The sequence below is a fragment of the Lutra lutra genome, chromosome 4 (assembly GCF_902655055.1).
Source record: "Lutra lutra chromosome 4, mLutLut1.2, whole genome shotgun sequence".
In the NCBI taxonomy this organism is placed as follows: domain Eukaryota; kingdom Metazoa; phylum Chordata; class Mammalia; order Carnivora; family Mustelidae; genus Lutra; species Lutra lutra.
Window position 1 is genome coordinate 122167317 of NC_062281.1, and position 288358 is coordinate 122455674.

The 288358-nt window shown below is 36.9% G+C and overlaps 2 protein-coding genes and 1 pseudogene across 2 annotated transcripts; 1 reads left to right on the forward strand and 2 right to left on the reverse strand.

The window, feature by feature from the left end:
* The first annotated feature begins 19248 nt into the window (after positions 1–19248).
* On the forward strand, positions 19249–51795 carry GTF2B (general transcription factor IIB). The gene is made up of 7 exons (XM_047727378.1): positions 19249–19391; positions 24102–24208; positions 41196–41329; positions 45765–45911; positions 46044–46173; positions 48683–48964; positions 51288–51795. Exons 1-7 carry the CDS (start codon positions 19375–19377, stop codon positions 51419–51421), a joined length of 951 nt encoding a protein of 316 aa, XP_047583334.1. The 5' UTR covers positions 19249–19374; the 3' UTR covers positions 51422–51795.
* Positions 51796–86475: 34680 nt separating this feature from the next.
* PKN2 (protein kinase N2) lies at positions 86476–219916 on the reverse strand. Its single transcript, XM_047724775.1, has 22 exons — positions 219791–219916; positions 171096–171396; positions 152748–152902; positions 143977–144094; positions 143508–143653; positions 143206–143419; positions 130385–130570; positions 129140–129249; positions 113986–114129; positions 113589–113664; positions 112827–113001; positions 112473–112599; positions 111823–111953; positions 111665–111740; positions 111495–111586; positions 104500–104676; positions 100389–100451; positions 99132–99208; positions 93714–93856; positions 89341–89448; positions 89057–89137; positions 86476–88971 (listed from the first exon to the last, which is right to left on the reverse strand). The coding sequence occupies exons 1-22, from the start codon at positions 219836–219838 to the stop codon at positions 88768–88770; spliced, it is 2952 nt and encodes a 983-aa protein (XP_047580731.1). The 5' UTR covers positions 219839–219916; the 3' UTR covers positions 86476–88767.
* A 61179-nt stretch (positions 219917–281095) lies between these two features.
* LOC125098979 (tubulin alpha-1A chain-like) lies at positions 281096–282450 on the reverse strand (annotated as a pseudogene).
* Positions 282451–288358: the final 5908 nt, after the last annotated feature.

Below are 288358 nucleotides of genomic sequence, written 5' to 3' on the forward strand. Positions count from 1 at the left end.
TTTAACATTTAAAATAATGTTTATTGCAGCATTGTTTGTAATTATGCCAAACTGGGAACAATCAAAGTGTTCATCAACAGTCAATATCTGCGCTATACTAATAAAATGGAATAGCATACAGCAATGAAAAGTCACAACCTACAGCTAAACACATGAATGAATTTCATCAGCACTGTTTTCATAGGGTTTCTTCATGGGATCTTTAAAGAATAAGCTGGAGTTCTCAGTAGACAGAGTGTTCTATACTAGAATCTGATACTGTGATCATTGAAACGTCAAATGCCCACCCCAACATTTGGGTTTCTACAATTTCTGTGACCACTGGAGGGCTTCCATATTTTGGTCCAATAGTCAGGCCTAGGACTTGTTCATAGCAAACACCTTGTTTCAGTGAATCAAGGGACAGAGGTTACCATCCTTTCCACTTGGCTGGGATGAAAAGAGTTGACTTTGGGAGGAGGAAGGCATGGATTTTAAACATGGGATCTGTGGGTGAATAGTGCAATATTGGACCAAAGAAAATTTTAAAGTCTAGCCTAACATCTCTAGGAATTTAGAAGCCAAGGCTAGACCTGAGGCTTCCAGGTGCCTGATTAGATATCCAGGTCTAACTGTGGTTAGAGACACACTGCTACAGTGTGAAACCCAAAAGGGGTTGGACAGAAGGGTCTGCAAGAACCTAAGACTGACAGAACAAGAACATTAGGATCGGCTTTGGTTGGTTTGCCCCGCTCACACCTAGCACCTTGCTCTATGTCTTAGACTGGTTCCTGGTGATCTCTATTGCAGCTTTTGCTCAAAGTAGTTGCTCCTAACATTAAATCACAGCTGCCTTGTGCTCCTTTAAGAGTTTCCAGCCTCGGGGCGCCTGGGTGGCTCAGTGGGTTAAGCCGCTGCCTTCGGCTCGGGTCATGATCTCAGGGTCCTGGGATCGAGCCCCGCATCGGGCTCTCTGCTCAGCGGGGAGCCTGCTTCCTCCTCTCTCTCTGCCTCTCTGCCTGCTTGTGATCTCTCTCTGTCAAATAAATAAATAAAATCTTAAAAAAAAATGAAAAGTTTAAAAAAAAAAAAAAAGAGTTTCCAGCCTCTTCCCCCTTCATTGAATAATGGGTGCTTGATCTTCTCAAACAGAGGCTTCGGTCTTTTATTCCTCTTTCCTGCTATTGGGAATACATTCCTCATAATCTATTCTTGAGGGGACTCCAGGTTCTTGAAGTCTTTACATCTCTTCAGAGTGTCACTCTGGCTGCTATGCCGAGAATAGACCACAGGATCAGCCAAGGTTGAGATAAGGAGACCTAGTACAGTAATTCACATAAAAGATCATTGTGGTGGCAATGGAAGGTGATAAATGGTCAGATTCTGCATAGATATTTTAAGGCAGGACCAAGAGGATTTGCTTAACAGAGTTTATAAAAGGAATCAAGGGGCGCCTGGGTGGCTCAGTGGGTTAAGCCGCTGCCTTCGGCTCAGGTCATGATCTCAGGGTCCTGGGATCGAGCCCCGCATCGGGCTCTCTGCTCAGCAGGGAGCCTGCTTCCTCCTCTCTCTCTGCCTGCCTCTCTGCCTGCTTGTGATCTCTCTCTGTCAAATAAATAAATAAAATCTTTAAAAAAAATAATAATAAAAAAAAAATAAAAGGAATCAAAAGTGTGTCCATGAAGTGTGTAAATTGCCAACAATAGAATTTGTATCATCAACTTACTTTGACAATACTCTTAATGGTAGAATCCCTTCTCACATTTTTTGTCTGTCTGTATGTTTTTTCTTATGCTTCCATTTTACCATTAAGAGAGATCCATGTTTTACAACTCCTATATTCTTTTCCTCTGTCAGAGACTTCTTAAAATGACATATCAAGAAATAAAGATTTAAGTTAAATAAGAAAACCTTATCTATTTAATCCTAACCTTAGATTTGTGTATACCTCTGTTGTCTTTGGAAATTAATGAAGCTTTCTCTTTAACATTGTCTTTCTGAGCCATTTACTTCACTTTCCATCTGGGAATTAGGTATTCTGCATCTTCAGAGTAGTTCTCTTCCTCTTCCCTGTGCTGAATGAAGGTAAACTGGATACTTTAGCTCTTACGCCGCCCCCCCTTTTTTTTCTTTTCTTTTCCTTTAAGGGTGACTTTTGAGGTTTAGTAATCTCTACTTCAGCACCCTCAGATGTGGTCCTAGATCTTCTCATTTTACAGATATTCCCCATGCTTGTGCCCACAGATGACTCTTGCGTCTGGATATTGTCTTCCTTCTTCATTCAGCTTGTCTTTTTTCTGTAATTTCTTTTTCTGTTTTTCTGTAACAATGTTATCATTAGTTTTTACTTAGCTTCAACTACATCTACTTAAATATTAATATTAAATAATTTGCCAGCTACTCTTAAGGGCACGAAGGATCTTATATTTTTTACTGTCTTAGGAAATAAACCAGGCTTTCTTGGTGCTTATTCTGGTGGGTTGTTATGAAACTGAAATTAAATAAGTAAAAAAAAAAAAAAAAAAAAGTTTTGTTACTATTTAAAGCACTTACTAATTTTCATTGCTTTTCTTTATAGGTACTGCACTACCTCAATAAATTTTGCTGCTTGTTCTTTTGTTTCAAATTCCGTAAAGGTAGATCCCTTTGGATCTCCAGTAGATTTATAACATGGTAGACTTATTTAAACAGCATTGCCACATTTTTCAAATACTTCAATCCAGCTATGATTAACATTTTAGGGAAATAACTCCTATATGCTAAACTAGGAGCAATATTAAATATGTAGGGATTCTTACGCAGAATGTCAATAGATTCTACTTGGAATATTTAAAAAAAAAAGAAGAAGAAAAAGAAGAGTCCAATTTTTGGCCTGAGCAAAGGCCAGGATTGAGTGTTCTCACTTAAGGTAAGAAGACTCCAGGAGGAGCAGTCTTGGAGGAAGGTCAGGAGATCAGTTTTGAACACATTTGAGTTTGAGAAAGGAGCTCATTACCTTTCAGATAGAGATAGTGGGTAAGCAACTATAGGGTCAGCTTAGAGTTTAGGGAAGAGGCTAGAGATTTATACATCTGAGAATCTGTGGCTTATTGATGATATTTAGAAATGAGAGTGGATAGAGGCACCAAATATGTCAGTATTAGCAACAAGAAGAACTGATGACTTAGCCCAGAAGTTTTGCAAATTTTTACTGCAAAGTGGAATAACTCCTGAAAGTTTTTTCACTTGATAACTCCACTTTCTCTCTCTCTCTCTTTCTCTCTCTCTCTCTCTCTCTCTCGCGCACACACACACACACACACCTCTATAATCTGGATTCCCTGCCCAATATTGTGCTGTTTGTTTGTTTTTTTTTTAATTTTTTTTATTTTTTTATGAACATATAATGTATTATTAGCCCCAGGGGTACAGGTCTGTGAATCACCAGGTTTACACACTTCACAGCACTCACCATATGTGCTGTTTTCTAAAGATCTCCATCCATGTTCTGGATTCTTAGTCCTATCAGGCTATAGCTCTTAGTGTTCACTGCTGCAGACCACTCTGGCCCTCTTGAACCCTATCCTTTCTTGCTCCTGTGACACTGCACATCCGTGAATAGCCTCCTTTCAGTCTCCTTTGCCTGTTCCTCAAATATTGGTATTTTGTCTTTTCTACACTTGATCTTAGCCAAAAGGCTGAGAAGCAATTGGTATTTTGTCTTTCACACTAAATAACTTAATTTACCCTCTATGTGCTAGGGACCCCCAGATTTGTGTATCCAGCCTAGTCCTTTCTGTTGAATTTCAGACCCATATACCCAACAGTCCATTTGTTGTCTTCTGTGGATGTTTCACAGGCAAACACTATACCCAGTTTGGTCTCCTCAATTAATGATGCCACCAATCCAGTTGCTCAAGTCAGAAAACCGAGAAATCATTCTTTTCTCTTCACACCCAACTCCTGTATGTAGTGTCCTAACTATCTCTTAAATCCATCACCTCTCTGCCCCCAACTGCAACCCCTCTGGTACAGGCCAATATCATCTCTCAAGTAGACTACCAGTCAATTTCTTTTTTTTTTTTTTTTAAGATTTTATTTATTTGACAGAGAGAGAGAGACAGTGAGAGACGGAACACAAGTAGGGGGAGTGGGGGAGGGAGAAGCAGGCCTCCCACGGAGCAGGGAGCCCAATGTGGGGTTTGATCCCAGGACCCTGGGATCATGACCTGAGCTGAAGGCAGACACTTAATGACTGAGCCACCCAGGTGCCCCAACTACCAGTCAATTTCTTAACAGTTCTCCCTGCTTGCCCCTTGCAATCCATTATCCTTGTAGACCAAATATGAGCTTCCTAAAATGCAAATATGATCATGTTACCTATATTAGTTAAGCATATGCATGTTGCAAGTTTAAATCAAATAAAAAGGAATTTTCTTTCTTAGCTGAACATTTTAGGAGTAGTCTAGTTTCAGTTACAGCTTGATCCGGGGTGCGGATTATAATCTGTTACCAAGCTTTGTTTTATAGTTCTGTCCTCTCTGAGCCAGCTTTAACTTCAAGTTGCCATGTCTTATGATAGCAAGTTGGTTGCAGGAATTTCTAAGTATCATATGGTCGTACTAGCCAAATCCAACAAGAAAGGGACACTTTCTCTCTCTGAAGCTCCAGCATTGGTCATACTGTGTTATACTAGTCCATCCCTGAGCTGCCTGGTGTGCCAAGGGGATTGGTTATGCTCAATATCTTTGGCCAATGTGAGGTCAACTCAACACAAACTATACTGGTTGACAGAAGGGACAGAATGATAAAGAGAGAGGATGAATGAGCAAACATCTTAAGTGACTTAAAACACTTTAATGACTCTTTATCACTCTTAATGTAAGGGCTGCTCTCCTCATCAGGACCTGCAGTGTCCTGCATGATATGGTCTTTCCTTCTTCCCAGTCTCATCTTGCCTGGTCATTTTTTTGAACTCACGGGTCTGGTCATACTGAGTTCATTTCAGTTTCTAAATGAGGTTTTTTTTTTTTTTTTTCCTCTCTGCCTTTTAATACAAGTCATTTTTTGACATTTGTGCTTAAAATTGTGATATAATGCTCAATATTATGTGTCAACTTGGCTGGGCCATGGTTCCCAGATACGTGATCAAACATTATTCTGGATGTTTCTGTAAGGGTGCTTTTAGGTGAGATTAACATTTAAATCAATGAACTTTGAGTAAATCAAATTCCCCTCCAAGATGTGTGTGGGTCTCATCTAATCAGTCAAAGGCCTGAGAACAAAAACCTAACCTCCCCTGAGCAAGAGAGAGTTCTCCCAGCAGACAGACTTCAAGCCTGAACTGCAACATTGTGTCTTTGGGTCTCGGGACTGCAGGCCCATCCTGCAGATTTGGGACTTGCTAACATCCATAGTCACATGAGTCAATTATCTCTCTCTCTCTCTTTCTTTCTTTCTTTCTTTCTTTCTCTCTCTCTCTCTCTCTCTCTCTCTCTCTCTCTATATATATATATATATATATATACATATGTACACACAAAACCATTGGTTCTCTTTTTCTGGAGAATTCTGACTACTACAGGTAGATTAGCAAAAATAAAATAAGTTGTCTATAAATTCCCCAAATTAGGTGAGAAGTCATACAGTGACATCATGCCATATGATAGTAAGAGATACAGATTTACATAGGAAACAATGATGAATTTCAGCAGATCTTTATGGAAGAGAGGAAGGGAGTATGGAAAAATTAAAAAGCCATTTATATCCTCCTTCTCTTCTGAGCACGTCTACATAGGGGCTTTTAAAAAGCTAAACTTTCCAATTTCTCAGCTTCCCTTACAACTAATCGAAAGTGCCCAAGAAGAGGTTCCATTCGTGGAAAAAGATAAAAGGCAAAGACATTCTGAGACTTTCTGTCTTTTCTGTCCTTTTCACCTTTCTACCTTCTTCCTGCCTGGAATGTAGAAGTAAGGTCTGGAGACACTGCAACCAGACTGCATTCATGCAGCAGCTGGCATGAGAGAGAATGCCTACATCATAAGGATGGCAGAGCAGAAAGGTGGGAAGAGACTGGGACCCTGGAAGCAATTTGGAGCCATGGTACCTACCCCAGACTTTGTAATGCATGAAACAAATAGCCTTTTTTGTTTTAAGTTACTATAGCAGTGTTTTCTCTTATCTACAAAGATCAAATTTTTCTTCTGGAAGGTAAACTGACATGATGAAAATTCCTTTAGGAAGAAAGAGATGCCGATCAGAAGGTTCCTGCTCCTGCAGGAAAAGACGGTGAGGGCCTGAAGGATTTAGTATGAGAGAAAGGCAAATAATCACCAATCTTTGTCAAATTTGTGAATTTTTCCCATCATTCTTATCATGAAAACAATTATATAACTACATAATTATCAAATATTTAAATCAAAAATTATTCCCAAATAAAGCAAGGAGTTTCCTCGGTCTCAGCTGGATAAACCCAAGGGTGAAACAAAACAAAACAAAAGCCTCAACCATGTTCTTGAGACATGAGAATTTCATTTTATTGCTGCTCTGAGAATACATCTAATTACTCAATCATGCCAATTAAATAGGAAGTTCACCTGCTGACAAACAGCCATCTTGGGATATGACAGAATAAATTGTAGAAATAATTGGATTTTCTAATCAATATTAACTTCATCATATTACACAGTGACTACTTTCCTTTACATTTAGATACAGCATTTTTTTCTTATAATATGTAAAACTTTCCATTGTAGCAAAGTCTCATGGTTTAAAAGATGAATAATTTAATCCTTTTCTCAGTGAGCATGGTTATCCTGTCTGAAGCATTATTTTCACAAACTCTTTTATCCTTCTCATTAGTTAGCCATTAAAAGTATAAATATCATACTTTAGCTGAAACCATAGAGCTGTATCTTCTAACACAACAACTCCATTTTGTGTGTGAATTTCTGAGTTGACTTATTTTAACATCACTTTTATAATTATTCTTGGAGTGTTCTGTTGACCCATATATGTGTGAAAGAGTACAAAACTAATGAAAACTGTTCAGTTTTCTAGATACTTGAAAATGTTGGTTTGTTTTGTGTGGGTTTTTTTTTTTTAATCAGATAGAGGGCTAGTATCCAAAATCTATAAAAACTTATCAAACTCAACACCCAAAAAACAAATAACCCAGTCGGGAGATGAGCAGAAGACATGAACAGACATTTCTCCAAAGAAGACATACAGATGATCAACAGACACATGAAAAAATGCTCGATACCACTCATCACAGGGAAATACAAATCAAAACCACAATGATACCACCTCCTGCCTGTCAGAATGGCTAAAATTAACAAGTCAGGAAATGACAGATGTTGGTGAGGATGCAGAGAAAAGGGTACCCTTCTACCCTGCTGGTGGGAATGCAAGCTGGTGCAACCACTCTGGAAAACAGTATGGAGGTTCCTCAAGATACTAAAAATAGAGCTACCCTATGACCCAGCAATTGCACTACTAGGTATTTATCCTAAAGATACAGAAGTGTTGATTCGAAAGGGCCCTTGCAGCCCAGTGTTTATAGCAAAACTATCAACAATAGCCAAATTATGGAAAGAGCTGAAATGTCCATCGACTGATGAATGGGTAAAGAAAATGTGGTATACATATATACAATGGAATATTACTCAGTCATAAAAAGAATGAGATCTTGCCATTTGCAACAACGTGGATGGAACTAGAGAGTATGATGTTAAGTGAAAAATTCAGTCAGAGAAAGACAAATACATGATTTCACTCATGTGGAATTTGAAAAACAAGACAGATGAACATAGGAGAAGGGAAGGGAAAATTAAATAAGATAAAAACTGGGGTGCCTATGTGGCTCTGTCAGTTAAGAGTCTGCCTTCGTTTCAGGTCATGATCTCAGTGTCCTGAGATTGAGCCCCACATTGGGAGGGGAGCCTGCTTCTCCATCTCCCTCTGCCTTTCCCCCTCCCCTGCTTGGGCGTTCTCTCTCCTTCAAATAAAATAAAATAAGATAAAAACAGAGAAGGAGGCAAACCATAAGAGACTATAGCTAAGAGAACAAACTGAGGGTTGCTGGGAGTGGGGAAGGTGGGGAGGATGGCTAAATGGGTGATGGGCATTAAGGAGGGCACTTGTCGGGATGAGCACTGGGTGTTTCATGTAGGTGATGAATCACTAAATCCTATTCCTGAAACCAATACTATACTGTATGTTAACTAACTTGAATTTCAATTTAAGGAATATTAACAGAAAAAAAAAGAGCATAAATACTAGTGATAGAATCAGGACATCAAAAGGCATGCTCAAAACATTTTGATAGGTGTTGTGAAATTGCCTTCCAGAAATGTTGCACTGATTTAAATTTTTATTTTCCCATGTTTGGAGAGCAGGCATGGAGCTATCCTTTCAATATCATTTTAAAGATTTTTTTTTTTTAAATTTATTTGACAGACAGATCACAAGTAGGCAGAGAGGCAGGCAGAGAGAGACAGGAGGAGGAGGCAGGCTCCCTGCTGAGCAGAGAGCCCGATGCAGGACTCGATTCCAGGACCCTGAGATCATGACCTGAGCCAAAGGCAGAGGCTTTTAACCACTGAGCCACCCAGGCGCCCCTCAATATCATTTTAGACAGAAAAGCAGACCCTGATTAGAAATATTTGCCAGGCAAAAGGGACGTGGATGTAATTTCAAGCTTTGTGTGTGTGTGTGTGTGTGTGTGTGTGTGTGTGTGTGTGTGTGTGTTTGCATGTGTATATATGCACTACCTGACTTTAAAATGTTTGCAGACCACTAATTATCTTGGGGCCAGAGCCAATTGTAGCTTTGAGTTCTATATCTTGGGACTGGGGTTCCAGAGATTCAGGCAGAGTCCATTATTAATTAGCTGGATTCCTCAGTACAGAGGATTCAGAAGCCAGGAAGAAGACTCTGAGACAAGCTAATCTTATCTGCAGTTTTAGAAACAATCTTTGGGGAGCGCCTGGGTGGCTCAGTGGGTTAAAGCCTCTGCCTTTGGCTCTGGTCATGATCCCAGGGTCCTGGGATCAAGCCCTGTATGGAGCTCTCTGTTCGGCAGGGAGCCTGCTTCCTCCTCTCTCTCCGCCTGCCTCTCTGCCTACTTGTGATCTCTGTCTGTCAAATAAATAAATAAAATCTTTAGAGAAAAAAAAAAAGAAACAATCTTTGGTCTTCAAGAAATCATTCCTAAATGAAGGACATGGACCAAAGAGAGCCAGTGGTAAAAGACAAAACAACAACAAAGGACCAGTGGTGTTCTGAGGGCCGAATTCCATTTTCAGAAATTCGAATTTTTGTTGAGTGCCTACTATATGCCAGACTCTGCTTTAGGTGCTAGAGGGCCTCATGGAATGTATATTAGGGGAGGATATAGATTTTTAGATGATAAATAAGAGAAACATATTGTAAGTTCCATGGTGAGATTATCTATCTATCTATATATATATGTGTGTGTGTGTGTGTGTGTGTGTGTCTTTAGGGTTTTCTATGTACAGTATCATATCATGTGTGAAGAGTGAAAGTTTGACTTCTTCTTTGCTGATTCGGATGCCTTTTATTTCTTCATGTTGTCTGATTACTGAGGCTGGGACTTCCAGTATTATTTTGAACAGCAGTGGTGAGAGTGGACATCCCTTAGTGTTCCTGAACTTAGGGGAAAAGCTCTCAGTTTTTTCCCCATTGAGGATGATACCAGCAGTGGGTCTTTCATATGTGGCCTTTAATGATATTAAGGTATGTTCCTCCTATCCCTACTTTTTGAGGGCTTTTATCAAGAAAGGATGCTGTATTTTGTCAAATGCTTTTTCTGCATCTATTGAGAGGATTCATATGGTTCTTATCCTTTCTTTTATTAATGTGATATATCATGTTGACTATTTTGCAAATATTGAACCACTCCCGAAGCCCAGGAATAAATCCCACTTGATCGTGGTGAATGGTCCTTTTTTTTTTCTTAAAGATTTTGTTTACTTATTTGATAGAGATCACAAGTAGGCAGAGAGGCAAGCAGAGAGAGAGAGGAGGAAGCAGGCTCCCTGCTGAGCAGAAAGCCTGATGCGGGGCTTGATCCCAGGACCCTGAGACCATGACCTGAGCCAAAGGCAGAGGCTTTAACCCACTGAGCCACCCAGGCGCCCCTGAATGGTCCTTTTAATGTACTGTTGGATTCTATTTGCTAGTATCTTGTTGAAAATATTTGCATCCATGTTCATTAGGGTTATTTGCTTATAATTCTTTTTTAGTGGGGTCTTTGTCTGGTTTTGGAATCAAGGTAATGCTGGCCTCGTAGAATGGGCTTAGAAGTTTTCCGTCCATTTCTATTTTTTGGAACGGCTTCAGAAGAGTAGATATTTTATGCTTTTTAAACATTCACTCATAAATATGAACAAGAATGTTCATGACGGCATTGTTCATAATACAAAAAACCTGGAAATATCCAATTCCTCCATTATTGGTGGTATAGTTAAATAAATTATGGTATCTAATGAAAGAATTATGGTATCTAAAGAAAGAATTTCTGCCACTTGAAATATAACTAATAGACTACTGAATATGATCTGTGTGTACAAATAAAACAAAAACACATGAGTAGATTAATAGGCCCGGTACAATATGGTTACGTTTACATGAATCTGAATGTACAAATTAGATATTGGGATATATAAAAATTTTAACACAGTTTTTCTTGTGCTCAAAATTTTAAATGCTTTTAATATCTCCAAATTAAAAATTTGTTTAATATTTTAAACAGGCCCAGGGCTTATGCAAATGCAAAATGGCAGTGTCAACTGAGCTGGAAACAGTGCCATCTTTTGGCCAAAGTCCTGAGTTGGGAGGGAATTTGGGAAGTCTGAGGGACTGACCACCAGTGTGGTATGGTGCCCCTCCTTTGCTGTTTTTAGGCATCACCTTTTGTTCAGGAAATGGGAGTAGTTGTCTACAGTACTTTACAATTGATCTTAAGAAGTCACATAATCTTTCTCTCTTTTTATTTCATACTCAGGATTTACAATTTCTATTAATAGATCCAAATACTTTCGAGTTCTAAATAAAAGTACTTAAAAGTATGATTTTTATCACAGTGTCATATAGTAGTTTGAAAGCAAACCATCCCTAAATTCTCATTAACTTTAATTCTCATTGAAGTATAGCTAATATGTTACCCTGGAACAATTTTATGAATATTTTGAAAGAATCAAACATGTCTAGGTATTTTAAAGATTTTATTTATTTATTTGACAGACAGAAATCACAAGTAGGCAGAGAGGCAGGCAGAGAGAGAGGAGGAAGCAGGCTCCCTGCTGAGCAGAGAGCCTGATGTGATGCGGGGCTGGATCCCAAGACCCTGAGATCATGACCTGAGCAGAAGGCAGAGGCTTAACCCTCTGAGCCAGCCAGGCGCCTCTAGGTATTTTAGATGTAGAGATGGGTTACCATTTAGTCTGGTGGAAAACTCTCAGGATTTCTATTGCAAAATCAGACTCATGATCTTGGGTTCTTGGGGCATCTTTTTTTTTTAAACGTTAACTTCCACATAACAGAAAAGAACGCAGAAAGATATAACCATTCCCTCATTTGCAAAATCGACACTAATGTCAGAGTACGGCAAGAGTTTAACAGGCCTGAAAGAGGAAAGTGATAATCCACAGACCTGCTAGAAGCGAACGTTTGATGAGAGTCGACAAAGTTGGCCGGAGTGTTCAGAACAGATGAAAGCAACATGGGCTTGTTATCCAGGTTTTATGCTGCGTCTCGATGCAATGCCATAGAATAAAGCCATTAAAACCGTGGAAAATGGCTAATCCATTGTGAGCTTTGTCATTTTAATTAAAAAGCTACATTCAAACGTACTTTGGCTTCTCTTTAACTTGAAAAAAGCCACCCCAGGAAAAGTATTCTTTACAACCAATCGTATACCAAATATCACCTCTATTAAGCTCTATTTGGGAATTGTTACTTACTGTCAGTCATTAAGAGACCTGGTTTAGCAGTAAGTACGCTGTTAGTACTCACATGCTAATAATACCAGTAATGAGAGCAAGGACTCTTGTGATGTGTGAACATGAAGCACTGAGCAGACCACCCATCTTGACTAAGATCAGTGGTAGGACAGTGGGTGGCAAATGTTTTACTTCGCAAGTGTGGGGCAGGGTCCTTTCATCTCATTAATGTGAAGGAGTAAAGTACTAGGTAAGAAAGGTCAGAAAATAGCTAGAATGAGCTGGTTTAAAGGACAGTTTTGTGGAAGGGAGAAAGCACAAAGGAAGCAAAAAAAGAAAAAGGAAAAGCCATAAGTGGGAAAACTCTTGGTAAACCTCACTAATTTGGTCTAATTATTGTGAAGAACAGTCGGAATAGAGATATTTTAAATATATTATTTCATTCATTCAACCAATAACTCACACGAGCCAACATTTATTGGGTGTCTTCTGTGTGCAAAAGATTAGTCACAAAGGTTGGAGGAAAATTATGATGCCTCAGCCCTCAGTGAGCTCACTGCAGCTTCCTTTCAAGCACCCAAAATAACAGAATGGGCTGTGGTCAAGAATTGCTTAGAACAGATCCTTAGTGCATGCATTGGTTTTACCACTTAAATTGTACTAAGGCGTAAGGGACCTTCTGTATATTGTTCCCCTATTTCAAAGGGAAAGATCGCTTCCTGTTTTGTAGTATTACTACCAAAGCTATAGTATTCCTATTTGTCACATTTATCTGGCTTCCAATCCTATATTATTATAAATAACATTGCAGTGGACATCTTCATGAACAGAGTGTCCCATAGTTTAGATGATTTCCTTACTCTGGTTCTCAGAAGTGGGCTTACTGGCTCACATCTAAATCACTCTTGGAGTAATGCCAAATTGCTTTCTAAAAGGTTGAATCAATTTATAGTAATGAGATGCATGATAGTAAAGAGAGGAGCAATTTTATATTCTTGTCACATGGTCCTCTTTTATAACTAATATTTTCAGAGTTTTTATTTAATGTTCAAATCACATGAGATTATTTAAAAATAGGTATTCCCCACAATAAGGTTTTTAGCATGTGATTTTCATGCAAACAGTAAATATCTAATGTTAAAATTTAGTCTTGAAGAAAGTGTGAAGTAACATGTCACATGAACATGAACATGTTTCATGTTTTCATTTTACCCCAATAGTTCATCAGGGCACTCGAAAACCACTAAGAGAAATGTAGAGGTGAATCTTATCTACATTCCAGTAAATATGCTTTAAAATTCTTTTTAGGAAACTGTAATCTCATATATCACTCAATTTCCCCATACTTTTTATTATAAATGAGACAGTTGGTATTTGGGAGAAATACTAGGTTTTTTTGGGGGGGGGTAGCAATATTAGTTTTAAGACAGAATAAAACAGCACTAAACAGTGCAGCATAACTTTTGATGTCACATGCTTAATGCCAAAAAATATCTTTTTGGAAAAATATTAATTTTAATAGTCATTAGGCTATTAAAATGAACCTCTTAGAATTTTGTTTCATTTTGTTTTTATCAGAGTAATTTATTTTTTAAAAGATTTTATTTATTTATTTGATAGAGAGAGAGAGAGAGAGCAAACACAAGCAGGAGGAGCAGCAGGCAGAGGGAGAGGGAGAAGCAGGCTCCTCACTGAGCACAGAGCCTGATGTGGGACTCAGATTCTAGGACCCTGAGACCACGACCTGAGCCGAAGGCAGACTTACTCAACTGAGTGAGCCACCCAGGTGCCCCTTATCAGAATAACTTAGAAGTTTAAAAGTAAACTACCACTCACTGAACATTGAATTAAAAAGTGAATTAATTTCTAACACTTTTCCTTCCTGATCCTGTAAGGAGATAACTGAGAGTTAATATTTTCTATTTGTATATTATTAATGTTTTAAGCCTAAATTCCACTTAGTGTGTGGAGAAGCTACTGGCTTTTCTCAGTGAAAAGCTAGTTTATTCTCAAGTGGAAAGACAAGCTAGCTTCCGATACTGGCGAATAAAAGATGTCACATAAATCAACAAACAAATGGAAAAGTTAAATTCAGGATCACATATGCAAGTACTCTTAGCAATGGGAGATGAGCCAGGCACAGTTCAGTGTAGGCAGCACACGGTCTGACAAACACAAGTATCCTTATGCAGACAGCTGATCAGAATATTTTAGAGCACAGCTGTCCCACAAAATCAAGCCCACATGATTGCTGCAGGTACACTGCTTGTTGAATCCATTCCCTGATCCTATAGTCTGTATATTGAATTTCTGTACACTGAGTTTCTTTATTTGTCATAGAGAGAGAAGCGAGAGCGAGCACAGGCAGACAGAGTGGCAGGCAGAGGCAGAGGGAGAAGCAGGCTCCCTGCCAAGCAAGGAGCCCGATGTGGGACTCGATCCCAGGACGCTGGGATCATGACCTGAGCCGAAGGCAGCTGCTTAACCAACTGAGCCACCCAGGCGTCCCAGTACACTGAGTTTCTAATAGGAGGGCTACTTTATGGACTCTGATGCTAGATTGCCAGGGTTCAAATTCCAGCTCTGCCATTTACTAGCTGTGTGATTTCAGGCTATTCTTAACCATCCCGTGCCTCAATTTCCCTCTCTGTTAAATGGGGACAAAAACAGTATCCAGCACATAGCGTTGGTGGAAAGATTAAATGAGTTAATACATGCAAAGCCTTAACAATAGCACCTGGCACATATCAAGCACTCTAGGAGCAAATGTTGCTATTATTAATTTCATGATTATTAATTTTTATTACTACTTCTATCTGAATTTAAAGAAAACTTTATGTCGTTGGGGCTCCTGGGTGGCTCAGTGGGTTGGGCCTCTGCCTTTGGCTCAGATACTGATCTCAGGGTCCTGGGATCGAGCCCCACATCATGTTCTCTGCTTGGCGGGGAGCCTGCTTCCCCCTCTCTCTCTGCCTGCCTCTCTGCCTACTTGTGATCTCTTTCTCTGTCAAATAAAATCTTTTTAAAAAGAAAACTTTATGTCTTTATTAAAAAGTCAAAATGCTATTGAATGCTTCCACAAATATAATCTATATTTCCCAGGGCACAGTACTTGGGGCCCCGGAATACAGTATCATCGTATCATTACACCGTAATGTAAAGTAAAAGGCTTACAGAGAAGAGGGAAAACTTTAAGAGTCTGGCGTTTCTTGTTTTGAATTCTACCTCCACCATTAACTTATCATGCGACTCTGGGCTGTTTACCTCCTCAACCTCTCTAAGCCTTTAGAAGGAGAATCATAATATCTTGCCTGATGTGATAACCAAGAATGAGATAACATAAGTGGAATGTGAGGTACCTAACAGACGGCCTGCCGCATAAGGACCTCGTTCTTGCAGGTCCGTGAGGGGCCCTCCATGTCCCTCTCTGGCTCCCTGCCCCTTTCAGCAAGGTCTTACTGTTCAGCCTGGTGAAACCAAACACTGCAGAGCAGACCCAAGGCAATCACCAACTAAAAACTCAGTGTGTAAAGATATCATTAGTAATATAGGAAGTATTATAATGTTATATTTTTAAAAGGTTTACAAGTCCCTATTTTTTAGACAGGCACACTAAAATATGTATGAGCCAGGGTGATAGATGGGACTTGTTTTTAAAATGCTTTAGCGGGGGCGCCTGGGTGGCTCAGTGGGTTGGGCCGCTGCCTTCGGCTCGGGTCATGATCCCAGGTCCTGGGTTCGAGCCCCGCATCGGGCTTTCTGCTCAGCGGGGAGCCTGCTTCCTCCTCTCTCTCTGCCTGCCTCTCTGCCTACTTGCGATTTCTCTCTGTCAAATAAATGGATAAAATCTTTAAAAAATAAATAAATAAATAAATAAAATGCTTTAGGGGCACCTGGCTGGCTCAGTCAGTGGAGTGCCCAACTCTTGATCTCGGGTCACAAGTTCAAGCCTGATATTGGGCGTGGAGCCTACTTAAAAACAAATAAAATAAAATGATAAAATAAAGTGCTTTAGCAAGGGGAGACGTAGAGGAAGAAAAGATACATGATTCAAATGTGGCAAATACTGGATAATTATTTAATCAGGAAGAGAAATAAATGAAGATTTGTTACATTATACCCTCTAATTTTTAGTGTGTTCAAACATCTTCATACATGATAAAAATTCTGGAAAATTTAAAAAACTCTCACATTTCTGGAAGTAATACATAATCACATTAGTCACAAGGCACATGAAGCTTATCTAATATTCTAGGCATTTTATCCCATTTCCAAGAGTCCAAGTCAGATCTGGCCATACATTTCACTGAATCCTTCAGTCTTCCAAGCCTAGCAGAATATGTCATCTGATTCCCAAACAAATATTTGTCAAACCTTGCTTAGGTTAGGAAAATGTTATTTTCTCCAAAGTCACCATAACAGACACTTAAATATCAATGTTTACAAAAGTGAGGCCACAAGATAGATTTAATGAACCTCCACCGCCTTACACCAAGTAAAAGAAGCCAGACACAAGAGACATGTTATATGATTCCATTTACATGAAAAGTCCAGAAAAGTGGCTCCTGGGCTGGAAGTTGAATTCACATTAACTGTCCATGAGCACGAGTCCTCTTTTTTTTTTTTTTTTTTTAAGATTTTATTTATCTTTTGAGAGAGAGACAGACATAGCAAGGGAGAGAGAGCATGAACAGGGAGGAGAGGGAGAAGCAGGCTCCTCACCGAGCAGGGATCCTGATGCGGGGCTCAATCCCAGGACCTTGGGATCATGACCTGACTGAAAGCAGACAGATGCTTAACTGAGCCATCCAGTGCCTCTGGGCATGAGTGCTCTTATCGAGATGACGGAAATATGCTAAAACTGGATTAAGGATGTATGCACAACTTGATGATACTACTAAAGGGGTGCTGGGCTAGCTCAGTCAGTAGAACACGTGACTCTTGATCTCCGGGTTATAGATTCAAGCTCCACACTGGGTGTAGAAATTACTTAAAAATAAAATCTTATGTTGCGATGAGCACTGGGTGTTGTATGTAACTAATGAATCACTGAACACTACATCAAAAACTAATGATGTGCTATACAATGGCTAACTGAACATAATAAAAAAATAAAATTAAGTCTTTAAAGAAAACCTTTAAATTACTGAAAGTCTTGGACTTCTAAACAGGTGACTTCTGTAGTATGTAGTACCTCAATAAATTTAAAAAAAATATATCTAGATGGATCACAAACTTGTAAAAAATCACTTATTAGGTATGGTAAATCACTTATTAGGTATACTTTAGAAGAACTATAACTAGCACATCAATTTTGATTTTACAGTAGCAATGTGAACTTTTAAAATAAATGTTTAAGTTAAAAAAGATGAATTAATTTAAATAATTGACTCGAATGAATTAGCTTACTCAATGCATTCACATATTTAAGTTAATAGAAATGATGATACTGACAAACCAGAAGTTTTGGTAAATGCTAGTCTCCAGGTCATTGATTCCTACGTGATAAAACTCCAACTCTGTGTGCATGTGTATTTGTGTTGTGTTTTTTAATCTTCGCATCAGATGTAAAGATTAAATGGGATAAATGTTGATGAAAATGCTATATAAATTGCCAATGCTGTACCAACAAAAGAAAAAGAATGGCCTACCTAAAGTGTTTCTATTTTAATATAAAAGAAATTCCAGCGAGGTTATGACAGATAAGAGACGCAGAAGTAATTTAACAGGTTGCCCAGCTTCTTTTCCTCTGGGGTTTCAACTTCTCTGATTTCTTTCTTCTGCAAACATTTCTGAATCCCTACCATAAACCATTAGGTGGTAAGTCCTTATTCTTGATCTTCCTGAGGTATCTAATTGCCCTCCTCTTCCTCTCCCCCTTTTTCTCCCGAGTCAAAGTGCTCTATCTACAAAAACTAACTGCCCCAATGGGGTGGAGCATCCCCAAGCCCTTTTCTGTCTGCAGTTGGCAGAGCTGAAATGAAATGGCATTTTTGAAAGTTTTCCAGATGTTAAGGGAGAACCCCACCTTCCACCCCCTCACCAGCCAAAGTACAGTCAAGTAGTCAAGTTTTTACATTACAGAATATCAAATTGGAAGACTGGAAAAAGAAAAAAAAAGAGAGAGAGAAGAAAGGAAAAGAAGCGAAAAGAAGAAAGAAAAGAAAAAAAAAAGCTCTCCCATCTCCAGCTGGATTTCAGTTCCTAAACTTCTGTTTCTTACACCCCTTGTTCTTTCTGAGGAAGCGAGGCTTTCCCACCTTTCAAGAAAACAATGAGGGCTCAGTGGCATTTAAGTCCCAAGCCCAAGTGAACAAAGCAGCCACTATATTCTAAGTCTTCATCCCCATAGAAACCTGGAGCACCCTCTTTCCTCTGATTCCCAGAGTCAAGGTTGGTTTATTTTCAGCAGATCCTTGGTGGTGTTATTGTTATTATTATTATTATTATTATTCTGACGTTAGCTTGGTTAATTAATAAATCTAGGGTCCTTTTGAGGTTTCATTTTTTTAAAAAAGATTTTATTTATTTATTTGGCAGAAATCACAAGTAGAGAGGCAGGCAGAGAGAGAAGAGGAAGTAGGCTTCTTGCCGAGCAGAGAGCCCGATATGAGGCTCAATCACAGGGTCCTGGGATCACGACCTGAGGCTTTAACCCACTGAGCCACTCAGGCGCCCTGCTTTTGAGGTTTCAAACGTTGTACTAAGTTCTCTGTACTTCGGCTATCAAATTTGCAAAGGCTATGAAAAAAAAAAAATTAGGATAGGGCCCACATCTCCCTGCCTCGGGGGTGCAGAGTGCTCTCCCAAGGTTTTGTTTCATCTCCTGCCAATTCTAAAAGTGTATGCAAAGCAGATACTATTACCCCTTGCGCCGAAAGGAGAAGGAACGTGCCTAAGAAGAAACAGCTTGCTAGCTGTTGACAGAGTCAGCATTGACACCTGTTCTGGCTGACCTAAGTGAATTTCTCTCTTTATTCCAAATTCCTTAAGCGGAATCGCCCCTCTGGGCAAGTAAGGACTGCGCTCAAACTGGCGTTAACTGACTCCAGGCTGGGGGGTGGGAGGGTAGTAAACTCTCGGGAATGCGGGCTTTGCCCCCCCCCTACGAAGGCCGGGTTGTCTTTGTATTTCGGCTCAGTCTCGTTGAGGGTATCTCTGGCGTAGCCTATTTGTAGTTACCTTGAGAATTCTCCTAAGTAGTTTTGTTGATTCGCTCAGCAACACAGCAAATCACAGAGACGGAATAGGAAAATAAGAAAACGCAAAGCACGTGGCGTACAGAATCTCCCTTTCTTGGCCTTTCTCCCGACCCGTAGCCGCGCCCTATTACGACTGTGTGGGCGGCTCGCCTATAAAAACCCATCTTGGAGCGTCTCGTCGCCACAATCTCTTCCTGTTCTCGGTGCGTCTGTTGTGGCTTCTAGCTGGGACCGCAGTGGCCGTGAAGATGGCGTCTACCAGCCGGTTAGTACGACTGGCCGAGCCAGGCTAGCCAAGGGGCGGGCGGAGAGTGGCAGAGTTGTTAGGCAGCCACCAGGGCTGCCGCGTCTGGCAAAGCGCTCCGGAGGTGCGGGGAGAGGCGGCTGACTGGCTGGCCGACCCGGACAAAGGCACTTCCAGACGGCAGGGCTGTCAGGGGTGTCGCAGGGGGTACCGAGCCGTCGGCGTTACCATTCCAATGTCCTGGCTTGTTTTCTCGCCCAGGCATCACTCTGCGGGGGCCACTGTGTCCCCAGCCCCTGGTTTCGCGTCTTTTGGGGATATTTTAACCGTGTTTTTTCTTGTTAATTTTTTCTACGCTTGTTTTTCCAGCTGTGGCTCAACCAGCCCACGATCTTTTCCAAAGAGCGGGAAAGGGTTAGTTCCAGGCCCTTATTGATCTGACAGCTAGAAAGTTAGGGACGTCAGCCTGATGGAAACTGATTACCATCCCGGAGGCCTTCTGAAATGGAAGCTAGGGCATTTCCGAAGAGTTGATAAGTTCCCTTCTAAGAGGTTTATTTATTTATTTACTTGTTTGTTTATTTGTTTATTTAACAAACGTCTTCTGCATATTCCTGAAGAAAATTTTGCCTGCAGAAAATTACTCATATATGCTGGGAAGTCACTCTCTAAAATATTTTAAAAATGTGAAGTACTCCTATCTACAGGAAATGCATGCAGTGCCCTTAGAGGCAGCCTTTAATCCTGTGATCTGAAAAATGCTTGTAGACCCTAATTATATCTCTCATTACTATGAGGTAGATATTAGTATTTTTGCATCAGTGTAAACTGAGTCATGGCAGTGTTGACTTCTCCAAGGTTAGTGTTAGAACTAAGTGTAGAATGTCTTATCTATTTCCTGTTATCACACAGTTGGCCTCTAGTTAACTCAGAATGTATTAAAAGTATCAACTTAGGGACGCCTGGGTGGCTCAGTGGGTTAAAGCCTCTGCCTTCGGCTCAGGTCATGATCCCAGAGTCCTGGGATCGAGCCCCGCATCGGGCTCTCTGCTCTGCAGGGAGCCTGCTTCCCTTCCTATCTCTTTCTCTCTCTGCCTGCCTCTCTGCCTACTTGTGATCTCTGTCTGTCAAATAAATAAGTGAAATCTTAAAAAAAAAAAAAAAAAGTATCAACTTAGTTCTATAGCTTCTGAGAGGTACCTTTGACATAATTTTTCTGAATTTATTATCTGTGGAATTGAGTTCCCAATGAAAGCTGTTATCACAAAATAGCAAACTGGAGAAGTCCAGGCTCTTTTGTGGTAACTCCTAAGACTTACTGCTTTATGTTACTGTACTTTATTTAAAAAAAAAAAAAAAAAAAAAAGGTGTCGGGGGAGGCAATGTTAGCTAAAACAACTTGGAAACAGCTCTTAAAGCCAATGACACTCTTGTTTACTGATTGTAATTCTATGATTGAATGCTCAATCATTCTGTCTGGGTGTGGCTCCATTGGGAAAGGCTTCCTTGTAGGTGAGTGGAAAACTTCAGCTTCCCAAAGATACCTATATACGACTTTTCATTCTCTCATGGCAGTAGATCTAAAAGGTAAATGTCATATTTGGGCACAGCTTTTCCACATAATAGGACAGGAAATTGTGTTTGTTAGAAAAATTTGCAGCAGTTAAATATAGTAAGTTCATGTGATAGATTCTTTACCAAGAGAATACACTTTCCTTTGTGTGCCTTTGTTTTCTTTGTTAAAAAATAATCTTGGAAATAAATTTTTTCCGGACACATCCAGGTCTTAAATAGATGTCATTGCAGTTGTCCATCTAGAGTTTTTCTACCAGTGAGAACAAAGGTAAATTTTGGTATTTCTGCCTTTAGCTTTTTTCCCCCTGAGTAAGATGCAGTTATTAGGTTATGAAACTGCCTGTGTTTTCACAGAGGAAAGCCAAATGTTGTGAGTTCAAAGCTAAACTCCACCACTATTCTGTGATTTCAGGCTAATCATTCTCTGAGTTTAATCTTTAGTAGGGAAATAATCCTTATTTTGTAAGGTTGCTTTGAAGATTAATATATATGTAGCACTGGATACACAGTAGGCACCCAATAAATCATAGCTATAAAGTGAGATTTGGGTTTATCTGGCTCCTTGGGGACTCTAAATTGTTTTAATGTCATTGGTGGTTGTTTCTTCTTTCCCTTTCATTTCTCTCCCTTACTTCCACCACCACCCTACTGTGTGGTTCCTCTTTTGTATTATTCTTGTGGGTTTTCTGATTAAAGTTAACTAATGTGATTCATTTTATTTTGGATAGGTGACACATACAAATATTGCAAAAAGAAGAAAAGTGAAAAGCAGTTTCTTTTCTTCTCTAGCTCTCAGCCATCTAATTTTCCCCCAAAGCAGCCATTATAACCAGTTTTTTTGTGTTTTCCTAATGATTCTATGATTTAACAGGCATGTTTAACACAGTGCTAACCTCTCTTCTTCCCCCAAAGTCTGTTGTAAACAGTTTGCTGCCTTGCTTTTTATCTTTTTCATGAAGTTTTCACATACCTTTTAAGTACACAGTTCAGTTACAAAATGAGCAGATAAACATAGCTAACACCCAGGTCAAGAAATTAAATACCACTAGCACCCTGGAAGCCTCCTCTTGACCTCAGCCGTTACCCCTTTTCCAAAGATAACCACCTCCCAACTTCTAACACCGTAGATTTGTTTTGCCCACTTTAAAGTTTCTATAGATGGCCTGTGTTTTTCCTCTGTGTCTAGTTTCTTTTGATCAGCATTTTGACAGTCATCTTTGTTACTGCGTGTAAGTGTAATTCATTTTTTTTTCCAGTTTTGTATAAAATCCCTAGGGGCTCCTGGATTGTTCAGTTGGTTAAGCATCTGACTCTTGGTTTTGGCTCAGATCATGATCTTCCTTGTGGGATCAAGCCCTGCATCAGGGCTCTATGCTCTATGTGGAGTCTGCTTCAGATTCTCACTCCTTCTCCCTCACACTTTCTCTCTCTCTCTCAAATAAATAAATAAAATCTTTTTAAAAAAATCCCTAACTTACTCTTTTTACTTAGAGTATTGAGATGTTTACATATCATTTATGTACATACACAAGATGTTCTACTTTTTTAATAATGCAAAATAAATTAGTCTGTATCCTTGTATGCTGTGTGCCATATGGCTGCCTATTTGTAATTACTATTATTCTGCAAAGATTTTCCTTTATTTCAACAGTTTTTCATAATTTATACTGACTTAATTTATCATACTTTATTAAAATATTTCCGTAATAGGAATTTATGGAATAACTGTGACTATAAAAAAGTGTGTCAAACTTCCATTCCCCCATTTTCCTAATGAAAAGATCCAAGACATGTTTTGGTTAACTTGAATATATACATTTTGGGGATGTGGAATATTAGTTTTCAGTGGGAATCAGCTATGTTGAGAATTAACACTCCGAATTATATTTGCTGACATTTGAAAATTTATCCAAAACCACAAATACCTGCTTACTTACCGTAAGAATGGTTAATGATGTCTTTTAAATGTATATTTGTGGGGTGTTTTGTTTTTGTTTTTTCAAAAATTTTATTTATTTGTTAGCACATGTGCAGGAGAGAGAGAATGAGAGCAGGAGCCCGTGGGGGCAGGAGGAGAGGGAGAGGATCCCAAGACCCTGAGATTATGACCTGAGTCAAAGGCAGAAGCTTAACTAACTGAGCCACACAGGCGCCCCTAGGTGTATATTCTTGATGACCATAACATAACCTGTGTTGTAGTATTTCAACTGAACTTTTAAAGAGGACTTACTTTCCATGATATCAAACACTTAAGATTGTGAGAGAAATAACTACTAAATCTATGTAAAATACCTTTTTTGCTTTTTATTTTTAATTTATTATTATTCTTTCTTAAAATAAGCTCTATGCCCAGTGTGGGGCTTGAACTCACAACCCTGAGATCAAGAGTCAGATGCTCTCCTCCCTGAGCCAGCCAGGCACCCCTCTTGTTGCTTGTTAAAACTGATTCTTTTATGTCATTTAAGATTGATGTGTCTCCCCAAACTGCTTCATTTTCAAAATAGAATAATTGAACACCTTTGTACTATCACAAGTAGATTTAAAAGTAGCTTTTAAAACCATTTCTTGAATGGTAGCAAACTCATTTTTTGGACTAAATGAAATCTTCAGGTCTTCAGTTCAGCAGAGGCACATCTGTCACCCTCATCTGTCCACTTGTTAGGTTCAGTGCACTCTTCTAAATCTATTACTAAAATATCCAGCAAGTAGGGAAAAAAAAACAAAATAGACTTGAAATTCATTCTCTCACAGGGGAAATAAGTGATTAAGTCACACAAACCAGATGATTATATGTAAATGCCACAAGTTATGGTAGCCAGTCATTTCTGTGCTAATTAAGATTTTTAAAGATCCTAGTAGCCTGCTTGTTAAGAGAAAAAAGACTTTCCATTTAGGTTTTGAAAGCCTTCCATATCTGCCAACCATTAACTGTTCTTAGAAAAAAGAATTCTAATGGAATCTATCTGTGTTAATTACTAGCTGGAATTAAAAGTTCCTTAACTGGGATGTTTACTTTGGAGATTTAGCTTAAGTGTATTATACATGTATAGTATTGAGAAAGTGTTCAAAATTTCCTTTATCCCTCCTTCCCCTGCCCACAAAAGACTACTTTGTTACATGTTGGTTGGGAGAATATAATTTTTTTTTTCCATTTAGCTTGGATGCTCTTCCAAGAGTCACGTGTCCAAACCATCCAGATGCGATTTTAGTGGAGGATTACAGAGCTGGTGATATGATCTGTCCAGAATGTGGCCTTGTTGTAGGTGAGTAGTTGGTTGGTTTTAATTGAAATCACTATTTTGGATACTTGGCTTTTGTATATTTCCCAAAGTTTCTTTTAATGAATACATTTTGATTTTTTTCCCCTACAGGTAATTCATTATACAACTAACAAACTAAAAGAATTAGGGAAAAAAAAAGTAAAATCAGAGATACCATATTTTATTGTGTATACAGATGTATATCCTTCATAATGTGGGGTGTGAAGGAACATTTAAAATCGAGACAGCCAATCCAAAAGAAAAGGCCCTCAGTCCTCAGTCTCCTGAGTCCTTAGGTTTTTGTTTTGTTTTGTTTTTAAGATTTTCTTTACTGAGAGAGAGAGTGCATGTACATGTGCCCCAGCACAGAGGGAGAAAGAGAAGCAGACTCCCTGCTGAGTGAGCCGAGAGCCTGAGGCAGGGTTCAATGATCCCAGGACCCCAAGATCATGACTTGAGCCAAAGGCAGAAGCTTAACTGTTGGGGGGAGGGTGACACACTTGTGTTTATGAAATAATAAGGTGCACCTGGGTGGGCCAGTCAGTTAAGCATCTGACTCTTGGTTTTGGCTCAGGTCATGTTCTCAAGGTTGTGGGATCCAGCCCCACATCAGACTGTGTGCTCAGCATGGAGTGTGCTGGAGATTTTCCCTCCCTAGCCCTCCTCTTCTGCCCCTCCCCTTGCTCACTCTCTCTCTGTAAAAATAAATCTTTTTTATTTTTAAGTGAATAAATTTAATCGATTTTTGTGGCTTTTAGATATTTATTTTCTTATTTTATTTTTTATTTTATTTTATTTTTTTAAAAATTTTATTTGTTTATTTGACAGACAGAGATCACAAGTAGGCAGAGAGGCAGGCAGAGAGAGGAAGGGAAGCAGGCTTCCCATTGAGCAGAGAGCCCGATGCGGAGCTCTTTCCCAGGACCCTGGGATCATGACCTGAGCCGAAGGCAGAGGCTTTAACCCACTGAGCCACCCAGGCTCCCCACTTTTAGATATTTAAATAAGATCTGTTTTAGAGTAATAAATGTGTATCTATACTGAGTCTCATTCAAAGCCTTTTAGTTAATGAATCCAATCACTTATGTAGAATGATTTATTTATGAACTTCTGATATAAAATTGCTGTTGTCAAAAATACTGCTTCTTAAAATTTTCATTTTGTTCCTGCTTGCTCACTTATCCAGATATGTAGCCGAATTTTGAATAGAGATGGTCTGTTCTAAAATTATTCTTATGGTGGGGTTGCAGCTAGCACCTTAAAAAAGGAGTGATACTTAGCCATTTGAAATACTCAGAAATGAAATTGCTAGTAGGACTATGGGACATACAACAGAAACATTTGTGGTGATATATTGTGGAATTGTCTTATTTGGAAGACATCTGTAATACTCATCCAGGTAGGCTGCTTGCCTCAGACCTCCAGTGGGAATTTTAAATCATACAGAGTCGCTAATAGGAATTAAAATCCACTTACAATTAATTGAATTCTACTCAATAAACAATACTAACAGCTTATACATGCTGGGCACGGTTTTAAATGATTTACGTATTCACTCAGTTTATCCTCAGAGAAAACTTTGAGGAGAGTACCAATATTATCTTCATTTTGGAGATGAGAAACTGAAGTTGAGTGTGGCAGTGACACTCCACTGTCTGCGTAGAGTCAAATTTCTATCCTAGATTGCCTTTCCTAGTAAAATGAGTTCAGTGTGAGATAGGCATCCTGTGAGCCACCACCTGTTTTATATATGACCTATCTGCTAAGCATGGCTTTTACATTTTAAAGAGGTTGAAAAAAATCAAAAGGATAATAATGTTTTGGGACATATGAAAATACCAAATTCAAATTTAGTATCCATTACCCATACATAAAGTTTTATTGGACCCAGACACACTTCTTGGTATCTGTTGTCCATGACTGCTTTCACGTTATGACAGCAGGATTTAGTAGTTGCAACAGAAACCAGACGTGGCGCACTCATCACATCACACTGCTGCGCAGTGCACTGTAAATCCCAGTAATGCAGTTAAAACTCCTCAGCATCTGAGTACAAAGCCTGTCTCCATACTGCAACATTTTATTTTGTTACCATTGCATACCCATTGTAAAAACGAAAAGGACAAAAGTGAACTTCAAAAGTCATGCTTCTAAGGTACAGTGGAATGTGGGGTTTTTTTGTTATTGAATTAGATGGCAAGTGCTATATTTATTATGCAGTGATACCATAGCTCTGCTAAAAGAGTACAGTTGACATTACCAGATAAGCACTCACCACACCAACTCAGTAAAAACAACGATCAGAAAATTTAGAAAATGTAAAGGTGAATATCTCATCACAGCAGAATTTCATCACAAAAATCACATAATAGGGGCACCTGGGTGGTCCAGTGGATTGAGCCTCTGCCTTTAGCTCAGGTCATGGTCTCAGGGTCCTGGGATCGAGCCCCGAATCGGGCTCTCTGCTCAGCAGGGAGCCTGCTTCCCCCTCTCTCTCTGCCTACTTGTGATCTCTCTCTCTGTGTCAAATAAATAAAATATTAAAAAAAAAAATCACAGAATAAAAATAAGGCTGCAGTTAAAGTAAGTTTCTGAGTGGCTTATTTGTAGCCCATGCAGGGAAACCCATTTACCAATGATGAGTTAACTAATTTCGTGTTTGATTGTCATAATTGAAGAAACATGTCCAGAAAAAAATAAACTTAAGATGATTAGCCTCCGTGAAAAAAACAGTTGCCTGAATAGTTGAGGACTCTGGGAGCAACATCAATAGTCAATTAAAAGTCCAGGCAAATTTCAAGTATTTCCCCTGGATTTTGATACTAGATAGATGTTACTGAGTTGTTTATTCAAGGTGACGGTGCAGTTTTTAAGAGTTTGAATCATCTGCATAGGAGAAACTATTTTTAAAGAAGTTATAAAAATGCTAATTCAGTACAACCTGAAGGGGAGTCTGCTAAGATGTGTTAACAAATGATGGTGGTAAAAATGCATGTGGAGGGGGCACCTGGGTGGCTCATTGGGTTAAGCCGCTGCCTTCGGCTCAGGTCATGATCCCAGGTCCTGGGTTCAAGCCCCACATCGGGCTTTCTGCTCAGCAGGGAGCCTGCTTCCTCCTCTCTCTCTGCCTGCCTCTCTGCCTACTTGTAATTTCTCTCTGTCAAATAAATAAATAAAATCTTTAAAAAAAAAAGAATGCATGTGGAGGAAGACTTAGTTGGACAAATTTCAAAGATTGTGAAAATGTAATATTTTTAAAGCCTGTAGTTCTGTATTCATCAGCAGATACATTGTAGAGAAGGTTTGAATCTATCATGTTGCTGATCAGTAACAGTATCAGTAGTGAACTTCATTCACTCTCAGGGGCTTAACTGTCATCACTTCTGTGAATCATTGTCAGAAATAGACTTGCCTACCACACAGTAATTTGATAGTTTAGCAGCACCAAAGCTTTCTTGTAATTGTTTTTGAGCTCAGGGCCAAGTTGAAATTTTTCTAGATGCACTACTGCCTTTAACCACTGCTATTGAACACTGAATGGCTTTAGAAATTAGCTTTTGCTCTAGACTTGCTAATATTAATTTAACCTAGAATTGTAAGGAAAAATCGTGCCTATATGTTAAAATTGCACTGTAGGAAAGTCAATTTGACAGTAACTAACATTATTTGAATCACAACGTCAAATTAATGTATTTTATATACTTTCATTGCTGTCAGAAGTTTAAACAGGAACTAGGATCTTCATTCCCACACCAATCTGAAGCAGGTATATTTTCCAAACTCAAACTACATTTTAATCAGTGTTTTTCAGACCCGGATGCAAAGGAAATTTTCATATTTCAGAATCCGTTTAACTCTGCAATTAAGGAGCTCCCACCTAATCTTCAATTGGGAGTGATTAATCTACAATGTAATGACATGTTAAAAGGCAAAATATCAGAAGAATGTAATAAAATTCTATAAATGCCTTTCAAGCAATGAATATGCTCAATTAAAAATCATATACTTGCAGATTAATATCAGTATTTGACAGTACTTATCTGTGTGTGAAAAAGACTTTAAAAAATGAAATACATAAATTCCTGTTAACACAGCATTGATAGATGAACATTTATAATTGATTTTGATGATAGAGAATGCTAACCGAATTCCAATTAAGTGAAGGATTTTCACCCCAAGAGAGAATTCTCCTCTTTCTCAGTAGTAGATGGGTTATTACAACAAACTATTATTATATTTTTAATTTCATCAATTAAAAAATTACTGGAGTTTTCCTTTTTATGTAAGTGCCTCAGTTTAGCCTCTTGACCCACAAAATCTAAAATATTTGCTATTTGGCCCTTCACAGAAAATGTTTGCCAGCCTGTAAGTTGAATGAGCGCATTCTAATTCCCACAGTATCAAGATCAAACTGATAGTATGTCAGAGTGAGACTGAAACAGAGGACTGAACATAATTTCGGCTGTACTAAATGTAGTCATTTAAAAAATGGTGCAGAAATTTTGCATCAGCCCTTCTGTCAGCTTCACTTCTACTTCAGATGGTTGTGTAAGATGAACCAACTGGAAAAGGAAGATCTCTAATCCACAAGGCTTACATGCTTTTTTGTGCTTAGAATCCCTAATTTTTACTTGTTTTCTGCCTCTATCAAACCAAAGGAAGTTAATTATCTTTTAGTTTGCTTTTATTTACTTATCAGTCTTGAACACCAGCATTGGAGCTACTATATTTTATCCTAATTAAAGCAACTGGCCTAATTGTGAGGCCTGAAAATTAAAAACTATAATCTGATTAAACTTCCTTTCTATATAAAGAAATATCTTTTTGTGATAATTGGTTTTTCTGACCTCAAATACAACAACAAACACCTGTTTTAAAATACACAGTAGCCTCATTCATGTATTTGTGGTTCAGTGTGTAATTTAACCTGCAGTGGGTCCTGCAAGTGAAGGATCCATTCCACGAGGGCGGCCAGGCAGGAGTCTGCTAGGAAAGTGCCGTTTTGTTGAAGAGAACACCAGATTATATTGAGAAGAGCTTAAATGAACATGACAGTCCATGAGTCTAAATTTTAAAAATATGTGTATGTGTATACATATATACACAAACACATATATTGCTGTCTTAGAGCCATCATAAATTGAGTTTGTGTTCTGTATTTAATTGGCTTTGCATTAACTTGCTGGTTTAAAGGCGTATGCTCTCTGTTGCCAGCTTGGTTCTGCCTTTATCTCACATGCTATGGAGACAGGGCAGAAATTAGTCTGGGCACCTATTCTGCAGTCCACTAGGGCATAAAATTTGTGGCTTTTTTCATATTTAAGATATTGATATTCAATAGAGATTTAAATCCAGGTGTCCTCATGTGCTTTCTAATAAATAATCTTGGTTTACATGGTTTGAATGTGCTTGCCATAACATTTTACCTTATGTGAAACTTTCCAGATTATATCATTTTATTGAATAAGCATTTTCAATAGCCTTTGATTTAAATAATCAGACAACCTTAGAAACTGGGAACTCTTAGAACTGTTTTTGAACAAGTCTATACTTAATATTTAATTTGTGCTTAAACTTGGGGCAGTCTGTTGTCACTAACTCCTCTTAATTTCAAACTCAACACTAGCTACTGCTCACCTGCCCTCTTCAGAGCCATATATTACCCCTCTCAACAGAGCCCATTACCATCATCTTTTTTTGTGAAATAATTCATAATATGAAGAAAAAATACTTATGTCCTATGATGATAAACTGCCTTGTCTCCAGTCTCGAGCAACACTTTTCTCACTGTCCTTCAAGCCTTCATTCATAGGCTTCTTGAGGCCCACCACTCAATCTCAAAACTGGTACCCACAGTGTTTTAGGTTTTTCTTAAAGCAGCTTATAACTTTCAGGAACCAGTTTCTGTTTCAATTACATGACAAGCTACCTGAGAACTTCTTGGCTTATACCAACCATTTTATGTTGGTTATGGTTTTATGGGTCAGTAATTTGGGAAGGACTCCTCTGGGCCATTGTTTCTTTCCACACAGCACTAGCTGGACTTGGAGGATCCACTCCCATGATGGCTTTTTCTTTTTCTTGCCTTTTTTTTTTTTTCTTAAATAAGATTGTATTTATTTATTTGACAGAGCACAAGCAGGGAGCAACAGAGGGAGAGGGAGAAGCAGGCTCTCTCTGCCAAGCCAGGGTCCTGGGATGGAAGGTACATCCTTGGTCATGATAATTTGAGTCCTTCACATACTAACACACTATTAGCCAGAACCAGTAATAGGGCCCACCTAGACTAGAAGGGGTTGAGATACAGGTACGACCTCAGTGTGAGATAGATAAGGTCATGTTTCTGAAGAACATGTTGATGAGAGATTATTGCTGCCATCCTTGGAGAATAGTTTGTCAAGCTTTCAGTGTCTTTTAATATTTTCCCCCATGTTTAAGTGGTTGTGTGATATTTAGTTTCATCTGTACTTGGGATGTTCCCAATAGTTTGTGACTATTTTTAATACTATTTAACATGTAATAATTGTCTGACTAGGAAAAGTCAATTTTATTTTTTATTTGAATTACATGATTTTTATTTTAAACATGGAAAGTGCTATGATTTGTCACTGGCTATTTAATCTTACAAGTGATCCTTAGGATATTGGTAGTGATTTCAAAATAAGGCCAGTTTTTAAAGCAAATCTTTGTCATTTCTACAATGAAACTCTTGGCTCTACTGCACTGTTTTGTGGGGTTTTCCCCACATATCCTAAGTGTGATTGTGTCACTGTAAAAATTGAGCACTAGGTGGCAGTATAATCATATTTAGACTATCAATTTGTTCATAAATTTGACCATGTATGTTGTTTATAGTCCGCAAAGTATTAGGTTAGTAAAATGCTGTAATAGTTGTTAAAACACAAAATTGGTTATGACTTTTATAAATTAGGATTTCAAATAAGGTATTTAGATCTAATGGTATCATTTCTACTTAAAACTACTTTTTATGTGCCATTTAAAACTGAAGTCTTTCATTGTTCTTTAAAGGAATACAAGGAAAATACCAGAAAATAGTAAAGTTAGATTTAAGTGAGGAAAATGACCCAATTTAACCTCTCATTCCTAAAGTCTTTCTGGATATTGTTTATATCAGTGCATCTGAAGCATGAATGTGCATTAAGAATCAGTTGTTTAAAGATTCCAGACCCCATTTCTTGAAATTCTATCTCAGGTCATACATTGGTAACATTAAGAAACACAAATCTAGGGGCACCTGGGTGGCTCAGTGGGTTAAGCCGCTGCCTTCGGCTCAGGTCATGATCCCAGGTCCTGGGTTCAAGCCCCACATCGGGCTTTCTGCTCAGCAGGGAGCCTGCTTCCTCCTCTCTCTCTGCCTGCCTCTCTGCCTACTTGTGATTTCTCTCTGTCAAATAAATAAATAAAATCTTAAAAAAAAAAAAAAAGAAACACAAATCTATACTATTGACTTTATAGTTTACCATATTTTTTGAGATCTGTACTTTTGGAGTTTTTACCTTTATTTCCATATTTTCCATGTCTCCAGACTGCAAATTCCTGTGGGGCAGAGATCTCGTGTGTCCATAGCTCCTAGTATGACTAGTGGCCTTCATGAGCTGTGGAACTATAACCAAGTAACATAATTTTTCCAAGCTTAACTTTGTTCATGTGTAAAATAAGTCGCAGCCTCCCCCCCAACCCCAAAGTCCAAAACAGGGAGCAGGTACCATACAACTCAGAATTGTTAGGAATTGTTAAAAATTAAATGAGATAATGTATAAAATGTATAGTATGAAATTTCAGTGATACATATTTGGGGTTACAAGTATTCCTTTTTTCTTGCAGAAAAAGCAGGTTATTCTAGTCTATGATGCCATTCATCATAGCAAGTCAGTTGCAAAATTTGAGCCATATGCAGTGCTCTCCAACTGTAGCGTTTTAAAGATTGCCAGATTACCATCTTTAAATATGCATTACAGTGTTTCCTAAAGGAGAAAATTGAGGAATATTCACTTTCATATTCTTGCTTTGGTACCTCTTGTAAGCCCTCAGAGCCAGCCTTCTTACCTAATTTTGAATTTTCCATTTAGATGCTACTTTACCTTAAGCATCAGATAATTACTAATCTTACTGGGTTAACACAACCACTCTGAGGGAAACTGAGGCTTGGAGAACTTAGGTAATTAGCTCAAGATTTCACATCTAGTAAGTGACAGAGCCACTCAAATCCAGATCTGTAGGACTTAACAAGCCTGTTTCTGTTAAGGCACTGTGCTGGTCAGGGGGAGAGATAGAGTTCAAATGCTCTAAGCAAGCTCTGGAGCAACCCTTTGGCTAGTATGTGGAAGGAGGAGGTGCATTAGCACAACATAGCATGGTGAAAGCTCTATTCCAGATCTTCCCAGTTTGGTGAGAACACAAAGGAAGGAAGCAGTGACTTCCTGGGGAAATTACTGTTGAATTTACACTGAAACATCATTAAGTATGGGTAAGTGTTTGTGGAGGGAAGTTCATTCCAAGTGGAGGGGAAAAGAAACATGCCCATAGGATAGAAGCCTGAGAGTGTTAGTATGTGAATGACTCAAATTATCATGATTAAGGATGTACCTTCCATCAGACCTGCAGTTCCTTAACTTAGATGCTGCTGTTGTTGCTGCCAACCTGCCTGTATTTGACGAAATAAGAGATGTATTCGCATTCTCAGGGATTGAATTATAATGCATGTTCCTTTCCAAAAGTAATTATACTCTCGACTCGCACAGCTTTTTGTTTTCTAAAGTATCTGTTGACCAGGTATCTCTTGAAAATTGTCTTTAATGCAAGCTTTCTGTTAAGAATGTACAATAACCCTAAACTAAAAATTAGGATTCTTTGAAATAGTGTAAGGAGGAATGGTAGGAAGGGGTAGATGACTGAGGAAGATGTGGAAGCTAATGATGCATTTCATTTTCAGCATTAGATTTAACACATGTAGTGTGTTGACCTAAACAGTTTTCCAAAGCATCTTAATTTTTTTTTAATTAAAAAACTCAATGCTTGGTTACCTTGAGTAATGCATTCTGATTATCGAACTTTTTTTTTTTAAGGATTTTATTTATTCATTTGACAGAGGGAGAGAGATCACAAGTAGGCAGAGAGGCAGACAGAGGAGGGGAAGCAGGCTCCCCGCCGAGCAGAGAGCCCAATGTGGGGCTCGATCCTAGGACCCTGGGATCATGATCTGAGCCGAAGGCAGAGGCTTTAACCCACTGAGCCACCCAGGTGCCCCTGATTATTGAACTTTTATACTTGGCATGTTTTGGAAAGTTTTGTAGTTTCAAATTAAGTGGTTTATAAAAAAAATTTTTTTAAAGATTTTATTTATTTATTTGACAGAGCACAAGCAGGGGAACAGCAGAAGGAGAAGGAGAAGCAGACTCCCCACTGAGGGGGGAGCCCAATGTGGGACTTGATCCTAGGACCCCAGGGTCATGACCTGAGCGGAAGGCAGACACCTAACCCACTGAGCTACCCAGGCACCAAATTAAATGGTTTTAATTAATCTACCTTTTGAAAACAAGTAATTTGAGAATGTTGTTCTAAGACTCCTACTTCTGAATTCTACCACTGGTTAAATACCAAAATGCTTAAATCACTTTCCAGGAAGGTGGCAGAAAGAATTGAAATTTAGGGTGATTCCTCTTAATACCCTTTTAAAAAAAAATTCCTTTATTAATTTATAAGAAAAACCAAAAACATTCTGAGGCTAGGTCAGGCCTAGAAGATCACACTCTCCAGAGTGTTGGCTTTCTGGCTGCTTTTGGTATGTTGCAGTTTTCCCCTGCACTGTTTAGATTGTTACCATAGCCATTCTGGTTTTAATATTGGACTACAAAATATCTCTGGTTGGATTTATAGTTTATAGCGTGCATGGTAAGGAGGTTAGATATTTGTTTGTCTTGGGGTACTATTTAGACTATAAGGCAAAGTGCCTTGGTTCTACAGGACATTCTCTCTTACCTTCTTTCTCTCCTACCCCATTATTCCTTATAGTGGTAGAGGCCACTGCTTATTGCCCGGTATCTACTATCTCGCTCTTCGTTCAGTAGGAGGATCCCCATGTTTTAACTGGGCATGTGGCTGCCCAACTTCCTTATAGTTAGGTATGAACATGTGATCTAACCAGTGGGTTGTAAGTAGAACAGGTATGTGCAACTCTAGATCCTGCCATAAGGGATATACCCTCCTTTTTTCTCCTTCCCACTGGCTAGAATACAGACATGGTAAAAGGAACCACCAACAGGCATCTTACGCTGCAAATCCTAGTCATGATAAAGAGGGCTTTTTAGGGGCGACTAAGTGGCTCACTTGTTTAGGCGACTGCCTTCAGCTCAGGTCATAATCCCAGGGTCCCACATCAGGCTCCCTACTCCTCAGGGAGCCTGCTTCTCCCTCTCCCTCTGCCTGCCACTCCCTCTGCGTGTGCTCTCTCTCTCTCTCAAATAAATAAAATCTTTAAAAAAAAAAAAAAAGATGGCTTATTAAAAAGATCAGAGGAGCTTGGGTCACAGTAGCCTAGGACTATTAACTGTGGACTGTAAATGTGAGAAAGTTCTGTCTTGTTTTTGCTACTATGATTTTTGCTTTAATTACAAATCTGTATCTTTCCTAATAAATTTCTAGAGTCCTGGGAATTTATTTTATTTGGGTCATCTGTTAACTGCCAGTGACTGTGGGTACCCAGAGAGACTGAGAATTCCTGGTGACCATAGATTGGAAGTTTTTCTGATATAACTGCCACCACTGGACATGGATTTGATAGTTCTTCAGTACAGAATGGATAAGCAGAAAAGTCAGTGTGAGGCTTATGAGTAAAAACTACAAAGACAATGACCTAGTTTACTTGAAGAAAGTTAGAAAATAACTTATTTTTTATAATCACTGAAATAAAGTTTCCATAATATTTCTATTAAATATTGTCAAAAAAATAAGGGAGCGCAAGGAGACAAACACAGCAAAGCTGTTGTAGATAAATTGAGTCCGTAAAGCAGAGAAGAAATCTGAACATAAAGAGTGAATGAGAAGGTGCTAAAGACGAGTTGGTCATTGTGGTACTACTTGAAGATCCAAGGGAATATGATAAAGTATTAAAGGTACAACAGAAAATGTTACATTTGTGGTATAAGATCCTCAGTTGCAAATCAAGAATCCCACACACTAGTGGGAGTATATCTTTTAAACATTTAAAAAATGTCTTTAGTAAAGACTTGCAAGAAACTAACCACTAAAGTTAACTCTGATTCCTCGGTTTATTGTAAGACAGAAAAAGGAAGTACTAGAACAATCTTTTTTATGAATGTATACATAAATCCCACAAAATATAGTGCTTAATTCTGCTTGCTGATTGTCCTGTGGAATAGCATTGATGACTGCTGATATTTCTGGTTCTTCTCCTTTGAGCCACATGATACGTTTATGCTTTCCCACCCCCTTTGAAGTTAAGTATCACTCCTGTGACCGTCTCTGGCCAAGGTCAGGAGAGTGGAAATGTTACTATTAGAAACTGTTAAGTCAGTGCATAACTTCCCACCTTCTTTTACGCCCCCCCCCCCAACATGTCTCAAGTGCTAGGAATTCTATCAATCCTTGAATGAGGATGGCATAGAAAGCTGGCCTATCCCTATATAGACATGTGGTATAAGAAAGAAATCTTCGTTTCAAGCAACTGACCTGAAATTATTTACTACTCCAGAATAACTTGATTTATCCTAACATATAAGTGCTAGAAGACTAATAACCCACAAACAACTGTGGCTAGCTTTTATAATGTAAAAAGATAGTATTGTAAGGAACGCTATGTTTTGCTAAGATGACAGACATTTTATGAACTCAGCTCATTCCTAATAGAAGATACTCTGCATTAGAGTAGAATGATGCTTTAATAGATGACAAATTTGTTCACCTGTTATTTTTATGAATAATGTTGAAATATTGGAGATATTTCTGTTTTAAATCAAAGGCATTGTTTTCAAAGTTCTGACAAGTACTGTAGTTATAAAATGGAAATGGAAGTTAAGGCATTGGAAGAGGAATAAATTCTTTGCTACTGATGGGATTCTATATCTAGAATATTCAGATCAAATTTTAAAAATTAATAGTCTATTAAAAGTAGCTGAATATAAGCATATAAAATATTATAGCAATTACTAGTTAGAAAATGGGATTTTTAACAGAAAAAAATTAGATCTAGTCATAAATGTGACATACATATAATCTGATAGAAGAGCTTGAGAAAGAGTATATTTCCTTGTCCAAGAAGATTGATAATATTTCTGCCATCCCCAAAATAATGGATAGGTTTGGTGCAGCTTAGTTCAAAATCAACAGTGTTTGGTGGAGTGAATTTTTATTTGTAACGTATTGAGGTATAATTGCATGCAGTATAATGCTCAGATCCCGGATGTCCAGTTTGTGTCTTGACACTGCATATGCTGCTGTAATCAACACTAGTCAAGATGTTTAGACCATTTTCTTCCATTCTCAGAAGTCCCCTTATGTTTTTTCTAGTCTGTCACCTCTGTCCCCAACAGCAGCAACCACTGTACTGATTTCTATCTTCATAGATTATTTTGTCTGTTTTTGAACTTTATATAAATAGTATCATATAGTATGATTTTTTTGGTCACTGACTTTTGGGGGGCTCAGAATAGTGTTTTGAATGCATTTACATTCATGATTCATACATTCATAATATCACTGCATGAATCATTAGTTTATTTGCTGAGGGATAGCTCATTGTGTACATTCTCCTGTTAATGGACATTGGGTTGTTTCCAGGTTTTAGTAACATGAGTAATGCTACTATGAACGTTGTTGTATGAGATTTTTGTAGGTAAATATTTAAGAGTGGAAATGCCAAATCAGGAGGTAGGTGCCAATTGGCAACTATTCTCAAATTGTTCTTGAAAAATACAGAGATGAAACTTACTCTCTTTGAAATATGGTAAAAGTCTTAGTTCATTCTCTTTAGACAGCACTCTGATATATGGATTTAGAACTGTACTTGTGTGGAACAGAGACTCTACACACTGAGGCTGGGGAACCTGATCAAAGTGGTAGTAGTCACACTCTAGATGGAGGAGCACTGCTGTTCTGGATATTATGGTAGTGGTGTTATTTTGGCTATTTCAGATTTTCATATATAGACTCTCTAGTGATCATTTTACAAAAATCAGTGTTTGATTAAGAACCGGTAAAAGTTGGTGTGCTTCTCCTGTTTGTAGAACATGAAAGGATATGGGAGGTTTTGTGTATGTATGTGTGTATGTGTTTATCGGCAGGCTGCTGCTTTGCCAGAGGTGGACTATGGCTGCCTTGTGCACTTATCCTTGAAAAGATTGTGTATTGCAGTTTTCTTCCAGAGCAACTTTTAAGATGCTGCCTCATCTAAGTTTTCTTCAAATGAAAATCCTTCATGCACTCTGGTTTTTCTTGAATGGTCTGCCCTATTTCATTACTCAGGCACTTCACTGATGGTCCAGTTATAGTTTCATGATATGCTATTTGAATTATTTTGGAAATTTCATTTCTTATGAATGCTATGTTTTGAGCAGTAAAATATGAAAAGAAGGAATGGCTCTTAGCACAAATCACAAATTGTTGAATGAGGCATGTAGATTGTTCCCACATACGTGGAAAAATGACATCACTACCAAGTTCTGGATTTTCTATTTATACTATTCTAGGCCAGCTTCCCGCCACCCACCTTCCCCACAATCCATCTTTCTTTTTAAAGGCAGTACAAAATAACCAATAAAAGAAACTCATGGTAGGTTATTTTGGGGCCAAAATGAAAATGCTATGACATAAAATATTAGGCAAGATGCTTTATCTTTAGATTTCTAGAGAAACTTAAATATTGTGAGCATACTTCCCTGCCTTTTCGTTTATGCTGTTCACTTAATACATTCTTTATTATTAATGACATTTGATTTTTTTCTTTTTGGACTTAGAATTTAGCAAGTAAATCCAAATATGAAGGCCTTCGTAGTTTTTTGTTTCGCATATGTTTGTGTGTTTTTATTTCTCTGACTAGGAAAATTAGATTCCCATTTTTCCCTTTGAAGACATAGTGCATGGGGCGCCTGGGTGGCTCAGTCAGTTAAGCGTCTGACTCTTGATTTCAGCTCAGGTCATGATCTCAGGGTCCTGGGATCCGCTGTATTGGGCTCCAGCTCAGCGAGGAGTCTGCCTGAGATTCTCTCTCTCCCTCTCACTCTGCCCCTTTCCATTCCCCCTCAGCCCCTCCCCCAACTCATAAGCACCTTCTCTCTCTCTAAAATCTTAAAAAAAAAAAAGAAAACAGATGTCTAGGAGGCTGTCAGTTAAGCATTTGCCTTCAGCTCAGGTCATGATCCTGGGGGCCTGGGCTCTCTGCTCAGCTGGGAGTCTGCTCCTCCCTCCCCCTCTCCCTCGCAGTTCCACACCCCCCACCATGTTCTCTCTCACCCTTTTCACTCTCTCAAATGAATAAATAAATAAATATATATTAAAAAAATGAAAACAATAGTTCATGGAGACATCAGGGTATCACTTTATTTGTCAGATGCTTTATTAAAAGCACCTAAACTGTTTAAAAATCTTATCTTGTTTATGGTACAGATGTGTTGAATAGAGCTTTTCATGGAATAGGCACAATGTGATTTAATTTTAGGGAAAAACCTACACATGAATTAGAAAGGCAGAAAATACATATTCCAAAATATTTACAGAGGTTTTCTCTAGAGTTGAAATACAGGTAATTTCTTTCGCTTATACATATATATATATATAACTAATGTATTAATATATATGTTGGTAAGCAAGCTTGTTATTCTTTTATAAAAAGGAAGAAAAATCAGTCTCTTTAGAGTGGTCTCTTTGAGACAAGAACCTTGTTTAATTAGTTTTGCAGTGAGACTTAAGTCTATAATCATAGGTTTTGTTACTTTCAGGTTAAGTTTTAGAACTTGTAGAATTACGTCCCAAGTTTAGTGATGTTTGTTTTTATGAGGAGGAAGCAGATAAATCCATCGTGATGGTCCCATCCATTTAACCTTTTTGTGCTTATTTTGGGCCAGGTGCTCAATCTCTCATCCACTGAGGTTGCGTTATACACCACTCTCCCTGCTTCAGCCTTCCTTGGCCATTCTTACTTAATACAGGTCGGCATGTGGGGACCCTACCTGTCATCTCAGTTCCCTTGTGACAGGAACACATGATAATCCAAGTATTATCTGGTTACTCCCAAGTGAGCTGACTGTTCAAAGAAAAATAGTTTTCCAAAACCATCAGGAATGAATGGTTCCATTGCACATTGACCTGCTTTCTTAACTATAACACTGGGATTAGATTATAATGATTATACTTGGAGTATAGCATTTTAATTAACTACATAGAAAACAGTTCAGAAGACTTAGCAGAGTCTACATTAATTTCCTTCCTTCTTTTCTCTTTGTTGCTCCTCTGATCAAATACTTGGAGCAGAGTACTCTGCTACTTTCAAAGTGTAATGTGGAGACGAATGTTTTATAACCGGTGCCTCTCTTTATTCCTCTCACCAAAAGGAGGGAAATGTCAGAATATTCTGTCATCTTGTTTTCATTTTAGTAGCAGCAAATAGCTAAATATCAAGCACTCACTTTGAACTTTTTAATCATTTTACCTGTACTGTACCTGTATTTATTTAATCTTTACAATATTTAAATTGTAAGGCTACTGGGGAAATTTAAAGCTGAAAAATGACATAATTTGCCCAAGACTAAGCGGCAAATAGTAGAGTCCATGCTCATAACTGTTATGTTCATGGCTGTCAGTACCAGAACTTTTTTTTATTGCTGTGGTAACTGATTTCTGCCATTCCTGTCTCCTTTCTGTTCAGGCAACAGTGCAGTGGCCTGGTTCCTGCTTTCAGTTTTATCACACTGTGGTGGGAGAGTTCAGGCTTTACAGATGTAGTAGAGAACAACAGGCTTTGGGGTCTGAGGCACATTTTCGTTCTAGTTGGGTGATCTTAGGCCAATTAATTTTATTTCTAAAGTGGCAGTAAAAATGGCATCTACTTTTCGAGGCTGTGAGGATTAAAAGAGAACGTTCACACAACAACCACAGGCGCAAGTGTTCAGGGTCACTCTTGTCACTGCAGAGATGTTACCAGCCACTGAGCATCCCCTCCAAAGCAGTAGTCAGCCAGATCTGTTCATATCTGCTCTTTTGGTATGACTACCTGGCTTTCTTCTCACTGGCTCTAGGCTTAACATTTTACTCTGTTTAACTTATTTGGCCAAAAATAATTGTTTTTGTCCAATAGTTACTAAAACGTAAGTTTAGGCCTAGTTCTCTGCAAAGCATTTCCCATAAAAATAACTGTTTATATGAAATTGTGTGCATTAATACCATTGTGAGCAGTGTTTTCGGGGGGGGTGTTTTTCTGTGCCTCTTGCAAATTTTGGTTCTGAATCATATTTATCTTTGCATCACGTATGAATGGCTTTATTTTGTTATTTGTCTTTATTTTGACTAATTCTTTTTCTTCCAAGAGTTAGAATATGACTGTTTATAGGACAATATTTAAAGAGGGTTATGGGGGCTCCTAAGTGTCTCAGTCAATTAAGCGTCTGCCTTCAGCTTAGGCAGATCCCAGGTTCCTGGGGTCAGTCCTGCATCAGGCTCCCTGCTTAGTGGGGTGTCTGCTTCTCCCTCTACCCTTCCTTCCTGTTCATGATCTCTCTCTCTCAATCTGTTTCTCAAATAAATAAAATATTTTAAAATAAATAATAAATAGGGTACTTATTGGACTTGCATAGTTGTTAAAGGAATGCTTCAGGACAGATGTCTGCGACGTGATACTTAAGCTGGAGCCTAGATGTCCGTGTTGAGATTTCCTAGAACAAAAGGGCCGAGTTGGGTATTACACAGTGTTCATTAAATCTTGTCCTGACAAGACCATTTAGATTGGTGTTTACATTCATAGGTGACCGGGTCATCGATGTGGGGTCTGAATGGAGAACTTTCAGCAATGATAAAGCAACAAAAGATCCATCCCGAGTTGGAGACTCTCAGAATCCTCTTCTAAGTGATGGAGATTTGTCTACTATGATTGGCAAGGTAATCGAACCTCTCTCTAGGAAATAAAGTGTGGACTGACCATAGACCTGGGAGTGTGGGAACTTTGCAGAAGTATCTCTCACTGCTTCCATGAGGAATTTTGACCTGAGAAAGTAAGATTTACCAGTAATACAATTGTGAATGATTATTCCCTTACACATTTTTTCCACCTTAAAGGGGAGATCAGCGGGTCGTGATAACAGTGTCTTTATATCTCAGGCCCTTGTTTCCATGAGATTGTGCACAGAAATTGAATGTAGTGTGATCTTTATGCATTCATATTGATATGTTCCTTGAATATTATGAATGTCTTTTCTTTTCCCCCCACTGAGCTAAATTGTAGCTCAGTATAGCCTATTTTCTAATATTGGTGGATTTATGACTTATCTAAGCCACATACTTAAGCTTCACGTTCGTCCTCAGTTAGGTGAGAATATGAGTACTTCATAGAAATTTTGAGGGTTACATGGAAATATAGGTAAAGTTTTTATAACACACATGTAGTGTGTGTTCAGTAAATGGCAGCTGTTGCTGTTAGATAAGGCAGCAGTGTAATCTGTCTGGCAACCTGGCTTCTTTTTGCTCTTTTATCTGAACTGGAAGTAGTGGTGGCCATATCCCAAAGAACTAATAGAGGGATGCTATTTCAGGACTTAATCTATACTCCTGCAGTCTGTTTTCAAGAAAATATTATGAAAAAGGTCATTAATTATGCTCTATGAAGTACATATAAAATTTGATGCTTTATAAAGTACATATAAAATTTGAGAACCACAGTGTAGGCTTGGTTAAAGTTGATAGTATTATATTCAGAAATATCTTTGGGTGATTTCTACATTTACTTCAGCCTTACAGGCTGGGGGATAAAAGTATACTTAGGACATTTTAAAATCTGAGATTGCAACTAATTGAATCTGTGACTTCTTTTAATTTTTAAATTTTTTCAGTAGGAAGTACATGACTCAAACACAAATATAAAAAGAACACAATTTTCTTCACCCTTGACCCCCAAACTCAGTTCCCAGTGCAACCTCCTTTCCCTGTCAGAAACCAGTAACCACTATCGCTAGTTTTCTCCTGTATCCTTTGACAGTTGTTTATCCTACATGGCAAAAATGAGTTTTTTAAGGTGTTACATTTGTCATATACTAGATTTCTATATGTATTTGGGAATATTTCCAGACTTTCTATCTTGTATCGTCCTGGCCCTGTCAAGTCAGATGTCACACCACACTGTTAGTATCCCATAGCTTTAGCTCTTCCTCAGTGCTCTGCCTTCTCAGCATTTTCTTCACTCATCTTTTCCATTTAAAGTTTAGGATGCGTCACTTTGTTTTTTATTTTCAGCGAGGCGTTGGTTAGATATATTTGCAAATTGACTTAGGGAAAATCAACTTCTTCCTGATAAATCTTCTGTCCAAAAATATAGTATGCTTTTCCATCTCCTTAAGTCATATGTGTCCTTCTAGAGAGGTTTTCTTCATAAAGATCTTTTATGTTTAAGTTCATTCCTAGGTACTTATTTTTTTGTTGTTTTGCATTTGGAGTATTTCTCTTTCATTGCCTTATAACTGGTTAGTTGGACATATGAAGGCTATTGATTTTTGTTTAATTTTGATCTCGCCTCTCATGGATTCTGTTATTTATAGCAGTTTTACAGTGATTTTCTTGAGTATCCTAGGTATTCAGAAAAACTATCTGTAAGTAGTTTATCACTTCTTTCCCAAATGAGTACCTCTGATTTTTCTCTTGCTTAATTTTATTTTTAATTTTTAATTATTTTTTATCTTAAGTAAACACGCCACATGTGGGGCTTGAACTTACAATCCCAAGAACAAGAGCTGCATGTGCTACTGACTGCACCAGCCAGGTGCCCCCCTGTCTTGCTCTCCTTGCCTAATTTTAAAATGTTAACCATCTTCGAAGCTTTCAGTGAATTGTGATCTTTTTGCTGGTGAATGGTCTTGCTTTGATGTGATGGTTGCTGAATGGTAGGTAGCTTTGGCAGTTTCTTAAAATAATGAAGTTTACCCATCAACTGATTCTTCCTTTCACATGTGATTTCTCTGTAGCTTGTGATACTGTCCGATAGCATTTTACCCACAGAAGAGCTTGTCTCAGAATTGGACTTCGTCCTCTCCGACCCTGCCGCTGCTTTGTCACCTAAGTTTATTTAATATTCCAAATCCTCTGTTGTCATTCCAACCATCTTCATAGCATCTTCACCAGGAGTAGAGTCCAGCTCAGGAAACCACTGTCTTTGCTCATCCGTAAGAAGCAGCCCCTCCTCCGTGAACGTTTGATCAGGAGATCGCAGCCATCCAGTCACATGTTCAGGCTCCCCTGCTGCTTCTAGTCTTCTCGCTGTTTCCACCACATCTGCTCTCCCTGCCTCCACTGGAGTCCTGAGCCCGCCAAGTTACCCATGAGGCTGGAATCAACTTCTTCCAGACTCCTGTTCATGTTGATATTGTGAGCTCTTCTCATCAGTCATGAATGTTCTTAATGGCATGTAGAATGGTGAATCCTTTCCAGTTCTTCAGTGGACTCTGCCCAGGACCATCAGAGGAAACACTTGCTATGGCACCTGTAGCCTTACGAAATATGTTTCCTAAATAAGCCTTGAGAGTAGAAATCACTCTTTGATCCACGGGCTGCAGGATGGATGTTGTGTTAGCAGGCGTGAGAACAACAGTAATCCCATTGTCCAGCTCTGTCAGAGCTCCCCCAGACAGTCCAGGTGTATTGTCAGTGAGCAGTCATAGTTTGAAAGCCATCTTCTTTTCTGAGCAGTAGTTCTCAATAGTGGGCTTAAAATACTTAGTAAACCCTGTTATAAACAGATGCGCTGTCATTCAGGCTTTGTTGTTTTATTTCTAGAGCATAGGCAAAGTAGATAGCATAATTATTAGGGGCCCTAGGATTGTCAAACTGGTACATGAACATTGGCTTCAACTTCAAGTCACCAGCTACATTAGGCCCTAACAACAGAGACAGGCTGTTGAATCTTTGAAGACAGGCATTGACCTCTCTCTCCTCTCCAGCTGAGGAAGTCCTAGATGGCATGTTCTTCCAGTAGAAGGCAGTTTCTTCTACATTGAAAATCTGTTGTTGAGTGTAGCCACCTTCATGAATTCTCATAGTTGCGTCTTCTAGAGAACTTGCGGCAGCTTCTCTGTCAGCACGTGCCCTTCATCTTGTGCTCTATAAGAGCTGGCTTCTTTTCCTTCAATCTCAGAAACAAACCTCTGCCAGCTTCCAACCTCTCTCCTGGGGCTTCCTTACCTCTCTCAGCTTTCACGAATTGGGAGAGTTAGGGCCTTGCACTGGATTAGGCACTGGCTTAAGGGAATGTTGTGGCTGGTTTGATCTTCCACCCAGGCCATTAACACTTTCATATCATCAAGATATCAGCAAGAAGGCTGTTTCGCTTTCTTATCATTTGTGTGTTCGCTGGAGAGTAGCACTTTTAATATCCTTCAAGAACGTCTCCTTGGCATTCACAACTTGGCTTTTTGGCACAAGTGGCCTAGCTTTCAGCCCATCTCAGATTTTGACATGCCTTCCTTTACTAAGCTTAATCATTTCTAGCTTTTGATATAAAAGTGAGAAGCATGTGACTATTCCTTTGACTCAAACAGAGAGGCCATTAAAGAGTTATTAATTGGCCTAATTTCAGTATTGTTGAATCTTAGGAAACAGGAAGGCCCAAGGAGAGGGAGAGAGATGGGGGGAACAGCTGCTCAGTGGAGCAGTCAGAACGCACAAATTTATTAAGCTTGCCTTCTAAGTGTGCAGTTTTTGGAGCCCCAAAATGATTAAAATAGTAACATCAAAGATCACTGATCATAGGTCACCATGAGAAATAGAGTAAGTTGGAAATGTTGCAAGAATTACCAACATGTGACCGAGACCTGAAGTGAATAATGGCACCAGTAGACTTGCTCAACGTGGGGTTGCCATAAACCCTCAATTTGTTAACAGCAGTACAAAAATATAATCTCTGCAAAGTGCAGTAAATGACGCACAATAAAACAGGGTATGCCTTTTTTCTTCACTAATTACTGTGCTGGCTTGGGGCGTGGGAGAAAGATTTTCTAATTTGAAGAAGTACCTATTTGTAGGTTCTGTGAGTTTTTATCAAAAAATGGCTTTTGAGTTTTATATGCTTGCCTTTATAGCACCTTTGGAGATGATCCTTTGATGTTTCTCTTTGGTCTGTTAATGTGATGGTTGATATTACTGGGTCCTCTCACAGATACTCATTTAAACCATCTCAATCTGGTACTTGTTCTACTAAGGAAGAAGGAGGAAGCACAGGGTAGAATTTTTGGGCTTACGCAGTCAGATCGTGGAAGTTGTTTTCTTAAAATTGTCTGTTCATTCATATTTAAAGAATCTTTTTTGCATAAAGTTGTAAAACTTTGTTTTATAGGGTACAGGAGCTGCCAGTTTTGACGAATTTGGCAATTCTAAGTACCAAAATCGGAGAACAATGAGTAGTTCTGATCGTGCAATGATGAATGCTTTCAAAGAAATCACTACTATGGCAGACAGAATCAACCTCCCTCGGAATATAGTTGTAAGTTCTTGTCTGTCTCCTTTAAGCCATTCTGGCATTGACTTAGCATAATTTAATGAACACATGAAATTTTGATATTGCAACTAATTAAATGGCCTAGAGTTAATTAAACTTAGTTTCTTTGCTTTGAAGGATCGAACAAATAATTTATTCAAGCAAGTGTATGAACAGAAGAGCCTGAAGGGCAGAGCTAATGATGCCATAGCCTCCGCTTGTCTCTATATCGCCTGTAGACAAGAAGGGGTTCCTAGGACATTTAAAGGTAAGTTTTTATTTGCAAAGTTATGTAATAACAGATAAAGTAACAGACCAAAGTCAAGCAGCTTTGACACTATGTAGCTGTCATGTTTTCCTGGTTACATATTGTAATCCATCTTAGTATCATTTCCAAATGTCTCTTTATTTTATTCCTTGACAGAAATTCATTGTATGATCTTAACCATATTCTTTTCAGACTATTTTCCCATGTAACGTCGCTTTAGTTCACATGAGCTCTGTGTTCTCTGTTCATGAGATCTTTTGAACTGACTCTTTTGGGGTGTTTGAGGCCTGGCATCATAAGCCAGAGGGCGCCTTCCCTACTAGTTAAGTCTACACACTTGATGCATGGAAAACCATTCCCACTCCCAGCACAGGTCTCTACCATGAAGGAGTGAAGCCTTAGAAAACATCAGTGCCATTTGTTTCAAGTTACACAGTTTGCACTTTCACACTTAATGTCGGAGGCTTTGAGAGAACTAGTATTTTCTGTCCAGTTTGCAGTCATAATGAATAGGTAACAGCTGTTCAGAGAGGCTGTGGGGCTTCCTCTTTCACCGCCAGGGTTCATTTCTGTGTAAGACTTTCATTACCTTTCATTCATCAGTGCATATTTTACTATGAGGCATGGCTTTTATCCTCATCATCTTTTTGGTTATTACAACTTAAAACTAAGGCTTTTGTTAAATTTGTTCTGAAAGTGGTAGTTTAATTTTTAGACAACAGGATCAAATATTTGATCTCATTTTGTTACAGCCTGTAATCCCAGAGATTGCCCGTGCATGTGACTTCACGTAGCTTGAGAAGTATTCTTTAGCTTTCAGTGTTTTCTTTCATCTTGATATACCTACTCCTTACTACATACATAAATATCATACATAAATATCATACATACATAAATATCAATGAAGTTTTAGAATTTTTGAAGCAACTTGTCTGATTTGAAATTTAGAGAAGTTAATATTGAAATAATAAGAACCTACATTTAACTTGTTTAAGACTTACTTGAAGTGTGATAAATACTTAAATTAACAGAGGGGGTACCTGGATGGCTCAGTCAGTGAAGCACCTGACTTGTTTTGGCTCAGGTCATGATCTCAGGCTCATGAGATCAATCAAGTCCAGCACCAGGCTCTGTGCTCAATGCAGAGTCTGCTTGAGAGTCTCTCTCCCTCTCCATCCTCCCTGCATCTCCCCATACTTGTGCACACACTCTCTCTCTCTAAAAAATAAATCTTTTTAAATTAACTGAGAAATTTTAAATTAGCTCTGTGGGAACTATCACTGAGAAGATCAGATTCATTTATAAGGCATGATTTGTTCTTTATTGATGTAATTGATACATTATATACCATATATCCCATATATACCATAGGTGAATTTTGGGTGCACAATATTATACATTTGACCCTTGAACAACATGAATTTGAACTGCATGTATCTACTTATATGCAGATTTTTTTGACGTATAGTACTGCAAGTATAGTTTCTCTTACGATTTTAATATTGTCTTCTAGCTTTATTCTAAAAAGAGAGTATATAATGCAAATACAAATGTTGACTATTATCACTAAGGCTTTTAGACAACAGTACGCTATTGGTAGTTAAGTTTTTGGGGAGTAAAAAATTACACATAGATTTTTGTGCTGGAAATTGGCACCCCTGGCCCCTGAGTTGTCCAGGGGCCAACTGTAATTTGACATCTGTTACATACTACAGAGCAATCACTGAAAGTCTAGTGACCATCCATCACCATACAGTTGACTCCCTTCACTCATTTTGCCTACTCCCCAACTCCTTTCCCCTCTCATAACCACCAGTCTCTGTGTGTCCATGAGTTTGTTTTTATTCATTTGTTTTTATTTTTAGATTCCACATATTATGCATAATACCCTCTAGGTCTGTGCATGTTGTTGCAAATGAGGAGATCTCGTTCATTTCTGTGACTGAATAGTGTGTGTTAGTGTATATACCTACCACTTCTTCGTCCATCCCTCCACTGATGACATTTAGATTGTCTCCATATCTTTGAATCTGTGTCTTTGTATTCTTTTTATAAATACCCAGAAGTGGAATAGCTGGATCATAAAGTATTTCTATTCCTGGTTTTTTGAGGAGCCTCCATCTTTTTCCATAGTGGCTGCTCCAGTTTACATTCCCACCAACAGTGCATGAGGGTTTCAGTTTCTCAAATCCTTTCCCCTCTCCAACACTTGTTATTTCTTGTCTTTTTGATAATAGCCATTCTGACCAGTTTGAGGTGATATCTCATTGTGGTTTTGATTTGCATTTTCCTATAATTAGTAATGTTGAGCATCTTTTCATGTGCCTGTTGGCCATCTGTATGTTGTCTCTGGAAAAATCTCTATTCAGATCCCTCTGCCTATTTTTTAATCAGGCTATTTAAGGCATGATTGCACTTTTGCAATCAGAATGTATTTTATAATCAGAAATGATGTATTCTTAAATGAACCGTATGACTTACATGGATTTATTTAATTTTTTCCTTTCAGAAATATGTGCTGTGTCACGAATTTCTAAGAAAGAAATTGGTAGATGTTTTAAACTTATTTTGAAGGCTTTAGAGACCAGCGTGGATTTGATTACAACTGGGGACTTCATGTCCAGGTTTTGTTCCAACCTTTGTCTCCCTAAACAAGTGCAGATGGCAGCTACACATATAGCCCGTAAAGCTGTGGAACTGGACTTGGTTCCTGGAAGGAGCCCGATTTCTGTGGCGGCAGCAGCCATTTACATGGCTTCACAGGCATCAGCTGAGAAGAGGACCCAAAAAGGTAGGCCTCTTTCTCAGGAAGAATAGTGATGAAATTGTGAAGGCTGTAGTATGTAATTGTATTTCCATTTTTTTTTTAAAGATTTTATTTATTTGACAGACAGAGATCACAAGTAGGCAGAGAGGCAGGCAGAGAGAGAGGAGGAAGCAGGCTCCCCACTGAGCAGAGAGCCTGATGCGGGGCTCGATCCCAGGACCCCGGGACCAATACCTGAGCTGACGGCAGAGGCTTTAACCCACTGAGCCACTCAGGTGCCCTGTATTTCCATTTTAAGTACAAAGCCGGTAAATATCGGAACTCACATTTAAGAGAGAATTTCTTCCTTGGGGCACCTGGGTGACGCAGGTCATGATCTCAGTGTTGTGAGATTGAGCTCCATGTCGGGGTCCATGCTCAGTGGAAAGTCTGCTTGAGATTTTCTCTCTCCCTCTCGCAAATAAATAAATCTTTAAAAAAAAGTAGTTTCCTGGAATCAAAACTTAACAGCAAAATACTGTATTTTGTAAGTGATTCATAAATAAAAATGTTTATAGGCATAACTCTGTATGGACACACTTTTCCCATTCAAATTAAGTATTTTAGTTTCTACATTTTTCATTTCTAGAAGTTATTTCTGTCACCCTGAAACAGTTATTTTGAATAGTCCTCCTTTCCCCCTCAAAATTTAGCTTTTTAGATCTAGAAAGTTTGGGGGCCGCACTTGTTTCCCACTTCCCAGCATGACCTCCTACAGTGGGTACACTAGCAATTCATGCTGACCATCAGGTTGTAACATTCTCTGAAGCCTGTTCTCTTTCTCCTTTCAAACGTTACTCAGTTTCTTAATGAAGACACTGACATATAAGTAGTTTCAACCTTCTAAAAGCCACTTTTGAGTTTATTGTTGTAGGGGAACTTGCAAACTTGCTAAGTGAATTTCTTTACAAGCATTTATTCATTAATTACTTTTGTGATCCTCAAAAAGATCTATAAAGGAAAAACAGTCCATTCTAAATTTAAAAGTGAGATAGTGAGAGGACTGGCTGCACTGACTATAACACCCTATTAAGAGCAGCCTTTCACCTCTGCTCAGGCTGCAAGTTTCTATATTAATAAAAGTAATAAATTATATAGAAGAGTGATTAGAAAGAAGAAGCCAACCATTAGTTACTTAAATGTGCCATTATCCATTCCTTTGGCCTTAATTTTGAGAAGACTCAAGGAAATTTTGAGTCTTCTGGTAAAATTAAGAAGTTAAAACTAAGCCGAGTGTCCTTACCTTTATTCCAATCAACAGCACAGAAGTGTTTATCTTGGCACTTTTTGCTGTTTGTGTTACATGAAGTTTTTGGGTTTTTTGAGATGTAAGCCCTTTTCTTCCCTTCCCAGCAGCCAGTTGACAGTCGCCATCTCCATGCCTAGAAGACAGGTAACAAATGTAACACAACATGAGACGACATTTAAAATGAGCTCATTGCACACTGGTGGCAGGCATCCACACTGAAAATCCGTAAAACCTTAGGCGTTGATCTGTGAAAAGGTGGTAAAATGAGTTTGCAGTAAAGCTTATGTTTTAAAAATCCATTTTGATTAAGAATTTATGATCAAACAGTTGTCACATAGCAGTCCCTTGGGACTCCTTTTAATAAAAAGGAAAAAGGGGACAATGACTTTGAAGGGTAAAACTAGATCTCCTAGGCTTCTGTAATAGACTAGAAATACGTGAACTCCCAATGCTCAGTGTTATGTGTCTGTTAACATTGAAAACATCTACATGATGCTATAATGTATTGCTGTATTAAGTAGATGCATACTGTCTGATGTACTAAGTAGAAAAATGAGGTAGGACAGTCTTTAACATATGATTCCAAAAGAATCTTTTAACAGAAGAACAGAATTTACTATGGGTGTTACAGGGGAACTTTTAAACATGGAAATAATAAAGTGAGTTTATAAGAATGTATTCATGGATTACTTCCATGATCCTCAGAAAGACTTCTGTGAAGGAAAAGCAGTCAGTTCTCAAAAGGACAGCTAGTACAAGAGTTCTCGCTCCTAGTGCTGTGCCCTGAGCACTCTTCCCATGGCCTGCAACGAGTAGAGCTCTTCATACGGCAGAGACAGCCCTTTGAGGTGATAGGGATAACTGCCGTTACTACTGTTACCAACCATAGCCCTCCTACCTACCTTTTAGTATGGATTTGCATTGTTAGGTTTTGAAAGTCAACGTCCCTGGGGTTTTCAGTTTGGATTTTATACTACTCTATCTCACACATTGGAATGCAGGTTGTAGATGGGAGATAAGATGGAAGTTGGAATTAATATTTTGATTTTTGTCTTTTAGAAATTGGAGATATTGCTGGTGTTGCTGATGTTACAATCAGACAGTCTTACAGGCTAATCTATCCTCGAGCCCCAGATCTGTTTCCTACAGACTTCAAATTTGACACCCCTGTGGACAAACTACCACAGCTGTAAACTGAGGCAGCTAATGTCACTCTTCTCAACACTGAACTTGGCCTGTTGTACATAGCCTATACCAAGTGCTGGATTGAGCCTCTCTTTAATAAGGAAAAACAAAAGACATGGTACGCATTCCAGGGCTAAATATTAATTGCTTGGCATTCTGTATGTATATACTAGTAAAACATATTTAATGATTTAAATTTCTTATTGAATTTGCTTTCTTTTGTAGCAATCTAGGAAACTGTATTTTGGAAGATATTTGAAATTATGTAATTCTTGAATAAAATGTTTTTCAAAACTAAAGTTTTTGTTATAATTACATGTTAAATGTAATTTATAATTACAAATAATGCATATCATTGCAGCTAATAAAGCTGATAGAGGTCCTTGTTTTGTTTCTTTTCATGTATATTTTGTTTATATAACAAAGTCAGGCTTTGGGAACCACCGCTGACGCCAGAAAAATCAAAGAGGGTGTGTGCAATTTGTATATATATATATATAGAAAAGCCAGAGTGGTAAACTGGACCTTGAAAGGCATTTTGCAATTTTTGGATGTTAACATTTCATTTTACAGAAGCTGCATCATCTGTATTATTTTTATTTACTAAGATACTCATAGGGTAAAGAATATTCAAAATAGATTATTGGGCCTAGGAATGTCCAGGGATTCTATTTAATAAGCATGCCCCCACCCCGTAGGTGATTAGGATGTGTAGGTGTTTTGCATATCACTCTTAGAAGAACATCTTGACTATAATCTTAACTAGGCACTGAAGGTAAAGACCAACAGAATTTTGCCCTTTTACCAAGTAGGTAGTTTGTAAAGGGACTTGAATCCATGCTAATAAACATCACTTTACAGTGTGAACTGCACTGCCTTAAAGCAGGTGGTCCCGGTTCTTACACATCTCTCAAGAGTTCAGCACTAGATTAGAAGGATGTCTCCTATTGCGGTCTAGTAGACAGATTGACACTCTGGTCTAAAAAGGGACTTTCTCCTCTAGAAGATCAGACTTTCTCTCATTTCTACTGACCATGGAAGGGGACCATGAAGACAAATGGTATTTCTCCTTTGCACAAAACATAGGACACAAACGGTACTACTCAAAGCTGGGAGAGAACACCAGAGAAATAAGCACAAGAACAGCAGTGATGACTCCAGGCAGAACCCATGCCACCCAGAACAAAACCCAGGAAGAAGAAATCATCTTTGGCCTCAAGGGCACCATATCTTTGGTCCCGGGCACCACACCCTTCCATCTTTCCAAGCATGGACTGAGCACAGCAGTCCTCTCCTCTGATGCTCCCCAGTTTCTAGTGACTGACCACAAAAGTTCCCACCCACTAAAGACTTCTCTGCAAGCCGCAACCAGTTAGCTAGATCTTAAAATAGTTATTTTTGCTATTATCGAAAGTCCGTACATGCACATTAGAAACATTTGGAAAATGCATCATGAAAATACCCACAAGCCACTTGGAAATAAACACCAATATTTTGATATTTTGTTCTTTCCAGCTGTTCGGCTATGCTGTATTTTTAAAATATAGTTTCAGTCCAGGTATAATAATAGGATTTGTTTAGTATTTTCATTTCCCTGCTTACAAAAATGTATTCAGTAACTAAAAAAATGGAGAGAAGCATAAAGGGGATTAAAAACCCTAGCCCTGGGGCACCTGGGTGGCTCAGTGGGTTACACCTCTGCCTTCGGCTCAGGTCATGATCTCAGGGTCCTGGGATCAAGCCCCAAATTGGGCTCTCTGCTCAGTGGGGAGCCTGTTTCCTCCTCTCTCTCTCTCTGCCTGCCTCTTTGCCTACTTGTGATCTCTGTCAAATAAATAAAATCTTAAAAAAAAAAAAACCCTAGCCACTTAGGTATGTCACCATTTTGGTCTATTTTTTGTGTTCTACACATTTTTTTTCCTCATTCTCTACTTCATTTTCTTAAGAATATAAGCTGTTTTTTTTTTCTATTAACATAATGTTTATCATTTGTTTCAGGGATATAGGTCATCAGTCTTCCGTTAATTCACAGCACTCAATGCAACACAAACCCTCCCCAGTGTCCATCACCCAGCCACCCCATCCCTCCCACCCTTCCTCCCCTCCAGCAACCCTCCGCTTGTTTCCTGAGATGAAGAGTCTCTTATGTTTTGTCTCCCTCTCTGGTTTCGTCTTGTTTCATTTTTTTCCTCTCTTCCCCTATGATCCTTTGCCTTGTTTCTTAAATTCCACATATTAGTGAGATTATATAAAAACTTTCAGGACAAACAAAAAGAATTAGTGATCACCAAACCAGTCCTACAAGAAATACTTAGTGTCCTCTAAGCAAAGAGAGCCCAAAGGTAACATAGACCAGAAAAGAACAGAGACAATATACAGTAACAGTCATCTTACAAGCAATAAAATGACACTAAATTCATAACTTTCAGTAGTTACCCTGAATGTAAATGAGCTAAATGCCCTAATGAAAAGACACAGATTATCAGATTAGATTAAAAAAACAAGACCCATCAATATGCTGTCTGCAAACTTTAGACCCCAAGACACCTCCGGATTTAAAGTGAGGGGGTGGAAAACAATTTAACATGCTAAAGGACATCAAAAGAAAGCTGAGGGGGCAATCCTTGCACCAGACAAATTAGATTTTAAACCAAAGACTGTAATAAGAGATGAGGAAGGACACTGTATCATAAAGGTCTATCCAACCAGAAGATACAACAGTTTTAATTATCTATGCCCCTAACATGGGAGCGGCCAATTATACAATCCAATTAATAAAATTAAACATAATAATAATACAGCCATAGTAGGGACAAAACACCCCCTCACCCCCCTCACTGCAATGGACAGATCATCGAAGCAAAAGCTCAATAAGGAAATAAGGGCTTTGAATGACGCACTGGACCAGATGGACATCACAGATATATTCAGAATATTCCAACCTAAAGCAACAGAATACACATTGTTCTCTAGTGCACATGGAATATTCTGGAGAATAGATCACATTCTGGGTCACAAATCAGATCTCAACCAGTACCCAAAGATTGGGATCATTCCCTGCATATTTTCGGACCACAATGCTTTGAAACTAGAACTCAACCACAAGAGGAAAGCTGGGAAGAACTCAAATACATGGAGGCTAAAAAGCATCCTGCTAAAGAATGAATGGGTCAACCAGGAAATTAAAGAAGAATTTTTAAAATTCATGGAAACAAATGATAATGAAAACACAACTGTTCAAAATCTGTGGGATGCAGCAAAGGCAGTCATAAGAGGAAAGTATATAGCACTGTGTTCTGCACCTTTAAAAAACTTGGATCAGCAGAACTATTTTAAAGATTAATCTAGGGCAGAAGATATGTTTGGGAAATGGAGTCTATATTCTGGTAGGTATCTCTTAAATAAAATTCTAGTTTTTAAAAATTCTGTGTCACATATGCTTCAATCAGTTTAACTTCATTCCAGATATTCAAGGAAAAATGCCAGGTCAAAAGGTAAAGTAGTAGTCGTGTCACTTCTCTTTTCTTCTCCCCCACCTCCAGCCTCTGAGTGTGGGTGTTCTCAAGGCATATGGGTGTGTTTGGAGTCCATGAATTGTTAGTGACCCTTTGGGGGAGTCATTTAATGTGACAACTGGAACATTTTCACTTAGGGAAAAGGGGACAATCCACAGCAATTCCACATTTTGGCCTCTGTGCCCTCTAGCATGCCCCCCCACCCCACCGCCCCAATGGGACCTATTCCTTATTTGTCCATCTGCTTCAAGGCTGTTACAAATAGAGGTTTATGGCTGGCTGATTATCTCCCAAAATCCACTCGTGATGTGGAGTGTTCAAGTGCAACGAGTGGATCTTAGTATGGTAAAATTACTAACACTTAGCAATTAAATCCTGGCCAGGTCCTTCTAACCAGTGAAAGGGATCTGACATATTCTAAACCAGTGATTGTGCAGGTTTTTATTTGTCTTTTGCGGTCTGGAAAATCTCCCTGTACACCAGGGGACACCCACCCTGTTGAGGGCTGAAATCGAAGGCAGCTTCGATTGGGCCCACATTTTAGCGGATTAGGAATATTAGAAATGTAAGGCAATTTCTGTGAAGATAAAGTAGGTCCAACCTGTTCATGCTAGCATCTTTAAACAGTTGAAATCTTAGTTAATTTAATATGGTCCCAGACTCTCTGGAAGCCACTTTCATTGACAATCTCTGCTACAAGTTTGAAGATTTAATCACAAATTTCATGGAATCTGAGTTTAAGCACTCTGGTCCGATTTCCCCATTTTATAGATTAGAGAAACCTGGAGAAACCAAAAGACCTGTCCAAGTTAACTTAGCAGGAGACAGAGGACTAACTCTGGTCTCCTGGTCACACAATTCAGTGCTGTTTGCTGTTAAACTATGCTGTTGAGGCTTATTTTCCAGGAGGCTGCCTCAGGGTTGACTTTAGTTGTAGCCTTCAAATACAATTCTGTTCAGTTCAACAAAATCATTCAATGCAATACTTGCATCTGGCTTTTGGGGGGAAAGCTCTTCATAGCGAGTTTCTGAATTCTTTTTAAATCAGCTCAGGTGACAAGGAGTTAATAGCTAGAAACTGCTCTCTAGCTCTTCCTCTGAACTAAATGCTTCCTAAACTAGATGCCTCTTGATAGTAAGCCTTGTGTTCAAACCAACAAATGTACTTTACCCATGGTTGTCTTTGGTTTCTGAGCTAATTTTCTATCACAGGTGCAAGATTTACTTTAATTATCAAGATGAACAGCTGAGAGGGTCAGCCTATTACCCATCTGGTCCTAATCCAGCCAGGAGGCCTCTCTGTGCCCCATGCCAATATTTCTAATTGTCAATGGCCCTGACTTTTCCTGTTGCTGGAGTTTTAATCTCATCTGCCGATTGTGGAGCTACGGACAGATTCCCTGGCCCCCTAAACACCTCCCTACTCACCCCCTCCTGGATATTTCCACAGACACACTCCCTTCAACAGGATCTCAAAATTGTAAGGTGTCACAACACAAGTACCGTTCCAGGCCCACAGAGGCCAAGCAGGTCTCACAAACATAAACTTCCATTCCTTGTGCTCACTGGCATCTCTCTGGCCGGGGGAGACTTCTAACTGCCAACCCAGGAGGCTGAAACTCACACAGAGTGAAAGAGGGAGAGGGAAAAGGTGACCACAGAGCTTTGCTTTCCCTCTGCACAGTATCAGAACAATTCTCATGCCCTCTCTGTGATCAGCATCAGCCTGTGGCTGGCACAGCCATTATTGGAAATGATAAATGTTTTCAGACATCTGAGAAAGAAGGAAGATCACTGGTATGCGAGATACTTAATAAGAGCAAGAAAACAAGTAGAAATGATGTTACATTGAATTTAAGATTCTGCCAAGAAATATTTTGTTTTAAATTGACATAAGTGACAAAACCACAATAGGACTGTGTGTAACGCTCTTAGAGGTATTGAAAAGGCTGGTGTGCTCTACCTCGTTCCAAAAGATGGGTTTTGGGGGGAAGAGTTCCATGAGGCTCCCAGATGAAGACACGTCAGTCATGCTGAATACTTCACTGGGGGGTACTTAAGCAGAAACTTGGCTGCTCTGCCAGAGGTTTCTTGGAATGTTCTTACTCCCTCTGTGGCTCCTTCTAGTTCTATGATGATGAGACACCAGAAAGCCAAATGATGGACCTCGAAATTTCAACCCCCTCCCACATGGCTGTGGCCAACAGATCTCACCTGCTATACAGTCAGCTCCTCTCACTGTTCTAATTTGTGAACGTGAGGGTGAACTGCACGTGCTGGAGCCACGTCTGCATCCTCCCATGGAAGCCCCAGGCCTCCACAGTTTGATGTCCCTGCTCTAGAGGACCATTAAAATGCCTCTTAAAAATGTTACTAAAAAATAATAAAACCATTACTGAATACCCACTATCTCTAATATGCAGATAGAAGACGGTAAGGATAGACTCAAAGCCATAGCCAAAATGTGTCGGGGCCAAAGCCCAGGCCCCTTCTGTCCCCAAACTGGGCCCCCACCCTGCTTTTGCTCTGGTTATCTTATGTGTTGAAGTAACACTGAAGATTGTGCTTGAAAGGGAAGATTAAAAATGAAGGAGCGGGGCGCCTGGGTGGCTCAGTGGGTTAAACCTCTGCCTTCGGCTCAGGTCATGATCCCAGGGTCCTGGGATCGAGCCCCGCATCGGGCTCTCTGCTCAGTGGGGAGCCTGCTTCTACCTCTCTCTCTGCCTGCTCTGATTACTTGTGATCTCTATCTGTCAAATGAATAAATAAAATCTTTAAAAACAAACAAAAGAGCAGAGTGCTCTGGTGTATTTAAAAAAAAACAATGAAGGAGCAACTCTAACTCCTTCATTTAACAGATGAGAACAGTGAGGTGAAATGTTCACCTATCACTAGTGGGGTGAAATCACGTGTCCCAGGTCCCACTACTAGATGGTAGCAAAATGATGGCTAGTCCCAGTCCTCTTGCCACCTCCATGTGCTGATTTTCAAAATGGTTTTTTTTTTCTAAAGAGTTTATTTATTTGTCAGAGAGTGAGACAGAGTGTGCACAAGCAGGCAGAGAGGCAGGCAGAGGCTGAGGGAGAAGCAATCTCCCTGCCGAGCAAGGAGCCTGATGTGGGACTCGATCCCAGGACCCCGGGATCAGGACCCGAGCCGAAGGCAGCGGCTTAACTGACTGAGCCACCCAGGTACCCCCAAAATGGTTCTTGTCTTAAGTGACAGCATGTATGTGGAAGTTCCCTAGATGAAGAGGGATGAAGCTTGCATAAGTGATGATTTTGGGGGGCTTGTCAGAGGGACGCCTTCCTCGTCGGGCTGGAGCCCAGCGGCGGTTCATGTCAACAACTGATCTTAGGTTGGATCTCCATCACTCCTGACTGTGTGGTATTATTCTAAATGTCTTTGTAGAGGGCCAAGCAGGCCACTTATTGTCCACTGTGTAGACTCTGGAGGTACGAGAGTCAAGTGATGGGCGAAGCTGTTGTGCACGGACACAATGAGACAGTGTAAGAGGTGTGGACGGAGCCCAAGGGCATCAGAGAGGAGGAAAGGCTCATTCCACATGTATGCAAAAGAGCGGGGCATAAAGTGGGGAAGAAAGGCTTTTTTACTTGGAAAAGGCTTTTGGAAGCTAAGTGGAAATCACATTGGTGGAGAGATATGCCTGGGATGTGGCTGGTACATGGCCCCTTATGGGCCACATGTCGTCGGTCCCAGTCCTTTGTCTCTCCCACATAAACGGTGCTTGCTCCTGTACTTTTCTGCCTTCTAATGGCGACAGCCTACTTTAGGCCTTTTTCCCCCGCCACGACTGCTGAGGCGGCTCCCAGCCAGCGCTCCTGCCTTCAGTCTGGCCCCTCTGATTCTTTCTCCACGTGGCAAATCTAATCACACCTCCACCAGCTGAAATGCTTCAGGGCCTCTGAGGCAGAGACAGTTTATCAGGAAACTAAGGAAACTTGACATGCATGGGCACAGGTCTTTCAAGGTTCTGAACTTAACTTTTGTAGCCATAAATACAAATCGGGGATTTCTTAAATAGGGCCCCATTGTATCTGAATTCTGTACAATTCAGAATTGTATACACTTCTGGCCCCACAAAACTTAGATCTCCTCTTGTGATAAAGCATCCTTTCAGTATGGTGCGTACAAGTCCTCGGCATAGGACCCTTTCTTTCCTCATCTGTATGCACCTACCCCATTGCAGTTTATCCGTACACTCCAGCCACAGTCAAGTTTCATTTCCTCAGAAGTGCCAGGACACAATGTAATCATTAAAATGTGTAACTTTAGGGGCACCTGGGTGGTTCAGTGATTTAAGCATCTGCTTTCAGCTCAGGTCATGATCCCAGGGTCCTGGGATCCAGTTCCGTGTCGGGCTTCCTGCTCAGGGGTGAGTCTGCTTCTTCCTCTACCCCTCCCTCCTGCTTGTGATCTCTCTCTCTCTCTCTCTCTTTTCTCTCTCTCATGCTCTCTCTCTCTCTAATAAATAAAATTATTTATTGATTTAAATTATTGATTTATTGATTTTATTGATTTATTGATTTAAAAAAAAAGAGAAGTGTTATGTTCTTTCATCTATGGGAAATCTCAAATATATCCTCTCTCTTAGAACCCTTCCTGGCCTCCCCTTCCCTCGGCTCAATACTACTCAGGTATCAAGCTAAGTCCCAAGACATCTGAGAAGTCCTCACTGACTCCCCAGCCTGGATTTCTGAGGTACTCCCAGAGCACCTTGCCCTCACCTTAGAGGAGGCTTGATCACACTACACTGTCATTGCCAAGTGACTTAAATGTGCCCCTACTGGATTGTATGCTCTACGGAGGCATTGTCTTGTTAGTTGGCACTAGTATCTGGTGACCATAATAGGGGATCAATAAATATTTTTTGAATGAATAAACATCATATCTTCATTTCTAATGTTGGTCAAACAACATATAATGAGGCCACGTCTTCCCCATTTGGACAAAGCAGCAATTTTATTTTTTTGTATTTTTGATAGCATAAAACTTAGCTGTAAAAAAAGTTCTTTGAATTTCAAGTTTCCCTTTGAAATTGGCTATTCACAGAAATAGAACAAACAATCCTAAAATTTGTGTGGAACCAGAAAAGACTCAAACTGAAACAATCTTGAGAAAGAAGAACAAAGTTGAAGGCATCACACTCCCTGATTTCAAGCTATATTACAAAGCTACAGTAACAGTATGGTTTGGGCATAAAAACAGACACAAAGATCAATGGAACAGAATAGAGAGCCCAGAAATAAATGCATGCATATATGTCAATGACTTATCAACAAAGGAGCCAAGAATATACAATGGGGAAAGGAAGGTTTCTTCAGAAGATGGTTTGGGAGAATTGGACAGTCACAAGCAAAAATGAAACTAGACCACTGTCTTATATCATACACAAAAATTAACATGAATTATAAAAACCTGAATGTAATTCCTGAAACCATAAAACTCCTAGAAGAAAACATAGATGGTGAGCTCCTTGACACTGGTCTGGGTAATGATTTTTTTAGATTTGATACCAAAAGCAAAGGCAACAAAAGCAAAAATAAACAAGTGGAGACTACACCAAACTAAAAAGCTCTGAATAGCAATGGAAACTCATCAACAGAAAGGCAACCTACTAAATGGGATAAAATATTTGCAAACCAAATATCTGATAAGGCATTAATATCCGCAACATATAAGGAACTCAAACAACTCAATTAAAAAATGGGCAGAGGACCCGAATAGACATTTTTTCTAAAGAAGACAAACAGATGGCCACCAGGTACTTGAAAAAAAAAAGCTCAACATCACTCAGCATCAGGGAGATGCAAATCAAAACCACAATGACATATCACCTTACATCTATTAGAATGGAAACTGTGGAAAAGACAAAGACCAAGTGTTGGCAAATATGTAGGGCAAAGGGAGCCCTTGTGCACTGTTGGTGGGAATGCAAACTGGTGCAGCCACTCTGGAAAACAGTATGGAGGTTCCTCAAAAAATAAAAAAAATGGGATTACCATATAATTCAGGAATACCACTTCTGAGTATTTATCTGAAGAAAACAAAAACAAACTTGAAAGATATCTGTACCCCATGTTCATTTCAGCACTATTTTAAATAGTCAATATATGGAAACAACTTCGATGTCCACCAGTGGATGAATGGATAAAGTAAAAATTATATGCAATGGAATATACACACAAACACATTATTCAGCCATAAAAAGAAGGAAACATTGCCGTTTGTGACAACATAGATGGACCTTGAGGGCATTGTGCTAAGTGGAAAAAGTCAGAGAAAGACAAATGCTGTATGATCTCACTTATATGTGCAATCTGAAAAACAAAACAATACACCAAGCTCATAGATGGGACAGATGGGTGGTTGCAGAGGTGGTGTTGGCAGGGGGCGGGCAGGGGGGTGGTGAAATGGGTGAAGGTGATCAAAAGGTACAAACTTCCAGTTATAAAATAAATAAGCCATGGGGATATAATGTAGAGTATGGTGACTATAGTTAATACAACTATACTGCATATTTGAAAGTTGCTAAGACAAGAATATCTTAAAAGTTCTTATCACAAGAAAAAAGTTTCTGTAGCTAAGTACGGTGAAAGACATTAATCATATTTACTTTGGCAATCATCTTGCAATATATACAAATGCCGAATCATCATACTGCACACCTGAAACAAATATAATATTATATGTCAATGATATCTCAATAAAATGAAGAAAGAAAATTTGAATATAACCAAAAGAGTTCATTTGTTTGGGAGGATTATAAATTTATGACTAAAACGTTATTCATTTATAGATCAAATTGTACAGCCCCAAACTCTTTAGGTTTCTTTTCCCATTCTATGCAAGTTCCTAGAACAGAGGAGGTGACTTTAGTTAAAAAGAGAAAGTTCAGGGTGCCTAACTCTCAGTCAGAAGAATACATGACTTGATCTCCTGGTCATGAGTTTGAGCCCCATGTTGGGCATAGAGATTACTTAAACAAACTAACAGAGAGAGAGAGAGAGAGAGAGAGAGAGAGAGAGAGAAAGTTTTAATTCTTACTATTAAGATGGTTCTGAAAATATTTCAGAAGAAAAGAAAGGGCTAGTTTTGAAAAAGCCCACCTTGTATCATATGAGCGATCTGAAATAAAGATGGATTGGATTCTTTTCTTTTGATTGCCTTTAGCTTAAAACTGAAGAGACAGGGACGCCTGGGTGGCTCAGTGGGTTAAGCCACTGCCTTCGGCTCAGGTAATGATCCTGGGATCCTGGGATCAAGTCCCGCATCGGGCTCCTTGCTCGGCAGGGAGCCTACTTCCTCCTCTCTCTCTGCCTGCCTCTCTGCCTGCTTGTGTGTACTCTCTCTCTCTCTGACAAATAAATAAAATCTTAAAAAAAAAAACAAAAACCGAAGAGACAGTTTGTAATTCTATAAGAAAAACAAGTTGGGGCAAGGGGTTGGGGGGGAATAAAGGCAACTTTTAGGATGATTTAGGTAAGTCTAAAGCACTCTGTAGAATACAGTGTAATTATTAAAACGTGTAAATTTAGGGGCACCTGGGTGGTCCAGTCACTTAAGTGTCTGCCTTCGTCTCAGATCATGATCCCAGGGTCCTGGGATCCTGCATCGAGTCCTGCATCAGGCTCTCTGCTCAGTGGGGAGTCTTCTTCTCCCTCTGCCTGCTGCTCCCCCTGCTTGTGCGTGCATGCTCTGTCAAATAAATACATAAAATCTAAGGAAAAAAGGAGAAAAAAGTGTGAATTTAATCACTGAGAAAATATTTCAGATGTCATTCTAAAGAGAAATAGAATGAAAATTTATAGTCCAAATGAAGGGTTTGTAAGTTAATGGAGAACCAGCATGTTAGAGGAGTAAACAAGAGACTGAGGAAAGAACCACTCACTCATTCTCCCAGAGTTGAATTTTTCCATTTCTTTTCTTTAATTTTTTTACTAACATATAATGTATTATTAGCCCCAGGGGTGAAGGTCTGTCAATCATCAGGTTTACACACTTCATAGCACATACCTTCCCCAATGTCCATAACCCCACCACCCTCTCCCTACCCCCCTACCCCCAGCCACCCTCTGTTTTGTGAGATTAAGAGTCCCTTATGGTTTGTCTCCCTCTGGATCCCATCTTGTTTCATTTTTTTCCTTCGCTACCCCTCAAACCCCCCATGTCTCCTCTCATATTCTTCATATCAGGGAGATCATATGATAATTGTCTTTCTCTGATTGACTTATTTCGCTAAGAATAATATCCTCTAGTTCCATCCACATTCGTCACAAATTGCAAGATTTCATTTCTTTTGATGGTTGCATAGTATTCCATTGTATACCACCTCTTCTTTATCCATTCATCTGTTGATGGACATCAAGGTTCTTCCCATAGTTTGGCTATTGTGGACATTGCTGCTATAATTGCAGATGCCCCTTCAGATCACTCCATTTGTATCTTTAGGGTAAATACCCAGTAGTGCAATGGCTGGTTCGTAAGATAGTTCTATTTTCAACTTTTTGAGAAATCTCCATGCTATTTTCCAGAGTGGTTGCACCAGCTTGCATTCCCACCAACAGTGTAGGAGGGTTCCCCTTTCTCCACATTCTTGCCAGCATCTGTCATTTCCTGACTTATTAATTTTAGCCATTCTGACTGTTGTGAAGTGGTTTTCATTGTGGTTTTGATTTGTATTTCCCTGATGCTGAGTGATGTGGAGCACTTTTTCATGTGTCTGTTGGCCATCTGGATGTCTTCTTTGCAGAAATGTCTGTTCATGTCCTCTGCCCATTTCTTGATTGGATTATTTGTTCTTTGGGTGTTGAGTTTGCTAAGCTCTTTGTAGATTTTGGATACTAGCCCTTTATCTGATATGTCATTTGCAAATATCTTCTCCCATTCTGTCAGTTGTCTTTTGGTTTTGTTAACTATTTCCTTTGCTGTGTAAAAGCTTTTGATCTTGATGAAGTCCCAATAGTTCATTTTTGCCCTTGCTTCCCTTGCCTTTGACGATGTTCCTAGAAAGAAGTTACTGTGGCTGAGGTCAAAGAGGTTGCTGCCTGTGTTCTCCTCAAGGATTTTGATGGATTCCTTTCTCACACTGAGGCCCTTCGTCCATTTTGAGTCTATTTTTGTGTGTGGTGTAAGGAAATGGTCCAGTTTCATTTTTCTGCATATGGCTGTCCAATTTTCCCAACACCATTTGTTGAAGAGAGTTTTTTCCATTGGACATTCTTTCCTGCTTTGTCAAAGATTAGTTGACCAGAGAGTTGAGTGTCTATTTCTGGGCTCTCTATTCTGTTCCATTGATCTATGTGTCTGTTTTTGTGCCAGTACCATACTGTCTTGATGGTGACAGCTTTGTAATAGAGCTTGAAGTCCGGAATTGTGATGTCACCAACTTTGGTTTTCTTTTTCAACATTCCTTTGGCTATTCGGGGTCTCTTCTTGTTTCATATAAATTTTAGGATTATTTGTTCCATTTCTTTGAAAAAAAAAAAGATGGGATTTTGATAGGGATTGCATTAAACGTGTAGATTGCTTTAGGTATCATAGACATTTTCACAATATTTGTTCTTCCAATCCATGGGCATGGAACATTTATCCATTTCTTGGTGTCTTCCTCAATTTCTTTCATGAGTTCTTTATAGTTTTCTGAGTATAGATTCTTTGCCTCTTTGGTTACTTTTATTCCTAGGTATCTTATGGTTTGGGGTGCAATTGTAAATGGGATCCACTCCTTAATTTCTCTTTCTTCTGTCTTGCTTTTGATGTAGAGAAATGCAACTGATTTCTGTGCATTGATTTTATATACTGACACTTTACTGAATTCCTGTACAAGTTCTAGCAGATTTGGAGTGGAGTCTTGTGGGTTTTCCACATAAAGTATCATATCATCTGCAAAGAGTGATAGTTTGACTTCTTCTTTGCCAATTTGGATGCCTTTAATTTCTTTTTGTTGTCTGCTTGCTGAGGCTAGGACTTCTAGTACTATGTTGAATAGCAGTGGTGATAATGGACATCCGTGCCATGTTCCTGACTTTAGTGGAAAATCTTTCAGTTTTTCTCCATTGAGAATGATATTTGCGGTGGGTTTTTCATAGATGGATTTGATGATATTGAGGTATGTGCCCTCGATCCCTACACTGTGAAGAGTTTTGATCAGGAAATGCTTGTCAAATGCTTTTTCAGCATCTATTGAGAGTATCATATGGTTCTTGTTCTTTCTTTTATTAATGTATTGTATCACATTGATTGCTTTGTGGATGTTGAACCAACCTTGCAGCCCTGGAATAAATCCCACTTGGTCATGGTGAATAATCCTTTTAATGTACTGTTGCATCCTATTGGCTAGTATTTTGGTGAGAATTTTCGCATCTGTGTCCATTAAGGATATTGGTCTGTAATTCTCTTTTTTGATGGGATCCTTGTCTGGTTTGGGGATCAAGGTGATGCTGGCCTCATAAAATGAGTTTGGAAGTTTTCCTTCCATTTCTACTTCTTGGAAGAGTTTCAGGAGAATAGGAACTAATTCTTCTTTAAATGTTTGGTAGAATTCCCCTGGGAAGCCACCTGGCCCTGGGCTCTTGTTTGTTGGGAGATTTTTGATGACTGCTTCAATCGTCTTACTGGTTATGGGTCTGTTCAGGTTTTCTATTTCTTCCTGGTTCAGTTGTGGTAGTTTATATGTCTCTAGGAATGCATCCATTTCTTCCAGATTGTCAAATTTGCTGCCGTATTGTTGCTCATAATATGTTCTTATAATTGTTTGTATTTCTTTGGTGTTGGTTGTGATCTCTCCTCTTTCATTCATGATTTTATTAATTTGGGTCCTTTCTGTTTTTTGTTTTTTTTTAAGATTTTATTCATTTCATTTGACAGACAGAGATCACAAGTAGGCAGAGAGGCAGGCAGAGAGAGAGCAGGAAGCAGGCTCCCTGCCAAGCAGAGAGCCCGATGCGGGGCTCGATCCCAGGACCCTGGGATCATGACCTGAGCTGAAAGCAGAGGCTTTAACCCACTGGGCCACCCAGGCGCCCCGCCTTTCTGTTTTCTTTATGTTAAGTCTGGCTAGGGCTTTATCAATCTTATTAATTTTTTCAAAGAACAAGCTCCTAGTTTCATTGATTTGTTCTATTGTTTTTTGTTGTTGTTGTTTGTTTCTATTTCATTGATTTCTGCTCTGATATTTATTGTTTCTCTTCTCCTGCTGGGTTTAGGCTTTCTTTGTTGTTCTTGCTCCAGCTCCTTTAGGTGTAGGATTAGGTTGTGTATTTGAGACTTTCCTGTTTCTTGAGAAAGGCTTGTATTGCTACATATTTTCCTCTCAGGACTGCCTTTGCTGTGTCCCACAAATTTTGAATAGTTGTGTTTTCATTATCATTTGTTTCAAATTAAATTAAAAAAAAGACATTATCATTCGTTACCATAAATTTTTCAATTTTTCTTTAATTTCCTGATTGACCCATTCATTCTTCAGAAGGATGCTATTTAGTCTCCATGTATTCGGGATCTTTCCAAATTTCCTTTTGTGATTGAGTTCTAGCTTCAGACCATTGTGGTCTGGAAATATGCAGGGAATGATCCCAATCTTTTGATACCGGTTGAGACCTGATTTATGACCCAGGATGTGATCTATTCTGGAGAATGTTCCATGTGCACTTGAGAAGAATGTGTATTCTGTTGCTTTGGGATGGAATGTTCTGAATATATCTGTGATGTCCATCTGGTCCAGTGTATCATTTAAGGCCTTTATTTTCTTGTTGATCTTTTGCTTCATGATCTGTCCATTTCAGTGAGGGGAGTGTTAAAGTCCCCTACTATTATTGTATTATTGTCGATGTGTTTCTTTGATTTTGTTATTAATTGGTTTATATAGTTGGCTGCTCCCATGTTAGGGACATGGATATTTAAAATGTTAGATCTTCTTGTTGGACAGACCCTTTGAGTATGATATAGTGTCCTTCCTCCTCTCTTATTATAGTCTTTGGCTTAAAATCTAATTGATCTGATAGAAGGATTGCCACCCCAGCTTTCTTTTGATGTCCATTAGCATGGTAAATTGTTCCCCCTCACCCCACTTTAAATCTGGAGGTGTCTTTGGGTCTAAAGTGAGTTTCTTGTAGTCAGCATATTTTTTTTAAAAGATTTTATTTATTTATTTATTTGACAGAGAGAGAGGGATCATAAGTAGGCAGAGCAGCAGGCAGAGAGAGGGGGAAGCAGGCTCCCTGCCGAGCAGAGAGCCCGATGCAGGGCTCAGTCCCAGGACCCTGGGATCATGACCTGAGCTGAAGGCAGAGGCTTAACCCACTGAGCCACCAGGCACCCCTTGTAGAGCATATTGATGGGTTTTGTTTTTTTATCCATTCTGATACTCTGTGTCTTTTTTTTTTTAAAGATTTTATTTATTTATTTGACAGAGATCACGAGCTGGCAGAGAGGCTGGCAGAGAGAGAGGAGGAAGCAGGCTCCTTGGTGAGCAGAGAGCTCAATGTGGGGCTCGATCCCAGGACCCTGAGATCATGAACTGAGCCAAAGGCAGAGGCTTTAACCCACTGAGCCACCCAGGTGCCCCACCCTGTGTCTTTTGATTGGGGCATTTAGCTCTTACATTCAGGGTAACTATTGAGAGATATGAATTTAGTGCCATTGTCTTGCCTGTGACTATTACTGTATATTGTCTCTGTTCCTTTCTGGTCTACTACTTTTAGGCTCTCTCTTTGCTTAGAGGACCCCTTTCAGTATTTTCTGTAGAGCTGGTTTGGTGTTTACAAATTCTTTTAGTGTTTGTTTGTCCTGGAAACTTTTTATCTCTCCTTCTATTCTCAATGATAGCCTAGCTGGATATAGTATTCTTGGCTGCATGTTTTTCTCATTTAATGTTCTGAATATATCATGCCAGTTCTTTCTGGCCTGCCAGGTCTCTGTGGATAAGTCTGCTGCCAATCTAATATTTTCACCATTGTGTGTTACAGACTTCTTGTCCTGGGCTGCTTTCAGGTTTTTCTCTTTGTCACTGAGACTTGTAAATTTTACTATTAGATGACAGGGTGTGGATCTATTCTTATTGATTTTGAGGGGGTTTCTCTGCCTCTCCTGAATTTGATGCTTGTTCCCTTGCCATATTAGGGAAATTCCCTACAATAATTCTCTCCAATATACCTATCTGCTCCCCTCTCTCTTTCTTCTTCTTCTGGAATCCCAATTATTCTAATGTTGTTTTGTCTTATGGTATCACTTATCTCTCCAATTCTCCCCTCGTGGTCCAGTAGTTGTTTTTCTCTCTTTTGCTCAGCTTCTCTATTCTCTGTCATTTGGTATTCTATATCACTAATTCTCTCTTCTGCCTCATTTATCCTAGCAGTAAGAGCCTCCATTTTTTATTGCACCTCATTAATAGCGTTTTTTAAATTTCAACTTGGTTAGATTTTAGTTCTTTTATTTCTCCAGAAAGAGCTTTTATTTCTCCAGACAGGGTTTCTCTAATATCTTCCATGCCTTTTTCAAGCCCAGCTAGCACCTTGAGCATCATCATTCTGAACTCTAGATCTAACATATTGCCAATGTCCTTATTGATTAGGTCCCTAGCCTTTGGTACTGCCTCTTGTTTGTTTTTGTTTTGTTTTGTTTTGTTTTTGTGGTGAGTTTTTCCACCTTGTCATTTTATCCAGATAAGAATATATGAAGGAGTGAATAAAATACTAAAAGGGTGGCAAAGACCCCAAGAAAATGTGCTTTAACCAAATCAGAAGAGACTCCAAATTGTAGGGGAAAGAAAGCAAGGAGAAAGGAGTTAAGAAAAAATGAAGAAAAAAAATATAAAAAAGAAAATATATATATTAGACTAGTGAATAGAAGAGAGTCACCCACTTAATTTTGGGAGTATTTTGGTCTCTTAGAAGAAACTCCCTCCCCAAATTTTAAAGAATGAAAATACACACACACACACACATACACACACACAATAAGGGTAAACACGATGAAGGGATGGAATAAGATTATAAAGATGAAAAATATTGGGGCACCTGGGTGGCTCAGTGGGTTAAAGCCTCTGCCTTCGGCTCAGGTCATGATCCCAGGGTCCTGGGATCGAGCCCCGCATCAGACTCTATGCTCAGCGGGGAGACTGCTTCCTCCTCTCTCTCTGCCTGCCTCTCTGCCTACTTCTGATTTCTGTCAAATTAAAAAAAAAAAATCTAAAAAAAAAAAGATGAAAAATATTTTTTAAAAATTTCTAAAAAAGGAGTTGATAAGTTAAGTTGGTTGGGAGAATAAAGAAAAAGAAAGTGGAGGGAATTTGCTCAGGCTGGAGACTAGAAGAAAGCCCTGTGCTAGATTTAGGGTTTATTTTGATCTATTAGAAGAAGTTGTATTCCAAATTTTTTTTTTAAGATTTTATTTATTTATTTGTCAGAGAGAGAGAGAGAGAGAGAGAGAGAGAGCAAGCACAGGCAGACAGAATGGCAGGCAGAGGCAGAGGGAGAAGCAGGCTCCCTGATGAGAAAGGAGCCCGATGCGGGACTCGATCCCAGGATGCCGGGATCACGACCTGAGCCGAAGGCAGCTGCTTAACCCACTGAGCCACCCAGGTGTCCCCAGTATTCCGAATTTTTTAAGAAGAAAAAACCCTATGTGTATACAAAAAATAAAGTTAGGTATAATGAAGGATGAAATAGGACTATAATAATGAAGTTTCAAAACAGATATTTTTTAATGAAAGGTATTGTTAAGATAAACTAGTTAAAAACCATTCAAAGAGGGGCGCCTGGGTGGCTCAGTGGGTTAAGCCGCTGCCTTCGTCTCAGGTCATATCTCAGGGTCCTGGGATCGAGTCCCGCATCAGGCTCTCTGCTCAGCAGGGAACCTGCTTCTCTCTCTCTCTCTCTCTCTGCCTCTCCATCTACTTGTGATCTCTCTGTCAAATAAATAAATAAAATCTAAAAAAAAAAAAAAAAACCATTCAAAGAGGAAGGAGTAAAAGTTAAAAAAATTAGCATAAGAAAAAAATTAAAAAAAATTAACTTTGCAAGACTAAAGAGTCATGGGGAGAAAGCCATGAATTCCATGCTTTGCTTTCTCCTCCTCTGGAATTCCGCTGCTCTCCTTGGTAAGTGAACTTGGTCTTGGCTGGATTTCTTGCTGATCTTCTGGGGGAGGGGCTTATTGTAGTGATTCTCAGGTGTCTTTACCTGAGGCAGAATTGCACTGCCTTACCAGGGGCCGGACTAAGTAATCCCCTTGGATTCACTTTTGGGAGCTTTTGTTCCCTGAACGCTTTCCATAGAGCTCTAGAGGACGTGAATGAAAATGGCGGCCTCCCAATCTCTGTCCCAGAGGAGCCAAGAGCTCAGGGCCCCACTCCTCGGTGAACCCTCAGAGAAAAGCACTCAATCACTCCCGTCTCCCTGGGCTCTGGCTGTGCTCTGAGCTCACCCAGCCTGTGACCAAGCATCTCTGTCTCTGGCACACAGCCCTGCCTAGAGTCTCCTAACCCAGCAGATCCTTGCACTCTTCCGGGAGGGGAGTCCTCCCCGGATCTTGTGGGGTCTCTGCTCACAGAACAGTGGCCTGACTGTGCCATGGATTACAGTTTAAGGTAACCCCAAGTTGAGAGCTCACTCCTCAGCTCTGTCTCTGAAGCTGGCTTCCCCGCTCTAACCTGCAAGCTCTGTGACACTCAGACACCCCCGATACTTCTGTGACCCTGTGGGACCTGAGACCACACTGTCCCTGTGCGGGCTTCACCCTGGCTTAGCCTCTGGAGTGATGTCTCTGTGGAGCAGACTTTTAAAAGTTCTGATTTTTTGCTCCGTTGCTCCACCGCTTGCTGGGAACTGTCCCCTGACCCTGCAGTCTATCCTCCTGTCACTTTGGATTCTCTTCTCCACAGGTCCTACCTTTCAGAAAGTCGTTGATTTTCTGTTTCTAGAATTGCTGCTCTTCTTCTCTTCGATCTCCTGTTGGAATTGTAGGTGTTCAGAATGGTTTGATAAACTATCCAACTGATCTCTTGCTACCTGATATCATCTCAGCCTGCTAATTCTCCGCCATCTTGACTCCTCCTGAATTTTCCCATTTTTAAGGTGAGTTGAACTAGATGATAGTAATCACTAACACTTTATGGCAACTAGTATGGATTCACTTTTCCAACATTTAACTTTCTTCTTTCTTGAACAGAAGGCTAGAAGCAAAAAATACACCCCTCCAAAAAAAAGAAAAAAATCCCAAATACCAGATTTCTTTGAAGCTAAAATTTTGGTTATAAGTTCTTACCTATCAGATGCACCCACATGCTACTTGAATTCACAAAGGAGTCCAGTGGGGGAGAACACATGACATCCATTGTGTTGGTGTCTATTGTGTAGGACAAACAGCTACCAGATTCTCTGAACAATGGCCAACGTTGTGGCAGGAGCAGCAAGTCCTTGGTCCAGCCCCGGGGCTGTGGCTATTCTTCCTAGTTAAGTCTGGAGTCCATTTCCTTGGTCTTCCCAGTGATCCTCTCAGCCACTGAATAGCTGAAACTAAATTCTTTCTGGAAAGAGTTTTGTTTTTTGCAAGTCTTAGGAAGTAGGGGAGCCAACGCCATTCAAGAGTGTTACTGTCATGGAAGTTCCAATGCAGCTCACTGAGCAAGAACTAGCACAACTTCCATCTTACAGATGAGAAAACTGAGGGACACGGTAACCAGCCCAGGACATACACTCTTATTTGTCACTCTCTATGCTTCCTCTACTAGAAGATTCCAATGAGTGATTTCATACCTGATGTCCTGACTCTAGTAGTCTGTATTCTGGGACAGAATGGTGATATAATGTTATAAGTCCATGACTGGAGGAAATTTCAGGTCCTAACATTCCCAGAAACAATCCCGGATTATTTCAGACATGGGGCAGCTTACATATCCAGCAGGCAGTGTTCTTGGGGACCATGAGTTTTTCTTTTCAGAGGCTATTTGGCAGGTAGGCCAGCACATAGTACAGGCTCTTGGTGGCTCTTTATGTTTGGAGTAGGAGTGGACAAATGGGTTTGTGTGGTCACTGGAGGCTCTCATTAAAAAAAAAAAAAAAGGCATCTTCCTTTCCCATGAAAAATTCATCTTTTTAGTACTAATAAGTTCTCAGACCAGTGTGTTCGCAGATGAATAAAGAGAGAGCATAGATGTGAGTCCTTTTTGTTTTCTAGAAAGGAAAAATAAGGGAACTCTAGTGGTTGACAGTCTAGAAGTTTACACTTAATTGCAGTTTTATAATTGTCCCCTTTTTCCCCCAAACAAAAAGTATTTATTGAACAATCAGACCCTCTGAGTATGTGTTATGTCAGGTGTGAGGGTTCACTTTTGGGGATTTGTTCCTTTTGAATTCCCTTCTTCCCATTCATTCACTTGCTCATTAAGTATGGAGAGCATAAGTGCATGGATCTTGCTAGGAGATGGGGTTTGAGTGCTATCTCTCTCAACTGAATGTGTGCTTTGCACAAGTTAACTCTCCCAAGCCGCTGGTCTCTTTTTCAAATAGAAGAATACTTTAGAGCTTTTTCACAGGATTGCTATGAAGATCCTGTATGATCACACTGCATTAACCATACTTCATTACTATTTTTTTTAAACTCCTATGGTGTTAGCCACAGAGCTGTTCCCTTGGCATGTGTAAGATGTATTCATGTAAGATGAATAAATGTGTTTGGAGAAAAGAGATATATAAATAAATAAATGCAATGGGGCGCTTGGGTGGCTCAGTTTGTTAAGTGTCTGACTCTTGATTTAGGCTCAGGTTGTGATCTCATGGTTGTAAGATTAAGCCCTGAGGTGGGCTCTGCACACAGCATGGAGTCTGCTTGTGATTCTCTCTCTTACCCTTCTCCCTCCCCTCACTCATGAGAACTTTCTAAATAAATAAATAAATAAATAAATAAATAAATAAATAAATATCTTTTAAAACAAATAAATGCAACAAAGTATGAAGAGTCTTTGCAGGTTATGGTGGGGGCCACAAATGAGGATTTGATTAATTCTATATGGGGCAAGTGTGATCAGAAAAAGATTAATGTTCTTCTTTAACAAAATCTGGAAAATGATTAGCATTTAAGGTTCTTGGTTGTGGTTCCATCTCTGGGATGAGAGAAGATGGACATTATGAACCCTGGAGGTCCAGACTGCATGGATCCTGTGGGAGTTACAAGCATGTTGGCAACCCTCTTCACTGGCTCCTTCCTATCCACATATGAACACATTGTAATCATTTCTGTGTCCTAATCTTCTCAATCACTGGTACTTTCTTACCCTTCATAGCCAAACTTCTTAAGATATTCCTTCCCATCCCCACCATAAAACATTTCTGGCCAATTTCAGCCCTGGACACATCAGTAGAACTACTCTCATCATGGTCTCGATAATATCTATATTGCTAAAGCAGGTGGAGATGCCTTAGACCACATCTTAACTGATTCATATTTGATATTATTGTCCATTTTCTCCTCTTTGAAATTCTCTTTCCCTTGGCTTCTATGATAGTACTTTATACTTTTCATTGCCTTCCTACCTCTGGCTACTATTTTTAAGTCCCTGTGGAGTGTTCCTCTTCTACTCATCCCTTTTGTCCTGGATTGGGTCTTTTATCTACACGAACTTGGATGATCTCATCTACTCCTGTGATTTTAGCTACCATCCAGTGACCCTCACATCTCCAGCACAGTTCCCTTCCTGTGCTCTAGATTTGACATCTCAACGTGGATAATTACAAAACTAATTACAGAATACATATATATTCTGTTTTACTTTTAATTTATCTAAGGTGTTACTAGTTAACTAAGCTAGAAATAACTTCCAGTTTAAGATAGTCATGCCCACTGTAATTCAGACTGCTCTTTTCTTCACAGGCATCATTTCAAAGGTCTTCAAGATGGAGTATCATCCTCAAATGACAACTTTTAAAAGGCCATGATTGAATATTCTTATTTTAGGGATAAGGATAACATTTAACATTTTCACCTTAAATAACTAAAGCAACATTAAATAACTCCAAAATATACACTTTACAATAGCATCAAACAAACTCAAACCTCACTCCTTCACTAAAATAAGAGATGCCTGATAAATATCCCTCAATCCTCCCTTAACTTACTTGGATTTTTCCCAGGTCAGGCTTTTTTCATTATCATAATTTAAGATAGCAAGCAGTATATGACAACTAGATGTTGTATAAAATGATTCTGTTTTAGTTGATCTAAAATTACCTTTTTCAGTTCCACATTATCTCATTCGTTCAGCAAATACTATACACCAACCAACAGTATCTATAAGTATTTTGCATGCTGGGGATATAGTGTTGAACAAGGTAAGGCCTGTGCTCTCATTCTAGACAGAGTAAAAATACATAAATAAATGAGAAAAAATTGATTATGAGTACAAAGAACTAAAATATGATAGTAATTAATATGTAGTTACTTTTAAATAAGTGATAGAAAAAAGACACTTTGAGATGTTTTTAAAAGCTTTTTATTATGAAAACTTTCAAACATATTCAAAACAGAGGGAATATTGTAATATTCCTCTGCTACCCATCACCTAGCTTAATTAGTAACATTACACAATTTTTATCTGCTCTCTTGCCTTTTTTTTTTTTTTTGCAAAAGTATCTTAAAGCAAATCCCAGAAACCTTATCATTTCATTCATAAAGAGTTCAGTATCTACTGATAGGAAATTTAAAAAAATATATAAAACCTTGAGATGTCTGGCTGATTCAGTCAGTGGAATGTGTGATTCTTGGTCTCTAGGTTCATGTTGGGAGTAGAGTTTACTTAAACCACCCCCACCAAAACCCCACATAGCCACAGTTATCATGTGATATGCAGTCTCATGGCTCCTCATTTGGTTTCAAATTATATTTTTCCCAAATTAGGACCAAAGTTCATACAGTGTTGCTAAGATTCATATTTCAATAGAAGTTGCAAAAAAACAATTTCCTAATCCTGAATTTGTTTCATTTATTAGCTATGACTCTTCTATCAGAAAACAACAACAACAAACAAAAAACATAAAAAACCTCTCCCCATATCAACTATTTGGTTACCCTGAAGTATAAAATGGTACAGGAAGGACAGATGGATTCTTGATTCTTTTAGTAATATATTTTCAGAGTAATAAATTGGAGCCCTTATCAATCTGAAAGCTGATATTTGAGATGAAATCTGTCAAAATACAGCCATGCAAGAATTAGGAGAAATAGCATTTCAGGAACAGAGAACAGTTAGGGAAAAGGCCCTAAGGTAAGAAAGATCTCAGTGTGTTTACAGCCTAAAAAGGAAGTCATTTTGGCAGGAGGGGAGTGAAAGGGCCAGACTTGAATGAGACAAGATTGAGAGTGAGTTTGGACCACATCATGCATTGTAAAGGCCCAAGGTGAGAAATCAGTAGAGGCTCTGCATTTTTTTTAAAAGATTTTATTTATTTATTTGACAGAGATCACAAGTAAGCAGAGGCAGAGAGAGAGAGGAGGAAGCAGGCTCCCCACCGAGCAGAGAGCCCGATGTGGGGCTCGATCCCAGGACCCTGGGATCATGACCCGAGCCGAAGGCAGAGGCCTTAACCCACTGAGCCACCCAGGCGCCCCGAGGCTCTGCATTTTTAAAAGAGAACTCTGCTGTACAGGGCAGTAGACTACAGGTAGACAAAGTAAAAGCTGAGGGGCAAGATGGTAACAGCTTGAACTAGAGTGATAATAGAGCAAAAGTGGGAGGGGGAGTCAATACTCTGCATTAACCATCTTAAATTTGATCTGTCTTCCAGGCCATTCATGTGTAAATGTGGAGAAGTCACATAGGCAACTGGACATACGTCCCCTAAATTTCCTAGAATTGAGACTAGAAATGCGATTTCTGAATTAGTGACACCTATAGGAATTGTATTCTAAGTCTTGGGACTAGGGGCTAGATAGACAAAAAAGAGAAGGGGCTGAGAAGAGCCCTGGGGTACATGAGCATCTAGAAACCAGAAGAATGTACAGTGGTTATGCAGAGAATGAACAGATATTGTACTTAGCACACCTTTCTTCCTTAGAAAGTAACAGAACACATGCATATATGTGCATCAGCTAAAAATTATCTGTCAGTCATTCTTGCAGCTAATATTAGGCCAATGGAACAAGAGTGAAAGTGATATAAGCAACTTCTGAGTCATCCCAGTAAAGGAAAAAAGTGTGCTCCCCTTCCCTTTCCTTCCTTCTACTGACTGGAATGGAAATGTGCTGCAAGCCATGCAGCCTAGAGCACCTGGAAACCACAGAGCAATAAACTGAGTCTGAGTCAAAAGAATTACCTTGCAGTTAAGTGCAGCCACACTAACCTTTCCTTTATTCAAGTCATTGCTCTTTTCTCTGTTACACAAAGTAGTAGAACCTATATTCTAATTCAGAGTCCAATCATTTTGTAAGCTGATAAATATCTCTGAACCTACAGAGCTAAGGACCACACTGTGAATCTCTGGTAACTTCATAATATGTCAATGTTCACAGTACTGGATGGTTTAGTTTTCTACTCATCCTAATTAGACTATGACAAACTCAAGGATGTAGTCAAGCAGTAGCATCAGTGTGTAAAGAGCAGGTACCAAGGAGGCACAAGGGTCCCTTAGAAATCAGACTGTAATTTACTTACTTTATCTTAAAGAGCCCTGGATTTGAGGAGTCCAGGATTGTGGATGAGAAATATAGCCACACCTCTCTCTTATAGTATTTAGACTGCTGGAAATCCCTAGAAGTCAATGAGGTTTATAAGCAGTTTGGTGATCAGAGAAAAATTAATGGGATCAATTTTTAAATATAATTTCAAATTTATAAAAGGTAAAAGTAGTGCTATTTCCACAGAAATCCAATTCTTTTGTTAACAATTAATTCTTAACTATTTCAGGCACAATAGCACAGATTTGCCTTAATAAGGCAATAAGGTATTTAGTTCCTAAATGCAAGCCCATTACTTAAACCTACACTCAACTTAAAAAACAGCAATGTGTTCCAACGCTGGAGGACAAATTGACTCCGTTGACACAGAGAGAGTATTTTTCTCCCATGTATAAAGAAATAGGGCTACAATAACATTAGCAAGCAATCAAAATTAGAATGAGAAAAACATCAGGCAAGAAATAAAAAAGGCATCCAAATTGGAAAGGAATAAGTAAAACTGTTACTTGCAAAGAATAGGATCTTATATAAAGAAAATGCTAAAGACTAGGGCGCCTGGGTGGCTCAGTGGGTTAAGAAAATGCTAAAGACTCAACCAAAAAACTGTTGAAACTAGTCAATGAATTCAGTAAGGTTGCAGGATATAAAATCAACATGCAGAAATCAGTTGCATTTCTTTACATTAATATCAAAAGACCTGAAATAAATAAAAACATCCCATTCACAATAGCCTCAAGAATAAGCTATTTAGGAACAAATTTAACAAAGGAAGTGAAAAATCTTTGCGATGAAAACTGTAAGACTTTGGTGAAAGAAAGTGAGGAAGACATAAGGGGCAGAAATCAGAGAGGGAGATGGACTCTGGTAAACATTCTGAGGGCTTCAGAAGGGAGGGGGAGGGGGAGGGGGTAACAGGGTGATGGGTATTGAGGAGGGCACTTGCTGTGATGAGCACTGGGTGTTATACATTACTAATGAATCACTGAACACATCAAAACCTAATGATGTACTATACAGTGGCTAACTGAACATAAAAAATAAATTATAAAAAAAGAAAAGATATCCTGTGTTCATGGATTGAAACAATTATTGATGTTAAAATATCTACATTACCTAAAGCCATCTACAGGTTCAATGCAATCCCTACCAATTTCCAATGGCATATTTCACAGAAATAGAAATAACTATCTTGGGACACAGAGCTGGTTCAGTCAGTAGAGCACGCAACTCTCCATCTCCAGGTTGTGCAACCCCCACACTGAGTATCGAGCCTACATTGGGAAAGGAAAAGGAAAAGGAAAAGGAAAGGAAAAAGAACAATCCTAAAATTTGTATAGAACCACAAAAGACCCCAAAAGTTCAAAGTAATCTTGAGGAAGAACAAAACCAGAGGTGTCACACTTCCTGATCTTAAACTATAGTTGACCCTTGAACCATGCAGGGTTAGGGGTGCTGACCCGTGCTGTCAAAAATCCACACAGAACTTTTGACTTCCCCAAAACTACTAATAACTTACTGTTGGCTGGAAGCCTTAACAATAACATAAATAGTTGATTAACATATATTTTGTATGTTGTATTATATAGTATATTCTTATAATAAAAAAGAAAATATTAAGAAAATCGTAAGAGAAAATATTTATAGTACTGTTCTGTGTTTATTGAAAAAAATCTGCATATTACGTGTACTCACACAGTTCAAATTGGTGTTGTTCAAGGGTCAACTGTATACTACTACAGAGCTATAATAATTAAAATAGTATGGTACTAGCATGAAAAACAAACACTACAAAGACCAATGGAACAGAATGGAGAGTCTGCACTGTGATCAACTAATATTTGACAAGGGCGCCAAGAACTAAATAGGGAGAGCCTCTTCAATAAATGGTATTAAGAAAATTAGAAAACAACATGCAAAAAAGTGAAATTGGGCCCTTATCCTACACCATTCCCAAAAATTGACTTGAAATACATTAAAGACTAAAAACACAAGACCTGATACTGCAAAACTTCTGAAAGACAATGTAGGGAAAAACCTCCTTGACATTGGTCTCTGGGCAATTATTTTTTAGATATGATTTTTTTTTTAAGATTTTGTTTATTTGACAGAGATCACAAGAAGACAGAGAGGCAGGCAGAGAGAGAGAGAGGGAAGCAGGCTCCCCGCTGAGCAGAGAGCCTGATGCGGGACTCGATCCCAGGACCCTGAGATCATGACCTGAGCCGAAGGCAGCGGCTTAACCCACTGAGCCACCCAGGCACCCTTTTAGATATGATCTTAAAGCACAAGCAACAAAAGAAAAATCAACAAGTGGGCCTACGTCAAACTAAAGTTTCTGTGAAGCAAAAGAAATAAAAAGGTAACCCATAGAATGAGAGGAAATATTTGCAAACCATATATTAGATATATGGTAGATATATTAGATTTATATCTAATATAAGCATTAGATATATTTATATATAAACCATGTATTAGTCAACTAAAAATGGGTGGAGTAACCAAATAGACATTTTTCTAAAGACAACACATGGCCAACAGACATGTGAAAAGATGCTCAACATCACTATCCAGGCAAATACATATCAAAACCACAATGAGATACCACTCACACCTAGAATGGCTTCAAGACAGAAGGTAACAAATGTTGGCAAGGATGTGGAGAAACGGGAGCCCTTGTATACTGTTGGTGGGGATGTAAATTGGTTCAGCCATCATGGGAATGTGGAAGTTCCTCAAAAAATTAAAAATGGAAATACCATATGATCTAACAATTCTATTCCTGGGTACTGTTGAAAAGAAAAACATATGCCCCAAATGAAGATGCTTAATGCTAGGTCAGGTCATCAAATTGGAGCTTAATACCTACCCTAATTACAGTTTCAATCTCCTTCAGAATTGTAGTCTTATCAACAAGTCAGGAATTTTCTGGTCAGCACCAATAAGCTCATCTGTCTCAGGGGCCCCCTCCATCTCCCAAAAAATGATGAGGTAATCCACCAAATAAGATCTGATTTTCCTCAAAGGAAGGGGACCTCACACAAAATAATCCTTTTTTTCTGTTTGGGACTTTCTTGTTCTGCCTTTGTAAACTTCTCCTTTTCTGCACCTCTTTGTTGCTCCCCTCTACTTGAGTGAATGTTGCCTGATTCGTGAATTGATTAATAAAGCTAATTATATCCTGAACTTGATTGGATTTTCGTCACTTAAGTTTATAGCCAATGGAAACGAAAACAGGGTATCAAAGAGATATGTGCACTCATTGTTTATTACATTACTCACAATGGTCAAGATATGAAAATAATCTTAAGTATCCATCAATGAATGAATGAAGATGTAGTGTATATATATATTTACATATATACAGTAGATTATGTGTATATATATTTATATATATACAGTAGAGTATTACTCAGCCATGAGAAAGAAGGAAATCTGGTCATTTGGAACAACAAAGATGGCCCTTAAAGGGATTTGTAGGGTGCGAGGTATTTGCTAGTGCTACAGTGGTAATCATATTGCAATATACAAGTATCAAATCAAAACACTGCACACTTAAACTTACACAATATGTCAATTTTATCTCAATAAAAAGAAATTTAAAAATGGAAAAATCAAATGATTCAGTGTCCCATGTGATGAGCTAAGTTTGTTATAAGACTTCAAGGAAGCTAAAAAAAATTAACTTGCGGTTGGAAGACACAAACAGCAAACGTGTGCCTATAGCTGGTACACACTGTGAAAAAAATAACTGATTTGTACAAAAAGCAAAAGAGCAGCAGAGAGCTGAGGATATTTGTGAGTGATTATGATGGATATGGGAATAAAAACTGGAAAAGGAGAACAGTGAGGACTCAAGGGGGGAAGCGAAGGGTATATTACTTGTTCTTAACATATTGAAGACTGACCAAGATGAAGACCTAAAATACTGACAACTTCTACCTACCACGACCATATTCTTCTGCCTCCCTACCAGATATCACTATTTTAATTTTTGGCATTTCCCTGCTTAAAAAAGACAAAAACGTTTTATCACCTTTATGTTTGGTTTGGCTTAGTGTTTAACTTTTAAAATATGCTGCACATAGTTTCTTCTTTTAGCTTCTTTCATAGTTTGTTTCATATTGTTCTCTATAACTGCTTAATTTTCATTGCTCTATAATATTCCATAGCTTAAACATATACCACGTATATTATAAAATATAAAACATTTTATTAAGGCATCCTCTTCCATTAATGAGCATTTGTGTTGTTTTCAGTTTTTGGTATTACAAACAATGCTATGAACATTCTTGTTCATGATTCTTGTACATACATACAAAGAATTCCTTTAGGATATGGTACTTAGGTGGAATTGCTAGGTACCAGAGTATGTAAATGCCCAAATTAAAAGATAATTCCAAATTGTTTTTCCCAAGTGGCTATATTTCTTTACACTCCCCACAGCAATTTATATGGAATCTCATTGTTCCATTCCATCTCTACCACCTGTCAGAATTTAAAATTTTTGCCAGTTGTATGTGTGCAACTGTACAACTGTCTTCATTTGTAGTTTCTGATTCCTATTTAGATTGGGCATGTTTACTGCCCATGTGAAATGCCTGTTCATATCTTTTGAGCTTTTCTATTATTTCCTTCTGGAAGCCTTAGGAATTTTTAATATATTAGCTATAATTTTTTTCCTGTTATGTGTGATATAAATAAACTTTCACTCTGTGTGCCTTGTCTTTCACTTTTTGATGTCTTTTTGTAAAAAGAAAGTTCCTAATTTGATAAATTCACCAGTTTTACTTATATTTTTGTGCTCTTTTCCTATGTATATATTCTTAATGTTTTGAAGTTTTACTTCTGACATTTATGTTTTAATTCATTTGAAATATTTACATATGGTATGACAAAGAAACAATTTATTTTTCCCTTTCCACACGGATGGACAATTTTCCTATTTCTGTTCAGGAAGCGTTTTTTCCCCTCCACTTATTATACTGTTTCTTTTTACATATCAAAATTTCAGATATGTGTGGGTCTTTTCTTGACTCTCTACTGTTAAATTTGTAATATGTATCAATATTTCATGAATTCCTACACCTTTATAACTCTTAATATCTGGTGGGGTAAATCCCCTCTTTTCTGTTCTTCAGAAATTTAACTATCCTTTACTTTTGGCTCTTCTACATAAATTTTAGAAAGAGCTTATGAAGGTCACGAAAAATTGTTGGGATTCTAATTGGAAGTGCACTTAACCTGCAGATCATTTCGAGAACTGACATCACATCATAATATAGGTTCTTCTTTAATGTCTCCCAGCAAAGAATTTATTTTTTACACGTCTTGCACATCTTTTGTTAGATTTATTTCTATGTAACTTAGTTTGTTCCTATATAGAAGACATTGCCCTTAAAAATATTATGCATTCAATTGCTTTGATGATGGTGTATACACATTACTGGCTTCTGTATTTTCATCTTAAAACAAGCATCTTGGGGTAAACTATCATTGTCATTAAATTGTAGTCTTCTGAGTTTTCCAGGTAGACAATCAACTCATCTGCAAGTAACCATTTTCTTCCTTCTTTTAATCACTATATTTCTAAGAATAGCAAAGTTCAATGTCAAACAGTAATAGTGATGACAGGCATTTTGGTCCTATTTCTCAATTTTAAAGGGGATACCTTCAGTGTTTCCTCATATGGAATGACAGCATTGATTTTAGTTTTGCTGTTGTTGTTTTAATACAGATACTATTTATCAGTTTAAGGATCACCCAACCCCCCCTTAAAAGCAGAAATGTGATTAGCTTTTTCTAAATCTATTATTTTTTCTCCTTTAGTCTGTTAATATGGCAAATGACAATCACAGATGTTCTAGTATCAAGCCAACCTTTCATTATGAGCATAAACCCATTTATAGTGTCATTTTTATGTATCGCTGAGTCTGATCTGGTAGTATTTTGTTTTAGTATTCTTTTACAAGTATTCTTGAATGAAATTAGGCAGTAACATACTTTCTTTGTATATTTGGTTTTCTAGCTTATAATGACTTCACTGAATGAGTTAGGAACTATAACTTTTTTCCACTATCTCAAATTTCTATAAGCTTGAAATAATTTCTTCCTTGAAAGTTTGGAAGAATTTTCTTGTAAAACAATCTGGATCCTGTGTACTCTTTGTGGACTTTTAATTTCTGCTTTTATGTCTTTAAGTGATGAGATTATTCACTCTTCTTCCTAGATTTATTTTTTTTTTTTTTAATTTTTCAGGTATGTCTATTTTTTTCATATTATTTGCATTTGTTCATAGTGTTTTTTCACTCACAAAAGTCTTTGCTTGTTCATTTATAATAGCATTTATACCTACTCTCATTTTTCACTTTTCAGAACTATGTGTATTTCGTTAAAATTTTCAAGGAATAAGCGTTTTGCTTCTATATACTGTTTTTTCTATTGTTACTTTCAGTTATTCTGTTCTTTTTATGACTTAAGATGAATAGTTTGATAAATTCTTAACCTTCCTTTTCCTAAAAAGCATTTAGTTTACAAAGTTTCCATGCAAGAATTGTTTTTGCTGCATTTAATGACTGCCACTGTTCTCTTTCTCTGAGCCATTAAAGGGTATTTTAACATTTTTTTTCCAACCTATTTATCTTTTAAAATCAATTTGTTCTAATCAATAAGAAACATAATTGGTATTACTATATTTTGTATTTTCTATGATTTGTTTTATGGCTGTTTTTATAAATGTTTCATGTATTCTTGAAAAGAATGTGGAATCTCTTAACTGCTGGATGCAGAATTCTGTAAATATCCATTGGATCAAGATTACTGTTTTGTTCAAACATTCTGTATCTTTCCTCTTTAGAAGTCTATTGTCCAATAATGCAAGTTGAAATCTTCCAACCTGATGGGTATATATTAAGTATTTTTTAGTAGCATTATCAATTTCTGCTTTAGTCTGTATTTAGGGACTATTTTAGTAAATACATATACATGGTTAGAATTAATATAACTTTTTGGTGAACTGAATCTTTTATCATTATGTAGAAACACTCTACTCTTGGTATAATATCTTGGTGATATTTCTTCATGATGGGTCTAAAATTGGTTTTGATATTAAGTAGAACTACCATAGCTTTAATTTGATTTGTTTTCACACTGTGTTTTTTCCCCTCATACTTTTACTTTCAACTTTTCTATATACTTATATTTCAGATGTATCTTAATATTATAAAGCTATGTTTTTTAAAAAGTAAGTTACCTTACTTTTAACCAGTTTGTTCCATTTACATTTATTGTGATTATTGATATATTTGAATTTATTTCTACTTTTTTATCTCTTGATTTGAAATTTATTCTTTTTATGAATATCCTGGACATTTAATGATGTACATTTAACTAAAGTTAATGAATACCTTGACACAAATACAACAGAATATTTCAGCTCTGATCTTCCCTGTCTCAACTGTCTTACTACTGCTGTCTGGAATTTGTTGACTTAAAACAAACAAGTCATCTGTTCTATTGTGTTGTGTTTATTTTCACTTACCTAAGTGTTTACCATTTTTTTCACAAGGCTTTTTGGGTCTTAGATCTATCATTCTTAGATCTTCCTCCTTTTTGAAGTGCTTCCTTTAGAGTGGGACCCTTGAGAGAAAACCCTCCTTTATTTTTAAAGCAATTTTCATTTGCTCTTAAACTAATTTCATTTTCTACATAACTTCAGGCTAACATTGTGTTTCCCAATACTCTATAAAGAGAATATTGCACAACTTTGTTACTATTGATAAGTCAGCTGTTAGTCTTTCCTCTATAGCTAATTTGGTCCTTTCTGTCTGGGTAGTTTCAAGATGTTATCTTGTTGGTCTACAGTTTCATTACAATGGTTCTATGCATATATTTATTTATATTTATCCTTTATGGAGAATATTTTGCTTCCTGGATATTTTTTAATTTCTGGTGAAGTTGCAGAATTATCTGCAAATACTGTCCCTCTTCCATTCTTTCCTCTTGGGTCTCCACCCCATTTTCCATATCTCTCAACCATCTTTCATATTTTTCCATCTCCTTTTTATTTTTACTCATTTGGGACTGATTTTTCAGATATATTGTTCAGTTCTCCAGTTCTCTCTTCAGCTGTCTCATCTGCTGTTAACCAACATGGTTTCAAATTTGATCAATTATATTTTTCATTTTTGGATTCTTAAAATGTTAATTTCTTTAAAATTTCACTCGTTTATCCTGGTAATTTTAGGATGTACATAAAATGTACATAATATAGATAAAATGGATATAAATATGGATATAAATATATAAATATAATATGGATAAATATATATGGGTATAAATATATAAATATAACATGGATAAATATATATTAATATAATATGGATAAAATGTACATAAACATTTTATACATAGCTACTTTCTATTCTGCATCTGAGAATTCAAATATTTGCAATCTGTTGGAGGAGATGTCTAAATTTACTATTTTGTTAGCACTCATTCAAGTTAGTTTGCTGTCTCTCATGTGTACAGTGATCTTTAATAGTATATTACTTGATCTTAATTTGTGGAAGTCCTATGTACCCATTCTGGAGAAGCTTTCTTCAGAATTGCATTTGATTTTACTGGTAGAAAAGAGTGACTTGCCAAACTAAAACTTGGGCTCCTCTGGAGGATTTTTAACACAAAGCATAAATTCTACTGCTATTGCAAGGTTTGTTATCCTCATAATGGTGTTGCTATAGTAATCTATCCTTGGCAAACTCATTTCTCTGAATGCTGCATTTCAAAAGCTAGTTCCTTGCCATTCTGGTACTTACCAGCTTTCAAGCTTCCTACTTCTCTGGCCTACTCTGTGGACTCAGCTTCCAATCCCAACCTCTGAGTGCTCATTTTTGTGCTTGAGCACTCCTTAATTCTTAGGTGCAAAAGCCCCAGCTTATTCAGAATGATGCTCAAGTGTATCTGTTTTGGGGTGAGGGGTTGCCAGACACCCACTCTACCTTTAATGAGACAAGCAGTACCTCAAATTATGTGTCTTTGGAGGTGGAAATCATGCAAGATTTCTGACACTTAGAAGTTATTTAAAAACTTACCTCTATTTATATATGTATATAGTTATATACACACAAGGCCAGTATCTCAGAGATACATTAGATTTCAAAAGATAGCTAGAAAGCAAATAAGAATTCTAATTAAGATTATGACAATTGATACTTGTTCCGTTTGATTTCTCATACTCACCCCTCAGTTGCTTTGGGAAGATCAACAACACCTGTAAAAATTTTGTTAGATTTGAATCTATACTATAATGCAGCTTTCACCTAGTCAACATATAATGACAATTTCCCCTGTGACCTCAGTTTGTGTTATAGGCATAGCATGGATCATTTTATATTTCTAAAATATTCCATCTGTAATATTTGATTAAGATAACTATAAAATGACTAGCATCTGTTTTATTTACCTATTTTCTGAAAGGTCAGGTCCTAAATAAAGTTAACCTCAAACAAGAGAATGCTACATATTACTGGTGCTTACATTTTAATGCACACTGTTTTCATATTAAGACTTTGATTTTTTTTTTCATCTTTAATCCTCAGTGTGTAGGACACAGAAGGCATCCTATAATATCCAGTGAATAAAAGATACTATTGATATTATACAAGTAGAATGCAAACTTTTCCCATTATACCAGTGAAGAGGACAATTCGCTCTGAATCAGATTTTGCCTTAGCAGGACAAAAGCACTTGCAAGAAAGCTAAGTAAAGTTAGTCTTTGAGATCTTGATTATAATAGAGCTATACATATTTTGACCGGCAGGAAGCTTCCAAAGGGAAATAATACTTAAAACCAAAGTTACAAATTATAATCTATTTAAACTTTAATTTGTGCATTTGTGGTAATTTATGACTGCAAAACACTTTTTTCTTAGAATGACATAAAGGCACATTTCATTTGAATGCATAGTGTACCATTCTAAAATATACTAATAATTCCTTACAAAGTGCTTGAGCAGTCACTTACACATACAGTAATAGCAAAATATATTTACACTCTATAGAGTTTAAAATTTTAAAATCTGACTAAAATATATATATATTTTAAAAACTACAGAAAATATTAGTGCTTTCTTCAGCTTTAATTGTGTGATATACCCTGCCCTCTAATTTTTTTAGTGATTGACTTCAATTTAAAAAAATTTCTGTACACTGTGTAGTTACAAAATGCTATGTCAGTTTTTAATGCTAAAAGCCTATTTTAGACATTGCTTTTTATGCATATTTGAGAACCAGAAGAGGTGAGCAGACTGTACCTCAAAAGTATTTAGTGTTTTTCTCCATGTTGTGTTAACACTGTAAATTAAAGCTGGACAATAAGCTAAGATCCTCTACTGTCCTTTAACAAAGAAGTTAACTGGCATTTTAAAATAACTTTAAAACATACTGCTCCCTGTTTCTGTAAGATTTTCTCCCAAGGAATCTGGGTAATAATTAATTTGGAAGGAAATATGAATTACCTCTGAACAATTTTAATTGTTCTTAGAGTACACAAAAACATGCCAACATACCTAGCAAGGCTGAAATATATATAAACTTCTATAAATCAATGTGCTTTTATGCTTCTCATAGAATTTAAATTTGAACAATTTTAAGACATGAGATCACTGTGGTTAAATGGTTAATTTAGTATGGTTAGTTAACAATTTGCTATTCCTGAGATATGATGACCCTAATGTGCTTAGCACAGAATCAAAGATGTTATTATGAACTAAGGAAAAAGAGTAAAGTCGTAGACTAGGAGGAAAAGAGTGCAAAAAACTAACAACAACAAAAAACCCAAAAAAACTCCAGGCAAGTGGAAGAGTCACGGCTTCCTATAACAGCATTAAAAAAGCCAAAATGGATCCTCTGAAAAGTTGTAAAAGTATTTGATCAAATTATTTTTTGAGACTTTTGAGGTACAGCTTTAGTGTTATAATAGTTTTATAAAATATAGACTGTTTTATCAAAAATATTTATACATTCTGTTATAATATATGCTTTTGCCCTCAGTAACTGCCAATATAAATCTGGATCCAGTGGCCTAAAATGTACAAATGCACTTAACGTAAATGCTGGAGTTGAGGCGTCTGCTTGGCACCGTACAAAGTGATGAAGTGGTAAAATTAAATAATAAAACCTACAACATAGAATACATTACAACTTACACATATACATGTTCACAGCATGTATACAATGATAATCCCCATGTTTTAACAGATATAGTTCTCTTCTACAGTAGACACAAGAACAAGATAAACTGGGTTGATAAATGTACAATGAATATCAAAAAAGGAGTAATTAGTTCATTGATTTTGGAGAAGGTATGATTGAACATATCAAGTGTCTAGACTTTGGGAATGCATACATGTAATACAGTATCTTGGTTCAGGCTAATCAGAAGTCCTCATTCTTAAAATTTTAAGTGAATGCTGATGTTTAGTTGTTCCTGTTTGTTTCAGCATGGTTTAATGAACAAAAAAATTGTTTGGCAGGTAGCTCTGTTGGAAAGCTATGAGGCTCTGTAACATGGTTGGTAAAGATAAGGCAATAAAAATTTTTTTCCTAATAAATATAGAAAATTTACAAAACAAGACATCAATTCACTTTTTTTAAAAGCCAAAAAATGTGCACTTTTTTTGGTATTACAGTTATTTCATTAAAATCATTTGCCTTATTCAAACAGAATTACTATGTGTAAATAGTAATAACATCCCAAGCCCTTTTGTTCTTTTTGTAAAATATAGCTAAATGAAGTGAAATGATTAATCTTCCTTTCACTTAAGGCATAGCTAGGGACTGTGGAAAAGTGGGTTTTCTTTTCTTTTCTTTTTAAATAGACTATTGATCCAAAAGTATTCGTTTGTGATAGGTTTTCATGGCCGATGTTCATTCCACTTAAACTCCATGAAACTGTTTCCAGTGCTCAGATTTACGTTGAAAATACATTAAGAAGCCACTTTCAAGAAGATTTTAGAATAGTCTTTTAAGAAATCTTCATGTGTTTAAACAAAAAACTCAGAAGCTACTGGTGGCACAGAGAGCAAATGAAGGGTTGCTATTGTTAAGAGGTCTTCTTGTGAGTCAGTTTGCTTGGTTTCACAGTGTCTAGGAATTTAACACCAATCAGCAATGTAGTCAAAATCTCTGAACATTTCTTGCTCCTCTTCTGAAAGTATCCTTGGTTCTCGAGGTGGAGTCAGAATAGGTGCTTCTGAGGTAAATTCATCATCAAAATTGCTAACATCTTCTCGTCCTCTAATGGTAGGTACAAATGGTGGCTTGACTTTTTTGTCCATGAGAGCACTCCAATCAATTAGCTGGATTACAAAATATAAAATGACTAGTTTAGTTTCCTACACCTAATTGCTAGCTTCACGAAAGATTTTAAACTTTCACACTTACCCGGAAAAATGGGTGCTTTTTTACATCCTCTGCATCTTTCTCACCGGCTCCAAGGCGCCGCTCAGGATTTCTTCTTAATAGCTAACGTTAACATAAAGTATAAAAGTTAAAATAAAAGCAGTGACTTCACTGATAAAGGTTCTTATAACCTGCAAAGATTTAGATGTTCTTTTGGTATATGTTTGTCTAAACCATGCAACATCTATGAAGTGAAAAACAACTTCTAAAATTCTAATTGAGAAATGTCCTTCAATATAAGTAGTTTATAAACCATTATTTCTTACCCTTCTCATTATTGATATGGCTTCTGTGGATAAGAACCTTGGATACCTTACTTCATCATTTACAATACTGTCAAAAACCTCCTCTTCATCATCACCAGGAAAGGGAGACTAGAAAAAATATCTTTGAGTAAATCAAAATGAATTTTAATACTGTAAAATCTTATCACCTACCCAAAGTACAACCAAGAACCAGACAGTGAGGAAAACCAACAAACCAAACTACCAAAAAAATAAAAAAACAAGGACTATAAGAAGCCACAAAAGAGACACAATAGATTAACCAGATGATACACTATATACTCTCACTGAAATCTACTTCATTTCCCAGACTCTAATAACACATTTGGTTATATTACATAATACTTTTTTTTTTATTTTTTTTTTTTAAAGATTTTATTTATTTATTTGTCATAGAGAGAGAAGCGAGAGTGAGCACAGGCAGACAGAGTGGCAGGCAGAGGCAGAGGGAGAAGCAGGCTCACCGCCAAGCAAGGAGCCCGATGTGGGACTCGATCCCAGGACGCTGGGATCATGACCTGAGCCGAAGGCAGCTGCTTAACCAACTGAGCCACCCAGGCGTCCCTACATAATACTATCTTTCAGTTAATTCCGTACCATTTTGTTTTATTCATTTATTCATCTGGCCTGACAGTCAATATTTTGAGTGCCTACTACATGCTGAAAAATATTTAGATTATTAACATGCTCCTTAAGAAGCTCAATTTTGTGGAAAGACAGGAAGGAAATGGGTAAATATGGTAATAAGTGTAACCAAAGAAGCACAGAGTTTGTGGGAATATTTCTGATATGGATGTGCTTTGAATTTCAGTCAACAGAAAATTAAATTAGCAAAACACAATGAGAGATCCGCAGGTATAATGACTATACTAAGCAGCAGCTGCCAACAAAGTTAAACTCAAAAGCACACATTTCTAGGCATTTTTAATTTAAGCTCTATATACATCCAGTCTTAGGGCATTTCAGTTAGCAGAGTATTAAAACTTGTTCATAATGATAGTAATGACCCTAAGTCATAAAAAAGGTAGTTAAATTACATTCAGTTTAACAATCTGATGCACAGGGACGCCTGGGTGGGTCAGCTAGTTAAGTGGCTGCCTTCAGCTCAGGTCATGGGATCGAGTCCCACATTGGGCTCCTTGCTCGGTAGGGAGCCTGCTTCTCTCTCTGTCTCTGCCTGCCACTCTGTCTGCCTCTGCTTGAGCTCTCTCACTCTGACAAATAAATAAAATCTTAAAAAAAAACAACAACAATCTGATGCACAAAGGGATAACTCAACTATGTTGAAATGTGGCTATGAAATAAGACTTATACCCTCACAATTTGAGATGACTTAGAATGACTGTTTTGACTCCTGTAAAGTTATTAATGAATAAGAGCCAGTGAGAAAGCAGTACTAATGGAAAGAGAGGGATCTTTGACCTGAGGAGTATATAAAAATGGAATTTAGAACCCAACTTCCTAAAGCTAAGCTGCCCAATTCTTACTGTTCGTATCTAAGGAAATTTCAAACTTTTTCAGTTATCAAAACCTCATTTGCTCACTCAAAATAGATAAATCAAATAGATAAATGAAATATCTACTATGTGGGATAATAAAATTTCTTTCTGGGATTGAGACAGAAGCAAATGAGAGGAAAATTCTATTTCACAAGAATACTCAATCAGAATTTCATTTTTGTTTATTTGATGAGTCAATTTTGAATTTAAAAAATGTCACTCTATAAATTCCTGAATAGTGAAGATGTACCCACACTATTTCATTAAGATGTTGAAATTCCTTGTTTCTGCAAATAGATTATAAGCTAACAGAACTAACAACAGAATGCTAACAAATGTGTCTTAAGCAGATATAAAAAGAATTCAATGGCTTTTTTCAGATGTCAAGAGTCCAACTCTAGTATCTAAGTTTATATAAAACTTCTCTTGATACTTTCATTCTCATTTGGCACTGGGAAAGGGACCTAGTTTATTCCTGGAGTCTTTCCAGTCCTCAAAACCCATACAAACACAAATACAAATCTCAAAAACAAATTTGAAAATGCATGATACACCCAGTGAGTTTTCAATTATTTGTAACAACAGAGAAATCAGACATAAACTTTAGCCAAACCTCACTTTTATCACAGTTAAGTTACTGCTAAATTTTACTAAAGCTATAAAAGTATAAAGTATATCAGTAAGTTTTAAGATTAGTTCTTTTCCCAACTATCCTCTTACAAAGATGCTAAAGAAAAAGGATACTGCAATAAAAAACTGTGAAGGACCAGCTGGATCCTTTGTCTTTTATATCCTAGTAATTAGAAGGTTAATCAATTAGAAGCTCTTTTAAAAAATACAGAAGAGCTTCCTCATTTGTTCACTGCAGTCCAGTCACTTTAGGATAGGAGGAGGTAGAATCGACTGGCTCTTAATTCTGTAGCTATTTTATAATAAACTCACATTTTTTGCCTGTCAGCTCTAATTTGGGGAATAAATTTTAAGCTAGCATACAGTTTTCGGTAACTCAATTAAATCTCATACATAAACAAATACACACATTTGAAAAAACAAAGCAGCAAAAATGTTTCTTAAAAAGGAAAAAAAAAATAGGGGCTCTTGGGTTGCTCAGTGGGTTAAAGCCTCTGCCTCAGCTCAGGTCATGATCCCAGGGTCCTGGGATTGAGCCCCGCATCGGGCTCTCTGCTCGGCAGAGAGCCTGCTTCCTCCTATCTCTCTCTGCCTGCTTCTCTGCCTACTTGTGATCTCTGTCAAATAAATAAATAAAATCTTTAAAAAAAAAAAAAAAAAGGAAAAAAAAAGGGGGGGGGAGCACCTGTGGCTCAGTGGGTTAAAGCCTCTGCCTTTAGCTCAGGTCATGATCCCAGGGTCCTGGGATCGAGCCCCGTATCGGGCTCTCTGCTCAGCAGGGAGCCTGCGTCCCCCCCCCCCCCGCCTGCCTCTCTGCTGTCTGTCAAATAAATAAAATCTTAAAAAAAAAAAAAGTTGGGGGGGGAGATCATGTATGCCAGAGCTTATAGAAACAACTATTATGAGTGCTTCTGGGATTCTTTGAAAGCAAAGATCATTGTGGATTAGGGATAAAATATATCTTTCCATCCTAAAATGCTGTAATAACAGCTTTTCGAGATAGAGGTAAAATTTTCAGATCTGGATCACTGGTCTTAAGAACAGAAGTAAGTTTGGGTGGATTCCATACCCTGAGGTAGCAACACATAATGGTTTAGAGAGGTTGTGAAGCCAGAGAGCCAGAGTTTAAAAATCCCAGCTGCACCACATGAGAGCTGTGACTTTAAGCACTTTAACTTCTTTGTGTCTCCATTTATACCTTAAAATGGGCATAAGACTAGTACTGAGCTCATTAAAGGCTGGTGAAAAATTAAATCAGCTAATATTTATAAAGCAAATAGGACAGTGCCTAGCGCATGGTAAACATTTTAATCAGCCATTTCTTCTCCTCCTTTTCTAAGTATCCACTCCAATTTGACATACCAAAGGGGTTGTCTTTTAGATAGACAAATCCTTTGTTTGGGACAAGTATCATTAAATGATAATACACAGGAAAACTAGAAATTTCTGACATTCAATAATTTGGTCAATCATTTATTCAGCTACGAATTTATTCACACCTAGACTGTACAAAGAAGAATGCTGGTGCTGGGAAAACTGCAAAGCAATGAACAAGGTTTTTTTTGCATCCCAAGATCATCAAGCCCCTCTAAGCAGTTTTCAATTACTTGTCTAAATATCTACCTTTCCCAATTCTACTTTATCATTTCCAACAATTTGTAACAAAATAGATTAGCTAGTTATTGTTACTTTATTAGATATAACTCACCATTTTCTAAGTAGTAACAATTTCAGTGTAAAATGAAGCTATCCCCAGAAATTACTTTTTTCAGGGAGAGTGAGCAAGTGCATGCACACATGAGTGGGGAGGGCGGAGGGTAAGGGGAAATATCTTAAGCTGAATCCACACTGTGTGTGGAGCTGGATGAGGAACTCAATCTCATGACCTAAGCCAAAACCAAGAGTAAGACACTTAACCAACTGAGACACCTAGGTACACCCCTGAAATTTAAGTTAATCTAAAGAAAACAGGAGGGGAAAAATATTAATCTTTTAATTCTACAATACCTTTTTGAGGTAGTATTTATTTTGACCAATATATAGCCAACTTTTGTTACAGGTATAGAGTATAAGATAGAATCATAGGCAATTATTAGTATTTTATAAATATGTATAAAACTTAAGTTCCACTTATTCAGAAGACACATTAAATAATTTATAAATGACATCTTTTGTTCTTTCAATCATGTTTCCTCATTTGTCTCTCATCTATTTTATACTGCTTACCTCACCAACGAGCATTTCATATATAAGAACACCAAGTCCCCACCAATCTACAGCCCTTGTATAGGATGTTTCTGTTAATACTTCTGGGGCAAGAAATTCAGGAGTGCCACAAAATGTACTTGTTCTATCTCCATATCCCATTCCTGAAAAGGTAAAATTTAAGTATTTGTTAGCAACGAAAAAATCTAGATGATAGATAAAACAATAGATGAATCCTTAGGAAGCAAAATTAAAGTTCCACATTTGTGTATGGTGAGCAAACTTAAGATATCCCAGACTTCTAAGTAAAATGTTAAAGACTGGTATAGAGAAAACTGTGCAATAGCAACTCTACTATTTAATTAATGGGTAAAAAAATAAAATTTTTTATATTTCATTTTATTTATTTATTTTCTCTTTCTTATCATTACAAGTGATGTTAAGAAGCTACAACAAAAAAAACTGATTCTAAGCTTCAATTTCTATTATAAAAATAACAATCAGTATAGAAAATACCAAAAAGCAAACCCTTAGATAATCCAGAGTTAGCCACCAAAACAATTTTGAAAAAGAAAAACAAAACTGGAGGTATCACAATTCTAGATTTTAAGTTATACTACAAACCTACAGTAATCGAAACATTATGGTACTAGCACAAAAACAGACACACAGATCTATGAAACAGGACAGAAATCCCCAGAACAAACCCACAATTTATGGTCAATTAATCTTCAACAAAGGAGGCAAGAATATGCAATGGGAAAAACAAAGTCTTTTCAACAAATGGTACTGGGAAAACTAGACAGCTACAAGCAAAAGAATGACACTGGACATACAAAAAATAAACTCAAAATGGATTAAAGACCTCAATGTTGATATCTGAAACCATAAAAATCATACAAGTGAACATAGGCAGTAACTTCTCTGACACTGGTCATGGCAATATCTTTCTACATAGGTATCCTGAGACAAGGGAAATAAAAACAAAAGTAAACTACTGGGACTACACTAAAATAAAAACTTCTACATAGTGAAGGAAGGTATCTGCAAATGACATATCCGAAAAAGCATTAGCATCCAAAATATATAAAGAACTAATACAACTCAACACCACCAAAAACAATAATCCAATTAAAAATGGGCAGAAGACATTAATAGACATTTCTCCAAAGAAGAAACATGGATGACCAACAGACACATGAAAAGATGTTCAATATCACTCATAATCAGGAAAATGCAAATCAAAACCACAATGAGATATATCACCTCATACCTGTCCAAATGGTTAAATAAAAAACACAAAAACAGGTATTGGTGAGGATGTGGAGAGAAAGGAACCCTCATGCACTGCTGGTAGGAATGCAAAAACTGGTGTAGCCACTGTGGAAAACAGTATGGAGTTCCTCAAAAATTTAAAATAGAACTACCTATGATCCAGTAATCATACTACTGGGTATTTACCTGAAGAATACAAAAATAACCTAGCACTTAACATTCAAACAATTTGAAAGGATACAGGCACCCCTATGTTTATTTACAATAGCCAAAATATGGAAGTAGCCAAGTGTCTATTGATAGATGAGTGAATAAGAAGATGTGGTATCTATATCTATACACAATGGAATATTATTCAGGTATAAAAAGGAATGAAAAATCACCATTTGCAACAACACAGATGGGAGTTAGAGAGTATAATGCTAAGTGAAATAAGTCAAAGAAAGACAAATATTATATGGTTTCACGCATATGTAATTTAGGAAACAAAGCAAACAAATAAAGGGAAAAAAGAAGACAAATTAAGAAACAGACTCTTAACTATAGAGAACTAATGGTTACCAGAGGGGAGGTGGGTGGGGGGATGGTAAAACAGGAGATGGGGATTACAGAGTACACTTATCATGATGAGCACTGAGTGATATACAGAATGGCTGATTCACTATATTGTACATCTGAAACAAATGTAACACCATACATTAATTATACTGGAATTAAATAAAAAAACTGGTAAAATAGGGGTTCCTGGGTGGCTCAGTGGGTTAAGCCTCTGCCTTTGGCTCAGGTCATGATTTCAGGGTCCTGGGATTGAGCCCTGCATCAGGCTCTCTACTCAGCTGGGAGCCTGCTTCCCCCCCTCTTCTCTGCCGCCTCTCTGCCTACTGTGATCTCTGTCAAATAAAGAAATAAATCTTTAAAAAAAACCCTAGTAAGATGAAAAAATTAACTAAATGTGTCATAAATATAGAGATATGGTATAATCTTTTAGTAACTAGTCCTCAAATTTATGTTCCTCATAATTTAATAATAATTCAGTATATATAAATATAATTGTACATATTGAAGATAATGTCTCAATATATTCTAAATGTTAAAAGCTCCTTATAAAGCATATTATGAAAGAATTTGGAAGAAAAATTTCTCAATTCTAAATTTTAAAAGGTATAATAACTGAAAATTTCAGATGAATTTGTGAGTCTACAGATAAAGACATGAAAAGCATAATTAAATACATTAGTACATAAGGGTGGAGAAATTTTTTGTTTTTGGAAAATTTTGTTAACATTGTCACACCTTATTTTTTTTCAATAAAATATTATTTTTTAAAAAGTTGATATAGGATCTGCTAAGGTCTACAAAAGCCTTTTAAATGACTTGGCCAAGATTAGGAAAAACCTTAGTTAAGGAAGATAGAAATAGAAATAATGTTTCTTGATCTTTATTCTATGCTTTGATCACAACTAGTGTATAATACAAATGCCATACTTTCGGGATAAAACTACTCTAATTTTTTTGCTTACTTTTGTTATAATAGTGGTACTATATATATATATATATATATATATACTATATATATAATTCGTGGTACTATAAAAATTTTGTTTATAATAGTGGTACTATAAAATCTGTGCTATTTTAATGTAATATATGTGCAATTACAGTAATTTAGTATATCTAATTCATTCTGATAAATTGTCCTGTCCTGGTATTTTTAAAGAAAGATGAAAGTACCCGAATTAGCTAGGACTTCAAATTGGTAAAACTCCAAGGAGTTAAAGGCTCTAGAGTCATAAAAATCTGGGTTTAAACTCTTGCTTTGCCACTTGTTAGCTGTGAGAAGTTTAGAAAAGTTGTTTAAATCTCAAAGGCTAGTTTCCTCATCTATATGCTGGAGTTAATACTACTACCTACCTTCACAAGACTGTTAAAAATTAAAGGAGATCATGCCCATGAAGCATTTGGTAAAGTACTTGGCATATTGTAAATGCTCAAAAATTGTTAGCTATTATTATTATTATTATATTACATATTTTTATGATAATGAAGAAAACAATGTTTCATAAGTCTGGTTTATTCAATATGTATTTTCTGTGTACCTGTTAAGTTCTAGGCATCCATGCCAAATGGTACAAACATAAAAATGAAAGATACAGTCCTTGTCTTTAAGGAGCTTACAGGACACTGGAAGAAAGCAGATATATATAGGTTTTTATTTTATTTTTTTTAAAGGGAAAGAGAGGGAGAGAGAGGGTGAGAGTGCAGGGGAGGGGCAGCAGGAGAGGGATAAAGAGAATCTTAAGCAGGCTCCATGCTCAGTGCAGAGCCCAACATGAGGCTCGATCTCACAACCCTGAGATCATGACCTGAGCCAAAATCAAGAGTTGGGGACACTTAACCAACTGAGCCACCCCGGCACTCCATATATTGATAATTTTATAAGGATACAGTATGAGTAAGATATTAGGGACACACTGACAAAGAACTCCTAAAGTTGACTTGGGAGGTGGGATAAGAGGAGAGGAACCTCAGGTAACTTTTCTGGGGAAGCAACACCTGAGTTGAGTTTGAAGGATGAACAAACGTTACTTAGCAAACAGAGTTGGGATGGATGATACTGGTGAGAGACAAAGACTGTCAATAGTTCACTGTTGGTGGAGCAGAGGGCACTAGATAGAGAGAAGCAAGACAGCTGGGTGGGGACAGGAAGTGCACTGTGTACCATGTCTTAGCCATGAAGGGTTTTTAGCAGACGGTGTGCCATGGTTAGATTTGAATTCAATGGGCACTTTTAGCATTTTGGCAACTATATGGCAGGTGGATTTGAAGGAGAAAAAAAAATCTAGATAGAGGAAAGGTGAAGAGGCTATTAATTTTGTCAAAACTAGATGACAGCTAGCAGTAGTAGAGGGGAAATGAAAAGTTTAAGACATATAAGAAGGTAGAGGTCAGCACAATTTGGTCATTACTTGATATGGAAAAGTGAAGAAACAGAGTCCAGGATAATAACACATTTTCAAGTTGGGAGGCTGAGAAGATTGTGGCAAAATCAACTACAAACTAGACTATTGAAGAAAAGAAACTATTTTTGTTTTGCATAGTGTTGGAGATAACTATTGACTATTCAAGCAAAGCTGTCAGATAGTTAATATTTATGTTAGGAAAGGAATAATAGATCTGGGAATCATTAGCATATTGCTTGTAGTTAGAAACTAGCAATGAAGAGCAATGAGCTAAGGACAAATTCTGAGGAACAAAAGCATTTAAATCAAACAGTGTTCAATACAGGGAAGTCAATAAGAGAAAAAAAAATATTATCAGATTCAGATTAAGAGGTTGGGGGGGGTAACTGATGGAGTTCACTCATTTACTCGTCCAACTACTTATATTAATCGGATGTTCACAGAATACTTAAGATGTGCCAAGCATTATATTATACATGTGCTATGGAAACAAGCTAAATAAGAAATAAGAGCTACCCAGTGTAGAAGGGGGGCAGAGACAATGTTCATTACAATGCAATGTACTAAATGTCAAGATGAGAATACCTATTTACTATACGTTAGGCACTGTGCCACATTTCTCCAATTCTCAAAATACTCTTAAAGAAGAAAAATTACAGACTCTATGAGGTTTGAAGAAACTCATCCCAAAACACAGCAAATAAGTGGCAAAGCCAGGATTCAAATCTAGGGCTGTCGGTTGCCTACACCTACAGTCTTTATACTTTTGCCACCTTGGATTCACATTTCCTGTTTATTTATTTATTTTTGAATATACAGAAGGATTCTGATGTATATGCATTTTTTCTTCTTATTTAACAATACTGTAAGTTTTAAGAAGCTGGAGAGAAGTTATTAGGCCTATTAATGTACTCTGTACAGTCCCCAGCAAAGTAAAAAATTGGTGCTTAACCAATGTTTTCTCAGAGTAGTGACAGAATTATTAATTATACAAAGAGGATCTTAGGTTTTATGATCTTAGGTTTAATGATTCATATCCACAGAATTTTAATAATATGATAATAATGCTATGAACAGTCCATAACAACTTAATAAAGAATAAATTAAAGTAGAAATATATTTTACTCTCATAGACAAATTTGAAACTACCAAGTACAAAGGAATAGTAATCTATTAGAAAAGGAACTTTAAAAATATCCAATTACTTCTTTGCAAAGACCAAAATCAGCAATTTTCACAAAGCCCTCTGTATCTAGCAGTAAGTTATCCAATTTCAAATCTCTGTTCAGGATTAAAAAAAAAAATGCAAAATGAAAAAAAAAAATCAATAAAATCAGTAGATAATGTAGAACAAAAATCATTTCAATAGGAGCTGTACTTTACTAAAAATGAGTTTTTCAAGTTATGATTTGAGACTTAAATATTATATAACAAATGTTCACTCTTCTTCCTTTTGGCAACTTTATTTCTCTACATAATATAGTTTCTGAATAATTTTGCCGTTATATAGAGAAGAATGTATTTTAAAATGGAATGTTTTATCTACTCAAATATGTATTTTAAAACATGGAAGGAGTTCAAGTATTTTTAACTCTGGTTCTATTAATTTGTTATTTGTGATAAATCTGACTTGGACTAAGTTTAAAGTTTGTCTACACACCACCCATAAGAAAAGACTGTCAAGTTCACGTATAAATAAAGTATCAAGACTGCAGGTTTAACCTTCTAAGAGAATAATGCAAAATAAAGAGAAAGCTATCTATCCATACTAACTGATTAAAAATTAAGTTAAAAATATTTTATCCTTTGAGTAAAATCAGACCAGGAGAAAACCCTTACCTTGGAAATACTGTTGTGAGTATGAATGAATTGATGTTTTTAGTCTCCTGGTTCTTACTGGCCTTCCTGAATTTGTCTAATCTAGAAGCAATGCTATTCAAAGTAGTCCACTGCTTGGCTGCTGGGCTATTAACTATTTGTTACTGGTCTGCAACGTGGTAAGGTGCTTATACTAGTACATAAATCAGCTTTGTCACCAAGTTCAGTATTTAGCTGAGACCAACACTTAAGCAGGGTGATGTTTTATATCCTGGCACAAGTTACTTATTTTATCATGGACAAATTTTGAGAAGTATTGGTCTGTCAAAGTTTTCAGCAGTGGATCAGCTAAACATAGAATATTCACCAGAATGAATACTGTTGGTGATTTTTGTTATCATAGGCCGACATATAATTTGACTATTTTAGTTAGGTAACAGGCAGAAGAAAACAAAAGTTTCATCATATAATTACTGCATTAACTATTTCTTTTAGAAGTGGAGCTTAACATTTTTAGAGGTCACTTATCATTTGAACAAGAAAATTAAAAAGCTGGTTAAACACAAAATATCTTTCTTAATTATTTTTAATTCGAATTCACACCAAAAAGTAAGCCATTAGAAAGTATCAAAACTTTACTCACCTATAAACAATTTTGTGTTCATGTAAATACTGCAATCCAAGAACTACACATGCAGCATAAAATCTGAGGAAATAAATCAAAAGAAGTTTAGTAAATTCCACTGCTCTTGAATCCCAGTTTAGACTTTTATGCTTCAAAGCAAAATTCTGTAGTTAACTAATTTCACAAGTATTTATTTAGTACTTACTGTGTGCCAGACACAGTAAGACATGTGCTAAATAATGTGTAAAATTAAAAAGAAAAATACAATCTCTATAATGGAAGCCATTAACTTTGTCTGGGGGTAGTGTCACTAAAGTCTAGAGCAGACATTTCATCTGGATAAATTACAATTTACCTTAAGGGCAGAAGGACTGTGTGAAAAGTAGAATTCTCATGGGGGAAATACAGGGCATTCATTCCCTAAGAGGGAAAGCAACAGAGGTGTAAAAGATATAAGTCTGACAACTACTAACAAGTATTTGTGGCTGAACTAAGAATGGGGAAGGAGTGGGAGACAAGCTGAAAAGACAGCCTGGGGTCAAGTTGTGAAGGGCCCTGAATATCATATTATGGATACTGAAATTTCTTTTTTTTAGCAATAGAGAATCACACCACAAATCAGAGCAGAATGATCACCTTTCCGTGAGAAAGATTTTTAGGGAGAGTAGTATGAAGGCTGGAGTAGAAGTAGGTAGATATCTAGAGGGAACCAAAGACATAAGGTTGTTTCAGTATGGTAGCAGATGGAAGACACTAAGAACCTCCCATGTAGTGGTAACACAAGAGAGTAGGAGATGGATTCAAGAGAAACTTAAAATTAGTATGACAAGACTTTGTGTCTCCCTAGCAATAGAGGATGCAAGAGGGGGAAAGCTTAAGATTCTCAAGCTTTCCTCTTTTGTGTAAAGAATTATCGATAGGTAAAGAGAGAAGTAGCCAAGGTTTTGTGGGGGAAATGAGGTTAGCTTTAGACAGGTTGATTTGAATTGCCTTGGGGCAGGTGAAGAAATTGGATAAGTGGGTTTGGAGCTTAGGAAAACTTGAGCTCAGCCAGAAACATTAACTCTTGAGGAACAGGGTCATGTTTGTCTCTTGCACTGTTTATCCTAAATGTTTAGAACAATGCCTGACACATAGCCGGCTTACTGAATGAGAAGAAAGGTAATAAAACGAATGAATTTTAAAAAGCGGATCTGTCTTCAGTATAGAATAGCTTATAAGGAAAAACGCAGGAGAATCAATTCTTAATTATGCAAGTGATACATAAACATTTTCTCTATAAGTACACCTGGGTCTCAAAGCACAGTATTTCAGTCATCCATCCATCCATCTCACCCCAATGCCACTATCATCTATAGTGATAACTACTCTTGTTAGTTTGGTATATGTTCTTCAAACTTTTAGAATACACTTATAGGCAAAAAACAAACCAAAACAAAAACAAACTTATATGCACATGTTGGTCATTTAGCTACATGTTGTATTTACTTATTTTTACAAAAAATGGGGCCATAATTTGGAAGAATTAAAAAATGCAAATATTTAGAAATATTTAATTATACATTAGATCTTATATAATTATTTGCTGAAAGTTTAAAGAATTTAGCTGAAGTCTATTAAACAGATGTATTTCTAAACTTGCTTAAGGTAGTCATTTTTATACATAAGTTTTTAGGAAACCTGTTTTGGTGACAAAACATAATAATTATAAAAATATCTTGATTTCTCTTTTCGTTTTTTATAAACAAATTACCCTAATGATACTCAACAAATAGTATATATTGTTTAAAATATGTATTTTACTGAAGCTTACTAAACTATTAAGCCATTAGATACTACATTGGATATTTTTTGTTAGGTACTACATTGGATATTTTTTGCTTTTAACATTAAATATTAATTTAATATTTAATCTTCAAATCAGCCTTTAAATCTTTTAGAGAAACAGAAAATGAAGCTCTTAGAGAGAGTAACTAATTAGTCTAATGGTGCAAAGCCAGGAAACAAATTATTTTTGATACCACCATCTTGGTCAGTAACAATTCACTAATCACCTAGTATGCACCAACCACACTTCTAGGTGTTTCACTAATAGAATAGACACTATTCTCCCTTTTAGTGAGGGGAGACAGGCAATAAAAGCATAAAAATAAAGAGATGGTTTCAGGTAGAAATAAGTGCTATGGAGATAATAAAACAGAAAATAGAGTAAGACTGATCTGATTTGGGCATTAGTGATACAGTGGTATCTTAGGGTACTCAGGAAAAGATTTTGAAGAAATAACATTTGAGGTGAGATATGATCTAATCTAATGGGATCTTATCAGAAGGAGGTACTTCAGATTTGAGGTACTACAATGCAGCATTTTATTTTTGTATTTCACTGGGCTGAACAGTTTGTTCTCAGCAAAAACAGAAGTTCCTTAAGGCAGAACTGGATTTTAAATTTCCTTAAAAGAGGGCAGAGCATAGCAAAACAGAAACAAATGAATTCCCATGTGCAGTTAGCACAGGCTAAGCACAGTCTAGATGCTCTGCTTTTAATCCTTAAATATTCAGGGAAAGTCTTCTACTTTTTGGCATCTGTCTCCTTTTTGAGAGCTTCACTAACCACCAGAACTAATATCTCTATTTCTTCATCTCAAACTTGAAGGTATGAAAGGACTCCTATTTTCTAATTGTCATGATGAAAATCAAATAAAGGAGTGAAAGTGAAAATGTTACACAAATGTCAGTTGTCAGAATACAGATAGTAAAGGTTTACTACCGGTTTATTATCTTTATGATTTGGGATGTTTTGAAAGTGGGCTGATCAGACCTGCTAATAATCTGGATGTTGCATGTGAGAGAAAAAGAGGATCAAGAATGACACCCTCAAAAAAAAAAAATCCCTCAAATTAAGAAACAGACTCTAAATTATAGAGAACACATTGATGGGTTACCAGAGGGGAGGTGGGTGGAGGGATGGGTTAAATAGGTGATGGGGATTAAGGAAGGCACCTGCGATGAGTACCAGGTAATGAGGTGATGCATGGAATTACTGAATCACTATATTGTACACCTGAAGCTAATATGACACTACGTTAACTGGAATTAAAACCTTAAAAAAAATGACTCCTTATGTTTTGGCTTGAACAACCCATGCTGCCATTTATTAAGAAGGGGAAGATTAGAAGAATAGCAGGCCTGGGAATGGTGGGTAAGGTTGCAGGGAAATGAGAAAATCAGGAATTCAGTTTGCAAAAAGAAATACTTATTAGTCATATGAAGGGAAAAAGTCAAGTTGGTGCTGCATGTTATTAGAGTTGGAAGTTTAGGCAAGAAGTCAGGGCTGGAGATAGAGAGTTGGTAAACATCAGCATACAGAATGTGGTTATTTGGAGCACTTTCCTAGGTTCAAACCCTAGCTTTATTACCTGAAGAGCTATAAAAATGGGATAACAGTAGGGGGAAAAATATATATACGTATATTTAATCTCAAGTTTCCTATTACTTTTCTTAATGCATCTGAAAAAGCAAAATCTTCATATAACACTGAATTTAAAAACCACAAAAAGAGAGTGAGAAGTTTGCTTTCTACACCTTTCATTGGAGGCAATATGCGTACAAGTTTCTTTTACGTCCTTTCAGAGATATTACAAGCACATGCAAACAAATAATTTATACCTTTTTAACTTATTGCCCTTTAAAATGCAAATATAAATATTTCATAAAAATACACGATAGAGACTCCTTTATACTTTCTTTTTTCACTTAACAATATACTTTGAGTACAATTAGTATTTAAAGTCATGGTTTTTAAAAAAAAAAAAAAAAAAAAGCCACAATTCAAGATGGCATTCTCTAGGAAGAAAATATAACAGAAAAAAAGGGAGAAATTTTACTAATATGAACCTAAACTGTGTATCTAAATTATCAAGTATGATTTAGGGTAATCTATAAAATTTTCAACATGGACAACGGAGTAAAATACATTTTTATATGGCAAAAAGATAAGTAAGGTGAGTTCTCATACTCTTTGCAGAAATTTTCCATTTGGAAAGAAAAAAAAAAATCAGAGAGTGTTTTTCCTTCCTACCAAGAAATCTGTCATGAAAAAAACTTAGAGAAATGTCTAAAGCATACTCACACAGCTCTTGGTTCAGAAAAGACATCAGTATGAATGTGCATCATTAGGTCCCCACCGGCAGCATATTCCATTACAAAGCAAACATGCTCTTTGGTTTGGAAACATGCAAAAAGGTTCACCAAAAAGGGATGTCTTACACTATTCACAGTTTCAAAAATTCTTTTTTCACACATCAGGCTGTAAGAGAAAACATTTAAAAATCAATAGGTTTTTCAACAAAAGTTCTAGTTGGAAATAACATTCTTTAAAAAATTACTGAACTCTAAAATAATCAAAGTTCTTACCTATTATAACTTTAAAACCATAAAATTTGTCTTAGTTTTGCTTTAAAAATTTGGTCTGCTTGATATATATAACTTTAATTGAAATATATCAATGAAAACTAAAATGTATGGTCAGCATGCATAAAGGTCAGAGTTCACATTGATTGTATCAGAAATGGTGAGAATTTAGCAACCTAAAGAATAATTAAAACCACTTTTTAAAGATTTATTTTATAAAGAGGGAGAGAAAGAGAGCATGTGTGCATGGCAGGAGAGAAGAGGGAGAGGGAGAGAAGCAGACTCCCTGCTGAGCAGGGAGCCTGCGGGGTTTGATCCTAGGACCCTGAGATCATGACCTGAGCTGAAACGAAGAGTGGGATGCTCAACTGACTGAGCCACCCAGGTACCCCAAGAATAATTTAAAACATATAAAATTTGTGATGAAGGTAATATCAAGAACAGTATTTATAATTCATAAGCTATAGTATTCAAATATTTTTCCATATAAAATATGAAGTTGAAAGGTAAAGATATGCTGCATAAAATTTTAATTTAGAAGCCTGACTGGAAAATAAAGAGACTCCACAGAGAATTCTATTAACATGCTTCAAGGAAGAAGTTCTTTGAGAATGATCTAATTTATAAAAATCTATAGCAATCACAGGTTTGGCCTTTGCACAGCTTGTCACTCTTACAAGCTGCTACAAAGAACAATGATCATCCTTATGGACTCTGGAACTTTAATTTTGCCGAAATAGCAAAAAATACCATTCCTCCTTTCCTTGAAAATATTTAGTAATCAACTTGACTTTAAAACTCAATGTGGAAGAAAACCAGGTCAAATACTATTTATTTTTTTTAAAAGACTTTATTTATTTGATAGAGAGAAAGTGATCGAGTGAGTGAGCAGGAGGAGCAGAGGGGAAGGGAGAGTGAGAATCCCAAACAGACTTTGAGCTGAGTGCGGAGACTGACATGGGGCTTGATCTCATGACCCTCAGACCATGACCTGAGCAGAAACCAAGAGTCAGATGCTTAACCAACTGAGCTACCCAGGCGCCCATCAATTATTATTCAACTGCAAGTTGAATTAACATATTTTAAGCACCTGATGAAAATAAAGATATTAATATACATTTTACGATCAATTAGATGTCTTTAATATAAAATAGGCACTTTGTTGACATTGTTTGTTTAAAAGCATTAACAATGTCTTTGTTTTTAAAATTAAAAAATTGCTTAGATTTTTGTTATTGCTAATTTCAAAATGCCAAAAAAAGCTAATGTTAGAGGGAGGTAGATCCATTCTTCTTTCCTTTGGTTGTTTTAAGAAGGAGTTATCTTTTTTTTAAAAAAGGTAATTTTAAAGATAAAATACTTATTTCGGTATCTGGGCTATACTGCTATGACTCAAAAAAATTTTGAGTAGAATTTTGAAAACATTTAAGAGCAAGACAAAACTAGGAGGGTAGGAGACAAACCATAAGAGACTCTCCATCATAGGAAACAAACTGAAGGTTGATGGAGGCGAGGGAGGTGGGGGGACGGAGTAACTGGGTGATATACATTAAGGAGGGCACTTATATAATACTGGGTATTATTTAAGACTGATGAATCACTGACCTTTACCTCTGAAACCAAGAATACATTACATGTTAATTAATTGCATTTAAATTTAAAAAATTTTAAAAAATACCTGTTGTGTAGAAGGAGCATAAAATTTTTAATGTTATGTTAATATAGTTGCCTTCTGGATTACGAACTAAAACATCTGCTCACTTTTAAATACTGAGAGTAAATGCAGCTATTATGGAATAGTGTTTAGACTCCACTTAATAAGGTCACATTCTAGACAAACTCTTACCCTCTCTCTGATTTCACACAATCTGTTTATAATTTTACACATACTAAAAAACAGAAAGTCCCACTGTAATTGTTTTTAAAACTAGGGTTATGTCTACATATATTTGGCAAGGTTTCTAAGTGTTATTACAAAGTAAGTGATTATTAGAAATAAATTCCAAAGAAGACTTTAAGAAAGTTAATAGCTCTGATTTTTATCACCACTTAAATATATCAGAAAATAATGTCCAGTTGGGTAAGACTGATAAGATGGCTTCTAAAACAATAGATTCATGAAATCTATCTAAATTTTGGGTACTATAGATAAAATATTCAAACAAAATAAAAACAAAATAAGATGTTTGGGCTCAAGCAGGTAACAACACTGTCTCTTCATTGTCTATATGGTTTTATTTATGGGTAAATTACTAATTTACAAATGGGTGAATCACTAATTCTCATGGATGGGTATTAGGTTAGACTTGTGTTAAACATGTAAATGATGTAAAAGATTGAGACTCACTCATCAGAATGCCTCTTAAAATGGCTTTAACGTCATTCACAGGAATGCTTTGATGAGGACTAGGAATACTTAGGAGGACTCGATAGATGTCTCAGACTCTTAGGTAAAGGAGGCAGGCTCTTCGTAGACCAAAATTGTCACAATAATTTCAGGCATTTTACAGCACATCAAAAAGCTACACTGTTAGCATCTAAATTTTCCCAACCTTACCAAAATTGTATATTCCCCTTAAAAATTCATGGGACAATCCAACCTTATTAAAAACTTCAAATTTTATTCATTCTGTCCAGAACATTTCCCTCACTTCTCCCCATATTTCCAAGCATCTTCCATCTGCCAAAGAATAGCACAAAAAAATCCAATCTCTCTTACAAGGCCTTACCTAAATCCATCTGCACACCATGATGTTCCCCTTTGAGCTGCTACTGTCTGTAGTGTTTATTTTAAATTCAAACATACCTGGTCTATTTTATTTACATAACTAATGTACTTATGTTTTATTTCCCTAAGTGACTAATTCCATCCTAACATCTTTGTACACTTTCTTCAGAGTTCAGTACATTATGAGACATTCTAGAAACTTAGAAGCTTGTATAAATAGTTATTTTGTTCAGTGGAAAATAACATTGTTAATAAGACTACGGATTTAGGATTGAATCATATTCATGTATATTTTATATGCATTTATAGATTTTAAATATAAATAAATGTATACTTATTTATAAAATATTATATGTTGGTTGATTGATTTGTGAAGATTTTATTTACTTATTTGAGAAAGAGAGAACATGAGTGAGAGGAGAGGCAAGGAGAGAGGGAGAAGCAGACTCCCTGCTAAGCATGGAGCCTGACTCAGGAAAATCAATCTCAGGACCCTAAGATCATGACCTTAGCCAAACTCACACACTTAACTGACTGAGCCATCCAGGTGCCCCAGTATATATTTATAATATCTGATTAGCTGTGCTTTTGTTCTAGGACTACAAAAATATACTTCCAACCAATATAATTCCAGTAATATTCTGCTGTCTTGAAATATGAACTGGTAAGAAAAGAATGAGGAGGCACTACAGGGACATAAAAATTCTTACTCAGGACTGGGCATAGATCGGACAGAATTATCTATTAATGGCAGGTGGAGAATGCAATCTTTGTAAATGAATCACATTACTTTAGAGTTACTCCATAATTTTCATTTTAAAAGGAGGCTGATTTGGAATTTTCTATGATCTATTAAAAAAAAAAAAGGCAGTTTTCTAAGTAAAATGATAAAATCCAGACTAGAGAAAGAAAACTTAGAAAGGAAAACGGTCATTAAGTATTTTGGAAACATCTATTAAAAAAAAACCAGTAATATGCAACAACATTGAATTCTATGAATCTATTAAAAGGATGAACTAGAAAGTGAATATAAAACAATCTACTTCCTTATTAGTTTGAGTTGTTTACTATTTGGAATTGCAAGTTACAAATATGTATTACTTTTCAAAATATGTTCATCCATTTTTTGATTTTCTATTCTTTCCTTGCTTTGCTTTAATTGTTCCTTTTTGCTGTGTTCCTCAAATTCCTTCTAACAGTGAGTTTTATTTCTCAATCCAGATTTTCTATTTCTCTGTTTCTGTACCGGTTCTACTGAAGATTATTTACTTCCATGTTATCGAATATGTGGATTAATAACTGAAGTTAGTAAGGATCACTCATTAACTTTTCACCAAGACTGGATTAATTTTCAGTAGGGGTAATAGCTTAGGCTCTGGCTAAAGCTGCATCCTCTGATCTGGACATCCTTCACTAACGGTAATATTAATGTTATTCTGTCTAGATTTAATTAGAAAGTGTTCTATTAAGACTTGGCTCACAGTAGTAACAAGGTAGCAAGAAGCTATATAAACCACCAAGATTATCAGAGGTAGTACCAGTTTACTATTACTTTTGGGAAAAAAATGAATTTACCATTCACAGATCTGGAATAAAGCAAATATTCTTCCATAAAAGAAAAATAGTTGACCCTAGTATTACTGCAGTTATAAAAAGATTGACAGTGTGATTAAAGGTTTGCTTTAACCAACTACTTCAGTAAAATAAAAATACAGTTATAAATATATCCTATGGTGCACAGCATAGTGTATAAATATTCAGCAAAATCCTCTCTGAATAGTTTCACATATCAAGAAAGAGTTTATTTTGATGTAATTGAGGGATATGGAAAACAGGTAAAAGATAAATAAGCAAATCCAAAAGAAATTTTTTTTTTCTTACATAAAGGAAAATTTCATTTTCTTTTCTTTTTTTTTGGAATTTTATTAATTTATTTGACAGACAGAGATCACAAGTAGGCAGAGAGAGGAAGGGAAGCAGGCTCCCAGCCAAGCAGAGAGCCGGATACGGGGCTCGATCCCATGACTCTGGGATCATGACGTGAGCCAAAAGCAGAGACTGAGCCACCTAGGCGCCCCAAGGAAAGCTTCATTTTCAAGAGCTATCCTAATTCTAAGAACTTCCCAGAGTGCCTTGGGTGGCACAGTCGGCTGAATGACTGACTCTTGATTTCAGTTCAGGTCATGATCTCAGGGTTGTCAGACTGAGCCCTGTGATGGGCTCCTTGTGGGGCTCAGCACGCAGCTTGGAGTCTGCCTGAATTTCTCTCCCTCTACCCCTTCCCAGCCTGAGTGCACACGCTCTCAATCTCTCAAATAAATAAATAAATAAATCATAAAAAGAAAGAAAGAACTTCCTATATGATGGGGAAAAACATCAGAAATATTGTGTGTGTTTGTGTGTGTGTGTGTGTGTGTGTGTAGCACTTAATACAATTCACTAAGGCAAGCATTACCAGTAAACATGTTTTACAAATATGCGGGTTAACTGAGGTTCAAAGATGTTCAGTGAATTTCCCTGGGGTCAAATCATTAATTAAGAAGAAACAACCAGGAATAGAGAAGCCAGTCTTTTCACTCATAGTCCTAGGCTCTCTTCATATACAGGGCTGCCTTCTATTATATCAACTTATGTTTCCAAGTGGTTTAAGACAGATATTGCTTATAAATACCAAGTGAAAGTCTCTCTCTGTAATAAATAAGCCATTTGTTATGCAATGATTTTTTTTAATCATCCTATTAAGACAGTCTTTTTAAAGCAGTCTCTGACCAATTATAATATTGTCCCCCAAGCCCTTGCATTTTAAAAACTGTATATAAGGATGTATCCATATCAATTTATATTTATTAAACCCAGAGAGGTAAGATGCTCTGGTTAGGGGTGCTTAGGTGGCTCAGTTGGTTAAGCGCCTGCCTTTGGCTCAGGCCAGGGTCTCAGGGTTCTGTGATAAAGCCCCAAGTCAGGCTCCCTGCTCCAAAGGGAGCTTGCTTCTGCCTCTCTCTCTGCCTGCCTCTCCCACTGCTTGCGTTCTCTCTGTGTCAAATAAACAAATAAAAATCTTTAATTAAAAAAAAAAAAAAGATGCTCTAGTTAAAAAAAAAATTTAAGAAAAATGAAAGCAAAAATATAGATATAGGTACTTTTTTTTTTAAGATTTTATTTATTTATTTGAGAGAGAGAGAGAGAGATCACAAGTAGGAAGAGAGGCAGGCAGAGGGAGAGGGGGAAGCAGGCTCCCTCCTAAGCAGAGAGCCGGATGTGGGGCTCAATCCCAGGACTCTGAGACCATAAACTGAGCTGAAGACAGAGGCTTAAACCACTGAACCACCCAGGTGCCCTATAGACATAGGTACATTTTAAAAAGCAGAATATAGGGCGCCTGGGTGGCTCAGTGGGTTAAGCCACTGCCTTCGGCTCAGGTCATGATCTCGGGGTCCTGGGATCGAGTCCCGAGTCGGGCTCTCTGCTCAGCAGGGAGCCTGCTTCCTTCTCTCTCTCTCTCTCTGCCTGCCTCTCTATTTGTGATCTTTCTCTGTCAAATAAATAAATAAAATCTTTAAAAAAAATAAAAAATAAAAAGCAGAATATATTAACCACTGGGTTAAGTGCAGATTACCTATGACTGACATTCTGTTACTTCTGTAATATGAAATGGGAAATAGTGTCATCTGACCATAGATGAGTAACAGTTTCTGTTCCATATAAACACTTTACCATCTCCAAGTATAAAAAACTTAGAATTATTTAAACATTTCATCACCTTTCTTTGGTACCCATTAACCAGTAAACTGTCATAAGGAGAAGCTGGGTGGAAAGAAAAATAGTAATTAATGCCTAACCTAATCAAGTATAGATACATGAATTTAATTTCTTCATATATAATGGAAATGGAAGGTTTTGCTGTTGCAATATATACATCAATTTTCATGACCTTAAGTTAAAACTTCAGAAAAATGAATAATTTCATTAAAAAAAAAACCACTAACCTGTCTACTTCATCTCGAGCCACAATGTCTCCTTTCTTTAAGGCTTTTATAGCAAACATCTCGTTTGTGTGTTTATATTCAGCCAAAAGCACCTGAAATGAGATTAAAGTAAGTATTTTCTATTTGAGTTATTGTTTTCATAGTCATTCCAAGAAAACTTGAAAGATTACCTTTCCAAAATGTCCTCTACCCAAGACAGCACAACATCTGAAGTCTTGTAGATTAAACTGAAACATCTGTTGGGATCTGAAAACAGTATGTCAATTAAAAATAAGGCAAAAGTATGGGTCCAAACATGTAGTAGCAAAGCTGTGCATATATTCTTTACCTTCTATCCTCAAGTTCTCGAATACCACTGTATCCTAGGCTTGGTTGAGGAATATCAGGCTCATATTCAGATGGAGATTTTGGAAGTATACTATTTCTGTCATTCTCAATATCAAAGACAGTTTCTGAACCCTATAAAATATTAAATAGTCATTAAATAATAGAAACACTGATTAACAACTTATTTGGTAAAGATAAAGTTTAAAAGTTTCAAAAGTCAAGAGAAATATTAGCAAGAAAAGTAAAATTCAAAAAATGGACATTCTTACAGTTATTAATTCTATATTATACTTAAAAAATTTGAAAAATGAACACATTATCATCATCTACAATGTTATTCAGTTATTCATCATATTCAATGTTATTCAATGATATTCAGAAATCACATTAACCAAGTTAGGAGATGAAGAGTGTTTGAAGCAATGTATCATCTAATATCAACCATGCTCATATGCTCCTTTTACCTTCAGCAGCCTATTCCATCTGTACTGGCCCATGAGCTTTCAGAGGTTTTATGTTTCACTCACAAGAAACATAAAAACGCAGTTCACCCAGGCAATTTAAATTAATTGAAATGTACACCTCACTATGATGCTTTTATTGGTAATTCATTTGGTGAAAAGGAATTATACAAGGTTTAAAATGCCTTGCCTGTCCTGGTGTATCCAAATCTCTTAATTTAGCAGATTCATCTATTTCTCCAAGAGAAGAATCACGTGGTGGGGCCGGAGGAGGTTCAGGTTCAAGATCAAAGTCCAATTTGGTTACTGTAGAATCACTTATAGAAGATAAAGTAATTCACCAAAAACAGTAATCAAAAGTATAAGAGCTTTAAAATTAAAGCAAACAATCTTATTTTTTTATTATTTTAAAGTAAGCAGAACACTAAGTTCAATATACCATTTGGAAAAAAACAGACTTTTAATAGATCCACTGTAAGCAGTATGTATGAATGTTACAATAACTATTTCATAAAAGCGATGCTTAAAAATCTTAGACACATACCTAGCTGGAGGTGCTAGTTCAGGGATGCGTACATCAACTACTGGCACTGTAGCAGGCACAGGAGCTTGAGGGCTGAAGGTACCAGAGTGATTTACTGTAGGAATAGCTCTTCTCACTAGCCTTCCCCATGTGGCAATATTAATATTCATCTGAGGAGCTCTGAGAAATGTTTTGCCTGTGGATATTGTGAATAAAGAAAATAGAATAAGTAATTTTTTAATATATTAGCAAAAGCTATAATTTAAAAATTCATATTCACTGGTTTATAATTTAAGAAGAACAAACAAAATTTGTTACTTCAAAAATAGTTCTTAACTATTTGTTATTAAAGGCTAGTGTAAAATAGTGAAAATAGTTTTAAAAATAAATAGGTAGGCACTATTAGTTCAAGTCTAGCAATGATATGTGGCAAGGTTTAAAAAAGAATTCTCTTAAAAAAAAAGAGAATGAAATTTTAGAGCAAATAACTATAATATTTATGGATGAATCAATATGGTGTCTACCTTTGATTCATATAATCTGAAGTAGTATGTGGATGGGATATAAATGAAACAAAATTAGCCATGAGTTGACTGCTGTTGAGGCTGAGTGAGGGTACATAGTACCAGTCTCTCTGCTCATGAATATGTTTGAAATGTTCCTTAATAAAAAAAAGTTAGAAATGAATGGAAAACAAAAAACAAAGATGGGTATCACTTTTACATGTAGATCATCTATGCATCAGAGTACACCAAAAGACATATTTGATTCCTTAGTAACTACCTTGTTGTTTTGAAAAAATTTTCTTTTGTCTTTGGAGTTTGGGTCTTCTTTCAATAACTGGATTAAAAAAGGTAACCTGCAGTGAAGAAAATTCAAGTTGACATGAGTATAGCTTTGGATTTATGGTTCATGAAATTGATCAAACTTCTAACTTTTGAAAACTTAAGAGAACCTTAGATATATTTTAAGCCCAACTTCTTATTTTCTAGGTGAGAAAGTAGACCTAGAGAGGATAAATGATTTGTCTCAAGGTAATACACCTATACAGTAGTGGAGTTGAGCGAAGAATTTAAATTGTCTGCCGTTCAGCCTAATACTCTTTCCATTTTTACATCATGCTGCCTACATACATAATTTCAATGATAGTGATACACATTTAATAAAACACATTTATTACCTCTGCAAATAAAGTACCCTGTGGTTCCAAATAGAGACACATGCCATGCCGTTGGTTGTCTAAAAAATCTTCTAACCTCAGAAATTTTACAGCACACAGAGATCTCCAATCACGCCAATAAACTGAAATTTCCAGTTCACGTGACTAGGATAATTAAAAAAAAAATAAAACAGAGAAGACATCATTGGACACACACTTGAATAAAAGATCACAAAAAATATAAAATACAAATAAACAAAGATAACACACACAAAAGTCACACAATTAAGAGTGCTTTGTAATGTTTCTCTATTATATATTAACAAACTTACATATTTTAACAAGGAAAAAATTTATACTCTACCAGTCTCCAGCTAAGATATTCCTTTTTTTTTTTTTTTTTAAAAAACAAAGAATACACAACTGGAACAACCAATACAGAAGAATGACCACAGAAACTCCTCCCCATGTCACAGCTTCAGTCCTGGCATCACTTACTGTGCTATTACTGAAAGACCTCAGTGCTCTCCACAAAGAACCCATTTCAAACTGTCTTATTACCTTATCCCAATGCTGAGTTAGGGAAAGGTCTGCAGACAGCATTTATTCTGCACTTACAGTGTGCCACACACTGTACTAAGCACTTTGAAAGTATTAGATCACTTAATCTTCAAAAGAATACTACCGGGTAATAGGACTAGTGATAACAAGGGCAGATGCAGGTAGGAAGGGAGATTCAGACTAAGTTTTACACAAAATGATGTTCATTTATTACAACCCTTCTCCCTCCCACATAAGGCAGCAAAGCAGCAACAGCCTGAATGTCCAGAAACTAGGGACAAGTATATTATACCATATCCATATAAGAGAATACTCTGTAATCATTAAAAATAATGCTTATGTGGAAAAACATATTTAAGGTTTTAACAATCAGTTAGAACACAGTTTATAAATAGGGGGTCAAGCCATAAACTGACCTCTACATATATGTTATAAACTACATATATTTTAATTAGAAAGCACCAGACTTCTCCATTACTTTGTTTCTCAGGATTTTGCAGACCATTCACAAGAAGAGCTAAACATTTCCCCCCCTCCTTAGGCTCAAGAAAGTAGTAAGTTATTTCTTTCCTGTAAGAACTTTCAATTTATGAGCTTATGCTTATTACATAAACTTCTGGCATAAATAGTAACAAACATTTTCACTTTAAAATTATACAATGAGTTGATGCAAATGAAGACAAAAAAACAACATAAAATTAAAAACAAAGTAAAAACACAATGCACCAGAAGGTCTCATAACTAACCAGAAAAAGGCATCTATGGCAGTATGTGAACCCAGGGCCACCTCCTCTTTCTCTATGAAATATAATTACTATGAGAGAGAATGCTTGTCATGAAAGAAAAAGTGTAATTCTTTTAAGATCAGGCAAATGGCATCTACTCAAGTTAAAAGTTTAAGTATTTTGGGAAGTTATTCTGGGAAACAAACTAGGTGAATAAATGAACCAGAGACTGGTAATTTACACTACACGGTTTCAGACTAGGAGAGGTGTACTTTCTCCTTTCTTATTCCTGGTGGCAGGGAGGAAGACCTGTGATAGATCAGGCTGATAGATGCAAGAGGTATAGATGCTGGTGATGGAATTAGTATTTGTTAAAAGTTCTTATACTTTCACACTGCTAACAGTTAACACATGGTTAAGATTATATCTTTTTGAGGTCCAATCACTACATTTGTATTTATTCTAGCCAAACTGATAACATACATTAACTCATTTCTCTTTCTGCTTTCACTTCGTTATGTGTTTTATTTTTTTTTATTTTTATTTTTATTTTTTAAAAGATTTTATTTATTTATTTGACAGAGAGAGATCACAAGCAGGCAGAGAGGCAGGTAGAGAGAGAGGAGGAAGCAGGCTCCCTGCTGAGCAGGAGCCCGATGCAGGGCTCGATCCCAGGACCCTGAGATCATGACCTGAGCCGAAGGCAGCGGCTTAACCCACTGAGCCACCCAGGCGCCCTTCGTTATATGTTTTAAACTGAAGTGTGTTAGAAAGATCTAAGCTTTGAGATGGAAGGCTAGCTTTCTTGGAATTCTACACTGAGGTTTTACGTATAAAGCTCTTAACTTTTTGTGACTTTGCTTTGTTCCTTGTGAATATGATTCTCTATAATTTAAGGGGGAAGGATGACTGCTATCTAGAGCAGATTAATATCTTTTATGTCGATACTTACAACACTGTTTCATGGAACTCTAAACATACTTCAATCTCTAACATCCTGTGTGTATTTGGATAGGTAAACCAGGAATAGCTCTATTATTATTTTATTATTTATTATTTATTATTATTATTTATTATTATTATTATTATTATTACCTAATAAGGAAAATACCTTTTACATAAAGAGAGCTCACTAATGTTTACTGAATTTAAACTCTAAGTGTGACTGCTTATTTGCTGGCAATTTTCCAAATGAAGTAGGCCAGTTCTAGAAAGCAAGGACATCTTTCTAGGTAATGTCAAACTCTAAGACCAACAAAATTCTAGATGGAGTCAAATCATCACCAAAATAGCAGAGCAGTATGATCTGAGCTACTCCTGGGCAGTTCTGGCAAACTGTCCCAACCTGTGCTTCATTTGGTCTTTTTAATGAGTTTGAACCTAGAATCAAAGAAATAACTCTGTTGTAGATCTAAGGCATCTGAATGATTTGTCTGAAGTCTATAAGGCCTGAAAGTAAACAGAAAAAGAGATGTTGAATCAGCCCTATAAGGAGAGGAAGGAAGGAAAGAACAGCTTAAAAAATGTGCTGCAATTAAAAAAAAAACCCAGCACACATCTATCATAAAAGGTAGTGAAGCATCAAGAAGGCTGAAGTTCCCAAACTGGGAGGAACTTTTGGGGCAATGGAGGCTATTTTAACTTTACAAAAGAAACACAGTGACACCTATGGGACACCGTAAGAAATACTAGCTCACGGTAAGTTCAGTTTGAGCATCAGCATGTACCACAATCTTTCTGATGACATCTTATCTTTGCTAAACTAGATCTCAAAAACTGATTTTTCCACATGAAAAATAAATGTGTAAGAGGAGATAGGGATACTGTATTCATTCTAATTCCACGCTTTGAGAAATTATATAGTATACAACAGGCAGACTCCATTAGTAAGTAACTGGTTACATAAAAATGAAAATTATTTTTTCCTCTCAGATGTTTCACTCAAAAGTACTAGTTTCTTAAAACATAAATATTAATTTTTTTAAAGATTTTATTTATTTGACAGAGATCACAAGTAACGAGAGAGGCAGGCAGAAAGAGAAGGAGAGCAGGCTCCCTGCTGAGCAGAGAGCCCCATGCGGCTTAACCCAATGAGCCACCAAGGCACCCCAGTACTAAATATTTTTAAAATAACTACTTTTTAAGTGAAATAGTGTACATTAAAGTGTTTATCAAGGGGCACCTGGATGGCTCAGTCATTAAGTGTCTGCCTTTAGCTCAGGTTGTGATCCCAGGGTCCTTGGATGGAGCCCTGCACCAGGCTCCCTGCTCACCTGGAAATCTGCTTCTCCCTCTCCCACTCCCCCTGCTGTGCTCCCTCCCCTGCTGGCTCTCTCTCTAGTCAAATAAATAAAAAGTCATAAAAAAAGGTGTATATCAAGATATTTTGTATGTATAGCTGAAGATTCTTCCCATCTAGTTAATTAACACATCCATCATTCCACATATTTTATATTTGAGAACATTTAAGTTCTACTCAGTAAATTTCATTTACATTAGCTAATTGAATTTAAATGAAAAAATTTCATTTACAGTGTTATTTTAACTATAGTTACCATGTTATACACTGGATGCTCAGACCTTATTCATTTTATAATTAAAATTTGCACTTTTTTTTTCTTTTTACCAACCTCTCTATATTTTCCCCACCCCCTAATTCCTGGCATCCACTTCTCTACCTCATTCCCGATGTTTGGCTTTTTTTATTTTTATTTTATTTTTTCAAGATTCCACATATAAACGATACCATGCAGCATTTGTCTTTGGCTTAGTTCACTTAGTATAATATCCTCAAGGTCATCCATGTTGTTGCAAATAGCAGGATTTCCTCCTTCTCATGGTTGACTAATGTTCCATATAGATCTCACGTCTCATCTTCTTTACCCATTCATCCATTGACAGACACATTGTTTCTGTAACTTGGCCATTGTGAATAATGCTGCAATGAACATGGAAGTGCAGATAGCTCTTCGATATTGTTTTCATTTCTTTTGAATATATACTCAGGAGTGGGACTAATGAATCATATAGTAGTTCTATTTTTAATTTTTCGAGGAAACTTCATACTATTTTTCATAGTGGCTGTACCAATTTACATTCCCATCAACAGTGCACAAAGGTTTCTTTTTCTCTACATCCTTGTCTACACTTGTTATCTCTTGTCTTCTTGATGACAGCTGTTCTAACAGGTATAAGGTTGTATCTCATTATGGTTTTGACTGGCCATCTCCTTGATGGTTAGTGATGTTGAGCACCTTTACATGTTACCTGTTGACTATGTGAATGTCTTCTTTATAAAAATGTCTATTCAGTTTGTCCATTTTTTAATCAGATTTTTTTTGGTATTGAGGTTTAGGACATTTTTATATATTTTGAATGTTAACCCGTTATCTGATATATGATTCACAAATACTTTCTCCCATTCTGTAGGATGCTTTCTCATTTTGTTCCTGTTTCCTTCTCTGCACAGAAGCTTTTTAGTAAGTACTTCTTAATAAATGAAGTTGCTGGATATTTCTTTTGGCCTGGACACACATTGTTAAAAAAAATAAAAATAAAAATAAAAACTAGAACACTGAAGATGCTGTGAATCAAGGAAGTCAGGGAACCTCTAAGACAAGAAAATGAAAGCTAGGAAGCACTGCTGAAAAGAAAAAAAGGGGAGGGGGCAAAAAGCAAAACATGGAAAATTCAGGAGCCAAGGAAAGGTAAGACTTTGTAAACATACAACATGGCACATATCACATTAATTGGTCTTCCATTAAATGGCCTTCCGTGGGCTTCTGAAGACAGCATAGGCTTGGGAAATACCAGTTAGGGTCCCAGCAGCAAAGAAACTGCACACTCAAAGAGTCTAAATTTTATTTATTTTTAAAAAGGCTTTATTTATTTGACAGAGAGACAGAGAGCATGAGCAGGGGGAGGGGCAGAGCGAGAGGGAGAAGCAGACTCCCCACTAAGCAGAGAGCCCAATGTGGGGCTTGATCCCAGGACAATGGGATCATGACCTGAGCCAAAGGCAGACGCTTAACTGACTGAGCCACCCAGGCACCCCAAAGAGCCTGAATTTTAAAAATTGGCTATTTATGGAGGTGTGATTAAGATTAAGGAACCAACAAGTATGGGAAGCAACTGACATCTAGCAATAGTAGAAATCTGTTACCACCCCTAGCCTCAACGGCAAGAGGCACTAGTTACCAGAATCCAGTGAGAACTAACAGAACCTTGGAAAAGGGACTGTCCAATAGGAGCTATAGCCATAGTTGAACCAACGCTGTGAAAATAGGCAAGGAGGGAAACAAACACCTTGACTTCCCTCTCCTGCTTCCTAATAATGTCTCTCATTATAAGTCAGAGCCTAGTGGTTCAAGTTCACTGCTATCAGCCTCCAGGGGCAAAGCACAGGATAGGGAATGGGGCCAATGAAATCCACTAAGGGCAAACAGAAAACAACTACATCAGGAAACAGTCATATCTCTTTTGAGTTCAGGAGTCCATTAAGGGTGATCTTCCAGATGGACCAAATGTGACAAAAGAGGGAAACCTTAGATCTTTGGGGAGGATGGGAAAAGAGGAGAGTTTGAGACTGAGACAATGGAGAATATGAGATTGTGATATTTGCTTGAAAAGTCTGACTCCTATAGATGTGGGTAACTCTGCTCTCTTCACAAGGAAAGAGAAAAGTAAACAATTATGATACAAACTAGTGCTTTAACAATTTTATATAGATACAGCTTATTAGATACCACTTTATATAGATATTGCTATCTATATCAATTCATATTGTATAAAAAGGTCCAAAGACTCCCTATTATCCCAAACCCATTATAAACTTTCCTGCCTGTCTTTACACACATAGTTTCTATGTCTAGTCCTGTATCTTATTTCCCAGCCAAAACCTATACTGTCATATGAGATTTCAAACTGCTCTTTCCTTTGTACCAGTTCCAATTTGCTTTTCATCAAGACCAAATTAAACATCCATCTCCCTCACAAGGGTGTTCCTGAATAACTCCAGTCCATTATGTCTTTCTCTTGAGTTTTTAGATGTGTATAACTTTTTATTTATCTTTCTAGGGACTTGTGTTCTCAAATCTGAGGATTCATGTTTGTCATCATTTCTGAAAAATCCTAGGTTATTACTGCTTCAGACATGACCACTGTCCCATGTTCTGCACTCCCTCATTCTGGAACTCCATTTAGTGTATTAGTCATTTTCATCCTATTCTTTGTATCTCTCAGCCTCTCTTCTTTCATGTTTTTCATTTCTTTGTCTCTTTGTGTTGCCCTAGGGCAACTTTTTTAGCTTCATCTTCCATACCGTTAAATCCCGTTATTTAACCCATCCACTTAGCTTTCAATTGCAAATGTTGTAGTTCTGATTTTTGTTAAGTTTTATTTCATTCTGCTTCCCACCCAGCTTCAACAATTTACCAATGGCAATCATGTTTCATTGCCACCATTCCCCCAATTATTTCTGATGCCCATTTCAGATGTCTAGTATTTCATTTTGTTCTTTAAAAAGGTTGCCTAGTCTTTTTGACACTCACTCTTTGCTCATGTTTTCAAATTCCTCTATTACTTTTTAAAAATAATTTAAACATTCATATTATACTCTACAACTAATAAGCCCATTATATACTGCTGCTTACTGATGATGGTTGTATCCTTATGTATTTTAAAATTTTTGATGAATGCTCATGTTGGGTAGAATTCTTCCCTAAGTTTCTGAAACACAAATAGTTCTTTATTTTGTCTCAAACTGCTTTTTTAAAACCTACAGACCACAGGGTACTTTATGGAAAGAACATTTCTTGCTGTTTTGTATTTCTCACAGCACTAAATGTAGGCCTTTGCGTGATACTTTAAAGATCACAGAGGTAGAAAAAAGCTAAAATGCCAGTATGGTGCTATAGGACAATACCAGGTAAGACACAGGGAAACAAGTCAGATTCAGTTGTGTGGGGGAGCATGGGAGCAGGTAAAAAGAAGATATTTTCAATTGTATATGACCCTCATCCTCAGATTTTAATGTATGTCATTCTGGAAATCCATTTGTACGAATCTGTATGAATAAGAGTGTGTCACCTGGGTATGTTGATGTATGAGGGAAAAAGAGGAAATTGAAACAACCTGTTTTTAAAGATTTTACATAAATTATTTTCATTCATCCTGTTAATACTCAATGAATACCTATCTTCAGTACTGTGACAGAGATACAAAGAGAAGCAATGTATGGTCCTGTTCTTAAACAGTTCAGTTTTGTTAGGGAGATGGAAATGTAAATAAATACTGGCAACAGAGAGGCATATACAACTGGCACAATGATACAAAAGGGAGAACTGACCAATTTTTCCGAAGGGAAAGGTAGTAGGAAGATCAGAAAAGGTTAAGAATTGCTCAATTGGGTTTTCAGATATAAATTACAAAATTAAAGGAGGAGAGAACACAGTAGTCACATGGGAAAGAATGTACAAAGTTAAGCATGCATAAAGTATATCGTAGGGATAGGAAATAGTTTCATCTAGTTAAAGCCTAGAATATTGAGAAGGGAAACTGGAAAATAAAGATGAGAAGATGGGCAGAGACAGTCATGAAGGTCTTCGTAAGACTTGCAAAGTATTTGGCCTTTAATTGTAAATTATATGCTGCCACTAAAGGATTTTAAATATAGAGGAGTAGAGGTCAGGTCAGATCAGGCAATATAGTAATTAAAAAGAAAGCCTCTAGAATCAAGATTCCCTGGTACTGCATAATCAATTAATTTCTGTAGAACAACAAATAGGTTGAAATCTTAGCTTAACACCACTTACTAGTTTTGTGACCTTGGACAAGTTACTTACTTACCTTTTTTGAGCCTCAGTTTGCTCATCTGTAAAATATATATAATAATGGTATCAAACACTAGGGTGGTATGAAAATTAAGAGTTAAGACAAGCTCAGTACATAGTCAGTACTCAGTAAGTGTCAGCTTTTATCATTACTATTGTGATATGTGATTAATAAAATCTATATTGGAAACAAAGAGACAAGTTAGCCCACTATTAAAATGAACATACTGGTGTCAGGTAAGACTTGGCTTTAGTGTCAGATGCTTGTGGTGATTCCCAGAATCAGTGCTTTCTAGCTGTGAGGGCAAGAAAAGTTATTTAACTTTTGGAACTTCAAGTAGTCCCCAAAACAGTGAAAATAATTATACATGCAAGATTGTTGGGAGGATTAAATGACACTATATGTAACGTGTGTTATTCAGGACCTATTACAGCACAAGTTTCAGTGCAATGTATACTGACAGAGGAAGAACAGATTGTGATCACAAATTACAACTTCAAGGATCTTGACTATGAAAGAGAGACCTATCAACAGAGCTATGAAGAAGCAAAACAATTTTTTTTTTTTTAATTGACAGAGAGAAATCACAAGTAAGCAGAGAGGCAGGCAGAGAGAGAGGAGGAAGCAGGCTCCCTGCCGAGCAGAAAGCCCTATGCGGGGCTCAAACCCAGGACCTGGGATCATGACCTGAGCCGAAGGCAGCGGCCCAACCCACTGAGCCACCCAGGCGCCCCATTTTTTTTTTTTAAATGGGAGGAATGTTAACATATGCAGAAGAATCAGAGGTGGGAAGAAAAGAGGAGATAAAAAAATATATAGGTGATAGCTGGGGTAACTAAAGGAAAAGGGTTTGGGAGATGAGAGAGAATGGAAACTGGAGCACAAACTGAATTCTTAGAGGCTCTTACAGGACAGAGAGAGACCTCTTTCTCTAAAACCAATGAAGAAGATACAGAAATATTTGCAGGTGATGGAGGAATCTGAGGAAGCTGCATCCTAATGATCTTAATCTTATTTATAAAACAGAAGCAAAGGAGTCTGAGAGGGAATAGAATTTTGAAGAGATAGGTGGAAGAAAAGCTTCTGGTAATGGGATTAAGATCTGAAATGCAGGATAACTTTTATAAGCCCAGCTGAGGTAAGAAACTAAAACTTAGAGTAATTAGTATGATTAATATTTCAGCAGTATTCAGTAAATTAGAGCAGAAAAGACAGACGGTAGAAATGACTGGCTGTTGGGAGTTTCCATAACAGGTGTTGATATAAAGATAATGTTGAAGAATGTTTTATGTGGAACCATGTCAATAAGGACATGGTTTGGGGTAACACTAGTTTAAGGGTATAGGGAAAAGAAAATGTAATTTGGAAGGGACTGACGGCCCTTCTTCAGTCCTTTCCTGAAGAATCAAGGAAATGGAAATAGTTGATCAAATATCAAGTTCTGAGGTAATAAAGAAGAGAGCCAGATGAATAACAATAATAACATGAGCTGTCACTTACTATATAACCATTAATCTTGGTGCTTTATGTAACTATCTCCTTTAGAAAAGTAAAAGATTTGTTAAGTCTGGCATATCAAATTTAAGATTTCAGAACCATTCATTGCTAAAATGACAAGGAGTAAAGGTACACTGTGGCTAAGATGCTCAAAGAACTTTGAAATAATACAATGTTAAGTAAGTTATTTACATATATAGTTTTGTTCTTTTTTCCCTTTAATCTCCCATAATGATGCTGAAGTGAAGAACCAAAGTCCTTAAGGAATACTGGAGACTGGTCATCAAGAGATGATAGGGATGGGGGAAAAAAAAGGTAGATGATTATATACATAGTTCATTGTCTCCAGATTCATAGCCTCAGAGAATATAATGTGTCATTTGATAGACTCTGGAAGCAGCAGAAAGGTAAGAAGGGTAAATATTTTCGTAGTTTCATTTCTTCTTCTTTTTTTAATTAAGTAGGCTCTACACCCAACATGGGGCTTGAACTCATGACCCTGAGATTAAGAGATGCATGCACTACTGAGCCATTCAGGGCCCCTGCAGTTTCACGTTAAGTTAAAAAATAGCATCTCAGATTGAATAGTATGGTCAGAGTCAGACAGTTCATACACAGAAGAAATTAAAATGTCTTTGTATTCCTATTCTATGGCTTGTTCCCCTAGGACTGAGGGAATTCAGGGAAAATGAGGTATTACATAGCTACTAATGTGTTTACAGTAAACATTAAAAAGGACCAAATTTTTAAAGAAAATATAAAAAGGGTAACCTGATAAGAATAGAAAGAACACAGGAACTTCATTAAGAATCCTGGATTATTGGGGTGACTTGTTGGCTCAGTTGGTGGAGTGACTCTTGATCTTGGGCTTGTCAGTTTGAGTCCCACACTGGGCATAGATATTACTTGACAAAAAACAAATTTTAAAAATAAAAGAATCCTGGATTATTTATGAAAAGTGGAAACACACCCATAAATACAGAGAACAAATGGATGTTGCCAGAGGGATGGGGGTGGACTGAGGCAATGGGCAAAAGGGGTGACGGAGTGGCAGATACAGGCTTACAGTTATGAAGTAAGTCGCAGGGAAAGAGGATAAAAGCATAAGGAATATAATCAATGGTATTATAACAGCTTTGTGTAGTGGCAAAGTAGCTACATTTGTGGTGAGCAGAACAATAATATGCAGATTTGCTGAATCACTACATTGTACATTTGAAAATAATATAATACTGTGTCAACTATACTACAGTAAAAATTAAAAAAAAAAAAGAATTCTTGATTATACATTAGGCTAGTTACTTACAATCCTTAGGCCATAATTTCCTTATTAATTTGTGAAGTGAGGGAGCTACATTAAATTACACCAGCAATTTTCAAAGCTTGTTTTTCCTTTTTTTTTTTTTAAAGATTTCATTTATTTATATGACAGACAGAGACCACAAGTAGGCAGAGGCGGGGAGAGGGGAGGAAGCAGGCTCCCTGCTGAGTAGAGAGCCTGATGCAGGGCTCAATCCCAGGACCCTGAGATCATGACCTAAGCAGAAGGCAGAGGCTTAACCCACTGAGCCACCCAGGTGCCCCAAAGCTTGTTTTTCTTAAGTGGCAAATTCCAAATATCTTACCCAGAATATCAAAACAAACAAAGAGTCTCTGTGTTCTCTCCTAAGACAATTCTACGGAGCCCTGACCTACCAGGAACACAATTTGGGCTTTCTTAAATTATTCTAGATCTAGATTATTTCCAGAGTATCTCCTAACTCCAAAAAGTCCTATGAATCTTTATATCTTGAAAAGGATAGAAACGGTATAAATAACTAAGTTCCAGAATCCCGTACAAAAGAAACTTGACATTTGAGGCAAAATGCTAGGCATGAACACGTCAGACAGTTTAAAATAACATTTTCTATAAATACTTCAATAAACATTTTCCATAAATAAATATTCTATAAATATAAGGGATAAAGTAAAAGGGTAAAAGGCACATGAAAAAGTGAAATGTAATATGTAAACACAAGTGGTTATCACAATAAGGAATGTAGTCTCTGCCAAAAGAGAAGTTTCTAATCAAATTAGGGACAAGGACCATGCCTACCAGGAACCTAGAAAGTCTAGCTGGCCTCAGGGATGAACAGCTTTACTTAGTCATGCACTGTTTTCAAACTCTGAAAGGGAGGACTACTCCAAAGTGGGAAGACTATCTGAAGTCATGGAAAAAAAACAATTTTAGGTGAAGATCACCACTGCAAGTAAAGAAAAACCAATCAACAGTTAACAGTCTTTGTAGTTTTCTAAGCTTGTAGTCTAGGTAATTTTAAATTATTTTCTCTTTCAGATTTCATTATCTTTCTGTTATTTCTTCTTCTATGTAACTGTTATCTATCTCATTCAAACTACCATAGAGGAAAGAATATTCATTTTGAACAACACTGAGGTCTAGTACCAACTCTGACATTTATTAATATTTAACTACTCTGGGGCTCAGCTTAACTATAAGATGATGATAACTCACTTTTGAGTTCTTTCTTATTGCATTTTATATGTATGTATGTATTACTTTTAAGTTCTATTTTAAATATAAAACTTTGTAAGACAATAACCTGGCTACAAGAGAAAGCTTTTAACCAGCTGTTTTCCCTCCAACAATAATCCTCTGAGTTTCATTTTTTTTAAAGATCCATTTATTTGTTTGAGAGAGAGAAAGAGAGCACATGCACACCCATAAGCGAGGGGGAGGAGCGGGAGAGAGGGAATCTCAAGCAGACACCCCACTGAGGGTGAAGCCTGATGGTATGCGGGGCTCCATCCCACAAACCTGAGATCATGACCTGAGCTGAAATCAGGAGTTGGATGCTTAACCAACCGAACCACCTAGGTGTTCCTCTTTGAACTTCATTTTGATCATACCACTCACCAAAACTCCTGTAATTACTTTAAACAGGCTCCGAAGTGAAAGAAAATGACATTCAACCAATTAATTCCCCATAACCTATCATGCTCTTCTATTATACTTAAATTCATAGCCACCCACAAATCAAAGCCTAGGGCTAAAGAAAGAATTAATGCTACTGAGTGGCTAAAATGTGCCAGGCAATGAAAGGGATTTTCTATACACTACCTCAGTTTTTCTAACAGTCTTGCAAAAAATCGCTTCTCGGCCTTTTGGCTAAGATCAAGTCTAACAGTCTTGCAAAGATTACAAGTTGACCCCTGAACAACGCAAAGGTTAAGGGTACCAACCTGCGTATGACTTCTGACTCCCTAATACTTTACTAATAATCTACTGTTGACTTGAAACCTTACAGATATCACAAATAGTCAACTGATATATATTTTGTATGTTATATACTATATCCTTACAATAAAGCTAAAGAAAACCAAGTATTAAGAAAATCATAAGAGAAAATACATCTCTAGTACTTTATTGTACAATATCCATGTATTAAGTGGACCTGCACACTTTAAAACTGTGTTGTTCAAGGGCTGACCATATATTTTAATCCCATTTTAGAGATGATGAAACAAATGCCCAGTTGTAAGGTTATGTAACTTGTCTATTTTCAAAAGGTAGTTAGTACTAGATGGACAATGAGCTCAATTTGCCTGGGTTCGAAGCCAATGTTATAGCAAATCTGATACATTAAAAATTAATGGGAACTGAAAGAAACATTTTATGGTCATAAATATCTATACGTGTTCACACGGTTTAGAAAGAAGCCACAAATATAACAAGACATGAAAACTGTATCTGTGTATATTAACAACCCCAACTATTACTTCCCTCTCTAGTGAGCCTGACTGAATTATATTGGTCCAACTATTTAAACAGCTAGTTTACAGCACATAACAATGCTGGCTTCTTCTACCCTGAAGAGAAATATCAGAGTTGAAAAAAAATCTTCTAAGTTTAACTTTTTCTCATATAAGAATTCCTTTAAAATCTTTTACAAGTTGCTCATTCAACTTTATTGAGAGAGAACTTACTATTTTCTATAGTAGCTCGTTTCGTTTTTTAACAATTACCCTTTGTACTGAAATAAAATCTGCCATCCATTGACTTTTGCTTTGTCCTCCACAGCCACAAAGTATATAGTCAGTCCAAGGATGGAACATGTACAACAGAGTGCTACTTGCCACTTCTCCAAGAATGTGGCAAACATTGCTACTTGATCAGTATAATCTCTGAAAACCAAGACCCATCCAGTAAATCTTAACGGTGAGCTCCAGGAAGTCACTACTAATCAATTAGAATAAATACACACAAATTAAAATCTCATGCTATCCCTACCCTAACTTTTTCCTCATATGTTCCTCCTTTAACTTGAAAGGCAGTTATAAAATCTTTGCTAAATTTCTTCTTTAATAGACTTTTTGAAAAGCCCATTTTTCAATTGTTTGATATGTAATAGGATTTTCATCACCTCAAAATTCCTGCAATTATTCACTGGATAAGCTTTTATAATGTTTATCTAAGGTATGATTTGATTGAACTCAAAAGTTTTTGACTTCTCTTTGGCAGGCAAACCTTTCTTGGGATACTGCTTAAGAGTTGGTTGTTAGACCTTTGTTTCCTTTACAAACTCCTTCCCACTATGTGTCAATAAGTCTTTTATCAGTTTCTATAGTACATGGTACTTACTTCTATCAGATCATTTACTACAGATAAATCAAATGATGTCAACTCCCCTAATAAAAGCCCTTCAACTGTCTCTCAATTCCTAACTTAAAAAGATCCTAGTGATTCGGCACATACCTACATCTACTTCACTTTACCTTGATCTTCTATTTTACAATTTTTTTCTTAAAACATATCAGGTTCCCTCCTACCTCAGGGGTTGTATATGTTGTCCCCTCTTGCTGGGAATACTCTCACTGGGTCTTTACAAGTCTGGCAACTTTTCACTCATCAGGTCTCAAGTCAAATGTAGTCTCCTCAAGAGACTCCCTAATTACTCTAAAGTAGTTCCCACTCCCTTATTACTCTATTTACTACCTTCACTGTACTTGTAGTTTTTTTTTTTCTTAACTTGTTTACTATTTATTTTCCCTCATTAGGATATAAGGTTCCTCAGTATATGGACTTCAGAGTTTCGATCAGTAATTACTAGGGTCTAGAATGGTGCTTGGCAAAGAACAGAAAATCAGTGATTATTAAGCCTAGGAGTTCTGTTACAGCAATAAGCATATATTATCTTTGTAAATCTAGACCCTAATAAAAAGCCTGGTACATATATAAGATGTTCAATGAATATTTGTGAAATGAATGGACTGATCTTATCCACCTAGATGGCATTCACTGTGACCTCTAGTCAGATATCTCTGAATCTGCTTATCCAGCCCTGACTTCACTGCACAAGCAAAAGCTACTGCAGTAGTCTGATGTTCACCTCTGTCTTAAGGTAGACTTATATAACTCACCAGATGAGGAATGTCAAAAATACCTAGGTTCTTCATTCACTGCGTTAAAAATAAAACTTTTCTAAGTCTTCTAAAACAGAAAATATACATTCAAAATGAATGACAAATATAATGGAGATTCAAGTAAAATGTTTTCATCTTACCCTGTCCAGTTCCAGTGTAAACTTCTGGTCCCATGACTGATTGGAAATGGGTTTCCAGCTCGTTTGACCAACCACAGTATTATCTAGCTTCAAAACTGCACACACATCATCTGTAATTACAATTTGTAAACTTGCTTAAATATTTTAAAACCTTTAAAACAGAAGTACCACCGTTTAATAGCAACAAAAGTGTTATGATCCTCTGAAAGTAAGGTGTTTCTTTTGTTCCTTTTCTTTTTTGGGGTGGGGGGCAGAGGTGCAGAGGGAGAGAGAGGAAGACTCTTAAGCAGTCTCCATGCCCAGCGTAGAGCCTAACGTGGGGCTCCATCTCACAACCCTAAGATCATGACCTGAGGGGGAACAAAGTGTGGGAGGCTTAAGCAACTGAGCCACCCAGGTGCCACAAATATAAGGTCTTTTCTAATCCTTAAGCTTTTGAGTTTTAAATGGCTACTTTTATATGTACATACATTCCCACTAGATACTCCCAATTTATCCTCTGTGTTTGAGAAAGACACAAAGATTAAATGCTATTTTGTATATGTATATTTGTATATAAATAGCAATCATCCAGTTTTTCAGCCTCTACACTTTTTATAGAGCTTATTACCTGAGGCAATTTTTATTTTCATACTTTTCCTAAAATCTCCGTCTTTATATAGAAAAGCACTGACATATTCACCTCTGTGCTCTATAGTAGGATGAATTATCACAGGCCTTTCCCTTCCACTCCCCAGTTACACCTTTATATCATAGTTTATAATTACATTTTAGAATGTCTCTAAAGTGCTTCATAAACTTGTTGCATAATACTTTACTACCTCCACCCACTCCTCCATTTGTCTAATTTAGCTACTACCCCAGTAAATATGTTTGGTCCAGGGGTTATCAAAATTTCAGTGTTAGTTTAGAAGTGTCATTATACCACTGAAAAATCAAGATGTAACAAATCCAATAGCCTCCGAACACTTTTAGTTTGGCACGAAGAGTGATATTTGGTATTTCGTTCTTCTAAAAGAATTAATGCTATATATCATTTAGTTTTCTAAGGTAATTTCAATAAATTTGGTTGCATTTGTTTTCCTGACAGTATAGCTTTTAATGCTTTAAAATTAAATTATAGAAATCATAATTGTTAAGCTTTTTGTTCAACTTTGGCTCCTCCTATTGCTGTCCCCATTGCTAAGTCCTTTGTATAGATCCTTTAATTTGTTATAGGAGTTTTAAAAAATCTGGTTACTGAACTGGATAAGTCGTCGGTTTTTAGGAGATTTCGACTACTTCCACTTTTACTTTTACTTGTTCTGCTCATGAAAGATGATCTGGTTTCACTTGGGCTCCAACCAGGTAGTGCAACTGATGTTGCTTTTGACCGTCCAGGGACATTCTCTAGAATATCTTGACAGCCCATAAGACGAACTTCTAAAGTACCTGTTAGCATAAACAAATATCAAATAACAACATCAATTTTTAAAAAATATATTATTTATTAATTTGAGAGAGCGAGCGAGCACAAACGAAGGAGGGGGAAGAGGGAGAAGCAGACCTCCCACTGAGCAGGTAACCCAATGCAGACTGGATCCCAGGACCCTGAGACCATGATCGATGCTGATGGAAAACACTTAACTGCCTGAGCCACCCAGGTACCTTAGAACATCAATTCTTAATATAGAACTATGTCTTTGTTACCCATTCAGAAACAGTGGGAAGAAAAAAAAAAGATGTGCTAAAATAACAAAATCTCTTCTCCCAGAGGATCTGTGAGGTAATTAATCATAATCTTTCCTGTTTTAATTAGAGAAACCTATTGAAAATTTTTAATTAATACAATTATAAGAAATTTTATGGAAAGAACAGCACCTCCCAAAAACTGTCTGCAGGGCATAAAACAAGTTACATAAACTTCTTGTATGTCTGAATACTCATTTGTATCATTTACATAATTACATAGAAGAATTACAGAATTGTTGCTAGACCATGTGAGAGGGGAAATATAAAGCCCAATAATATGTCTATTAAAATAAACATATAGAAATTAGAAACAAGGAAATCTGACTATGTGAAAAACAGTTGTGTTTAGTAGTTATGTAGTTAACATGGAAAAGGACTTTATAGGGTTTTTTGCATAAATAAACGGGTTTCTGGTCTATTTCAGATGTAAAATAATACTAACTTTCCATTCTAATAGTTAGGAAGCCAAATAATTATGGACTGTAATTATCGAAGCATAAAATAATTACAATTTCCTTAGGCAAATAAATACTAAAGGTGTTCAAATGAAAATGAGGAACTGTGAGGCCACCTAAAGATTTGGCTTTGTCATCATTTGGGCTAGGCTTAGTATACTAGAATGTAAATACGGTGCTACAGTATAAAAATTTTAGATACTGCACAGAGAATAACATTTAGGGAAGAGTATTTCCTGGTCCCATTAAACTTAATTAAAGCTTCACTTAATTTAAAAATTTTAATTATTTAAGGAAACCAAGGGTTTTCAACAAAGTAAAAAAGCATGGATTTATGCTCAACTCAAACTAAAAATAAAATTAAGCAAAATACGTGAAAAAAGTGCTAAAGACACTGGATGTCAGGCAATGAAGAACATATACTCAAGAGATGGGAAATAAATGAAATGAACCTTAAGACTGCTTGAGTTTACTGCCTTGAATACATTGAGGGCATAGTGCAGGAGGGGGAGCTCAGGTGCAGCCAAGTGTACTACCTGAGTTAAGGAGCTAGAACCGAGAGTACTGACACAGAACTGATTAAGGTGGCTAGAATTCATAGGCAGTATAAAAGAAAACAGCTCTCCAGACGTAAAACTAAGATGGGAGGGTTCTCCTGATCAAGTATTCAGTCTTGCCCCAGTAGTAGAGAATAATAATCCTTACACTAAATGATGTTCTGTTATGCATAACAAATCTTAAACGCAACACTAAGATCAAATTATTTATAGGTAATCTAACTGTGACCTAGAACAAAGTTCAAGACCATTTTCAAGAATACAAAAATATCCAGCACCCAAGAAGCTAAAACTCAATGTCTGGCATCTAAGCAGAGACTAACAGGCACATTTGTTTTCTATTGCTGGATTACCAATTACCACAAATACAGTGGCTAAAAATGACACCTATTTATTACATCACAATTCTGTAGGTCAGAGTCTACGAAGGTTGCCTGCACTCTCTGCTAGAAATCTCACAAGGCTGAAATCATCATTTCTGCCAGGAAGGCTCTTGTCTGGAAGCTCTTATTCAGGTTGTTGGAAGAATTCCCTTTGTAGCAGACATAGGATTGGGGTCCCTATTTCCTTGCTAGATGATGGCCAGGGGTTGTTTTCCTGTTCTTAAGGCCACCTGAATTCCTTACTATATGGCAGGCCCTCTCTTATCTTCAAGCCAGCAAGGCACATATAATCTTTTTCATGATTCAGACCTTTCTTCCTCATCTGCCACTGGCCAGAGAAGATTCTCTACTTCTGGGGGACTCGTGATCATATTGGGCCTACCCAGATCATTCCTCTTTATGTTAACTCAAAGCCAACTGATCAGTAACCTTAATCACATAGGCAAAATCCCCCGTCCCATAAACAGAATACTATCACTGGAGTGATATCTCACTGTATTCAGAGGAGAGGGGTTCCAAAAGTCATTCTTAAAATTCTGCCTACTCTACCAGGCAAAAAGATAAACACAAAAGTAAGACCCATAATAAGAAAAAAAAATCAATTAAAAATCAATCTGAAACAGATGTAAAGGTTAGGATTAGCAGATAAACACATTCATAGTTAATTATAATTATATTCCATCTGTTCAAAAAGTTAAATAGAGACATGGAATAAAAAAGATCCAAAACAAAATTTTAGAGATTAAAAACTAACATGTTTGAGATTTAAGGAAAAATACACTGGGATGGGACTGGTGGCAGATTATACATTGCAAAGAAAAGGCTAGTGAAGTTGAAGCTATAGCAATGATATAGAAATGATCAGAAATAAGAGACAGAAAGACTTGAGGGAAAAAACAGAACAGAACAGTGCATATGTAAAACTGTGAATTTAACTTCAAGTGGCCCAATATATGTGCCATTTAGTCCCTGATGAAGAGAGAGAATGGAAACAGAAATATATCTGAAAAAATAATAGCTTAAAATTTTCCACATTTGATGAAAACTATAAACCCAGGAAGTACCCAAGAATTTCAATGAACACCATGCAAAAGAAAAATAAGTAAATTACATGAAAGCATACCATAATCTAATTTCTCAAAACAAATAATAAAGAGAAAATATTAAAAGTAGCCAGGGGAAAAAAGACACATACAAAGATTAGGATGGCAGTGGATTTCTCATTAGAAACAGTGAAAGCAAGACAGAGAAGCAACAACTTTAAAGTACTGAGGAAATGAACAAGCAAATAAACTGTGAACATAGAAATTCCAGACTCACTGAAAATACCTTTTTTTCTTTTTTAAAGATTTTATTTATTTATTTGACAGAGATCACAAGTAGGCAGAGAGGTAGGCAGAGACAGAGGTGGGGAAGCAGGCTCCCTGCCGAGCAGAAAGCCCGATACGGGGCTTGATTCCAGAACCCTGGGATCATGACCTGAGCCGAAGGCAGAGGCTTAACCCGCTGAGCCACTCAGGCACCCCTGAAAATACCTTTAAAAAATGAAGACTTTTCAAATATAAAAATGGGTAAAGAATCCATTATCAGTAACTACCATAAGATCCAGACATATCATTCCTAGGTATTTACCCAACTGAAATGTACATTTACGCAAAAACTGCACAAGGATATTATTAACAGCTATATCTGGAAAAATACAGAATGGAAACAACTCAAATATCTATCATGGGTGAATGGATAAACAAACTCTGAAATATTCACACAACTGAATACTACCAATAGTAGAGAGGAATTATTGATAGAGGCAACACAGATGAATATCAAAGTAATTATTCAGAGTGAAAAAGGCCAGAAATCCCTCTCCCAAAAGAAAATAGTATATACTGTATGATTCCATTTATATAAAACTCCACAAAATACAAACTAATAGCAAGTGACAGAATCTGGTCAGTGATTGCCTGAAGACGGATGTGGGTAGGAAGAACATAAGAACAGGAAAAAGGGATTACACAGAGGCACACAAGAACACTTTAAGGAATGATGAAGATATTCATTATCTTGACTGTTGTGATGGTTTAACAACTGTAAATTTATGACAAAAACCTTGAAGTTATACACTTCAAATAAAACTGGAGGTTGATGATGGTGCCACAACTATATACATTTCCTAAAAATCCTAAAACTGTGTACTTAAAGTAGTGAATTCTATGGTATGTAAATTATGTCTCAATAAAGTTACTAAAGATGGAGGGGGAAGCTTCAATTTCATGCTTGGTCAGGCTTTGGACATCTTCTCTAATTGTAAAGTGTTAAGACAGATTAATAGATAGAATTTTAATTTTATTTAAAAAAAACAACTTGTTGGGTTTGTGTGTTTTATTTGGATTTTTTTCTTAAACTGGCAAACTTAGCTCCTTTCCATTGTAAAGGCTTAGCTGTATAAGTCATCCTGGGGAAACTGAAAACATCTGTTCACTACTTAAACCCTGGTAGCTTATTAAATATTTTAGTAATTTCAATATATCAGGAAATGACAATGCTCAGCACCTGCTTTCACTTAGGAAAAAGAAATTGGAAGGGATTTAAGATCTTTATTAAGCATCTAGAAATTTCTTTTATGAGGTGACACAGTTGCAATTGCAAATAACCATATTAGAAATAGCTTAAAATTATTTTATTTTTATAACCCACAATATGCAATTTTTAAAACAAGCAATCCAAGAAATAAATGTTTGTATCCATAAGCAGTAGCTATGAATTCCATTAGAACAAGTAAATCCTTTATTTTTTTGATGTTCCTAAAAAACTATTTCATATCCATCTTACTAATTCAGTATTTCATCTTGGTACAACTAACATTTTTTTTTAATTCTGAGGAAATCTTTCGTAAAAACTAGCAAATGTCTCAAAACGCGGACCAAAAAAATTCAATACTTTAGATCAAAGTAGCACTAAATTTGTAAATTTCAATTTATAACCATACAATCACAAAAGAAATCAGAGTATAAACCACAAATAATAGAATGCAGTGAGAAACTCAGGACAGTAAATGTTCCTACTACTTGTCCATGATAATTCTTCATTGTATCTAATCCTTTATTAAGGCCAATACTATTTCTCTTCCTAGTTACTCCATATTTAGTTTAAGGTTCATCAGGAATTTATTATAAGTTTCAGCAGGAATTTAAAAGAATTTTTGCAAAAACCAAAATGACTTAAGAATTGTAAGATACTTTCTTTTACACTGGTGATTTACATCACATTGAATATGGTTCAATAAGGCAATAAGAACTGGAAAAGATAGAATGGAAGAGGTTAAAGAACTGGGGAGAGGAGCCAACAAGTAGAAAAGGAAAAAAAAAATTTCCAGTCATATCAGATGGTTTTCTAAAACAAGGCTTTATTACTCCTCTAGAAATATTGTTGATTTCTAAATACTGACAACCATATTTTATCAACGAATCATTCAGAAACTCTCAAATATTATTGTGTTCAGCACTGAGCCATACAATGGCAAAACTTAAGTAGTAAGTACAGTTCCTTCTTTATCATCAAATAAACTTTACCAAGTATATCCTGAATCTATAAAGTGTCCAGGGCTAGGGGTTAGAATTACATGTAGGTAGATGATAAGGTCTTTGTTCCTCCCAGGTCTATATTGCAGTTCTGATTTTAAAAAATAGAGTAAGATGGATAATAAGGCAAGGATATTAAACAGGGAGTGCGCACAAACCAGTTTAATTATGACAGAAGATTCATGGTAGGAATTATAGATGATGTGACTAGAAAGATAAACACTTTAATATTTAAAACAGTTCAAATAAAATGGAGGATTTTGACCAAAGGTTCCCCAAGCCTTGTTTCATGGTACCCTAGTGTCTCAATTTTTTCACTGTGCTCCTAGTCTAAAAGATATACCTAACAGTTGTTTCAAAGGATATTGCAACAAATTAATAATTATTTACAAAAATAATACACATAACTTGAAAGTAATCTTATTTCATTTGTAAATAACCATGGTTACTTCCTAATGGGATGTCTGCACCTACTAAGCACTGAATAGCTAGTTTCTCAAGCTCTGAAACTAGACTGGAAACCACCACTTTCTTTTCTATTCCACACTGATTTTTCACATGGTATTGATTATCACAGCAATGCAGGCAAACCCAGCTTCATTACTGTATGACATCACTGAAAGGAATATAGCTCTACCTCCTGCTGAAACTGTAACTACCTTGAATTAGTAGTTTAAATGGTAACGCTGCGAAGTGAAATAACACTGTGTTTCCCTCAAAAATTTAAAATACCCCATTGTACCCTGTGAATTCATTCTGGCATCCTAGGATGCCTCAGATTTAGAAACTCAATTTGGTAACTGCAGGTTTAGACTGAAACTAATAGTGGCAACAACTCGTTTAACCATAAATTTGTCCTTCAAGTTTTAATATAGAAGTCTGCCATAATCTAAAACTGATCAGTGATACTCAAAGCTACTAGAATGTGACAGTATGCTATGCAATTCTGAAGAACAGCTTCACATCTTTAAAATATTGAAGGACATTGTTTTAAGGAAAAGCCCTCACTGACAATGATAATTTAAGGATTTCTAAGGGTGACAGAAGTAAAAAATATGTCACATTCATGTGGACCACAAAAACCTTTGTAGCTGATGGTCAGAGGAAATGGTGGAGTAGCAAAGTCTATAGGCACTTTCTTCACAGAAACATAGCAAACTAAAAGTTAGCAAAAACAGTTAGAAACAACTGTATGAGATATCTATAAAATAGTTAAAGGTTTACTGCAACCAAGCAAATGGTTAATAAAAAAAGCAATGAGTACTCAATGGGAGAGCTCTGTGGCATTTTAACTTACCTTTGCCTCATCTTCCCCTTACCTAAATGGCTTGGTGATGGTCTTCAATATAGCAATCTACAGAGAAAAATTCATTCTCAAGGACATATGATTGTCTGCTTTGACCTAACTGAGGGCTCCTTAAGGGACTAACACAAAGGCATGTTTTTTGGTTTTTGATTGGCTGGTTTTTTGCTTAACTAGGAAATCGCTCAGGACAGAGAAATAGCTAAGTGGAAAGCATTTAACAGCAAATGAACTAGTCACTGCAGCCTGGGGAAAAGGATATCAATTGGGACAAACAATAAGATATCCCAAAGAGTCCTGGAAGAGAATACAGGAAGCGAGATGTTTTGAGGAACAAGGGGTTTGCAATGCTTCCACTGGGAAACTAGAAGGCAAGAAGAAACTGAAGACATCCTCAGAAAAGACCAAGAAAGCCCCAAGCTCTCACATCTGGCTGATCTCCAAGTTCTGTGTGAGCAAAGGCAGAGTTGTTAAAATGTCTTGGTAACCATTGAGGATATGCCCCAGCACACAAGCACAGAGCTCAGATGCAAAAGTAGGGCATTTTTTTTTCTTTTTGCCTGCATGCATTAAATATCTGTCAAAACACTAGCTGACCACTAATTTAATGGAGACTTCTGTGACAATACATGACAATAAATACAATCTTTACAAAATAGCTTATAAAAGCCCCTAACAACTACATCCCACACAAATAACAAGAAATTCTAGAGAAGGGGAGTATCTTTCAGAGTTACACATTATAATATTCACAATATTCAGTTTTTAATAGGAAATGATGATACAAGGCAGAAAACAGAATATGGCTAATTAACAAGAAAGGCAGAAATTAACAGAAACTGAGGAAGCCAAGACATGGGATTTACTGACAAGGACTTTATATCAACTTTCAAAGGCCTACCCGCCACCCCCCCCCCAAAAAAAACCCAAAACAAAAACAAATGAAAACAAAACCCAAAACAAACAAATGAAAGAATGGTGTTTTGGCAAATAGAGGGTATTAAGAAAGATACAGAATTATAAAAAAGAATCAGATGAAATTCTAGAGCAGGAAAGTATAGCACTGAATAAAAAATTTACTAGAGAAGTTCAATGGTAGATCTGAGCAGGCAGAAGAATTGGCAAATTGAAGAATGGTCAATTAAAAGTACCTAGTCATAGGAACAGAGAGGGGGGAAAAAACAAAACAAAAACGAAGGGGGGTGGATATAATTCTGTTATTGAAGCGACTGGGTAACGAGTGTCATTGCAGTAAGAGGTATACTGATAAAAACCATAACCTACTTTTTATAATAGAAAAATAGACGCCAGAAGAAAATATTTTTAAAGGTCTGAAAGAAAGAAAAAATACATCCACTAATAATATTCTTAAAACACGAAGCTGAAAAATACAGGAAAAGGGTGAAAGAATGACACTCTAGCACATCTTCATTACAATAAATGCTAAAAGAAACTTTATAGCCAAAGGGAAGTAACAACAGAGAAAATCTCAAGTACAAGAAGAGGAAATGAAAACAGAAAGAATAAATGGGTCATTAAATACATAGGACAATGTCTTATTTTCTGAAAAAATAAACTAAAAAAATGAATGATATCCATAAAGCTTTTAGCTCTCTAGGGAAAACAATACTCAAGGATGATGATTTTTAATGCATATGTAGAAGTAAAATATACTACAAGAATACAAAAGCGTAGAGTGAAAGGATTTGAAAAATTTTTTTTTTAAGATTTTAGTTATGTATTTATTTGTCAGATAGAGAGAGAGAGCGAGAGCACAAGCAAGCAGAGTGGCAGGCAGAGGCAGAGAGAGAAGCAGGCTCCCCACCGATCAAGGAACCCAAAGTGGGATTCGATCCCAGGACCCGGGGACCATGACCCAAGCCGAAGGCAGCGGCCCAACCAACCGAGCCACCCAGGTGTCCCGAAAATATTTCTTTATGAAATTTTTAAACAGTTTTGGAGGTAAGAGAGCATAATGTGATCACATAAGTTCAATTGCATACTAGATTCCCTAAAGAAAGCAATAAACATGCGCACACACACACACACGCAAAACTAAAAAGGCTGTTATGGGAGATGAAATGGAAAAATAGAAGGTTTGTTTCAGTAAGAACTACAAAGGGCAGGAAAGATGCTATTCAAAAATCAAGACTATACAGTAAATACGTATCAAAAATAATATTATATTAAAAGGAAAGTTTATAAAGGGCACATGGAAACTTTTGGGGGTATATCAAAAGTTATCAAATTGTACTCATCAAATGTGTACAATTTATGTACATAAAGCTGTTTAAAAAAGGAGGGAGGAAAAAGGGGGGTAGGAATATGACAGATTAACAACTTCAATAAGATTTTCAGGGTAGATAAAAAGAAAAGAGTCACCTATATAATGTATATTAAATATGTCACTTTAAGTAAAAAAAATAGGTTGAAAATGAAAGGATGGAAAAAATTATAGGAAAAAATTCTTGCTAGGTTACATTCGGCATTAGAAGGATAATGTGGCTCTAATAATATTACACAAAGTAAACTGTATGTCAGAGTATTTTCAGAAATGGAGTTTTTGTAACGATAAAAGAGTAATTCATCAATAAGATAAAACAACACTAAATGGGTATGCTCCTAATTAAAAACAAAACAAAATAAAGAGCAGGAAGTAAAACAATGAAACTAGAGATGGTTTGTAACTGACTTAACCAATTTGACTTCTGGCTTAGTAACTTAAAAGACCCTTATGAGAAGCTTCTTTCTGAGCTCTATTAAAGTCAGGCTTTTGGGAGAAATCTTGACAGTTTCAAACCAGAGAGACATGATTCATGTTTGTGGAACAGGGCTCACAGGAGTTTGCTGGTCGGAAGACTCTGACTTTTTTTTGGTTTTGTTTTGTTTTGTTTTTTGTTTGTTTGTTTTGTTTTAGACTCTGACTTCTGATGCTTTCCTCACCCTTCTAATTTCTGAAAGCCATGGAAACTGATGCTTGCTTTTGTGTTTACCTCTGTCTCTGGGTCCACAAAATGTCTGTACATCAATAAACATTTGTTCTTTTTATAAAGAAATAGTGAACAGAAACAAAGTCACCTCTGGAATACCATGAAGAATACAGACACACACACTATGGGAGTTTCAGGAGAGAAGAGAGATAAAGTGGCAGAAAAAATATGTGAAGAATTAATGTCTGAAAATATCCCAAATTTGATGAAAGACATGAATCTACACATTAAGAAGCTCAAGGAATCCAAACAGAGTAAACTCTAAGAGATTACTATTTAAGACATACTATAATCAAACTGTGAAAAAAAACAAAGAGAAATCTTACAAAATAGCAAGGGACAAGAAAGTCATCACTTAAAAGGAATCCTCAGTAAGAATAAAAGCTGGTTTTTCATCAGAAAGCACAAAGGCCAGAAGAGACTGGAATGACATTTGTAAAGTAATGAAAGAAAAAACTGTCAACCAAGTTTTCCACGTATCGCAGAACTAACCTTCAAAAATAAAGAGATTCCCAGAAAAATCAAAGTTAAGGGAATTTGTAACTAGTAGATCTGCCCAGAAGTGCTAAAATAAGTCATTCCAATTGAAATGAAAGGACATTAGACAGTAACTTGAAACTGGGAGAAAAAAAAAAAAATACCAGTGAAACTAACTACACAGGTAAATATAAGAGCCAGTAATACTGTTTCTGATTTGTAACTCTTTGTTTCCTTTATTACTTAAAAGACAGATGCATAAAACAGTACTTATAATGTAATCTAATGGGCACACAGTATATAAACATGTAATCTGTGATACAACAACAACATAAAGACAGGGAGACACAGCTATATAGGAGTGGAGTTTTTGTAGGCTATTGAAGGTAAAGTGGTAAAGACTCATAAATTCAGGATATTAATCACCAGGGAAACCACTGAGAACAGAACTAAAAAATACACAGTAAAGGAAACAAGGGAATCAAGAAGGTAAACTAGAAAAATTCAAACACAAAAGAAAGCAGTATCAGAAGAATTCAGGGGGAAAAAAAAGATTAAGACCTGTAGAAAAGAAATAGCAAAATGGCAGAAGTAAGCCTTTGTATAATAAAGGATTTGGCTGGTTTTTGTTCATGGCTCCTGGGAGCAAACCTTTAAATCATTGCTATTTCCCCAGTGACAACAGTGTCTTCATTTCTTAGTGGGCCCCTCAGACCTCAGATGGGTTTATACTAACAAAGTGATTCATGATGGGCCCCTACACAGTTTCTGGATGGGGGCTAGCTATGCCAGAAATACAACCATATGGTTAGAGTGGTGGTGCCACATAATATTAACTTGACCTCCTGACCTTCAGAGAGGGGTGGGGAACTAGACACTGATTTTAATCAAGTGGCTGAATCACTCACCAGTGGCAGGTCACTCCCACATAATAAAGCCACAATAAAAACTGTGGATACTCACAGTGGAATGAGATTCCTGGTTGGTGACAGAAACTGATACACGCTGAGGACTAGGAAGCTTCACATCTGGGACCCCCAGATCTCTCCTTATGTATCTTTTCTAATTTATATTTTTTAAGAAGTAATAACACTATCATCATAAACACAGAGCTTTCTTGACTTCTTTGAGTTGTTCCATAAAATTATTGAGCCTGAGGTGGCAGTGGGAATCCCTGATCTGTAGCGTGTTTGTCAAAAGTGTGGATAGTTGGGGAAACTCCAAGCTTACTACTTGTGTTGGAAAGGAGGGCAGTCTTGTGGGGGACTGTGCCATTAACTTATAAAATCTGACCCAACTCTATGTAGTTAGCATCAGAATTGCATTGCCACATAAGTAATTACCTTAAATATACATGGATTACATTGTTCAAGTAAAAGGGAGAGATTGGCAGAACTGATTAAAAAAACATGATTACAGGCTATCTAAAAGGGCTTATTTTAGATCCAAAGACCCAAACAGACTAAAAAGGAAAGGACAGGAAAAGATATTCAGTGCAAAGAGTAATAAGGAAAAGAAAGCTGGGATGGCTAGACTATTATCAGACAAAATAGACTTTTAATCCAAAATTATTATAGGAGACAAAGAAGGACATTACATTTTGATAAAAGAGTCAATCCATCAAGAAGATATAAAAATATTACAAACATGTGCACTTAACAACAGAGCCCAAAAAATACATGAAGCAAACAATTACATAATTAAAAGGAGAAATAGGCACACAAAATAATTAGAGACTGCCCCACTTTCAACAATGGACACATGAAAATGGAAATAATAAGAATAAAAAAATGGAAAGTGTTGGTAAGGATGTGTGCTCTTGGGAACATAAAATGATAAATGACATAAAATGATGATGCAGCCATTGTGGAAAAGTCTGACCACTCCTCAAAAATATAAACACAAAATTATTGTGACCTGCTAATTATACTCCTAGGTATATACCCAAAATAAGTGAAAACAGACATTCCAAAAAAACAAAAACAAAAGCAAAAACAAAAAAAAACCCTAAACACAAATGTTCATAACAACACTATTCACAACAGTCAACAGGTGGAAACAACTCAAACAACCCAAATAACCACCCACTGATGAATGGATAAACAAAACTCAGTATAGATCCACATACAAGAATATTATTTACCATAAAAAGGAATGAAATACTGGTATATGCTACAAGAACAAAGCTTGAGACTAGAACACTAAGTGAAAGAAGCCAGACACGGAAGGCCACAAATTATGTAATTCTACTTATAGGTAATATCTAGAAGACAAATCTACACAGAGAGAAAGTCAATAGTGGTTGCCAGAGGCTGGGGGTATGGGGAGTAACTACTTAATGGGTACAGGGTTTCCTTTTAGGATGATGAAAATGTTTTGGAACTACAAAGTGATTATGGTTACACAACACTGTAAATAAATACTTCTGAATTGTATATTTTTAAGTAGTTAAAATAATAAATTTTATGTGATGTGTAAATTATCACAATGTTTCAAAAATCTGTGCATACTTTCTTATTCATTTATTAAACCAGGACCAGATGTAGACACAGAAGAAGGCATCAAAAATAATTGGAGATGTAGGCAACCTACCTGTTAGTGCTGCTGGTTTGGATAGTGTACTGTATTGGTTTTGTGTGGATATCATACTTTGACGTGGACTTAGTGTTGGTGATGCAACAAGTGAAAGTTCCTCAATAATAATACTGCTTTTGGGATGATTCTTGGGAAGTTCATTTAATCTTTGTTCTAACGAATACTTTAAAAGGTCCAACTTCTGACTTGATTCATTAAATCTTGCTTGGGCCTTGAACAGGGAAAAGACAATTGTTATTTAAATAATTACATTCTTTGAATAATATATTTATTAAGTTAAAATATTTATTTAAAATTACTTCTGAAAGTGCTTTTCTGTCTGTTACTTTTCCTGAGCCAAGTAATTTCATTACATTCTTTGCACCTTCTGCTACTGCAAACTCTATCCTAAAATGATGCCTTAATTCTTCCATCCGAAGTTCAAGAGGACTTATGACAGGTTTTGCTAGAGGGGAAAAAAAAAAATGCAATTGAACCATTTATTTGGTATTTTCATGTGAAGTGACTAAAATTCATGAAAAAAAAAATTTCCTATGACTTAAAGGTTACTTTTTAAGTCAATAAACACTCAAGTAATACTTAATAGATACAATGTTGAAATAAAAAGCCTTCCATTTTAGCCACCAAAACTCAAAGATAAAAACTAAACATCAAAAAACATAATGCTTCCTCCTCCTTAACTTTGAACCACTGCTTCTCTCCTACGTAACATTTATTAAGCACCATGCCCATAATAATAAGAATGACAATTTATCTCTATTCCATCACCATTATCAAAAGCCAATTCATTGGTCTGGACTGCCTGAAGAATCTGCATTCGTATCACTTCTATTTTTGTCTTGCTGTCCTGGAGCAATTGCTGAGCTGTGCCATGGAGTTTCCGATCCTATTAAAATAAGTTTGAAAAGGTAAGCAGGTGAAAAGACAAAACATTTTCATAGCTCCTAAGTAAGATCAAATTGATTATCAGCAAGTGAAAAACAGAGTTAAAAGAACACTTGTAAATAGATACACTTATTTTAAATATAAATAGATATACTTGTAGATACATTTGTTTTAAAAAGCCACCAAACTGTTAGCATTATAAATGAGAAAAACAACTCCACAAATTAGGATAATTTGAGTGAAAGCAAGTGAATTTTAATACTGTTTTAAAAAACTCCAAATTCACATTTGTAATTTTCTCTTTTCCTGCTTTACACAAAATATAAAGAATTTTCCCAGATCATGGTCATTAATTCTCATACTCAGAAGCACTGTACATGACAGAGATGCCTCAGTGACTGGGCCTGAACATTTTGAAAACCTCTTCCTCTCCCATAACAATACAGTTACAATCTTACGGTGTTTCACATAGGAAGGCAAATTTTTAAAACTAATCATAGATGGTATCTGTGATAAATCTGAGAAAGGAAACAAGAAACAGCATTTGTCAACATTGGTGAGATAATGAGAAAGGTTTCTTGAAATTCTTGAATGTCAAAAAATAAGACTGTCTCAATAAAGTAAGAGGAAATTATAGTAAGTATACCTCTTTTACTTCTTTGAACTTCAAGAAAGGTGAATTACATGAAATAATGTTACTATCATACTTCAGTTTAGTTTCAAATAACAATGAATGCTACTGACAGAGAGTCACAAAAACTTACCATTTTTGGAACTGTGGTCAGCTAAGTAACGATCCACCCAAAGATGTCCATGTCCTAATCCTACAACCTTACAAATGTTACCTTACATGGCAAAGGGGAACTAAGAGAGCAGATGGAATTAAGGTTGTTAATTGCTCAAATTTAAAATACAGAGATCATTTCCTGGATTATTCAGGTAGACCCAAAGTAATCACAAGGCTCCTTAAATGTAGAAGAGAAGGCAGAAGAAGAGGGCAGAGTAATGTGAAAACTCTACGCACTGCTGTTGACTTCAAAGACTGAGAAGAGGGCCATAAGCCAAGAAATGTGGGCAGCCTCTGGATGCTAGAAAGAGCAAGGAAACAAATTATCCTCTACCTCCTTCAGAAGGGAATGCAGCTCTGCCAATGCCTGATTTTTAACTCAGTGAGATCTATGAGACTTCTCAATTACAAAATTGTAAAATAATAAAGTTATGTCGTTTTTTAAGCCACTAAATTTATGATGATTTATTGCAGCAGCCATAGAAAATAAAACAGTAATTTCTTCCAAAAATTTTGTACGTAACAAGTAACAGAAGTTAATACCATCTCCTGGTTAGTTATATTAGTTGTCAAAGTCTAGTGCTTTTCAATCTACAAAAAAAGAAATGATAAAGCTATGCATCAAGTTAGGAAACATTTATTCACAAGAAAGGCTAATTTTTGCTTATTATTTAGGCATCTCTACTTTTATCACCAAGGCAGTCAGTACTGGTTTGGAAATAACATAGGATACAATCAACCTCTATTCTCTGGAAGAGTTCACGCCTTGTCTCTATTAGCTTTTAAGCTAGAGACAAGCATCGGATGTGCAGCATCATTTCAATAAAAACACACACATGTATATGATGACACTGACAAAGGGGGAGGGTGAAGATGTGGGGTGAGACAGACAATGACGACATTATACAAGGAAAAACAGAAAGTGAGCTGACATATTTTATGATAAATACTAAACTAGTCTGGCTAAATATAGTGGAAGAAAAAGCAGTTTGCAAACTTATTTTCATATTTTTCTACCATTTCTTTCCTGCTCCTAAGGTCAATTTAGGAAAGATCTTCTAGTCAGATTTCATTCTTTATTAAATATTTAGATTTTAAACCAAAGGAGTTGGGCAGCAGAGTTTACTATATGTAAATTAAATATCAAATTAAATATCTCTTAAATATCAATTTACACCATGAAGTACACATACACACACACACTGTATTTGTTAATTCTGTTTTACCATTAAAAATACTTGCTTGAGTTTGGTGTTTGGTTATGACTAATTATATATGCTTTTAAGAATATACCTATTCACCTTCCAGATTTAAAATGAAAATACTTTACTTTTACTTTAATTATTCCTTTCCAGTATTAGGTGCATCAGACAAACTGAAGATTTAAAATAGCTTTTCTATTTCTTTGAGACCTCATTGGAGTAAGAGGAAAAACTTAGTATTCCAAAGCTCCTAATTTAATGAGGCAAATATGTTTTGCAATCAGACAGACCGGGGTTCAAGTCTTAACTGTATTTTTAACCTTGGGTTAGTTACCTATCTTCCGCAAACTTTAGGTTTCTTGCAGAAATTATGTAAATGGGGATACCACTCTCTAAAACATGGAGATTTGTAAGCATTAGATAAAACTAAAATCATACTGCCTAGCACTTGATTGGCATTAAAATGTTCTCTGTTAGAGTAATAAAAATGATTATTAAGATAATGAAGTCCTAGAATAAATATGTATAAATATTAAGCAAACTGTATAATACTATGCTTTTCAATTAAGCTACTCCTTTTATTATTTTTATTACCACGAGAGAAGATAGCAGTTCTGTCATTTACTTCTTTGGAAATGCTTTCTGTTTGTTTGTTTTTTTTTTAAGATTTTATTTATTTATCTGACAGACAAAGATCACACATAGGCAGAGAGGCAGGCAGAGAGAGGAAGGGAAGCAGACTTCCTGCTGAGCAGAGAGACGGATGTGGGGCTCAACCCCAGGACCCTGGGATCATGACCCGAGCTGAAGGCAGAGGCTTTAACCCACTGAGCCACCCCGGTACCCCTGGAAATACTTTCTTAACTATTTCAATTCAACATGCAAAGAAGAGCATTAGTTCATTTTAAAATTAATCGACTTTTCCCAGACTTCTGGAAGATGTGCACAGATGTCAAAGTATGATGAAAGCTTTTAAAACTGACACTGGATATTACCTGTCACAGGTGATTTACAATTACTACATGTCAGTCTTATGCTTTCCAGCATTCAATAAATTTTTATGCTCAATTTTATGCTTCTAGGAATTCAACAGATTTTTTACTGAGCACCTAATATATTCAAAACAAGAGATAAGGTAGGTCTAAAGTATACAAACTGGTTTAAGAATTACAGAAATACTGGCCTTTATGTTAAGGTTTTGGAAAGATTTTTATGTATGTTAGGTTGAATCATATGAAAATGCCAATATCTGACTAATTTTGAACTAAAAAGATAGTAATTTCATATGGTTCTATTGGTAATTAGCACTCTACAATGCCTGTTATATTTTAAATGTACAGTATTTTAAAATTTTAAGTTAAAAATTTTGTATTTTCCAATTATGTAATATTTTGTTTTATAAAAAATAACCATTACTGTTTTGCAAGTCATAGTGGGACCTTTATAACAGATAAACAACATCACACACAGATTTCAGAAATAAATAAACCAATCATTATCTTTATTTTTCCATCATATACTTATGGCTTACTTTACATGTAATAATTATGGTCACATCCAGTGAAAATACAAAGATTAATCAGTTAGGATGCTACCTTTAAAAACCTATAATTTTACTGAATAGATACAAATAATTATGTATGTATCAGAATGTTTAAAGTGGTCAAAGAAAATTCAAAGGAAGATGGAATCAATTTTACCTCAGGAAATCCAGAAAGGTTTTATGGGCTGTTAATACAGATGAGACTGGACTATATCAAGACTAGAACCATTGAGGAGAGTGAGGAGAAGATAGATGATCAGATACTTTCAAATTAGAAAAAGTTTTGAAAAGACTTGGGTACATTTAAAGAGGTTAACAAGAACCCCAAATTTTAATAAATAGCTTGTCACCTGAATACATCGATGGAAAACATCTCTTCAACACGTCTTATGAAGCCCCTGGATTATTCTGAAAACCAATGGTGCTACTTATAGCCAAGAAATTTACAGTCTAATGTTGATAAAGATGATAAAGAAATTATGTAAATTATAATTTCAGGTAGTAGTAATGCAATGAAAGAGACAAGGAGAGACAGGGACTGGTATTTTATACAGGAGAGTAGTAAAGAGCTTGCTGAAGTGTTAGCATCTAGCAGTGACTGTAATGAAGTGAGAGAAAAAGCCCCATGAAAAGTACTTCAGTGGAGACATCTAGGCAGAGACACAGTAAATGCAAAGCCTCTAAGGTAAGAATGTGCTTGGTATGTTCAAGAGATAGCAAAGAAGCTGATATAGCTAGAGTGTAATAAGAGAGAATGTAAGTGTTTTAAAGGATAAAATCAGAAGGTAGCCAGGGTAAGTCATGTATGAATTTGTAAGCCACAATAAGGACTCTGGATTTTGTTCTAAGCTTGCCAGAAAGCCAACAGAAGGTTTTGAAACATGAGTTGAAAATATCTGACTTGGCTTTTGAAAGGACAACTCTGGCTATAATGTGTATTAGGGTAGTAATTTTGTTATGAAGAATATAATAACCAGGTCCTGGAGATGATTTTTACCAAGAAAATGAATTCATTACTCCTACCTTAAATTTGCTCCCCATCATGAATTACCTATCTGTGTGAAGGGGCACCACCATTCACCAATCTGCCTACATAACCAACCTAAGAATCATCTTCAGCTCTTTCTTTCTCATATCAAGACACCACATATTTATTCTACCTAAATAGTTTGACTGTCTTCTTTGCTTTCACTGCTGTTACAAGAGGAATGAAGCATGTTTCACCTGGACTCCTACCAAAGCCTATTTAAACTTGCTGCCTACACACTTGACCCTTCTCTAATGAATTCTTCAAGTCTAAGAAAGATGAATATGAATTTTCTAAACTTCAAATCTGATCATGTATTTACTCTGCTAAAAGTCTTTCAGTAGCTCCATATATCTCATAAGATAGAATCTCAACTGCTTAATGCTATACCTCTCACTACACCTCACTCACTTAAAGCTCTACTGGTAGGGAACAGGGAAAAAAAAAAAAAAAAAAGTCTTGTTGGAATCACCTGGAAGACTTTTCCCAAAAATAAATGTGCTTTTCTGGAGATTGAGATTTGTTCATCCATGAGGGCATGGCCTTCCACTGAAGATGACTGCAAATGTTAAAAGTGTATTCTCCCTACTTCAGATATATTGGATAAGAAATAAGCTCAGAGTTTCTGCTACAGCCATATACATATACATATACAGCACTTATACTCCTTAGAATAAGCCATGCTATTAAATAGTTCCTTATTCTGTATCTGCTGGGTTTACCCACATCATCTTCCCTAGAAAGTAATTCCCTTCTAAATTCCAAATCATCCCTCAAATCTCATATCGAGTAATGACTTCTTCTGGCAGTTAAGTGATTCTTATCTACTGTTTCTAAAGTAACTTGAACATACCACTACTATATACTATAATTACTTACATGTGATACTTCCTTTTTGGATAGTAGAACTTTTGAAAGTGGGATATTTGTTATCTGTTAGTACCTATTATGTTATAAGGCATTAACTTTATTACATTTATACTCCAGAGTCCAGCAGAATAGCTATCAAACTGTTAAGTCCTTAACAAATTAATATTCCACATAACTACAATTTATAAATTTTCCTAATCTCACAGAGATATACTTTGACCCAATGAAAAGTTGAAGGATGAGAAATGAAAACAAGACCAAATGTAGACAGAACTAACTAGCAGGTCTACCTCAGAGACTTAGCAGCTAAACCGTTCTACTTGATCCCTTCTCAAACTAATAAATCCCCTAATTAAAAATAAAAAGCTACTGGGGTATCTGGGTGGTGCAGTCACTTGAGCATATGATTCTTGGTTTCAGCTCAGATTGTGATCTCAGGGTTGTGGGACTGAGCCCTGCACTAGGCTCCACACCCAGCACAGTTTGCTAAAGTTTCTCTCTCCCTCTCCTGCCTCCACCACTCACTCACTCACTCACTCACTCTCAAATAAATAAATAAATAAATAAATCTTGGAAAAAAATAAAAAGCTAGTAGAAAATTATCTCTTGTTTCAGTAGGATGCTCATAGTTCTGTTCATTTTGGACCTGTGGTTATCGTAAGTTATCTATTTTATTTCCAATATTTCCATAAACCTGTTCATATTGGGAGTGGAGTAGGGCAATTATAGACCATTTAAGAATGTAACCTATGGCCTTCTCATTCATCCATCTATCAACATACACACTCACTTTTGCTTTAATGTCAAAGGGTTCATAAACCTCTCAATCTAATCCATCAACTTTGTTTTTAAAAAACTTACTCCAGGGGGTGGTAGCTAGGTAAATTTAACTTCTTTTTTTAAGACTTATTTATTTCAGAGAGAGAGAGAGAGAGAGCATGCAGAGGGAGAGGGAGAAGGAGAGAGAGTCCCAAGCAGATCCTGTTCTCAGGACCTGAGCGGAAACCAAGAGTCACTGGTGCAACAACTGACTACACCACCCACATGCTCCTGAATAAATTTAATTTTAAAACACCCAGCATAATATGATGCATTCACAGTTCCAAGAACATAGTATTTGCCTTAAAACAAAAAAAGCCCAAAATAACATTTGATAAAAATGAAAAATGTTCAAAAGTAAAAGGTCAACACCAAAAATAAAAACACAGAAAAAAACTACCACCCCATGAGTGTTCAGTTAATAAAATATGCTATTAAATATCATATAAGTAATATATCAAGTAGAAAACAAATATTTTCCCTAAAAATAATTTAAAAATTCATTTGCAATATGGCATATAATCTAATTTTCATTATTAAACTTAAAAAAAACTTACTTATTAATATATACACATTTCTCCCTTTTCTGTATCTTCCCAGATTTCCTTGGGTGGGTGGGCAAGGTGCATAGCTCCAAGTTAAAATTCTACCCCAGCCCCCATTTCAAATTCTTTTTTTTTTTTTTTAAAGATTTTATTTATTTATTTGACAGAGAGAGATCACAAGTAGGCAGAGAGGCAGGCAGAGAGAGAGAGAGGGAAGCAGACTCCCTGCTGAGCAGAGAGCCTGATGCAGGGCTCGATCCCAGGACCCCGAGATCACGACCTGAGCCGAAGGCAGCGGCCCAACCCACTGAGCCACCCAGGCGCCCCCCATTTCAAATTCTTAAATAAAACAAAATCAAAACACAACCTAACAACTTTTATTCTGAAATTACTTAGGAAATATCTATTAAAATATGAAAGAAAGAAATATTAATTTGCAGAGGCAAAATCTTTAAATTAGTTGAGAATACCAAGGTAAATTTTATAAGTCCACCTTTCTAATAAGACTTTATGGAAATTATAAAATTACAGAACCTTAGATTGGAAAGAACCTTTATAACAATCGGTTTAGTCATTCCCAACACTTTGTCTTCTACATTATACCGCAGAACAAGGACACATTCCTATTAGTATCAACTGCTCCCCATAAGATGACTTTCAATTAGGAATTATATGCCCATTCCAGATTCCCATAGTGCTAGAAAACTAATATTAGGGTCTAAATTTTTAAAAAATTTTATTTATTTATTTGACAGAGAGAGACAGCAAGAGAGGGAACACAAGCAAGGGGAGAGGGAGAGGAAGAAGCAGGCTCCCCGCTGAGCAGGGAGCCTGATGTGGGGCTCAATCCCAGGACCCTGGGACCAGGATCTGAGCCAAAGGCAGACACTCAACCAACTGAGCCACCCAGGTACCCCTAGAGTCTTAATTTTTTAAAGATAACCTTTTGTTTTAGAACAATTTTAGATTCACAAGGAAGTTGCAAATATGGAGAGCTCCTGTGTACCCTTTACTCATACAGCTAAATTTTTCTTAACTGGTTTTAGTAGGAGTAAGTAATTTTTAAAATTTTTTTTTAAAAGATTTTATGTATCTGTCAGAGAGAGAGACAGAGAGAGACAGCACGCTCACAAGCAGGGGGAGGAGCAGGTAGAGGGAGAAGCAATTCCAAGATGCTGGGATCATGACCTGAGCAGAAGGCAGATGCTTAGCCAACCGAGCCACCCAGGCACCCCTAAAAATATTATTTTAAAAACTATTGTTTCTTTTTTTTTTTTTTAGATTTTATTTATTTATTTGACAGAGAGAGATCACAAGTAGATGGAGAGGCAGGCAGAGAGAGAGAGAGAGGGAAGCAGGCACCCTGCTGAGCAGAGAGCCCGATGCGGGACTCGATCCCAGGACCCTGAGATCATGACCTGAGCCGAAGGCAGCGGCTTAATCCACTGAGCCACCCAGGCGCCCCAAAAACTATTATTTCTTACTTGTTTTATCGTCAATACTTTCAAATTTAGAAGCTAAAATGGTCTTAGAAATCGTAATACACGTTTAAACAGCAAAATCACCGTAAGCACAAAAATGCAAAAACTGTGGTACTAAACAGACCATGAAAAGGATACTTATTTACAGGGTAAGAGCTTAAAGAAGAAGGTAGAGCACCTTGTCTGACCTCAGTTTTGAGCATGCACATCAGACAACTCACATTTTTCAGCCCTCTGTGCATGTCCACAAATGACTGTGAAAACGCCACAAGTATGGATGCTGGGTTTACAAATGAGTTTTATCAGATAGGTGAATTCACACATATGGAATATGTAAATAATGCGGACTGGATGTATACACTTACATTTATAGTACTTACCTTGGAAGATCCATTTGAATACATCTGTATCATGTTCTCTGCACCTTGTTTTACTTTAAGTTCTATATCCAATTGTTTTTGTAAGGCCATCAATCTATTATTACTAGTGGAACAACGAGGGTCACTGCTGGGAGTATCTGGAGTCCTTGGGCAATCTGTAAATTAAATAGTATATAAAAATTACTTACTAGGACCAAATGCTGCTTAAAATTAGAAGTTGATATTCTCAAAGAATACAGAATTATAGGGTTTGAGATGAGCTTAAAGTCACCTGAATGGAATCTCCGTATGCTTACCAATAATACAAGAATTCAAGCCAAGAAAATATTCAAGTAGAGTTGCAGGATCATCTGCCAGGGATCTACTGAGTCTGAAACTGAATTAGATCACTGCCCCAAAGTCTTCCCAACACTATTATGTTTACATTAAATAAAATAATTTGACTCATCTATTCAACAATTGTACTAAATCTCTACTTAATACCTGATTGGTTAAAGGAGGCGGCATATTTAAACATTATACAGATTCCTCTAATTATTTGTAAATAGAATATAATGCCAGCATTCTTTATAGTAATAACCTAAACATACACATAAAGGATTTCACATTTTGTTTACTACTAGGAGGATGTTCAATCACAATGGAAAGTGTTTCAAGGACACTGACTGACTGATACCACATTGATGATAGGGGTATATCTAAAACATAAAGTCCGTGGTTTCTCATAAAGCATATAGTGGTGCTTCTACTTTGAAATAAAAACAATAACTTTGAACAGAAACTTCTAATTATTTTGGCGAATCCATTATTGAAACACTTCTAATTTTACTGTATAACTAAAATTATTCATAGTGAAGTTCATCATTTTGTGTTTTATCTACCTTAGGTCACTTGCTTATAAAAAAACAACTTAGGGGTGCCTGGGTGGCTCAGTGGGTTAAGCCTCTGCCTTCAGCTCAGGTCATGATCTCAGGGTCTTGAGATTGAGCCCCACATCGGGCTCTCTGCTCGGCGGGGAGCCTGCTTCCCCTCCTCTCTCTCTCTGCCTCTCTGCCTACTTGTGATCTCTCTCTCTCTGTCAAATAAATAAATAAAATCTTAAAAAAAAAAACCAACTTAGATGACTAGAGTACTAAACCTGGTTTAGTTATAAGTAACTTGGCAATCACAGGAAAACTAAACTGAAAGTTACTTAACCTTTGTGCTTCAGGGTTAAGTGCAATAAAAGATGGTATGACTAACTGATTTTAATGAATATTTTACATTTGGCTTTATATACTTTAAAAAAATTCATGAATTTAAAGACAATTCAACATAATTTCTTAATTAACTTGCAAAAATACAGGTGCTATGCTAGTTATGGATATAAAATACCATTTTATCATTTATATACTATGCTACAAAGTATAAGTCTTGATGTAAGGGTTCTATAAACTCATCAATCCTCGTAAACAGCCCTGTAATGAGCACTGCACCCACATTATAGGAAAAAAAAAAAAAAAAAACAACTAGGGCACAGAGTGGTGAAGAAACTGGCCCAAGGTCATATATCTAGCAAGTCAGTTCCATACCAAAGTCTACCTTACTAAGTGCTGTGCTATGCTGCCTTATTACCATTTAAAAACCTTGTAAACAACTATACTAGACTCTGCATGTATGCATACTTACATATATAATAGTATAATTATACACACACAAATATGTATATGTATGCATATTAATCCTTAAAATAACTTCTCGACATTTTATGCATCAGGAAACAGGCAGTAACAGTTACTAGCTGAGATTCAAATTCAAGAAAGGTTTCTATTGTAACTGAATTCCCCACCTTATAAATGAGCTGCTCCAAAAGCTGATTTTATAAGTGACATATTCTTTTTTTTTTTTTAAAGATTTTATTTATTTATTTGACAGACAGAGATCACAAGTAGGCAGAGAGGCAGGCAGAGAGAGAGGAGGAAGCAGACTCCCTGCTGAGCATAGAGCCCCATGCGGAGCTCGATCCCAGGACACTGGGATCATGACCTGAACCAAAGGCAGCGGCTTTAACCCACTGAGCCACCCAGGTACCCCTATAAGTGACATATTCTTATTTTAAAAAATGAATATTAAGTATAGACAACTTTTCTGAACAAGCTCACAAATGAACTACTTAACATATTGTTATGGACAGAATGTTTATGTCCCCCTAAATGCATATGTTGAAACCCTAATGTGATGGTACTGGAGATGAGCCCTCTGGTAGGTAATTAGATCATGAGGATGGTCTCTCTGTCATGTAAGGATACAGAGAAAAGATGCTGTCTAAAACCAGGAGGAGGCCCATCACCAGAGCTCTGACCCTGCTAGCACCTCGATCTAGTTCCCAGCCGCTAGAACTGTGAGAAATAAATGTCTGTTATTTAAGCCACCCAATATATGGTATTTTGTTGAATCAGTCTAAACTAAAACATATGCATCATAGTGGTTAAGAGTACCTACATTTGAATCTCAGTTTTGGAACTGAGATTTAGTACAAACCATATAATAGAGGGTAAGCATCTTAACAGCTCTGTGCCTCATTGTCATTATTGTTAAACAATAAAAATAGTATCAAGCATGCAGGGTTACTGTGATTTAATAAAGAACTTAGAACTGTAAAGAACTTAGAAAAGGGCATGGTACATAGTAAATATTCAATAAACATTAACTAGCAGTAGTTACTGTGTAAAGTGTAAGCATATCTCCTATTGAGTCTATAAATGAATTGCACTTCATACTAATGACTAAAAAGTTATGTCTATTCAGATCTTTGAACAGTCAGATTTTCTTTCTTTCTTGGAGAAATTAAAATCACATAAAATTTGGCATATGAAGTTAATTTATAGTAAAAACATTTAAAAAAAAAAGAACTGGGATGCATTCACAGAAGGCTCTCAGTTGTGGAAATGCGTTTTTTGTAAAATAGCTGATCATGCTTAGCCTAGGGTGAGAAAGAGAAATGATTCTTTTTAATTTTTTTATTTTTTATTAACATATAATGTATTATTAACCCCAGGGGTACAGGTCTATGAATCACCAGGTTTACAAACTTCACAGCACTCACGATAGCACATACCCTCCCCAATGTCCATAACCCAACCACCCTCTCCCTAACCCCCTTCCCGCAGCAACCCTCAGGTTTTTTTGGGAGATTAAGAGTCTCTTATGGTTTTTCTCCCTCCTGATCCCATCTTGTTTCATTTATTCCTTCCCTAACCCCCAAACTCCCCATGTCTCCTCTCAAATTCTTCATATTAGGGAGATCTTATGATAATTGTCTTTCTCTGATTGACTTATTTCACTCAGCACAATACCCTCTAGTTCCATCCACATTATTGCAAATGGCAAGATTTCATTTCTTTTGATGGCTGCAAAGTATTCCATTGTATATATATACCACATCTTCTTTATCCATTCATCTGTTGATGAAATCTAGGTTCTTTCCATAGTTTGGCTATTGTGGACACTGCTGCTTTAAACTTTGGGGTGCACGTGCCCCTTCGGATCACTACATTTGTATCTTTAGGGTAAATACCCAGTAGTGCGATTGCTGGGTTGTAGGGTAGTTCTATTTTCAAATTTTTGAGGCACCTCCATGCTGTTTTCCAGAGTGGTTGCACCAGCTTGCAATCCTACCAACAGTGTAGGAGGACTCCCCTTAAGAGAAATGATTCTTACCTAAATATTTAAATATCTGTCTATGAAAGAAGCTATCCACTTACTATTTCCCCACAGGGCAAAGAATTTAGAACAAACAGATAAAGGTAGTGAGGGTAAACATTTTTATCACAGAATAAAGAGAAATTCCTTACATTTTAAGTTATCTAACAATGAAACAGAACCCTTAAAATGTAATAAAATCCCCTGTTTCTGCAAGCATTTACACAAGAGCTAGGTAATAATCTGTTAAAGAAGCTATATAAGAAATTTTTGCACATTGGGGCACCTGGGTCACTCAGTGGGTTAAGCCTCTGCCTTCAGCTCAGGTCATGATCTCAGGGTCTTGGGATCGAGTCCTGCATTGGGCTTTCTGCTCAGTGGGGAACCTGCTTCCTCCTCCTCTCTCTCTCTCTCTCCCTCTCGGTCTCTTTGCCTACTTGTGATCTCTGTCAAATAAATAAATTCTTAAAAAAAAATTTTTTTTTGCACATTAAAACAGGTTGTACTAAGACACTGAAAGAGACACTGATTCTAACAGTCTGAGAATTTGTAATAGTATTATAAAATCTAACATGGTTTTTATGGAAAAGTATATCCTCAATTTTAATAAGGATTATAAGAACATGAGAAATAATATAATGATAAGGAGTCCAGGCTCTGGAGGTTAGAATGCCTGGGTTAAAATCCTGTGGCTACTGCTTATTGGTGTGATCCTGATCATATACTTACTTACTCTATGCTGCCATTTCCTCAGCCACAAATTTGGGGTTATTGTGAAGATAAAGCCTGTATAGTGCTTAGGCCAATGTTTAGGGCTCAATAAAATTACACGACAGGGCACAGTTAAGTAGCTGGTATTTCTGCTCATTTAGTCTTCAAAGGAACTCAGAAATTTTGTAATATAACCTCACTTTACAAATAAAAACAACTAAAAGTTAGAAGGATCAAGTAATTTGCACAAGTCACAAAAGTGTATGCCAAGGCAGAAATTTAACCTTAGATATGTCTAGTTTTATAAAGCCCACTTTTTACTCATTGAGAAATTAGAGAAACACTTTGCTGTCCCCCTATTTTTCCTTTCAACAAACTCCTTTTTTTCTCTCCAATTTCCTTTCTTATAGGTTATGGGAAATTACAGCATTATTATACATACGGTGGCCAGTGTATTTGTTAAACACTTTCCTTCATGGTAAGACATATTTTAAAACAGGGATAATCAGAACTCCCCATGTTCTCTTCTTTCAAAAGAGGCAATTTTTAAAAATTCTGTAAAATGAAATTATTTTTCCACTCTAAGAAGATCAAATGTAGAATTTATTCTCAAGTACATACTTTGCCACTTTAAGAAATTATACCCCTGATTAAGATTCATGCCAAATCTCCATTTGCTGCATCTATTTGCTATAACTACCAAACCCGCTTTGGGGAGGGGGGTGGATTACAGAAATTATTTGTACTTCTAACCATTACATCTAAACATCATGATACAATTTGAAATGTTACACAAAATTCAGTAACAAGGTTTTAATATGTTTATATATTAGACCAAAAAGGTCCCAAATAAAGTCCCACTTTCATAGCTAGGCATTAGTAGCTTTATGGTCACTAAGTTTCCATTACTGTTTTTTGTCAAATTCAAAAAAATTTGCTTTACAAAAATCTCTTCCTATTCATCAAAATACAATGTACTTTTCTTCCTCCATACCACTGTTAACTCAGCTAGGGCATTACTTTTTTCTTCCCTAGCCATCCCCCAATCTGCTCAGGTGCCCTTTGTAGTGTGTCTCCAAAGTATATTTTCTTCCCTCTATTGAAATATATATTATACAGTATTACAAGGATCTATTTTCATGTCTATTTTCCTTCTGAAACTATAAGTATCTCGATTTAACTATTTTAATGGATTAGTTCAACAGCAAATTAGACATAGAAAAATAGACTAGTATTGAAAAATAAGTAAGTTTAAAAATCAGGTGGAGGGTATTAAAAGGCATGGAGGGCAAAACAACAACAACAAAACAAAAAACTAAATATACTTACTGTGTTTCAGGAGAAAAAAAGAAAAATGATTCGAAGACATTATGTGAAGAGAAAATGACAATTTTTGCAGAACTTATAAAAGATACCAATCCATAAATTCAAGCTACCCAATCAACCACAAGCAGAGATCTATCTATCTATCTATCTATCTATCTATATATGTATATACACACATACACATGGGAAAAAATCCATACCTGGACACATCATGGTAAAACTTCAAAAAACCAAATACAAAATCTTAACAGTAGCCAATAAAAGGGTACCTTTAAAGAAGCCACTATAGATTGACAATAGACTTTTCAAAAATAGCAATGAAAGCTAGAAGACAGAATGATAGTTTCTTTGTAAGATATAATTATCAAGCTTATATTGTAAACTCAGTGAAAATACCTTGCAAGAATGAAGAAAAAACTAAAACATTATCAAGATGGAAAGAATGTCACAAACATAAACTCTTAAAAAGAAAGCTCTAAAAGTGATACAAATTAGTGTATCAAAAGGGAAATAAGGAATGAAGAGCACAGAAAATGGTTTATATGTCAGAAACTTTAAATGACCACTATATAAAATTAATATAGTCATGTAAGAGTTTTAAGAAAGCTAGAATAAAAAATAAGGCAACAACAATAGACAAATCAAGATGTGGGTAAGTAGAGGCATCCTAAGGCCTCTGAATTGTATGGAGATGAGTAAGGACAATGATTAACAATAGTGTTTGATAAGCATGCATTTTATATTGTCTAAATTAACCAAAATTTCCAAAATAATTGACTGATGTTTAAAAATACTATAAAAATGCTAAGAAAGAAGCACTGAAACCACAAAATATAAACCCAAATATATTAGTAATTATTTAAATATAATGGAATAAATGGTCTAGGTAAAAGACAAAAAAAGATCTTAAACTGATTCTAAGATTAATCTGGGTAAAAACTATACAACTAAATGTAACTATATGTTATTTGCAAGACACATATCTAAAATATAGTAATATAGAAAAGCTGAAAGTAAAAGAGTAGAAAAAAATATTCCATACAATGAACAATTCCAACCCCCAAACTATAACAGGCAAAAGACACTTTTAGCACAAAAATTTCTGGAGATAAGAAATTCATTTATTAACAATAGAAGGTTCAATTCACCTTCTATTGAAAAGATAAATCAATTCTAAATTTGGCCACAAAAGAAAGCAAAAGTTGACAGAATTAAAAAGAAAACAATAACTCTATATTCCACTAAGTAGTAACAGTGTTTTTAGTAATGAATAAAGTAAACACAAATCCAGGTAAGGATGCAGATTTTAACACCATAGTTAAATGCTTAACCTATAAACATACTAAGAATAACACGCAACAACTGGAGGATATGCATTATTATTATTATTTTTTTGGGGGGGCACACACAGAATATAAAGCAAGTCTCAGCAAATTTCAAGGGACTACAGTGTAATTAATAAAAAAAATCAATAAATAAAGGATAACTGGGAAGTCCTCATGTTTAATAACTAAAAAACACACTTTTAACTAGTTCATGAGACAACAGAGACACAATGAAAATGAAAAAATGATCTCAAACAGATCAGAACTTTAGGTGATAACAGCACCATTGTGTTATAGATGTTCTTCCTTTTTGTACACCCTTTTATTTTTTAAAAAATTTTTTAAAAGATTTTTTATTTTTATGTATTTGACAGAGAGAGAAATCACAAGTAGTCAGAAGTCGGCAGAGAGGCAGGCAGATAGAGAGGGAGAAGCAGGCTCCCGGCTGATCAGAGAGCCTGATGTGGGGCTCGATCCCAGGATCCTGAGATCCTGAGATCATGACCTGAGCCAAATGCAGAGGCTTAACCCACTGAGCCACCCAGGCACCCCTGTACACCCTCTTTTAAACAATAAATTAGACATCCGTCTATGAACAAAAGTGCCTTTGTGAAATCTATGGTATCCAGCACCATAGGCCAAAGGACATGGGAGCAGTCTTGTCCACCTTAGCATTCAGTAATAGGCAGACAAATCTTGTGTATTTCAATATAAGTCAGACTTAAACATAAGACCTGATACCATAAAACTCTTAGAAGAAAATATAGGAAAGCGCCCTTGACAATGGTCTTGGCAATAGTTTTTTGGATGTAACACCAAAAGCACAAACAACAAAAGCAAAAATAAACTCAATCTACATCAAACTAAAAAGTTATGCACAGCAAAAAACAATCAAGCAAATGAAGTGATATACAGAATGCAAGAAAATATTTGCAAGTTATCTAATAAGGGGTTAATATCCAAAGTATATAAAGATCCACAAAACTCAAGGAGAAAAAGAAAAACAATCTGATTAAAAAATGGGCAGAAGAACTAAACAAACATTTTTTCAAAAGATCATCAAAAAGACAAGAGGTAACAAGTGTCCTCGAAGGCTTTGGAGATAGAGGAACCCATGTATATTGTTGGCGGGAATGTAAATGGTTTAGCTATTATGGAAAACAGTATGAAGGTTCCTCAAAAAATTAAAAATAGAACTGCCACATGATTCAGCAATCCCACTCCTGGGTATATACTTAAAGGAAATAAAAACATGCTGAAGAGATATATGCACTCCCATGTTTATTAAAGCATTTAATCACAACAGTCAACATCTGAAAATAACCTAAAGATCCAACAATAGCAATATGGATAAAGTTGTGGGGGGTGTATGTATGTACCTATGTATGTACGTATACATACACACACAAAATGGAATTTGTATTATTCAGCCATTTGTGACATAGATTTTGAGGGCATAATGCTAAGTGAGGTAAGTCAGACCCAAAAAGACAAATACTGTATGGTATCACTTATATGTGGAATCTAAAAAAGCTAAAATATCATAAAATAGAATGTAAAATGATGGTTACCAGATGCTGGAGGTGGGAAAATTGAGGATGTGTTAAGGGCATAAATTTGGAACTCATAAATAAGTAGGTCCTAGAGATCTAAAGCACAGCAGAGTGATTATAAACAACAATGCTGTATTATAAATGTCAGAGGTACTAAGAGACTAGGTCTTAATTGCTTCCACCACAGAAAAGAAGACAATGATATCTATCACTTGATAAATCCGTCAGCTAATGCTATGGTGATAATCATGTTGCAATATATAAATGTATCAAACCAACATGTTGTTAACCTTAAACTTATATAATGTTGCATATCAATTATATAAAAAGAAAAATAAATTTAAAAAATTTTACATATGGAAAATGCAGTTAAGCAATACTGAGAGGATATTCATAACCCTAAAAACATATATTAGGAAAGAGAATAAATTTTAAAGTTCTAAGCATCTGTCTCAAGTTAGTTTAAAAAAAAAATAGCTAAGACATTCCAAAGAGAACAGCAGAAAGTAAGTACTAAAGATTAGGGTAGAGATTAACAAAATAAAATCAAATACACAAAAGAAAAGATCAGTAAAGAATTTTTTTTTTTTTTTGAAGGGGCAGAATAATAACAAGAGAAATCTTAGAAAAGTGGTCAAGGAAGAAAAATGGTAACATACCAGTATGAGGAATGAAAGAGCAAATGTTACTACAGATATGCTGACTTTAAATGAATAACACAGATATTATAAATTATGTCAATAAATTTGAAAATTATGTTAAATGGAGAACATCTTAAATTAATTTCACCAAAGTAATTTTTTTAAAAAGATAACCACCGATAAAATTCAAAGTGCTGGGGTATCTATGTGGCTCAGTAGGTTAAACATTCAACTCTTGATTTCCGCTCAGGTCCTGATCTCAGAGTTGTGAAATCAAGCCTGGCCAGCATCTGACTCCATGCTGGGCATGAAGCCTACTTAAGATTCTCTCTCTCTCTGCCTATCCCTCCCACGCCCACTCTAAAAAAAAAAAAAACAAAAACAAAAATCAAAGTGCTGTGAGACAGCGAAAATAAACTATAGAGTTAGAAAATATTTGTAATCTTTAAGTACTAACTTCATACTCCATGTTCAATCTCCTCTCCTGCTTAAAATAAGAGGCAAGTTAAGAGGGAAAAGAAAATTTCTCAGTCTCACTTGGAGAAGTCAGTACATGGCGCATGTGACACAATTCCAGGGCAGATAGCTTTGTACAGATACATCCGTAGCTTTGTTTTTCTGAGAATGCTTTTGCTTTTGTGATAAAAAGAGACTTGTTAAACTCTCATCATCCTATTGGAATAAAGCTTGGATTTTAATAAGAGCCCAAGAAAAGGCTGTGGCAGAAACCTACAAAGTAAGCAATGAAATCAGAAAAAGCCTAATTAAAGACAGACAGCTTATAAGGTGCCATCCATAATGGCTGAATTATCTGCTGACTTGCCTTTGGCTTAGGATGACTGTGGGAAAGAATGGTATCTTTTAAACATTCTTACTGTCCTCATCTAGGTTTGACGCAGGAAATCATACTATCTACATGGTCCCCAAAATTTATTTTATTGGGCCACAGGTTGATAATGCTTCCAAGCATCTTACCAAAAGAAATGCAAATCCTCTTCGAAAAACTTCAAACCTAGAGGCACCTAGGTGGAGCGGTCAGCTGGACCACCTCTTGGTCTTGCCTCAGATCATGATCTAAGAGTCACAGGATTGGGCCCATATCAGGCTCGAGCTCAGTGCAGAATTGCCTTGACATTCTCTTTCCCTCTCCCAACCCCTCCCACTTGTGCATTCTCCCTAAAATAAATCTATAAGTAAATAAATAAATTCAGACCTGAAAGAACCTCCACAGATAAAGTTTCAGTGAAAATGTGCACACAATTATAAATCACAAAGCTCAGGTAGAAAAAAAAAATCACCCTGAGTGAGGAAAAAAGCTACAGGAGTAGCATGGCAAAAATTTCGCTTATTGTCATTCTCTAATATCGAATATGAAAAAGTATATTTAATATGTAAAACTAAATTTAAAAAGTATCAAAAGAATGGCCAGGACAAGAGACTATCAAAAAGTACCAAGATTAACAAAACAAGACTATTAAAAATTACCAAAACTAGAAGTAGTAAAAAATATGTAACAGAAATTAGAAATACATGTGCTCAAGAGCGAACCCAGACACAGGTGAAAGAGTATTAGAGAAATGGAGATAGACCTGAAGAAATTACCATGCATCTAACTGGAGTTCCCAAAATGAAAGAGTGGAGTGAACACAGGAGGTGCAATATTCAAAAAAAAAAACAAAAAACAAAAACCAGGGGCTAAGAATTCCCATAACTGAGGAAATATGCAAATCTCAGATTCAGGAAAGTGGAACAGAGGAAAAAAAAAGAAAATGATAAACATGTAGGTGATTAAAAACCAACAATGATTAAATAAAATAATAATCAGATCTAATTTGTAGAAATGAAGATAAAATGATAGAACTAGAATGTGGACAAGAATGGCACACAAATTAAGTGGAGTTAAGCAGGTTGGAGTTATAGTATTCTCAGTTTGTTGTATGGTATTGGGAAGATGGAAAATCATTCAGTCTAGTTGATAAACAGAAACCATAGTAGGTATTTTGAACAAAGGGAATTTAACACAGAAAACTGATTACATTATATCTATCCAGATACTATTCAAAGGATGAGGGACAAAATAGTAAGAAAATGAAAGAGCTTAGTCAGGTGTACTGCTTTGGAAGTCATCAGAAAATACAATGTGGTTAAACTATCCCTACGGCTGAGATCTTCCAGAGCCAGAATAATTAGTAAAAACTGAATCTGTTAGTAGTTTTGCCAACGATATGTAGAGCAACAGATATGCTATTTTTGGTGCTTTCAGTATTTTTTTCTAAAACCACAACTGAGCAATTGTCTTCCAAGATGAATGAGAGTTTTAGAACACAGGAGCAATCCATATGCTTTTTTAAAAGGTTCCTGATTACTTAAGGTGCAGCCTTAAACTGGTTCCTTGCTTCTTTAGGAGGTGACCTTGTAGCTGACCTTGAGTCTTTCCTCACCCAAGAAAATTTCAGACTTATCTCTAAAAAGAGGTTTCATGTTCACAATCAGAAGAGATTACGTGCTCATAACTGACCTTTCATCAAGCTATTAAAACACCTTATTCACAAAACACCCTAGAAAGGTCATATATAGTCTATCCTCCAGGTTATACAAATGAGAAAAACAAGTCCTGGAGGGGACATAAGTGGTATATAACCACACAACTCCTGGATTAATCTCAGGTCATATAGTCTTTGATCTTTATTTCATACCCAGCTGACTCTCAGTGCTCAATATTCATGAAATGGTATGTGTACAGTCAGGATGTCTGCTTATGGAAAAAGGACTATTTATTTATTTCCTGCATTAAAAAAAAAGGTAAGAGGAAATATAGTTGAAGTAAACCTAGCCACATTTAAATTAATCAAAGTAATATACTGAAGCACTAGCTTACCATTTATCTCCTTCACAAACTTCCATCTAAAGTCTTAGCTACTGTTTACTTGCCAACATTCTGGTTTTCACCTGATACTTGTAAATTATTTTAAGAATAAACTGCTCCCAGGATGCCTGGGTGGCTCAGTGGGTTAAGCATCTGCCTTCAGCTCAGGTCATGATCCCAGGGTCCTGGGATTGAGTCCCACATCGGGCTCCTTGCTCATCAGGGAATCTGCTTTTTCCCTCTGCCTGCTCTACCTGCCACTTCCCCTGCTCAGACTCTCCCTCTTTCTGACAAATAAATAATAAATAAAATCTTGGGGGGAAAAAAAAAAGAACAAATTGCTACAATTACATTAACTGTTTATATTTCCCCCAGAATTGAGCTTTTGTGTTTAAACAGAAATGCTTGCCTTATCGAGCCACCTGAACCTGCTCAGACTATAATGAATGCTCACTTATTATTAATGGGTGCCTAATCAATTAATTGTGTACTCAGGATGACCTTCGGCATAGGTCATCAACTAAAGTAATGTTGAGATCTTCTGTAACTAGTACAACCTCAGGTTTAGCTTTCTTAATATTTTACAAAAATAGCACAGGTAAGATTGTGGGCTGTAACATTATTTAAGGTTAAATAAGCAACTTAGGCATTAGAAATTTCAGAACTGCTTGTATCTATTACATCTTAATGTTTGAAATTGACATGTATCTCCTGGTAGAGAAGACTTCTTTATTCTGTACTTAGGGCATGCACAGTTCTTTCATAAATTCTCCTAAAGATGGTGTTACTGTATTTTTCTTCTTTCCTACCTCTGGTTACAATAATGTGTCTCATCAACCACTATACATTTGTTAGACTGGTTAAAAAATATATTAACAATACCAAGTGCTGGAGAGGATGTAGAACAACTAGAACTTTAATACAGTCCTGATAAGAATGGTAAACGATACAGCCACTCTTAAAAACATTTCGGGAGCTTTTTTAAAAAATTTTATTTCAAGTTTTTATTTAAATTCTAGTGAGCTACCATATATGGTAAAATTGGTTTCAGGAGTAGAATTCATCACTTACATTTAATATACAGTGTTCAGCATAATCCTTAATATCACCCATTGAGTCCATCCCCGGCCCACCTCCCTCCATCAACTCCATTCTCTGTATTTAAGAGTCTCTTATGGTTTGCTTCCCTCTCTTTTTTCTTCCTCTATGTTCACCTGTTTTGTTTCTTATAATGTTAAACATACTCTAACATGTGACTTAGCAATCACACTCCTAAGTATTTACTAAAGTGAACTAAAAAAACATGGTCACACAAAAACCTGTTAATGGGTAGTTAGAGCAGCTTTACTGATAGTTGACAAAAACTGGAAAACCATTTTAAAGTTCTTGGTTCGTGGATAAACAAGTTGTGGTACATTTATATAATAGACTTACTACTCAGCAATAAAAAAGAGTGAACTATTGATAAATGCAAAAACGTGGATGAATTTCAAAATGCAATTCTCTGAAAGAAATCAGTCTCAAAGATTACATACCTTATGATTTCATTTATATGACATTCTTGAAAAGCAAACAACTGTGACAGAAAATAGACCAGCAATTGCCAGGGGATAGGGAATGGGGAGAGAGTACAACTACAAACATCCCTGTTCCCTTTTCTGATTGTGGTGGTTAGATAAACCTGGTGTGTATTAAAATTTATGAAATGTTCACCAAAAAATAATCAATTTTACTGTGTATTACCTTTTTAAGAAAAGTATATCATCAAATAATTTAAGTGTTAGGAATCTATGAATCATGTAATCTCATGATTGTAAAGATGAGGAAACAAATCCAGGGGTGTTGAAAGTGACTTGCTAATTAATAATCACAATTACTCAATGGCAACCCTCTCATTAAGAATTCAAAACTTGGGGCGCCTGGGTGGCTCAGTGGGTTAAGCCGCTGCCTTCGGCTCGGGTCATGATCCCAGGTCCTGGGTTCAAGCCCCACATCAGGCTTTTTCTGCTCAGCAGGGAGCCTGCTTCCTCCTCTCTCTCTGCCTGCCTCTCTGCTTACTTGTGATTTCTCTCTGTCAAATAAATAAATAAAATCTTTAAAAAAAAAAAGAATTCAAAACTTAATACAAAGTATGTTTACCTCAAAATGAGACATTCAGTTCAAAAAGAAAAATACATAGAATTACAAAACAAACCAGGCCACAGATTTCACACTTGTATTTTAATATAGATATAAAATTCAACTACAATTTCTATGCTGTATTTAGGTGGATAGGCCAAGAATAAAAAAAAATTCAAATATTACTTCTATTCAAGAAAGACCTCATAACTGCACCTTAGTCATTAGGAAAGAAAACTCCTTCGATACAGTTATTATCTCCAGAATTTAGCAGAATTTCTAAGGTTACCTCTAAAAAATTCCAATATTGTTAGTTGTATACTAAATCAGTATTTCCCTTCTGGATATTCTAGATATTAAAGAAAATATTCACTACTTCAATAGGTAAAAATCAGTCTAAGTTTGGTGGAACATGAGAAAATGGAAATAGGAAGAGATATAAGAAAAGGAAATAAGATGAAAACAGAGGGACTTATTCTATACAAATTACTAGCTATACTTAATAAAATATGAGACATACCCTTAACCTCTTCTTTAGAGATGATACACAAAAGTTTAATATTCAGGATCCTGGTTCTTTCCCAGTATTTCCTTTTGGAGTCTCAGGTGTCAACTAAGACAGATTACCACTCCACTTTACAGAGATCCAATAATCTTTTTCATAAGGTGCATTCAGCCTCATCTAACCATATCTTAATAATTTCCATGTGGGATGATAATAATACCAATAAGACTACCTTAAAGTACACAGAAAGTAAACAAGGCATAGGCATGAAGAAAACATCAAAAATATTAATTTCTTGCTACTCTGAAGAATAAATGAATACTCATATATTCCACCAATAACAGTCCCAAATGATCAGATCTTGTATTATAACATGCAACATTTCAGAGTTTTATAAGTCTTGAAATGTATCTGATAAAAATCCTTATTTTACAAATAAGAAACTAAAGATTAATAGAGTTAATCATTACAAAGGTGAATTAAGAGTAGGCTTCCTACCTATTTACATAGTAATTATTCATACAATGCAGCCTTAAATTTTGTCCCTCTTTCCTTGAGTCATTCTGCTTGCAGACCTCCAAGATGAGAGGAGTTAGCTAAACATTTCTGTTATTAATCCACATACTGGATTAACTGGAGAACTGAAAGCAAAGAACTATGTCCTTGAATCTTCTTGTCAGACCTAATCTAAAATAAATGATTTTGTTTACCTTAATACAGAATATAAAACAGATAAAATTTTATGGCAAGCTAATCTAAAATTAACGTTCAACTATCTTTAATCTTGTGTTGTTGTTGCTTTTACTGCTGTTAAATAAGTAATGAGGAAAAAAGAAAAAACAAAAAACAAACTTATTACCAGGAGGTATGACTATGCCATTTGCAAAGAGACGTTTTAAAAAACAAAAAAAAAAACCCTCAAATTTTAACAAAATTGTCAAGTTTATTCCATACAAACTTTAAGTATTAATAAATCACAGTAGAAAGTGACATTTCATGTAACATTTGCCCTGCAATCATATGAAAATTCAATATTAAAAATGATAATAGAAAGGCACCTGGATGGCTCAGTCAGTAAAACACCTGACTCTTGATTTTGGCTAACATCACGATCTCAGGGTTGTGAGACTGAGTCCCGCACTGGGCCCTGCGCTGGGCTTAGAGCCTGCTTAAGATTCTCTCTCCCCCTTTCCCTCTGCCCCTATCTGTCCCCCCACAACTGGCTTGCATGCTTTAAATAAGTAAGTAAGTAAATAAATAAATAAATAAGAAAAACAAAGATCAGTAAAGAAAATTTCCAATTTATTTTAAAATTTTTATCCAATGCTTTGTTCCCCAAGTTGTTAAATTTTTAAAGTACTATGATAAAGTCTATTTTGGTATTAATTATAAGAACTAATACAAGATTTTTATTTGCTGGCCTTTTTTTTTTTTTTTTTGAGATATACAACCAACAGCTATATGTTCCAGGCTCTATGATAAGCCTTGAGAATAAAAACATGTCCTTCCCCTCAAGGAGCATGAGGTTTAGTAAGTGATTTAAACATGTACAGAAGTAAATTATGATGCAACATGACACAACAATGAATGTACAGAGTAGAAGAAAGAAAGATAATCAGAGACAGGAAAAATTTCACAGGGATATTCAAACTGGCTTTTGAGAAAGAAAAAGAATTTGCTAGTAGGATCCCAGGTCATTTCTTTAAATGAAACTTAGGAAAGAGAAACCTATAAAAGGTAGACCAGTGGTTGCCTAAAGAAAGCTATGGATGCAGACTGGAGATTGAGAATTAAGGTATACAGGAGGACCACTGAAGTGATGAAAATGTTCAGGATCCACTTGTTTTAATGACAGTTACCTGGGTATATCCATTTGTTAAAACTCATCAAATCATATACTTAAATCTGCATTTTATCATATGTAATTTACACTTCAGTAAAGTTGATTTTTTAAAAGGGACTGAGGAAACCAAATGGGCTACTCTCTGTGGGGCAGAAACTCTCAATATTCCAATTACAAGGTAGTTATCAGCATTCTGTGAGGAAAGAAATGTTTTCCCTAAATAAACAGAGTTTAAAGCTCCAGTACCATTTCTTATTTTAGACTTCTCCTAAAGAAGTAATGGGCAAAAAATGCAGATTTCGGCAGAGTTCCAATAGAACAGGCTATTTCTATATTTACATGATATTGCTAAGAAAAGCATTCTCATAATATGAATTTCCATTTGTATGTAATTATTGAATGTATGGGTAAGAGAATACTAGATGAGTTGAGGAGTTCTTAGCTAACTTTGTTATTCTGGGAAAATTAATTCACATCTTTGGGATTATTTTAGCTCCAAAATAAGATGACTGGTTTCTCTATGATATCTGTCATTTTTAAGATTCAATTCTTCTTACTAATTTGAAATCTCTATCTGGAGAGTCTCCAGATAAAATCACTAAGGTAGGCCCCAGATGTTGAAATTGATGCATTAAAATTAAGTTTTATTAAGTACACTAAAGATCTGAAGGTATCTTATCCAATATTTTAGATTGGTAATTTGAGATTCTTAGTCACATTTATGTATTTTCTTAATCAAATTTAATTTTGCTTATATTATTATTTGCTGTTATTTCTTATTAGCTAATCTCACAGATACTTCTAAAATTTCTATGGTGTTGGATACGTTACTGTACATATACTACTCCTTTTCTCTGTGAATGAAGACACTGAAGGTTACAGAGATTACAAACCTTGCTCAAAATATTGTCTTTGCAAAGACAAAACTATTAGACAAATGTGTCTTATGTGATTTTTTAAGTAAAAAGTTTGAAAAGAATGCTTATATAAATGGATAAATATTGATACAAACGTGGAAATTTTTCTTCTGGAAGGATATACAACAAAAAAGTTAGTAATGCTACCTTTAAGGAGAGAGCCTAGGGAAAGAGAGGTAGTTTTTCTATTTTTACTTTCTGTACCATGGAAAATTTTCCAACATGAACATTTGTTAATTCCATTGTTTACAAATCTTAGGTCAGACTTATGGGTTATATTTTTCTTTTCTTTACTATATTAAGAAAAAAAGTAACGTTTGGTTTTAAAAAATTTTTTTCTTCTTCCTTTTCAAACTATATGCCTGGTGGCTTAGTTGTTAATTCAGTTGCTTAGAGCACACAGAACAAAGGTGATAGGTTTGATTAATTACGTTGGCAAAGAATAAAAATATCCCTCAGTCACAGAATACATTTTAAACTTTAAAAAGTCATCTGGCAAACTCGTGTTGCTGATCACAAGGATGAATCAGGTAAGAGCATGTGGTTGACTCAATACAAAACATTAATCTTGGAAAATAACTCTAAGTGATGTCTTACTGACAGAGGGTAACAGAGTAGACAGCAATGTTACTCATCTCCAAGTAAACGTTTCAATTTTCATAACCATCAACTAACTGCATTTCTCAATAAATAGAAACAAGACCTTAACAACTGGATAAAAAACAGTTCTGGTACTTTCAGAAAAACCAAAAACAGTTATGTCATAAAGCTAACTAATTTCAAAGATAATATTCTTATTAATACACTATATAAAAATAATTCTTAATACATCATATAAATACCAAATAAAATACATATATACCTGTAACATCTTCTGGATCTGAAACAACAATATGTGCATTTAGTTCCTGTAGCTTGTGATGAAGTTCTTCTAATTTTTTATTTGACTTTTTCAAAATGTTGTCCACGTAAGCCAAGCTTTTTTTATCTGTTGTGACTTTCCTCAGATTTTCAGCTCCTTCTTTGATTTTCAGTTCTTTCCTTATTTCTCTCTTGATTCGATCCTTGATATCATCCAATTTCTGTTGCACCGCAGTATCTGAAAAGTCTAATTTTTGAACAGCACTCACATTCTCAGAAAATGGAAGACTTCGGGAATCTCCCTACAGAAAAAAAATAAACATACAAATGTGGTAGTTTAGGAAAATTAGGTGCTCAGTAACATGTGCAGTGTAAGAGCAAAACCATGTATTTAGTGATTCTTTATTAAGAACATTACATTTAATTATTTCCTTAATAAGCAACAGACTAGTTACCTTTTTTATTACCATACCAAATCCTAAATCCAAAACCTCTGCCTACTCACTAAATAGCATTATCTGACAAATTTATATTAAAGTAAACACATCTACACACAAAAGCATCTTAGTGTTCTATAGAGACAGTGAATTTCTGATATCAAATGAAGTCAAGTTAGATTCTAACACCTACACTCCAAATCATGAGCAAGTTATTTAACCTTTCAAATATTCAGTTTAATCATCTGTAAAATCAACATAATAGTGCCACCTTTCAGAGGTATTGTGATAATCCAAAATATTTTTTGTGAATCTCCAAGTACAATTTTTGGACCACTATTGGTAGTCTACTTATTGAGTGAAAAATTATTATTAAAGCCCATAGGTAAGATACAATTCTATTTGATCTTCTATAAAAAATCCTCCTAAAAAAGTAATATTGGCAAAAAAAAAAAAAAAAGTTATATCCCCACGACCACTTTTTGTTTAATGAATTAAATGCATCAGGATTTGGAAAGACTATATTCACAATTTCATGGCTAACTGTCCCAACTGAAAACTTCGTTGACTCACTACAAAAACATCATTACTAAAAAATATGTCTCAATCATGTCCTTCTATCAAGAAGCTAAGATAATACACAGTACCAGTTATTCATCTTAAAATAAAAATCAGATTGGTAAGCACATATCTACATTTAAAACAAACCAAAGTTATGTCCTAGCTATGTGTTTATCATTTGTTATTTTAAACTCCATTACTATAACACTACTGGTTTTAAAATTTTTAATTTCTGAAACACAAAAATTAAAAGATAATATTTACCTCTGGGAAGAGGAATTGAGTTTGTGAAGGTTCTAGAAAAGAGACATTTCACTGTGCACCCTTATATACCTTTTGAACCACAGATCCAATTAATTAAAAATCATCCTTAATTCCTTCAGGAGTCCATCATAAACATATAAATAAGTTCTGCTTAAATTCTTGGGTGCAGGAGCGCCTGGATGGCTCAGTGGGTTAAGCCTCTGCCTTCAGCTCAGGTCATGATCTCAGGGCCCTGGGATTGAGCCCCACAATGGGCTCTCAACTCAGCAGGGAGCCTGTTTCCCCTTCTCTCTCTGCCTGCCTCTCTGCCTGCTTGTGATCTCTCTCTCTGTGTCAAATAAATAAATAAAATCTTTAAAAGAAAAATTCTTGGGTGCAAATACTTTTTTTTTTCTAATATTTTATTTATTTATTTGAGAGAGAGCATGAGCGAGGAGAAGCTCAGAGGGAGAAGCAGACTCCCCGTGGAGATGGGAGCCCGATGGGGGACTTGATGTGGGACTTGATCCCGGGACTCCAGGATCATGACCTGAGCTGAAGGCAGTCACTTAGCCAACTGAGCCACCCAGGTGCCCGCAAATACTTTTTATATCTAATTCTTAACCTCTAAAAACCAGGTTATCTTGCAGAATAGTTATTAGATGGGAAGATGGGGGACCTAGCCTTGGCTTTGGATCAATTTACCTTATGCCAAAGGGCATACTATACAGAAAAATGAAGCAGTTAATAAATCTATTCTTAATGTTTCTAGGGCCAAGAACCCCTTTGGAACTCTGACAAAAAAAAAAAAAAAAAAAAAAGAAAGAAAAACAACAACAACAAAAACAGTAGAACAAAGAAAATTTCATGTGTGATATACAATTTTCAGGTTCCATAGATCAGAGATTAAGAATCCCTGGGAAAAGTGATCTATACCTAATTGGCCTTAAATTTCTGATCCTTATTTATGTGGATATATAATGATACTTCTACCTGGACTAAAATAGTATCTAGATTTTTCGCTACTTATAGTGGACTATAAATCCTATCACCCATTTATTCAGTTTCCAAAGTTTATGAATCTACCTCTGGCAGGTCACCAAAAATAATAGCACATGACTACTATCAAAAAATAAAATGCCAGGGACGCCTGGGTGGCTCAGTTGGTTAAGCAGCTGCCTTCGGCTCAGGTCATGATCCCAGCGTCCTGGGATCGAGTCCCACATCAGGCTCCTTGTTCTGTGGGGAGCCTGCTTCTCCCTCTGCCTCTGCCTGCCACTCTGTCTGCCTGTGTTCGCTCTCTCTCCCTCTCTCTCTCTCTGACAAAGAAATAAATAAAATATTTAAAAATAAAATAAAATAAAATAAAATAAAATAAAATGCCAAATATCTGCTGTCTGGCTTCAGGTAAAGTGGATTGAGGCAAACAAGCTTAGATGAAAAAGTTTAAGCTAACTGCATTCCTCTAGATATTTTTATTTTTACCTTAGAGACTCAGAAAATATGAACTGCTTTCATAAATTTGTGCTTTAATATTATGTACTAAGCTAGAGGTTCCCTAAATTTCTTGGTTCATGGTGAGCTTAGTGTATCATTAATTTTTTCCATATGCCCTACAGGCCAAGAGAAATACCTAACAATTCTGTATTAAACAGTAAGTTTCTAATTATAATTATAAATTATAATTTAAATTATAATAAATTTATTTATTATACAATATATTTAATTATATAATTATCAATTAATATATAAAACTTATATAACTTAATATAAATTATTAAAATATAATTAAATTATAATTATAAATGATAACTCAGTCACTGCTTGAAATAATACAAATAAGAAAGAAAATGCTACATTTTAAAAATTCTTTTAATAACTACAGTTACTTATAAATGTTGGGTACTTTCACCATTTCTAAAACTTTGAAATCAGATTGGACACTCCCATCTTCATTTTCTGTTCCTCTATACAAAAGGAATGTAGAATAATCTAATGTTGAAATTTAACTGACTCTAGTTAGTTCACAAGATACCCAACAAATAGTGTCACTGTGTTTCCCTGGAAAATTTCAAATACACTGAAACATCCTGAGAGTTTGCTGAGGCACCCCAGAGAGCCTTATACAGTTTGAGAATTGTGGTACTAAAATATAAAGGCTGTTACAAAAAAAAAAACCTGTTATATGAAAATGGCATCAATATTTGATGTGAATCCTTGGGAGGTCTTTTGCCTACTTCAACTCTTATTTCCTTTCAATTTGCTACCTAAATCCCAAACCTACCAAATTTACAGAATTTACTGCTGGAGACAATGTCTCTTGGCTCAGCTACTAATGGATGCTGCACCTTTGAGATACACTACCTTTCCTTCTTTTCTTCAACTATATCTTCCCAGTCCCTCCTCTGCTAACTTTTACTTCGTTTCAAAGTTGATCTTCCTGGAAAAGAACATGCCTGTCTATGCCCTCTTAGAATTTAGATTAAATGCCTCTGTCTGCTACTCCAAAGACTATTAGCAATTTGAGAACAAGTCGTAGGCCTACCTGGCAGAGTAGTTCTGTTTTGCTTTCTTAATGATTAGTGCATTATTTTATTTTATAAAAGAAACCTTATAATTTTCATATCTTTCATCACTGAAATCATAAGCTAGCTACTCCATTCTAGTCAAATTAATCTAACATTTTGCTGTTTACATTATTTTACCTTGTCTTTCTTTCTTATGCCCTATTTATCTCATTATCTAAATTCAGCATCACAAAATCTTGTTTAAAAAATATTTCAAGTCTTTCATGGTTAATTCTATTTTAAAGTTTATATCATCCATATGTTTAATGTAGTCATTCAATCAAATGGATCAAATCCAAATAAAAGGAATTCATCAGTAAAATTAATACTCTCAGGATTTATAGTAGAACTAAGATGATTTTTAGTAAAGTAGGTTTTAAGTGACTAAATAAAAGAAGGAATAGACATCTCAATGAGTAAGAAACAAAAAGTAACAAAAATAACCAACCCCAAATTAGATGGATTTCAAAGGGACCATAATAAATGAAAAACTCAGTGGTTAGGTTAAACAGTAGATTAGACCAAGATAATGAATTAGTATACTGGCAAGTAGAAAACTGAGGAAATTATTCTGAATTCATCACACAGACATATGAGAAATTAAAAGGCATGGAAGATAAAATGAGAAGATCCAAGATCCATCTAGGAAGAGCTCCAGAATAAGAGAATAAAGAAAATGAGGGAGAAGTACTGCATGAAGATAAATGAGAATTTTCCAGAACTGAAGAATGGTATAAATCCTTGGGTCAGAAAGCCACATCAAATTGTAATAAAATAAATGAAAATAACAACAGAAATAAACAGAAAAGGTATTTTTTTTTTTAAGATTTTATTTATTCATTTGACAGAGAGAGATCACAAGTAGGCAGAGAGGCAGGCAGAGACAAAGGAAGAAGCAGGCTCCCCACTGAGCAGAGAGCCTGATGCGGGGCTCGATCCCAGGACCCTGAGATCATGACCCGAGCCGAAGGCAGCGGCTCAACCCGCTGAGCCACCCAGGTGCCCCAGAAAAGGTATTTTTTCAATAAATGAATGACCAAGCAACAGAAGACTTTTCTTTAGTGACAACAGAGGCCCAAAACTATCAAGCTTCTGTAAGATTTTGAGCTTCTATCTTAAGGTCTTCAGATATTGCTAAGGCTTTCTCAAAAATAAATAAATAAATAAATAAATAAATAAAAATTTTTTTTTTTAAAATCCGCCTCAAAATATTAATGTTCTAGGGAAAATTACAGATGAACTAACCTGGAGTCCATGTTATACTTACATCATTCTCCAGTTCACTATTTATCTGTTAATATAAATTAAAGAAAACTGTGCTATGGCAGAAGAGAATGCATCACTGTTACCTCTGAAACTGACAAAGATTTTTCTAATCGTATTGTTAGCAATAATCCAAATGTGAAATATAAGTCTTTAGAAAAACTGGAAATCTGTAACAATACTTAAAAAAATAGTCATTTTCTTTCACCTAGTCATCCTAATTCTTGGAATATAACCTAAGAAATAATTACAAATTATTATTGTATAGAACGGTCAATTCAGTAATTTTAAAAACCATCAATAATATATGCAAGGTAGTATTACAAGGCATGGACTTCCTCATAAATTTTACAAATAGCCTTGCTTTAAACCAACTTATAGGGAGAAAAAAATTCAGAATGCTACTAAGTGTCACAACAAAAGAATTTCAAACAGGCTAAGGAATAAAAGAAGAGTTCTGTGGCACCTGGGTGGCTCAGTCGATGTGCGTCTGCCTTCAGCCCAGGTCATGATCCCAGAGTCCTGGGATCAAGTCCCACATCAGGCTCCCTGCTCAGTGGGGAAACTGCTTCTCCCTCTCCCACTCCCCTGCCTTGTGTTCCCCCTCCCACTGTGTCTCTCTCTGTCAAAGAAATTAAAATCTTTAAAAAAAAGAAGAAAGAAAAGAGTTTTCTTATTTTCACCCTTTATTATTCCATCATAGTATATATAGCTTCATATATTGCTGCTATGTGCACAGTTTTATTTCAAATTATGTTTAAAATAAAAATGGGGGGGAGGCTAGCAAAAAAAAAAATTAAAATATTAATAAAAATTATTTCTGGGTCAGGACACGTGGGTGGCTCAGCCAGTTAAGCTCTGGCTTCAGCTCAGGTCATGATCCCAGGGTCCTGGGATGGAGTCCTGCACAGGGCTTCTTGCTCAGCGGGGAGTCTGCTTCTCCCTTGCCTGACACTTCCCCTGCTTGTGACAAATAAATAAATAAAATCTTTAAAAAATATATTATTTCTGGGTAAGAAAATTTAGAGGAATTTTCATTTTATTCTTCAGAGTTTTCCAAATTTACTCAATTTTTTTTAAGTAATGAACATATGTTGCCTATCTAATAAGGCGGGAAAGACATTATTTAAAAGAAAACAAAGTAACTTTCACTTTATTTCAGTTTTGGTAAATGTAAAGCCTATACTGGTATCTTATGGTCTATAATATATTTGATATTTACCTAGGTTATTTTGAGTCAATACAATTCTACTGCAAGTAAGACTTGTACATTCCACTATACATTCTACTATATGTATATGTAAGACTATACATTCCACTCTATTTAGACCATATCATGTGTAAGCCAAATATTTCAAATACACAGATTTGTTAATTATGTATTTAATAAATACAACTATTTTTAACTTATAAAATAATGAAATTCTGATCTGTAGACTAAAACATAAATTTGTATTTTCAAATTATTACACTTTAACTGGCAATGAAGTAAAGAAAAACCATAAAATAAAAACAGGATCAGATTCAAAGAAGAAAATAAAGAAAAAGTTCTGTTACTTATGATCAAACACTTCATTTAGGGAGAAATAGGAAAGGATGTTTACTCCTCACTGGCCAAGTTCCCAGAGAAGAAGTAAAAAAGCTGTTATTTTCTCTGCACTATAGACATATAAAAACATTCTGACCTGTTAGATGCCAAGAAATGCTAGAGCACCCATTAAAAACTCACTGGGAACAATGGCTCATATAATGTTTTAGATAGAAGGAACTTCAAAGATCAAGAAGCCTAACTCCCTTGTTTTAGTTTTGAGGAAAACAGATTCAAAGTAGCTAAGCCATTTGCCTAAGGTCACAAAGAAAAATTAGTGACCTGGCTGGGTTTACCATACTGGTCTCCTGACTTCCTGCTCTGGTGTTCTTTTACTCTCTACTGCCTTCTTAAGAGAGCATAGGAGTATCCACTTCCTTATATTTGAACTACACTTTGATCTGATTTGCATTAATGAATAGATATTACGTACCTTAAATCATGAATACTGGCAGGACATAATTCTTCTAATTTCACCATCTAATCCAACCCAGTAGAGAATGCTCTCAACCAGAAAACAAGAAACCAGTTGTAACACCAGCTCTCTGTCATTAGCTATGCAATTCAAGCATGTTATCCCCATCTCCCTGTACCTGTTTGCTCATCTGCAAAATGATGTTTGGCTTTCCTATTTTCTAGGTTTTTTTTTTTTAACTTCATTTATTCAAAATGTTCACTGAATGTTAGGTAATAGAAAAAGAGCACAATCCTGTTTTCTTTCAGGTATTCAATTTATTAAGGTAGACGTGAAAATCAAACATAATCTGAAGCAACAAAGCTTTATACAAATGTAGGTCATATTGTGTATATATATGTGTGTGTTTAACAGAAAGCTCAGTTAGAATATAGCATAATGGTAAGAACTAAGCATTCGGGAGTCAAAATGGCTATGTATAAATTCTGACACTGCAACCATGCTAAAGCTTCAATTTTCTCATATGGAAAATGGAATTATTACAACTACCTTGACTGTATTATTTCTAAGTCACATAATAGCTATGCCAGGACTGAGAAGTATGTTTTCATAGTAACAGTGCAGTTTCTGGCACATAGCATTGAAGCAGATAGTACTGGATGCCTACCTTTATAATACCCAACCTCCCTTTATCCTTACTGAGAAAACTCCGCTTTGCTAGATTAAAGGAAGTACAGATAAAATTCTCACTTCACCAGACTCTCTTGGCTGCTACAAGTAGCCATATGACAATTTTTATTAAAGAGAAGCCAGTCCAGCATTTGGGGACAGTGTCTACTTCTCTCTTTTCGCTTAGAATGCAGATCCAAGGCCTGAAGGCATAGGAGCCATCATGTGTCAAATAAGGGACAAATAGGACAAAACCCAACATACGAAAGATGGCAAAGCACAGAGTGAGCCTAGGGCCCTGACGGATTTAATGAACTCTACACAAGTCCTATACTGCCTACCTTAGATTTCTTGTTTTCGATGTAATATAAATTCCTACTGACCAAGGACAAAGGGCCTTGTAGGCAATATAAAGACTTTGGTTTTTGCTCTGGGTGAAATAGGGTAGGGCTTAAGCAAAATAAGTGATATGCTATGACCTCCTATATCAAGAGATTGGGTGGGGGCAGAGAAAAGCAGGGAAACCCATTCTATGAAGCTACAGTAGATGGCTATAAAGTAGTCTCAAATGAATCCTGCCTCCCTGCATTCACATTTTCACGTAGCCCCCACCTTCACACTGATTGAAAAACAGCCTTTTGACTTACTCGGACAGTGTGATGGAAGTAATATTCTGATGATAGGCAAAGAGACACAAGGATAAGCTTCAAGGAGTCACAGCTTCTGTTTCACTCTTGAAAACCCAAATACTATCTAAAGAAGTCTAGACTATTCTGTTAGAGAGGTCCTGGAAGATGAGAATGATCATGTGGAGAGAGGCCATGTGGAAGAGAACCAAAGCACTCCTGCTGTAGTACCAGACATGTGAGTGAGGCTACAGTGGACATTCCAGTCCAGCTTAGGCACCAGCTGAATGCAGCTGTGTAAGTGAGCACAGGCAAGGCCAACAGGAAAAAACAAAACAAAACAAACAAAAAAAACCACCACACCTAGTATACCCACAGAATCTTGAAAGGAGTTTGTTACACTGTAACAGATATGTAACTGAGGCCAATGCAGTAATCCAGGCAAGAAATAATGATCACTTTAAGCAGTCTCTTCAATAATTATATTATTATTAACATTATTATTTTAATCCCAATAGATAAAAAGTGTAAAAATCTAACACTGTTCTATGTTAATTTTTTTTTTCCTTTTTTTCCTCCACCTAATGCCCCCTGACACAATGCAAGAAGGATATAAGTAGAGACAACGATCCTCTTCTTTAAAAAAATAAAACATAAAGTCATTAATTTTTAAAAATAGACTTGCTTTAAAAAAATTGTCTTACTTCCTTACCATTCCTTTAACAAAATTAAGCATAAGCTGCATGTAGGAGAGAGTATGCAACCCTTCTATTCAGTGACCGATTTAGGATTAGTCATGTGATTGAAGCAGGCCCATTCAGATACCCTTTTCAAGGGAATTGACAAGGAAGTCCTACTACTGGAGAACACCAGTTGCAAAAACAAAATTTAAAGCTACTGATGAAGATAAATGCTTTTCTTTTCAGAGATAGAAAACAAAGCTTACCCTATGAGAGAAAGAGAGCAAGATCACTGAAGACACAGGCTGAATATCTAAATCTAATCATGTTTAAACATACCCCTAAACTTTTTAGTCATAGTGCTTATCAATTCCTCTTCTGCTTGAGTTAGTTTGACCTAAGACTTCTCTTATTAAGGAGGGCATGTGCTGTGATGAGCACTGGGTGTTATACACAACTAATAAATCACTGAATGGGGTGCCCGGGTGGCTCAGATGGTGGAGCGTCTGCCTTTCACTCAGGTCATGATCTCCAGATACTAGGATCCAGCCCCACGTCTAGCTCCCTGCTCAGTGGGGAGTCTGCTTCTCCCTCTGCCTCTCCCCACTACTTCTGCTCTCTTTCTCTGTATCTCTCTGTCTCAAATGAATAAATAAAATCTTAAAAAAAAAAATCACTGAACACTACATCAAAAACTAATGATGTATTTTCCTATATGTTGGCTAACTCAACATAATTAAAAAAAAAAAAAAAGATTTCTCTTATCACAAATCAGAGTCCCAAATAATAAAATACATCTAGCTTCCAGCTTTGAAACATGAAGTTTTATCTAATTTAGTAATAACTCAAATTCCAGATCTATGTAGATGATTTTTTCCAATATCAAGATCCATATTACTTATAAGTATTTGTGTACACTTCCACTTAAAATAACCGCATTTTATACCACGAAGCTGAACTTAATGGGTCAGATTTCTACTTTTCTTCCAAAGGAAGCTACTACTCATTTTTGGTCTTATTTTGCATCCTCTTCTCCCTTGAGTTTCTGGATCTTATATCACTCAAACCATGTGATTCTAGTGAGGCTGTCAATTTACATGATCCCGTAATCGGCAACTTAAATCAATCCATGATTTAAGGATGGACATCTTACTAAACCAAACCATAGTGTCCCACATTCTGGCCAAACATGACTGATTCATTCATCTCACAAATATTTACTGAATACCTATTATGGGTGCTAGATGCTGTAATGGATATTGGATCCACAGTGGTGAAGAAATAAAGGACATCTATATTGTATTATGACTATATAATGACATCTCCAACTCTAATCCATAATCTATATATATCATTCTAACCTCCTTCACTTGCTTATCTATAAATTTCCTTCCAGTAAAAAACCTGGCTCCTACTCCTGGCCATCCACTTACTTATTCAATGCCAGTACACATGTATAGTAGGATCATAACTGTTAACCAATATCCCCCCTGGAAATAACTTTCTCAACTATAGTACTGAGCTTACATGCACGTCCTCTTGCTTTTGCAGGTCCCCTCCATTTTTAAGTTACCTACGTTAGCACTTTTTCCCACCACTCTTCAGTGAGGTTGTTTCATATATATGTGTAATACACTTTCTCCTACAACAATCTGTATCCCTTTCTCAGATCTGATGATGGAAGAGTGTATGTGTGTATTCTACCATCAAAGAGGAGGAACATAACCCCCCCCCCCAACTCCCTGTGTTAGTTATGCACAGTGACTTCTTTCAATTAGAGTACAGTATGAAACGGAGGAGGAAAAAAAAAAAAGACTAACTTTATAGTCAGGAGAAACCTGACAAACACCACCTCATTTGGATAATTAAGGTCAACACTAACAGTGATAAGTCATGTTGGTATTATGTACCCTTGATACAATATGATGAAAACAGTACTTTAACACTGTAGTTTACCTTCCAAAACTCCACAACTCTGGTCTATAAGGAAAAACACCGAATTCCAATTGAAGGGCATCTACAAAATATCTGACTAGTCTCCTCAAAACTATTAAGATCTGAAAGAAAAGAAAAAAAAAATTTTAAGGGAAGTCTGAGAAACTAAAATAGCCAAGAAGAGCTTATGGAGACGTGGCAACCAAATGTAACATGGTATCCACGGTGACATGCTGGAGCAGAAAAATGAGAACTATAGAAATCTGAGTATGGACTTTAGTTTCTAAGAAAATTTGTTAACTGTAACAAATGCACCATATTTATGTATGATGTTTTAAAAAGGGGATGAGGGGCGCCTGGGTGGCTCAGCTGTTAAGCGTCTGCCTTCGGCTCAGGTCATGATCCCAGGGTCCTGGGATCAAGCCCTGCATCTGGCTCCCTGCTCAGCGGGGAGCCTGCTTTTCCCTCTCCCACTCTCCCTGTTATGTTCCCTCTCTGGCTGTTTCTCTCTGTCAAACAATAAATAAAATCTTTAAAAAAAATAAAAATAAAAAGGGGGAACTGAGTCTGGGGTATGTGGGAACTCTCTATTGTCTTCTCAGTTTTTCCATAAATTTACAACTATCCTAAAAATGTTAAGTATTTTTTTTTTCTTAATAAAAGACAGGATCCTTACAATCAAGGAGCTTGTATATAGAGAAAAGACAAACATTCAGCAAGTAAACCACAATTAAAAATTGGGACAACTATAATGGAAGAACATGAGATAACAATGAAAAACCCACCTATAATTTGATTAAAACATTGAGGAAAAGTATCCCTAAGACTCTCCGAGAAGCAAATTTTACTCGGAGACCTAAGAGATGATTAAGAGCTATCCAAATAAAGCAAAAGAAAGAAGTGTCCCAGCTTAAGAAACTAAAACAAAAATCAGACTTGTCAAATTTCTGGTTCTGGACAAGATGGAACAAGTTCATTTCTTTCTAATCCTGCCTGATAACTATAACTAAACACTCTGGAAACAAAACAGCAGACGATCATAAGACTGAAAAAAGGGCAAATCAGTTAGAAACTTCAGGTCCCGAGAAACATAAGGTAGTAAATTCTCTCTCTCTCTCTCTCTTTTTTTTTTTTTATAACAGCTTCTCCATACTGGGTAGCAGAAAAAAGAACCTTCAAAGCCAAAGTTTAAAAAAAAAAAAAAAAAAGTCATGAAGAGTCTGCTCTCTCTCTAGTGGAATGTGAAAGAGAAGAGTCCAGCAGGACAGAAACCTTTGACAACACCCACCCTATCCCAGCCAAGCACCATGGATGGCTCCCCATCTGGGGAGTCTGGACTTCTACACTGGCAGCAGCAGGGAGAATGGCAAAAGCCAAGTACCATGAGGTGGTGCTCTCCTTCCCTGTTAGTACAGTTTCCACCGAGCTGAAGTAAGTATACAGACGGGTACAGCAGGGTCCAGGATGGGGCTCCTCTTACCCATCCAGGAAGAGACACCAACAGAGACCAAGTAGGGAGTGTGGTCCACTTTCCCTGACCCTGAGGTAGCAAACGCCTGGTAAGTAGATTTCCTTCCCCATTAGGGCAGCCAAAATAGAGACTAAGCACAGAATGTGTACTCTTACTCAACAAGAGTAGGTAGGTCGGAATAATGCTCCCTTCCCTCACCAATGCGACGTCAGCAGAGACCTGCCCCCATGTTCAGTAACAGAAGATGAAACAAGATGAAACTACCATCTCCCATTTGCATGGTGTCATCATACAATGAAAGGAATTCTGGGCTTCTCCCCCTCATCAAACAGTAGCAGGGAGTCTGAGATAGCAATACCTCCTCCAAAGTCGTACTGCCAATGAAAACCAAGTAGGGATCAAGTCAAGAATTCCACTCCTATCTAGAAGGAACAGACAGTCTCCTCACTACCCCCAAGAGAGTGAAGTAAAAGGAAGAAGATCTTGAAGGAGAGAGTTGGAGAAAAGAATTAAACCTGCACAAGAAGTTCTACATAGAACCATGACATGGCAGAACCAACCCACAGATCAAGCTGACCAGAATTCATATACAAAAAGTTTTGAGAAATGGACTACACCATAAAACTCAACCTTTTGGAATAGCTTTCCAGTAGTACACAAAGCAAACCAGAATAATACTGTGGGGGCTCAGGAAAGAAAATGATCATTGGAATTATATCCTGCAAAAGTAGGCCAGAACCTATGTGTTAAACCTAAACAGAGTGAGGGTACTTGCTAAAAAAGAAGATTTAAATAGGATACAAGGTCTCATAAGTCAAAATGTCCAGGAAACAATAAAAAGGAAAAAAAAAAAAAAACCAAAAAACCTCATTCACCGAAGAACCAGGAAAATGACAAACTGAATGAGGAAAGATAGTCACTATATGCCAAAACGAAGATAAATCATGTGTTGAAATTAAACGGCAGGATTTCAAAGCAATCATCATTAAAAATGCTTCAACAATTAAAAAAATGAAAAAAAAATTGAAAAAAATGAATAGATAAGTTCAGCAAATAAGAGAAGATTTTAAAAAAATCAAGTTAACTGTAAAACTGAAAAAAATAAACAAAGCACAAAAATATATAGGACAAAAGATCTAAGATTTGTGTTACTGGAGCCCCAAAAGGAGAAAAGGAGTGTATGTCCAAAAAAATATTGGAGGGGAGAAAAAAAAAAGCTAACTTCTAAAATTTGCCAAAAGACATAAATCTACAGATTCAAGAAACTGAGCAAATTCCAGAAAGGATAACCCTAAGGACATTCAAATAAAGCCAAGATACAGTAAATCAAATTTATGAAAACTATACACAAAGAGCCATTTGTGAAAGCATCTAGAGAGAAATGATGCATTTCTCAATGGAAACCATGGATGACAGAAGAAAGCAGTATAACATTTTAAACGCTGAAAGAAAACTGTCAACCTCAAATTTTATACCCAGTGAAAACATTTATCAGAAATTAAAGGGAAACAAAGAAATTCTCAAAGACTACTAAGAGAAATTATCAGCAGCAGTCTTACCCTTAAAGAATGGCTAAAAGTAGTTCTCCAAACTAAAAAGAAATGATAACTGAGGGAGGTTTATAACTTCAGAAAGAAAACAAAATGAATAAAAATAGGGCTAAATATAATAGACTTATCATTCTCCTTATGAGTTTTTATATGATCATTTGATGTGCTCAGTGTAGAGAGAAACAAGACAAATTTTAAAATGGGTAAAGGGGCCTAAGTAGAAGTAAGATTCTAAATTTCATTCAAAGAGGCAAAATGTCAATATCAATAGTATCTAAAATAATTTACACATGCATAAATGTAGAAATCAAAGGAACCACTCTACAAAAAAACTGGTAATATGCTCAAAAACACTATAAAATAAAAATGGAATTCTGGGGGCACCTGGGTGGCTCAGCTGTTAAGCATCTGCCTTTACCTCAGGTCATGGTCCCATGACTCTGGGATATAGCCCTACATCTGGCTCCTAGCTCAGCCAGAAGCCTGTTTCTCTCTCTCTTGCTCCCCCTGCTTGTGTTCCTTTTCTCACTGTCTCTGTGTCAAATAAATAAATAAAATCTTAAAAAAAAAAAATGGAATTCTAAAATATGTTCAGGTAGACCACAGGTAGACAAAAGGGAAAGAGGAGAAAGAAATAGAAGGAACAAACAGAAAACTAACAGTGATCTAGCAGACCTGAGCTCTTACATATCAATAATTACTGTAAGTGTAAATGGTCTAATAACAAAAATTCAAAACAGAGACTGGCATAATGGATTAAAAAGTATGACCTAGCTACAGGCTATTTATAAGACCCTAACTTTGATTATTATGGCATAAGTAGATTGGATGAAAAGGAAATGCTATATAAACATTAATCAAAATAAAAGCAGCAGTGGCTTTTAATATCAGGAGAAGCAGACTTCGAAGCAAAGAAAATTATCAGGTCAGGATATGTTTATTACAAAATGATTAAATGATCTATTCACCAAGACAACACAACAATCCTAAATGTGGAAACACCAGAGATTCAAAATATAATAAAAGCTGACAGAACCCAGAGGAAAAAATATAAAAATATAAAATTATAATTGAGGACTTCAACACTCTTCTCTCAGCAAAACAAAACTACAAGATTGAAAACCAGCAAGACAGAAGAATACAACCATCACAAAGAAATTTTGAATTTTATATTTTTATTTATAGACTATTCCACCTAACAAGAACAAAATACAAGTCTTTTCAAGTGCTCATGGAACATTTGTTACGACAGACCAGAAACTAAGTCATAAAACATACCTAAATCAATTTAAATGAATTTAAACAAGGGTGCCTGGGTGGCTCAGTTATTAAGTGTCTGCCTTTGGGTCAGGTCATGATCCCAAGGTCTTGGGATTGAGCCCCACATCAAGCTCCCTGCTCAGTGGGGAGCCTGCTTCACCCCCTCCCTCTGCCTGCTGCTCCCTTGCTTGTGCTCTCTGTCAAATAAATAAAATCTTTAAAAAATAATTTAAACATAAACCGCAAGTTCACCAACCATAAAAGAGTCAAGGTAGTCAACAACAGAAAGAAAGAAAATTTCCAAACACTCAGAAACTAAAACACACTTCTAAATAACCTGTAGTTCAAAGTCTCCAAAGAAACTTTAAAAAATACACAAAGAACTGAATAAAAGCTAAAATACAATGTAACAAAATGTGTGGAATGTAGCTAAACTCCCACCTCAAGAAATAGAAAAAGAGCAAAATAAGCCAAAAGCAGGTAAAAGAAGGAAACAATAAAAGAGCAGAAACCACAATGAAATTCAAAATAACAGAAAAAAAATCAATGAAACAAAAATTAATTGTTAAGATCAATAAAACTGACAAACCTCCAGCAAGACTGACAAAGACCTAAAAGACACAAAACACAATATCAGAAATAAAACAGTGGATGTGACTATAAATATTACAGCCCTTAAAAATAAGAAAACACTAAAAACAAATCTGCACATAGAAATCAACAACTCAGATGAAATGAACCAACTCCCTGAAAAGGACAAACCACCAAAACTCACCTAGTATGAAATACATAATCTGAATTTTTTTTTTAAGATTTTTATTTATTTGACAGAGATCACAAATAGGCAGAGAGGCAGGCAGAGAGAGAGAGAAAGAGGAGGAAGCAGGCTCCCTGCTGAGCAGAGGGACGATTGGGACTCAATCCCAGGACCCTGAGATCATGACCTGAGCCAAAGGCAGAGGCTTAAAGCACTGAGCCACCCAGGCGCCCATAATCTGAACAGTCTTATTATACCTGTTAGACAATCTTTTACAGAAAATATGAGGGAATACTTCCCAACTCCCTTTATAAGGTCAATGTTACTCTGATAAAATAAATGAACACAAAGACCAAATTCTCCCATGAATTTTCATGTAAAAATCCTTAAAAAAAAAAAAAAACCTGAACCCAGTAATGTAGAAAATTATACATTATGACCCAGTAAGAATTTATTTCATGTATGCAAGACTGGTTCATATTCAAAAATCCATCAATATAATCTACCATGTCAAAAGAATAAAGATGAAAAATCACATAATCATACCAACTGATACAGAAAAGCATTTGACAAAATTCAACAGTCATTCATAATTAAAAACTCTCAGTAAACTAACTAGGAATAGAGAAGAACTTTCTAAACTTGATAGAGATTCTACAAATACAGCTAGTATACTAATAGTGAAAGACTAAGTGCTTTCCCCTAAGATCAGGATCAGGATAAGGACATTCACTCTCAGCAGTGAATAGAATAGAATAGCATTCTAACCATTTCAATAAGACAAGGGCATACAGATTGGAAAGGAAGAAGCAAAACTATCCCTATTAGCAGATTAAATGGTTATTTACATTTAAAAAATTCCAAGAAATTTACCAGAAACTACTAGAATAGTTCAGCAACATTAAAAGTTACAAGACACTAAAAAAATCAGTCACGCTTAAAAAAAAAAAAAATTAATCATACTTCTGTGGACTCACAATGACCACATGGACATCAAAGTTAAAAACACAATTACCATTTATGATCATTGCCCCAGTCCTCAGTACCCATGCCTGTTTCCTATCACATCCTTACTTACCATACCTTACTTTGTCTTCCCTGCTTGACAGGAAGATAAACTCTCTAAGAGCAGCTGCAGTATCCGTCTTGTTTACAACTGTGTCCCCAGCTCTGGGTCTGACACATCAGAGCTAATTAACAAATACTTTTGAGGACATTAAAAAAAAAATCTACTTCAAAATTTCCATAGATAGAGTAACAATTCTCCCATAGCCAAACCCAAAAGGCCACCCCTTTCCCAATAAAAAAAAAGTGCTAGTTATATAAATAACATTTCAGGCAAAAAGAAACAAAAGTACTGGGAATACAAACAGCTAGAGTTAGAAATCAAGATAATCCTTAAATTTTATAATACGGAAAGGGCTTTCAGTCACAATTTTCCTTTTAAGTCACAAGCATATTCAAGCACAAAAAAATTATACATTAAGCAAAATATGAATTTTATTTAATGACTACTTAATTTTCCTGTTATTTTACCTTCACATTCCAAATTCTTAGACCCTTATATGCTTAAAGTAGAAAACACTTTATCTTGTCAGTATTCTAAACCAGAGGGCTCGTTAACAAGTGACAGATACTAGAACTACCAGTAACTCTAGGAGCATCCAATCACCATTCCACTGATCAAGTTTATCAATTTTCCCTAGTAGTGGTTCTTAAACTTTTCTGTGTGTGTGGAGCTGGGGTAAGGGGTGGGGGTACAGATTACAAATCTATTCTGGGATCCTGATGAAAGCAATGGACTCTCAGAATATTCTATGTGTGCAACAAATACACACAAAAACACAGAGTGGGAAGAGGTTTCAGAGGGTTCACAGATCCCTAAGTCCATCCAAGCACCCAAAGTTCAGAACCCATGAAGGCCAAGCCTGTTGTCAACTAGTTACCTTCTAGCTATCAGCTATTTCTTATGCAAAAAAAAAAAAAAGAAAAAAAAAAAAAGAAGAAAAGAAAAAAATGCAAAAAAGACCTTTTGGGAAATATACCGTATTCACAAAAAAGCTTACAATAAGACCTTCATTAATTAACTTCCTGGAATACAAAATTAACTTCCTTTATACAAAATTAACCATGTTAAAAATTTAAGCAGAGCTTTGAATGATCAGAGGAATAAATCTTCTTCAGTGTGCCTCGATTCTATTTGTTTGCACACCTCTGAAGCTAAATCAGAGGATTTTTTTCATTCTGAACATCCTCCATTCCTGAACTTCCCACGAGATAAAGCATACAAGCTGTTTTGTGTCCATGGTCCTAACAATTTAAGAAATAAGAATAATAATCTCATACATTCATTAGTGATCATTGTATTTTAACTGAGACTCTTAAAATCAGCAAGTAAAAAAAAAAAAAATTAAGGGCTACTTCTATATATTTTTCTTTCATCTCTAAATATGAGCTAAAAGTCATTTCCCCTAGCCAGAGCTTCTCAATATGGGCTTTATCACCACACAGGGCATTTTGGAAAAATGTGGAAATTCTGGTTGTGAAGATGACAATAAGACGGAGACAGACTGGTAGGGAAGTGACTCAGGCAGAGGCAGAGAACTGTGACAGAAAGCAAAGTAAACAAGTATATCACAATTAAGAACAAAGGTTTATGTCTCAAAGGACTAAAGTGATTAAATCAGTAATACACCAAAATCTTTGTCACAGTATCTGGCATTTATCAGTTATTCAAATACCAGGAGAGCCAACATTATTACCATTATCACTAAATACAGCCAAAAAATGGGAAAGGGATAGTAGGACATGATAATGGAGAAAAGACGGGACCAAAATTAATTTTTTTGTGTGTAACATTTAATTTAGAACAGATATGATATATCCCAAACCTCCAATGTCCTAAAGTGTTAAATATTTTTAAATATTTATAATAATATAGTAGCGTATCTATTTCAAACATAATGGTAAGAATTGGGGGCGCGGGGGGGGCTTAAATAAAGATATATTAAAGTAACAATTAGAAAGGGAAAGCCCAGGGATACCTTTGTTGTTGTCTGAAAGTATATAAAGAAGGCAACCAAACTAAGATTATAAACAGATGAATGGACAGACAGGGAGGAGGGAAGAGGAAGGAAGGAGGAAATCAAACTTGAGACTCTCATTAAATGTTTTATTTTACTGATTAGGTTGAAGAAATAGAGAGCAGGTTGTCATTTACTCAGAGTTGGGAGGTAGGGAAGGCATAATGAAACTATAGACAATAGAATAGAACATCCCTATGGAAGTAAAACGAATTAGTTAAGTGCAAGATAAGTAACAGCTATTTACAAACAGAAACAATGAAAGAGCCAAATGACTTGGCTGAAACAAGTTAAAAATTAGTGAGTGATAAAGTGTTTTACTGATAATTAGATAGGAATATGGTGTATGAAACTGAGTGCAACCTTCCCACTCTCCTTCATATTGGTCTTCATGTCCACTGATGACACGAGGTACAGTATTTATAATTACCATGAGGGTGACTCTCAGAGCTAGAGATTTTATCGAAAAGTAATTTCTGGTGCAGAAATGATAAGTACCAGATTTATTATAGTAGTTAGGGGTAAAGGAAAAGAAGTGCTAGAGAGGTACCCTCATTGAATTGTACTGGTAATGTTTATTTCTTTAGCTGAGGGAATATAAGTGTTTTGTTTTATTATTCTTTAGGCATCTTTTGGTATACCTACAATATACTTAACAAAAAAAGAAAGGAATAATAGAAAAAAATTAAGAGAGAGATATAACTAAAGACAAGACACCGGATTCCATTACTGTGGAAGTAGTTACAGAAATCTGTAGAATTCCCAGAAGGCCATCTAAAGTAGGATAATCCTGTCTGGAATTTCAACACTACAGGTACAGGTTATGGCCTCTCAAACTCTTAAAACTGTTCTACTCTGAGAATATACTTTCTAGAAAACATGTTAATAATGTTCAGTAAATTGGTGCAACCACTGTGGAAAAACATATGGAGGTTCCTCAAAAAATTAAAAGAGAAACAGCGCCTAGTAATTCTACTTTTGGGCAGGTTTACCTGAAGAAAACAAAAACCTAAATCAAAAAGATGCATGCATCCTTATGTTTATTACAGCATTATTTATAAATAGCCAAGATATGGAAACAACCCAAGTGTCCATCAACAGATAAATGGACAAAGATGTTTTACACACACACACACACACACACACACACACGATTACTCAGCCACAGAAAAGAATGAGATCTTGCCATTTGTGACAACATGGATGGACCTAAATGGTATTACGCTAAGTGAAGTAAGTCAGGCAGAGAAAGAAAAATGCCGTTTGATTTCAACTTTATGTTGAATCCAGAAAACAAATGAACAAGCAAACAAACAAAAGAACACTCTTAAATACAAAGAAACAAACTGGTGCTTGCCAGAGGGGAGGCTGGTGGGAGGACAGACAAAATAGATAAAGGGAATTAAGATATAAAAACTTCCACTTATAAAGTAAATAAGTCATGGAAATGAAAAGTACAGCATAGGAAATATAGTAACACTGTAATAAAGTTGTATGGTGACAGATGGTAATTACACTTCTCATATGAACACTGAGTAATGTACAGAATTGTTGAATCAATATGTTGTACACCTAAAATATAACACTATGTCAATTATATTTCAATAATTTAAAAAAATTTCAAATTGAAATGCCGTATTACTGGGTATGCTTCAATATGTAAGAAATATTAAGTATATTTAAATTTATGTCCAATATATAAGCTTCTTTTACAATTTCTAAAAAGGAAGTCTATTACTTAATTAAATTCTTAGTAATATCTTATTTTTTCCCTTATTATAAAGCTGGTATCCACAAAAATTAATATATCCGAATAAAACAAAATGGCACAAATATATTAAGGGTCAAGTAAAATCTGCCCAAGTTCGTGCCTTGAGTGGATTTTGACTTAACCTTATTTTTAAAATACTTTACATTTCATAGTATATGTTAATATAATGTTTTGAATAATTTGTAACAAATTCTAACGGAATTACACATCTGAAGGAATCCCACACATTACATTCTTAGTAATTCAGAATATGGTGTGTTTAGTTCTCTTGACAAATTCTCCAGTAGTATAATAATTATATCACCATAAAATAATTATATCACCAATATAATAATCATAATTGCAAGCACATTTCTCCTACAAGTCATATTCTATAAGGTACTACAAAAACACATAGGCAAAGGGGTGGGAGCAGCCTGTAACAGCCCAATCACATAAAGGATAACTCAGGTTTTGGCTGAATTAGTATAGATATTCTGGTATCCATACTCTAGTATAGATATTCAAAACTGGTATCTATACTCTGACATAAGTAATCAGCTTTTGGCTGAATTGGTATACTCTGATCTATCATCTGTCCTATACCTTAGCATACCAGTTTGCTTTTAAAAATTATTTCATTCAGGGGGGTGCCTGGGTGGCTCAGTGGATTAAGCCGCTGCCTTCAGCACAGGTCATGATCTCAGGGTCCTGGGATTGAGCCCTGCATGGGGCTCTCTGCTCAGCAGGGAGCCTGCTTCCTCCTCTCTCTCCGCCTGCTTGTGATCTCTCTCTGTCAAATAAATAAATAAAAAATCTTTAAAAAAAAAAAAATGATTTCATTCAGGGCGCCTGGGTGGCTCAGTGGGTTGAGCCTCTGCCTTCGGCTCAGGTCATGATCTCAGGGTCCTGGGATCAAGGCCCACATTGGGCTCTCTGCTCACTGGGAAGCCTGCTTCCCCCCGCCCTCTGCCTGCCTCTGTGCCTACTTGTGACCTCTCTCTCTCTGTCAAATAAATAAATAAAATCTTAAAAAAAAATTATTTCATTCAGAGGTGCCTGAGTGGCTCAGTCAGTTAAGCAACTGCCTTCAGCTCAGATACTGATCTTAGGAGTATCTCAGATACTGGGATCAAGCCCTATGCATCAGTTGGACTACTTGCTCAGTGGTGAGTCTGCTTCTTCCTTTCCCTCTGCCCCTCCTGACCTCTGTGAGCTCTCTCTCCCTCTCTATCTCAAATAAATAAAATCTTTAAAAAATTTATTTCAGGGGCGCCTGGGTGGCTCAGTGGGTTAAGCCGCTGCCTTCAGCTCAGGTCATGATCTCAGGATCCTGGGATCGAGCCCCGCATGGGGCTCTCTGCTCAGCAGGGAGCCTGCTTCCTCCTCTCTCTCTGTCTCTCTGACTGCTTGTGATCTCTCTCTGTCAGATAAATAAATAAAATCTTTAAAAAAAAATTTATTTCATTCAGCAACAATTTATTAAGCATCTACTATGTGTGAAGTCCTATTCTAGACACTGATGAAACAAAGATACCAAGCCATGCTTCATATAAATTGGTGGCTCAGAACTAAGTTCACAGAAGTATACCTACTTTAATTTACGAACTATAATCGTATTATCTTGAAAATGTGATTTTTAAGCTCATAAAATCACTAAAATATATATGTAAAACAGAAATAATTTTTAAGACAATGTGTCACAAGTTTATTCATCTTAATAAAATTATGAAGATAAGTCTTCATAAAGGAAAAAGTAAGTTAAAAATTATTTCTCCACATTGTTTCCATTTCTCTTACCAAGACTACACATATACAAAAAATACTAAGTATAATAATTTTAAAAACAAACTTTTACATATGTTTATATTAGAACTTTAGAGGGCAATGAAAGAAAATTACATAAAATACAGTTTCTTCCTCCTCAAATTCTAACAAAATTAAAACCTCATTTTACTCCTAAAGCTTTAAAACTTGTAGAGAATCAACTCTCTACTTACCCAGCAATTATAAATGATCACATTTCTACCTTTCAAGCATTCTAAAAGCATTCCAAATATATATTCTTTTTATTAAAATGCATTGTACATCTAAAACAGTAACTTAAATACCTAAGGTTTAATTACTTCATCATATGAAAATCACTTTTTCAGCCCAATCATAGCTCACATTTGCTATTACTGGTTGGTAAAAATGGTACTTCTATCAAAAATAGACTGAAAATCTCTATTTTAAAAGACAGCATGTACAAATCTCAGGTTCTCACATGCTTCCAATACAGAAAAATGTTTCACAACCAAAAATACCTAAAGTAATCAAACAAAGGTGGGATATTAAAGACAACAGAGAAAGTGAGAAAGAAAGATTATAAGAAGTACTAAATGCTAATCATGGTTCTGTCATTGGTTTGCTGTAAGACCCACAGCAAATTCTTAAACTGTGTTTCAATTGTTTCTTTTCCAAAACAGTAACTGGTTCTAATTTTAATTCAAAGTTTACATGATGTCCATTCTGAATCCTATAAACAACTTTTGCTTTAATGATGATCTGGGATTGTAGGCTTCCTTTTTTCCCTTCTTTATCCTGCCTCAGCAGTTCTCAATATCCATGGGCTCTTAGAAGCCCCAATATTCTTGTATTATTATTTAATATCTATCTTCTTCTCCATATTTTGTTAAGTTCCATAAGAGAGGAAAGTATATTTGGTCACTTTTAAATATTTTGATTATTCTATTACCAAGCCTCAGAATAATGCTTTGAATATAGAAGGTAGTCAGTAAGTATTTGCTGAATGAATGGAAAAATGGCTGCTCAAAGCTGAAATACTAAGTGAGAAGTTAATACCTGATTGAAAAAGAAGGGAAAAAAATGGGGCGCCTGGGTGGGTCAGTGGTTAAGCCTCTGCCTTCGGCTCAGGTCATGAACTCAGGGTCCTGGGATTGAGCACCACATCAGGCTCTCTGCTCAGCAGGGAGCCTGCTTCCTCCTCTCTCTCTGCCTGCCTCTCTGCCTACTTGTGATCTCTGTCAAATAAATAAATAAATAAAATCTTTAAAAAAAAAAAAAGGAAAAAGAAAAAGAAGGAAAAAGAAAAATCATACTACCCACAAAGGCCCTTAGGTACAGGAATAAGAAGTACTACATAACTCAAGAAAGAGTCCAATTTTTTTTTTAAAGATTTTATTTATTTATTTGACAGAGATCACAAGTAGGCAGAGAGGCAGGCAGAGAGAGAGGAAGGGAAGCAGACTCCCTGCTGAGCAGAGAGCCCGATGCGGAACTCGATCCCAGGACCCTGAGATCATGACCTGAGCCGTAGGCAGCGGCTTAACCCACTGAGCCACCCAGGTGCCCCGAGCCAATTTTTTATGTACATTATTTAAATCAGGGAGGCAAAATGTGACATCTATCATATAAATATAATTTCTGAAAACAGCGTTAAAAAATCAAAGTTTTGGATTTAAAGGACTGAGATTAATTTATTTGGAAAACATACTTCATTCCCCATTAATGAGGCATTATAATATGAATCAATATTTAATAAAACCACATGTTAATCACAATTTAAAATTGGTAATTTTGAAGTATGACTTATTATTGTATCCTAATATATCAGGTCATATACTCCAAATGAAGAACCAACTTCTTCACTGATAGAAACAATACTGCAAAGGAAGATAAATAGCCATATAAGACTTCAAACTATCTTACTCTTTATTACCAAGTGGAACAAAGTTTATAAAATGACTTATCCCATTATGGGTGAGGTTAGGTAACAAAAACCTACAGAGAAGCACTAATACCCCTAACTAGTTTCCTTATTTCTGTTCACATTAACAAAAGAACTACAGGTTAGACAGGTTGAACCACAAAAACCATAGTTAGAGGATAACAGGTAAGCTACCACTGCAGATCTATGGGATGTCACTAAGGCATTATGTATCAAGGAAACACTTAATAATGAATAATTTGGGCCCCTCCACCCCCAGAATGGCAATCAGCATTAGTGTTAATCATTCTACTGAATGAATATAACCAAATGACAATCAGTTTTGTTCCTATATACTACTTAATACTAATAAACTGGCCTTCCTTCAAATACACAAAACAAGTAAAAATGCATCAAAAGGAAAATTTCGGGGCACCTGGGTGGCTCAGTGGGTTAAAGCCTCTGCCTTCGGCTCAGGTCATGATCCCAGGGTCCTGGGATCAAGCCCCTCATCGGGCTCTCACCTCAGCAGGGAGCCTGCTTCCTCCTCTCTCTCTCTCTCTCTCTGCCTACTTGTGATCTCTGTCTGCCAAATAAATAAATAAAATCTTTAAAAAGAAAAAAAAAAAAGGAAAATTTCATGGGATGCCTGGGTGGCTCAGTCAGTTAACTGTCCTACTCTTGATCTCAGCTCAGGTCTTGATCTCAGGGTCATGAGTTCAAGCCCCACTGAGCTCCATGCTGGGTGTGGAGCCTACTTAAAAAAAAAAAAAAAAAGAAAGAAAGAAAGAAAATATATGAAAAATTATAGACCTAGGAGCCCTACTAATTCAAATATGAATTACACATGGATTATTTCTGCCATTATCTAGAACACTCTGGGATAAGGAAATGTTGAATACTAGAGTTGCTTTCCCTCAATATTTTGATTAGAAAAATAGGACTAACACAAAAGAATTCAGATAGACAATAAGGATTACCTTAGCAAATGAACTTGTATCTAGAGCTCCACTGTCAGTTCAGTAGCCACTAACCACATGTGGCTATGTATATTTAATTAAACTAAAAAGTCAATTCCTCAGCTGTATGAGCCACAATTTCATGTGGCTAGTGCCTACCATATTAAACAATTTCCAAAAGGATATATAACATTTCTCTTTTTAAAATTGAAGTGTTGTTGACATGTAATATTAATTTCAGGTGTACAAGTGATTTAATGTTTACACATTAAGAAATGATCACCACCATAAGTCTACAACGGTATTTGTAAATATACATATATACACACATATATGTGATTTCTATCATCCTAGGATCTTTTAATGAACAATGTGTTCTAATTGAAGCCAGGTCCAATGTTGTTCTGTATATACTATAGCTCTTAATACAGTACCTGAATATGGTAGGCACTTCAATATTTGATTTTATTTTTAAGATTTTATTTATTTGACACAGAAAGAGAGATCACAAGTAGGCAAAGCAGCAGGCAGAGGGGGGGGGGGGGGGAAGCAGGTTCTCCACTGAGCAGAAAGCCCGATGCAGAGTTCGATCCCAGGACCCTGAGATCATGACCTGAGCGGAAGGCAGAGGCTTAACCCACTGAGCCATCCAGGTGGCCCTCAATATTTAATTTAACAGAGACAAATCACTACAGTGGCAGAAATGATCCTACAAACATGTCTTGTTTGGTTAATAGTTTTTTAAGAATTGGAACAAATATTTTAAAACTTAAAACTTGTCTCTAAAAAAGGCAGTAAGAGCCCGAACAGAACCGAATCACCATAGCAGAGAAGCGGTTAACAGCAGCTGCTTCCATAATGGCTTACCTGTTCACAGAGTCACTGCCAATCCCACTATGTATGTATGTCCCTTACTCTCACCTGCTTCACTAATTTATGTTACTCACCTAGACCCTGAAGGCATATTCGTTGTAATCTCTGCTTTATACAGTTTATGGACATTTAAAAATTATTTTTTCTAAGTAATAATAAAGATTAATTTTGATCAATTTTCTAAAGCTGTAGATAGTGTTACTTAAAATTGTATGGCTCCATTTTTATATATAATCCTTTTAACAATGCAAGCCCTTAACTATTCTTTATGCAAATGAAAATTTTTGAACAAGAAATTTTCATTTGGTGTCTAATTGGCACTCATAAGATTGCCTAGATCATAAGAACTGATCATATTCAGGAAGACTTTCTCAAAGAAACATTTTTAAAAGATTTAATTTATTATAAATATAAATTTATTTGAGAAGGAGAGAGCACAAGTTGGGTAAGGGGCAGAGGGAGATGCAGGCTCTCCACTGAGCTCCAAGATCATGACCTGAGCCAAAGGCAGACGCTTAAAGGACTGAGCCACCCAGGCACGCTCAAAGACACATCTTAATAATGCAACTTTCCTAATTAATAAAAAAAATTTCTCTGGGAACTACTGAAATGAAAAAAAATGTGTTTGTTTTAACTTCACAATACTACCACAATTCACTTACACGTATTTGATTACAACAGCAGGTAAACAATAGGCATTCCAATTGACTAAATTAATAAATTATATCCTTTCCTAGATATTAAAAAAACTTGCTCCAAGAGTCATCAGATAAAAGCAAAATGTTAGCATTCAAATAGTGAACTGTGAAATTCTGGTTTGGTAACTTTTCCTGAACTCATTGTTTGTTATATGCTTCTGCTCTTTGTATAGAAGAATATCTACAGTGAGATAATTTCCCCTTCACTTAAATCTATCTTACTCTCTTGGTTACTGAAGTTTTTTTTTTTTATTTAATAGTATCTACTTATACTAGATTTAAAAAATTATCTACTTCCTTAGTTTCAGCCACTTTACATACCAGCTCATTAACTGTAACTGTTGTAAAACAAATAACAAAATAACAAATAACAAAATAACAAAATAACAAAAATAACTGGTATCCTTCCTTAGCTCATCTCCAGTAATTAAGCCTAAAAAGATACTTATTTAGGAGTTGTTTATTATCAGTACCACTCCTTTCTTTCCACAAGATCAGAACAATCTAATTTTTATTCCTTAATATTAGTTCTAACTGAAAAAAAAAAATTTTTTTTATTTATTTGACAGAGATCACAAGTAGGCAGAGAGGCAGGCAGAGAGAGAGGAGGAAGCAGGCTCCCTGCTGAGCAGAGAGCCTGATGTGGGGCTCAATCCCAGGACCCTGGGATCATGACCTGGGCCGAAGACAGAGGCTTTAATCCACTGAGCCATCCAGGCGCCCCTGAAAATTGTTTTTAAATTCATGCAATAATAGTCTGAAGTTCTGATATAGAAAAATTCATTAGATTTTCAAAAATGAGATTAAATCAGTTTCCTATTTACTTTTTATAAGAAACACATAAACCATTACTCTTAGAAATAAATAATTTTATTCTTTTGGCTTAACCTCTTTCTTTTTTTTTTTTTTTTTTAAAGGATTTTATTTATTTATTTGACAGAGATCACAAGTAGGCAGAGAGGCAGGCAGAGAGAAAGAAGGGGAAGCAGGCTCTCTGCGGAGCAGAGAGCTTGATGCTGGGCTTGATCCCAGGAGCCTGAGATCATGACCTGAGCCGAAGGCAGAGGCTTTAACCCACTGAGCCACCCAGGCACCCCGGCCTAACCTTTTTCAAATAATATACTCAAGGATTTAATAGTTTTTAATTACCTAAAAAATGCTAGATTTAAATGCGTTCTCAAACTCAAGCAATTTTTACCAAGTTAAAATAATTCCAAACAGCCAGCAAGTTCAAAAATGGTTTCAAACATCTAAAAAATATCTTCTGATATCTTTTTAAAAGTAATTTTTAAAAGACAGATACACAAACTGGTATTAATAAAAACATATAATCCAGAGTGATAAAGGGAATGTTACACACACACGCACACACAACATGCTCCTCCAGTTCCCTAAAGATGGCATTTGAGGGGCGCCTGGGTGGCTCAGTGGATTAAGCCGCTGCCTTCGGCTCAGGTCATGATCTCAGTGTCCTGGGATCAAGCCCTTGCATCGGGCTCTCTGCTCAGCAGAGAGCCTGCTTCCTCCTCTCTCTGCCTGACTCTCTGCTTACTTGTGATCTCTCTCTCTCTGTCAAATAAATAAATAAAATCTTAAAAAAAAAAATGGCATTTGAGATTGCTGGCAAAAACAAAACAACCCCCCTCAAACTTCATCTAATCTCAGTGACAGTAAAAATGCTTAAGAACACAGAATTTCCAGGGCACCTAGGTGGCTCAGTTGGTTAAGCGTCCGGCTTTGGCTCAGGTCATGATCCTGGGGTCCTGGGATGGAGCCCCGCATCCGGCTCCCTGTTCCCTCTCCCTCTGCCACTCCCCCTGCTTGTGCTCTCGATCGCTCTGTCAGATTAAAAAAAAAAAAAAAATTCCAGTTAATAGTACTATATATATTTGAAATATTTTAAAGTAGCTAAAAGAATAGATCTTAAAAGTTCTCATCACATGGAAATCAGATCTGTAACTATGTGTTGATGGTGTTAACTAAACTTACTGTGGTAATCATGTCTCAATATTTGCACATATCAAATCATTATGTTTTATACCTAAAACTAATACAATGTTCTCTGTCAATTGTATCTCAACAAAAAAATTAAAACTAAAATTAAAAAAGAGAAAACAGAATTTCCAGGATAAGCTATTTTAAGATTTCAATAGGCAGAAACTGGACAAATCATTACTAATCATTTACTGTCTTCTACACCTACAACCAATTAAACTTCAAGTCCTAGAAAAAGAATGTAATTTAACATACATCCCCCTGAGAGAATGATGGATACAAAATAGAACTTTAAACTCAAATTATTGATATATACACATACATATGACCATTTGCATATTTTTAATATAAACTTCTAAGACAGGGATTACCAATTAACATTGCTTGAAAAAAAACAACTTATTTAAAGTTTATCCAGTGTAAAGTATTTTTAACAACATTCCAGTCACAGTATGAACAAAACCCTCTGAACTCACTGCAAAAATGTCTTTAAACAGACATAATTATTTGCTAAACAGAAAAATTTCCTTATTCAAATATATAATTCAAATAATAATTCTATAATCCACAAGGGACTTCTCTGTCTTCTCTAAATTCAAGGTATTAAAATAGACCTTTATATTTATTACCCATGGCTGTTTAATAGAACTTTTGCAACAGTCAAAATATTCTATATATCAATGCTGTCCAATATGGCAGCCGTTAGCCACATGTAGCTATTAAACACTTAAAATGTGGCTAGTGTGACTGAAGAATTAAATTTTAAATTCTATTTCTATTTAATTTAAATTTTTATTTATTTTTTTTAAAGATTTTATTTATTTATTTGACAGAGATCACAGTAGACAGAGGCAGGCAGAGAGAAAGAGAGAGGGAAGCAGGCTCCCTGCTGAGCAGAGAGCCCGATGCGGGACTCGATCCCAGGACCCTGGGATCATGACCTGAGCCAAAGGCAGTGGCTTAACCCACTGAGCCACCCAGGTGCCCTAATTTAAATTTTTAAAAAGATTTTATTTATTTGACAGAGAGACAGAGAGAGATCACAAGTAGGCAGAGAGGCAGGCAGAGAGAGGAGGGAAGCGGGCTCCCTGCCCGCTTGGGATCATGACCTGAGCTGAAGGCAGAGGTTTAACCCACTGAGCCACCTGGTGCCCCTATATTTAATTAACTTAAATTTTAACAGCTACATGTGGCTAGTGGCTACAGTGGTACATGACACAGCTACAGACTATCAAATGATCATGACTTGGTATAATAACCTCCAACAATGCTACACTTATTAAAAAAAAAAAAAAAGCATCACAAGGAAGCAACCCAAGTATCCACTGATGGATGGGTGGATAAACAAATGTGGTATACCCATACAATGGAATATCATTCAGGCTTAAAAAAGGAAGGAAATTCTGACACTTTACAACATGGCTGAACTTAGAAGACATTATGCTAAGTGAAATGGGCAAGTCACAAAAGGACATTTACTGATTGATTCCATGTGCATGTCAAATACATGGCAACAAAAAGTAGAATAGTGTTTGCCAGGACCTGGGGAATGTTAATGTTTAATGGGACCAGAGTTTCAGCTAAGATAAACAGAATTCTTAAGAGATAGATGGTGGTGACAGTTGCACAATATGATGCATGTACTTAATGCCACAGAACTGCACACTTCAAATGGTTAAGATGGTAAATGTTACATGAATTTTATCACAACCAAAAAAAAAAAAAATTAAGCATCATGATTTGACCAAATAAATACTTCTGACAGAACAGCTCAACAGAAATATAAAGTCACCAATAAAGGAAGAACCTGTTTCTCAGAGAAGGAAACATAGCTGGACAGAACATATTGGAGTTCTTTTAAGTCACCTAAATAAAGTAAAGCCAAAGCTGAATTGTAGTGTTTGGTGTTTGTAGTTTGATTTAGTTTTAGTGACTGTCAACAGAACTGGCCTTGAGCAAGTCACACACTGAGCAACAAGAAAACCAAACCCAGGAATGTATTATTTGCTAATTGTGTCCAGTTATTTTTAACTTCTTTAGAAGACTATTTTCGTGAAAAGGCATAATAAAAGTACAACTCTCTGTTCACAAAGAGCATAGCAAGCAAAACCTCAGGTAGCAATGACAGTATCACCATTAACAAGAAATAACTCATACACAAGAAAGAAGGATAAAATTAATGTAGAGCACAAAAACAAAAGAGATCCTTTTTCATATAAATTTATCCGATGTATTTATGCCTAAATGTTATGATCACTAAATGTTAACATATTACACCAAAATATTTTAGGAAAGCTGCTAGATGCTCAAGTGGAAAGGACATATAAAATGAAGTTTAATATTAAGCTTTTCAAGAAACTTTATTTTTAAGATCTTTACCCCCACACAAACAGACATAAAGGATAAATAAGTGCAGACTAAGTTTTTTTTTTTAAGATTTTATTTATTTATTTGACAGAGAGAGATCACAAGTAGGTAGAGAGGCAGGCAGAGAGAGGGGAGGAAGCAGGCTCCCTGCCAAGCAGAGAGCCCGATGCGGGGGCTCGATCCCAGGACCCTGAAATCATGACCTGAGCTGAAGGCAGAGGCTTAACTCACTGAGCCACCCAGGCGCCCTGGCTAAATTTTAACAAAGAAATATATTATTCCTTTAAAAAGATATAAAACATGTGTATTTTTCCAGTTCACTAAAATATCTCATGCATATAAAACACTCACTTCCCAAGTCTATTTTGTGGGTAACATGACTGGCCTCCAGTTTATAAATACAGAAAACATCATTCAACTTCATCAGGAAGTTGATGTTTTTAAATCTTTGTGATTTTAAGTGATTTTATTTATTTATTTATTTATTTTTAAAAAGATTTTATTTATTTGACAGAGATCACAAGTAGACAGAGAGGCAGATGGGGGGTGGGGTGGGGGGGGGGAGCAGGCTCCCTGCTGAGCAGAGAGCCCAATGCAAGGCTCTATCCCAGGACCCTGGGATCATGACCTGAGCCAAAGGCAGAGGCTTAACCCACTGAGCCACCTAGGCACCCCAATTTTAAGTGATTTTTTAAAGTGATTTTTCTTTAAGTGATTTTTTTAAACATTTTATACATACTTTTAAACCATGATAAACTCTCCAGAAGCTATACACTACTTCAGCTGGAATCACTACACCTCTACACAATATTTTGTAGTACAAAAATACTACAAAGAACTTTGATACTCCCATGAATACTCAAACTAGGTGGCAAATTACATATTCCCTTTTATAGTTATTATCTGTTATCTTTGGGGAAAAAAAGATACTGTTCACATTCACATTCAACATAGCTTTGAAAATGTTAACCATTTTTTAGGTATTCTAAAGAAAAAATTTTCTGTTATCTTTGGGGAAAAAAAGATACTGTTCACATTCACTTTCAACATAGCTTTGAAAATGTTAACAATTTTTTAGGTATACTAAAGAAAAAAACAACTTTAAAGTTATAAAATTAGAATTGTGTGGAGTACTAAAACAAAGAATAGGAGTCAAAAGTGTTCAGGTTAAAGCAGACATTGGCTAAGTGAACATGAACACCTTTATTTTTATTTAAAAATAAAATATAATAATCCCTCCCCATCCCTAACTCAGAGGGTCATTTTAAGAGCCAAAGAAATAATACAGGTGAAAATGCTTCATATCACATAAGGTGAAATTACTATTAGCAATATTCTCATATTTTTTCAACATAGTTCTCTTTATTTTTTATGAGGTATCTTATAACCAACCCTAGTTCCTTCTCTATAATTACCATTAAAATATACTAAAATAAAGGATTATCCACTATCTTGCCAAACTCAAGGAGAGCAAAAGGAAAGGTATCCCAACCCCTATTAGAAATTTAGTATAGTGCTTTTAGGGACTTGATAAAGGAAGAATTTTGCTTTAGATCTGATATTTAAGGTTCCTGTTGGTTATTCAACCATCCTTAAAAGGACACATCAAAACTAACTGTAGGATTCTGTGTAGAGTTTAGTGAGGTTTTAACACAATAAAAGCATGCACCAGAACAAAAATTTATAGTAAAATGAACACCTTCCTGATGCTGGAGTTCAAAGATAAGGCTTCCATAGAAACAAAATGGGAAATCAGTAATGCTAACCAATAAGCAACAAACAATTGGACATTTACTTTAATTTACACAAAATTCAAGCACATTCAACTACAGAGCTGATATTATTTATTAATATTCAGAAGTATATTACCATAAATCTATCTCTCTGTGCTGAAATGTGCAAGACCATTGTGGACTTTGCAAATATGTAATCTTAGCTCAAATTTTATAAAAAGTCCCAAGCCTCTGGGAAAGAACATAATACAGATCTGAACTTATTTAAACAGTTTCATGAAATCACTTAATTCTTCTTAGCTCCATAACTGCAATAAATATTTTCTGCATCACAAATAACAAACCACAGTTTTTTGTTTGGTTTTTAATTTTTTTTAAAGATTTTATTTATTTATTTGACAGAGATCACAAGTAGGCACAGAGGCAAGCAGAGAAGAGGAAGCAGGCTCCCTGCTAAGCAGAAAGCCCCATGCGGGGCTGGATCCCAGGACCCTGGGATCATGACCTGAGCCGAAGGCAGAGGAGGCTTAAGCCACTGAGCCACCCAGGGGCCCCTGTTTTGTTTTTAATTTTAAGTGGGCTCCATGCCCAACATGGGCTTAGACTCACGACCCTGAAATTAAGAGTCACATACATGCTCTATAGACTGAGCCAGTCAGGTATTTCTCACACCACAGTCTTCAATGAAAGCTCAATCCTAGTAGTTCGTCATATATCAACCTATGATTTCTTTTTTCTTACACACATAATCTCAGCATACTGTTATCTTAAATGAAGACACCATGGAAATATACTTTCTGATAGCTATCCTCATTATACCTTCTCTGGTGCCAAAAAATAAAGAGAAGAGGGGAAACAATTAGTCTATAAAGCATGATCAGCTCTCTACCTCTCTTAACGTACCTAACTTTAAACAGTCTGTCAGCCACACAACTTATTTTTAAAAAATTAAAATGAAGTGATCTTAAAATGTAAACCTGAGAGAAGGAAGAGTTACTATCTACTATATCCCAGGCACTCTATGTATCATGAAAAAAAAAAAAGCAATAAAAAAACCCTACAATAACCTTCTGAGCCAGAAATTATCCCCATCTTTGTAAGAAAACTTCCCTCATGTTGCTAAATAACACATACCAAAGCCAGGCAGGTAATATGTGCTAAAAATGAGATTTAAACCTAGGTCTGTAGGATTCCAATACTTGAATTACCTACTAGACTAGTCAGTGATTTTAACTAGGCCTTGAAATTACTGATTAGTAAATTCCCAAAAGAAATTGGGCAGGTATATATAAGGTTACTGATTTATTTTATTGCCAGTTAAGATATTACTATCAATTATCTTCATCATGTCTTAAGAGTACATTTTGACATCAAGAAAGAAAGTAAAGAGAAGTAGAAATGTCAAAAATCTCAGAACAGAGGACAGTCCACCCCTTTACTTACAAATACACAATTTTATATCATATTCAGAATACATATTCATACATTGTCCTTAATCTGAAAATATCATCATGACCAGCACTGGTCCATGACCCAGTGGTTGTTAACATGCTTGAGTATCTTCAAAAAATGCATATGTTTTGTTTTGTTTTTCTTTAAAGCTCAATGAGGTCTCCCTTTTTTCAGGAACCAAACTGATAATGCATCAAGGATAGGCTCAAGTACCTTTATTGTAACAAGCACTTCTAACTCATAATAGGCTCATTACCAGATAAAAGAATCCCTCTCCCTCCTCAAAGCTTCCAAAAGATTAGATAACTTTTACTGATATACTAAGAAGTAAGTTTTGCTATTTAAAGGTATCTCTCCTTTTTAAGAATTTATCCTATATAAAAGTTCCTTTCGTTAGATGAACATTTGAGAAATTTGGCTATGCTATCTGAGAGAGGAATTTGAGACCTATCAAGATACTGTATTGTCCAAATGACAATGTAGGCCCAAGCATGGATAGTAGCAAAATAATGAATGAATTCAAGTTACAAAATTAAAAAAAAAAAATTAACTAAAGCAGCTTAGACAGTAGTCAAATAAAAATGACCAGCAGACTTCTAGCATGGGCAAGAAGGGGAAGAATGATAACCTTTAAAAATATAGAGAAGTCAGGGGTGCCTGGGTGGCTCAATGGGTTAAAGCCTCTGCCTTCAGCTCGGGTCATGATCCCAAGGTCCTGGGATCAAGCCCCGCATCAGGCTCTCTGCTCAGCGGGGAGCCTGCTTTCTCCTCTCTCTCTGCCTGCCTCTCTGCCTACTTGTGATCTCTATCAAATAAATAAATAAAATCTTTAAAAAAAAAATAGAAGTCAGATGTTGCAAAAGAATAATAGAATCAGTCATAGAAATCAGTCACTTATTTATTCAAGCATTTATCAAGCATAAGCACAGGCCAGGCACTAGGTACATAAAGATGAGTAAGACCTAGTTCCTGCACTAAAATCAATAGACACAAATATAACAACAATTAATTCCTATTTTGGGTGATATATATATATATATTCAGTAACACGAGCCACGAAATGGCATGTAAGCTAATTTGCCAACGGATCAAATGTTACATGATCACTAAAATTATTTATCAAAAATGTATCTTAAGATTTCTGATTATAGAGTATGAATATAATCATATATTCAATCAACATATATGCTTTTCTTAGTAGAATTTTAAAGAGTGTCCGGTTTGCCAAAAGCTTTTCAGGCAGATGATCACTCTTCTTAAAGTTAGAAAGAGCAAAGGCAAAGATAGGTAAAAAAGCAGTAGTTCCAAGAACGGCAAATACTTTAATATGATAGAATAATACACAGGGAGAAAAATCTGAAAAGATTGAGAAGGGCTGGATAATGGAAGGTCTGATATATTTTATTGTAAAATTAATGGGAAGTTATTAAAAAGGTCTTAGAGAAGTTCTTTATAACCTATACTCCCTTCTTAGAGAACAGTCCCTAACCCAAACTCACTATGAGTCTTTGCAGTCATATTGATACTTATCAGTACACTGAGAACTCCATACTTCTATTGCTATAATTGACCAGACCAGGAGTACATGTTCCATACAGGGCCAATCAAGTTTTCTCATTAAGAATTTATAACTGTGGGGGCGCCTGGGTGGCTCAGTGGGTTAAGCCGCTGCCTTCGGCTCAGGTCATGATCTCAGGGTCCTGGGATCGAGTCCCACATCGGGCTCTCTGCTCAGCAAGAAGCCTGCTTCCCTCTCTCTCTCTCTCTGCCTGCCTCTCCGTCTACTTGTGATCTCTCTCTGTCAAATAAATAAAAAATCTTTAAAAAAAAAAAAGAATTTATAACTGTGGCACAGGATAAGTGAGTCAGTTAACTGTAGATATTAGACTTAAAGAGTTCATGGAAATTAAGAAGTTGGGAGTACCATTTGGGGGCCATATAAAAGAGAATCAGTATATAGAAGATATAAAAAGTATACATACATAAAGAAGAAATAGAAGATGTAGCCCTAGAAAGAAAGCAAGCCTCTAGTTTCCTGTTCAGGAGTCATGACTATATATCTCACCTTTGGATAAAGTGAGATGTCCCTCTACCCCTCCAATAAATCTAATTTTTGTTTAAGCTAATTGAAATGGGTTTCTATTCCATGCAATCCTGACAAAACAAACTGATTAATGCTGGCAGTTAATCTAAAGAATAAATTAGAGGACAAACTGGCTAGAAACAGGTAGAACATTTAAACTAGGGAAGTTCTCAAAAGAAAGCCATAGTAGCAAATATAGGCAGATTATGATGAAAGAAAAGTAGCCAATATTGTGCAGGTCCATGAAGCTTAATTTAAACAACAGAGTTTCAGGAAGTTGAAACAGTATCAATTGCCTCAAGAGACTAGAAGAAGCAGGTCAGTGATGCTTTTATGAGAATAATTTCAACAAAATAATTGGGACAGAAATAATATTTTAAAAAGTTAAGAAATAAGTGGTAGAAAACAAACACAACTAAGAAATTTCTTTTAAAAGGATGCCTGGGTGGCTCAGTTGGTTAAGTCTCTGCCTTCCAGGTCATGATCCCAGGGTCCTGGGATTGAGTCCTGCATCAGGTTCCTTGCTCAGCAGGGAGCCTGATTCTACTTCTGCCTGCCACTCTCACTGCTTGTGCACTCTCACACAGCTCTCTTTCTCTCCCCCTGACAAATAAATAAAGTCCTAAAAAAGAAAGAAAGAAAGAAAGAAAGAAAGAAAGAAAGAAAGAAAGAAAAGAAATTTCTTTTAAGGAATGTGATGATTGAAAGAAGTTTGGGGGACAACAGTATTTTTATTTTTATTTTTTTTATTTTTTTAAAGATTTTATTTATTTATTTGACAGACAGAGATCACAAGTAGGCAGAGAGGCAGGCAGAGTGAGAGAGAGGAGGAAGCAGGCTCCCCGCTGAGCAGAGAGTCCGATGCGGGGCTCGATCCCAGAACCCTGAGATCATGACCTGAGCCGAAGGCAGAGGCTTTAACCCACTGAGCCACCCAGGCGCCCCTTAAAAAGTATTTTAAAAAAAGAGAGGGGCGCCTGGGTGGCTCAGTGGGTTAAGCCTCTGCCTTCGGCTCAGGTCATGATCTCAGGGTCCTGGGATCGAGCCCCGCATCGGGCTCTCTGCTCAGCAGTGAGCCTGCTTCCCTCTCTCTCTGCCTGCCTCTCTGCCTACTTGTGATCTCTCTCTCTCTCTCTGTCAAATGAAAAAAAATTAAAAAAAAAAATTAAAAAAAAAAAAAGAGAGAGAGAGATGTAAACTTTTTTTAAGCAAAGAGTCAGGGGAAAATGAAAGCCCCAACTGCAAAAGAATGGAATGATATTCCAAAGGAAGCAGAAATCTAGGAAATTATAGCCTCAATGAGATCAAACAACTTTTCCTTAAGATTGATTAATAGCAACAAAAACTAATGGCTAAAATTCCAAGAAATCTTAGTCAAAGGAAGAAAAGTTGCGGCGCCTGGGTAGTTCAGTCATTAAGCATCTGCCTTCAGCTCTGGTCATGATTCCAGGGCCCTGGGATCAAGCCCTGCATTCTGCTTCTCCCTCTCTCACTCCTCCTGCTTGTGTTCCCTCTGTGTTTTGCTTGTCTGTCTCTGTCAAATAAATAAATAAATAAAATCTTTAAAAAAAAGAAGAAAAGCTGAGGAAACTCACTTTATTAAATATTGTGCATCACTCAGTAGAAGCAGTGACTAGGTGAGTGATGCTGAGAACAAAGGAACAGGAGTAGATTGGGCTTAGGAAAATACAGGTTTGAGCCACAAATGGGGAATATGATGAGAAGTTAAGAAGTAGATCAAGGATCTTATTGACCAAAGGCTTCAGAGGATATAACAAAAAAGAGAAAAACTTGGGGCGCCTGGGTGGCTCAGTGGGTTAAGCCGCTGCCTTCGGCTCAGGTCATGATCTCAGGGTCCTGGGATCGAGTCCCGCATCGGGCTCTCTGCTCGGCAAGAGGCCTGCTTCCCTCTCTCTCTCTGCTTGCCTCTCTGTCTACTTGTGATCTCTCTCTGTCAAATAAATAAATAAAATCTTTAAAAAAAAAAAAAAAGAGAAAAACCACAAACTGGTACTGTAAGGAAAAAGTGAGTTACTAACAATTTAGGTAAGGATAACTTCAAGTATAATTCATTATATAACCTAGTATGATATACCCTTAACTTCTAACTCACAAAAATTAAATAAGGCTATTCAGAAATGTTTCTGTCTTAAAAACTGAAAAATATTCTATTTTAAATTTAAATTTAAGAAATAGTGATATATATTTCATAATATTTTAAAAATTAAATAACTCAGAGGTTCCTGGGTGGCTCAGTGGTTAAGTGCCTGCCTTCGGCTCAGGTCATGATCCCAGAGTGCTGGGATCAGGTCCCGCATCAGGTTCTCTGCTCGGCGGGAAGCCTGCTTCTCCCTCTTCCACTCCCCCTGCTTGTGTTCCCTCTCTTGCTGTCTCTCTGTCAAATAAATAAATAAAATCTTTTAAAAAAATTAAATAACTCAGACCTTTATCTTACTCTGTATTCAAAAATCAACTGTGGATGTATTGACGTACATATAAAAAATAAAACTCCAAAAACTTATAAGAAAATATAGTTAAAGGGCGCCTGGGTGGCTCAGTGGGTTAAGCCGCTGCCTTCGGCTCAGGTCATGATCTCAGGGTCCTGGGATCGAGTCCCGCATCGGGCTCTCTGCTCAGCGAGAAGCCTGCTTCCCTCTCTCTCTCTCTGCCTGCCTCTCCATCTACTTGTGATCTCTCTCTGTCAAATTAAAAAAAAAAAAAAAAAAAAAAAAAGAAAATATAGTTAAATATCTATTAGACCCAAAGTAAGGGAAAATTTCTTATACAAAATGCAATTACAAGAAAAGATTGATAAATTCAACTAAAATTAAAATTTTGTTTGTATTTCTTTCACCAAAAGATACCATAGCAGTGACAAGAATAAGAGCCCAGGTTTATAAACACCAGGAAATTCCACAATAATATTTTGTTTTATAACCAGCATTAAATCTAATCAACTCCAGCACTTTACTAACAAACTATGCACGTAACTAAATAACTGATCCAATTTGTTCTGTAAAGAAATAATAATTAATAATAATAGTTTGCACTGAAGAGTTAATGAATGGGAAAAATCAGCAGTTCATGAACTACATATAAAATTTTCACTACTTTTTGCTTGTAAATTCATTTTTTTAACAATTTTTTAAAAAGATTTTATTTATTTATTTGACAGAGATCACAAGTAGGCAGAGAGGCAGAGAGAGAGGAGGAAGCAGGCTCCCTGCTGAGCAGAGAGCCCGATGTGGGGCTCGATCCCAGGACCCTGAGATCATGACCTGAGCCAAAGGCAAAGGTTTTAACCCACTGAGCCACCCAGGCGCCCCTAATTCTATTCTTTATTCTATTCTATTCTAATTCCTTAATTGAATCAACTAACTTTTGAGTGTCTGGTACATGTTAAGTGATACAATATTTTCAGACTTTCTATGTGATATAAATTATTCTAAATATTTGCCAAAAGGTAAAACATTTAAAACTGTCGCTCCCACAAACTCCCTAAAATAAAGTGAAAAGACAAGTTACAAACTGAGAGAAGACATTCACAGTATACACAAAGAATTAACATGAAGAGGAATTTCACTGATAAGGAGTTATAAAAGGCCAATAAAAAAAAAAAGAATTGTTCTACATCAGTGATGATCTGGAAAATGCAAATCAAGACTACGATGTGGTAACACACATTCTACACTCTTCTGATTTGTAAAACTTAAAGACAATATCAGGGCGCCTGGGTGGCTCAGTGGGTTAAGCCGCTGCCTTCGGCTCAGGTCATGATCTCAGGGTCCTGGGATCGAGGCCCGCATCGGGCTCTCTGCTCAGCAGGGAGTCTGCTTCCCTCTCTCTCTCTCTCTCTCTCTCTCTCTGCCTGCCTCTCTGTCTACTTGTGGTCTCTCTCTGTCAAATAAATAAATAAAATCTTAAAAAAAAAAAAAGACAATATCAATTGTTAGAGAACATGGATAATCAAAGGATCTTTCATCTCATATATTGCTGATATGAATACAAATTGCTACAATCATACTGGAAGTCGAGCATAATCTTCTGGAGTTGGGCATTCACCTACCCTGTTGAGACAGCAATTTTACCTTTAGGTATATAATAAAAATTCTTATATGTATACAACAGGAAAAATGCATAGAATGTCCACAGTAGCATTTTTCACCATTACAAAAACCAAAGAGTAACTAAATGCTCAACAAGGGAGAGTGAGTGAATCAATAACCAAATATCCAACAAGGGAGGAGCTGATGATAGTTTACTCATGAAATATTATACAGAAATTAAAATGACTACAGCAACATCCAATGATATGAATAAAAAAATCAAGTTCAGAAAGATTATATTCAACATAATTATGCAAAAACAACTAAAATAAAAGACACGTCTTTTTGAATGACATATCCAGCAAAGCTATATACAAATAAAGCAAGAGAATGAAAACAGGCCTCATGACCTTAGTTGTCAAGAAGGTGGAGATAACCGTAGGTTAAGTTCCTAGCTTTTTGGGGAGGTGGGGAGTGAATAGTGGTCCATGGGTGCCTATTACAGTGACTGATACATGGATGGATAATTAATCCAATGCACTGTACCTAAGGTTTAGTAAAAGTAAAAAAAAAAAAAAAAAAAAAAAGAAAAAGAAAAAAGAAAGAAGAAAAAATAAATATAGGGCCACCTGGGTGGCTCAGTTGGTTAAGTGTCTGCCTTTGGCTCAGATCATGGTCCCAGGGTCCTGGGATTGAGCCCCACATCGGGTTCTCTGCTCGGCAGGGGGCCTGCTTCCTCCTCTCTCTCTGCCTGCCTCTCAGCCTACTTGTGATCTCTGTCTGTCAAGTAAATAAATAAAATCTTAAAAAATATATATATAATGAAATTAGTTCAATGAAAATTCTGAAACAGGCAAAACAAGAACCTCCTTAGAGAATCACTATGGTGGCGACTACAGGAAAGGGGAAACAATATGATTAATGTGTAAAACATATGATATTTAACATGTATGTATGATATTTAGATATGTAAGTATGTCTTCTATAATCTAAAACAAATTCCAAATTCTGTCATAACAGCTTGCCAATAAATCAAGGTATATTTGAGCCTGGGAAGCAAAGCTTTAACTAATTAGAAAAAGCAAATCACTACTGAGTTTCTAGAATAGATAGATGTTAATAACAGTATATGTTATGTAATTCTTATGTATCAGTTCATCTTTATAATGTGACACCAACATTTACCCTCAAATCTAAGGTATTTATTATCAAATACATTCCTCCCATGCTTTCCTGTTCATTTTAAACAGACAATATTTATACACATAATATTACACAATTGTTGTTAGATTGTGAAAAATGAAACATGACAATTGAGCTAATTTCAAATAAAGTTTTATTAGATAAAATTAAGAGAAACCAGAATGTATCAAAATAAATGTTTTCTACTTCTGCTTTTCTAAGATATTAGAGGCTTTTTGACTAATGTTTTCCCATTCGAAATATAAAATATCTTTTTAAAGCTTTTAAATACTTTTCAATTTTCCAACTTTGCTGCCAACTTTGAACACTGCTGTAAACCTAAAGTTAATCATATTAAATGTTATATGATCTTCTCACAAAGTAAAACTGGTATTTGAAATACAACAGACATTTGATAATTGTTCAACGCAGTACATCTTACAAGGAAATGATGCAAAAGTAACTATTCTTTTTTTTAAGATTTTATTTATTTGAGAGAAGAGAGCACACACGAGAGAAAAGCAGAAGGAGAGGGAGGAGAGGGACAAGCAGACTGTACTGAGCACAGAGACTGATGCAGGATTTAATCCAATTACCTCGAGACGGTGACCTAAGCTGAAATCAAGAGTTAGATGGTTAACCCACTGAGCCACCCAGGCACCCTGAGAAGTAAGTATTCTATTTAAATATATATACATCTGCAAGTTTTAAGTGATATTTATCTCTACAAACTACTACTCCTCTTTTTTTTTGTTTAAAAGGTGGCACATAGGGACGCCTGGGTAGCTCAGTGGGTTAAAGCCTCTGCCTTCAGCTCAGGTCATGATCCCAAGGTCCTGGAATCAAGCCCCGCATCAGGCTCTCTGCTCAGCAGGGAGCCTGCTTCCTCCTCTCTCTCTGCCTGCCTGTGATCTCTGTCTGTCAAATAAATAAAATCTTTGAAAAAAAGTAAAAATAAATAAAAGGCGGCACACAGAATAACCTGATAAAAGGCATAAAAATCTTCTGTTGCCAAATTTGAAAAGCAAAAAGAGCCCAAGGAATCAAATGCAAAGCCCTGGGGTAAACAGACAATGCCTAGAAGATGCCCCACTACCAATCATTTGTGAATGAAGTTGTACAAGACTAGAAAAATCTGTATTATATTAGAGATAACAGAAAAACAATCTATTTAGAGCCATCATTTTGTAACACTAGTTTCAGCACAGTTTTTACCTAGATAAAAGGTATTTGGCAAGTCATTTAAAGACAGGCCTTATTAATAAAGTATGCAGCATTTCTGTAAGAGTGGCAATAATCAAATCTAAGCTGAAAAACCACACTGTATCAATTTATTATTCAGAGTTGATGCTATGTATCATTGTCCATTACTAAGTCTGTACTGTACTCTTCACTTTTCTTCTCAACTGTATCTCAAAGTACTGACTCAAAATCAAACTATTTTTATATAAAGTCAGTAAAGCCAGTTAGATCCAAATATCTATAACTAGTGGAAAGAAATTTTCTTAACCTATAGCTACTTCTATCTTAAAAGGCTATGAACCTAATTTTTCTTTAAAATTCTAATAAGTGGGATAAAGGGAAGAAAAATATTAAATCAATACATTGTATACCTTCAATTATACAATATTGTATGTCAAATATATCTCAATTAAAAGTGGGGGGACAGAGAGAAAATGGATTAAAATGCCTTGGGACTTATAAGTTGGAAAATTTCATCAGTTATCTCTGAGTAACAGAACTATGAGCACGTTTTATTTTCTTTGTGCTTTCCTATATTTATAGATTTTTCTACAGTGAACATGTATTATGTTTAAAATTTAAAAGAACTGTAGGGGTGCCTGGATGGGTCAGCTGGCATTTAGTTAAGTGCCAGTTAAGCAACCAATTCAATTTCAGCTCAGGTCATGATCTCAGGATTGTAGGTTCAAGTCCCACGTCAGGCTCCAGGCTGAGTGTGGAGCCTCCTAAAGATTGTCTCTCCTTCTCCCTCTGCCCTTCCCACTCGTGCTCTGCCTCTCTCTTTAAGGAAGAAAAGAAGAGAAATGAAAAGAACTATAAATTCCACCTTGCTATCCTGCTTACTTTCTCATACTACATTCTTCCAATCCACCATAAAATCTTAATCATCCCAACAGAGAGACATTCTACTTTCTGGCATCAAAGCAAAATTAGATGTCACCTAATTGTGCACAAATGGGTAAAATAACTGTGTTGTGTGTAGGTGTAACATAACTAGTGCAGAAATCCCTTTTAAACTTTTCAAGGGAATATTTTTGGGACAAGGGATTCAAAATGTTAATTTCTTAGGCAATGATTATAATCAATTTCTTTCTTCTTTCTTTCTTTCTTTCTTTTTTTTTTTTTAAGATTTGATTTGAGACAGAGAGAACAAGAGAGCACAAGCGGGGAGGAGAGGAAGAAGCAGACATCCCGCTAACCAAGGAACTCAATGCTGGGCTCAATCTCAGAACCCATGGACCATGACCTGAGTCTCACGAAAGCAGATGCTTAACCAACTGAGACAACTCAGGAGCTCCTATAATCAACTTCTGCTGGAAACGTCAAGACATTTCTCATTGTAGGTGACAAATGGAGGGCATCTTTTCATCAATATACTGAGTGCCTACTAAGTGCCAAACACAAAGCTTGATTACACAGGAGCTTAAAATTTTAAAGCTAAATTTATCTTATGGATAGACTACAGAGAAATGGAAAATCATTTGAAAGAATTTCAGCAAACATTTGACAACTTTCACCAGAAACAGTAATTATTAAATAATGAAAACCTGCAAAAAGGTTCTTTTTGCACTCTTAGTCTTTGTAGAATATTACACCTTATTCCCAATGACAAAGAACTGCTAAATTATAGACTACCAACAGAACACAGAAATCATTTTTGTTATAGAGGCACCTAACAAACAGTATAAAACTTATATTAAAGTTAACTCTGGTTAATTACATTTTTGGTAATTTTTTTTAAAGTTCACACATCCATAACACTGCAATGCAAAATATTTACAGATCCATAGAACTGTGGCAGCTCAAAATATGGTATAGTAGAACACGCACAGATCTGATTTCAAACTCAGATTTACAGTGTAACCATGAATGATCGACCTAACAGTCCTAAACAGTTTCCCGATTTGTCAAATGTAAATAACCTTATTGGACTATAGTAAAGATTAAATAAGGGAGATAAGAGTATCAAGCACAGTAACTGACAGCAAATGTTCGATTACTGTTATTTGTACTCTCTTCTAGAAAGTGAAGTTATATCTTCTCAACTTTATATCCTCCAATATGTGATAGATTTTGTAGATATTCAATAAATGTTTCTTGAAATGAATCCCTGTAACTTAAGGCTAACTACCTCAACCTTCCACTTGAGCAAGTTACCTCTACTTAAAAAAATTCTGCTAAGAAAAGAATTTGAGATTCTTGGCCTACTACTTTTTATTAGGCATTTTGATGACAATAAATCACTAATAATCAACATGGTAACTTTATTAGTATGGTATTCAATATCTGAATCTGCAGTCTACCAAATTACTGTTGTAACCAATATTTCCATTTTGAGATTCTTTAGTTTTTATTAATCCAGTTTCCTTAAAAATAAAATTTAATTTCTTTGGCCCTACAAAAAAATATCTAAGTTTCTACTTCAAATAAAAGATAAAGAGAACAGTTGATAAAACAAGTTAGTTATAAGAGATAAAAATTAAAAATTACAAATTGTTTATATTAACAGCCTATTTTTATTTTCTACAGCAAATATTCTTCCTTATACATTGAAGCCTCTAACCATCAAAGTTTATGTGTACTTTATTAATGATTCCTTATCAAATTAGCCTCCTAAATTACTAGCAAGAGTTAGAAACATTACTCCATAGAAATATTATAGTAATTTAACAAGGCAGAACACCATGGGTTCAGATTTTGTTTTGTCTTTCCACAACTGAAGGTTATTAATAAGCCAATTCCAACTCAAGTAGTAAAGTATTTCAAATTCTGCAATATAATTTGAAAACCAGTTTTAAAATGTTGGATATTACAGTGGTGCCTGAGTGGCTCAGTCAGTTAAGTGTCTGCTTTTGACTCAGGTCATGATCCCAGGGTCCTGGGATCAAGCCTAGTGTGGGGCCCCCTACTTGGGGGGGGGGGGTCTGCCTTTCCCTCTTCCTGCTCTTGTGCTCTTGCTCACTCTCTCTTTCTCCCTCTCAAATAAATAAAAAAAACTTTAAAAAAAAGTTGGATATACAATGTTTCTAAAAATAAGTATCAATTTCATTAAAAGTAGGTTGTAACATGTAACTTTCAGAGTGACACAAGTATTCCTGAAACAAGACAGGGCAAAATAACAGTTTTTAACTACTAAACACCAGTTTTAAAACTTGCTACATAATTATTTAAATACCTAAAATCAGTATGTCAGAGAAGCATTAAGAATTACATATTAATTTCTCAATTTAAACAAATTCAAACCACTTACACGCTTTTTAAAAACTGGTTCTCCGAACAAGTTTGAGAAACATTTGGTTACGATATACTAGTTTCACAACCAAATGAAATAGTAAAGAAATAGATGGATATACTTGGTGAAGCAAATTTTATCACAATTTATCTTCAGTGCTGATATAAATAATGTTCTCAATTAATTTAATATATATTATATTTATATTTATAAAGTCCAAATGCAATAACTTTTATTAAAACCAGGAGTCAAATACACCAAGAAAAATGACCTGGATATACTTGTCAACTTATAAGGTAATACTTAATAAAAATCGTTCTTTTTCTGGAAGGCGTTAGACTTTCTAAAAAAAAAAAAAATCTAACTTTAGATTAGGTGTTCCCCTACTTTGATCCCATTTTTTTAAAGTCATATTTAAAATTTCTTATCTCTTCAGCTTGCTTCCTTCATACTGTCAAATTGATCTTATTAAAATTCCCTAAGTGTTTTAACCACATATGAAATATATTTGCAGGTCCAGCGCCAAAATGAGTGTCTTTTATGACAATTCTGTAAAACACAAATAAGGATGCCAAGTACTTTCTAATTCTGAAGCCACTCTATTCAAAGAAAAATGCTCCTGCCCAGTTTTGCAATTTTTTTCTCAGTCAGAACCAAAATGATGCTTTTCATATTTCAAGACTAGGCAGTGGAAACCATTTCCAACGTGCCTCAAACAAACCTTATTTTAAAAGCTCATGTAAATTAATAAAACAATAAATTTCATTCATTTAGCAAATGCGGTATGCTGTAAGACCTTATAAAAGGCTAAGTAATTAAACTACTATATGGCAACATGTTCAATGACATGAAGTTCAAAGCTGATTCAAAGGATTCCAAGTTAGCAACCCTGCATTGGTATACCTTGTTGAAATCTCTACTTTTGCTCACTAAATATCAAATATAACAATGCCTTTAAGCTTACATCTAACTGCACAATAAACTGAAGTTATAAAGGGATCAAAAAATATACTTAAACAGCAGAACAGAAGCAGTTGCAGTACTTAATTCTGGCATCATCAACAATCAACAATCAACCCTTCAGGGTCTAGATTCAGTCTTTTAAAAAAGAATCAACAGTCTAACGCATACACACACAAAATATATATTTTCTTAATTCCTATCTCCAATATTCGAGTAGTTAGAAGACGTCTACAGTAAAACACACCAAAATAAATATAAGTAAAAAAACAAGCATAAAATTTTAATCCAGATGTGACTATCTCAGGAACACCCCAAAGTAATAAAAAATAAACTCAAAAGAGTAGCGTAGGTACCCTTGCATAGCACAGACTTAAGGACAAAAATCATGCCTATATCATTAAATATTTAGACGTAATTGGAAAACAATAATACTACTACTCGACATACTCAACTGATCAACGAACCTATTTTGTTCTCATCTTCCGCAGGCATGTGGTGCCCAACATTCTCCCTCAGTCTACTGCTAGCTCATTTGTAAACAACTTCTGTAGCTCTTTCTCTGGTATTCAAACGGGAGGGAAAATGAAAGTCTGAAAAGCATCAGCATCTGAGCTTCCGGATCTGAGCAGGGAGTAGCAACGAAGGGGACCATATACCTATCATCTGGTTAAAGAAAGAGAGACAGCAGAAAAGGTAGCCCTCCTATTAGAGGAAAGAAATTCAGTCACTTGAAGAGGGATAATGAAGTGAGGCAAGCATTTGGTATGACACGCTTTAAAAAGAAGAAGAAAGAAAGAAAGAAAAAAACTTGTCTGGGGGCTGGAAGTTATGGGGGCGCTCTTTGTGCGGAGTCGGAGGGGAAGGGGAGGGACGAGAAAACAGCTTGGGAGTCATTCAAAGGAGTTTAAGGAGCCGAGTACGAGGGAAAGGCGGGGCGGGGCCTGGCCTGGCTAAGGGAGAGGGCTACCGGGGCGTCCGCGGGCGGCTCTGACACTAGGGAGGGGGCGGTGAGTTGGCTGCTCTGGGACCGGGCCGGGGGGGGGGGGGGGGCCAGACTGCAGGGAGCCGACAGACATGGGGTCCCTCTGGTAGGTAGACTCAAATTAAAGTGGTGGCAGGCCAGAGCTGTGGCGGGAGAAGAGAGTCCGGCTCCCGAAGGAAGCGGCTCCCGAGTGACATCCCCGAGTTTCCGCACTTAGCGGGCCAGAGGCGCGGCAGCCCTACGGTTTCCCCGGGCTCCCGACCCCGCGCCAGACTTTCTCCCTCGTTCCTTCCCCAGCGCCTCCCGTCCGGGCCGCGGCCCTTACCTGCAACTCCGTGAGCAGAATCTCCCCCCGTTCGGGGTTGGACGCCATTGCGCTCCGCTCTGGACTCCGCACCTGGCCGCGGCCGCCGCTGGCGAAGGGAGAAGGCGGACGGGACCCCGGGCGGGGACTGAGGAGCGGAGAAAGAAAGAAAGAAAAAAAAAAAAAAAAACCTAGGGATTCATGGAGGCGCAGCCCCTGCTGGAGGTGCGGCTTATTTCGCCCGGTTCATGGAGAGCGGCGGGGAGCGAGGGCATTCGTAGCGGGCTCCCCCTCGCCGCCCGCCGCCTCTGCCGCCGCCCACCCGCGCCTGATTCTGTTCACTCAGTTGCTCTCTCTGGGCGACGCCAGGAGCCGCCTCAAGATTCTCGGTGCGGGGCGCTGCGGCCGCAGCTGCAGCTTCTCCTGTCGCACCATTTGGCTGTCACTGCGTCGCAAAAGCGGCTTCACTTGGCGGCTGCCGGAACACGTGACGGCCCCGGCCGCTACCTCCAGTAGCGAGGGGGAGGTGGGGCGGAGAGGACCCCGAGGGCGGGAGCAGCGCGGGGGGCGGGGCGGCTTTCGACCCGGCTCCGCGACTGGGGCAGTCATGGACCCCGCCCGGGTGAAAATGAGGGGAAAGGACTGGACTCGCGTCTCTTGGGAGGCGGGAAGAGGAAGAAAAAACACACGCCCGCTTTTCTGCTGCGTTTAACGGCCCTACCGTGAACACTAGAACTCAGGAGCTTACTCTTTTGTTGTTTTTTTCCCTAGCGCCACTTTTCTTGTCGAAGTTTAGGCCTAACGTAAACGAGCTCCATTCTATCCTCCATAACCTAAAGAGTTTCGGGGTTCAAATTTTATAAGATTGTTCCCCGGCCACCTCCCCACCGACCCAGGCTGTTAATCTTGCCTTTTGCTCCCTCCCATTCGCAGCGCGCCATTCCGACCAGTAAGGTGCACAGCGGTCTAAACTGGGGTGTGGTCTGTAGTTTTCAGGAAAGGAAAGCTCCTGGGATCTCTAGCGGTCTCTAACGCACAGCTTCTAAGATGCCTTTTCCCAAGCGCTGAGCTGTTATGGTTGGGGGGTGTAGAACTCCACTGAGTTTAGATTTCTGATTAACTAGTTCCCGGATTGTTTTAACTGAATGTAAAGTGAAGGAGGTGGAGCGGATTAGCCCCGTTCAGGGGGAAAAAAAAAAAAAAAAAAGCCAACTTTCCTTTATGTGGTAAACATTCGAGCTAACCTGTCAATTAGTGACATATAGTTAAGTAGTGTAAATTTTGGTTTAAGAAAATGACAATAGTATTTGGGAATGTCAATAAAGTTACCAACTGGTAGCCTTTGTTTTGTCTCAGCAGTGAATGGATATTCCAGGCAGGTGATTAATTTTAGATTGAGGCTGAAATACAATGTCTTTGTTAAAAGCTACTCTGAGAAGGTGTTAGGGGTTATTTAATTAGATAGCTACTTGAAAGGCTTAACTGGCATACTTCTTAAGAAATATAATATTTTGTACTTCTCTGACGCTCCATGTGAGCTAGATCTGTTGGGGTGATGCTAGGACTTGTGTTTATCTTTTTGACTTCTCAAGTCTCCTGCATTAATTTGACATTTATTGAAGATCTAGAGTTTTATGACCACTATGAGTTTCTGAACTCATAATATGTGATAAGGAATTTTTCTGTCCTGTATTTTAAATGTTTGCAACATATATGTTTAATGCGTTGCTTTGATTGAAATGATAATTAAAATATATGCAATAGCAACACTTGGGAAAGCCAGCATATAATTGCCCTTCCTAGTAACTAAGAGCCAGACAGTGGTATAAGCCCTGAAGTTACATATACGATTAAGAGAGTCCTTGTCCCTGGAGTGATTGAGTCTTTTGGAGAAACAGACTTGTGTCCAAATAAATACGATGGAATTTTTAAATGGTAGGCGCAAAATGTTAGGGAAGCACTGCATTCAGATATGTATAGACATATATAATGTGTGTTTGTGTGATAAAGTACGCATAACATAAAATTTACCATTTGAACAATTTTAAGTTACATATATTTTACTTATTTTTGCCTTGCCTTACTGGATTGACTTAATGGATTTGACATGGCTGACATGCACATGGTGCTTAAAGACAGAATTAAAAATTACCTATGTAAACGGGCTCCTGACTGGCTCAGTTTGTAGAGCATGTGACTGTTGATCTTAGGGTTGTAGGTTTGAGCCCCATATTGGGTACAGAGATTACTTAAAAATAAAATCTTTTAGGGGTGCCTGGTTGGCTCGGTGGGTTAAAGCCTCTGCCTTCGGTTCAGGTCATGATTCCAGGGTCCTGGAATCGAGCCCCGCATCGGGTCTTTGCTCAGCAGGGAGCCTGCTTCCTTCTCTCTCTCTGCCTGCGTCTCTGCCTATTTGTGATCTCTTTCTGTCAAATAAATAAAAATCTTTTTTAAAAAATCTTTTTAAAAAATTTACCAATGTAAGAACTTAGAAACATGGTCAAAGAGCATTCTTTTAAAAAATAAATTCGGATATCAGAAAATGTTCCTATTTTAGCACCACAGAATTTTTGAACTAGAAGAGACTTAAAATGTCTAACATAATTCAATACAGATAAAAAAGGAAATAGGCCATAATATAATTAATAAGGAGCATGGCAACAGTATTACTTAGTGGCACAGATGTGGAATGAACATAAATCTAATTGCTAGTCCCAGCCTTGTTTTAACCTACACCATGATACTATAAGTACTTTAAAATAGAATCCTCATGGGATACCTGGGTGGCTCACTCAGTTAAGCACCTGATTTTGGCTCAAGTCATGATCCCAGGGTCATGGGCTCCCTGCCCAGCAGGGAGACTGCTTCTCCCTCTGCCTGCAATTCCCCCTGCTTGACTCTCTCTCTCTCTCTCTCTCTCTCTCTCTCTCTTTCTCTGACAAATAAATAAAATAAAAAAAATAAAAATTAAAAAAACTTATTAAAAAATAAAATAGAATCTTCATTTACACTGAACTCAAAGCATTATAGTCCCTCATTTTTTAACCAAAGAAAAAGACTGCAAACTATACATATTTCTAGAGCTCAAAAAGTTTTAATTTGATATATCGCATGTGAATGTAACAAATATAAAAAGTTTTTAAAGATATGAGAATTATTTCTGATTAGGTTTACTGGGGAAAATAGTGCATACAAAAGGGAGGCCAAGACTATATAAAAACTGCATGACACTCTGGAAAATGTAACAGTTTAAACAATAAATTAGTTTAATTTAAGCTGAAAACTACAATACAGCTCATAGTCTCTGTTTAGGAAAAAAATGTAATAGGACATGGGACATACTTATCAGAATGAAGCACGCTTGAAAAAGTTTTAATGGAAACTCATATCATGTTGCTTCAGATGAATTGTATTCAGTCACCATTTGCAAATGGTTTTAGGGAATCCTAGTATATGTTACCTCAAGCTACGTTCTAATTTATATTAACAATAAAAAAGAGGAAAGCTTGTTGTTGCTGTTTTTCTTGTTTTAAATAAATGTCCATGTAAGATATAAAGACTGAAAAATAACTGGATTGTATCACTAGTTATGCAGGTGCCTTTAAAAATATTTCATAAATATTTAAAGGTCTTTAAGAAATAGAAATGAACAGGATGACTGGCTGGCTCAGTTGGTAAAGCATGTGACGCTTGATCTTGAGGTTGTGGGTTTGAGCCTGATGTTGGGTATAGAGATTACTTAAAATCTTTTGGAAAGAAAGGTAGAAATGACCAAACATATAGAAATAGTTTCAATTAACAATAATTAATTCAATAACAATAATTATTTTGTTTTCCTTTTTTAAAGATTTTTACTTATGTATTCAAGAAAGAGAACAAAGTAGGGGTGGTGGGGGGCAAGGCAGAGGGATAAGGAAAAGCAGACTCCTCACTGAGCAGGGATCCTGACTGGAGGCTTGATCCCAGGACCCTGAGACAGGGTCCCAGGAACAGAGACAGACACTTAACTAACTGAACCACCCAGGCACCCCTGTTTTCCATTTTAAGTTGGAAGAAATGTTATTGGAAAAAACCTAGTAAAGCTGAACTTTATTTTTTTGTCATTGTTATCTTTTGTGCTGTTGGTGAGAAACATTCAGATATTCAGATGATAAGGCACCTCTTTTCCCTTGATCCTAAATGAAATGAGAAAAGAACCATATATCCAAGGAAAGAGAAACCTTTTCTTTGTGAGCCACAGTGTTTTTATTGTCTTGTATTTTTCATTTACCTTTTGCTCTTCCTTAATATTTATTAAAATTCTTCTGAAAATTCAAGCTTATCTATCCCAACAGCATTATGGGGAATCAAGGGAAGGGTTTTTGTTGTTATTTTGGTTTGGTTTTGTTATTTTTTTCTTTCTTTTTTTTTTTTTATTTATTTGAGAAAGAGGGAAAGAGAGAGTGAGAGAGGGAGAAACAGACTCCCCACTGAGCAGGGAGCCTGGTGTGGGTTTGATCCCAGGACCCGGAGGTCATGACCTGAGCTGAAGCCAAATGCTTAACCAATTGAGCCACCCAGGTGCCCCGCTACTGTTTTTTCAATGTTAATGTTGATAGAAAAGGAGAAGAGTAACCATCCCCCCAAAGGATCAAAGTGAAGTAGCAGTGGTATTCAAAGTGACAGACTCCCAAAGGAGAGACAAAACTCAGAGAGACAGAATCAGAATTACTTGGTCACCATCCTCTTCCTTAAGCAGCCCCCTGTAGAGATTGTTCCATTGTATGGATGAGGATAATTTTGAGAGCAAGATTATTAAAGTCAAGTTCACAGCAGAGTCAGCTGTAGTGACTGTAGCAGATACTCTTGGAGGTGTCTGCTCAACTCTTATCTCCTTCTCTAGGAATTTCCCCAATTCTGTGAGAAGTCTCTGTAGCCATGTTGGTTCTGCTTGACCTAGATCTTCCAGTAAACTATGGGTGGATCATGATAGAACATATCTAAGTTTAGTCAACAAGATTCTTACTCCAAGAATTTGGAAATAAAATATTGGAATACTGATCATCTGGTGGCCCTGGAGTTAAAAGTACTAGAATGGCCATTTTCTGTCATACATAAAAGAGGCAGAAAAATCTGCTCTTGGAAAGAGAAAAGTCCTTCCTTCCTGTCACTGGAAATATAATGCTTACTATGGCACCTGTCTTTGTCTTCATGGAACTTATAGTTTAGTTAAAGGAACATAATGACAAAGAAGGTGAATTCAGGATACTTTGTGGGTTTTTTTTTTTTTTTAAGTTTTCTTTATTTAGGTAATCTCTACACCCAACATGGGGCTCAAGGAGACCAGGAGTTGCATGCTCCTCTGACTAAACCAACCAGGTGCCCAGAATTCAGGGTACTTTGAACATAGGTCAGGCAGTCCTTCCTGAGTACTTCACACTTAAGCTGAGATCTCACTGGTGAGTAAATATTAACTGGGCAAAAAAGGGTGTAAAGAACTTTCCAAGGAAACAGAATAACAGAGATAAAGTTCTAAGGGTGGAAGTAGAAACCTGTGTAAGCTCTGAAAGGCTAGTGGGGTCACAGCAGAGAGATTGAGCAATAAGTGCTCATAGAGCACGTACATCAGTTAGGATAGGCTAGGTTCTGCCAAATAGCAAATGATACAGAAAATCTCGATGGCCTGCAATAAGGCTTATTTATCTCTCATGCTACATACCACCATGACTCTGTTCCAAGTCATCTTCACTCTGAATTCAGGCTGACAGACTGGTTGCTTCCTGCAACGTTGCAGAAGGAAAACAAAAGGAATAAATCCCTATTGGCATTAAAGTGTGTGCTCACATTTCACTTTCACTTAGAAAAAAAAAGATTTTATTTATTTGTCAGAGAGAGAGAATGCAAACACAAAGCAGGGAGAGTGGCAGGCAGAGCAAGCAGAAGGAGAAGCAGACTCCACGCTGAGCAGGGAGCCTGATGCAGGACTCGATCTCAGGACCTTGGGATCATGACCCAAGGGGAAGGTAGACTCTCACTTTCACTCTTCAGCAAAACCTTTGCCATACCTGAAAGTAACAGGGGCAGGACTATATAATCCTTTGACAGAGAGAAACACAATAACAAATGGCAGCACTGGATGTGGGTGAGTAGTAACCCAGTTCCATACCATGTTTAAGATTTTGATGTTTATCCTAGGAGCAACGGAAAACCACTGAATACATTTGCCATCAAAAACCTCTCTCTGGGGGCACCTGGGTGGCTCAGTGGGTTAAGCCTCTGCCTTCGGCTCGGGTCATGATCCCAGGGTCCTGGGATCGAGCCCTGCATCGGGCTCTCTGCTTGGCAGGGAGCCTGCTTCCTCCTCTCTTTCTGCCTACTTGTGATCTCTGTCTGCCAAATAAATAAATAAAATCTTAAAAAAAAAAAAACAAAAACCTCTCTCTGAGGGGCGCCTGGGTGGCTCGGTCAGGTGAGCATCCAACTCTTGATTTCGGGTCTTGATCTCAGGGTCAGGAAATTGAGCCCCGTGTCAGGCTCCAAGGTGGGTGTGGAGCCTGCTTAAGATTCTTTCTCCCTCTCTCTCTGCTCCTCCCCACCCCCTCTCAAAAAACAAACAAACAAACAAACAAGCAAACAAACAACTCTGGCTCTTGTCAGAACAACAGTTTAGAAATGGGAAAGAGTGGATTTGGGGAGAAAAATTAGGGGGTCGTTTCAGTTTTCCAGGCAGAAAAAGACAGTATTTTATAATAAAATCATGGCACTAAAAATGAAGAGAAGCCAAGAGATTTAAAAGATAAGAGGGTCTAATGATATGCAAAGAGAAGTTGCAGTGAGAGAAACTATGTAGTCCTAGGATGGTGGGAGAAATATAGCTGAATTGGTTTCTTTTTTTTTTTTTTAAGATTTTTATGTATTTATTTGACAGACAGACATCACAAGTAGGCCAAGAGGCAGGCAGAGAGAGATTGGGGGGAGTTGGGGGGCGGGGAAACAGACCCCCTGCTGAGTGGAGAGCCTGACCTGGGGCTCGATCCTAGGACCCTGAGATCATGACCCAAGCCGAAGGCAAAGGCTTTGACCCTCTGAGCCATCCAGGCGCCCTGCTGAATTGGTTTCTGATGTCTTACCATTTGCTGGCTCTAGTCCTCTGGGAAGATCAGCTACTCTGTTCTCTGTTCTTGGGTTTTCTATGTTCTCCCAATAAGTCTCCCTTTTGGCTTGTGTGTGTGTGTGTGTGTGTGTGTGTGTGTTCTCAAGCAAACAGCCCTAACTAAGCCACTCAGCCAAGATGAGAACCATCTGAGAAAAGTGACACTTTTCTGACTATAGGGTAGAAGAAGGTAGAACCAGTTTAACTTGTGCTCTTGCTCTTCCAGTGATTCCTTCTCTATCCAGTCTACTTATTATTCCCCAAAGACCCCAATACCAGCAAATGTACAAATTATAAATTAAACCTGACATGAACCTTCCTACAACACTTTCCTGATACATCTATCTGGGCACTTATATTCCTTCTTTTATAATTTTTTAAAATATTTATTTATTTATTTGACAAAGAGAAAGGGAGCAGAGTATACGGAAAGGGAGAAGCAGACTCCCCGCTGAGCAGGGAGCCCAACATAGGACTTGATCCCAAGACCCAGGATCATAACCTGAGCTGAAGTGGACACTTCAGTGACCAAGCCACCTAGGGAGCCCTGGGCACTTATATTTCTTTGTGGAGTCTTGTGTACAATTTTGTTCTCCTGCTAGACTTAAAGTCACTAGAAACAGTCCATGTGTCTTATATGGCCTACAATAGTATCTCTTGTGAATGGATAGTGTGTGTGTGTGTGTGTGTGTGTGTGTGTGTGTGTGTGTGTGTTTCTATATGTATTACAGAAAATTCTAGGATAACCATAAGCTAGGGACTCCCCTGTCTCTCAGAAAATTAAATAAGCTGTTTCATAGCCTCTAAAGTCAAACCTCTATTTCTCCAATTTTTGGGACTGTGACAGGTTATTTACACATGCTTGCCTGCTTCTCTCCCCGTCTAAAATACTCCTACAGCACTCCCCCCACTGCCTGTGTCCCTTGGTTCTGCCTATATCGATATGGACCTGAAGTTCAACCCATGACCAGTTACCCAATACCAAGTGTCATCGAGCAATTGTGAATTCATGAACCTGGTACCAAAGATTTAAGAGGTGTCATACTCTAGGATGGGATGCCTTTCACCTTGAATCTGGGTCTACCTCTCTTTTTCCACCCTCAACAGATTAACAAGTAAATCCTGCTCCTTTCCTGGGCTGTTACAGTTTCAGGGTCTTCTGATTCTCGACTGTTATTATGAATGAGATTGTTTGGAAATTTCTCCCCAAAATATACATGTTGTTCTGAAAAAGATACCAGAAAATACCATTTTCCTAGCTTGGCAAACCGAATCACCAAATGAATGGTAGTATTTTAAGTTTTATGTATTTGAAGTAATGAAAAAGAAAGTAAGTTTTAACAAGAACTGAGAAGTTAAACTTTTTATGTTAACCCTCAGGATCCATTTATACTCTTAAAAATTATCAGATTCCAGGGGTGCCTGGGTGGCTCAGTTGGTTAAGCCTCTGCCTTCAGCTGTGGTCATGATCTCAGGACCCTGGTATCCAGCCTTGCATCGGTTTTCTGCTCAGTGGGGAGTCTGCTTCTGCCCTTCCTCACACCACCCCCACTTGTGATCTCTTTTTCTCTCTCAAATAAATAAATAAATAAGTAAAATCCTTAAAAAAAAATTATCAGACTCCAAAGAGATTTTGTTTTATATCTTCTGATGTTTACTGTATTACAAATTAAAAGTGAAGAATTTTTAAAATACATAATGTACAAGCTCATATTTCACTGTGAGAACCTCATCCCATGCCATACACCCCCTACCTTATATGTGTGAGAGAATAAGGGTAAAAAGGCAAGTAACATCTTAATATGATGAAAATGGATTTGACTTTGCCCATCCCCTGATCCTCTGATGATTCTGGATTAGTAAAATTTCTCTACATGTGAATATGCAAATGTGATCTCTGTGCTTCTAGAGTTTAAGATCTATGACCATACCAAAATAATTACAAGCTTTTGGACTATTGTTTGAAACACTGGTGTAGTATATGAGAAATTTCAGCTGTCCTTGTCAAAATGAAAAAAGAATACAATATGAAAAATCTATGTAACAACTGACTGTTTTACTACCAGTGCTTCCTTTAGAAAAAACCCTTTTGCAACTGTAAGATAGTAATAGAATAATAGGTACAAAGAAGTTAACATGGGTCATACCATACATTTTAAAGGGTTTTTTTCCTTGGTGGACAACAGGGAGGTGGCTTTTCCTAGCATCATTTCTTAAGCATCCTGCCATTGTTTGATAATGTGTATCTACTATTGAATTAGTGTAAACCTAAGCTTTTGTAATGAAGAGGCTCCAAACATCACGTAGAGAACACTGAAATTTGTTATTCTGTCACACATGATGATTGCACAAGGTAAGCAATCCAAGTTATCAGACTGGCTCTGCTCCATGGGACCATCCAAGGATCCAGGTTCCTTCTATGGTACTGTTCTACTATCTGCTGTGGCATTATTCTCAGCTGTGTGGTTGTAGCTGGGTTAAGGAACTCCATGATCTACCCTTATGAAAGGAAAAGAGCATAGGGGATCCAATGTCCTATGTCTTAAGGTCCAGGCTCAAAATTAGTACACACGATTTCTGCTCCCATTCCGTTGTGAAAATGTCCTCATTTGACACCTAGCTTCAAGGGAGGCTGAGAAATGTGCTTTCTAACTAGTCATGGCCTCAACCACAACTCATTTACTGAACCAGAGGGGCAGGGTGGACACTGATGGACAATTCACAGTACCCATCACATAGACTTTTTAGCCACTGAGTTTTGCAATCAGCAAAGTGTTCCACTTCTCAAACTTTAAAATGCAAGCTCTAAATCTGTAACTATCAGATTCTCTAGGTCCTAGAGTAAACACACCCATTATGTCAGTTTAAAAAAAAAAAAGACCAAAAGTTTTTACCACTTAAAGCAAGTGTTCCTATGTTTAAATGATTGCTGTCTCAGAATATTCTCTGTAAGATTTCTTAGAATGCAACCACCATTCTCTGAGAAGCCAAAGCCTCGTAGTGAACCATATGGAGGTGTTCTGGTCAACAGTCCCAGCTGAGCCCAGTCTTCAAATCATCCCAGCCCAGGCACCAGACAGGTGAGTGAAGAAGCCATCTTGGTAAAAGACCTTCTGTTCTCAGCCATTATAGCCCCCATCTGTTCAAGTCACCAGCTGTTGGAATCATCCTATTTGAGGCCATAGACATCATGGAGGAAACAGACCATCCCTGTTTTGCCATTTCCAAATTCCTGAATCAAATCTGTGAGCATAATAAAAGCGTTTGTTTATTTCAGAAGGGAGAGCAATAGATATACGTGTTAATAGAAAATTGGAAAATGCATCTCAAGCTGGATATATAAATAAGCTCTTTTCCCAAACGTGCCATTAATTGATTTTCGTGAAATATTTAATTGAAATTCTCTAAACTGATCAATTAAAAGCAAAGTTTAGTTCTTCTAATTCATTCACTCATTTGACAATACTTATGGAATACCTACAGATTACTGGGATTATATATGGAAACCACACACCTTAGGACACAGTTATATTCACTCTTAGATTTCCCAAGTAGATTTGAAGCTTCTTGAGTGAAAAAAAAAAAAAAAAGCATCAGGGGCACCTGGGTGGCTCAGTCATTATGTGTCTGCCTTTGGCTCAGGTCATGATCCCAGAGTCTTCAGATCGAGTCTTGCCTCGGGCTCCCTGCTCAGTGGGAAGCCTGCTTCTCCTTCTTCCACACCCCCTGCTTGTGTTCCCTCTCTCACTGTCTCTTCCTGTCAAATAAATAAATAAATAATCTTTAAAAAATGTATCAGACTTTTGTAATCTCCACAGCATTTAGTATATGTAAAGTTCACTATAGGTTGAAACTACTTGATGAGAACTTATTTGATTGATAATTTTTAAATTTATAGAAGTGTATACATATATACATAAGTATATATGTATATACGTACCCATTCTTCAAGTTTATATTTTATTCAGGTATTCAGCTTATTCAGGTATGCCTGAAAACACATGTATTTTCTAATTAAAAATAAGAACTGCTAGTTATAAGTACTTATAAAATATAAAGATGGCTTTAAAATATGTCACTTTATAATGATTCCTATGAAGGGCTTGGTATTAAAGATGCTATTTTGGAAAAGAGTATTACAGTCATTTGCATATTTATTTTTATATGCTGGTAATTCACATGATCTGTGTATTGCTTTTACAGTTTAACTGTAAGCCTCTCACCAAATGAAATTTTATTTTTAAAGTATCTTATCATCACACACACATTTGCAAGCAGTTTGAATGGTGTAAAATACAAGATCCACATTTCAATTGCTTTAGTGTGTTGCCTATCGCAACAAGAGCTTCCTAAAGTTCTTCATTATTAGAGCCAAATGTGATGATTCAAATGCCATGCTTCAGCTGCCTTCATCATTTGAATAAGATAAACTCTCAGCAAGATGTATTCAAGAAACTAGGGTTCAAACTGTGTTATCCTGCTATAAAGCAATCTGCTAAACATTTCTGAAGCAATTTAGACAGCTGTGACTTAGTTGCAAACAATGTGGACACTTAATCTATTGACTTGAAATTGGGGCTGCAGAGGATTTATTCTAGAGTTTTCTCATGAGTTCATTTTCTACACAGAAAAATGTTTCCTAATTTTTACATGCTAAGAATGGAAAGCTAAAAACAATGTTAAAACAAGGAATGAAAATGACTGACCTTACAAATTAATTTTTATTAAAGGCTAGTACTGTAGTTTTAATAACATTATTCCACCTATTGTAGGTATAAACATATTTTAAGGGCTTTTACTCAAAAGAATACGACATGCTTTTAATTTTGTTCTGGGTTTTATTTACCTAATATAAATTCTTCATGGATATTGGTAAATGCCTTGCCTGTATTACCAACATCTTTTTTTTTTTACTGTTTTCTTATGCTGAAAAAATCTGTATTTGGAGTAAATAATTATTCACCTAAGAAATGCATGCCCTGATTTAAAACACATTTCAAAAATAATTATTTGTACTGACACAGTTAATAAAATATTACATTTATTAACTATACAATAAAATTTGATGTTAAGCAAACCATATTAAAATTTGAAATTCACTATGAATAATATTGTCATCAATAAGTGAATAAAGACAAAGAAGTATAGAACAATTATCAAAATAAGGGAAAATTAAATGCTCATTTAAAATTTTTTTAGTCAAAAAAGTAAAATTCTTTTTGTCTGTTATTTTTAAAGATATCATTTACACTGTGACTATAATGTTAAAATTCACTGTCTAGACATCATGTACAATGTTAAAATTTTTAAATGTTAACTGTACAGTGTTAAAATTCAGTTATATTTGTTTATAATAACAAGTAGATAAGCTAGATTTTCTCATTTTCAACTTCTTGGTTTGGCATTATGTGGATATAGTTAACGGGATAATAAAGCAAATAATTTCTTATGACCTATTGATTATTTAACAGATTTTTATTATCTCATATTTTTACTTTTGAAAAATTTTTTAAGGATTTATTTGTTTATTCATGAGAGACAGAGGCAGAGGGAGAAGCAGGCTCCTCAAGGAGTAGGGAGCCCAAGGCAGGGCTCCATGCCAGGACTCTGGGGTCATGATCTGAGCTGAAGGCAGCTGCTTAACTGACTGGGCCACACAGGCACCCTGCTTTTTAAACTTTCTAAAACCATTACCCTTCTAACACATTTTTTCTTCTCTCACCGGTTCCTGATATAAACTAGCAATTCTAGTAATGGCAACTCTGAATGAGTCATTTTTCATTTGCACCTGTTTACTTGCCCTAGCTACCAAGAGAAAGGTGATTTCAATTTGGACCTTCTCCTATCACTTAAATGCTCTAAGAATTTAAATTCCTTAGCTATAACGGTACACTCAACTCATTTGTTTTCCTTTGAAAGGTAAATGAGGCTAGAAGCTATAAAGACTTGTATGAAAGGCAGAGCTAACTCAGGGCATTAAAGATTTGATTTGTTTTCTGTATGCAGTTCATATAGGACATCCTTTGCCTAAGGCAGCATTAATGGATGAAAGTAGGACATTCCTAGGAAAGATTTTAAGTGTGATAGTCTGGGTTTTCTACATATTCATTCCCTCTACAGTTGCTGTGATATTGATGTGGTCTCTTTGATGGAGATAGCTTGTAGACAAATATTTAAATATTTAAGTGGCAAAATATGTTTTTCAATATACTATCATTTTCCCCCCTGACATAGGCCCCCTGGCCTCCTTTACTCACCTTTTTCTTTACCCCGTATGGTTAGAAATTACTTGAAATGGATTGGTGAAGTAAGACATGTAGAATATGGGTAATATCCCACAGCTACAGCTTCTATTCATTTCAGGGTTTGGATTTATTTTCTTGATATAAATACCTATAAAAAATCTATAATTCTAAGGTGTTTCTACCTAACCCATCCCAAGAAAACAATCTTAATTTTAAAATTTTCAATGGGAAAAATATCCATATTTTCCCTCTAGGTTAGTCTTAAAAATCTTCCTTGTCTCAAATCTATACATTTTTTTCAAATTTGTTAGTTCTTCACTCTCAACTTTAAAAATATAATAGCTATCTGAGTTTTATATTTAACAACTGAAGAAAAGAGAAATAATTTTCTGATATATGTATATATTAGAATTAGATAAATTGGATGACTTAGTCAACTCTGTTCAGCAAGAGTCCATCTGTTTCCATATAATCTAAGTTCAATTTTCTTAACTGTCAAGGGACTACATTAGGGCCCATTTGCTTCCTCATTTGAGTTAACTCTGGATCTGATCAACATGATGAGCTAAGATACAGGAAAGAAAGTTCTTTTCCACTTCCAATAGGCAGAGTTTAAGGTTTGAGCTCTAGCTTTAGTTCAAATTGCCCCTACAATTTATTGTTCCTGCATTTACCTGACCGTGTTGTGCTATCTTGTACTTCTCTGTCTGATCATATTGGCACCTGTTTGAGCCACAAAGAATAAAACAAAGAAGCAAAGAGGATGAAACTACAGTAGAACTTAGGATTTAAATAAAACACACATTTAATTTTACCTCCCTCCAGGGGACCTATAGCAGCTCTAAGTTCGACTCCCCAAGACTGAAGTGAAGATCTCTTTCTGCCTACCTGTTTGCCTTGGTCAGATACTAATTGGACTCACATCACATTTGACATCACACGATTTGTTTGTGTGTGTATTTGCATGGATCAAATACATTTTTATGTCAACAGAAATGATAATATTATTATTATAACAGTAAACTTTTATGCCAAGTACTATTCTAAATGTTTTATATTTTATCATCCCGACAAACCAATAAAGTACTCCTAGTTCTTGTGTTTTAGAGGTGAGGGAACAAACTCGGAGGGTTTAAATGAACTGCCCAAGACTTCAAAGCTGTAAGAAACAGAATGGATCCAAGACTGTCTGGCTTCAGAGCCTAATGCTCTCTCTCTCTCTCTCTCTTTTTTTTTTTAAGAATTTATTTATTTATTTGACAGACAGAGATCACAAGTAGGCAGAAAAGCAGGCAGAGAGCAAGGGAAGCAGGCTCCTTGCTGAGCAGAGAGCCCCATTTGGGGCGTGATCCCAGAACCCTGGGATCATGATCTGAGGTGAAGGCAGAGGCTTTAACCCACTGAGCCACCCAGGCGCCCCAGATGCTCTCTTAACACAAATATTGACTGATAAAGTTATGAACATTAAAATCTATCTATTAATGGGTTGAGGCAGAACACATGTACAGAAGCCAAACAAGAAGAGGGAGGCAATTCTTAGGAAAATATTATTTGTGACACCATTCTATTAATTCTAGGTTTTCTGTCATGCCCTCAGCTAGAGTGGTTACCACATTAAATACCTCCCTCAAGGTTACTTTCTTTTCCCTGTTAGACCCACTCATAGTAGTCATTCAAAATTTTTTTGTTGACTCATTGTCTAGGAAGGCCTGTGACCTTTGCGAGCTAAAAGACAACAAATAAGGAATAAGTAAAGAACCTTACTTTCTGGTCTCTGACCCAGTGGTCCAGACTCAGGGCTCAGTTTCAGATAGAAGAGGCCATACTTTCAAGACTTACCTAATATTTATTGACTACATATTCCTTTGTAGTAATAAAATCTTCTTCTTTGATAAAATGCAGCAAACTCCTTTATATATATGATTTCTTGGGGTCAGATTACAGCCTGTTTTACAGAGGATAATGCTTCCTCTGGGGATATATTTTATTCAATCCCTAGTCTATTCAAATCTGTGTAATAGAATGTAGTATTTTATAGTAAAATTACTCAAAGGAGCTAGAAGACCATTGTGATCTTTTATCCCTACCTTTTCATCTCAAACCATTTCATAGGCAGGAAAACAAAGTGTACATTCCACTGGTATGTAAAGGACATACAAAGGGCTTATTTTCCAATGCCCAATGCACTACTTTTAAAATATACTCTTTATTACTACAGTATTTTCCCTAATTACTCATTTCTAATTATATTCACAAGTCATTAATAATGACATCGTATTTTCTTATTTAGTTAAGCATTTGCATAATGTTTTTTATACAATTAAACATTGGCATAGGTATTTTGAATTATACAGTGTAGTAAACTCTTTAAATATTATTCTTTTTTTAAAAAGATTTTATTTATTTATTTGACAGACAGAGATCACAAGTAGGCAGAGAGGCAGACAGAGAGAGAGGAAGGGAAGCAGGTTCCCTGCTGAGCAGAGAACCCCATGCGGGGCTCAATCCCAGGACCCTGGGATCATGACCTGAGCCTAAAACAGAGGCTTTAACCCACTGAGCCACCCAGGCACCCCTAAATATTATTCATGAAAGGGCATATTTCATTCGTCTAACTTCAAACTATAAAATTAAGAAAATTCAGAAATGATCTTGAAATTCTTCTTTAAAAAACTATTGAGAATAGATTTAAGTAAAAATGTTATGTGAAGACCACCTATTCATTCAATATTGGCTAGAAATCTTTTTTTTTTTTTTTTTTTTTGTTATTTACTTATTTATTTATTTTCCAGAGAGAGAGAGGAAGAGGCAGACAGAGGGAGAAACAGGCTCCCTGCTAAGCAAGGAGCCCAGTGTGGGGCCTGATCCCAGGACTCTGGGATCATGACCTGAGCTGAAGGCAGATGCCCAACCAACTGAGCAACCCAGGCGTCCCTGGCTGGAAATCTTAAATTTTAGATTTAGCTTATAACACTAGCTGGGGGCAGGTTTCTGGTAGTCAAATATTCTTACTCTGTATATACATATTTTTTTTTTTTTTACTGAATTAACCTGATTTTGAAATTCAGATTCAAACCAAGGATCCCTGGTATCTCAGCAATAAATGATCACCAGTTCTAACCAATAATTTAATATCTTCATCCTACCTACTTATGGTTAGCACTGTATCTTCAGCCCTTAGCATCTCCCTCAGTGATCTTATCTACTTTTCCAGCTTCTACTAATATCACTGAGAGATAACTCCCAATCTAGAATTCTAGACTGACCTCTCTCATTAACTTCAGCCCATACCTCCTATTTCCTACTGAATATTCTGAATATTTCAGGTTCACCTCAAACTCAAATTATCTAGAGCTAAGAACATCACCTCCCCTTAAACTAGTTTCCCTTTCAGGTTTTCTTACTTCTATGAAGATTATCTTCATTCTTTTGGCTCTCCAGGCCTAAAATAATTAAGTGATTTTTTTTTTTTATTCCTACCTCTCTTCTTCCTTCCCACCTCACCCATTGCCCATTGCAAAGTTTTGCTGTTTCTTTTTTTTTTTTTTTAAGATTTTATTTATTTATTTGACAGACAAAGATCACAAGTAGGCAGAGAAGCAGGCAGAGAGAGAGCGGGGGAAGCAAGCTCCCTGCTGAGCAGAGAGGCCAATGTGGGGCTTGATCCCAGGACTCTGGGATCATGACCTGAGCCGAAGGCAGAGGCTTTAACCCACTGAGCCACCCAGGCGCCCCATTTTGTCTGTTTCTCACTTCACTAATATTTCTTACATCCATCACTTATTTTTTCTACTTCCACTTTCCTTATCAAGTTCTCAGTAGATCTCATAGGCTCATATCTCATATTTACTATTCTCCTAAATCATAGGATATTTGGATTAGCTATTGCTACAAAATCTACTGCACAATTTTCTTCTGCTGGGATCTGCTTACTGTTGATAACACTGCATAAAATTCTCTGGGTTTTCCCTGGTCTACTTATTTTCTTAGTTGGTTTTCCTTTTTTCCGTCATTAGGGCTAACAGCTATACCTGAATGCCCAGATTCTTTCTGTTTCTTCTATTCATTAAATTTTGTAGCAGAGCCTACATCTCTGGCACTATCATCTCTTATTTGGGATTCTCATCTAGCCTTAGATCCCCTGGGTTTACAGCTTGCTCCTTTTGAATTACTGGAGAAGTGAGCTGTGCTCTTAACAGTAGATTATTCTCTCTCTCTCTCTCCTCACCCACAACCCCCTTGTCTCCAAACACAACTTCAATCATCTCTTCCTAATCATAGAGAAGGACTTTCTTCCCCAAGAGACTAATGACATATACTAAAGTTCACATGGGGCCCCAGCCGGCCAACACACTAACCTCATTTGGCACTTAATGTGAATTGTGAAATAATTTGCGTGTTTAGTGATGACAATTGATTTCTACTCCCTGTCCCATTCAGAGCTTTACCATAACGTCTATCTGCTTTGGGGTTATACTTTCAACATTCTCCTGCTGCTACACATAAAGGATGAAGTTCAAATATGTGGCACATTCATAAGTCTATGAATATATATTCATAAATAGGCTTCAAATTATGTGAATTAACCAGTGATTCTGACCCTTTTTCTTCTCATTCAATAAAGCATAAAAGAATGCAAGAAAGAATGATGTTGTCATAGCAATAACCTTAAATCTTTTCTAAAAAAAGAAAGGATACTATTAGCAGACTTTAAAACCACTTCTATATCCAAAAAATTATTTGCAATATACCACGTATCCTTCACAAAAGGTAGATACACCATTGTCCCATGATCTTGAAGTAAAGAACATTGCTATTAGTGGGTCAAGTTATTATTATTTTTCCTCTAAAAGTTTTACAAGGAAAGAGTGGTTAGATTTCTTGCTTAACCCGAGTAGGAATGTATTTAAGTAGAGGTCCCTCTCTCTTTTGATCAGAGATCATATTCTCAAAGCCTACAGGGGCTAGGTGGTTTATGTATAGGAGTGAAGTAGGGAGAACTTAAGGAAAACAACACTGTAAGCTTGAGGATTAACGACGCCTGCAACAGAACACATGTCTGGGAGATACTAAGGAATGACGGAGACTCTAGAAAATGGTACTTTGGCCAATCTAAAAAGTTCAGTTGATACATGAGGGTGGGAGTTCTTGTTAAGGACTGCAGAGCAGAAAGACAGAAGGAACCTGGATCCCTGAGGACCATGGAGCCACCATACCAATGCAGGACAGCCCACCTCCACACATAGCAAAGAGCTAAGTCCAAGGAAGTGAAAGCCCTGAGCTGTCAAGGATCAGCAAGGCTTTCTCCATCTTGCTTTCCTCTGCTTCTCTATATTAGCTTTGGTATCTCCTAGATTAGTTCTTTCCACATGGTAGGAAAAATGGCATCAGCAACTCCTCGTTTGGTACTTACCATGAATAGTGAAATCATGTGCAGGCTTCATGCCCCATCCTTAGATCTTGTTGTGATCCAAAAGTAACACAGGAATATTCCTCCCCTTCTAACTCCTGCAGAAACCTTCTGAGGAAGACTTTGGTCTAGGACAGTTACAAAAGGGCCATTCTGATTGGCCCTTTCAGATGGAGAGAGTTGCAAGGAATTGCCTGAAGGAACTATGAGAAAGCAAATACAAATTATAGTTCCCATCGTCCATTGCACCTCCTGTAACATAATCATCATTTTAGTTCTGTCTCCTTTATTTTGTAAAGGCCTTGAAGACAAAACCTCCTTATTAATTTTGTACCCACCATGCCAAAACCAGCATTTGGCATATCGTAAACCTTCAGTAAATGTTTGCTGATGAAAGAAATGAATAAACAAAGCTAGCCAAAGAATTTGAAGAACTCATGACAAAACTCAGTGTGATAAGTATAACCTACCAGCGATAAGTAGTGGCGTTATGACTGCTAAGCCAGCCTTTGTTTTGGGAATTTCAGACAATTATGTTGAAGGCAAGACCCTACTGCAATGTGGCCAGTTTGTACTGAATGAACATGTGATTGGCATACAAACTTGTGTGCATAACAAGCAAAAAAAAAAAAAGAATTTATATATACATATATATATATACATATATGTATATATATATGTATAATATATATGACATTCCTGAAAAGTCTCTCATAATTTGTTGTTTAATCTTGTTAAGATTTTCAAAAAGTCATACTTCAAAATGTATTGCAGGATGATGGGAATGTAAACCACTATGAGAAATCAGTTTGACTGCCCCCAATGATAACGGGTAATTTAAATTCAGAACTGTGAGATCATTTCACAGACAAGTCTCAGTTTTATCAACCCTTTTCCAAGCATGAACTTGGGTGGGACAACACAATTTAATAGGAGAATTGTGCCAAGAAAAGATAAAAAGAAAAACGAACATGAATCAAGTTCAAAACTGACTTGTTTGGAAATAGTTTAAAGATAGCATATGAGGGAGACTATGGGGTAAGAATTGGTGTATTCAGGTTTAAGTGTGTATAGGGACAGGAAACATTCAGTAGGGGACTAGCCACAGAATCAGTTTTGAAAAAAGCTAGTATTGAGGCAATCAGTGTTAAACTTGAGGAAGAAATCATTTGTCCAGAAGGTAAGCAGAATCTGACTTTGTGCTGTGGAAAGTTTAGAGGTAAAACATGTGAAAAGTTTGCTTTAAAGAAATTAATTTTAGGTGGCACCTGGCTGATTCAGTTGGAAGAACATGCAGCTCTTGCTCTTGGGATTGTGAATTTGAGCCCCACATTGAGGGCAGAGATTCCTAAAAAAAAACCCCAAAAAAACAAAAGAAAGCAAAAAAACCTTAAAGAAATTAGTATTATACTCAAAGTTTGAGTCATATCTCTATTCTATAGTATAAGCTATCCCTGCATTTTTTTCTTAACATATAATTATTAGCCCCAGTGGTACATGTCTGTGAATCATCAGGCTTACACACTTCACAGCACTCACCATAGCACACACCCTCCCCAATGTCCATAACCCAACCACCCTCTCCCTACACCCTCCTCCCAGCAACCCTCAGTTTGTTTTGTGAGATTAAGAGTCTCTTATGGTTTATCTCCCACCTGATCCCATCTTGTTTCATTTTTGTCCTTCCCTACCCCCCAAACCCCCACCCTGTCTCTCAAATTCCTCATATCAGGGAGGTCATATGATAGTTGTCTTTCTCTGATTGACTTATTTCATTCAGACTAATACCCTCTAGTTCTATCCACGTTCTTGCAAATGGCAAGATTTCATTTCTTTTGATGGCTGCATAGTATTCCTTCGTATATATGTACCACTTCTTCTTTATCCATTCATCTGTTGATGGACATCTAGGTTCTTTCCATAGTTTGGCTATTGTGGACATTGTTGCTATAAACAGTTGGGTGCACGTGCTCCTTCGGATCACTACATTTGTATTTTTAGGGTAAATACCCAGTAGTGCAATGGCTGGGTCATAGGGTAGCTCTATTTTCAACTTTTTGAGGAACCTCCATGCTGTTTTCCAGAGTGGCCGCACCAGCTTGCATTCCCACCAAAAGTGTAGGAGGGTTCCCCTTTCTCCACATCTTCTCCAACATCTGTCGTTTCCTGACTTGTGAATTTTAGCCATTCTGACTGGTGTGAGGTGGTATCTCATTGTGGTTTTGGTTTATATTTCCCTGATGCTGAGTGATGTGCAGCACTTTTTCATGTGTTTCTTGCCCATCTGGATGTCTTCTTTGCAGAAATGTCTGTTCATATCCTCTTCCCATTTCTTGATTAGATTATTTGTTCTTTGGGTGTTAAGTTTGATAAGTTCTTTCTAGATTTTGGATACTAGCCCTTTATCTGATATGTCATTTGCAAATATCTTCTCCCATTCTGTCAGCTGTCTTTGATTTTGTTGACTATTTCCTTTGCTGTGCAAAAGCTTTTGATCTTGATAAAGTCCCAATGGTTCATTTTTGCCCTTGCTTCCCTTGCCTTTGGCGATGTTTCTAGGAAGAAGTTGCTGTGGCTAAGGTCAAAGAGGTTGTGGCCTGTGTTCTCCTCAAGAATTTTGATGGATTCCTTCCTCACATTGAGGTCTTTCATTCATTTGGAGTCTATTTTTGTGTGTGGTGTAAGGAAATGGTCCAGTTTTATCTTTCTGCATGTAGTTATCCAATTTTCCCAACACCATTTGTTGAAGACACTGTCTTTTTTCCATTGGACATTCTTCCCTGTTTTATTGAAGATTAGTTGACCAGAGAGTTGAGGGTCTATTTCTGGGCTCTCTATTCTGTTCCATTGATCTGTGTATCTGTTTTTGTGCCAGTACCATACTGTCTTGATGACAACAGCTTTGTAATAGAGCTTGAAGTCTGTAATTGTGATGCCACCAACTTTGGCTTTTTTTTTTCAACATTCATCTGGCTATTTGAGTTCTTTTCTGGTTCCATATAAATTTTAGGATTATTTTTTTCCATTTCTTTGAAAAAAATGGATGGTATTTTGATAGGGATTGCATTAAACATATAGATTGCTTTAGGTATCATAGACATTTTCACAATATTTGTTCTTCCAATCCATGATCATGGAACATTTACCATTTCTTTCTGTCCTCAATTTCTTTTGTGAGTACTTTATAGTTTTCTGAGTACAGATTTTTTGTCTCTTTCGCCAAGTTTATTAACAGGTATCTTATGGTTTTGGGTGCAATTGTAAATGGAATTGACTCCTTAGTTTCTCTTTCTTCTGTATTGTTGTTGCTGTATAAAGATGCAACTGATTTCTGAGCACTGATTTTATATCCTGACACTTACTGAATTTCTGTATGAGTTCTAGCAGATTGGAGTGGGGTCTGTTGGGTTTTTGCATAAAGTATCATATCATCTGCGAAGAGTGAGAGTTTGACTTCTTCTTTTGCCAATTCAGATGCTTTTAATTTCTTTTTGTTGTCTGATTGCTGAGGCTAGAACTTTCTAGTACTATGTTGAATGGCAGTGGTGATAATGGACATCCCTGCCGTGTTCCTGACCTTAGTGGAAAACCTCTCAGTTTTTCTCCATTGAGAATGATATTCTCTTTAGGTTTTTCATAGATGGCTCTGACGATATTGAGGTATGTACCCTCTATGCCTACACTTTGAAGAGTTTGATCAAGAAAGGATGTACTTTGTCAAATGCTTTTTCAGCATCTTATTGAAAGTATCATGTGGTTCTTGTTCTTTCTTTTATTAATTATTGTATCACATTGATTGCTTTGTGGAAGTTGAACCAACCTTGTAGCCCTGGAATAAATCCCAATTAGTTGTGGTGAATAATCCTTTTAACATACTGTTGGATCCTATTGGCTAGTATTTTGGTGAGAATTTTCACATCTGTGTTTATCAAGGATATTGGTCTGTAATTCTCTTTTTTGATGGGGTCTTTGTCTGGTTTTGGGATCAAGGTAATGCTGACCTCATAGAATGAGTTTGCAAGTTTTCCTTCCATTTCTATTTTTTGGAAGAGTTTCAGGAGAATAGGTTATTATTCTTCATTAAATGTTGGTAGAATTCCTCTGGGAAGCCACCTGGCCCTGGGCTCTTGTTTGTTGGGAGATTTTGATGGCTGCTTCAATCTCCTTACTGGTTATGGGTCTGTTCAGGTTTTCTCTTTCTTCCTGGTTCAGTTGTGATAGTTTATACCACAACTTCTAGGAATTCTCCAGGAACGCATCCATTTCTTCCAGATTGTCAAATTTGCTGGTGTATAGTTTCTCATAATATGTTCTTATAATTGTTTGTATTTGTTTGGTGATGGTTGTGATCTCTCCTCTTTCATTCATGATTTATTTATTTGAGTCCTTTCTCTTTTCTTTTTGATAAGTCTGGCAGGGGGTATCAATCATATTAATTCTTCAAAGAACCAGATCCTAGTTTCATTGATGTGTTCTACTGGTTTTTGTTTGTTTTTTTTTTGGTTTCTATTTCACTGATTTCTACTCTTATAATTCTCTTCTTCTGCTGGTTTTAGGCTTTCTTTGCTGTTCTTTCTCTAGCTCTTTAGGTGTAGGGTTAGGTTGTTATTTGAGAACTTTCTCAGGACCGCCTTTGCTGTGTCCCAAAGATTTTGAACAGTTGTGTTTTTTATTATCATTTGTTTCCATGAATGTTTTCAATTCTTCTTTAATTCATGGTTGACCCATTCATTCTTAGTAGGATGCTCTTAGCCTCCATGTATTGGGTTCTTTCTAACCTTCCTCTTGTGATTGAGTTCTAGCTTCAGAGTATTGTGTCTGAAAATATGCAGGGAACGGACCCTAATCTTTTGGTTCCAGTTGAGACCTGATTGTGACCCCAGGATGTGATCTATTCTGGAGAATGTTCCATGTGCATTTGAGAAGAATGTGTATTCTGTAGCTTTGGGATGGAATGTTCTGAATATGTCTGTTGATGTCCATCTGGTCCAGTGTGTCATTTAAGGCCTTCATTTCCTTGTTGATCTTTTGCTTGGATGATCTGTTCCATTTCAGTGAGGGGAGTGTTAAAGTCCCCTACTATTATTGTATTATTGTGGATGTGTTTCTTTGATTTTGTTATTAATTGGTTTATATGGTTGGCTGCTCCCATGTTAGGGGCATAGATATTACAAATTGTTAGATCTTCTTGTTGGACAGACCCTTTGAGTATGATATAGTGTCCTTCTTCATCTCTTATTATAGTCTTTGGCTTAAAATCTAATTGATCTGATAGAAGGACTGCCACCCCAGCTTTCTTTTGACGTCCGTTAGCATGGTAAATGGTTTTCCACCTCCTCACTTTAAATCTGGAGGTGCCTTTGGATCTCAAATGAGTTTCTTGTAGACAGCATATTGATGGGTCTTGTTTTTTATCCATTCTGATACCCTGTGTGTTTTGATTGGGGGCATTTAACCCATTTACATTCAGGGTACCTATTGAGAGATACGAATTTAGTGCCATTGTATTGTCTGTAAGGTGACTGTTACTGTATATTGTCTCTGTTCTTTCTGGTCTACTACATTTAGGCCTCTCTCTTTGCTTAGAGAACCCTATTCAATATTTCCTGTAGGGCTGGTTTGGTGTTTACAAATTCTTTTAGTTTTTGTTTGTCTTGGAAGCTTTTTATCTCTCCTTCTATTTTCAATGATAGCCTAGCTGGATATAGTATTCTTGGCTACATGTTTTTCTCACTTAGTACTTTGAATATATCATGCCAGTTCTTTCTGGCCTGCCAGGTCTCTGTGGATAAGTCTGATGCCAATCTAGTATTTTTACCATTGTATATTACAGGCTTCTTGTCCAGAGCTGCTTTCAGGATTTTTTCCTTGTCACTAAGACTTGTAAATTTTACTATTAGATGATGGGGTGTAGACCTATTTTTATTGATTTTGAGGGGTAGTTCTCTGTGCCTCCTGGATTTTGATGCTTGTTCCCTTTGCCATAATAGGGAAATTCTTTATTATAATTTGCTCCAATATACCTCTGCCCCCCCCTTTCTCCTTCTCTGGGATCCCAGTTATTCTAATATTGTTTCATCTTATGGTATCACTTATCTCTCAAATTCTCCTCTTGTGGTCCAGTAGTTATTTGTCTCTCTTTTGCTCAGCTTCTTTATTCTCCATCATTTGGTATTCTATAATACCAAATACTAATTCTCTCTTCTGCCTCAGTTATCCTAGCTGTAAGAGCCTCCAGTTTTGATTGCACCTCATTAATAGCTTTTTTGATTTCAGCTTGGTTAGATTTTAGTTCTTTTATTTCTCCAGAAAGGGATTTTATTTCTCCAGAAAGGGTTTCTCTAATATCTTCCCTGCCTTTTTCAAGCCCAGCTAGTACCTTGAGAATCATCATTCTGAACTCTAGATCTGACATATTACCAATGTTCATATAGATTAGGTCCCTAACCTTTGTTACTGCCTCTTGTTTTTTTTGTAATGAGTTTTCCTGCCTTGACATTTTATCCAGATAAGAATATATAAACAGGAGAATAAAATACTAGAAGGGTGGCAATGACCCCAGAAAAATGTATGCTAACCAAATCAGAAGAGACCCCAAATTGGGGGGAGAAAAAGAGAGTAAGAAGAAATTCTTAAAAAATTTATATATATATATATTAGACTGCTGAATAGACAGAGTCACCCCACTCCATTTGGGTGTATTTTGGTTTCTTAGAAGAAACTACTTCCCAAAATTTTAAAGAAGAAAAACTTATATATATACAAAAATAAGGATAAACATGATGAAGGGATGGAATATGACTGTAAAGATAAAAATTAAAAAAAAATTCTAAATAAGGAAATGATAAGATAAGTTGGTTAGAAAAAGAAAGTGGAGAGAATTTTCTCACGTTGGAGACTAAAACAAAGCCCTCTGTTAGATTTAGGGTATATTTTGATCTATTAGAAGAATTTGTATCCAAAAATTTTTGAGAAGAAAAAAACCTTATATGTATACAAAAAATAAAGTTAGATACAATGAAGGATAAAATATGACCATAATAATGAAGGAAGTTTAAAAGATTTTTAAGAAAGGTATTGTTAAGATAAACTAGTTAAAAATGTTAAAAGAGGAAAGAGGAAAGGTTTTAAAAAATTAGAATAAGAAAAAGTAAAATTAAAAAAATTTAATTAACTTGGCAAAACTAAAGAATCATGGGGAGAAAGCCATGAATTCCATGCTTTGCTTTTCCCTTTTCTGGAATTCCACTGTTCTCCTTGATCAGTGAGCTTGGTCTTGGCTGGATGTTCTTGCTGATCTTCTGGAGGAGGGGTCTGTTGTAGTAATTCCCAAATGTCTTTGCCAAGGTGGAATCGCACCACCCTTGCCGGGGGCTGGGCTAAGTAATCTGCTGGTGTTCACTCTCAGAAGCTTTTGTTCCCTGAACATTTTCTGTAGAGCTCTGGAGGACAGGAATGAAAATGGCGGCCTTCCAATCTCTGGCCTGGAGGAGCCAAGAGCTCAGGGCCCCACTCCTCATGTGCTCTTGGAGAAAAGCATTCAATCACTCCCATCTCCCTGGTCTCCAGCTGTGCCCTGAGCTCACCCGGCCTGTGACCAAGCGTTTCTGTCTCTGGCACACAGCCCCATTTGGAGTCTCCAAACCAAGCAGATTCCTGCTGCTCTGCTCTTCTGGTGGCTCTCCCCGGATCTGCCACTTGCAGGGTCCCTGCTCAAAAAGCAGTGGACTGATTGTGCCACAGATCACAGTTAAGGCAACGCTAAGCTGAGAATCACTTGTCTGCTCTGTCTCTAGAACTGGCTTCCCTGCTCTAATATCTGCAAGCTCTGCTACACACTGACACCCCCGATCATTCTGTGACCCCACAGGACCTGAGACCACACTATCTCTGCGAGGGCTCCACACCTGCTTAGCCTCTGGAGTGATGTGCCTCAGTGGAGCAGACTTTTAAAAGTTCAAACTTTGTGCTCTGTTGCTCCACCACTTGCCGGCAGCTGGCCCCTCTCCCCGTGGTCTATCTCCCGTTGCTTTGGATTCACTTCTCCCCATGTCCCACCTTTCAGAAAGTGGTTGATTTTCTGTTTCTAGAATTGCTTTTCTTCTTCTCTTCAATCTCCTGTTGGGTTTGTAGGTGTTCAGAATGATTTGATAACTATCTAACTGAAGTCCTGTGACCTGATGTCATCTTAGCCTGCTACACCTCCACCATCTTGACTCCTCTCCCATCCCTGCATTTCTTAAACTACTGTATTCTCTGACTCAATTGCCAAGTATTTTGTCTACTTTAAATATTTAAAAAGTTAAGATGCCCTGAGCTTATTCACATACTGGATGTTATCTAGATCTTATGTGATGTTATAAGAGGCAACAATATCATATTGTATTCATCTTAATTTTCTCAGCACCTAATAAAGTCCACAACCCACAGGAGGCATTCAATACATGTTTATTGAATGAAAAATTTCTTAACTTGCACAGTGCTTTACAATTTTCAAAGAGATTTCACACACATGATTTCATAGAATTGCGTAATAACCCTTTGAGGTGTTTATAAAATATTTTTTGGATGAGAAAATAGATTCAAGAGAAGAAAATAACTTCCTGAGTCACAAAGATGTTGAATCCAAATCTTCCTTCTGGTTTAGTTTAGTCATAATGTCTCCTTCCAATGAATAAAGTATATTTTAAGTCATGCACAGCCAGAGACATCCAGATGTGTAGGGGATATCTAGTTTTTGTCCCTTCAGCACCACACCTCCTTAGGGAACTGACAGCTGCCATTCATGCTATTCCATACTTCTGTGCAGTGGGGTAGGAAAATGATCCATTTTCTTTCAATAATAGTACTCTGATGGAATCTTTGGGCTGATGTGAGGCTATGACCCAAGCGATGGCAACCTGAGTCCTGCTCCAGGATTTTTCAATGTAGAGGTGAAGAAGGTAATCACCCATGGAAATCACAGAGCCTGAATGACATGAAGATGGGTCTGCTTTGGCCCTAGAGAAAGGCAAGTTGTAGTTGGGCAAAATGAAGCAAGCTGACTGTGTGATGGAATGGGATAAAGCCCCTGGACTGGTCATGCCTAAAGGGTCAGCTCTGGCCTAGATATGTTGGACCATATGAAATTGCCATCTTTGGCTTAATATCATTTTCATTTGGCTCAACCTAATATACAAGTTAAAAACCACACATTTATCTTATGCAGAATCTTATGTTTCCAGCCCAACTCTTTTCTTATGATAAATGGGAGCAGGAAGGCTTAGAAATTTCAAAGGACTTGCTCAAAGTTCATAGTAATGCCAAATAATGCAGACTTTCTGAATTTTAGTCCAGGGCCCTTCCATTAAGCATTATGACCCACCATTTTAAATTAGTCATTTTCAAATTTTTCAAACCAGTTGCTTCTCACTTTTTTATTTTGTTTTGAACTTTATATTTTTCCCTTGCTCAGCCTAGGGAAATAGACTCTTATGACTCAAAGCAGGCAAATCTATAAACCTTTTCAGGTAAATGAAATCTCTAGGTTTTGGCCAAAACCATGGACTTAAAACCAAATGAAATAATCTGATTCAAGTTAAACACATAGTCTTTTTTCCTTTTGTTTAATTTTATTTTTTCAGTGTTCCAAGATTCATTGTTTATGCACCACACCCAGTGCTCCATGCAATACTTGCCCTCCATAATACCCACCACTAGACTCACCCAATTCCTGACTCCCTTCCTCTCCAAAACCCTCAGTTTGTTTCCCAGAGTCCACAGTCTCTTATGGTTCATCTCTCCCTCCGATTTCCCCCAAATTACTTCTCCTCTCCTCCCAATGTCCTCTAAAACACATGGTTGTTTTTAAGGCAAACTTCACATACATAAAGTTCTGACTACTTTCTCTTCTTCCTTTTTTTTTTTTTTTAAAGATTTTATTTATTTGTCAGAGAGAGAGAGGAGAGCGAGCGAGCACAGGCAGACACAATGGCAGGCAGAGGCAGAGGGAGAAGCAGGCTCCCCGCCAAGCAAGGAGCCCGATGTGGGACTCGATCCCAGGATGCTGGGATCATGACCTGAGCCGAAGGCAGCTGCTTAACCAACTGAGCCACCCAGGCGTCCCTCTCTTCTTCCTTTTTATTAAACCTTCCAAAAGAAACTCTTTAACTTCAGAGTACATCAGAAACACCAGGTGTTGCTTTTTTTTTTTTTTAAGATTTTATTTATTTATTTGAGAGAGGGAGAGAGAGAGAGAGCACAAGCAGGGAGAAGAGGGAGAACCAGGATCCCTGCTCAGGAGGGAGCCCCATATGGGGTTCGGCCCCAGGACCCTGAGATCATGACCTGAACTGAAGGGAGCTGTTTGACTGAGCCACTCAGGCACCCCACTGGCTGTTGGTTTTGCAACATGCAGAATTCTGAGCCCCACAGCACACACTGAATCTGGGGCACTGGGGGTGCATCCCAGACATCTTCATTCTATTGAGCTTGCTGGGTATTCTTATGCATGCTGAAGTTTAAACAGTAGTGCCGTAAATATTGTAATCCTCAGGGATTCTGTCACTAAGTCTGTATCTCAACACTCAAAGGGGAGAGTCCTGGGGTGCCTGGGTGGCTCTGAGGGTTAAGTCTCTACCTTTGGCTCAGGTCACAGTCTCAGGGTCCTGGGGTCAAGCCCTGCGTTGGGCTCACTGTTCAGTGGGGAGCCTGCTTCCCTCTCTGTCTTTGTCTGCCTCTCTGCCTGCTTGTGATCTCTCTGTCAAATAAATAAATAAAATCATTTTTAAAAAAGTGGGGGAGAATGCTGAGAGCACATCTCTCAAAAATCACCATATTGTCACAGTTACTGATGAGGTTGCAATGTATCTCATGGGTGTGCTGGGCTGGGAAATGGTCAGGACTCAGTGTTTCACATGTCTGCAAACTAACTCCCCAACTCCCATCAGTCAGGCAATCATCTGTGTGTCTATTCTCCTCAAACCTTTGGCCTAATCAACACCATACTTCTAAAAAACAATGAATTATTTCTTCCTAACACCCTACATATCTTAAAGCTCATTTTTATTGTTTTCCCCAAATCTGCTTTTCCTTTTCTATTATCCACTTCAGTTCATGGCATCACAAGCCACCTACCTGATCAAGCCAGGACACTCAGAACTGTCCTCACTTCTGTGTTCTATCTGCCATCTAACTCATCACTTACTTAGTGTGTATTGAATTTACTTTTCTTTTCTTTTTTTTTTAAGATTTTATTTATTCAGTTATTTGACGGAGAGAGAGAGCACAAGCAGGGGGAGCAGCAGGTAGAGGGAGAGGGAGAAACAGACTCCCCTCTGAGCAAGGAGCCTGACATGGGGCTCAATCCCAGGACCCCGGGATCATGACCTGAGCCGAAGGCAGATGCTTAACTGACTGAGCCACTCAGGCGCCCCTGAACTTACTTTTCAAACATCTCTCAGATGAGTTTTCTTCTCATGACCATTGTGTTAGTTAGGGTCCTCCCTTAGAGGCTTGTCATCTCTTTGGGGCTTTTGAAAAAGTCTCCCTAAGAGGCTTTTGTCTCTAGTCTCACTTTTCTTGTAATCTTTCACACATTTTCTTGTAATCTGTCTTTCACACATTGGAGGTACATTTCTAAAATGCAAATCGGATTTAGCCCTCCTAAGTCCGCTCCCTATTACCTCCCAGATAAAGTCCAAACCGTTTGTATAACATACAAGGCCCTTTGTAATCTGGTTTAACTTTTCAGAGTAATGATCTTTTGCTCTTCTTGCCAAATCCCATGATTCAAATCTAGTAGTTTTAGATTTCATTGAACTATTAAATATTGCATGATTTTCATCTTTTGATAATCATCCTAAAAAATATCTTGTTATTATTAACTGTAAAATTGGAGGCTTTCATAAAATGTTTAAAGAACTATTAAAGCCTAACCAAACCAAGGACTCACCGTGAATATGAGCAAGTGTGTCACCATTATCTATGCAAAAAAGGTAGGTTGATTTATCCCATAATTTATCTATGTACGAAGATCTGTTCTCAGCAAGATGCAAAAAGTGGCAGCATTTCTCTACTGTCACAGGTCAGGATTAACCTGATACACTAAGCACATCTCCCAAAAAGTTTGAAAAAGAAAATTGAAGAAAATATTTATATTCAAGAGGGAAGCATGAGTTTTTCTCAAACCCACATGGACTCAAGCCCTTGTGCTATAAGAATTCTAGGCATTCTTTCTATAATTATTCAACTGACCCTCCCACATGTATTTCCAATTTTGCATCCAACTTTCCTTAGTGTTACTGCTCTGTACCACTCATATAGTGATCTTATAGGTCAAGAAATGATAGAATTGAAACGGGAAAAGAATAAGACAGCTAGTCTAGGAAAAGTCTGTTTGCATTACAGATTTGTCTGCAAATTTCATGAGACTAAGTTCACTTTAAAACAATAGGAAGCAGTCACTAGCATAAGTGTAATAAATTGAAAAAATGTCTCAAGTAAGAGAAAAGCCTATTACAAAAGAAAGAACATAGGATTACAGGAAAGGAAAAATATACTGGTGCTACAAAAAACTGGGTAATCGTCATCATGGGAATCTAGAAGGGGGAGAATAAAAATGTTACACTGACCAAGGGCAGTTCAAGAGGCCATAGCTCAAGTAATCCTGAGTACACCATCAAAGAAAAGCTATACTCTTTAATTTTTAAGTGGAGCATGGAATAATTCTTTAGGCTCTACTATAATCTCTAGCACTGCTATTGTCTTTCACCACTGCTTCTTAGTGTTTTCTCTAAGAGGTTATATTAACCTTAAATTCATGTACCTGATCTCAAACCGAGTGAATTTGTCCCTCTCTACCAGCATCAATTTGAAAATCGTAAAGGCTTGTTTTGCATATGCTGGGTATCTCTTCTGTGCCCGTTCTCAGAGCTGGTTAAGAGATAGGTTTGAATTTGATCCAGCAAGATCCTACCTTCCTTCCAAGTTTCTTCTCCTTGTCTTCCCTTATGAAACACAGCAGACACCACAGGCTAGTCCTGGATGGTTGCTGGGTATAATAAACACCCTGTGTCCCTCTTCTACCAAGCACTATAAGATAAACATTCTCATTGTTCTCAGCTGCTCACTATCTGGACTATAATGTCCTTGTGTTTGCATTCAGGAGTAAGGTGAATTATTTACTTCTCAGCTGTGGATGGGTTAGCCACTAGTGTCTTCAAAAACAGCCTGAGGTCACAGAAGTTGGCAGTATTCTTAGAATCAAGCAGCACAACAGAAAAATTTAATAAATTATACTTTCAGAACAGGAAATTTGACAACCTCATGTGGTAATCCATTTTAGTGATTAATAGATCTGCTGTCTAAAAACATTGCCATTTATGGCATGACTTCAAGTGACAGGATGGACCCATTTTATCTTGTTTTGTCATCAGTGTACATGGCCACTCTTGGCCACTATGCTGTTGTTATAGAGTCTTTCCTTTATCTTGTCTGTAATTCCATTTTCCTTTTTTTTTTTTTAACTTTATATGCTTCTTTATAGCTCTCATGTCACCTTAGGTTCCAAAATCTCTACTTTGCTCTTAAAGTGGTCCCTGTCAAAAAACCCACAAAAAACCAGACTAGACTATAGAGAACAGACTGGTGGTTGCAGAGGGGTGGTGGGTGAGGGAAGGGTGAATAGGTGAAGGAGATCAAGAATGCATTTACCATGCTGAGCCCTGAGTAATGTAGAGATTTGTTGAATCACCATATTGTACATCTGAAACTGTATGTTAATTATGCTGGAATTAAAGTATATAAAAAAAAACCTCTCTGACAAAATGTCTTCGGGTGAAAAAAAAGAGTAATATATATCTTACATAGCTAATGTGTCATATAAATATAGTGCTTGCCAGCGTACGGACTAATGCCTACTAAATTTCAGAAAATTTTGTATGAGGCGATTTTGGTGGCAGGGAGAATACCGTCAAGGGATTAACCTGAATGGGAGCCAGGAACGGAACTGCAGTAGCTAACACAGGATACCAAGAGTGCATGGGGAGTTTTTCCAACAATAGAGGTCATGGTGAGAAAGGAAGGTCATTCACCAATAAGGTCCAGGTGTGAAGAGAAGGCACAAATGTCCCTCTGGGGATATTTATTGTTGCTGCTGTTTGTTTGTTTGTTCCCCTGGGTATCTAAGACTTGAACAAACTTGCAGATTTAGGTGTATTTCCTCTGTCTACTGAGTAGGAGACAGGACTTGGATAAAATGTGCTTTGTCCTTTATAGTTAAAACATTTGGAGGGTTACTAAGTTACAATTCTAGTGGCATCAATCACTGTTTATTTGGAAATAAAATGGATTAAAAACTCTTAAAAAAAAAGTGGTGGAATTGGCCGGTGTTCTGGTAGAGGATCCACTAACATCGAACACACAAGGAAACTGGCTTGATGGTCCTTTCATACCAGAAAAAAGTGCAGTTTCCTTGCTCATCTGTGATGAGCTAATGATTCACTTTGACCCTACACAGTTTGCTGCCATGTATCTGTATAGCCACAGTCCCTTTCTGCGTTTCCTTTTTGATAGTTTAGATTGTCCTTGCTCTTTGTGTTGTACCTGGCCCCACTCAATACTGTGTTCTTTGTTTCCAGCTCTTCTCCAGTTGTCCAAGGTCATTTTGAATTCTGATGCAGCCTTGTGGATAATGGTTATTGATATTTCTTGAGATTTTTGACAACATAGCTTCTGTCCTCCCATCCAGGTTTATACTAGACTCACAACAATTTACTTAATGTATCAGTAAGAAAATCTAAAGAGGGGAGTTTTACCCACAATAGCAATTAACTACATGAAATACCAATTTAAGAAGAAACATAAGAGGCTCGTATAAACCAACATACAAAACTACTGAGCTATAATATGATTTTTTGCACAGGTTTCATAGCAGAGAAGGACTTAACATTCTCTCAGAAAGTATTATGGTGAGTGAGTGAAGTGATACAATACTGTGATTTTTTTTTTTTTTTTTTACTTTTAAATCCAGAAAATCAAGGGTCTTTGGAGGGTATGGTGTCATCTGCAACCTGAATTACAATAGGAACACTAATTAAAATGAGCATTTGGTCAGGTTGCCTTGTTTCTTGCAGGCAATGGTTTCTAGTTTCGTTTGTGAGAAAAATACAGGCATTTTTGTTTAGAAATTAAAAAAAACAGGGGTCTTGGATGGCTCAGTTGGTTAAGAGTGGACTCTTGGTTTCAGCTCCGGTCATGATCTCAGGGTTGAGAGATTGAGCCCCACTCGGGGCTCCAGGCTCAGCTTGAGTCCTCCCTCTCTCTCCCCCTTCTGCTGCTCTCCCTGCTCATGCTCTGTCTCTTTCACCCTCTCTCTAAAATAAAAAAATAAATAAAATCTTAAAAAAAGAAATTAAAAAACATGGTGAACTTTCACTGATAGATTTTAAATGTGATCATTTATTTAAGTGCACTCAGCATTAGGTTTAGAAATTTACTTTAAATGTGAAATAAATTGGAAATTTGAGCTTCAATGTAGTTAATTTTTAAAACCTTCACATGACTCTTTTTCACTGAAACCTCTGGTGTCCTGAACACCTAAAGAAATGAGTTATTGAGATAGCTTAATTTTCCCCATTAGTTCAAACAACCTAAAATATGTAACATTTTAGATGGAAATTTTCCTTTGGACTGTTACATGTTCTCCTACATCTGTGAACAGAATATTCAAATAAAGCTTAGATTTTCATTTGATGTCACAGGTTCAGAAGAACAAAGGGAAGTCAGAAGCTTTTTCTGATCAAATCCTGGTTCTGCCATTTAACAACTATGTACTTGGAGTAAGTCTATCTTTCTCTCTGAGCCTTGGATTACACACAACTTCAGCTATTTACTTTTCCAGGTTGTTGTGAATACATGAGAAAAGAAATCAAAGCATGGATTGTACACTATTAAATGGAGCAGTGTTATTTTAAGCTGAATTTGGGATTCAAAAGAGAAAGAGAAGTAATGTAATTTTCTGGAGTGATGGTCTTATGTCAACTACTTCATCTGTTTTGTCTTCTCAATATTCTTTACTATCTTATAAGGTGGTTGGTATTACTCCCATTTTATACATGAGATACTAAAGCTCAGAGAAGTTAAGTACCTTGCTCTTTGTAACAATGATGAGAGAATGAAAGTTAATGGACATTTTCTTCATTTTAGGAGAGGTAAATCAAAGTCCAGAATTTGTCATGGTCATCAACTGGGCAAAACTAAGATTTAAACATAATCTTTTTCACTGTCAGCTCATTGGGCTTCTTGTTTTAAACTTGTTTAGTTTTCTGGGTTTTTTTTTTTTCCATCAATAGAGGAAGTGTATGATTAGATATTTCTTGATGTCACAGAATTACTGTTGATTTCAAAAGTATGATAGAGATATTATGGTGGTTATTATTTTTTAAAGAGTCTCGTTATGGACTGAATGTTTGTGTCCCCTGAGATTCATGTGTTGAACCCCCCTACCCATGTGATGCTCTTAGGAGATGGGGCCTGCAGGAGATAATCAGGGTCAGATGAGGACATAAGGATGGAGCCCTCCTGGATGGGTTGATGCCCTCAGAGCAGGACAGAGCTTCCTTCCTCTCTCTGTTCTTGGCCTCAACTGGAAATCAGCAGTCTACAGTCTATGGTGGACTCCCACCAGAAACTAACCCTGCTGGACCCTCATCTCAGACTTCCAGCCTCCAGAACTGTGAGAAAGAAATTTCTGTTGCTTAGAAGCTCATCATTTTATGATATTTTGTAAGATCAGCCAAGTTGATTTTATTTATTTATTTCCTAATTTTTTTTTTTTTAAGATTTTATTTATTTATTTGACAGAGAGAAATCACAAGCAGGCAGAGAGGCAGGCAGAGAGAGAGGAGGAAGCAGGCTCCCTGCTGAGCAGAGAGCCCAATGCGGGACTCGATCCCAGGACCTGGGATCATGACCTGAGCCGAAGGCAGTGGCTTAACTCACTGAGCCACCCAGGCGCCCCTTATTTCCTAATTTTTAAAAATTAACATGTAATATATTGTTGCTTCAAGGGTACAGGTGTGTGAATCATCAGTCTTTCACAATTCACAACACTCAGAAAAGCACATACCCTTCCCAGTGTCCGTAACCCAGCTACCATATCCCTCCCCCCTCACACACACCCCAGCAATCCCTCAGTTTGTTTCCTGAGATTGAGTCTCTTATGGTTTGTCTCCCTCCCCAGTCCCATCTTGTTTCATTCTTTCCCTCCCTTCCCCCATGACCTCCCGCCCTGCCTCTCAAATTCCTCATATCAGAGAGATCATATGATAATTATCTTTCTCTGATTAACTTATTTCACTTAGCATAATACCCTCTAGTTTCATCCACATCACTGCAAATGGCAAGATTTGCAGTTTTTTGATGGCTGCTTAGTATTCCATTGTATATATACACCATATCTTCTTTATCCATTCATCTGTTGAAGGAAATCTAGGTTCTTTCTATAGTTTGGCCATTGTGGACATTGCTGCTATAAACATTGGGTGCACATGCCCCTTCAGATTACTACATTTGTATCTTTAGGATAAATAACCAGTAGTGCAATTGCTGGGTCATAGTGTAGCTCTATTTTTAACTTTTTGAGGAACCTCTGTACCGTTTTCCAGAGTGGCTGCACCAGCTTGTATTCTCACCAACAGTGTGGGAGGGTTCCCCTTTCTCCACATCCTCGCCAGCATCTGTCATTTCCTGACTTGTTAATTTTAGCCATTCTGACTGGTGTGAGGTGGTATCTCATTGTGGTTTTGACCGTGTTTCCCTGATGTTGAGTGATATTGAGCATTTTTCATGTATCTGTTGGCCATTTGGAAGTCTTTGGAAAAATATCTGTTCATGTCTTCTGCCCATTTCTTGATTGGATTATTTGTTTTTTGGGTGTTAAGTTTGATAAGTTCTTTCTAGATTTTGGATTCTAGCCCTTTATCTGATATGTCATTTGCAAATATCTTCTCCCATTCTGTCAGTTGTCTCTTGGTTTTGTTGACTATTTCCATTGCTGTGTAAAAGCTTTTGATCTTGATGAAATCCCAATAGTTCATTTTTGCCCTCACTTTCCTTGCCTTTGGTAAGGTTTCTAGGAAGAAGTTGCTGTGGCTGAGGTTGAAGAGGTTGCTGCCTGTGTTCTCAAGGATTTTGATGGATTCCTTTCTCACATTGAGGTCTTTTATCCATTTGGAGTCTATTTTTGTGTGTGGTGTAAGGAAATGGTCCAGTTTCATTCTTCTGGATGTGGCTGTCTGATTTTCCCAACACCATTTGTTGAAGATATTGTCTCTTTCCTGCTTTATCAAAGATTAGTTGACCATAGAGTTGAGGGTCTATTTCTGGGCTCTCTATTCTTTTCCAATGATCTATGTGTCTGTTTTTGTGCCAGTACCATACTGTCTTGATGATGACAGCTTTGTAATAGAGCTTGAAGTCTGTAATTGTGATGCCACCAACTTTGGTTTTCTTTTTCAACATTCCTCTGGCTATTTGGGGTCTTTTCTGGTTCCATATAAATTTTAGGATTATTTGTTCCATTTCTTTGAGAAAAATGGATGGTATTTTGATAGGGATTGCATTAAATGTGTAGGTTGCTTTAGGTAGCACAGACATTTTCACAATATTTGTTCTTCCAATCCATGAGCATGGAACATTTTTCCATTTCTTTTTGTCCTCCTCAATTTCTTTCATGAGTACTTTATAGTTTTCTGAGTACAATTTCCTTGCCTCTTTGGCTAGGTTTATTCTTAGGTGTCTTATGGTTTGGGTGCAATTGTAAATGGGATCAACTCCTTAATTTCTTTTTCTTTTGTCTTGCTGTTGGTGTATAGAAATGCAACTGATTTCTGAGCATTGATTTTATATTCTGACACTTCACTGAATTCCTATATGAGTTCCAGCAATTTTGGAGTGGAGTCTTTTGGGTTTTCCACATAAAGTATCATATCATCTGCAAAGAGAGAGTTTGACTTCTTCTTTGCCAATTCGGACGCCTTTAATTTCTTTTTGTTTTCTGATTGCTAGGCTAGGACTTCTAGTACTATGTGGAATAGCACTGGTGATAGTGGACAGCCCTGCCATGTTCCTGACCTTAGTGGAAAACCTCTCAGTTTTTCCCCATTGAGAATGATATTCTCTTTAGGTTTTTCATAGATGGCTTTGACGGCACTGTGAAGAGTTTTGATCAAGAAAGAATGTTGTACTTTGTCAAATGCTTTTTCAGCATCTATTGAGAGTATCATATGGTTCTTGTTCTTTCCTTAATTAATGTATTGTATCACATTGATTGATTTGTGGATGTTGAACCAACCTTGCAGCTCAGGAATATATCCCACTTGGTCATAGTGAATAATCCTTTTAATGTACTGGTGGATTCTATTGGCTAGTATTTTGGTGAGAATTTTTGTATCCAAGTTCATCAAGGATATTGGTCTGTAATTCTTTTTGATGGGGTCTTTGTCTGGTTTTGGTATCAAGGTAATACTGGGCTCATAAAATAAGTTTGGAAATTTTCCTTCCATTTCTATTTTTTGGAAGAGTTTCAGGAGAATAGGAATTAATTCTTCTTTAAATGTTTGGTAGAATTCCCCTAGGAAACCGCCTGGACCTGGGCTCTTGTTTGTTGGGAGATTTTTGATGACTGCTTCAATTGCCTTACTGGTTTTGGGTCTGTTCAGGTTTTCTATTTCTTCCTAGTTCAGTTGTGGTAGTTTATATGTCTCCAGGAATGCATCTATTTCTTCCAGATTGTCAAATTCCTGGTGTATAGTTGCTCATAATATGTTCTTATAATTGTATTTCTTTGGTGATGGTTGTGATCTCTCCTTTTTCATTCATGATTTTATTTATTTGAGTCCTTTCTCTTTTCTTTTTGATAAATCTGGCCAGTGGTTTATTAATCTTAATTGTTCCAAAGAACCAGCTTCTAATTTCATTGATTTGTTCTACTATTTATTTCTATGATATGTTTCTACTATTTGTTCTACTATTCTTTTGGTTTCTCTTTCATTGATTTCTGCTCTGATCTTTACGATTTCTCTTCTCCTTCTAGGTTTAGGCATTCTTTGCTGTTCTTTCTCCAGCTCCTTTAGGTGTAGGGTTAGGTCGTGTATTTGAGAACTTTCTTGTTTCTTGAGAAAGGCTTGTATCACTATATACTTTCCTCTCAGGACTGCCTTTGCTGTGTCTCAAAGATTTTGAACAGTTGTGTTTTCATTATCATTTGTTTCCATGAATGTTTTCAATTCTTCTTTAATTTCATGGTTGACCCATTCATTCTTTAGTAGGATGCTCTTTAGCCTCCATGTATTTGGGCTCTTTCCAACTTTCCTCTTATGATTAAGTTCTAGCTTCAGAGCATTGTAGTCTGAAAATATACAGGGAATGATGTCAGTCTTTTGGTACTGGTTGAGACCTGTTTTGTGACCCAGGATGTGATCTATTCTGGAGAATGTTCCAGTGCATTTGAGAAGAATGTGTATTCTGTTGCTTTGGGATGAAATGCTCTGAATATATCTGTGATATCCATCTGGTCCAGTGTGTCATTTAAGGCCTTCATTTCCTTGTTGATCTTTTGCTTGGATGATTGGTCCATTTCAGTGAGGGGAGTGTTAAAGTCCCCTACTATTATTGTATTATTGTGGATGTATTTCTTTGTTTAAGTACTTGGTTGCTCCCATGTTAGGGGCATAGATATTACAAATTGTGAGATCTTCTTGTTGGACAGACCCTTTGAGTATGATATAGTATCCTTCTTCATCTCTTATTATAGTCTTTGGCTTAAAATCTAATTGATCTGATAGAAGGATTGCCACCACAGCTTTCTTTTGATGTCCATTAGCGTGATAAATTGTTTTCCATCTCCTCACTTTAAATCTGGAGGTGTCTTTGGGTCTCAAATGAGTTTCTTGTAGACAGCATATCGATGGGTCTTGTTTTGTTTTTGTTTTTGTTTTTTTTTTTCTTTTTAGTACATTCTGATACCCTGTGTGTTTTGATTGGGGGCATTTAACCCATTTACACACAGGGTACCTATTGAGAGATATGAATTTAGTGCCATTGTATTGCCTGTAAGGTGACTGTTACTGTATATTGTCTCTGTTCCTCTCTGGTCTATTACTTTTAGGCTCTCTCTTTGCTTAGAGAACCCTTTTCAATATTTCCTGTAGGGCTGGTTTGGTGTTTGTAAATTCTTTTTATTTTTGTTTGTCCTGGAAGTTTTTTTTTTTTTATCTCTTCTTCTATTTTCACTGACAGTCTAGCTGGATATAGTATTCTTGGCTGTATATTTTTCTTGTTTAATGCTCTGAATATGTCACGCCAGTCCTTTCTGACCTGCCAGGTCTCTGTGATTAAGTCTGCTGCCAATCTAATATTTCTACAGTTCTATGTTCCAAACCTCTTGTCCTGAGCTCCTTCCAGGATTTTCTCTTTGTCACTAAGACCTGTACATTTTACTAGTAGATGATGGGGTATGGATCAGTTTTATTGATTTGGGGGGGGGGTTCTCTGCACCTCCTGGATTTTAATGCTTGTTCCCTTTGCCATAATAGGGAAATTCTCTATTATAATTTGCTTAAATATACCTTCTGCCCCTCTCTTTCTTCTTCTTCTTCTGGGATCCCAGTTATTCTAATATTGTTTCATCTTATGGTATCACTTATCTCTCGAATTCTCCCCTCGTGGTCCAGTAGTTGTCTCTCTTTTACTCATCTTCTTTATTCTTTATCATTTGGTCTTCTATATCACTAAGTCTCTCTTCTGCCTCATTTATCCTAGCAGTAAGAGCCTCCATTTTTTATTTTACCTCATTAATAGGTGTTTTGATTTCAACTTGGTTAGATTTTAGTTCTTTTGTTTCTCCAGAAAGGGATTTTATTTCTCCAGAAAGGGATTCTCTAATATCTTCCATGCTTTTTTAGAGCCCGGCTAGCCCCTTGAGAATCGTCATTCTGAACTCTATTTCTGACCTGTTACTGATGTCCACATTGATTAGGTCCCTAGCCATTGGTACTGCCTCTTGTTCTTTTTTTGGTGGTGAGTTTTTACACCTTGTCATTTTATCCAGATAAGAATATATGAATGAGAGAGTATAATACTAAAAGGTAAGCAAATGCCCCAGAAAAATATATGCTAACTAAATCAGAAGAGACCCAAAACCAGGGAGAGAATAAAGGAGGAAAAAAAGAATAAAAAAATAAATATATACATATATATATATATATATATATATATATATATATATATATATTAGACTGGTGGATAGAATAGAGCTGCCCACTTGATTTTGGGTGTATTCTGGTCTCTTAGAAGAAAATGCCTCCCCAAATTTTAAAGAACGAAAAACTAATATATGTACAAAAATAAGAGTAAACACGATGAAGGGATGAAATATGACAGTAAAGATGAAAATTTTAAAATTCTAAAAAAGGAATTGATAAGATACATTGGTTGGAAAAAGAAAAGAAAAGAGAATATGATCAGGCTGGAGCTAGATTTAGGGAATATTTTGATCTATTAGAAGAAATTGTATCCCAAAATTTTAATGAAACAAAATCTATATGTATACAAAAGATAAGGTTAAATACAACAAACGGATAAGAATATGACTATAATAATGAATATTTTAAAAGATTTTTTTAAAAAAGGTATTGTTAAGATAAAATAGTTAAAATAGAAGAGGAAAGAGTAAAAGTTAAAAAAAATAGAACAAGAAAATAATTTAACTTTGCAAGAGTAGAGGATCATGGGGAAAAAACCATGAATTCTATGTGTTGCTTTCCCCTAGTTCTGGAGTTCCGCAGTTCTTGTTGATCAATGATCTTCATCTTGGCTGGCTGTTCTTGCTGATCTGGGCCAGCGGTCTATTGCGGTGGTTCTCAAATGTTTTTGCCAGAGCTGGAATTGCACACCCTTGCCAGGGGCCAGGCTAAGTAATCTGCTCAGGTTCACTCTCAGTAGCTTTTTTTCCCTGAATGCTTTCCGTAGAGCTTTGGAGGATGGGAATGAAAATGGTAGTCTCCCAATCTCCAACCACATAGGAGCTGAAAGCCAGGGCCCCAGTCCTCAGTGCATCCTCAGAGAGAAGCCATCAATCCCTCTCATCTCCCTGTTCTCCGGCCGCACTCAGAGCTCATCCGGCCCATGACCGAGTGTTTCTATCTTTGGCACACATCCTTGTTTGGAGTCTCTAAGCCCGCAGATTCCTGCTGCTCACTCCAGCGCCACTCCTCACTGAGTTGGAAGGAGGGGTCTCTTCAGATCTGCCACTTGTGGGGTCCCTGCTCAAAGAGCAGTGGTCTGACCATGCCTTGGATCATGGTTTAAAGTAACCCCAAGCTGAAATACCACTCCTCAGCTCTGTCTCTGCAGCTGGCTTCCCCGCTCTGATACCTGGCAGCTCTGCTGCACTCAGACACCCTGGTCTTTCTGTGACCCCGTGGGTCCTGAGACCACATTGTCCCCATGAGGGCTCCACCCCTTGTTTAGACTTCTGAGTGACATCCCTCAGTGGAGAAGACTTCTAAAAGTTCTGATTTTGTGCTCCGCTGCTCCACCACCTGCTGGGAGCCAGCCCTGTCTCCTGTGGTCTATCTTCCTGTTTCTTCAGATTCACTTCTCCACACATCCTACCTTCCAGAAAGTGGTCAATTTTCTGTTCCTAGAATTGTTGCTCTTCTCTTCTATCTCCTGTTGAGTTTGTACATGTTCAGAATGGCTTGATAACTATCTAGCTGAACTCCTGGGACCTAATGCTATTTCTGTCTCCTACTCCTTTGCCATCTTTTTTCTTCCCCTAAAGTATGTTTTGGGGGCACCTAGGTGGCTCACTTGTTAAACATCTTCCTTCAGCTCAGGTCATGATCCCATGGTCCTGGGATTAAGCCCCATGTTGGGCTCCCTGCTTGGTGGGAAGTCTGCTTCTCCCTCTCCCACTACTTCTGTTTGAGTTCCTTCTTTTGCTGTGTCTCTCTGTCAAATAAATAAATAAAATCTTTAAAAATAAAATAACTGTTTTTGTCTTCCTATAGGAAGTTGACAGAGCTCCCCCAAAGACTTTCTAGTTTTTTTTTGTTGTTGTTTGTTTGCTTGCTTGTTTGTTTTGGAAGAAAGGGAAACTTACCCTGAAAATTTGACTCAGGCTCTTGATCCCAGTGGAGACAGGCAGCATTCTGTGGGGGATCTCTTGTGTCCACTTAACTTACAGGTGGGGTGAGGGTGTGTATTATGACAGCTCTCTCCATTTCTCATCTGAGAGATATGTATGGTCTCGGCAAAGCTTCAACACTGGCTGTGAGAGCTGGCTTCTTACTAATACCCCCATACTTCCAGTATCTCTGGTTCTCCCGGGGGTTGGGCACATGTCCTGCCATTCTAATGAGATTTATGGCAGCTTCTTTCTAAGCTTCCCCTTAGCAGAGGCCATATGCATATGGTCTTTAGACTCCAGAAGAAATCCTGGTCCCTACATCGTGGTCTCTAATTCCTGGAGCACACATGACTCAGAGAACATGACATAGACACATTCACAGTTGGCTCTCATGTTTGCAGAGCTGTATTATAATCATTGCTATTTAATGCTGAGTAAGTTTTGGGTATATTTGGGTAGATATTTTCTGAGTCAAAAATTAGGGAAAACCGTATGAAAATATTGAGTACCCCTATGGGGTTATGGGAATAAATGCTTAAGGTCTAAAGTGTCCTAAAAAATTCAGAAAGTATGTAATGAAACAGCAGTTTGCTGATGCTTTAAATGACCCCAGATTATTGTGCATTTTAAATTTGTTTCACTGCTCTTTACACATTCTCTCTTCTCTTGCTGTTAGATTAGTTATGGTCATTTCTTACTGCTATTCCAGGCCTGTAAGTTACCAGTCCTTCTTCACAGTAGTTAGTGATTTTGAAAGTAAGTTTGGAGCTCAGCTGTTTGGGGGGACACCTCAGATCTATCACATGTAACCCTGGGAAAGTTACTTAGCCTTGCTGGTCTTCAGTTTTTTTCCAAGTGTGAACTGGTGGGTAATAAGAGCACCTTGCTCATGAGGTTGTGGTGAGGATTAGGTGAAATAAATCTGCTTAGAACAATGTCTGGAAAATAATGGGTGCTTGATAAATATTTTTTATTGTCACTCTCTTTCTCATTTGTTATCTCAAATCTGCTAAGGACTAAGAAATCAGATAATCATCAGGCTTATTCAAACTCTATATAAGATAAAATTAAATGGCCTTTGGATGAATAACTACCCAACTAGCCCACGTGGAAAGTGTTCGAGCATGAATGAAGCTATTCTGTTCAGGCAGGAAAAGTTTTAATGAGGCATCATTCTGTGAAGATGGCTGCTCACCTGACTTGCTTCTAATCAACAGAATCTTGACTCCTGTTATTGGTCTAGACAGAGAATTTTAATGTTACACAAAAATACTCTTTATTATTTTATTTTTTAAAATTAAAAAAATTAATTTTTTATTTGAATTCCAGTTAACATGCAATGTAGTATTAGTTTCAGGTGTACAATACAGTGATTCAGCCCTTCCACACATCACCAAGCACTTATCACCACAAGTGCCCTCCTTAATTCCCAGCCCTCTTTCACCCATCCCCCTACCCACCTCTCCTCTGGTAACCACCAGTTTGTTCTCTATAATTAAGAGTCTGTTTCTTGGTTTGACTCTCTCTCTCTCTCTCTTTTTTCCCTTTCTCATTTGTTTTGTTTCCTAAATTCTACATCTGAGTGAAATCATGTGGTATTTGTCTTTCTCTGTCTGACTTACTCCACTTAGCATTATGCTTTCTAGCTTTATCCATGTCATTGCAAATGGCAGGATTTCATTCTTTTTTATGGCTAAATAATATTCCATTATATATATATATATATATATATGAATATATATATGTGTATATATACATATACATACACACACACACCATTCATCAATCTATGGACATTTGGGTTCTTTCACTAGTTTGGCTATTATAAATAATGCTACTGATAAATATGGGGGCCATATATCCCTTTGAATTAGTATTTTTGTATTCTTTGGGTGAATATCCAGTAGTGCAATTGCTGGATCATAGTGTAGTTCTACTTTTTAACTTTTTTTTTGGTGGTGGTGTTTTTTGAGAGCAAGAGAGAGAGCGCATGAGCAAGAGTGGGGTTGGAGGCAGAGGGAGAAGGAAAGAGAATCTTAAGCAGGCTTCATGCCCCCTGAGATCATGACCTGAGCTGAAATCAAGAGTCAGACACTTAACTGACTAAGCCATCCAGGTGCCCCAATTTTTAACTTTTTGAGGAAACTTCATACTGTTTTTTTGTTTGTTTGGTTGGTTTTTGAGGAGCAAAAGTATTCTTTAATTCAAGTCTTTATAATGAAAAAAAAGGCTTAGCCTGAAACATGAATGTAGAACTAATAAGTAGCTGTATTAACCACAATGGTGCTCAGAACGAACCTGAATGTTCTGTGTGGTTCTGACATGGATCTCTAGTACTCGATGTCTAGGATTGTTGACACCCATGGTCAGTAGTGGATAAAGGGAAAGTGTCTCTCCCCATTTGGTTTTGATTCCCTTCCTCCACATCACCCTGGTTATCACAAGCCTCAACACTTGTTTCACTCATTCTAGCTATTCTTCTTTCTTGTTTTTCCAGAATAGACCCATGTAATGCTGAACTTTCCAGTGTACAGTCAGCTTCAGCCTAATTCTGAGAAAAGTTCTGTCCCTGAGATGAAAGTGAGTACAGATTTATGATCCCCATGATATGGGCATTATGATGACCTTAATAATCTCTCTCTCTCTCTTTTTAAAAAAATATTTTATTTATTTATTTGACAGAGAGAGAGATCACAAGTAGGCAGAGAGGCAGGCAGAGGGGGCGGGGAAGCAGGCTCCCTGCTGAGCAGAGAGCCCGATGTGGGGCTCAATCCCAAGACCTTGAGATCATGACCTGAGCTGAAGGCAGACGCTTAATGACTGAGCCACCCAGGCACCCACCTTAATAACCTCTTCATAATTATTTATTAAATGAATGAGTGATTGCTCTGGCTTTCACTGAAAGAGGATAATGCACATGATCTAGAAAAACTTCCCCCAATTGTACAAAAATTATTGACCCTAGACTGTTTTGTTTCCTATGCCACATTATCAAACATTATCCTGGCTCTTCCAGCCAGGCCTGCATTATTTAATGCATACAAAAAATCATCTACACATGAGGACATCTCTACACAAATGGTGTGACACTTGTTTTGGTGGGTCAGAGGTAATTTTTGCTTCTTCCAATGGAATGGGTAACGTCGTTCACTAGTAGATTATAGATATGAGAGAAGCTAATGTAGTTGTGAAGCATATTAAAATGTGTAAGTTGGATTTCTAATTTATTTTACTTGAAATTCTGAATTTTTATTTGCCTGTGGTCCACCTTTTCACGCAGAGCTTTAAGTTTACAAGATGAAATGCACTAATGGCAACGATGTTTTTATTAAATGTTCTCTGGCAGAGATTATAATACATGTCCAAACATCTGATGGGAAAAAAGGGGAGCAGATAAGAAATAAATGACCTAAAATTAAGACTAAATTCAAAACAAGCTTAAAGTTTTGCCGTGAGTGAAAAATTTAAAATTTAGTTGCTCCATCTAGTGGTGAACCGTTATATGACTTTAGTGAAGAGCTTTTTAGTTTTTCGTGCTGATTTTATTCAAATTTTGTTCTGGTAGGTAGAAAAAAAAATTAATAGACTCCCTGTCTTATTGTCCCACATAAGTTAACAGAAGAGTACTCCACATAAAAAGAAAAGATTGCTACTTAATGAATCTCCTAGACTTGAAGACATATTTGCTCACCAGCTCAAATTTCAAATCATTGTTTCTTCCTCAGTAAGTTGAGGAACTAGCAGCAGTGTTGATATCTATACCTATAACTGTATTTTTAATCCTGAAAATGTATTTATCATCCTGAAAATGTAAGAAAATTTAGGCCTACCCTGGATTAATAGGAGAGAAAGGCAATGAAGAGATTAGTTCTCCAGCAGTTAAGAGCATGAGTTTTTGACTCAGGCCTTAATAAGACCTGAAAAGTGCTCTGAATTGTATGAAAAATATCAATCCAGTCAATAAGTGAAGGATATTAAGACGTACAAATTTCTAGGTATAAAAGAAATGAGAAAAATAAAGATCACATGTGTACCTGAATGTAGTAAATTATTCCTGTTAGCTGGGACTCTGGATCAGGCTACTTGGGTTTTATTTCTGACAGCAGCACTTGTTAGCTGTGAGGCCTTTGTATCTCAGTCTCGTCAACTGTAAAATGAAAACCATACTACCCCTCACATAGAATTGTGAGAATAAATTAGATACTGCATGGAAAGCACTTGGAACTATATCTGACGCAGAATAAGTACTCAAAAAACTTTTCCCAGTATTCTTCCTGACTTTATTTTGTGTATTCAGGATTTCTTGATGTTATTTTGTGTGGAAATGAATTGTGTCATGTAGTCTGGTATCCATTTGGCATATCATTGGCACCCTCTCGCTTCCTTGACTCAGTGAAGTTTTTCTTGCTCTGGGAGGGTCTCTTCATTGCAATATCTTAAGTGCAATGGCAGCCCATATCCCATTCTGCAACATGATTTGTATGGTCAGTCTTTCACTTCCCAAATTCAGCTTTGTCTCCCAGAATCGCAACAGTCACTGGAAAGCAAAGATGGCATGTCTTGCTCCTAGGCATGCCCAAGGTTTCTTAATTTTCTCCTCAGAACTTCAAAACCATGGTTTTGTTTTAGTCTTTCCTGATAGCAAAGTTTGATGAGAAACATGGAAGGATGGATTCCGTGAAGTTATTTATTCCAGGAAAATAGCACACTGGGTTGACCATATTAGAGTGTATTTTCTTTTACTCTTAGAAACCTGTCTGCCATGAAATATCTTCCTTTCTACAGAATCTAATTGTAGATGATGACCCGAAGAGCCTGGACTATGGAGCTGGAGGTGCTGAGTTTTAAGTCGTAGTTCCACAATTTAGTAGTTGAATAACTTTAGACAATTTATTGACCTCTATGTGCCTTTATTCATTTGTACAAGGGAAAGCATAAAAGTTAAGTTGAAAGTTTTCTGCAAATTAAGTGAACTATGTATAAAGCTCATAGAATAGTGCTTGGTATGTAGTAAGTGGTACATGAGTTAGTTGTTAGAGTTATTATTTGTGGATACTTAGTATTCTATGGAGCATGCAATGTTGTATCTTTCCAGAAATTTCAAATTCAAGATAATCTAAAACTTATTCTTTCACTTTCACTTTTGTGACATTTTTCCCATACATGCTCTTCTTTACTCTGGTCTTAAATTTTGTCTCTTCCCAGTCTTTGATTTACAAATTTTCTTCTTAGATGGTATTGTCCACTTCAGAAACACTTTTCTCCTGTTAATACATTTTGCTCTAACTCTTCTACTTCTTACTGAGGAATTTCTCAAGGACATAAACTATGTTTATGCTTTATATATTTCTGATGCTTCCCACAGAGCTAGTAGGTACCCAACAAACATGAATGAATAAAATAATATAGAAATACTAGCTCACATCTGCACCTCAAGTTTGTGATTGCCTCAGAAAAGAATACCTACACTTATAATTATTGTCATTTACTTAATAACAATTCAATGCAAGGCACTGTCCTAAGGGTTTTATATGGCATGACTCATTAAATGGCATCAACAATTTCATTTCATTTTACAAACCAGGAAGCTGAGTTTCAGAAAATATAAATTGTTTGTCCGAGGTGTCACTGTTTGTGGCTAAAGCCCCTTTCTCTCGAAAAAGTCCTCTCTCAGTTGTTGGACATGTCCTTCATTTTTTTTTTTAAGATTTTATTTATTTATTTGATAGACAGAGATTACAAGTAGTCAGAGAGGCAGGCAGGGAGAGAGGAGGAAGCAGGGTCCCTGCTGAGCAGAGAGCCTGATGCGGGGCTTGATCCCAGACCCTGAGATCATGACCTGAGCCAAAGGCAGAGGCTTTAACCCACTGAGCCACCCAGGCGCCCATGTCCTTCATTTTTTATTTCTTATAGCATGTTGGTCTAGGGTAGGGCCACAGTTCTTTGGTCTTCCATCTCCTATAGGCAAATGGCTTTGCTACATGTTTAAGAGTTTGCAAATTCTAATGCTACAGGAGCCATATAGAGAAGAGTATTTGTTGTGTGAGGCTATGGGTCATATCTTGGAAATCTAGCATTTCCCCCCGTCCTGTCACCAGGACCTGTGAATTTTTTATGAATAATTTCAGCTATGGCCTCTCCGTCCTCCCCTCCCCCTACACATCACTCTGGTTTAAGTCCTTGTTACCTCATGCCACTGGGACGATTGCAAGAGTTGCTTAACTTCTTCCTGCAGATCTTGTGGCCTCGCCTCCCTAATTTAGTCTGTTTATTGCAGCAAAACAAATTTTTGGACTTTAGCTCCTTACTAAAAAGCCTTTGTGGCTTTTTTTATTACTGAGTTTAAACCCAATTTTTCATTGTAGATCAGCTGCAACATATTCATACCTAACACTCTGTTCTTACACCTCTACCCAAATCTTCAGCTTTGGTCAGAATGGTTCCATCGGCAGTTCTCAAAAATTCCAAGCACAGACTTTCTTTTCCTTTTCTCCCACGATCTTTTTCTTTGCTTTTTCCAGTTAAATAAATCTTATCCCAGTTTCTTGTTCTATACTAGTTCATTTTTGTTTTTATTTTTGGTGAGATGAATACTTGCCTATCTTTCTTTCTTTTTTTTTTCTTTCTTTCTTTCTTTCTTCCTTTCTTTCTTTTTTCTTTCTTTCTTTGTTCTCTCTTTCCCTCAATATGAATTTCCCTGACACTCTACCACACTTACTAAATCATGAATATGGAATGCATTCTGTATACTGTTAAGTAGAAAGGCAGGAGAATACAGTAGTCCAATACATAGACTCCGGAACTAGGCAACTGACTTCAAATCCTGGTGGTACCATTTGCCTTCCTGCTGACCTCCGTCAAGTCACTAAACCTTTCTGTGCTGAAGTTACTTCTACTCTACATTGTAGATAAAATAATGCCTGTCTGGCAAGACTACAGAGAGGATTAAATGAATCACTGTGTGTAAAACAATGTTTGACACAATCTAAGCTCTAAATAATAGCAGTGACGATGATGATGACGATGTAATTTGCTCTTTTGTGTGTATGACATTTTTCCGTAACTGATTTGTAAGCTCTTTCAAGTCAGAGATTTCCATAAATCCTTGCCTTGCAGGAAGAAAGTGTGATACAAAAGTTCACAGTGGTCAGGAGATCAGGAGTATGAGATTAGGCAGGTCCTCAACTTCCAGACTCCCTTTTGCTTAGTTGTAAAATGGAAATAATTTTCCTTATATTTGTATAGTGTATTAAAAGTCATTTTTCATGTACAACGTTCATTTATTATCTATCTACTCTCTTTACATGGGGTAATTTATGCAAAGCATGTTGGAAACTGAGGCATGTGGATGTCAAGTGTATTAGCCAGGTGCTCCATCATGCTGTTTGAAGAATGGGATCAAATGCTTGTCTTTCCTTCTCTCCCCTCCCTCCTCTCATCTAAACTCCATATAAAAAGAATTAGAAGAATTCTTTTTTGAAGTTTTTAGTCAATAGTATCTCCATCCTCTCATGGAGCACTCTCCCATCCCCTCTTCCAGAGAAGCTTTATTTTTTTTAGAAAGGCAAGTTATGAATGTGGATGGAGGCAGCTAGTTCTGTGGTATACGCATGGCTGGAGGAATGGTAGGATTTGAAGAAGTCTCCTAAAATAATGTTCTAATGCTTGTTCCATAGAGTTTAGGTTTTGTTTGTTTGTTTTTGGTTTTGTTTGTTTGTTTGTTTGGTCTATGTTTTATCAGGGTGATTACTATTTCTTTTCTGAGGTAAAAGGAGATACCAGTGTTAGAGAAAGGGGAGTAGAGTGAGTGCGGAATAGAAAGCAAATAATTGTAATGGGAGAAAAGAAAATCAGAAACTGGAAACCGACACAGGGCAATAAAGGTATTAGATTAAAAAGGAATAAAAGGTGGACCCATACAAAGTGAATATCAGTTTTTAAGGCAAGAAATGGTGACTTGTTTCATCTTCGAGAAGCAGAATATTATTAAAAATGTAGTAAAATAATGAGTACAGAAGGGTATATGATATGGCCAGCTGCAGGAATTTCTAGTCTGCCTTCTGTGCTACTTATTAAGTATCCCAGCTCTCATTCCATATTCAAAACTAAGCATCCATAAACTTCTCTATCTAGCAGGATGAGACCTAGGAAGATATTCAAATACCAGAGTAACTATGGAAATAGGAAGAACAAAGAAGAATTCTTGAAAGTCTCTGGGTAAAGATAAAAGGAAAACAGAATAAAGAAGATCTCACAGCAGGGGCTTGTGACAGATCTCCAAATCAAGAAGTCAGGGAAGATGAAGTGGAACAAAGCCAAATCTCCACAACCAGGGAGATGGTCCATAGATTCCCACTACCCAGTTAACTTTCAGACAACTCACTCAGGAGAACAGAACTGGAAACATATAAAACATAAGTTTAATTCTCTCAGTAAATGATGCAAAAAGAGTAGCGAGAATTTTGAAAATGGTCTAACATTTGGAAGGAGATTTTATAGACTGCCTGAATGTCTTAAAAAAACCTGGAGAAGAATGATCCTGGATTGGCCAAATTCTAAGTATGAACATTATTTTAAAAATGTTAGGAAATCAAGATTGACATGCTTATAAATTTGATGGGCTGTGAAAATATGTATATAGGTGTGTGTATGTATATATAAATAATAAAATTTTCAAGGAAGATTAGAGATTTATGTCATACCAATAAAAGGCAAGAGTTACTTTAAAGTATGTATTTATTATAAATGCCTTATTGGATCCCTATTCTTCTACTATAGTTTGAAATTAGCTGTGTCTTGATGATGTATAGATTATGTATTTCTTTGCAGTGAATGCCCCCAAACTTACAAGTTCTTGCATGGTTTTGTCCTCTTATGTGGTCTCATGAAGCCTAGACTTGGAATTCACACAATGTCAAATCTTCCTTTTTCAGTCAAACCAAATCTCAAGGCCAGCCACAATTCAAGGGCTGGGAATGGAATCCTCTTCATGGGAGGAGCTACAGAGAATTTGTGGTTATTTTTCAGCTACTGTAGGTGTTTAACTCAATTACAAAAGGAGGTAAGAGATAGGAGACCTTAATTGAAAACTGCTAAATTATTGCCAGGTGTTATTAGTACGTAGTTGGCCCACTGTTCCTTCCCTCCCTCTCCAGGATCGTTTTTGGGGCAGATATTCTTATGAGGAAACTCAAGATAAACTGCTGAAACCTTGCTGAACCAACTGGAAGGGTGTGTGGGGTCTTGGCCACCACCTGTTTATCCGTGGCTTTTCAGTATCTCAGGTATGAGTCTGCTACCAATTCAGTGTCATACAAAGTGCACTGAATTTCAGAAAGAAGGACTTTTCTGTGTGCCATAAATCTTGTGATAATATTTGTCATTAGCTCAAGCACTGATCCATAGTTCAAAGGAAATTTACACTTTAACTGAGTAAGACAGGTTTTTATCTTCTTAAATCATGGTACCAGAGGCTGGAAGAAAAATAGTCAGGCAGAAAAAAAAGTAAGGTTGAATGACCTCGTTTATTCAGCATTCTGACACCCTCACAAGAACTCAACAGAGACAATGGGCCTGAAGGATCCGTGAGTATTTGCAGGAGGCACCTTGTATGATGGCTCCACGTTGCAGAGTTCCCCTTCTCCAAGGAGCTGCGATGTGCACAGGTATGTGCTCTCCTTACCCCTACCCTGACTGCCATCTCAGTGTTAGAAAAGAGTCTCCTGGATCATGGCTTACTGGCTTAGGCCTATCATCTGATTTAAGATAAGCCAATCAGTTTGTCACTGTCGTCAGCTGGAAATGTTGCCCAAGGAGTATCATTGTTATTGGAAGTCGCTCTGGAAGGAAGACCCACCACCTCCTGCTTAAGAAATACACAAATTGCACTAGTTCTTACCCTTTCTGAGTCTTGGTTTAGTTCTCCCTTAGATTTGGTAAGGTATCCCACTAATCTTGCACTAAATTCCCTGTTTTTGCTCAAACTACTGCAGTTGATCTCTGCTCCTTGTTGTCAAAAGGAACTTAACTAACAGAAGACAACCACGACTGAATGGTTAGAAGAAAGTGGTTTATCTAGATGCCATTTCATCAGTTCATTGAGTCATTCAATAGTTATTTATTGAGGACCCATTATATGTCAATCACAGAGCTAGGTAAGCAAATAAGACAGAAGGAGGTGTAGGGAGACAGGCAAACATATAATCTCACTAAATTGTGAAAATGTTCTGGTAGAGATACTTACAAAGTGATGTGGGAGAACAGATAAGAGTACTAATGAACTCTCTGGGTAGGTTGGGAGCTGGGGTTAATCAGCTTGGAGAAGGATATAAGCTAATGACTAAATCAAAGTTATACAAGAAATTCAATCTTATTACATTACAGGGGCAGCGAAAGAGGAATTGCTACATGGAGGCTGAAGACCAGCTGTTCTCAATATCAACTCAGCTCTGCCAAGTAGAAACTGATTTGAACAGCAGCATGAGAGACTGAGATTATATATGGAAGAATTTCCTGACGGTGAGAGTAGTTAATGTTGGGAGATTGTAGAATCTTCTTCTCTGGAGGTTTAAGAAATAACACAGCACATCATCTGCCTGGGTAGCATTATTGTGATGCTAGCTAAGTATGGAAATGGAAGATAATTGTTCAAGGTCTTTTCTGGCTTAGAGTTTTCATAATTCTGTCATTTTTTAAGAAAAACTTAATTGAACCAATGAAAAATAAAATTACAGCCAGAAAAGGAATGTAAAAGGATAGAAAAATAATTGAATTATTAATTCCCTCTTGGTTCAGGAATGAGGAAGAAACTAAGGGACTAAAAAGATTCAATATGTGTTATTTTAGAAATTATTTTGAAGTTACATAGTCTGTTAGTTGTTTAAGAACACCCAGGTTGGGACTTAACTGGTTGCTAACCAATGGTCCTGTCTTTTCCTTCCAGCCCAGAGTACTTTAATTTCCCCTGATTCACTTTGTAACTAACTTCTTCTGCTTGTAGAACATTTTGTATATATATATTTTTTTTTAAGATTTTATTTATTTATTTGACAGAGAGACACAGTGAGAAAGGGAACACAAGCACAGGGAGTGGGAGAGGGAGAAGCAGGCTTCCCGCCAAGCAGGGAGCCCAATGTTGGGGTTGATCCCGGGACCCTGGGATCATGATCTGAATTGAAGGCAGATGCTTAACCAACTGAGCCACTCAGGTGCCCCCATTTTGTATATGTTTATAAATTTCTTTTCATTGTGAACTTAAGCAAATTTATAGACTAAGACAGTCAAATGAACATTTTTTCCCTACATCACTCAAAATTTACATCTGTCCTTTTTAAGTTTTGCTACCTACATTCTGCTTATAGAATTTTTGAATTCTGCTTTCTTTCACATGATTGATATCATTTATGAATGTTGATGTGTTCCCCATACTTGCCACATTTAACAGCACTTGAACACATCACTGTGAATCCATGTACTAAGTGGGCTAGCTAGAACTGAGTGGGAGGTCAAATGCTCTGGGACCATCTGTGATGGGATGAAATCATCACTGCCTCACACCTGTCATTGGAGTAACCTCATCAAGAAGTTAATTCTTCCTATCTCTCCCTCCCTCCCTCCCTGCCTGTCTTCCTGCTTTCCCCCACTCCTTCCCTCCCTCTCTCCCTTCCTCTCTTTCTTCCAATTAAAGAGACTAGGATGAGCGTGAAATTACAACATAGGTTCAGAGAATTTTGAGTCCAGTTGGGCTACAGGTAAAGTATATGACTAGATAATAAAATTAGAAAATTAAGTTCAGTAAAATTATGTAGAATTTGTTAAGACCACAGAGTCTGGTTTGTAGGGCAAGCATTGGGAAACCAACAAACACAGCATTTGGAAGATAAGCATGGAAGTGTTGCACAGTGGAAGACTCTAGAGAATGGGGATCAGTTTAAAGACTCAAAGTGGGGGACTCATTCAAAATGAGATGCATTTAGAATTGACATTCTATTTTATATTAAGCTTTAAGATGTACATACATACACCAATGTTTTGATATTGGGCTAATGCCTTGTTTTATTTTTTAAATGTGAATCCACTCAGTGTTGTAAGTTGTTTTTATTTTTGCTTTAATCTTGATCATAATTCATTGTCTATGATTTTCGGTTTTAGTTTCTTGAAAGCTGCACAAAACTTTAAAGACATTTGTTTGCAGAGCAACCTTAGTGCAGTGTCCCTTAAGATTTTAATTTTTTTCACCATTCTTTTTTTATCTCACTCACACTTAATTTGACAGCAGTTTTTTTTAACAAATGCCTTTATCTCGTTTTTACCAAAGCATTCAGTTTTTCATGAAAAATCTACCTCTCTTTTCTCACACATATCTCATCAGTTTATAAAATTTTTAACTCAATAAAGAAATTAAAATAATGAAAACACATCACAAACTGATTTTCTAATAAGCATACAACTTGACTGGTGAGAAGAGAAGGTATAGGTATGGTAAAATATAGTCTTAACCAGGAATATTAGGCGTACTTGGACATAAGGCTTATATTTTGGAATGGAGAAAGAGAACATGGATTAATCTGCTGTGCCAGTTAAGAGAGTTTAGGGAAAGGGACAAAGAAAAACCAAACAACAACAACAACAAAAACAAAAAACCAAAACCACCCTAGAATTTAGTTTTGAGTCTTTCACCAGAAAATCAAATTTTATTTTTTGGTGTCCTTACATAGATTTATCATACTTCCTTTAACATACTAAACTTCCCACCCATGTCTTTGTGTCTTCCGCATATTAATTTTTTCCTTCAATTTTCCTGAGATTCTAGCACAAGGGCAGATCTGGATGGAAATATTTCAGTTGCCTAGATAGTACCCTCTTCTGGGATATCCTTGAGAAAGGGAGGAGGCCTTCTTGTTCCTGAGATTGTAGAGGACTAAAAGTAGGATTGTTTTGTGTCTTGGTTTGGAAACTTTTCAGTGGATTTTGACTTGTAACCCTTTTTTCCAGGATACACTTTCCACTGGGTGTATAATGGGGTGCAATTCAGAGTTTTTGTCTGTTTTTTTTATAGAGCCTTTGGGATTACCAGATCACCAACATCTGTGTCTTGTAGAACTGGTGGTGGGGGCAGGAGGTGGGAGGAAGAGGAGAGAAAGAGCAAGAGGAAGAAACCTTCCTTCTAGTTCTCCCTAATGTACACAAAGAGTAAACATATCCCTTTCCCTACCTCCTCCTTAAGAGGACTTGTAAAGTTAGGACCCTGGAAACCCAGAAAGTGACTTTACTAGCTCAATGCTGTACGTGGTGCTGATTCACATGGGAATTTGTATCCTGGCTATCAGAGCTAGCTTGATAGCTGATCTTGTGGAAATAGTATAAGCTTGTTTCTTGAAAAAGAAAATATAAAATTGGGGCACCTGGGTGGCTCAGTGGGTTAAAGCCTCTGCCTTCGGCTCAGGTCATGATCCCGGGGTCCTGGGATCGAGCCCCGCATCGGGCTCTCTGCTCAGTGGGGAGCCTGCCTCTCCGCCTACTTGTGATCTCTCTCTCTCTCTGTGTCAAATGAAATCTTTAAAAATATATATATATATATAAAATTATAAATGATTTTTCCTTTAAGAATAAAATCAAGTTTAACTAAAAAGCCAGAAGGACTATATTGTATCCTGTAGTGTAGCATAAAATCCTTCAACCAATTACAATCTCAAATGACGATGGGGGTATTTTTTTTCTGATAAAGATCAGGAATCTAGTATTGTCCAAACACCCAAGAGGTGCTATTTGTTTCAAGTGGAATGGAAGGGTTTTAGCAATTATTGTGATGAATGAAATGAAATGAAGAAAACTTTGGATAGTTAAATGTTTTCTTACATGATCAGGTGGGTATTGCAGCTCTAGGCTCTGGGTGGGAGCAAAGATTCCTGGAATGTTCTAATCCAAGTATTGAAAATACTAGACAATGGGGCGCCTGGGTGGCTCAGTGAGTTAAAGACTCTGTCTTCAGCTTGGGTCATGATTCCAGGGTCCTGGGATCGAGCCCCACATCAGGCTCTCTGCTCCGTGGTGAGCCTGCTTGCCCCTCTCTTTCTGCCTGCCTCTCTGCCTACTTGTGATCTCTGTCCGTCAAATAAATAAATAAAATCTTTTAAAAAAAGTAAAAATACTAGACAAAGCCTAAATTTTAGAAGAAAAGCTGCTCTCTGGTTGTGTTCTTTTGACACTATTGGGAGTATATATTTATGTAAACTCACTATCTAGTTCACTCAACAGTGGTTGAAATTAGTGAAGCTTTGACTCAGGCTCCTCACTTGCATTGGCCTTTCAAAATGCTCATATGGTCATATGCTTTTGTGAAGTTTGGAAAAGTAGGATACTTTACCTGCAATTTGTTAAAATCACTAGACCATTCTACTTTGACTTCCTGTGATGGTTAATTTTATGTGTTGACTTGACTGGGTGATGGAGTGCTCAGATAGTTGCTTAAATATTTCTGGGTATCTGTGAGAGTGTTTTTGGATGAGTTTAACATTTGACTTGGTAGATTGAGTAAAACAGATTGCCCTCTCTAATGTAGGTGGCCCTCATCCAATTGGTTGAAGGCTGATTGTCACCCTCCCATGAGTAAGGGGGAACTCCTGCTTGAGTGTTGAGCTGAGACTTCATTTTTGCTGTCTTCAGATTTGAACTGAAATATGGGCTCCTCTTGGGTCTTCAGCCTTGACTTTTGGACTGAAACTACACCATCTCTTCTCCTGGATCTCCAGTTTTCTGACTGCGGGTCTTGAGATCACCCCCACAATGGTGTGAACCAATTTCTTAAAATAAATCTTTTTTTTTTTAAAGATTTTATTTATTTATTTGACAGAGAGAGATCACAAGCAGGCAGAGAGGCAGGTAGAGAGAGAGGAGGAAGCAGGCTCCCCGCTGAGCAGAGAGCCGGATGTGGGGCTCGATCCCAGGACCCTGAGATCATGACCTGAGCCGAAGGCAGTGGCTTAACCCACTGAGCCACCCAGGCACCCCAAAATAAATCTTTTATATAGATATATATCTTTTTGGACCTGTTTCTCTGGAGAACCCTGAAGAATATCCTTCTTTCAAAATTACTCTTGAGTTGGGTGCTATTGGAAATGTTTTGGGGATTTAAGAAGAAATTTAATTGGGGAATCACTTAGTTGAGTATATTTATATAGTTTGCAGTCACTTCTATGTGCAACAAGCTAGCCTGGCATAGAATTGGCTTCTAGCTTTATCCCTCTGCCCACTGTACCAGCTCACTTGATAATGTGGCTGAAGAACTATGCCTGGTTATCTATCACTCTGAGTGTTGTTTAGCACCTGGCACTGAAAGTTTGTGGATAGTGGAGGCAAAATGATGTCAAAGATCCACCCCATAGAAGGTTAATTCCCTTTCACTCGTGAGGTTTTCATATATGGGTACCATAGCATCTGTGCCTTGATATCAATCCAGAAACCCCAGGGCAACAAGTGAGAAGTGAGCAGCATGGGCATGAGATAAGGTACAACAAAGTTTTTGTCTACACGAAGTTAATGAGTGTAGCACTAGCTCAAACAAGAGATAAGTAGGACAGATAGCTAAAACTGAGATTCACACCAGCATCATATAACACCATGCTTCATACATGGATCTTCCTTCAATTCAAGAATATTTTCTGCCATTATGTCTTCAAATATTATGTCTTTCTGTTTCTTGATGTTTTGAAATCCTATTAACTGTTGGAACTTCTTCTTCTATCCATGATTTCTTTTCATTCTGCTTTCATGTATTCTGTTTCTTTTTTTCTCTAAGCTATATTTTGACTGATTTTCTAGGTTCCATCTTTTAATTCATCAGTTTTCTTTTCAGCAGTGTCTTAATTCCACCCATCCATTTTGCATTTAATTTTAATGATTGTATTCTTCATTTCCAGAAATTCTATTATCTGTTTTTAAAAACCTAGTTCTTTTATTCCCCTATTTTATTCTTCTATTATCATTTTGAACATTTTAAATATGTTTATTTGAAAGTTTCTCTCAGAATTTTCTTTTTCACTAGTTCTTAAAGATGAAAATATAGTTTTTTTTCCTTCAATATGGATTGCTTTTTCCCATGTGCCATTTTTCATGGGAGTCCTTGATCCTAGGAAGATTCCTATGAAAAGTTTCAAGTTTGCTTTTGCCAAAGCTCTAAGAGCTCCATTTGTTCTGTACCATAGCTTTTATTTATCTAAAAAAACATTTTTTTAGTATAGTTGACACACAATGTTATATTAGTTTCAGGTGTGCAATATAGTGACTCAACTGATACCATTTAATTATTATAGCTTATTCCACTTTATATCTCTCTCTGCCCCCTGAAGCACAGGGCTTTAATTTGCATCATATGAATCCTAAAGGCAGAGGAAGGCTAGATCAAGGTTAGTGAACTACAGTGTAGATTTTCTCATGATGCCCAGCCCAAGACATGAGAATGAAATAAATATGTTCCAGCACTGAGGATATTTAAGAGTTTATGTGGGGATTTTACAACGTCTTTTCACCTCTTCTATAAAATTACTTTTATATCTACCTATTTTCTTTCTTAGTACCAAACCTTTCTGTCAACAAGACTCCTTCTCTCCTATACCTTCAGCTTCTTCTCTATTGATTCAATTCCAGTGACATTTAAGCATGTTGAATCTTTTCTACTAATTTGAACACAAATTTTGGGCATCTTCTTAGACTCTCTTGATCACTTTAAAAAAAATAAAGATATTGCTTGACCCTGGACTGTGTTGTCTGCCACCACTGCCATCAGACTGCATCTTTGCTGCAGTCTGAGTTAGAGCCTTGAGCCTGCCTTGTTCCCATGGCCCACACACTGAGCTCTCTGTTCCAGGGTGCATTGACTGTTTCATTCAGATTGGATTAATGACTAGATTCAGGGCATGGAATTCGACTTCTTGATGACTGCTAGGGGATTGGATGACATAGCCTGGAAGTGTGGAGGAGAAAGTTTCTTGTAGGATGAATATTGACAAATGAGATTAAAGAGTAGCAAAGGATGAATTCCCAATGCTCCTGTTTACCCAACACAGACTGCTCTGAGGTGTGCTTGCTTTGTACAGCCCTCTGACAGGGCCTGCAGACACAACTGCTGAGCATCCTACTGTGTGTCTTCACAGATCATTAAGAAGTGGCCATCAGTGCTTGGTGCAACTCATCACATTGGTTTGCATCTCTCCTTGCTTTGTTCCTCCTTTCCTTATTCTCATTTCCCTGGGCTAGCATCTCACAAAAGAAGAATAGAGGTTTGTTTGTTTGTTTGTTTGTTGTTTTAATATTTATTTATTTATTTTAGAGAGAGAGCACAAGTGGGAGGGACAGAGGGAGAGGGAGAGAAAAATCTCAAGCAGACTCGGCGCTGAGTACTGAGCCCAGTGTGGGGCTCGATCCCATGACCCTGAGACTGTGATCTGAGCTGAAACCAAGAATTGGCTGTTTGACTGTGCCATCTGGGTGCTCCATGAAGAATAGTGTTTTAATCCTCACTTCAGGTGTGTTTCCTAGAAGACTTCGGCTAAGGTACCCATTATAAAAACATTTTCCTTAACCCCACATCTCCCTTCATCTATTCCATTTACATCTCCTTCCTTGGAAACTTTGAAGGAGTTTTTTGTTTTTGTTTTTGTTTTTTTTTACCCTTTAACTCTGTTTCTTATCTGCCATTCATTCTTCAGTCTAGCTCCTCTCTCCCATTTGTCTTAAAGCTGCCTTCACCAAGATCAATAATGACCATGTTGTTAAATCCAAAAGATAATTTTCAGCCTTTATCTTACTTGATCTGTGTGCGGCACTTGACGCTGACCTCACATCCTTCCAGCATTGTCTTTCCCTGAATTCTAGACCATGTAGTCTTAATTTTTATCTCACATTATAGCTGCTCCATCTCAGTCACCTTTATATATCTTGTAACTATTGGTATTTCCCAGGACTCTATCCTCAGTTCCCTTTCCTTCCCTCCCCTCATCTTCCATTATTCTCTTCTCTTTCTTTCTTCTCTTCTTTTCTCTGGTATAAACCATCCCTGGGCATTCTTACTTATTCACATAGCTTCAGAAGCCATCTATATGCCAATAACTTCCAAACTATATTTTAAATCCAATTTTTTCTCTTTCTTTTTTCCTTTTATTCATTTAAGACCGGGAATACTTTATTCAAGCCCATCAGAGAAATGGACAGCTTGGGTCTATAACAGAGCATGTGTTTTAAAGCATAGGTTGGCATTGTATATGAGACTATACACTGCTACGCACAAATTAACTCATCAGAGCACAACTTTTCAAGTTCAAAACAGAACAAGCTTCCCTGTAAAAGAAGCACCTTTGTGATATTTTTAACTTTAGTAGTCTTCTCCTCCTTTTTCACCCTCTCCTTCGACAGAATCCACACCAGCTTCTTCATAATCCTTCTGAATGACAGCCATGTCCTCATGGGCCTCAAAAAAAAAAAACTGTCCTTCCTCCACGCCCTCCCCCACATACCAGTGAACAAAGGCACACTTGGAATACATCAGGTCAAACTTGCATTCCAGGCGAGCCTAGGCCTCAGTGATGTCTGTGGTTGTGTTCAGCAGGCACACAGCTCGCTGTACTTTGGCCAGGTCTCCACCAGGAACCACAATGGGAGGCTGGTAATTAATGCCAACTTGGAAGCCAGTGAGGAACCAGTGCACAACCTGGATGGTATACTTGATTTTGATGGTGGCAATGGCAGCATTGACATCTTTGGGAACCATATTTCATGGTACAACAGGCAGCAAGACATGAATTTACTGTGGTGAGGCTCACATTTCACCACCTGGTTCACTGGCTCAAAAGCATGCATTGGTGATCTCTGCTACAGAAAGCTATTCATGGTAGGCTTTCTCAGCAGAGGTGACAGGGGCATAGTGGCCAGAGGGAAGTAGATGTGAGGATAGGGCATGAGGTTGGTCTGGAATTCTCTCAGATCAACATTCAGGGCTCTCTCAGATCTGAGAGAAGCAGTGATGGAGGACACAATTTGACCTATCAACCTATTTTGATTAGTGTTGTTTGGCATTCAATATCGAGGTTTCTACAATGGATGTCACAGATGACCTCATTGTCTACTCTGAAAGCACAATCAGATTGCTCCAAGATGGTGTGGGTAGTGAAGGTGGAGTTGTAGGGCTCGGTACAGCTGTGGAAACTTGGAGGGCTGGGTAAATGGAGAACTCCAGCTTGGACTTCTTGCCATAATCAACTTAGAGACATTCCATCAGCAGTGAGGTAAACCCGGAACCAGTTCCCCCTCCAAAGCTGTGGAAAACCAAGAAGCCCTGAAGACCTGCACTGGTCAGCCAGTTTCTGAATTCAGTTCAAGACAAGGTCAATGATCTCCTTACCAATAGTGTAGAGCTCTCTGGCATAGTTATTGGCAGCATCTTCCTTCTCTGATGAGCTGCTCAGGGTGGAAGAGCTGGTGGTAGGTGCCAGTGCGAATGCCATCAGTGACTGTGGGTTCCAGGTCTACAAACACTTCCCTGGGCACATGCTTCCCAGCACCTGTCTCACTGAAGAAGGTGTTGAAGGAGTCATCTCCTCCCCTAATGGTCTTGTCACTTGGAATCTGGCCATTGGGTTGAATGCCATGTTCTAGGTAATAGAGTTCCCAGCAGGCATTGACAATCTGGATGTGAGTCTGACCAAGATGGATGGAGATGCATTCATGCATGGTTGCTGCTTTGTGACTGCCAAGCAGATGGCAGAGAGGAAGGGGGGATGTTGTTGCTTCTTACAGCACAACTCTTAGGTGGTCGATATAAGAGAACCTGCCAAGTACCAGATACTTAAAAGGACCTAATTGTCTACTAGATGTTTCTTCTTTGGTGTTCTGTAAGTCCTTGAATCTGGACATGTCCAAAAATAAAACTCAACATTTTCTTCCCACCTGAATCTGTTTTTTTTTTTTTTTCTTTTTTTCCTGCCTTGCCTGTCTCAGTGACTGGTATCTCTATTCCCCAGCCAGAAATTAGGTGTCACCTCACTCACCCACAACTTCAACCCCCATTAAAGTGACAAATTCACCCCTGTTTTCCCAGAATTTTTTTGGTGTTATTATGAAAAATTTCACATCCGTGGAACCCCCACAGTTCCATAAAAACTGGAATGGCTTGCCTGGATCTGTCTTAATTTTAAAACTAAAAGTCTCATGTCTTGGGAACTTCTTTAGTCCTGGGCAAACCATAAGGTTGATAATCCTTTTGCCTCTATCCAATCAATCATCAAGACCTACTGATTTTAACTTTAATGTGTCCGGGTTGTCCAGTTCTCCCCATCTTCACTGTTACTCTAACCAGCATAGGTCATTAACATGTCTTGCCTTGACTGCTGCAAAGCTTTGCAACTTTCCTTTGCCTCTAGCATTTCTTCCTCCAACCCATTCTCTGAATTGCTGCTAGAGTCATCTTTCTAAACTATAACCTTGATTGTATCATTTTTCTTCTGAAATCTCTGTGACTGTTCTTTATTTGCCCTACGATAAGGAGCACACTTTTTTTTTTTTTTTTAAGTAGGCTCCATGCCCACTGTGGAGCCCAATGTGGTGCCTGAATTCGCAACCTTGAGATTAAGACTGAGCCACACCAGTGCTCCAAGGGGCTTATGTTTTAAAATGTCTCACATGACCTCTCATGAAATCATCCTGTTTATTCTTCCAGGCTCATCCTTTCTCACTTGTTACACTGCATATAAGCCCAGATGCCAGCTGTCTCCTCTATGAAAGCAACCTTTGTTTTTATTTTACACCCACATGGACATAGAACTTTTGCATATCTTCACATTCTCTATCTTGAGCCCATCTCTACAAAAGTCTTGGTAAGAAACACAGAATTCACAGAGAAGATGAAAGGGATCTCCTAGCATGTGTGGTATAGCAGCAACGCCCCAACTCACTATTTGACATTTCTTCTCCAAAGTTCCTTCTCAGCTCTGACACTCCTCTAAGATTTCTTTTTTCCTTTGTCTCTACTTTTCCTCCAAGGTATACAGCCTTCTTGGATCTACACGCCCCCTTCCTGTGCCCCTGCCCCAATCTCTTTACACTCATCTCTTTATTATCCTGAGTGATTTGGCTTTGCCCTAGATCCTCTTTATAAATGTACATTCCCAACTCCATCCAAGGGTTCAACAAAACAAAGTGTCCTTCTATTTTGAGATTCCATTCCTGCTCAGTGCCATCATTTTTAGCTTGACATGTCTGGTGGGGTCTCATCTCTCATCCCAGGTGGATTGTTAAAATATTTCTTGAAAAATGTGGTGTTACCCTCCTAGAGAAATTGTTTTACCAGCTGTTAAGACAGTAAAAGTTTCTTCCTTTTGTCACCTGTGTTTCAGCTATAATGGCTTCCCTATAGTTCTCATAATTTTTCTTGTTCTCTTCTACTGTGTCTTTGTATAGGCTGCCAAATCACCTGAGATACTATACCACCATTTACTTTAAAAAAAAAAAAAGAAAGAAAAATTTGACTGACTAATAAATACACCTAAAGTTATAATATTTTTCCCTTGCCAAAATTTGTCTTCAGCATCAAGAAGGATGGACTGCTTTTATAAATGGAACTGGTGTTAGATGTAGTTCATGGGGTTTGATTTGAACAAAGAAATTCCTAATTATATCATGACTCTTTTTAGCATTTTTAATCATCATGGTATGATGAAATTCATTGCATTGGTCTCTAGGGGATTAGAAAGAAAACTAATTTCAGTTTTTGAAAGTCATTTTCAAGATCTCCAAAGAAGGCTTATAGAGGATATGAAAGGGGCCTAAGAAATTACATAGTCCTCAGTCTGAGTCTGAGAATTAGTACAATTAATCAAAACTGCAATCCATCTTCCCCTAGAAAACAACAATATGCAAAACACATGGCCGTTGTGTGCAGTCCAAACAATCATGTACATGTACAGGTAGGTTATATTCAATTCAATTAACCTAGTTTATTTTCTTGATAACATCATTGAATATATCTACATTTTTTATTAATGCAAATGATTGAAGATTTTAAGATGGCAGTAGAATAACTTTATGTTGTATATGGAGAGTCACACTACTTGGGTTTTTCAGTGGCCTTCCTTAGTGCTAGAACACTTGAGCTTCAAAGACTTGAGAGGAGTGTGGATTATCAAAACAAATACAGAGTGGAGTTCATAAACCCGACTTCCATATATATAGCTAGCTATATTTTCTTAAGTCGTTTTATTTTATTTTATTTTTAAAAGATCTTTAAAATTTATTTAACAGAGAGAGAGAGATCACAAGTAGGCAGAGAGGCAGGCAGAGAGAGAGGGAAAGAACCCAATGCAGGACTCCATCCCAGGACCCTGAGATCATGATCTGAGCTGAAGTCAGAGGCTTAGCCCACTGAGCCACCCAGGCACCCTTCTTAAGTCATTTTAAACTCTCTGCATTCTTTAACTTTTTAAACAATCTTTACAATCCCATTTTATTTTATTTTATTATTTTATTTTATTTTTTTAAAGATTTTATTTTTAATAATCTTTACACCCAACAAGAGCCACGTGTTCTTCTGACTGAGCCAGCCAGGTGCCCCTACACTCACATTTTATTGTTATGTTATTGTTATTATTATTAATATTATTAACATATTATTATATGTTGTTGTTGTTGTTGTTGCTATTCTTCTTCTTATTATTTTGGTGCAGAAAGACGGTTTTATTAAAGCACAGGGACAGGACCCTGGACAGAAAGAACTGCTGCACTGGAGTTGTGAGGAATGGCTGATTTAAACTATGGGGTTGAGGGAGATAAGGAAAAAGGGAGGTGTCCAAAAGGACTTTCATAAACTAAAGAAGATCCTCAGGATACTAGAGGCCTTGTGATTATCACGCTGAGATTGTTTTTCCCTCTAGCAAAGCATTCACATTAAGATACTTGGAAGTTTCCTAGAGGAATGTCACACATATCCCACCCAGGAGTGGGGAGGGGAGTTGCCAGGTGTCAGGTTGTGCTTCCTCATCATTTCCCCCCTGAAGAATTTGACCCTTAATTTTTTAAGGTCGGGGAAGGCAGAGGTCTCTTCTTCTGTAACTTATTCCTGCTGAATAGGAGTGTAGAGATGTCTCTACCTATGGGTCAATATTGGTCAGCTAGGGAACAAGAGGGGGAGTTACAAAAGGTAGAGGCAGCTGAATCTAATGTGGTCACCATGTATGAACCTCCTGGAGTAGATAGGATCGTTTGTTGTAGTGAAGTGATCGTAATGATGGAGTCTCAGCACCAAGCAGAGATACACTTCATCATTTTTTGAAGAAGAGTTTGAAGTCTAGAGGCCCATGGGAGTAAGAAGGCACATTAATTTGCCCATTGGTCTCCTGAGACACTGGTCAGGAAATCTGAAGTGGACAGCATTAAGTCTAGGGGGTCTTTTCTTTCTTCTTGACAGTGAGGGAAGAAGAAGCCATGGTGCCTGAGGCACTGAGGATGGTATCATACACTTACATTTTAAAAGAGAGATCTTCCCTTGTTTTCTTTCTCATTGCTGGAGGGTGGGTGTGGGGATGGGGTGATTGGGAGATGGGCATTATGGAGGGCTCATGATGTGATGAGCATTGGATGTTAATAGGCAACTGATGAATTATTGAACTCTACATATGAAACTAATGATGTACATGTTGGCTAATTGAATTTAAATTAAAAAAAGAAAGGTAAGATAAAGTAATAGGTGTGAAAATACTTTGAAAATGAAAAAAGCTTTCCAATTGTAGATGGGCCTGTCATCTTTTAAATTTGCAAAGGGCAGAAATAAGGAGATTCATTGTACTCATCTGTTCATCCTTCCCACTATTCAACTATCCATCTCTCTTACACATCCTTCTTTCAACAAGTATTTATTGAGTACTTAATGTTTGCATATGATGGCTACGGTGGTCCCAGTCCTCATGGAACTTACATGCTTGTATAAATAGTACACAGACAACTTAAATTCAAATTGATAAAGGCTATAATTGAGAAGGGAACTTTGGGATGGTTGGAGCAAGTAGGGTTGTGGTTGGGGAAGGTTTTCCATAAAAATGATGCCTAGATTGATCTTTTAGCTTTCATGAGAAAATATGGGAAATGTTGTTAAGTGTCATGGGAAGTATGGGTAGTAGCAGGACAAAGAGAGGTAGTAGAATGTTCTAAGCAGGAAGAACATGATGTGCAAAGGCCCTGAGGCTAGAGTCAATTTAGTTCAACAAAAATTTCAAGGTAACAGTTCTGCCAGGTGAGAAATCTTCATTTGAATTATTTATGAACAGAGTAGTAGCTAGTTCCATAGAATATCTGATGTGTAAAAGGTGTGCCATTTATACATTTGCAGCTGTCCTTTGGCCTCAAGTCTTAGATTGAATTGTACTACCCCTGGCAGCTCTCTTCGTCTTTTTTTTCTTTCCCCAACATCTGAAAAGTAGATTGCTAAGACTAAAACTTTTGTTTTTTAAGGCATGACATTTTGAATTGAAACCCTGCCATTGTCAGAGGACTCAATAAAAAAACTTCCCATCTCTTCCCATTTTGAAGAGGAGGAAACTGGGTGGCAGAGAGGCTAGTTACCTTTTCCTAGGTTCCCTAGCTATTAAATTGCAGCTGTTAAAGCAAATACAGGCTAGACCTAGGATAACAGTGGTCTCTACATATTAGAATCAGGAGCAACATGACCACTGGAACACGTGAAGATCAAGAACAACCACATGGGCTGACTACTACCTTTAACAATACAGGATAACAAGGCTACTCAAACTCTTATCATGGACAAAAGCACATTCTTCATCTCACTTGATGGATCAAGTCTTCTAGTCTGAAAACATTGCCAAGATTACCTGCCAGGGCTCTTTCCTAAAATCCTGTTATTAGAGGAGTTGAGACATGAAAGTATGAGTTGTTTCCAAGTGTTCCCTTGAAGTCGACAGCTAGTGGAGCTGTCCTAGGACAGGGTCCTAAGCAATGGCTGGAAACCTGGAACTGTGAAAATAAGGAAAAGGCAAATGAAGTGGAAGTTTAAGAAACCCCATACAAACTTCCATTTACCTAGGGCTGACAGTTTATGATTCCTAGGGAGATTGAGTAAACATAATCAGAGTAGTTGCTAAAGAGCTCCAGTCTTGACCAATGATTAATCACAAGGATGACAAAGCACAGGGAGACAGTCCCTCTGATTATTTGAATATGTTTGTAGTTAGGTATGATGAAGAGAAGACGGTCTGTCCCATGTGAAGGTAGTAGTGCTATTTCTTAAGTTTAAGAGATGTGTATCACACCAAGAAACATTAATGATTCAATTTCTTTACACACACATCCCCTAGTAAATATATATCAGGCAGCAGCAAAGCTTCTGTTGTAATTGTTTTCCTGCCACAGGAAACTTTGCAGATGATGTCTTAACCCCTGAGTGAAATCAAAAGGGAACCCTCTCTTATCAGAACTTTTTTTTTTTTTTACCATAAAACTTTCAGTTGCCAGGGAAGAGAATACCTAACTCAAATTTGTGTAACCATCACCTTGATTGGTTCATACATTTAAAGGGCCAGAGGTAGGACTTGTCATAGATGCATTTTGATCTGGGGGATCAAATGATGGTTATCTT

Excerpts from the sequence above, each read along its gene's own strand:
- PKN2 (XM_047724775.1), bottom strand. The coding sequence starts at position 219,838 with ATGGCGTCCAACCCCGAACGGGGGGAGATTCTGCTCACGGAGTTGCAG. Across the intron at positions 114,130-129,139 it reads TTACACTGGAACTGGACAGG|TCACGTGAACTGGAAATTTC; the intron begins GTAAGATGAAAA and ends TAATTATCCTAG. Across the intron at positions 112,600-112,826 it reads GAACTAGCACCTCCAGCTAG|TGATTCTACAGTAACCAAAT; the intron begins GTATGTGTCTAA and ends ATCTTCTATAAG.
- GTF2B (XM_047727378.1), top strand. Across the intron at positions 41,330-45,764 it reads TGTCTACTATGATTGGCAAG|GGTACAGGAGCTGCCAGTTT; the intron begins GTAATCGAACCT and ends TTTGTTTTATAG. Across the intron at positions 48,965-51,287 it reads TGAGAAGAGGACCCAAAAAG|AAATTGGAGATATTGCTGGT; the intron begins GTAGGCCTCTTT and ends TTTGTCTTTTAG.